This window comes from Hyaena hyaena, unplaced genomic scaffold (genome assembly GCF_003009895.1).
Source record: "Hyaena hyaena isolate Hyena2069 unplaced genomic scaffold, ASM300989v1 scaffold_1407, whole genome shotgun sequence".
In the NCBI taxonomy this organism is placed as follows: domain Eukaryota; kingdom Metazoa; phylum Chordata; class Mammalia; order Carnivora; family Hyaenidae; genus Hyaena; species Hyaena hyaena.
This window is the reverse complement of record NW_024082042.1, coordinates 130,330-364,259: the sequence shown is the minus strand read 5'-3', so window position 1 is coordinate 364,259 and position 233,930 is coordinate 130,330. Positions and strand designations below refer to the sequence as shown.

The following is a 233,930-nucleotide window of genomic DNA, read 5'->3' as shown; positions in this document are numbered from 1 at the left end:
TTTTGTAAGGTTTCCAATGGCTTCAGATCTTTTCTGTGTGATGTATGGGCGCGAGTGCAAGTACGGAGCTCCTTACTTCTCCGCCATCTTGCCCTCTCTCTATATTCTCACATCTTTAATGATTATTCAGACATCATATCCTGTGAAGTGACCATTCACATTGTTTGTCCTACAGGGTACATTGACTAATACTCACCTTTGTCCCAAGAGGGGAATTCCCCTATCTCTTGCTTCATTGTATAGACCTGGCTGTTAGCACCATTAAAGCTGACTGGAGGAAGGGAGCTGTCAGGGCACTCTCACAAACACTGTATAGATCTTCATTCAATCTGCATGTTCACAGAACGACATTTCACATTTAGACTACATTCTATAGGTAAAGGAGTAACTTTTAGGCCTATTGAACATATTTATCGTCAGTTACTTAGTGCCTATAATTGTTAGGCCTCCCAAGACTCTTGTATTAGTGGGGCACCTGGGTGGCTCAGTAAGTGTCTGACTTCAGCTCAGGTCATGTTCTCAGAGTCCATGAGTTCGAGCCCTCCATGGGGCTCTGTGCTGACAGCTCAGAGCCTGGAGCCTGCTTCAGATTCTGTCTCTCCCTTTCTCTCTCTCTGCTCTCTGCCCCTCTCCCGCTCATGCTCTGTCTGTCTCTGTCTTTCAAAAATGAATAAGCATTAAAAGTAAATAAATACACAAACAATCTTATTATATTAGAATTGAATAGGCTATACTGTGGTAACAAACTCTGAAATCAGAATGATTTAACAAAGTAACTGTTCATTTTTCCTTTTGCATATAGTTCAGTGCAAACACTCCTAGAAGGCACTCTACAGAAGACTTAGGGGGTCTAGTTTGTGTCCATCCTATATATTCACTATCTAGAATACACAGCTTCCACGTTCAGCTTCAGGAAGAAAAGGCAGAGGAGGAGGATGGCCCAGAGTAATTTATAACTTTAGCCTAGAAATGGCTTACATTACTTCTGTCTACATTTCATTGGCCAAATCAGTCAAATGGCTCCAATGTAACTGCAAAGAAGACAGTGAAATACCTTTCTCTGTGCCACGGAAGAGGCAAAAATGTGATAAACACATAGCTGTGTGTCTCCTCCATCTGTGCTATGTAAACTGACTTGCTTCCTGCAGATCTTCGAATTGCAAGCCAGCTTTCAGTTTTTCTTCCCCTCTGCTAGGTAAAAACCACTCATCTGTCTGTTTCCCAGATCCCAACATTTGTTGACATTTCTATTTAGCTGTTCTTTCCTATTATATTTGTCCTTGAGAGTTTATGCTTTTTTATTCCTTTACTGTTAGTTAAGTGTGGTTCTAGAATATAGCAATAATAAATTATTATGTTCATCTCACAATATTTAATAAGAAGCCTGAAAAGTTAGTTGACACAGAGCTTTGTTAAAGCCACATAAGTATTCGATCTATAAATTAACAAATTCCCGAAGAGCTAAATCTAACCAACACATGGAAAAATTACTGGTTAGAAACAATTTAAAATGTATGAGTAAAGTATCAATTATTGGAAGTATGTTCATTTCCATTAATCTTATTCTAAATTACATAATTTGTTTATAGAATTTAATACTTCCAAAATATGCTATGTAGTTAAAAAGTTTTTATAGAAGTAAAACTGTAACTAATTTGGGCCATGTGAAAGCAGTTATTCTAATGATTTAGCAAAAGCACTGCTATCCATCTGGTAGCAGCTCACCCAGTCACAGACAACGAACAAAATAACAGTGGCTTCCAGCTAACAGATTCTAACTTAGAGAATGATCGCAAGATCACGTCATGAAAATAACACCGGGGAATAAAATGTGAATGCAGAAATGAAGAGAAACGAACCAGAACTGAGATTGGCTTAAAAAAGAATACATTTGGGAAATCAGATAGAATACATGCTATTTATTTTAAGGATTTTGACTCCAAACTAGTAGAATTTTTCTGTCACCGGTCAAACTAATTGGGATATCTGAAAAGAGAATAAGAATGATACAGCCTGAAGAAGAAGAAACAGGCACACAGCAAGTCTTATGTGAAATCTCTGGATATTTTAGAAAGTGGACTAAAAATGCAGACCTCCTATGACAATGTAAGATTCAGCAGGTAAAGACACTCAAGTAAGCAGAGTTTTTAAAATGTCTGGAAGACAATTTTGAAAATGCAAGAGTTTAAAATTACTAAGTGTATATGTACACACAGATACAAACACACACAACACACCCCACAATCCACATTTTCATTATCCATGCATCCATCGATGAATGCATAGGTTGCATCAATGAACGGTTATTGTAAATATGCTCTTATGAATGTGGGAGTGATATCTTTTTTTAAAAAAAATTTAATGTTTATTTATTTCTAGGGTCAGAGAGAGAGGGAGTCACAGACTGAAACAGGCTCCAGGCTCTGAGCTGGCAGTCAGCACAGAGCCCGANGTCACAGACTGAAACAGGCTCCAGGCTCTGAGCTGGCAGTCAGCACAGAGCCCGATGCGGGGCTCGAACCCACGAGCCGCGAGATCATGACCTAAGCGAAAGTCGGACGCTTAACCGACTAAGCCACCCAGGCGCCCCTATATCTTTTTAAAGTTAGTGTTTTCAACGGCACCTGGGTGGCTCAGTGGGTTAAGCGTCTGACTTTGGCTCAGGTCATGATTTCACGGTTCCTGGGTTCGAGTCCCGCGTCGGGCTCTGTGCTGACAGCTAGCTTGAAGCCTGGAGCCTGTTTCAGATTCTGTATATCCCTCTCTCTCTGACCCTCCCCTGCTCATGCTATTTCCTCTCTCTCTCTCTGAAATAATTAAAAAACATTAAAAAAATAAAGTTAGTGTTTTCATTTCCTTTGGATATATCCTCAGAAATGGAATTGATAGATCATACTGTAGTTCTACTTTTATTTTCGAGGATCCTCCATACTGCTGTCCATGTTACAATCCTACCAACAGTGCACAAGGGCTCTCTTTCCCCACATCCACATCAGCATTTATCTCTTGTCTTTTTGATGATGGTCATTCTAACATACATGAAGTAATATCTTATCATGGTTTAATTTGCATTTCCCTAATGACTAATGACGTTGAGCATCTTTATATACACCTGTTGGCCATCTAAGTATCTTCTTTGAAGAAACGTTTATTCAGTTCCTTTGCCAATTTTTAAATTGGAGTATATACATATGTATGTATATATGTATTCACTTGTATGAATTCTTTAAATATATTAGATATTAACTCCTTATCAGATATATTGTTTGCAGATACTTTTTTCCCATTCTGTAGGTTGTCTTTTCATTTTGTGGATAGTTTCTTTTGCTGTGCAGAAAAGAAGCTTTTTAGTTTTATATAGCACCACTCTACATTTTATTTTGTTTCTTGTGGTTAAGGTGTTACACCCAAAAAAATCATTACCAAGATCCATGACAAGGAGTGTTATTCTCTAGATCACTTCCAGGATTTTAATGGTTTCAGATCTTATATTTAACTCTTTAATCTATTTCAAGGTAATTTTTGCAAGTGGTATAAAATATGGGTGAGTTTCATTCTGTTACAATAGGGATACCCAATTATCCCAGAACCACTTATTGAAGAAACTTTCTTTTCTCCATCAAGTATTCTAGCTCCACTGTCAAATATTACTTGACCATATATGTTTGGGTTAATTTTAGGCTCTTAGTTCTGTTCCATTGGTCTATTTATCTATTTTTATGCCAGTGCCATACTATTTTTATGACTATAGCTTTTTTAAGGTTTACTTATTTTGAGAGGGAGAGAGAGAGCAAGTGAGAGAGAGAGACAGAGAGAGAGAGAGAGAGAAGGTGGAGGGGCAGAGAGAGTAAAAAAGAAAGAATTCCAAGCAGTCTTCACAGCATGGACACAGGGCTCGATGGGGGGCTCAAACTCATGAACCATGAGATCATGACCTGACCCGAGGTCGATGCTTAACCAATTCAGTTATCCAGGTGCCCCTGATAACTAAAGATTTATAGTACATATGGAAATAAAAAAAGGTGTCATGTCTCCTGCGTTTTCTTCTTATGATTTATTTGGCTCTCTGGGGACTTTTTTGATCCATATAAACTTTAAGAGTGTTTTCTATTTCTGTAAAAAATGCCATGGGAATCGGCATAGGGATAACATAATATATAAATGACTTTTGGAATTACTGACATTTTAACAATATTTCAAAAATTTTGTTGTTAATGTATATAAATGCTACTAATTTTTGAATATTCATTTTATATCCTGCAACTTTAGTGAATTCATCAATTAAATCTAACAGGTTTTCTTTTTTTTTGTTTGTTTGTTAGAATATTTAGGATTTTCTATACACAAAGATGTCATCTGCAAATAGAGACAATTTTACTTCTTCCTTTTTTAATTCTGATACCTTTATTTTTTCTTATCTGATTGCTCTAGCTAGGACTTCTAGTACTATCTTGAATAGAGCTGATGAGAGTGGACACCCTTGTCATGTTTCTAATATTAGAGAAAAAAAAAACGTTCAACTTTTCACTATCGAGTTTGAAGTTAGCTGTGGGCTTTTCATATAATTCCTTTACTATGTTAGATATGTTCCTTATATACCTAATTTGTTAAGAGTTTTTTATCAGAAATGGATATTGGATTTTGTCAAATGCTTTTTCTGCATCTATTATCACTATATAATGACCTTCTTTGTCTCTTTTTACCATACTTAGTTTAAGTTTTTTTTTTGTCTGATATAAGTATAGGTACCCCAGCTTTTTTTTTTTTTATTGCCATTTTCTTGAAATACTTTTTTTCTATCCCTTCATTCTTAGTCTATTTATTAGGGCTAATGTGAGGCTTTTCTTAGCAGTGTTTTGTTAGATCTTGTGTTTTTTTTTTTTTTTTTTTTTTTTATATCCATTCTGCCCTTTTATATGTCTTAAGTTTAAAGTAGCTATTGTTAAGTAAGGACTTACTGTTCTTATGTTGTTAGTGGTTTTCATTTGTTTTGTAGATGGAATGTTCCTTATTTCTTATTCTATTGTCTTTTGTGTTTTGTTATCTTTTAGCCAGTATTCTTTGTCTTCATCAAGTTCTTTTGCATAATTACTACAGGATTTTCCCTTGTAGTTGCCAGGAGACTTACACAAAATATCTTAAATTTATAGCATCCTCTTCTTTTAAACTGATAAAAATCAATAGAACTCATAAACTTTGCACTCACTTCCCCCCCTTACATTTTAGCTTTTTGCTGTTATAATTTACATGTTTTTTAAATTGAGTAACTAATAAGAGATTATTGTAGTCATTATTTTTACTATATTCTTTCTTTAAATTTCAAACCAGAATTGTAAAGTGTGCTATACACCACTGCTATCATATTACAAAATCTAACTATGACTATATATTTACCATTACCAGGGAGTTTTATAGTATTTTCTTTTTTGCTTTTTATATATCTTTTTATGTTTTCATGATGTTAATTAGTGTTGTTTACTTACACTCAAAGGATTCCTGTTAGCAATTCTTCTAAGGCAGGTTGGTTGTAATAAACTCCCTCAGCTTTTGTTTGTGAGAAAGTTGTTATCCTTCCTTCATTTCTAAAGAAGAGCCTCACCAAACATAGGGTTCTTAGTTGACATCTTTTTTCTTTCAATATTTTGAATATATCATCTCATTCCCTTCTGACCCAAAAAATTTCCTCCTAATTTCTTATTTTTACTTACATGATTTTCAACTCTTCAATAGGTAATAAAACTAACATCATGCACTAATTCTAAAATAGCAATGTGAAATTTTATTTTATTTTTTAATGTTTATTTATTTTCAAGATAGAGAGACAGAACACAAGTGGGGAGGGGCAAAGAGAGAGTGGGAGACACAGAATCTGAAGCAAGCTCCAGACCCTGATCTGTCAGCACAGAGCCTGATGTGGGGCTCGAACCCATAAACTGTGAGATCATGATTTGAGCCTAAGCCAGATGCTTGACTGACTGAGCCACACAGGAGCCCAATAAAATTATATTTTAAATATGATGTTCAGGGGTGGCTGGGTGGCTCAGTTGGTTAGGTTTCTAACTCGTAATTTCAGTTCAGGTGTTGGTGGGATCAAGCCCCGCATTGGGCTCTGTGCTGACAGCATGGAGCCTACTAGGAATTCTCTGTCTTCCTCTCTCTCTGCCCCTTCCCTGCTCGCACTCTCACTCTCTCTCAAAACAAACAAATAAACATTATAAAATAATAAAAGAACAAACAAATAAGCTGTTCAGTTGCTTGGGTGAGATGGAGATATTGTGCTATAAACACAAAGATAAGCACAGAGATATGCTGAAATATGAAACTTTTAGAAGGAATGTCCGTGAGAGTGATATTACATCAAAATGGAATGTTTTTAGTATTGTGATCATTTCCTGTTACTAGAAAACATTATTTAACATTGATTTGCAAATTCTAGAATAACATGAATTCTTTTTTCTCCAGATTTCTTAGGATACTAAGAATGATAAGTAAGTATATATTTGTGGATGTGTGTGTAAGCAGTTAAAGATAAAACCCATATCAGCAATGAACTGAAGGTCTTAGCCACTATCGTCTTTTTAGAGAAGTAAACTGATGTTCTAAAAAATCATTCTAATGGACACACATGAAAGTACATATGGTAAAGATTAAAATTAAATCCCTGTCTTTTATGCCAAAATTATGTTTACAGGCAATCCATGTGAGAGTTTTTTCTGATTACCAGCTCAAATTTATAAGATCTGACAGCATATTGAAAACAAAAAATAAAAAGCCTATCATGACGTCCAGGTTTACAGAACAAAGGCAGTTGCCTAACCATGAATTTTTCCCACCACCACTGCACCAAAGAATTATCAAAAAGAAGAGCAAATAAAACCACACATGACCCTTATGTTCACCATTGCTAAAGGCAGAGAACATGTACACACACACACACCTTCAAATTATGTATAAGTAGAAAAGTTCTAAGAGATTACTCACTGACCACCTACAGATGCAACCTACTAGTTGGGGAACATAAAAGACGGACATCCCAAGAGATTCTATGCAAAAGACTACAGAGGAGTAAAAGGCTCAGACGAAGCACAGAGAAATCAAAGCACAGACAAATCATTCCGATAAAAAGAAAGTTCACGAATAACTTAAAAATACGGAAAATGGATCAGAATGTTTTAGCCCGCAATGCAGACACAGACAAGGGCCCTGGACGTGGCAGTCTTGGAGAAGCTTTCCGGGGGGATAATTATACAGAGAGAAAATGGCTGGTAGGTCTTAGAGATGAAAGAAATGAAGCTAAAAGTATTGTAATATAGCACACAAAACCACAGGAAATATCCTCAAATAAACACATGGAGTTATTTTAGAAACCTACCTTGAATCAGAAATATAAAATCTACGACTGGAATGGATAATGAAAACCAATAAGAAATAAAATAAAATGAGACTTAATTGAACTCAGGAAAAGAAAAAGAAAACAGAAGAGAAGATCACTTCAAAAACAAATAACCAAGAAAGAACAGATTCAAATGAACACAAAATAAAGGCCACTGAAAAAAAATACAAGGGAAAACAAAACAAAACAAAACAAAGAAAAAACAAAGAAAATAAGATGAGATATAGAAGTCAAGTGATTGAGAGAAAGTGAAATCAATAATGGGAAATGGATGGGGCGCCTGGGTGACTCAGTTGGTTAACTGTCTGACTTTGGCTCAAGGCATGATTTCATGGTTCATGAGTTTGAGCCCCGTGTCAGGCTCTGTGCTGACAGCTTGGAGCCTAGAGTCTGCTTCGGATTCTGTGTTTCCCTCTCTCTCTGCCTCTCCCCTGTTTATAGTCTGTCTCTCTTTCTCTCAAGAAAAATAAACAATAAAATTTTTTAAGTGGAAAATAGGCAAGAAAGTCCAATATATTAGATGTTCCTGGGAGGGAAATACACTAGAATAAATCACTGTTTAAAAATTAATACAGAATTTGTTTTAAAAAATAAAAGAAGACCTGAATCTATACTTTGAAAGGATGCAACAAGAAATCTGACTCAGAACAATCAACTCTAAGATACATACTAGAAAAATTATTAGGTTTTAAAGATAAAGAAAAGTAATTGGGCAAAAAGATAATTAACAAACGCCAAAAAAATAAATTAGTCACACACTTTTCAGAAACAATGTACCAATCAAGGCTGTAGAGAAGTAGCAATTTTCAAGAAATATAAAGAGAAAATGTGAGCTAAGAATATTATATCCTGCTAATTTGCTAAACTCCAAATTCAGAAAACACTTTATATACTATGATTTGCCATAGCAGTCCCCTGGACATTGAGCTGTATCCCACCAAAGACCATTTGAAAAGCTTTGGCTAAATGACTGAATTCAAGCATTTCATATATATAACTGTAAAATTACGATGATACTGAGGGTGTGCGGAAGAATAATATGTAAATATTAAATGTGCTGACAAATAGAAATAATTCACTTAAAAATATGTAGGATATGAAAGAGAAAAATGGGAAAGTAGAATAAGATAGAAAAGAGTCATTTAAAATTAACAAAACACAGGAGTGCCTGGGGGTATCAGTCAGGTAAGCCTAGACTCCTGACCTCAGCTCAGGCCTTGATCTCAGGGTCATGAGTTTAAGTTCTGCATTGGGCTCCATCCTGGGTGTGAAGCCTATTAAAAAAAAAAAAAAAAAAAAAAAAAGGAGAGAGAGAGAGTGAGGTGGCTCAGTCAGTAAAGCTGCCAACTTCGGCCTGGGTTATGATCTCATGGTTCATGAGTTTGTGCCCTGCATCAGGCTCTGTGCTGACAGCTCAAAGCCAGAAGCCTGCTTCGGATTCTGTGTCTCCCTCTCTCTCTCTGCCCCTCCCCTGCTCGTCTCTCTCCCTCTCTTCCTCCCTCTCAAAAATAAATAAACATTAAAAATATTTTTTAAAAAAGAGGGTAAAACTAACAGAACACATAGTAACAGATTAGGTTAGATAAAGGAGAGGAAAAGGCACTATAAAAAGAATTATTATAAATACAGTCCCTAAAATAAAAATACAAGCATTCCTAAATACCAAAACTATGTTTAAAAGCAAAAAGTATACTCCAAATAAAGATGTATAGTAAATACGACATTATGTACACTATGATTCAACATAAGATGACAGAACTGAGACCAGTCAAGTCATATCAACCAGTATGAAGGTTAATTCATTTGTTAAAAGAAATTTAATATATACATCAACTCACAAAACAAAATTAACTCCATGCTGATGGTGAATATGAGACATACTTAAAGTGTGGTGATTCGGCGCACCTGGGTGACTTAGTCGTTAAGTTTCTGACTACTGCTCAGGTCATGATCTCATAGCTCATGTGTTCAAGCCCTGCATGGGGCTTTCTGCTATCAGAGCAGAACTATCTTCAAATACTCTGTCCCCCTCTCTCTGTGCCCCTCCCCTGCATGCACTCTCTCTCTCTCAAAAATAAATATTAAAAAAAAAAAAAAACTACAGTGACTGAAAAAGACTAAAAATAAAGAGACAGGCAAAGGTTTATCAGGCAAATGAAAACAAAAAGAACGCATATGTTGCAGTCTTCATATCAAACAAAGTGAAATTAGCCAAAAATGATTAGAAGAGTCAAATAAGAATACTTAATAATGTTAAAAGCTACATTCCACAGTGAAGATTATAGCAGGTTGTAATGTCTGTGTGCCAAATAATATAAGCAACCATGCATAGAAAAACATAGAAGACACAGGAGAAACACATATAAATGCTAATATTAGGGAATTTAACAATCATTTTCAGTCTAAGGACAAGTGGACAAAAAACAAGTAAAGACATTAAAAAACCTAAATTGTATGATCAGTAAGGCATATATATACTCACACCAATGATAGAGGATAAACCTTCTTAAGTGTACAGAGAACATTTATAAAGATTGCTCATAGATTAAAATACAAAGAAAACATCAGTAGGTTCTATAAAATAGAAATATCATAATTATTAAGATAAATTAAATACCCCATCCCCAACCATTTCTTAGAAGTAAATACAAACGAAGTATGAGGAAGTAAATAATGAAGAAAAATGTCAAAATTAATGAAGCAGGGAACCTAAAAATAGTAGGCCAAATTAATAATCCAAAATCTTGTTTTGTTTAAAAAAATTAACCAAAATTCAAACCACTTTTTAAAATAATAACTGAAGAGACAAAGACATATATATATATATAAATTTTAAAATGATACAGGGTAGGGGCACCTGTGTGGCTCAGTCGGTTAAGCCTCTGACTTCATTTCAGGTCATTATCTTAGGGTGGGGAGTTAAGAGTTCCACCTCAGGCTCTGTGCTGACAGCTCGGAGTCTGGAGCCTGGAGTCTGCTTCAGATTCTGTGTCTCCCTGTCTCTGCCTTCCCTCACTCACACTCTGTCTCTCAAAAATAAATAAATGTCAAAAAATAAATCTTTTTTTAAATAAAAAATGACACAGGGTAAATAATTCTATACAGGAAATACATCTATGCAAATAAATTTGAAAATCACGCAGAAAGGAGTCATTTATCTTAAGAATATAGTCTACCAAAACTCTTCCCAATTGGAATAGACCAATCTCCACCAAAAAAAAAAAAAAAAAGAAAAAAAAGAAAAGAAAAGAAAGAAAGAAAAAGAAAAAGAAAATAGGTATAGTGTTCCAGTAACTATCAGCTGCAGCTGTTTTCACAAAGAAATTCAACCACACCTGTAAGTGACCAGAGAGTCCCAAAGCTATACTATACTAATTGTTTAGAACTTAGAAAATGAAGGTAAACTTTCACACTACTGTTATGATGTAAGCACTATAATATTTCAACTTGGTATAGAGAGCAAACAATTAAAAAAAAAGAAAGAAAGAAAACCACAAAGTGTTACAAAGGCAAAAATGGTTCAATGTTGGAAAATATATTGATATAATTCACCCTATTAAGACATTCAAAGAAAAAAATCATATTTATTTTCAAAAATACTCAAAAGGCTTTCAATACAATTTAATATCCATTCTAATACAAACTCATAACAAAAAAATGGAAATGGATGGCTACTTCTTTAATATGATTGAATACACACACACACACACACACACACACACACCTTCTAACAGGTTGATTACACCCTTTCCCCCGTAAAAGTCCATGCCCTAGTCCCCAGAACCTATGAGTGTGTTACCTTAAATGGGAAAAGGTACTTTGCAGTTGTGTTTAAAGTAAGGATTTCAGGATGGGGAGATTACCCTGGATTATCCTGGTGACTTCAATGTATAAAAAAGTTTCCTTATAAGGAAAAAATAAATAGGGGCACCTGGGTGGCTCAGTTAAGTGTCTGACTCTTGGTTTTGGCTTAGGTCATGATCTCAAGGTTCCTGGGTTTGAGCCTCACTTTGGGTTCTATGCTAACAGTACAGAGCCTGCTTGGGATTCTTTCTCTCTGCTTCTCTCTCTCTCTCTCTCTCTCTCTCTCTCTCTCAAAATAAATAAATAAACTTTGAGAGAGAGAGAGAGAGAGGATTGGAAGAAACTACACCACTAGCCCAAGAACTCAAGCAGTATTTAGAAGCTGGAAAAGGCAAGGGAACGGATTCTCTGCTGAAGCCGCAGAATAAATGCAGCCTGCTGACAACCTGACTCTGTTCCGGGGAGATCCATTTCAGTCTTGTGACCTCCAGGATTGCAAAGTAATCAATGTGTTGTTTTAAGGCACTGAGTTTGTGCTAATTTGTTACAACAGTGATAGAAAACTGATAAACACCTCAGTCCTAAAAACAGGATCTTACTTAATGGGAAATGGTGGAGGCACTGTGACTCGGATTTGAGAAAGGTAATGCTAGGCACTGTCTTCACGGCTGTTTAAGAGTTTTTTATAACCAATTCATTAAACTAGAGAAAACAAAGGCATGCGAAGGAGAAAAGAATATACAAAACTATCTCTATTTGATGATAACATGACATTATATCTGAAAAGCACTAGAAGGCAAATGATAAAAAATGACTCATTTAATAAAAGAATTCAGCAAGCTCCAAGTTATAAAATTAAGATACATGCATCAATAGCATTTTGTATTAACCACTTACAGATTGTAATGGATGGCAAAGTACCATCTATAATATAACAAAAATATAAAACTTAAGAAAACAACGTAAGAAGTGTTCAAGATCCCTATAGGAGCACTGAGTGGCGCAGTAAGTTAAGCATCTGACTTCAGCTCAGGTCTTGATCTCACACTCATGAGTTTGAGCCCCACATCGGGCTCTGCGCTGATAGCTCAGAGCCTGGAGCCTGCTTCAGATTCTCCCTCTCTCTCTGCCCCTCTCCCACTCACACTCTGTCTCTCTCTCTCTCTCAAAATAAACATAATAAAAAATTTAAAAAATAAATACAACTATAAATACAACTAATAGACACATAAACAGACCTGAAACAAATGACAAGATATTCCGTGTTTGTAAGTTAGGATCTCTCAACACCAATGTATTAGTTCTTTCTAAGTTAATTTATAAACTTTACTTAATGCCAAAAATTCCAACAAGCTTATTTTATTGAGCTGGACAAGCTCGTCACAAATTTTGCAAGGAATAAGTTTCTTTCAAGAACAGCTATGAAAAACAGAAATAGAACAGTAATGAGGAGGGGCTAGCCCCATCAAATATTGCATTATATTGGCAAAGCCTCTCTAATTAAAATACTTGGGGACTTCTCATAAATAGACAACTAAAATAGAATAAAATCCCCACAAGAAACCCAACTACATACAGAAAGTTAATATATGATAAAGATGTTCTCTCAACTACAGGCTCAAAGAGAGACTCATTTGTAAATGGCACTGGTACTGGAAAGACTTTTAAAAAACAACAAAATTAGATCCATTCCCCAAACTATACACAAGAATGCAGTCTAAACTGTTCAAAAATTCAAAAATAGAAAGTAAAATTATGTTTATAGTAAAAGAAACCATAGATACATTTAAACTGAGTGTGGGGACACCTGGGTAGCTGAGCACGTTAAGTGTCGGACTTTGGCTCAGGTCATGAACTCACGGTTTGTGGGTTCGAGCTTTGCATCTGTGCTGACAGCTCAGAGCCTAGAGCCTGCTTTGGATTCTGTGTCTCCCTCTTTGTTCTCCTCCCCTGCTAGTAATGTTTCTCTTTATCTCAAAAATAAACATTAATTTTTTTAAATTTATTTTTTGTTTAATTTTTTTGTGTGTGTTTATTTTTGAGAGAGAGAGAGGCAGAGTATGAGCAGGGGAAGGGCAGAGAGAGAGGGAAACACAGAATCCAAAGCAGGCTCCAGGCTCTGAGCTGTCAGCAAAGAGCCCAACGCAAGGCTCGAACTCACAGACTGTGAGACCATGACCTGAGCCAAAGTCAGTTGCTTAACCAACTGAGCTACCCAGGTGCTCCAAAACTTTTTTTAAAATTTAAACTGAATGTGAAAAAAATTTTTCTAATCATGACTAAAATTCCCAATCCAATATATTTACCATTTTGACTTTGTAAGAAGTATTTAAACTTTTGCTTAGCAAAAATTACTATAAGGAAAGTCCAAACACAAAACACCAACTAAAAGACAATAAAAAAAATATATATATATATATTATGGAACAGCTGAGTGTCTCAGTCTGTTAAGCCTCTGACTCTTGATTTAAGCTCAGGTCATGATCTCATGATTCCTGAGATGGAACCTTCATCAGACTCTGTACTGACCATGTGGAAGATTCTCTCTCTCTCTCTCTCTCTCTCTCTCTCTCTCTCTCTCTCTCCCCCTGTCCCTCCCCCACTGGTGTGCATTCTCTCTCACTCTCTCTCAAAGTAAATAAATAAACTTTAAAATATATATATGTCTAATCTATCTATCTATCTATCTGTCTGTCTATCTGTATAGATACAGGGTTAATACCCCTAACTACAAAAATTTGAAAATTGAAGCAAAGATAAAACTTCTTATAGAAACAAAGACAAACAACATGAATAAACAATTTACAAAAAGATCCATAAATATTGCTGCTGGGAGCCACACTGGCCTCTATGGATGGCAGTCACAGCAAGGAAATGGCAGTGTTTGCACAGCTACTGCCATGAGAAATGAAAACTGGTATCTCCTGCAACTACTGGCTCATATTGTGCTGGTATTGACCAGGCCTCCCAATATTCCATATCAGACCCATATTCTGAACACAGATACCTCATAAGGAAAAGCATATTCCTGCCTTTACAAGAGAGATTTTAGATGAAAGCTCTAAGGATGATTGTCAAAAGGCTCTTCCTGAGGGCCTTGCAGATCCAAGACTTAGGGGGTTAAGAACACAAGAATTACAACTGAGCCTGGCCCCGAGACAAAGAGCCTAATTTAGAGTTAAGGTACAGATAAGGGCAGAACTTACACCTTCTCCTAATTGGTGATGTAGGGCAGTCCCTTCCCCAAGGCCTACTTTCTGCAAACACCCTCCCTCATAGGTGGCTGGGATGAGGATAGATAAGAGGAGCTAAAACATTACCCACAAACAAAAGGCTGACACATTTAGGGCCTCCATGGTGTTCACACATTCAGCATCAAATAGGTTTCCACAAACAACTTATTAACCAACTCAAAAACATACATTTGAGAGTCAGACAGAATGACTCTTAGCCCACCTATACACTTAACCTATGACTTAACCTTAGCGTTATTAACTTAGAACAAATATGTATCCTGTCTTTTACTAAGAATACCCTAATTCTCTAGTTATAAGATTTACTTAACCTCACTATAATTTGGAATAGTTCTGCAAGAATATTTCTGTAAAACCTGCTTCTGTACACTTTCCAAAGCATCTTATCACAAAGAGCTATCCATTGTAAAAATTCCTTTTTCTGATGTCATGTTATCATTTAACCTATAAATAAAGACACCGAAACCGACAGGACAGAGATGCCTGCCTGGTGATCAGAAAGGATCTCGGGGCTCTCTCACTCTCTTTCGCCGACACCGTCCATCCTTCAGGGACCCCTGGACCTGTCGGAGCCGGCGCGGCCTCCGGCATATTGCCTCTAAATTTATGGGAAAATACTAAAATTCACACATATAAGAGAAATGAAAATTAAAACCCAATTGTAATACCACTTCCCACATTTCAGATTAGGAAAAAGGTCAAAAGCTTGAGGATATATTCTCATTGTAAGTTTGTTGATGATAATGGAAGATAGTATCACTCCCATAAAGAATTTGGAATTATCTAAAGATACATGTAAGTATTAATCCTTTTCTTAGAAATTGTACTTCTAGGAATTTATGCTGAAGATATATACCTCCAACAATATGAAAATACATGAAAAAAGCATATTCACTGAAGAATTATTTGTAATTGCAAAATATTTGAAACCACCTGTGCTCAGATATCTGAGCATAGGGGTCTGTTCAAATAAGCTATGGTGTGGGGGCACCTGGGTGGCTCAGTTAGTTAAGTATCTGACTTTGGCTCAGATCATGAGCTCATGGTTCATGGGTTCAAACCCCGCATCAAGCTCTGTTGACAGCTCAGAGCCTGGAGCCTGCTTCTGATTCTGTGTCTTCCTCTCTCTCTGCCTTTCCCCCATTCATGCTCTGTCCGTCTCTCTCTCTCAAAAATAAATAAACTTTAAAAAAAAATGTTCAAATAAGCTACAGTGTACACACTCAATGAATATACGAATATTTTAAAAAAGCACGAGAAAATTCTTGAATAACTGATATAGAGCACTTTATAGAAAATAATTACTAGATTAAAATGAAAAAGAGAATACAAACTATGCTACTCTTTGTGTAAGAAAGAAGTGAAAATTAAAAAACATACAGAAACACAGAAGGATAATGAGAAAACAAGAATAGCGAACTCCTACATATAGGACGGAGATATATAGGAGGGTAAAATCTAAAACTGAAACAAAACAAAACAAAACAAAAACAGAAAAGAAAAAGCCCTCTATTCTCATTCCTACCAACATAAAAAAAGCAACAAAATATTCTCTACCACTTTCAAAGAACAAATTATGAAAATAACTTTTTATATTCAGGGTCAGGACTTGTTTATGTTTTGAAAGGGACAGGGATAAGAAATTTCCTTTTAAATCTACTCTGTTAGTAAAGATAAAAAACACAAACAAAAGCTAAGTAACAATCGGATTTGAGCTTTAGTGATATGATTCTTTTTATAGTCAAAATTTATAACCTCTCAGGAGCTCTTTTCAAGGGAAATCATAGAGCATTTATCTAACCATCTTAGAGGCCTGCGAATTTAAAGAACGTTTACCATGTACCAAATGATCACACCTTTTAAAAGACTGCCCATGCCAAATATTACTCTATATTAAAGTCAAAGTAAAATCCATTCATTTGAATTTTATTGACCTAAATAATAAATATAAATCACTTTTTTTTATTCATACACAGACTGCCTAGGCTACAACTCAGATTTCTTAACTCAGATGCACTTCTACTTTAATGGAAAAAAAAATAAAGTAAAGCAAAACAAAAAACTGAATAAAGAAGACCACTTTATTTCATTAAGTTAGGTATTGTAAAATTTCGAGAACAGCATCACTGATAATCTGAAAGAAAAACGAACAGGTTGCGGGACGGCTATTTAAACATGTAATGGTGGAACCACAAAGAAACTCCCATTACAATGAAGGGAAAAATAGGATATGCAATGAGGACAATTAAAAACTAAAGATCTTTAAACCCAATAGGCAATCAGTGACAAGGGAGCAGAGTGGCACCAACACTAACAGAACTAACTGCCTACCACACGGCAAATGTAAGTGTGAAGGGAAAATTGCTTGCAGTGATTATCAAAAGTTAACAGTAATCAATGAGAGAACTAGCAGAGGGCATTAATTAAACCGCAGTGGTGTCCTAGATTGTGAAAGTGACTTTCCAGCAAGGCACAAGCAGGAGCGGCCATTATGGAAGTACCCTATTCTAAATGACATGACAACCAGCCATTGCCATAATCAAAACAGAGGAAACAAAATGACACTTGTCCATACAGTCTCACAGAGACCAAAAGGAAAGTGACCTAACAGTTCCTATAAGGATAGCATACAAGGAATCCATTATTTATGATAATTTTTACTGATTAAGGGAAACTCAATTTCATCCTAAAAGTCAACAGACACACAAAAATAACAATGTTTTCTTGAACGTATCAGATCCCAAAAAGGAAAACAAAATATGTGTACTTTGCAGTGATGGATTTGAAATGCTTTAGTAAAAATTCTGATGGACTATGCCCACATAATTCATCAGGTTGGATTAAAATGAGACAATATTGTCAACAATGTGACCTCACAGCTGTCAAGAGAAATGTTTCTGTTTGCTGCAGTGGAAGTTAGAGGAAGAGATTCATTCCCACTTAACACTGTATTTTCTTAATAACCTAAACATTTCATGATAGGATATGACTCATTTCATAATTCTTTGATGACTCAATGAAATAAACAGTATAAATTCCATGATATAATGTTTAAAAAAGTTGTTTTAGTTCAATATGCTGCCTAGAACTCAAAGGGGAACATGGTCCACGTTAGGCTCGGTGGCTTAGTCAATTAAATGTTTGACTCTTATTTCAGCTCAGGTCATGATTTCAAGGTTCATGGTATCATTCCCTACATCAGGCTCTGTGCTGATGGTGTGCAGCTTGCTTGGCCTTTTCTGTCTTCCTTTCTCTCTGCCCTTCCCATGCTCATACTCACTTGCTCTCTTCCTCTCTCTCTCTCAAAGTAAATAAAATAAAATAAAACTTTAAAAAATGAAAGAACATGGTGACTTCTGGTTTCCGTTCCACCATCGAAGCAGCTTAAAGTTACTGTTGTCATCAAAAAGAGAAAAAGCTAGGGGCACTTTTGTGGCTCAGTCAGTGGGGCGTCCAACTTCAGCTCAGGTCATGATCTCATGGTTTGTGGGCTCAAGCCCTGTGTCAGGATCTGTGCTGACAGCTCACAGTATGAAGCCTGCTTTGGATTCTGCGTCTCTCTCTCTCTCTTCTCCTCGCCCCTCCCCCCCACTCTCTCAAAAAGAAATAAACATTAAAAGATTTTTTTAATTGTTTAAAATGAGAAAGGTCTAAACAAACTGAAAATCAACAACTTCTTCAATTCATCAGAGAATTTAGTCACAGGGCAGATGGCTGTCCCAAAAGGCAGAGAGACAAACAGGTGGAAAAGGAAAATCATAACTTCCTGGGAGCATTTCAGGAGCAGAAACGCCACTGGAGTCACTACAGGTAGGAAAACTAATGCTGTGATTAATAAATTGCTGGTGGTTTCAGTGCAGACAAACTTTTGGGTTAAAAATTTCAGGAGGGCCTAGTCCTACTCGAGATCCTGTATTTTCATGCATTTCCACCACCAGAAGCCTGACCAGGTTTTCACAATAAAGGAAAAAAAATCTTCTCATGCTCCCGTCAATGGGAGTGGAAAATTAGCCACTCTGAAGTATACCCAGAGAATTCTTAAAAATGCCCACCCTCAAAGGAAATTATTTTACTGAAGCCTAACCAGCTGGGATTTTATGAGAGCCTAACAATCTAGGGAAAGAAAATACCCACCCCCAGCCCTCTCTAGCCTTTCTGAATTACCTAAATGGGGAGGAAAAACTTGTGAAGTAGGAAAAGCATTTTGAAAGGCCATATCCTAGGAGAACAGGTTCAATAAAAGATTGAGACCAAATCATATGACTATAAAACACTCCCCTCCAAATACAGAAAAACATTAATGAGGCTCTAGATGAATAACAGAAAATTACGATAAAAAGAAGTTCATGTACCGGAACTTAATTAGGAAGAATTCCCTAAGGAAACCTAAAAACAAAAGAAGAAAAGGAAAAAAAAAAAAATAACAAGGACACAGAGGAAAATTTTAGCCTTTGACGTCTATAGCTACAGCAAACATAGACTAATCCTAGCCAAATAAATGCAAAACCTTACACTAAGGCCTATTTTTTGCGTAAGACTTTACTGAAAACAGGGGAGGAAAAGCCTATTTATCTGTTCCTTTTACCTAGTACATCTAGTCCAGCTTTCAACAAAAGAATACAAGGCATATGAAAAGACAAAACACAGTTCGAAAAGACAGAGAAAGCATCAGATTCAAACTCAGATGCAGCAAAAAATTTTAGTATTATCAAACTGGGAATTTTTTTAAGTTTATTTATTTAATTTGAGAGAGACAGAGATAGCATGAGCAGGGGAAGAGCAGAGAGATTGAGAGAGACAGAGAGAGAGAGAGAGAGAGAGAGAGAGAATCCCAAGTAGGCTCTGCAGTGTCAGCACAGAGCCTAACATGGGGCTCGACTCACAAAACCATGAGATCACAACCTGAGCCGAAACAGACAGTCAGACACTTAACCAACTGAGCCATCCAGATGTTCCATCATACTGGGAACTTAAAACAACTGTGATTATATGCTAAAGGCTTCAACATAAAAAAAAAAAAATTACAATATGAAACCACATATGTATATTATGAACAAAGATGGAAATTCTATGAAAGAATCAAAAGGAAATGATAGAAGTTGAAACATTAAAACAGATATGAAGACTGTCCTTTGATGAGCTCATTAATAGACTACACATAGTTAAGGAAAGAATCACTGAGAATGAAAAAAATGTCAGGTGCCTGGGTAGTTCAGTCAGTTGAGCAACTGACTTCAGCTCAGGTCATGATCTCATGGTTCACTGGTTGGAGCCCCGTGCCAGGCTCTGTGCTAACAGCTTAAAGCCTTGAGCCTGCTTCAGATTCTGTGTCTCCCTCTCTTTCTGCCCCTTCCCCACTTGTGCTCTGTCTCTCTCTCTCTCTTTATCTCTCTCAAAAATAAACATTTTAAAAAAAGATTAAAAAAAAAGAAAAAAAATGTCAAGAGAAATTTCCAAAACTGAAATGTAAAGGAGAAAAAATTTGAAAAAAAAAAGTGCAATATAAAGAACTACAGGACAATTATAAATAGTGTAACATCCATGTAATAAGAATACCACAAAGAAAAGGAAGGGAAGGGAAGGGGAGGGAAGTGGGGGGGGAGGGGAGGGGAGGGAAGGGGAGGGGAGGGAAGGAACAAAGAAAGAAGAAAGAAAAAGGAAATGTTTAAAAATACTGAGTGAAAATTTTTCAAAATTAATGACAGACAACCAACCAAAGATTCAAGAAATTCAGGGAATAACAAGCACTGGATAAGCTTTTCTTTTTTCTTTTTAAAAATTCTTTTATGTTTGTTTATTTTTTGAGAGAGAGAAAGACAGAGTGCAACTGAGAGGCAGGAAGAGATGGAGACACAGAATCCAAAGCAGCCTCCAGGCTCCGAGCTGTCAGCACAGAGCCCAACATGAGGCTCAAACTCCCGATGAGATCATGACCTGAGCTGAAGTCGGATGCCCAACTGACTGAGCCACCCAGGAGCCTCATGGATAAGATAAAAAAAAAAAAAAAAAAAAAATAGGAGGAAAAAAAATACCCCTACACCTGGGCATATAATATTCAAAATACAGAAAATCAAAGAGAATGCCTTGAAAAAAAAACTGAGGATGGGGAGCTAGAGTGAAGAAACAGCTATGGAGAAGCAAGGAGAAGAATTACATAAAATTTCTTTTTAAAACTATGAAAGCAAAAAAGAGAGTGGAGAGTTGAAAGAAAAATACCCACCAGCCTAAATTCTATATAGATTGAAATTATCTTTTAAAAGTAGAGAAATAAAGATTTTCTCAAACAAAAATTTAGGAAATTTGTGATCAGGAGACCTGTCTTGGAAGAAAGGTTATAAAGAAGTTCTTCAGAGAGAAGAAAATGTTGCAGGTCAGAAACTCAAAACTACATAAATAAAGAAGGACTGTTGAAGAAGAAATAATTGAAGGCAAAATAAAATATTTTATTTTTCTCATTCATAACTGATCTAATATTCATAATTTGTTCAAAATGACAATAACAATGTACTAATTAATTATGGGCTATGGGTAAGTAAAATAACAGTTGTTTTACAAAGAATGGGGAAAGGGGACTGGGAATATGTTGTTAAATGAATGTGTGAAGTGGATAGTGTTATTTGAAAGTGGACTTGGCTTAGTTGTAAATTTACTTTGCAAACTCTTGGGTAACCATTGCAAAAGGTAAAAAAAAAAATAAAATAAAAAAAAAGAGGGAAGTCTGCATAGCTAAGTCAATTGAACGCCTGACTCTTGACTTCAGCTCAGGTTATGAACTCAGGGTTATGGGATCAAGCCCCACACTGGACTCTGCTGAACACATAGCCTTCTTGGGATTCTCTCTTTCCCTCTCTCCCTCTCCCCCACTTGCTCTTGCTCACTCTCTCTAAAATAAAATTTTAAAAATTAATAGAAAAATAAGAAAAATGTAAAGAAAAAAGACTATAATCGATATGCTATTAGAGAAGACAGAATGGTGTAATATAAAATGTTCAAGTAAGGTCAGAGATGAAAAAACAAATGAAGTCAAAAAGAGGAATGAAGAAGAGAGGAATGAGTAAAAACAAATATAATAGATATTATTCCAATTACATCAATACTCATTTTAAAATTCAGTGATACAAATATACCAATTAAAAGGCTGAGGCTGTCACAGTGGATAAATCAGAAAATCCAATTGTGTTCTGTCTACAAGAAACTCATTTTCAAGACATGGATTGATTAAAATGTAAAGATTACACAGTTGGTTAAGCATCTGACTTCAGCTCAGGTCATGATCTTGCAGTTTGTGGGTTTGAGCCCTGCATCAGGTTCTGTGCTGACAGTTCAGAGCCTGAAGCCTGCTTCATATTCTGTGTCTCCCTTTCTCTCTAGCCCTCCCCTACTCACACTGTCTCTCTCTCTCTCAGAAATAAATAAAAATATTTTAAATTCTTTTTTTTTAAATTAAGAAAATAAAAAGTAAAGCTTACCAATGTAAAAGTAAGCAAAAGAAAGCTGGAGTAGTTATATTAATTTCAGACAAATCAGAATTCAGAACAAAGAAAACCATTAGAGAGATAGAGGGGCATTACATAACAACAATGGGGACAATTCTCCAAGAAGATATAACAATCTCTGATATGTATGAACCTAACAACAGAGCATCAAAATACGTGAGGCAAAAACTTATAGAACTGCAAAGAAAAAACAGATGAATCCACTATTACAGTTGGAGACTTCAACACCCCTCAATCAGTAATGGACAGATCTGGCAGGCAGAAAATCAGTAAGGACATCGTGGAACTGAACAGTGCCATCAATCAACTGGATATAATTGACACTTATAGAATACATTACCCAACAATAGCAGAATAAACATTATCCTCATCTTTACACCGAACACTCACCAAGACAGAACACACTTCCAGGCCATAAAACACGCCTTAACAAATTTAAAGAATAGAAATCACAAAAAGGTACACTCTCAGGACACAATGGAATTAAACTACAAATCAATAACAGAGATATGGCTGGAGGAGAATCCCCAAATACTTGGCGATCAAACAGTGCGCTTCCAAATAATGCATGAGTCAAAGACAAAGTCACAGAAGAACTTAATATTTGGAATAACATGAAAATAAAAATACAACTTATTAAAATTTGTGGATGTAGTGAAAGCAGTGATCAGAAAGAAATTTATGGCATAGGATCCACATAGTAGAAAAAAAGAAATATCTAAAAGCAATAACTTAAGCTATCTTAGAAAACTAGAAAAAGAAAATCAAATTAAACCCAAAGTAGGCAAAATGAAGACAATAAGAATTAGAACTAAAATCAATGAAACTGAAAGTATATAATCAGTAGGGAAAATATCTGAAAGCAAAAGCTGGTTCTCAAAAAATATCAGTAAAACTGATAAATCTCTAGCCAGGTTAACTAAGATTAAAAAGAAGAAGAAGAAGATACAAAGTAGTAATAAGTACTAATAAGTAATGAAAGAGAGGTCATCACTAATGATCCCATGGACATTATAAAGATAATAAAGGAATATTATAAACAAGTATAGGCCCACAAATTTTATAACTTAGATGAATGAAATATACAACCTGCTGAAACTCACACAAGGAGAAAATCTATAATATGAATAGGTCTATATTTATTAAAGAAACTGAATCAATAACTTTCTGCCAAACCAGAAAGCACCAGGTCCATTGTTGAATTCTACCAGTCAAGAAAAAAAAAAAAAAAAAAACTATACTAATTTGCTACAATTTATTTCAGAAAATCAAAGTAGAGTACACACTTCCTAATCTATTATATAAGGCCAGCATTATCCTATTGCCAAAAAACAAAGGCATTATAAGAAAGGAAAACTAAGACCAATATTTCCCACTAACATATATGCAAAAATTCTTAAAAAAATATTAGCAAGTAATATCGAACAATGCATAAAAAGAACACTGCATCATAACCAAATGTGATTTATTCCAGGTACGCAATGCTGGTTCAACATTCAAAAACCAACGCAATCTAATTTATCTATACATTAAGGAGAAAAATCATACACTGTATCTACATACAGAAAGAGCACTTGACAAAAACCAACACTAATGCATGATAAAAATTCTCAGCAAATATAGGAATATATGGGGGTTCTTCAGCATGAAAAAGAACATCCAAAAAAAAACCCTTCATTTAACATCATTCTTAATTGTGAGAAATCATATTCTTTTCTTGCTAAGATCAGGAACAAGGCAAAGATGTCCATTTTTATCACTCCTATTTGACATCATACTCAAAATCCTAGATAATACAAGACAAGAAAAGGAAATAAAAGGTATATAGGTTTCCAGAATGGAAATATAGATATAGATTTCCAGAATGTACTAGTTTCCATTCCCACAAACAGTGCAATAGGATCCCCCTTTCTCCACATCCTCACCAACATCTGTTGTTTCCTGATTTGTTACTTTTAGCCATTCCGACTGGTGTGAGGTAGTATCTACACATACATACAATGGAATACTACTCAATGATGAAAAAGAATGAAATTTTGATATTTGCAACAATGTGGATGTAACTGGATTATGCTAAGTGAAATAAATCAGTCAGAGAAGATATCATATGATTTCATCCATATCTGGAATTTGAGAAACTTAACAGATGAACAAAGGGGAAGGGAAGAAAAATAAGATAAAAATAGAGAGAGAGGAAAACCATAAAAGACTCTTAAATGCAGAGAACAAACTGAGGATTGATTGGGGGGCAATGTTAAATGAGTGATGGGCATTAATGAGGACACTTTTCAGAATGACACTGGGTGTCATATGTAAGAGATGAATCCCTGGATTCTACTCCTGAAAACAAGACTACACTGTATGTTAACTAACTTGAGAATTTAAAAAAAAAAAGGAAGAAAGAAAGAGAAAGAGAGAGAGAGAGAGAAAAGGAAGGAAGGAAGGAAGGAAGGAAGGAAGGAAGGAAGGAAGGAAGGAAGGGAGGGAGGGAGGGAGGGGGGGAGGGAGGGGGAGGGAGGGAGGGAGGGAAAGAGAAAAAGTATACAGATTGGAAAGGGAGAAATAAAACTTCCTTTGTCTGCAAATGATATGCTTATCTATGTAGATAATCCCAAAGAACCTTAACAATAACAACATAAAGTCCTGGAACTAATAAGTAATGGTAACAAGGTTTCAGAATACAGGTTAATATATAAAAGTTAACTGCTTCTTATACACCAGCCAGGAAAAATTACAACTTGAAATTAAAAACACTATACATTTATACTGGCATCAAAAATATGAAATACTCAAGTATCAATCTAATAAAATAGGTAAAAAATGTACATGAGAAAAAGTATAAAACTCAAAAGAAGAAATAAAAGATGTAAATAAGTGGAGAAATATTGCAGGTACATGGAGAAGAAGACTCAATATTATCAAGATGTTATTTCTTGGGGCACTTGGGGTGGCTCATGTTCAGCTTCCGATGCTTGGTTTCAGCTCATTGTTCGTGGGTTCAAGCCCCATATCAATCTCCATGCTGACAGTATGGAACCTGCCTGCTAGGGATTCTGTCTCCCTCTCTCTCTGCCCTTCTCCTGCTTGCTATCTCTCTCTCTCAAAAATAAATAAATAAACATTTTAAAAAATGTTATTTCTTCCCAAATTGATCCATACACTACAAGCAATCCTAATCAAAATCTTGGCAAATTATGTTGTAGATATTGGAAAAAAAAAAACTGGTTCTATAGTTTACATGGAAAAACAAAAGATCCAGAATAGATAATACAATAAAAAAAAGAGAAAAGAACAAATTCAGAGGACTGACACTACCCAACTTCTAGACTTATTATAAATCTTCAGTATTTAAGACATTGTTTTATTGGCAAAGAATAAATAGATCAATGGACTAAAGACAAACATCCCAGATACAGAGCCACATAAACATAGTCAACTAATCTTTGGCAAAGGAGCAAAGGCAATTCATTAGAAAAAGGAGAGTCTTTTTAACAAAAGGTACTAGAACAGTTGGGCATCCACATGCAAAAAAAAAGAATACAGACACCAACATTATTCCTTTCACAAAAGTTAACTCAGACTGAATCATCGACTTTAATGTAAAATGTAAAACTATAAAACCGCTAGATAATAATATATAAAATATATTATTTTATATTTTAAATATAAATATAAATAAATATATATAAATAAATATAAATTTAAATAAAAAGAAAATCTAGTTGATCTTATGTTTAGAGAATTTGTTGTTTTAGATGCAACGCCAAAGAATGATCCATGAAAGAGATATTGATAAGTTGGACGTCACTAAGATTAAAAACAAAACAAGACAAGACAAAAACCTCTCTGTGAAAGACACTGTTGAGAGAATGAAAAGGTGGTCATCAACTGGAAGGAAATATTTTCAAAACACGTATCTGATAAAGGACTGGTATCCAAAACACAAAGAATTTGTAAAGCTCAATCATAAGAAAACAACTCAAAAAGTAGACAAAAGATCTGAAGGGACACCTCATCAAGGAAGATCTACAGATGGCATCTTAGCGTATGAAAAGATGCTGAACATCACATGTGATTAAGGAATTGCAAATTAAAATAAGATACCACAACACACCTATTAAAAAATGGTGAAAATCCAAACTACTGACAATAGCAAATGCTGGCCAGAATGTGAAGCAATCCCAATGCTCATTTATTGCTGGTGGCAATACAAAATGATACAGCCACTTTGGAAGACAGTCTGGAAGTTTCTTACAAAACGAAACAAACTCTCATAATATGTATGAATGCGCCCACTGATATTTCTCCAAATGAGTTGAAAATGTATGTTCACATAAAAATCTACAAATGAATGTTTATAGAAGCTTTATTTATAACTGCCAAAACTTGGAAGCAGCCAAAGTGTCCTTCAACAGGTGAATGGATAACAATCTGTGATATATCCATACAATAGGACACTGTTGGAGGAGGAAACCAAGAAGATGTGTCTGCCAGTTGACCGTTAGTCTAGACTTGGGCATTTGGAGGCTTATCACCCCCTTGTTTCGCTTTGGAATGCATGCTCTGTACACAGTGGGAGCTGCTCTAAGTGGCCTTAAAGGAGTAAGGTGTTTTGAGACCATCTAGATGGTATATGTGAAGGAAACCAATTAAGGCCCTCTATGTAAACTTTTAAGATTTGGTAGGTGGGTACAGAGATCTACTTGTCTTACAGGCACCCACGACAAGCCTCATAAGTAAGTTCTCTTGCTTACTAAACTGCCACCTACCAGTCGAAGTGGCTTGCCTCTTTCTTTGGTCTCTCTTTGCCCTGTGTGTACAGGGATAGTTTGTAAACCAACAAATATTCTTCAATGATGAAAAGAACTGAGCTATCAAGCCATGAACATACTTGGAGGAATCTTAAATACGTATTGCTAAGCAAAAGAAGCCAATAAGAAAAAGCTATAAACTGTATCATTCCAACTATATAACACTTGGGAAAAGATAAAATTATGCAATCAGTAAAAAGATCCCTGAATGACAGGGAACTGGGGAGAGGACAAGTGGGATCGATATGTGAAGCACAGAATTTTAGGGCACTGAAACTGTCCTATACGATACAGTAATGATGGACACATATCCTTATACATTTTTCCAAACCCACAGAATGTACAACATAGTGAATCCTAATATAAATGATGGACTATAAAATATATTGATATTCGTTCATAAACTGTAACAAATGCATTACACTGATGCAAGATGTGTGTATGAAACGGTATGTGTGGAGGGGAGTGATGAGAAGCTATATGGAAACTGTATTTTCCACGTATTTTTTCTGTAAATCCAAAACTGCTCTAAACAATAAAGTCCCTTAATTAGGAAAAAAAAAAAAAAAAGGAAAAAAAAACCCAACAATATGGCAAACACTAGCAAACTAAAACTGAAAATATTCTCTGGAATATTAAGAAAACAATGTCTTTACAGAATCCCACATACACATTCAAACAATAATCACCCAAATCATCTGCTTAATCTTTTGGGCTTCACAGAGGCAGGCAATAAAAGACAGAAAATCACTCTTCAATGGATTTGCCAACTGCATATGGCATAAATCAGAACGAAGCATCAAAGATGAAATATGCTCATTTGTGAAGTCAAATGAAAAACAAAAAACAATCATCACATTACTTTGTTCTTGAATAGCAGAGGTAGTGTTTTGAGCTTCTCCCAGCCAGCTGTGGATTCTAAGAGAACAGTAACTGATGATAATGATTAATTCTAGAGATGAGTGATTCACTGTTTTGTAATATAAGTCCTACTGAAAGTCATTTAAGTTTAGAAAAACTTGGTAACATACCAGTGCCTCCGTTTAAGACATTCAGAGGAAAATTAAACAAATGCTACTTTGAGCATATTTCTATATACTTAGGTCATCATTTTCTTGTACTACAATTTAAAGTAAAACAATTACAAATATTTTCTAAGCCTTAATAGCCTTAACTTTCTTTTTAAAAGTTTTAGTTCATCCCCTCTATGGGGTTGTAATTCTAATTATTGCTGTGCAAGGCACTATTTTTTTTTCAAATCGGTGCCATAAGAAAGCATTCTTAGATTAACTTACTGCTATTATTACTATCATAAAAATATCTACAACTAAAATGTTAGACAGCCTTCTTAATCATGAAAACAAAAGTAAATAAAAACAAGTTTCAAAAACATGAATATAGGGTGCCTTGGTGGCATAGTCAGTTGAGCACCCAACTTGGGCTCAGGTAATGATCTCACAGTACATGAGTACAAGCCCCGCATCGGGCTCTGTGCTGACATCTCAGAGCCTGGAGCCTGCTTTAGATTCTGTGTCTCCCTCTCTCTCTATTTCTGCCTCTACCCCACTCATGCTCACTCACTCTCTCTCTCTCTCTCTCTCTCACACACACACAAAAGTAAATAAGCATTTTAAGAAATTAAAAACATGAACATTATGAAACATGGTAATTTTTGAATAATTTATATACCAAGTATGAGAGTCAATTTGAATTTTTATGATTATAAAGAAAGGTCTAGTCTTTTATTACTGCAGTGAAAATTTTTTTAAACTTGTTTATACTTGGATAAAATGTGGAAATGTTTGCTTTATTGTATATAGCTATACTAGTAATTATGCAAGAATTCAGAGCCCTGCCTGGTCTATACTCTGAAGTATTCATAATTGAAACTGAAAACTTCTTAAATTGAACTTCTAAAAACCCAATCCCCAACCTGGTTATAATTATCCCTTTGTAGGAAATCATAAAGAAATCTTACAAAATTACACTGTAAAATACCTAAGTGAAGCAAAGATATAAACACTGAAGGCCTCCTACCTTAACATAGCATTTTTTCCGTCACTTCTGGTACACCACACCTGCCGGGTTTGATAACCTATCTCTAAGTCCCAGGTCTTGGAAAAGTGATGTGGCTTGTAACTCTGATTTCTAACGGTGACTCGCTCCTTTGAATCGGAGCTAACATCCAGAACAGTTCTTCCGCTGAGGTTAATTTCTTTAAGATGAGGCAGTCTACATTTACTCCATGGTCCAACTTTAAGGCTAAAAGTATATTCTTCTTCTCCAAGAGGACAGGAAACAGGAGCGTCACAGGCTCTCGACTCGGTCAGATTGGGACACTGAGAGCCGCCGTAGAGAGGGGGAGCGACGGCTGCCCGGGTTCTGTGCTGCAATTGCTTCTCACATCCCTTCCTACACTCGGACCACTGTGAGAACTCAGACACAACACAATCCCGGGGGCAGGGGACGAGGCAAGCTTGCTCTGTGGTGGGGCGGGGGGCAAAGTGTTCACATATTTCATCTCCAACCACGGTTCTGTTCAACTTCTGAATACAGCGCGCAGCCCGGTGCTGTAACCCATGCTGCGCTGTCACACACTCCGCGGGCCGAGGCGCGGCTCGGCCTAGGCTGGAAGGGGCGAGCACGCAGTGGTGCCAGTCAGAGACCTCCCACTGGAAGAGGTCACGGTGCCAGTCACAGACTCGGAAGCAGCTTCTTTCCTTTGGAGGCCTGCCGTTCTCATCGCAGTTAGAGAGGTGACTCGTCCACCCTTCCAAGTGGAAACACCACAGGGCACGACTCTGGACTCCTCCGGGTCCACAGTCTCCTACGCACCTTCCCCAGGCGCCTACGGGCACAAAGACAAGGATGTCAATTACTCAGGGATTCCACGCCACCCTCCACACAAAAATGGGTCAGTCTGCACACTTCCCAACACAACCAGTATGAAATTATGAACTTGAGTGGACGGTATAAGTCAGTGGTGAAGGGTGTGGACGCTGCATCACTTTGCCTTTGTTGAAATACCCTCTCCCTCTCTTACCAGCAATATAAACTTGGAAGAATTACTTCTATTTCTAAGCCTTAGTTTCCTTAACTACATAAGGGAGAGATTAAAAGCACTGACTTGGCAGAACTGTTCTGAGGATCAGTGACACAATGTGGTACCAAGGAGACAATACACACTTAATAAATGATTGGTATCATTATAATCGTTGTATTCCAAAGCCTAGATATCTAACTCAATATTAATACTTTCTAGGCAGACAATGTTTCAATCTAAAAGAAAAGCCCTAAACCCAGGATCTTAAAAAAAATGTAGGATTTTTCATGTTTTGAAGCCTTCAGCTCAATACTGCAGGTGGCTCAGAAGAGAAATACATTTTTAAAAGATAACTTGCCAAAGTATTCTAAATATATTTTCGCTCGCTAAATAGGTGTCCCCACTTTTGGTGTTTGCTTGCGGAGTGAATTGCATGAAAAAGAAAATATCTGATGGGGGAGGATGTAATAAAAGCAGTAACAGCACTACTGAACTGACTACGGGAAATCCTGACCCTACAATCCCTGAAATATACCCCCTTGGCTTTTTGATAGGTACTGATGCTGGGTAAAGCTTCCATTAGTTTATAACATGCCATTTCTTTTAATTACTGAATACGTTTTCATGGGAAAGAGTCCCAGGAAGAAATGAACAGACAAGAGTGTCCATTGTTTTGCATCTAATCTGAAGACATACTAGCCAGCCTTATCCAGGAGGCTGATGATATAACTTCACAAGGATAGCAAGTAATCACATTTTATGTCAATGGGAAAGAAAATACTTTCCCCTCTTTCACTTTACTTAAATATGTAATATAAACCCCAGAAAATTTTATCAGCTCAACAATGTAACCTTTGCCCCTACACTAGGCTGTGATAATAATAAAGGTAATTCACACCCTGAGAAATATTTTAATTTATATAGGTAAAGGAAATAAGGCGCAGTCTTTCTCTCTTTCTTCGAATCTGATCAAACACCCCAAATGCCATTTAACTACTTCATGGAATATGTTTTCATGTCCACCCATTATATTTCTAGGAAAGGTAATATGTACATAGTTACATGCATTTAGGAAGAGACATATGCATCCCCAGAGAAAAACAGGTACTTGCATGTGGGGCCCCATGCTGCAGTGAGGATCTCTCACTTTACCAAGACATTGATTTTGTGGTGCTAATGTGCAGTCTTCCCAGTTCTTCCCTACAGCCCTATCTGGTTATATAGACCTACTATGCCAATGACTTGTCAGTTCGTGAGTGAGATGAACATAGAAAATACTCTCATGTCCCTTCAGTGTCCCCATCCTGGAGCCTCCTCCTCCTGAAATGGACAGAGGAGTTTCATCAAAGTAAGTCAGCCTTTACTCACTGCAACACCCTTGAGTTTGCCCACACATTTCCTAGGCGTGGCATCCCAGCACTGACTGTTCACGACACAGTAAATGCACATAAAAGCTGGAACTCTCGGCACAGGTTGATTTCATCAACTGCCCTGAATTCTGATGATTTTATCCTAGATCACCCACAACTTTATACTATGCACAGTAAAATGTTCATTGCTACATGGAAGTCATTTGAAGGCTTCATGTGCCCAGATGCTCCAGAGCAATCTCAGTTCAAGTATGCCATCCCTTGGCCATCATGTCAGATTGTGCACACAAATTTACATTAGTGTTCCCCCCCACCCCCGCCCAATCACCATGGTTACTCAGTAAAGAAATACTTCCAGGGGTGCCTGGGTGGCTCAGACAGTTAAGCATCCAACACTTGACTTCGACTCGGGTCATGATCTCATTCACAGTTTTTGTCAGTGTAGAGCCTGCTTTGGATTCTCTCTCACTCCCTCTCTCTCTCTCCCTCTCTCTCTCCCTCTCTCAAAATAAATAAAGTTAAAAAAAGACATTCTTCCAAATAATATATCCTTGTAGCAAACTTTTAAAATCTAAAATCAGTCTTGACTAATATAAAACAACTATCAGATAAAATTGAAAGAAGCTCTTTTTCTAAGGACTAGGTTTGTACATAATGGCTCTCTGCTTATCTTTACTTGTTAATGTAGCAAATACACACAATTTTTCCCTTAGGACTTTTTGTGTGTAAGGAAAGTGAGACCATAAAAATCAAACCATTTCTAACCAATCTGATAAAGTTAATATTAAATTTAATTCACCTAGAACACTTTACAAAGTGATCTTTATTCTATTTTTAAAACATTTTACTAACATTTTCCTATTATTAAAATGTTTCTTTCTTGTTGTAAGTTTTTTACCTACTTTCAAAATTGTTAAGGTAGCTCTTTTTTGTTACTTGAAACCATTAATATTTTAAACCCTGAACATTACTATTCTTCCCTTAGCTTTCACATTCTCCCATCTACAAAGAAATGCACTAAACAGCAAAAACTTTCTTAGATCAATGGAAGACAAAATACACCTACGAGGAAATAATTATTACCATTTGTTAGAGGCTAGCAGTGCTGTGGTAGAGGCTACAATGATACCAGAGGACTGTTACATATTCAAGAATTTTATCAGCTGGTTGCTAAATCATTCATAGTTTGCAATCAACTATGATGTGAGTATTTACACCACAAATCAAGACATTTAAAAACAACAACAACAACAACAACAACAACACAGGAATGATTTGTCTTATACCACAAGCAATTTTTTCAGTGCCTTCCCTCCTTCTTTCCTGTTTCTTACAACAGTCCTCTCACACGGGGCTAGAATGCTCATTTTATCAGTTGGGGAAACTAAGCTCAGAGAATTTACAGAGTGCATCAAAGGTTATACACTTAGTAAATGGTAGACTAGAATGGGACTCCAGAACTGTGAGACTCCAAGCTTGGGCTACTGCCCTGCATTTGAAAAGAGGGTTGTTTTGTTTTGTTTTTGTGTGTGTGTGTTTGTTTTTCCCAGGGTGTGCATGGTATCTGTGATCCTAACATCACAAGGCAGATCTGTTTCTTAGCTTAGCTATGATCGCTCCCGTTTGGTAGTTAATATTCCTTTGGATATGCGTACAAGTAATCAGGGTGGTATGTGAGCAATAATTTCCCCTCCTGGGCCTGGAAATTTAGGATGGCAGTTCTTGCATGGTAAGACATGTGCATATTGATAAACATTAGTCAGTAGATTTAGGAAGGCACAGTCTAGGTAGAATAGTTTCTCCTCATGTTAAAAGCACACTTTGCAGGCAACTGAACAACAGATAAATAAGCAAATATAAAGTGAATTGCATATGCTTGGAATAAATGAAAAACAAATTGCAAACAAGTTATACAAGATAGAGACAAGACCTCTAAGCAATTGACCTATAACAATTTGCATTTCTCAGGCACAGAGACATAATGTGTTCCATGGTTTATTCAGTTGTGTTTGCCTATGAACTTTAAACACACACACTAGTGAAAACTACAGAGCCCTGAGGGATTTTGCCATTTCAGAAAACATGCACATTTAAGTCAAACGTGAACTACAGTTTGAGAAATCTTGGATCCTTGTCTAAGTTCAGAACTAGAACATATTAAAGTTTTGAGCAGTTGCCTGGAGAAAATGAATACCACCTTTAAATTTTCTATATATATATAAAATGTGATTATATTCATAATATATATCTGAGATAATGACCTAAAGAAACATATACCAAACCCTTGCTTTTAAACATCAATCATTTGGTATTCCTTTATTGAAAACAGGCCCCAAGTAATACAAATAAAACAAAATTTAGAACTAGTAAAAGATTAAAAGTCTAATTAAACATAATGCACCTTTAAACTAAAACTCGAGCTGTGTTACATTTCTCAGAAAACATTTTAATGGTATAATAGGAATAGTAATTCAGTACTTGTTTATCTGGACCAATATTATGCAAAAACATCATTCATCTGCAATTTACTACCTTTTCTGTGTGATAAACAGTCGTTCTGGAATAAACTGCTAAATCTTTTAAATCACAACAGTTTTAATTAGTACATTAACATTTTGATTTAGAAGGTAAAATCTTTGGACTCGAAAGGGTAGCACTGATACTGATGAATTCTTGGGTCACATTTACATTTAAGAATCTGTGATGCCTTTTTTTTTTCCTGCCTGTGTTTTTTTTGCAGAAAGTGCAAATATGCGAATGCTCTAATATAATACTCCTCTGGAAGCAGAAAAGTGCTGGCATATTTTATTCTCTTAATTAAGTTACCCGTAACTGGATTAGGTTTAGATGAATGTATCTCCCAATCTAAATCATCATATTTAGGACAACCTGCTGGATGCCTGAATTTTAGGTGCAGCATTCAATAAGATACCTACAATAAAGGAAAAAGGTAACTCAAGAGGTCAGAGAGAATGAACACATTCTATGCTTTTTGCACAGCATATGCCACTGTTTGATGTAGCAATCCTGAATTAGTACCACTCATGCAATAGGAGGAGATGTTGTTTTACTATTCATTTTTTTTCCAACCACTGCTTTTATTATCCTGAGATTGCTTTATTTTTAACGTGGGCAATGGGGTTGAGGAATGACATGAATGTCAATGTAAATCTTTAATACCTAACCCAAATTACCTGTGGATAATTACTATACCAAAGCACTCATAAACCTCAACATTACCAAATGTGATATAAAACACTGACTTACTTATAAGCTGTCTCACCTCTAAGAAATAGCTTAAAATTTATGCAGTAGCTTTCACTTCTCAAAAGGCTTTCACATCAACCATGGAGTAATTAAAATAATGCTTCTATTGCATAGGGAACAAATATCTAAGAAATCTCACCTTCTAAAATACATCAAAGAACCCAAGGAATGAGAAAAGAGTGGCATCTGAGCATTCGTTCACTAATATAATGGTTACTCATTACCTGCTACTTAACAAATAATATATTAGACTCTCGAAATATAAAAATAAACGAAACATTAAGTATCTCTTACAAAATTTGTACCCTAAATGTAATGCCAATTTGCTCCTAAAGAGGACATTGTGTCTCTCCTTCAGCTCTATCTACACTTACTCCGTACACAGTTTAGCAATCTTAATGCTTTGATTTCCCAAGCTCATTAGATCTAAAGCAGCAAACCAGAAATTGAGAGGGACCATTGGAGGCAAGAGGCACTGATGGAAGCCAGAAGGGATGGCCATTCTCAAGTCTACATTTCAGAATCTATCATGTTTTTTTTTCTGTTTTGTATTTAATGTTTATTTATTTTTTGAGAGACAGACAGAGACAGAAGGTGAGCTGGGGAGGGGCAGAGACAGAGGGAGACACCAAATCTGAAGCAGGCTCCAGGCTCTGAGCTGTGAAGCACAGAGCCCGAGGTGAGACTCAAACTCATGAACCATGAGATCATGACCTTAGCTGAAGTCAGATGCTTAATCGACTGAGCCACCCTGGTGCCTCCTAAATCTATCATGTTAATTAATAACTTCCACTAGCAGAGGATTCTTAAAGCCATACAGCACTACCTAAACTAACAGCAAACTTGTTCATTATATATATATCCATTACTGAGTTATACATCAGATATCAATAGAAACACAATATAGAAAATGTAAAAACATGGACAAAATTTTAAATGAGAAAAAATTTAAACCATAATGCATTTTATTTAAAAAATTCCATTACATTTTTCACAGTAACCAAAAAAAAATTATTAATACTAAAGCTATTTTCAAAACACACTTGTGGTCTAAAGGATACATGTGCAAAAGTATTCCAATATTTCTCATTAGAAATTTTAACAGCAACGGTGCAGAGCTGTACCTTCATTTTCATAGGAATAAAGATTTACTTTTGGAGACAGTTTATGATTCCATGAAGGCCACCACAGAGCATGTGGACTGAATTTTTATACTTCCAGAAAGCATAAGCACTGTTGCTAACATTCCAGGCTCTTTCTGTATGATTGTGTCTTTGTTTGACACCTAACAGCACGCTTTAAGTCCATTTCATCTTTGTGGACAGATGCCTCTGACTGAAAAGCAAAGTGCCTCCATTACTTATCATTTATGATTACAAATTATTAGTTGCCAGTGGCTAGAACATCCATTAAAAGTAGCTTGACAGCAAGGAAGATTAGAAATATATCTGAATGACTCATCAGCTAATGCAAACCCAGAGAGACAGAAAACCACCTTTTAAAAATTGTTTATCAATATTTCTGGTCTGAATTCTACTTTCTAAAAATTCTGAAGCTAAAAAGAAATCTCAAGCCTCATATTCTTCACAATATTCTGACACAAAGTGGGTCTTTTCAGATCACTAAAATCTACAGCTTGCTAACTGCTTCAAATGTGGGAACGGAAAGGTAATGTGACAGCCCACAGTTTTTGGAGGAGCAAACCAAGCCCAGACAAATTCAATGAGTTGCCCAAGATCATGAAGTCATTTGGCGCAGAAATGGGATGGAAAATTCCATTCCAGACACCCAGTCCAGTGGTCTTTACACTATGTTATGCTGGTTTCCACTGTAACACCCTAAGACTGCAAGGGAGGAATAAGAACTCTGTAAATGGTTGTAATCCAAGATGGGGCGCAGGGTGAAAGGAGGAAAAACATAAAAAGGAAGTGAAAATGACATAAAAACACATACAACACAAGTGACAAAGTGCCTGTTAACGCTGAGACTTTTCAGTCTCCTGCACCAGCACCTGTAGCCCTTCCCAGGGACCCTTCACAATTTATTATGTGAAATGGAATCCTTCCTGCCTTTGTATGCTTGAGAACATGGACTCAGCTACTGTTCAAGAACTTAAAGAACCAGCAAATTTCAGGGGGTTAGCGCACAAAGCCTCGAGCACCAGTAAGACATTGTGTGTCTCTAGAATAACGATAGCAAATAATAGTAACATTTTTTTGAACACCTACCATCTTCCTAATACCATCTGTACATTGTTGATATTGTTCTTCTTTGCTAGACGAGACCATCAAAGCATGATGTAAAAGAACATGCTCAAAGCAAGCAGCTCAGAAGCCCTGATGCTGGACTCTCCAGTTCTATCTACCTTGTGCCTTTTCCACAACAACTGCAGTTTAACTACTTTCAGGAGCCATATCTCTTGAGCAAATGAAGCCTTGCAATGCCCGCTAGATAAACTATATTTAGAAGAGCGTCTGTTCTGAGTGCAGCTGGTGTGAGGGGCTCAGGGCACAGCCACTCCTTTCCTGCCTAAAGCCCTTCATCCTTGCCTTGGTCTCAGCTCAATGGCCTGGCTCGGGTGATAGCCTCGAACTCCTGGGGCTCTGCTACCTGTCAACAGATATTTATGGGGTGTTCTCATCCCATAAATATGGCTCCACTCAACTTTGACTTTACTTACAATTAATGCTTCCGCTAAGCCCTCTAGATTCCCTGGAGAAGCAGAAGAAAAGCATTTACTCAGCTGTTTTGTATCAGTTAAGTGAAAAAGACAATGAAGAGTAAGCCAGAAATGGAGTGAAGCTGAGTCCCACACAGTGTTTTTCTGAAGGACTTTTTCCCTTAGCTTATGGGCCACTCTAGCGGTGACTATACTTTAGGAGGGCCAGAAATTTGTTTGCTTTATACTTCACAGAAGCAAACTGGAACAGGTGTTTGGGAGGCTGAAATTCTTAAGCTGTACTTCTCCTTCAGGAAAAAAAAAAACAAAACATAAAGTGCTATTTGCACAGTGAATAATCAATACATGTTGGGATTGATAAAGGAGGCCTCTTTTACAGTTGGTTGTCTTAGAGGTTCACTGGAAAAGCAACAATGCTGAGACTATGTACACATAGGCTTTAAAAATACATGAAGCAAAAGGTTAGAGTGGCATCCATTTTATTTATCATTAAGCAACTCAAGGATTAATTTCGCCTAGGCCAAAAATTGCACGGGAGCATACTTGAGATAATATATTTTCTTCTTAATTTCAATTCCCTAATGGTTACATGGAGTATATCTGCTTCCCAGTACATCTTTTCTCTAGTAGCAGATAGTCGTGATGAACAAGTGAGAGAGAATGAAACATAAGCTACATTTTGGTGGATAAAACATCTAGTTCCCCCAATTTTTTTTGTCCCAAAGGAATAAACATTTCAGTTTTGAAACAGCAATTTTAAGACTATTGAGACTCTTGTCATCTGAAAAATAACTTCCAAGTTACTGATTTGAAAAAAATATCTGAGAAACAGTGGTACCACGGCATAATCACAATATTATCTTCTATCTAGAAACACTAGATATACTGGTGTGTCCTATATAGTCTAATGAGCATCCTAAGGATTCTTTTCACAAAGATCAAATCCAATGACTCACCCATAACTTTTACTTCCTAAACATCAGTCCAATCTGTCCATGTTTCTTCATCCCCACTGTCACCACCCTCATTCAAACCACCATCTTTTCTTGTATGAACGAGAGAAGTAGCCTCTTGTCTGGCCTTCTAGCATGTACTGCCCCACCGCACTGCACCCCTGACATCAATTATTTCTCCATATCACAGACACATATTTTTTAATCATTCAAATTTGTACCACACTGGGTGCAGCTTGTCATCCAAATGACATCTCCATGCTTAAAGCTCATCAGTAGCTTTCCAATCCTCTCAAAAAGCAATTCTTTTTTAACATGATATATAAGTGCCTACCTGATCTGGCCCCACCCCACATCTTTAGGATCCTGATAACCTGGCCACCCATGTTTGCTCACCGCTCTGCCATCATGGTGGCCATGTTTCAGTTCTTCCAATGCACCAAGACCCTCCCATACCTGGCTAGCCACATGTACAATTCCTGAAGCCAAGTCACATGCTCCACCCACAGGAGCCAACTTAATTCCTTCTCACTCTTCATATCTTAAGTTACTTTCTTAGTGAACACTTGCCCGAGCTCTGGCACTACCTTACTCTTCCACAAAGCACCCGCCACACTTACAATTACAAATCTGACTGTGTAATTTATTCCTTATCTCTCCCACTGGATTCTAACTCCACAATGACATAAAAATGTAGGTCCCGCTCACCACTCTATTCCCAGCACTAACCTAGTGCTTGGCATATGGTTAGCCTCCTACCCATGACTAAAGCTGGAGCAAACAGCACTGTCGGAAGCAGAATTATATCTAAATATAAGTAGGAGGAATGTTACCACCAGAAATGCATCACACAAATGAATTGATGGTTTTTCCTAAATGAGAGGGTGGGGGGGGGTGGAGTCTGTTCTGTGTTTCCTTAGCATATGTTTAAGGGAAGCAGTCTCCAACATGATATGCCCAATAGAATTCTTAAATACTTGTCTATCCCAACCCTGTTTATAACACCTATTATTCTTTGTTGCAATTCTGCAACTCTCTGGGCCCCTTCTTTCCAGATTCCACAAAGCCCCTGCGTTGAGGAATGGGGTACCCAGTCTTCTCATGGTTAGCATTCTAATTTTAACATGAATAAATAAATACACAAGTCTACAGAAATACCATTGACCTTGGACATAGGTCTAATCCAAATATTCTAATTGATCCAGCAAGTTGACTGAACAAGAAAAATGCTATTATCTTTTTTTTTTCCTCAGAGGATTCAAATCTTTTTTTCTCAGAGAATTAAGTATCAGATCCTATCATTCCTTCCCACCCCTCACAGAACTAAAAAGTGGCCAGGGATGAGATTATCACAGTGGTTACTGCCCCAGTATAATAACAGCAGCAGTACTACAGACACTGTGGGCAGACAGTGTGCTCAACACTTTATAACAATCATGTCACTCAGTCCTCAAAGCAGCCTTGCAAAGTAGACTAATTTTCAGAACTCCCAGATGCCTTATATTTCCAATTTCAGGAAAATTGGCAGAAGAAACAAAAAGAGAGTGAATGTGGTCTATTTAGAGTTTGTTGACATGATTACATTCTCAGACACCCAGGGAAAGTCCTAAGAAGGGAAGGGTCTGTAAGTGCACTTACAGACTGTTAACTTGGACCACTCCTCTGCCTGAGGAGAGGAAGCACCAGAAGCAGAAGGAAAGCCTAGAAACCTGCCAGGATGCAGGTCCCTGGCTAAACCCTGAAGGATTCGGTGTAAAATGTCTTTGCACTCAAACCCTAGTGCAGCTTTGAGTTGGATTGTTACTCTGAAGGGTGGAGTTTGGGTCAGAGACCAAGTCTTTGTGTGGGATTGGGGGATGGGAGAAACATGTTTAAGAAGTATATTTCATTTACTGAAACAGATTTTAATTAGAAGGTGATGGAAAAACACTTTTTTAAAGACACTTTTGAGAGTGAATACAGCCCAACAAGATTCTGCTTCTTGTGTTGTCAGAAGTCTTTTCCATTAAGGTTATATTAGATGTTTCTGAGGGAGGGATGCCCTTCCCTGGCAAATAACTCCTAGCTTGAAAATGAAAACTTCCTCCTTGCCCCTTTCTCCTGTCTGGAGTAAGACTGATAAGAACAGAGATGTTAGTGTTAGTAACAGAGACAGAGAGATCATGTAGCTTGCTTCCCCAGAAAGGAAATGGCAGCCTGGGCTATCCAGGGAGAGAAGGCTAAGGTGAGGGAGCACCTCTCACAGATCCCGGGCTCAGCAGAGTGGGAAAGCAACAAAATGGACAAAACACAGCACAGAATTCTAAAGATGTCAGCCAGCCTATCAGGAATAAGGGCCTTCTAAGTGGGGACCAGTATAAACGGATGGCTAAGAAATTGGGGTCCTAAGGAAAAAAACAGGGGCCTATGGGGTTACAAAGAGCTCAAAATACATAACCAAACTTAGCTGACGAAATTATTTCTTGCACACCTAAAGTTTTAGCTAAGTACCCACTACAATAGTGAACACCACATGTAATAATTGTAGGGAATCAGAGAAGCAATAATAAACACATACCCCATCAGCCCAAGGGCTGACAGTACCATAGGATATTCAAGACCTTGACTCAATAGCACACTGAGAAAATCTATCCTCATTACCCTTTTGTAGCTGCGTGAGCATAAGGCAGTGGCCTGAAGCCTGTGCCAACTCCTTTTAGCCTCCTCCTCCCCTGCATGACTGGAATTTCCCAGAGTACTTTGGGCAAATTCAATTTACAGTGAGAGTGAACTCTGGAAATGTCATCTGAGTTATGGGAGTAGTTTAGATTTACATCACAAAAATAATAATTATTGCAAAGTAGCATTTATTCTTAGATAGGCTTAATGCTAGTACACAGATGACTGAAAAAAAATGCCGAATTTTAACAACTTCTGGGGACAAGGAAGTAATGGGCTGCTTTCTGGCCTTTCTGTTAGTAACCACTTCATCTGATTCCTGCTGAAGTTCATATTATCATTCAAGAAATCCCCAAACTGTTTTCATTGGAACATCTGAATCCTTTGAGATCAGTACACAGAGAGGAGCGTTGCTATTAAAGTTGGAAATTTATGGAGTTAAATAAAATTTAAAGTTTTCTCTTTTTAGAGTCCTTGGCACTATCTAAATATACATTGTGAATCCCAAAGAATGTATCCCTAAGGTGCAACATTTCACAAACTTCCTTCCTTGTATCAGTTTTTTCCTGGAGGAAAAAGATATATATATTGTGCATGTGTGATGCTTTTTCCTTGTTAGATTATGTGGTGGACCTTATTTTTTAACCTTAATCATCTTAAATAACATGACATAAAATTACAATTTTAACTTTAGAATCCACAACATAAGTTGAAGTTAAAAATCCAATTTTCAATCCACAGCCTGGCACTTACATCCTTGCAAAATACAAAACACACAAAACCACAAAGGAAAGAACACACCAGAATAAATCTAAGATCTGCCACCTGTGCACAAAGAATGACTCAGATAGAAAACATACAGCAGAGATCCACCTGTCTGTTAGGTGTTGGCTGAGCAATTTCAAAGGCCTAAGACATAAGATCAAAGTGCATGGAAGAGGGACAAGACTCAATGGTGTAAAGGCATGAACAAATTCAAAGCAATCACTGAGTGTGCCACTAATTTACAGCCCAATAAAAAAATCCTGTATATGGTACTCATCTCTAATTTTTAGATTTTCTATGTCATTTCAAACATAGCTTGTGCTGTGCTAGATTTTACTTCAGGATACCACAAGATGTACTTTACTGGCCACACAGTGTATTATAGGATAATTATAGTGATGTAACTAGATTCTAAGTTTAGAACATAGTTTTACTGACTCTGTATTCTGTGGGAGAACATTACATGAACTTGATATTCTGTAACAACAATCAACAGTATACATTTACATAATTACATTTATATTGTATTATGCATTGCATTTAGTATATAATACACACAATACTAATTTTATATTGTGTAACATATATTTAAGCCAATTCTATTTCCTATGGATGATATACATTATATATTTCAACTATAGGTATTTATTATATAGTATATATAAATTTATTTGTAATATAACAGATTATATTACAATAATTATATAATATAACATATTAGATATAATATGTATGCATGAGTTTGTGTGTAAGGCTATAAACACATATACACATACATACACATATATGCATGTTGCTTGTTGATTCTGTTAACCTCTTATTATGTTTCATTAGTACAAATCCATACCCAGCACTAGAATGCATTGCCCCAATGATAGAAAATACTGCTTTTCTGCATACCCATTCCTGTCCCACCACCAATAAATTCGAGGAGTCTTATTCTGCTTCTGTTCCTTCTTATCAAAACAAATGGATAACTATCCCCCTTGGTTAAAAGACTGTGCTTCTTGAACATAAACATCAGGGTACTGATATCCAAATCTTTTTTTTTTTTTTAATGCTTTTTATTTATTTTTAGGAGAGAGAGAGAGAGACAGCGTGAGCAGGGGAGGGTCAGAGAGAGAGGGAGTCACAGGCTGAAACAGGCTCCAGGCTCTGAGCTGGCAGTCAGCACAGAGCCCGATGCGGGGCTCGAACCCACGAACTGCGAGATCATGACCTAAGCGAAAGTCGGACGCTTAACCGACTAAGCCACCCAGGCGCCCCTACTGATATCCAAATCTTAATGAACGTCAGTTCTTTCTCCACACAGAGACCACACAGAAACTGATGATGCACAGAAAGATTATTTCTGAATCATCCAAACAATTATTAATTTACAATCACTGCCAACCTACACTCTATTATATTTCTGTTCTCCCAAAATCAATACGTAATTCACGGTTTAGATGTGGAGATTTAATGTGGACCATAATATTCTACTCCCTGGGCTCTAACTTACTGTAACAAGCTATTAGTACTCTTTATCCCCCTTGTGATTTCAGAGAATTAGTCTGAGCACCTCATAATTCCTATCCTGATGAAACACATTATCAAAAGCCTATGCCACTTTGAAGTAATTGGAAGTCCACACTTCCTAATCTACATTAAGATTTACTTGAGGTGTTTTTTTTTCCCTCCATTTCAAGACAAATGTAGTCTCAGCATGAATCTCTCTTCTTTGCTTTTTTTCCAGCTGACCACATGAGCCATGGGATATGTCATACAACCAATCAACTGGGTCCAGAAGAGAATGCTACTCCTTTGCTTACTGAGTAGAAAGGAAAGATCTAAATTAGCTTTCATACTCAGCTGGGCAGGGATGGGGTAGGGAGTTTGGTGACCCCACAGCTCTCCTGTCTGCCTTTCCATTAGAATACATTTATAGGAAGGGGCACCTGGGTGGCTCAGTCAATCAAGTGTCCCACTTCAGCTCAGGCCATGGTCTCATGGTTCATGAGTTTGAGCCCTGCATTGGGCTCTGTGCTGACAGCTCAGAGCCTGGAGCCTGCTTCAGATTCTGTGTCTCCCTTTCTCTCTGCCCCTCCCCTGCTTGTTCTCTCTCTCTCTCTCTCTCTCTCTCTCTTCCTCTCTCTCTTTCTCTCTCTCTCTCTCAAAAACAAATCAACTTTAAAACAATACATTTGTAAGCATTATCTAGCCTCTGTAATTCTCACTGAAGAGTTTCTTCTGGAGCTGAAACAGCACCATTCCTCTCTGACCTGCTTCCTTTCAACAACTGCAGTATGCAACGGGGCAAAGCATCACTCACGGTGCTGCCAGACCTTTAGTTCTACTCTGGGGGTGACTGCAGATGTGAGCAATATGTCAGTGTTCTGGAAGCCTTACCTGAGTAGACTAAGAAGGAGCAGTGGGCCATGACAGCTATCTCTAACAGGAAAATCAACATCCTCCCTGACCATCTGGGCATGGTAAATAGACAGAAACACACCACAGTGGGCAAGACTCTGCTCATAGTGTCTGACAAACTACTCTTAAATGCTTACGTTCACTTATTCTTCCAAACACTTAAAGCAAAGAGTCAATGACAGTAACTTCTTTAAAACAGGAGAAAGTAGGCTTGTAGAGAGTATTTTGGAGCTACACAGACTTGAGTGCAAATCTTCATCTTGCCATGGAGCACTCTGCAACATTCAGTAGCACTTTTTGCCTTCATTTTCAATCATTTCAATCTGTAGGCTGGTAGAGACAGAGATGATGTACGAAAAGCTCTTGACTCAGTACCTGGCATACAATGAGCACGGGATAAATAATAGGTCCAGGGGCACCTGGGTGGCTCAGTCAGATAAGTGTCAGACTGTCAGCTTGGGCTCAGGTCATGATCTCATGGTTTCATGAGTTCGAGCCTTGCATCAGGCTCTGCACTGACAGTGTGGAACCTGCTTGGGATCCTCTCTCTCTCTCTCTCTCTCTCTCTCTCTCTCCCCATCCAATGCTCACACTGTCTCTGTCTCTCTCAAAATAAATAAATAAATAAACTTTAAAAAATTAAATAGATAGATAGATAGATAGATAGATAAAGTAATAGGTCCATGTGGGAGATATTGTCTGTTACAAGGCTCTTGGTCTACACAAGCATCCATCTCAAATTTGGCATTTGGGGCCAGATAGTTCTTTGTTATGAAAGGCTATCATTGACTTCCACCCTTGATAGGGTGGTAGCACCCCTTCACCCCAGTTTCCAGGCATTGCAAACATGTGCCCTGGGGAGCAAAACTGCCACAAGTGAGAACCACTGGTCTACACTGTATCATTTAATCTGAACACAAATCCTGGGAGGTGGGTGACTTGTCCATTGTACAAACAAGCTACATTACACTCAGAATCCCAGCAGTAATAAGGGGGAAGTCCAGGACAGTGAGCCGAGAGCCTGAGCTCTTCCTGTGCTCCCCATCTTTTCGTTTGTTTATTTATTTTGAAAAAGAGAGAAAGAGAGTGAGCATGAGAAGGGGAGGGGCAGAGAGAAAGGGAAAGAGAGAATCTCAAGCAGGTTCCACACTGTCAGCACAGAGCCCAATACGGGGCTCAATCCCATGAACTATGATGAGATCATGATTTGAACTGAAATCAGGTGTCGGACACTCACCTGACTAAACCACCCAGGCACCCCTATGCTCCCCATATTTAAAATGGGATTTTTAAAGAATAATAATAGAAGTCCACTGATACCTACTCAGCACTCTGTGTTCCACCTTTGGCTTCCTAGAGCAATGTTTATATGACTTTATGATTTATATTTCCCCCTTTTTTATTAATCTTCAATACATGAACTTTCAGAGCCATCCTTCCCCATATATTTCAGTGCTACTTCATTAAGGTTCACTTTACCTTCCTCATCCTCTACTCTGGAAATAACCTGGACTTTGGAATCACAGTCAGGATTTGAACTGTGGCTCCTCCACTTTCTAGCTATGTGCCCACACGCACATAACCTCACCTTTATGTCCTACAGAAAAGCAAACCGGATTTTGTCGACCTCGCGGTTGTATTGACAGCCAGTGCTCCAGTGCAGCCTGCCACGCAGGGCAGAGCTAAAAGGTACAAAATTGCACTTGTAAAGTGAAACCGTGCCCTCCACTCTTTTGTGCAGGCCATCACTAGAGGTGGGATGATTCTTTCCCTGGCACTGAATGTACCCTGCCTGTTCACATACTCAAAAAGATTAATCTCTTCTCCCTCCACAGAAACACAAGTTTGAAATAACCCAACTTCCTCAACAAACTGAATACCCCAGCTGCCCCAGCTAGTCTAAGGCTAAGAAGTCGGTTGGGTCAAGGGCGCAGCAGTGATTGTTAGTGGCCAAAGGCAGTAAACGAGGCCCTTTCCCAAGAAAGCAGGCAGGGTCGACTGTCCATCAGAGGGCAGTAAAGATCTGCTGTCCAGCACAGACAAATGATTCCTTTTCATCTAGTAGGATTGAACATGACCATTTAGCTTTCAACCCCTTGCTGCAGTGATTTTGAATGAGGAGGTTTTAATAAGATGCTTAAAAATCTCAGAGAGAAAATGTCAAATATTTCAATCACTTTCTACTCTTAGAACTTCAAAAATCATGAAATGTTTGAGGACATTTTTAAGAAAACACAGCCCCTTAAATTCCAAACTGAGTGATAACGACTTGACCATTTTGAGCCCATATTGCAGAGTGAAATGAAACACTATGGGGTCAGGGTTCCATCTTATCTTAAACTTTTTACAAGGTTAAAAGAAATCCAACAATTCACCACAGTAAGAGACCAACAAAACATTTTTATTTTTATTAAGCATTAAATAAGACAAACATCTTAACATATGAATGAGAACATTTGGGATTATCCTCATAGTTGACATGACCAACACCAATTCGACTTTATACATCATTCCTGATTTAAAACATCCTTCTTAACATCCCTAAAGTTATTCTTAGTGTCCTCTGAATAACCTTTTCTATACTCTCTATAAGACATGCATCTAATATAAACTACACTGTTTATACCACCTTGTCACACAATTGGATACATGTGAGAAAAAGCAATCTTAAGATACAACTTGTTAGTGCAGAAAATATTTGAGTCAGATAAATCCATATTTATCTTCTTCAAAGATGTAGAGAGGAGGGAATAAAGCAAAGCTGTGATCCACCACCCACCCTACCCCCTACCAACTTGGGTTAAGACTTGATGGAAAATAAAAATAAAACCTTTTCTCAGACAAAGAAGTCTGAGAAATGAAAACAGCAGATTATATTCACATGGAAAAATAAACTGGATTCCTAAAGGCCTGCCTCTTCAGAACAAAAGAACAATATTACAATATGCTATGTACATGTATATTCAGTTCAGAAACATGAGCTCTGCCTTCATACAGCCTTTCATTAGTCCGGGTAAAATAATCTAGTTTTCATTTAAATTTAGATCATTTTGCTATATAAGTATAAAATACTCAAATTGAAATAGTACTCCCTGATATAAAATACCAAATCAGTATTAACTATAAATATTATGCTACTATTTATAGTACTTACATATATAAACAATTCAATTCAGCATTAAGTGACCAGTATGTAGAAAATGCATATATCAGAATTATAGCAGAAATATCAGAAATTGATATCTAAATTGAAACATGCTCTCAGACTGCTTAGAATCTCCTAGGAAAAGAAGACTTAGCTAAAATTATGTCAGTCTAAAGGATGATTAATAGTTACTTCAACCAATGTACAAAGCTTTTTGAAACACTGAGTCAGAAAAAGTATTCATTCATGGGGCGCCTGGGTGGCTTAGTTGGTTAAGCGTCCGACTTTCGCTTAGATCATGATCTCGCGGTTCGTGGGTTCGAGACCCGCGTCGGGCTCTGTGCTGACTGCCAGCTCAGAGCCTGGAACCTATTTCAGAGTCTGTGACTCCCTCTCTCTCTGACCCTCCCCTGCTCACGCTGTCTGTCTGTCTGTCTCTCTCTCTCTCTCTCTCTCCTAGAAATAAAATAAAAATATTTGGGAAAAAAAAAAGAAAAAGAAAAAGTATTCATTCAGAAAACTGTTTCATGGACAGCAGAGTATTATAATGACACTTTCTTCTCAGAAAAGGAGGAGAAAATGGGAATGGTATGAGCAAATTTTGAGGAATTCATACCAAATGGTCCTGTTTTTCTTAAATGGGAGGAAAGTGACAAATTTTCAGTTATAAAACAAGTCACAGGGGGTGAAAAATACAATAGAGAATGTAGTCAATAAAACTAGAATAGTTTTGTATGGAGACAGATGGGAATCACACTTAACATGGTGAGCATTTCATAATGTATATAACTGTTGAATCACTATGCCATACACCTGAAACTAATATGATACATCAACTATACTTCAGTTTGAAAAAAGAGGCAAGGAGGAGTCTGGGTAGGAAAAGCAACCTGTCATTTACTGATCACGTGCTTTATGCCAGTCACTGTGCTGAATGGTTGAAGTACTCAGAGACCATACTGTGTGCCATCTTCCTTGCTCTTGTGAACAAGGAGAAACACTGGCTCATGCTGAGTATCATTAGAAGCAGTCACTTTTATATAAGGACCTAACCTAAGGGTTCAACACAATACTCCATAGCTGTTGATGCCAAAATATGTTATAATCCCATATGAGTTGTGCATGGAGCTGGTATTTCAATTAAATAGTTGTTTAATGCAAGGAAAAAGAAAGTCCTGAAAGAATGAAGGGGAAACAGAGAGAGGAAGTTTCAGCGTAGCTGCTGTGAGACAGGGAGACAGACAAAGAATCCAGTAGAGATGAGTAACGGTCCCTCTAAATCTGCTTTCTGGTATTACACTATGCAAATATTTAAAGGTTACCTTGCATCTGTGATAGAGATACCCTTTCAATGATATTCACCTACTTTGCTAAATCCCTCTGGGGAAGGAATGCACACACCATTCTGATTAAATGCTTGCAGAATGATGTTCTATAGACATTAGACAGCGTTAGAAGTATTTCAAAGTAGCCCTATTTAAGCAAAAGTCTACTTGTGACAGGTATGTCTGTGTTTTTAAAAATCTTATTGGGAAAGTTGTAACAGTTCCTTCAAGTATACAGGAAGTGAGCAATTACTCTCTGGCAATACTGGTAATAATAATATATGTTCATCTTTCATAGTTACTCATAAGTTTGATAGTGTAACTAAGAAGGAAAAATGAGTATTTCTCTGGAAAAAGTTGTGAATATTACATTTGCCATGTAGGTGACATAAAAATAAAGATGTAACAAGATTATTATGTGTGCTGACATTTCATTAAAAGCTTTGTGGACATTTGTGTATAGCTATTAAGCAGGAAAACCAGGAAATGAAGATTATCTTTCAAAACAGAAAATCATAATGTAGTTCCATTGAACATTTTGAATTGAATAGTGAGTATTTCATGTGAATTTGTGAAAATAACTAAAAGTTGTGTCATTTGTAATAATGCCTAAAAAATACTTATAATTCCATATGAAAAGCTATGAATCATTTAATCATTTTTTAAAGCATCTAGTCATTCGTTTTAAGCGTTTGCACATTTTGAATATGTGAAAGCACATTTTATGTACTCTAGAGTACTGCTGATGTAGTAGGTAGTATATCATCAAACTACCACTGCAGCAATTCTAAGGTCAAAGCTATTGCTTTCGGGTTTGATACATTTTATACATGATTTATGGATTAGTTTTATGGAAAATATGTAAGCTATATGTCCCAAAAAGCGTTTTATGGCATTGTAACAATAAAACATTATAGTTATGGGACGCCCTTCATCTAGTCATATCAAAGCCCTTTCCTGACATTAGTTAATCCTTGTAATACCCCGTCAGAGGCAAGAAAGTATTACTTGCACTACATTTTTTTAGAACACAGAGAGCATTGGGGATTTTCACAAGTGTACCTGGATTTAGAAATACCACAAATCATCTATGCATTTACTCATTCGTTCCATCTATGATGAGCCCTAGAAAATGTGCTAAGACCTGGGAAGAGAATGGGCCAAAAACACAGGAGCACCATGGCCTCTTTCTTGGAACTTCCTGTGAAATATATGAAATACTTTAATTCATGGGGATCAAAACCAAGCAATACAGTCATATTTCTCTTCTCTGGAAGCTCACACTAATAATCTGGGAATATACCTCTCTACAGTATTTGCCAGCAGCAAAAAGCTAAGCTTCCAAATAGCAAAAATGTGTCACCAAGAGCAGAGCTCCTCATGCCACAAAATGATCTGAGAATTACTTTCCACACCTCCCTGACAGAGACTGGTTAAATGGTTTCCAAGCCAGTGAGTCAAAGTAAAATTAGAAAGGAGAGGAGTATAGTTCAATGGCAGTAAGAAGCAGGCACTTCAACAACAAATATAACACAGGTAGCTTAGTGATAAAAAAGAGACACATATACCCCCACAAAAGGAAAAGAGTAGAGCTCAAAGTTCACACCAGTCAGAGGCTCAGCATTGTCAAGATCTGACAGTCCTGGAGTACATTTTTTTCTTGATGATGTTATTGATGACATTTGTAAGAAAGAGCACCACATTTTCAACCTTCCCTGTATCCAAACTCTGCAAGTATGACTTTGCAGCAATTCCATCCAGATGTGGAGTCTCCTTCTTCTGAAACCGGGTTAGGCTTGTGACTTACTTTAGCCAAAACAGTATGCTGGGTGTGACTGCACCAGTTCTGAGAGGTCTGGAGAAGCCTTGTGTACTCCTGCGTCCTGTGTACTCCCCCTGCTGCCGTGTGAACTAAGCCTGGGGGAGCCTGCTGGAGGAGGTGACCCCACACGCAACAGAAATGAATCACAGCAGCTATGACCAAATCAGATCAGCCAGCTTCCAGCAGACCCTCTAACTAACTAGAGATGAAAGAGCAAGTCCAACCCAGATCAGCAGAACCCACCTAACTCACCTATAGACACAGATACAATAATAAAATTATGTATTATTCTGGATAAGCCTAACCTAAGACTTGAGATCATTATGATGAAGAGCTCCAAAGGAATTGTCCCAACACTCATGTATATACAAATATGCTTTCCTAAGCCTTTCCACAAGCTGCAATCCTTCTACTAGAGGATTTACTCTGGTCTGTATACAATATAGACATTTTTGTATTTGTGTTTATACCACCAATCTTCTTCTACACCCATATACTTATGTACTCATGCATGTTCACACACATGCACACACAATTACCATGCTACACCAATGCTGCTTCTCATATACCAACATGTGTTGCAGGGGGTGTAGCACAGTCTTACATAGGGTACAAAAGTTGTACCCATATGACTTGAATTAAGATACAATCATTTTTACCTTGGCTGTTATAATCTTTCAACCAGCAACAAACTGTCTCAAAGTTATGATAAATCAGTGTTTCTAAAGCTGTGCTCCACAGAACACTAGGCCTATGAGATGTCCTATATAAAAAGGCTACCATGATCATATAACCTCAAGAACCATAACACGGTGATACTCCTCCTCTCTTGTAGACTGGCAATGCACATTAGCATATTAAGGCCTCTCAAAAAATCCCACAACAAACTACTCCAATACTGACCACCATTTTGAAAGACCTCTTGGTTCATATAACAGAAGTCATCTAATCAATAAGGCACTGACTCTAGGAAGAGTCCTATAAAGAGATTGTAAATTTCAGAAGATTCTACTTTTATAGTCACAGTAGCCAAGGAAAGTTAATTCCCTCTCAATGTGACTTTTTGTGCTATCCTCATGAGATACAGATACAGATTTTTGCCAAATTATGACAAATATGTTTCCATATCTTTGAATGTCTCAAAAATAGTATATTAGTCCCCAGTGTTTTTTTTAAAATGAAGAAATGGAAATAATGTAAATGTACAAGTGCAATAAGAGTTAGATGTATCCACAAGAATGGATACCATTTAGCCATTAAAACCATGCCTTTTAAGAAAAAACCTAGAAAATGCTTATAATATTATTCTAAGTGACAAAACAGAGGGTATCTTATATTGTGCTATTTCAGTTATATAAAATGTACACAGGGATGAAATAAACTGAAATACTGACAAAGTTTATCTTTGGTTGATAATATATGGAAAATGTGTATCTTCATTGGTATATTTTTATATAATTTAATATATAAATTATATATTATATATTTTGAATTTGAAACAAACAAAAAGTCAATTCTAGGTCCTCAGAAAGAACCAAAGCATCATTACCTGTCTAGCTTCAACATAGTTTTCAGGTCTGAGCTTCGATGTGATCTCCTCTGAAAGACTATGCAGGACTCCCTAATTACATGAGATTCCCTTCGAAAATGTCCACAGGATGCTCTGCTCTTTACTGTCATGGCACCTAAAACTGGACATTCCATTTTCTCATTTACTTGTTTATACAACTTTCAGACTATTACCTCTCTCTGCCTAGCTCATCACTGTAACCCCAGTGCCCAGCACGGTGACTAGAACCTGGGATCTGTTACATAAACATTACTGAACAACTAAAAGGTTGAATGCTTTCTCAGTTCCCAAATGTGTTGCATAAAGTGTGGCACAGAGAATGTAATATCTGCATTACAGATATTAATGAAACTTCCCTCGTAAATGATATCTTTCATTAAGGCAACTGATTTTTATATGTATTTTTTTATATGTAACGTATCAGTAATCTAACTTCCTAAGAAATTTTACCTACAAACTCTTTCCTCCATACCCAGTTTAAAGGATAACAGAGGTCCCTGTCATTTGGTATACAATTTTATCAGCAGGACTATCTAAGCACTATAAGGTTACAGATGCTCCCATTCAAGGCTCTCAATTTGCCTTAGGTAGGAATATACTCCTCTAAGTGTATGAATCCAAACCAGTAAGTTGTTTTAACATAAAACTTTTACTTAGGTCCAAAAAGAACCACCTTAATAATAGAAATTCTTTTCATTCCAGAAGTAAATTCTATTCACTTATCCTCAAAATTTCATGATATGGTACATTTGGGGAGATATATACCTGTACAATAAGAGGAAAAATAATATGATTAGCTCATATTTACTGAATGCCTACTATGTGCTGGGCACAATATTAAGCAATATGCATACATTGTGTCCTCTAACCTTCACTTTATGAGGCAGTTAATACAATTTTACCATTTAATGATGGGCAAAATTGAAACAACTATTTTGAGTTTACAATAACTGCCAGAGTCAGGATTATGAACCACAGAGTTCAATTTATTAATCATACTGTCATTCCTTCTACAAATATTTACTGAGTGCCTACTCATTAAAGACATTGCTCAGTGTTCTGGGAATATACCAATGAACAAACAGTAAGGCCCTGGGCTCCTAGAGCCTACATTTTAATCAAGGTAGATAGCAACTTAAACACATGAGTGCAAGCATACTGTGGCAAAGAAGACTGAATGTCCAACCAAAACATGTATTTCCCCTTTCACAGACTATTATTTGTCACTGAGAAGCATTTGTTCAGCCAGGATTAAATTTCTTAGATCCCCTTGCATAAAGATGTGGCCATGTGACTACTTCTTGTGAAGAGAATGTGAGTTAAAGAGATCTGCATTCCATTTCAGCAAAGGCTTCAAGAAATCTGGTGCAGGGTGCAATCCCACTTCTCTTTCTCCTATTATCTAAAGTCCTAAGAAACAGAGAAGCCTCTACAAGGAAGCTACCCAAGTCTCCAAATTTCTACTTAGAGGAAAGACATCTGCCGACCAGGAAGAGATCCTGTGGACTGTTCTGTGAGTGACAAATAGCCAATATGGGCTAGGACATTATACTAGGCTCTATTTCTTAGCAGCTAGCACTACCCTAAATAACACAGAATATGGTACCTTGATTTGAGTGCTACCATGAAAATAACCTAAATATGTGACAATAATTTAATGGCCAAGCAGTGAGCGACATGAAACAGATATCATAGGCTAGAAATATGAAGACCTACATTAATTATCTTGTTATAAAATATTTGAGAACACTGTTGTCTACAATAACTGGGAAGAATGACCCAGCACCTACTAAGCCTATAGCTCTAGGAAGCTTAACTTTTGAGTGTTAGTTTTTGTCAGGTTAATGCTTGCTGCTTTTTCTAATGCATTATAGGAAACTAATAAGCTCAAGGTAAAGTTGACTGCTTAGCAAACAGAAACTAAGGAACTTGCTGGGAGAGAGAGACAAATAATAAAAGACCATAAAGATCCTGAGATGGGAATGAAAAATGAGGACAAATGTTTATATAAAAATTATAATTTAAACAAATATACTCAGCTGTAAACATAAATAAGACTGTGGGTGTGGCCTTCCAACTCTCACATATTCTTTCAGGTGGCCACCATAGGATGAGAGGCATACATTTGTGGAAGCAAAGAACCAAAGCAGTCTCAAAAGAGATACTAGAAACTGTGGGGGTGGGGAGGGAGGATAGACGTACAACATGGATTGGAAGCAGATAGAGCAAAAGGCTAATAAGTTTTGAGGAAATTCTACACCAAAGAAACCATGACCCTGGCTTTTAAAAAGCCTTGGACTCTCAAACCCTAAAAGCAATCCTTGGTCTCTCCAAGTTTCATGAGCAGGAAGCAAGTTGCAAAAATTGCAAAGCTTCTGAAAAAGTTATTTTCCTAGATGTGCCCATGGATAAAACTGAAGAACTTTTTTTGTAATGTTTTGTTTTGGAGAGAAAAAAAGACAGCGTGAGCAGGGGAGGGTCAGAGAGAGAGGGAGATACAGAATCTGCAACAGACTCCAGGCTCTGAGCTAGCTGTCAGCACAGAGCCCGACACGGGGCTCGAACGCATGTACCGTGAGACCATGGCCTGAGCTGAAGTTGGATGCTCATGCTCAACCGACTGAGCCACCCAGGTGCCCCAAAACTGAAGAACTTCTTAGAAGGCAAGCAAATAACCATAGATAACAATGGAGAAGGAAGTTCCTCCCAAATGCAATCTAGGCTCTAATCGAGAAAAAAATGGGTGCCTGGGTGGCTCGGTCAGTTAAGCATCTAACTCTAGACTTTGGCTTAGGTCCTGATCTCATGGTTGAGTTGTGAGATGAACCCCCATGTCAGGTTCTGCATTGAGGGTGGAGTCTCCTTAAGATTCTCTCTCTCTCTCTCTCTCTCTCTCTCCCCCTCTGAAAAGAAAGGAGAAGGAGAGAGAGAGAGGGAGAGAGAGAGGGAGAGAGAGAGAGAGAGAAGGGGAGGAGAGGGGAGGAGAGGAGAGGAGAAGAGAAAGGAAAAAAGGAAAGATAAAAAGAACAGAGAAAAGAAAGGAAAAAGGAAGGGAGACAGGAGAGGAGAGGAGAGGAGAAAGAAGAGGAAAGAGAAAAGAAAAGAAGAGAAAAGAGAATAAAAGGAAAGGACAAGACAGGATAGGAAAGGAAACGAAAATTTCTCTACTGGGAAAACAGTCTTCATAATTCTGTCTTAAAGATTCCATTATGCTCTGGACTGCTGACTGCCATGTAATTGTCCATCTTCCCTGTTCTGAATGGGAATTATGTTATACAGACGCTGTTCCTGTTCTACCATGTTATTTAGACATAAGAGAGTGATATCCTCATCACCTCCACCTCCTTGCAAGTAGGTGAAGGAATGTGACTAGTTATGACCAAAAGAATTTGAGTAGGGTATATGTGCCCATTCTGGACAAAAATTTTAAGAAGTTAGTATGTTTCCTACACACTCATTGTCCCCTTCTGCTGCCTTTAGACTCTAGAGAATAACATCTGGATGAAAGACATCTTGGGCTATGAAAACTCACATGGAGAACAGTTGCCTGCCAAAGAGGAACATTTATCTTGAACTACTGCACAAGCAATAAATAAACTTCTATAGTGCTAGAACTATCATACTATGTGGTGATCTATTTGTTACCTCCACTTAATCTTCATGAAATAATCCACATGCACAATAAAATTCTAAATGGTGAAGTTCTAGGAAGAAAATAAAACAGGGTGATGGAGAGCACTGTATCCCAATTTTAGTCGGAATGACTGAGATAGGAAGATCAGAGAAGGTGTCTCTTCAGAGGGTACAATTTAGTTGAGAAAAGAGTAGTCTGGTGAAATTTGGAACAAGCAACTAGGGCAAAAATTATAGCACACTTAAAGCTTTTTATCTGTAAACTGTAAACAAATTTTATGCTTTTAAGAAAGAGCAAAATGTCCAGTGTGGATGAAGTATAGATAGAAAAGGGAGAGAGGTTGAACTTAGTGAGTTTTGCATCTTACTGGTTTAGTGAGAAGACTGGACAAATTTCAAGTCTAATGGGAAGGTTTGGGGCAGAATGACATAAATGATCTGTCTACATGAAGAATGACTTAAGGTAAGTGAGATGGCAGAATGAGATCAGTCAGGAAGTTACTATGGTATTTTAGGCAGGGCATAATGGTGGCTTGCCAAGAAGAGTATGGATATTGATGGTGAAAAGTTGTCACATCAGGCTATATCTTGGAGCTACAGCTGACATGGCTTGGATATGGATTAGACATTCTGGGTGAAGAAAAAATAAGAAACCAATGATACTTACATGCCTGGCCTTAAAAGCTAAGTGGATGGTGATGTTCTTTGCTAGGATATAAAACACTGAGGGAATATGAAGTTGACTATATTTGAGAGAAGGAATAATTGTGAGTGTGTGTGTGTGTGTGTGTGTGTGTGTGTGTGTGTTTTCTGCAGAGTACTCGATTCAGGTTATGAATTAAATGTGAATTTTTAATATAGGTATATTAATATATGTTTCTTATTTTTGAGTTGACCCAATTATGTGAGAAAAGGGTGCTAAATTTTGGAAGTTTTAGAGAGACCTAATAAATACATTACATCCGTCTTCTTCTGAAGCCTAAATTTGAACTTGACTGAGCAACAAATCCAGGAACCAATTATGTAAAAATCTAAATATCGCTTTTATAAATGATGAGGCTAATTAGAAAATATAACTGTAGACCCTAGGCTAAGTAGCCTCACTAATACTAAATCCCACATCTTTCCCTGTCACAGGCAGCCCTGGAAAAAACCATGCCTACATTGCAGTGAGATTCCTAAACCCATAATAGAGAACCTATGCCGACACATACTTCCTGAGCAACAGGCCAGACATGCCTGACCGCACATGTCTAGGCTCTTCTTCCAAACCCACCACCAACCATTTCAGTGTGTCCAATTCTTTTGAGGAAAGAGTGAGGCAAATGAGTCTACAAATGCTATGTACCCAGAAATATAAAGGAAAGGAAAAGACATTTCTGTCTTAAAACAAATACAAGTAAGTGGGTATTATAGATGTCTGCAACACCTCTATATCCTCTATAATGAAAACAAAGGGAGGGGACTTTCAATGAACAGATGTCATTTTACAGAGAGGTGAATATGTCAGAAATGGCCTTCTCCCTGATACTTTTAAACACAGTTCTTGGGACTAAGGGGCAGATCAAAGCCAAGTTGAGATTTTACTTTATTTCAGTTAGTCAAAGAAGGGGGAAAATATGTCTTGTCCATTAGTTGGATGTGAAGTGAAATTCTGTTTCCCTATTTTCCAATCTCATATGATATGGGTTGCTCATACCCAGAGGGGAAAATTGTCACACTTCCTCCAGCTACAAACTGCCAGCTCACATTCCATCACTGCCACCGCTTCTCGCAAGTTCCTGATGATTTACTGACAGAACTGATAACTCCATCTGAGGACTCTGGTCCTTGGGCCTTTCATCTTTATTCTTTCTTGACTAACCATTCCTCCCTGAGGGATTAAATAGTAAAACTACTAAAAAAGAGTCGACACAAAGGAAGGAAATATGCTGCACAAAATGCTGTTCTTGGCCACCAGGCTAGCTCAAAGCTCCCTACTTTCCTTTTATTTTAGGTTTAATCTGTGGACTAGAAAGGCACTGCTCACAGGTCTTTTCCTCATGCTGCCGGGGCTCTGCTCAGCATTGGAGGGAATTACATTTCCCAGGTTCCCTTCCCGATGTGGGTTCACCACCACAAGGCACTGGTGGAAGACTGGAGGGTAGAAGGCAGGGGGAGACTCACAGCCACTAGACTTTCCCCAGGGTCTAGTCCCATGACAACCATTCCGCCTGCAGTTCCACCTCGTGACTGACAGCCCCAAACATGACACTAGCTCTTGCCAGATAAATCTAAGAACACCCCTCCTCCCGTCCATCATCTCTCCAAATGTAGAGGTGATAACAGCTTCCAGTGAGTTCTCAATTCTAGGAGAGTTCACCACCCCTGTTTAGCTTCTCACCTCTTACATCCAATTCCCTATTATATTCCTTCTGTGAAAATATCTAGGATGGTTTCTTGCCTATAGGCTAGAATATATCTGATACAGCCAATGTGTCTGGGGTTTTGTTGTAAGTTTGTTTGTATATACGACACCAGGAAGAAGCAAACTATGGCTTTCAGGCCCGCTGCTTGTTTGTGTAAATAAAGTTTTATTGGAACACAGCCATGCTCATTCATTTAAATATTATCTGTAGTTGGTTTTGTGCTACAACAGCAGAGTTGAGTTCCTGTGACAGAAACTTTATGGCACTCAAAGTCTACAATATTTACTACCTGGCCTTTCACAGAATGTGTTCACTGACTCTTGCACTAAATAAAGCAAGATCTTCCATCTAGACGCCCAGGTGATCTCTGTGATCCTTACAGTCTAGACCAGCACTGTCCAATAGAAATATAATATGAGCTACCATGTAATTTAAATTCTCCAGTAGCCATATTAAAAAAACTAAAAAGAAACAGGTGAAATCAATTTCAATGCTACAATTTTATTCAAGCCAATGTATCTTATAATACTTTCAACATTTCGCCAACATAAAAAGCTATCAAGATAATTCACATTTTTAGTACTATGCTTTCAAAATACACTGTGTATTTTACACATGTAGCATCACATTTTGGAAGCTACATTTTCATTGTAAATACTTGGTTGCTATATAGCTTTCATGAAATTTATAGTTGAAAAATGTAGATGTATAGTTAATAACCTATGATACTGGATAAAACAAAAAATAGTGACAACACTAAATGCTACTGAAGATGCAGATAAACAGGCTCGCTCATGCACTGCTACTGGGAATGTAAAATACTACAGTCACTCCAAAAGCAATTTGGAAGTTTTTTCTATAAAATGAAACATGCAACTACCATATGATCTAGCAATCGTACTCTTGGGCATATATCTCAGTTAAATAAAAACATATTTTCACATGCAAACCTCCACACAAATGTTTTATTGCAGCTTTATTCGTTAGAGCCCAAAACTGGAAAAAGAAAAAGTCCTTCATCAGGTCAATGGTTAAACAATCTGTGGTACATCCATACACTAGAATATTACTCAGCAATAAAAGGGAACAAACTATTAAAACAAGGAACAATGTGGATAAATCTCAAAATTAAGTGAAAAAAAATCCAGACTCAAAAAGAAGCTTAACATATAATTCCACTAACATGGTATTTTTGGAGTGACAGAATTATAGAAATGGAGAATATACTGGAGGTTGCCAGGGTCTGGATGGGAGATGTTGGGATGTAAGTGTGACTCTAAAATATAAAAGGGCCCAAGAGGGATTCCTGTGGTGATAGAGAAGTTTTGGATCTGACTATAGAACGTTAACATCCTGGTTGTAAACTTGAAGTACACTTTTGCAAGATGTTATCACTGAAGAAACTGAGTCAAGGATAATAGTCTCTGTATTATTTCTTACAGCTGCATATAAACCTACAAAATAGAAAGTTTAGCTTTGATAAAAATAGACTCACATAACCAAGCTTCTCTCTAACTAAAAGTTTTCCAATAGCTGAATCAAGTATCAGTTTATAAATTTTAAATATTGATTAAATTTCACAAAACTAGAAATCCAATCCTTAGTCACTCTCACCACATTTCATGAGTTCAACCGCCACATGTAGCAAGTGGCTAAAGCATTACACAGAGCACCTCCAGATACTCTTTTTTTTTTTTTTTTGGTCTAGAACAGGTAAAAAAAAATATAGCCAAATTAGAGCCATTCAACAGGAAAATGGCCACACAAAACTACTCCCCGAAAGCACACTTCCTACAAAGAAACGTACATTTCTGCCTTTAAAATTCTGCAATTCCAAAAGAGGCAATGAAATCTCCATGGTATTAAAAACTAACCAGTTGTGACAAACTGCGTGTAGAGACGTATTGTTCTTTAGATAGTTTCTCAGCCAGCTAAGAGGATGTTAGACGTTCATTTCCTTCTCCTCCCTCATTTTAAAAAGAGGAATACAATAAATAAAAGTGGATTGTTTTAGATTACCGCTTTCCCCACCAACCCTATTTCTGCATGAACAATGGGGTTCGGCGTGATGAGCGGTGACGGTGACGGCACACATTCACAAAAGAGAAGCTGATTCTGTGCTCAGAAGGGCCCTCTTTGACAAGATGACAAATGAAACTGGAAGACAAAGTGAAATCGCAGCTCCTGCACACACCAGGCTGGCTGCCCTGCAAAAGGGCCGTGGGAACCGGGGGTGGGAGGGGGTGGTCTCTGTTAATGGAGCACTAAAGAGAGGTGTGCAGGGTTCAAGGGGTCTGCTCTGCTTGGGGACCATGGTGATTAGCTGCTCAATGAAACAATGGTGGGGGTGGGAGGGATAAAGCAAAGCGTCCCTTCTATTTATGTGTGTTTTCCCACTGGTGGGAACTCGAGGGAGACATGCTCCTTTTAAATAGACAACAAGTGGATCAGGCTGTGAGAATATCAGCAGAAACGATTTTCTAAAGGAACCGTAGCAATTTAGCAGTTTTGGAAAGAAGTCAACAGACCGTCAGTCTAGCGCTCAAGGCCCTCCATCACCTGGACCTTTGTGCCCCCCGCATTTCTTGCCTCCATCCTCCACTCACATTTGGCCTACTTGTCTGCTTCAGAACACCGACCCAACTACCCCTGCACCTTTGCTTAGGCTATGACCTCTGGCTACAGGGACACCTGTTCCATGTCCCTTTATCTGTCCTCTAAAATCCAGGTAAAACCACCCCTCTTGGAAACTCAACAGCACCATAAATAATCTTGCCTTCCACAAGATTTTCATAGCAAACAAAATAACAGCTACCATATGATTACACTCACATATGGGATCTAGAAAATAAAACAAACGAAGTGAAACCAACCCATAAATACAGAGAACACCGATGACTGCCAAAGGGGAGAGAGGTAAGGGGACAGACAAAATGGCTGAAGTCGAGTGGGAGGTAAAGGCTTCCAGTTACGGAACAAATAAGTCATGATAGTAAAAGGAACAGCGTAGGAATACAGTCAATGGTATTGAAGCAGTTTTACACGGTGACACATGGTAGCTACCCCTATGAGCAGAGCATAACTTAAAAACTTTTTGAATCACTATGCTGTATACCTGAAACTAACATAACATCATGTGTCAACTATACTCAGATTTAATTTTTTAAAAAAATAACCTTGGGGTGCCTGGGTAGCTCAGTTGGTTAAGCATCCAACTTTGGCTCAGGTTATGATCTCATGGTTCAGTTCGTGGGTCCAAACCCCACATCAGGCTCACTGCTGTCAGCCTGTCAGCATGGAGCCTGGAGCCTGCTTCGGATTCTGTGTCTCCCTCTCTCTCTGCCTCTCCCCTACTCACGCTCGCTCTCTCTCGCTCTCTCTCTCTCTCTCTCAGAAATAAACATTAAATTTTTTAAAAAATAATCTTAAAAAAATAGGAACAGCTGCCCTTTATTGGGCAGCTCCATGTTCCTAGTTCTGTGGCTGAAATTTTCATGCTCCCTAATTTAATCCTCACAAACCTACTGTGCATGAAACACTATCCCCATTTTACAGACAAGTAAACTGAGGCCGAGAGCTATTTAAGTAGCTATTTTAAGGTCACACAGCAGGTAACTGTCAGAATTGGCATTCAAATTAAATCTTTTTTTTTTTCTTTCTCCAAAACCTGTTCCTTTATCCCTGTACTATTCTATTAACTCAGGACGCAGGCATTTAGCCAAACTACATTTATAGAGCATCTGTTGGATGCCAGGCAGTGAGCTAGGCACTAAGGACAACGTAAATAATAAAGTCACACTATAATCATATAAGTGCATTTTGTAAAATATGTACAAAGAAGTATAAGGTTTCACAGAGATGGGACATTTACAGTGGATTTGCAAGATGAATGAAAGTTTAGCAGGTAGAAAGGGTTTGATCAAAGGCATCGAAAGGGGTGGGGGGATGCAGGATGATGCATGCTAGATGGAGAAAATGCATGTTCAAAGATAAAGAATTCCAAGGTCCACGGAGTGTTAAATACAGCTCAGCAGCAGGCTAGAAATATGGTCAAGGACAGGTTATAAGGAATTGCATCGTCATGCGTAGGAATTGGGAAGTATTCTGTGGGTAAATGAGATCCAAAGGATTTTTCAGCAGAGGATGATCAGATCACATGGGTATCTCTTTCCTTCACTCATCAAGTATATATTGAGCACCAAGCATTGTGCTGAAATTAGAGACATAAATAAGGGTTTTCAGTTGAATGGTGGAAAGAAGCAAATAGATCAGCAACTATATAAAAATAGAGAAACTCCTAGTCAGAGATTTGTGCAGGGCGATACGAACACAGAGGATGGGGCACTGGTTAGAACGTCAGGAAATAACAGGTGTCAGGAACAGTTCCCTGGAGGGATACCACACTGGGGAAGGCCGGAGGATGAACCAGAAGGTGTCAGGGAATAAAATGAGAGAACTGCAAGTACAAGAGGAATATATTTGAGAATTATTTCATAGAAATAATTAAAATATTTGCTAACTTAGAAGAGTAGGTGTGGGGACAAGGACGAAATAGAGGTAAGAACTGGGTCATGACTAAAATCTTTATTCCACTATCATTATGCGAAGGCAAGGTATTTGTATACAGTAAAAGGAACCGCCAATAATTCACAAAAAAAAACGTATAGAAAGAAAATATTGGGAATGGAATAACAGAATACCAGGTAACAATATCATATTTTTGTTCTTTTTAAAATATTAATCATTACATTACTTAGTTAACAATGGTAAAGACTGAGGCATTTCACACAACAAAAAAGTACATGCTTGAATTTGCTAAAATAATATACCCTATTCTATTTATTTACATATTTATTTTGATGTTTGTTTGCTTACTTATTTATTTTGAGAGAGAGAGAGAGGGAGATAGAACACAAGTGGGGGAGGGGCAGAGAGAGAGGGAGACAGAGAATCCAAAGCAGGCTCCAGGCTCTGAGCTGTCAATACAGAGCCCGATGCAGGGCTTGAACCCATGAACCATCAGATCATGACCTGAGCTGAAGTTGAATGCTTAACCAACTGAGCCACACAGGCATCCCCGTATTTTATTTATTTTTAAAGTTTATCCATTTATCTTGAGAAAGAAAAGGAGAGAGAGAGAGAGAGAGAGGATCACAAGCAGGCTCCTCACTATCAGCATAGTGTGGAGCCCAATTTGGGGCTCCAGGAACCTTGAGATCATGACCTGAGCTGAAAGCAAGAGTCAGACTGAGTCATTCAGGTGCCTCAATAAATCCTATTTTATTTGCTTTCTTGTTCCATAGGCATCTTGCATGTTGCAAACTAAATTCCCTGCAAATCTGTAACATGCACTTACCAATATATAATAGAGTTCTCCAGAAGCCATGTTTCATTTGTTACATCACTCTGAGAGCATAAATGTGTGCTTATGAATCCTTGTGCTTTTCCAAAAATTTTCAAGCTTTGGAGTATAGCTCTGTACATTTCCAGAGATTACCTGAGGACTTCTACTGGGCCCTTATGAGGTTGCTTTAGTTTTACCTGCTATCATCTTTGTAACCTCATTGCCAACCAATCGTTATTTTGAAATCTGACAATTGTCCCTATGCTTATGTGGAAACACCATAAGAAGTCTACTTTGCTGTGTTACAATATTCTTAAATTTTTAAAAAAATCTAAATTTTAAAATGTGATCCATGTGTTATTTTTAACTTAATAATATTTTAAAATAACATTTATAATGTATTTTTCTTATACTTAAGGTTAGTTTTTAAAAAAGAGAGAATTGAAGACCCACTTTCTCAACACACAGGGACATTAATCTATGTGCAAAAATGTTGAAAAAGATCAGAGTTCTTGACTGAGGAAAGGGAAAAACACATTCCAAAGAAACCTAAAATAAAAGTAAGTCAAAAAGGGTCTTTATCTCAGCCTCACAGATGTTAAAACTTGTCTCACTGCATCTCATACAACAGAATTTTTGGAAATATTATAAAGGTGCAAGCTGAGGTACACCATTAATTTTGAATCCAATTTCTTGGCATTTAAAGAACAAGGAATTGGATATTCCTTTTTGATGAGATCTTTAAAAGTTAAAAATGACTGAGAACGACTTTTCAAACTAGAAATGAAAAGCACCAGAAGCATCTTAAAGGATAAGACACTGTGTTGCACAGAGTGGAGAAGGGACCACAGTCCCCGAGTGACCAACTAACGTTGTCTATACAACTGATAGAGAGGGCATAAGACACGTCCTGACATCAAAGTTTGAGAGCCGCGAATCCAAGCCTCAGCTGCATCCTCACTTCTGCTTGATAGTCTGTTTCATACATCGACATTTGCCCTTTCAAACCCAAGTATCATCCCTGCGTCACTGAGAATACACTAGCCCCCATGAGGATATGAGAACCAGCTCCTCAGACCTAGACTTGCACATGCTGCCTGCTGCCCACTCACGGGGCCACACTCCCTGCCCCTGCCCTGTCCTCCTGGCTAGCGGTTCGTGGCCTGTCCCTCATGTTCTCTCCAAGGTGTAAATCTCTCCTTCAATCTCTCCCCAAAATTGGTTCCATTCCCACTAATGATTAAGCTTTTCATATAAAGAGGGAGGGAGAGATAGAGAAAACACAGAGCCCCTTCTCTCAATGCCAGTTTTGCCTCAAGCTACTATTCCACTTTTTGTTAGTTTTTAATGTTTTATTTATTTTTGAGAGAGAGAGAGAGACAGAGAGACAGAGCATGAACAGGGGAGGGGCAGAGAGAGGGAGACACAGAATCTGAAGCAGGCTCCAGACTCTAAGCTGTCATCCCAGAGCCTGATGCGGGGCTCGAACTCACAAACTGTGAGATCATGACCTCAACTGATGTTGGACGCTTAACTGATTGAGTGACCCAGGCACCCCACATTTTGCTGCTTTTGTTTCCTTTGTAGTTATGAATAGTGGATACATACTCCAGGTCCATGACCCCTCATCCACAATGCTAAAGTGCAAAAAGTTCTAAGAACAATATTATATGTATATATGTATATATACACATATGTCTACATATACATATATACACACATACATACATATACATACAATTGCAAAATATGCATATATACAATTGCAAAATGTATGTATATACACATATTTTGCAATTCATTTGAGAGCAAAACCTTATATTCTAAACCTGGCAGATTATAAAATCTGCAGGAAACTGACATCTGAGATTAATTTTCTTATATTCTTCTGTAAAAATATCACCATGACAGTGTAAGGACACAAGTCTAAACCAGACTGACTCCATAATAGGCTTTAAGTTTCCCCTCTAAACTAGAAGGCCTAAGTTTCAGTTTCCCTGAAACTATCAGGTAGCTACACACTGCCCAAGGCCGAAGAAACTGCCCACCACTTCACTCCACCACACTACCTTGGCAACGCCCAATCAAGAAAGGCCAGCAACTATAGATAAAGCTTAGCTACCTAATGTTAAAGTTAACCTGTTAGGCGCCGAACAAGACCCTAGGCTCGCTCTGTAATTGGTTGAATTTAAAAGTACTCTAAATGTTGTAATTGGGTCTCGCCAAAAGTAGCAAATACTCTAGACAATGTGTATGGTTAAACCTGCTGTCAATGATATTGTATAATTATGATTGGATCACTGTTTCCATGCCACAACTTCTGTAACTCCCCTGTCACAAACCCCATAAAAACCCTACTCTGCCTTTGTTCGAGGCTCTCAGCATGGATCCACTGCATTGGTGATGTCTGGGGGCCCGAGCTCGAGCCCGTAATAAAGCCCTTTGCCTTTGCATGCGTGACTCGGTCTCCCCGGTGGTCTCTGGTCGTTGAGGATACTGCGATCTGGGTATAACAACAGATCCCACTGTGCTGGGGGTGCTATGTAACACAAAGTATATATGCACTGTATTATATTTTTAAAACATCCATAGTTTGAAAGGCATCTGGCCCCAAGGACTTGAGATGAAGGACTGTAAACCTGCAATATTTTTCATATCAATCTCAATAAGGAGCAATTGCAAAAGTATTTACACTATATCTGTGATTAATACAGAGGCTGATATGAAACACCAGTGGTTTCTGACTCAAGAAACCCGGCTACAGAACTGTGGTCTAATTTACACAACGGTACTACATTAAGGGGCATTAACATGTCTAGACACTCCTCATATACCATTTAATATTCTCAGAGAATGTATCCTGGCCCAAGTAAGGAGAGCAGTCTTAATGAAATAAACTCTGATGATCCCCAGGAGGACCAAACAACAGATACAAAGAGAAAATAATGCTGCTTTTCTCCCAGCCACCAGCCTGCAGGAGCGGTTTTCACAGAAAGGTGTGTGCGGTGGGGAGTGGGCTTCACACTCGGATGTCAATGTCCAGTTTACCAAGGAGGTAAGATTATATGCACTATCATTCCAAACTGAGGTCAAAATCAAAGCCTCCTAAAAGATGTAGTTTGAGAGAGATAGTGACAGGTGACATTTGTCAAATATATCTCCTAAAGTCTGCTGGATACTCTATTCTTATACATTCTGCAACTGTCATATATACTGTTATTCTTTTACTTTAGAAAATAAAGAGAGGGCCATCAGTCTGCACAAAGCTGCCGATAAGATTCATTTTTATTATTAGTTGGTGGGGAAATCTCTCAAAGGTCTCTTTTATCTAATTATTCATCTAACAAATTTCCATCAGTCTTTGGAAGGAGAAGTAGAGGTAATATTGTAGGCTCTGAGGTCAGGCTGGCTGGGCTAGAATCCTCTTCTGTGACTTTGTGACATGATCTAACCTCTCCGAGCCTCTGTTCCTCACATAGGATATCAGGAATCACCTACCTCAAGGGGCTCTCATAAGGATTACATGGGATTTTCCCTGTAAAGCATTTAGCACAGTGTCTGACACATGGTAAGCATTCTGCAAATGTTAGTATAGCAGGATCCGAACATTCAGACTCTTTTATTATGCAAATTTAATTATTTTGTTTTACTATTCACTGCTGCAGTAGAAAAAGGAAACACAAATATTTCCATTTCTCTTCATCACCTAAGAGGTTTTGATGATTAAGTCCTCCCTGCTCTCAAGGAAAGGGGAAATGGTTTTTGTGTGCCACTAGCTCAGGTTCTGAAATGCACAGGACATCAAAGTCTACTTTCAAAAGAAAAAGAGAGTATCTGGTATTTAGGGAAGAAATAAAGAGTCTCACAGAAGCAGGAAGCAAAGAGGAGTTTCCTGAGAATAGAAAGAGCTTCTTTAAAGTAGGAGTGATGGTATGGGACAGGCTTTTGGACCTGGAATAATAAAGACTCAGCTCTTATAACACTAACTGCACCCAGAGAGGTGGAAATTACTGTCAAGGAATGAAATAGGGTTATGTCAGGGGAGGTGGGCTCAGAAGGCCTTGAAATCTACCCCACCAACGACTTCCAGTCCCAGCCCTGGCACCAAAGCAGCAGGCCACTGAGAGACACTGGCTGTCTCGGGGGTAACCTCTGTGACACATGAGTGATAACTGGAAAAGCTCCTATAGTAGAGACAATCTACAGTGAGGGAAGTGTCCCTAAGTCAAATCAAACTGAGTCTCCTAAGAGTCCATCAAAGTAATTCAGAGTCAAAAATTAAATAAGGGCATTTCTTGGAAGCTGGTGTTAGAAGGAGGCTCACATCCTCTACTTCAGGTATCATGACCCTGACTCTGTACTGCCATTTGTGAGAAGTTTTGGATACACAGCAGTGAACAAGGCATACAAGTCATTGCCCCTGAGAGTTTATTGTTTAATAAGGAAGACACCTCAAAAGCAATTTTAATAAGAGGTGGTGTGGTGATACAAGAAGTCTGAGATGCAAGTGGATTCAAAGGAATAGGACCAAGTCTAGGGGTCAGGGAAGGCCTCCCTGAGCACATGAGGTTAAAGCTGAGCCCTGTGATGTGAGAGTTAGGCAGGTGAAGCATTCCAGGTGGGGAGAACAGCAAGGGCAAAGCTTCAGAAACAAAAAGGGCCAGATATACTTTGGGACATAGAAGATGGCTACTTGGACTGAGGCACAGATAGCAAGGGAAGAAGTGGCTTGAGATGAGATCTGAGGGAGGCAGAGGTCTGGTCTCAGAGAGGTGATTTCACTGAATGACCCTGTTGAGTTTACCAGGGCAGCTCACGGGGGAGTCAGGGCAGCCCTCAGTGCCATGGCCATGAAGAACAGATAGAGCTCCTGAGAAATGGGATGAGGGAGAGGTCAATGCTGAGTGGACTAGACAGGGAATTCCAAGGGGGAGCAGAGAAGCTTGGAGCAGGCATGAAAGGGCTATATGTGGTGGCACTGCATGTGCACCAGCCTGTGTGAGTGCACTCCTGGCAAATTAGTGAGGACGCCAATGGAAATTAACTAGGGAATATAATATTTCTTCCATACTGGATATAGAATAGACTACTGCTATGGACTGAATATTTGTGTCTTTCTAAAACGCATATGTTGAGGCTCTATGCCTCAAAGTGATGACATTAGGAAATGTGAACCCTAGGAGATAATTAGGTTTAGATGAGTCATGAGGGTAGGTGCTTCATGATGGGATTCATGCCCTCAAAAGAGACCAGAGACTGTCCTTTCTCAGTATCTTTCACTCTTTCTCTCTCTCTTCCTTCCACTTCCTCTCCCCTATTATATGAAGCTATCACCAGAAGGCAGCCTTCTGCCAGCCACGAAGAGGGTCCTCACCAGAACCTGAACATGCTAGCACCTTGATACCAGATTTCACAGCCTTCCAGAAGCATGAGAGAAAAATACCTTCTGTTTAAGGCACCTAGACTATGGGCACTTTGTCACAGCACCCAAAGAAGACTAAGACAGGAGTTTAAACTTTTAAAGACCAAAGAAAAGTACTTCAGGATTGACAGTACTTGAAAACTCCAAGGTGAGGGAATGGATTTATGTAAGCAGGCATTGCTCTGGGCTTTGTGGAAAAACAGCAGAGAAAACTGTTGATCCTGGCCTGAAGGCATGGAAATATGTCTTAAACAATGAAGCCAGCTGTACGCATGCACAACAGCATCAAGGAAAGGGCCACCATCACACGAGTGCCCAATTACAAGACCATTCACAAACCATCTACTCTACACACTTATTTGTATCCATTCTAAATGGTTCTGATGGAGAACATGACCCCACACATAACTGCACAGATTTCTGAACCTTGAGCAGGAAGCTGGAATCCTGACTTAACCATGTCCTAATGCCATGTCCTAATAACTGGATGAGTTACTAGCTTCTCTGGACTTCACATTTCTCACTAGGAAAATAGAGGAAATAATTGCTTTCAAGGCTCTGTTGCTTGTAGAAATGCAGTCAACCAGCACAAGCAGAAGAAGATGAATTTGTTGTAAGGATTTCGATGATGACATGGATCCTACTGGAATGACAGTCAAGTATTCCCAGTGAAGGGAAGCAAAAACTAGAAAGCTTGTGGGGAGTGATTTCATGCTCAAATCGTCTGCCTCTGCTTTATGTCCTCATCCACAACCTCTGCTTTCCCAAACTGAACATGATGAACTATGGCTCTCCATGACCACCATGTTAGCTTCAAGTTACTAACAGAGACTAACTTGTTTCTGTACCTCTCAACTCCTAATTTCCAGGAGAGCACCTGGGCGGCCCAGCTCTTACCCAGAGCTGGAAGCCACTTACACCCACCTGGTCCCTAAAGCTCTCTGCTGTGGGAAGGTTGGGTGGGGGAGGAATAGGGCTTGGGAATGGATCTTAACAAATGACCTGTGGAATGACAGGAAGCCCAAAGGGAATACTATACAGGGAAACCTCATAACAGGTTATGTTTAGGATTCTTTAATTGCCACATGTAGAGTGGCTAGTAAATAAAATAATCAGTATGTTAGAACCTTGCTGTTATTGTACTCTCACAAAGAAATTACATCAACAGTCATTTCAGGCCATTTTCCTGACTGGCTGAAATGTATCTAACTGAGTCAGTACAGCCTTTGACTCACAAATCCCTCACCACAGGACCATTTCTCAGGTACATCTGTACCCCAGGCATTTTTTCATCTAGTTGTTCTATTGGCAATAATACAATTCACATTACTATTTAAGATAACTTATTTATGAGAAATCATCATATAGGTTCATGTTTCTGAAATCCCTATGTAGTCTGTTAAATATGCAAAGCAGAAGGCGGACTATGAATCACAACCTAAGTGGAGAAAACACACACTTGGACCCTGGAGACATCGCATACAATGTTAGAGAGCTGTGGTTGTCCTACACTTCTCAGATCTCATTAAAAGGACCTTGAATTTGGTTCTCCAGTGTTCAGTAAATATCGAATGTCACATGAGTACTGAATTTACCAAACAAACATATACACTCTGAATAACAAGTTTCATTTTGATGCAGAAAGAAGTGAATGCATAGGCATTTCTTCCAGGGAGACCTATTAACCTACCTTCAAGAGTTAAATGAAACCATCAACATCTAGAAAGACACAGGTTTGCTTTATCTGAATGGATGCACTTTTCCATACATTCTTCTCCTGGAGAAGAACAAGGTACCTTGTTACCAAAAACAATTTAGTTCAAGTTCTTAAATGGTTATGTAACCATTTTTTGCATCAAGAGCTAACAATCAGATGGAGCCTTGTGCCTGATGAGGAAGTCCATTATTTAAAGTGTTCTGACCCTCCAACTCAGGATCACCCTAGATAGTATCTTCTTATGAGCTCTTGTTAATTCGGTTCCACCAATATCATTATTTATTGCACTTGAAGTGTACATTGAATTAATAAAAAAATAATTTTCCAAAATAACTTATTGTTATGAAGACCATACCATCTGTGTTACTTATCACTTCTCCTGACCCTAAGGATGGGGTAATTGGTGATTAATACTGCTTCTGCTAAATTCAACACATACTTCACAAATGTTCTTACTTTAAGTGTTTTTGTAGGTGCCCCATGGAGATACAAAGGTGTGGTCTTTACTTTTGGAGAATTTATAATCTATGTCAGATAAAAGGTGTGAGTCTTTCAATAAAAAAACAATAGGCTCTAGGAGCACATGTACCCCAATGTTCATAGCAGCACTCTCAACCATAGTCAAAACATGGAAAGAGCCTAAGTGTCCATCAATGGACGAATGGATCAAGAAGATGTGGTTTATCTATACGATGGAATACTATATGGCAATGAGAAAGAATGAAATCTGGCCATGTGTAGCAACATGGATGGAACTTGAGGGTGTTATGCTGAGCAAAATAAGTCAGGCAGAGAAGGACAAGTACCATATGTTTGCACATATAGGAGGATTAGGAGGAACTTGACGGAGGACCATGGGGGAGAAGAAGGGGGTTAAGAGTGGGGGAGAGGGAGAGAGGCAAACCATGAGAGACTCTTGAATGCTGAGAACAAACCAAGGACTGATGGGTGTGGGGGAGGAGGGGGGAGATGGGCATGGAGGAGGGCACTTGTGGGGATGAGCACTGGGTGTTATATGGAAACCAACTTGACAATAAACTATTTGTAAAAAAAAAAAAAAATAGGCTCGGCTGATGGATAAAAATAGCAATGATCCAACAGAAATGACTGAGAATAGGAATTCAGAAGTAGAAGTGAAACAGGCTATAGTGCTTAGGAGGAGGCTCTATGTAATAGGTAAAAATTTCCAGTGGGTCTTAAGGGATGGCTGGGATACATATCATTGGAGGAGAGAAAGGAGCCCGTGGTGCTGCATAAGGAAACACAGTGGGGCAGCAAAAGCACTTGCAGGAGATACAATATTAAGCAGCTGGGCAGAGAAGGTTCCTAAAAGGCAATTTTCAGTTGAGGCTACCTTTGGGTCCCAGGGGACATTTGGCAATGCTCAGAGACTTTTTCAACTGTTACAAATGGAGAGGGGGTGCTACCAGCATCCAGTGGGTACAGATTAGAGATGCTGCCAAACATTCTAGAATGTACAGAACAGCCCCTCAAGAATTAGCTGATTTAACTGTCAAAGTATCAAGATTGAGAAACTCTACTATAAGAAGAGGTTAAGAAGGATTTGAAGTAGCTCATTAAAGTTACCCTCTTTACATCTAATGAGAGAGAAAATGGTAGGGTCCTGTTTAAGAGACAAATAGTGTATGAAGTTTTAGATGTAAAAACCTCCTCTTTATTGAGGGCCTCAAATGCAGACGGGCTGAACTTAGGTCTCTGGAATGAATTCATTCCATGGTCAAAACCTCCATTTCAAAGCAATAAGATCTACCTCAGGTCCATTTCCTACTAGTGGTTTCAAGGGGAATCAGGTCAGAATATGTAAATAGTTCAGGATCCTTCTTAGGAAGATGAATCAAAATACAAGTTCTACTAATGAAAGATTAATAGCAGGACCTTGATGATAGTTAATCATGAAAATGACAAAAATATTATGTTAATTACTTCCTGAGAAGTCTTTCCTTGCCACTCTCTATAAAATAGACTCCTCCATCACTTATGTCATCTTGCTATATTTTTTCATAGCACTTATCCATTTACAAATATCAGAAATTATTTTGGTGTGTAAGTAGATGAGAGAGAGAGAGGGAAAGATTTCAATTTCTACTGACTGTCTGGCCCACTGTAATGCAAAGTCCATGAGGTCAGGAATTTAAATCCATTCCTTATTGTATTTCTAAATTTTGAGAGTACCCCAACTGTGCTTTGAAAATGTACATGCTCATTAAATATATATTGAACAGGGGCACCTGAGTAGCTCAGTCAGTTAAGCATCCAACTTTGGCTCAGTTCATGTTCTTGCAGTTCACGAGTTCGAGCTCTGCATTGGGCTCTGCGCTGACAGCTCAGTGTCTGGAGCCTACTTTGGATTCTGTGTCTCCCTCTCTCCCTGACCCTCCCCGACTTACTCTATGTTTCTCTCTCTCAAAAATAAGTAAACATTTAAAAAAATTTTAAAAATAGGTGCTCATTAAATATATTGAATGAATAAATGAGAATTACTAACATTTGTATAGAATGTTATTACAAAGTAATTCATTTCATTGAAATACATAATTCAATACATATTTTTTGAAATAATTATTTCATTTATTTTTTAAAACTTTTTACTTATTTATTTTGAGAGAGAGAGAGAATGAGCAGAGGAGAGGTAGAGAGAAAGAGAAAGAGAGAATCCCTAGCAGGCTCCACGCTGTCAGCACAAAGTCTGATGTGGGGTTTGAACTCACAAACCATGAGATCGTGACCTGAGCCAAAATCAAGAGCCTGATGTTTAACTGACTGCCACCCAGGCACCCCAAAGTACTTTCATTCCTTTAACTAAGAATGACATATGTAGGCATTGTGACAGAGACTTCACTGAGAGATCTGAGCCTACCCCTTACACACCTTCCTGGACAGCAAGAATGGCACGCAATGAAAAAAGAATTACAGCCAAGTGTGATGAGTATTCCAGTACAGTGTCAGGAAGATAGATACTACTGTTCTTTTAATTTTATCGGTGAGACAATAGCAGGTTGGAGAACTTAGGGGAATTGTTCAAGTCATGTAGTTGAAAAGTAGAGATGAGATTCTTGTAAATATATACTGAGTCCTTAGATATGAAGCTTAATAAAGTGCACACCTAATTACAGTCAGAGCCCTGGCTCTACTCTGCCAATATCTAGTTTCTTCCACTCCTGCTGGCTGTGAGGGTGTCTGTGCATGCTTCTGTATCTGATTGCAATGGATCGCATGGCTCTTCTGGTCAAAATCAAAGACATCTACACAGTGAGATGACCTCCTGCCAACAGTGTGCCAGCGCTGTGGATCTTGAAGTCCTCAAGCAGAAGCATGGGGAGGGCGGGGGTGGTAGGGAGTATAGGTGGAGAGGGGAATTCACCCGAATTAATTCAGAGTTAGGTAACAGAATTAGGGATGGAAAATGAGAGTTGCCCCCCCCCCCCCAAACACACTCTGACATGACTAAATGACACGTTCAGATGCATTCAAATCCAAAACAAATTTCTGGATTCCCTGGTAAATATGTTCTTGTTTTATGCATCATCATAGCTGTGCTTCTTTCTTCAGGAAACATTTACTAAATGTCAACTGTGTGCCAGACATCGAGCTGGCCCTTGTCTGGAGACATTCTTGATTATCATGACAGTGTGTGGGGGTTGGGGGAGGTAACAGGTTCTTCTGGCGTCTAGTGGGTAGAGGCTAGATATAGTGCTGCTGAACATCCTATATTGCACAAAACAGCCCCTAACAACAAAGAATTATCTAGTTCAAAGTGTCACTATTACTGAGGTTGAAAAATCCTGGTGTAGACAGAAAGATCAAAGGGAAAAAATTCTGCCCTCCAGGACTTAAGATATGCAAATAATGACAATCCAACACAACAAGCCTCATAATGGACAATATCTAAGATACCCCAGGAGCACAAAGATAGCAGCAGTGATATCCACACTCCTGAGAAGTCAACAGAGGAAATCATGGTTCTTCGCCCTTGTTCTCTGATATGCAACATCACTGTTATGTTATAATTCATCTGAGTTTTAAAGGCAGGTGCTAGATATCACATCAAAGAATGGGGAAGTTGACTCCCAGTGATTTTTAACGGGCCCTGTTCCTTTCTGTCTGCAGAATAAAAAAAGCCCCATATGGCATTATAGGTCTAGAGACTGTCAGAAGCATTTTATGTCAACCCTTAAAGAACAGAGCAAGCTGATGTTTCCAGTAACAAAAATTACACTGTAGTTTGTACATGAATGTGGAACAAAAGACTTAGTTCAGAAATGAAAGAACAAAAAGAAGACCGCTTTTAAGTAATTTATCTCTACTGGTTAACAATAGGTACAACATATGAACTATCACTATCTCTTTCATAAACAATGATATTTTTATTATCACTCTCCTCATCGCTATAAGACAAAATATTTTACATATGATGATGTCCATGCAAATAAAAGGGTTTCTATAAGATAGATTCTTTTTTTTAAATGTTTTTTTTATTTATTTCTGAGAGAGAGAGAGACAGCATGAGCAAGGGAGGGTCAAAGCGGGAGGGAGACACAGAATCAGAAGCAGGCTCCAGGCTCTGAGCTAGCTGCCAGCACAGAGCCCGGTGCGGGGTTCAAACCCACGAACTGTGAGACATGACCTGATCAGAAGTCGGACGCTCAACTGACTGAGCCACTCAGGCACCCCTATAAGATAGATTCTTAAAAAAAAAAAAAAGAGTTCTATCTCTTTACATGGAATAGAAACACACACATACACCCCAGAAAACTTAACCACATTAAATGAAAGAGCAGAGTCAAATTTAATCTTATTATGGGAGAACTTAACTTCCACCCGGTCAACTAAAGAAACACAACACGCACTTTGGTTGTCCAGTAGGTCATAAGTTCAGTATTATTAACAGCTAACAGACGTTTTCTAAGTTGACATCTAAAGGTGTAATGCACCCTTTGGCCTGAGTGTTTGTTTTATATTGTCCCCTTAATTAAAATTGATTTAACTCTTATGATTTTTTCTCAAAAAGCAGCTTCTTAAACTAATTTGTTTCCACATATTCAACTCGGTGTCTGCCACAGGAGAGTCTCATTAAGATGCATTTTTCACCCACTCCTCTATCATGACACTGTAGAAATCAGAAAGGGCTTTCTACTCTGGGTTCCAAATAAAAATTTTGGCCATAGGGTGTTTTCCTGATCCAGCCCAAACTAGGATGCAGTCTTTTACTGATAATACAATACTTATTCATGCCTTGCTAATAGAATGGATTAGATATGAAGCCATTAAGTCTTATAGCTTTGACATGATATAACATCCATCTGGATAACTGGATCCTCCAAGTAATTATTGCTGAAACCAAGCCAACCAATATCAATCACACTCAACAAAGTATTCCACATATCATTTCATATTTTATGATGGATATTTGTTGCATAGATATTAAAAGAACTAATGATAACATCAATTGGCTTGGAATTAAATTGGCGTTTAGGTGATTCATAGTTAAAAAAAAAAAAAAAAACTTCTGGCCTAATGAATTCATCATAAAGATAAATAAAGAGTTCTTTGTCCAAGTTTCTCATTGGTGATGTGATTCCTATAGAAATACTACTGTTGATGTTTGCCTTAATTTCTGCTTTTTTTCCTGTTACCAGGAAGACAGTCTTTTCACAATTCTTATTTTACTACACTTTACTTTTACAATGAATGGTCCAAGTGTCATATTTTAGGTCTGATCAGGCCACAGGATTCATTTATCTCTCACTGATACAAACTTTACATGTCATCTCTTTTTCCATTAATTTGTATTTTCTGCATGGGTTGTTTATTCTCTGCTATGGAAATATAGTAAACTAGCCACCTTTAATCCTTTCCAGAAAACTCCTGCCTTCAGTTCTGCATTAGGTGTTCATCTGTCTTTACTGGATGTTAATGTGATTAAAATCCACAGGAAACTTTTAATTGCCAAAATGCTTCATATTCTAATTTAAACATTCCTGTGAGAATTAGTATACATCTTAGTCATCTAAATGTTTTCAGGCATAATTTAAGGTGCCCACCAAGTCACCCTTAAAGTGACAAATGTCTAATGTGACTATACTTTCATTCACTACTGCCCATTTTTACATGAGTATTTCCATCTTACAACGGAGACAACCTAAGTATTTATACTCAGGAATGCCTGTCTGCACACAAATTTTCACTATTAGTCATATGAAATGATGTGACACAGAAAATTTTTTAAAGTTACCCTAATAGAATCAAATGTAATGCCTTCAATACTAAGAGAACACTAAGATTAGTTTGCTTGTCATCTACACAGCTAGGAAGAAACCGTTTTGTACAATACTGGTTTGTGTGAAATCTACATTTTTTACATGGAAAATTCTTTCAATTGTTTCTATTCTAGTCTTTGATACCACAGTTTTATAGAGTCGTGATAATAAATGAAATAGTTTATAACTATATAGCTATAGAGAAGTTGAAGACTACATGACACGGAATTTGCAAAAAATAAAACGGTCCACAAATATGAAAAGAGATATAGCATCAGTTATGGCATTTGCTTTAGTATCATTTGTTACAGTATTAGCCCAGGCTGAGATAAACATTTAATTACATTGTTACATCCTGCTAATGTCCACAAGAAGTTGAGAGAAGTGGCGAAGCTTTCTCTCTCAGCATTGATGGTGGAGGGTGGATGGGGGTATGGCATGGAATCACCCAACATACCAGTAGAATGAAGATTACAGGAGGCATTCTTTAACCTCCTTTACACAAAGTTCAGGCCATGTCACAGACAAATGTGCACACTGCTCACACACATCCCATATTGATTACTTAAAAAGGCTCAGATTGGACTTCAGGTTGTATATTTTTGGAGGTAGATCTTACTGCTTCACTATTTAAAGGTGTGAAATTGTTTCTCTGTTCAATATTATCATTAGCTCAGATTTTGTTAATAATTTGCAAAAGATGTAAAGTTTAAGATTTGTTGTAAATGTACACACACGTGTGCCCACGCACGCACACACACACACACACACTGCACAAGCACACATACAAAGAAATTCTGAAATGAGTTCTCTTTCCACCCTTGTACCATCCACAACTGCATAGTCAATACTTGATTGGATTTTATTCTAAGGCAAAATGCAATCTTTAGAAGGTAAAACTTTAGCTAACAATAGAACAAGACTGTGCTGTTTCAAATAGATATAACAGAATCTAGAAAAATAAACTTTTCTTCCCTTTCTTAGTATAATAAAAAGCCTAGATTGTAGGTTCATCTTTCTCTAAAATGGAAGCCTATTTAATTGGCTAGCTTAAAATTTGTGGAACTTAGCACTGCAGAAGTAATTATGACACAGAGTAGTCAACAATATAAGTGCACAATTACTTCTGTTAAGATATCTCAATTTCTTCTGACAGCAATGCCAACACATGCAGTTTGGACTCCAAGCATCATAACATCCTACAGCTCAACTGAGGTAAAAAGTCACAAGGTACCAGTGCAGAAAAGCTAAGGATGGGCAGTTTCACTGATGGCAAAGCTGAGGTAGTTCCCTGGGGAAAGAAAATAGCAGATGATATTTTTTGTATTATTTCCTACATTTCTTTTCTTAGGGAATTCAAACATAAAATAACCAACATGCTTTGGCAGGCTTCAGCACCTTTCAACTCCACTAGTTGACTTGTTAATAACATTTGGCTCAAAAGGAAAATTATTGGTAAAATGAGTTGGCTGAGAACTGAAATCGCATCTTCATTTAAAGAATAACTTTGACAGAGAAAATAAACAAACAAACAAATAAAAATAAAAACCCTAAAAACATTCTAACTCTCCTGTTTTATATCAAGTAAAACAGATATAACACCATATAACTCTTCTGGCAGAAGAGTCTTTTGTGATATATAATACATGTATAGATTTCACTAGGATTTTCTGAGCAATTAGATTTATTTACTTAATAAGACTACATATATTTTATCCATTTTTTTTTTACAAAAGGAATAAAAGTTATAAAGTGCATTCATGTATGGGTAAATAGTACCTTTATATGATATCCAACTTCAAAATGAAAATAGAAGAATATAGTGATTTAGCTATTCACAGATATTTAGAATAGAAGTGATGTATGGAAGCTAAGATAAATTTTATAATTTATAATTTATTATAATTATAAAGACATAATTTATAAGAATTATATATTATTTAATTTTATTCTATAGTAATGCATATAATTATATATAATTTTTCAAATTATAATTTTTACAAAATATAATTTATAAAAACTCAGTGTACTTATGAATATATTTCAAATAATTACAAAAATCTAACAAAATGAAGACTGAAATTGAAACTAAATATTCACATGGAAATAGGAAATTTTACTCAAGTATTGAGGGTCAGTTAAATGTCCATATATCTGGCTGACTATCTTGGACAGAATTCAAGATGGTATCAACATCATCATGAGGTTTTTCTAAACATACAGATATTGCTACTGGAATTTTCAAAAAGAGATTTCTTCAAAGTTTAGTATAGGACCATAATTTTCCAGAAAGACAATGATCTGAGTCAGATATGCAATTTTCCCCATGAAGTAGCCTGTTCTTTTTTATTTCAGCGTCTTTTTTCCTGCAGTACATCATAGGCATAGGTGGTACTTCCAAAGGCTTAACCTCTCTGTGAGTTCATAAGCAACCAATTGTTTCCTTAAAAAAGAATAATAATAATGTGATTTACAGAATGAAGAGCTATAGTCACATGACTTTAGAGTGGTTTTTCTTGAATGATGAGTATCTGAGTGTGTGTGTGTGTGTGTACTAAATTAGGCAAAAAACAATGAAGGTGGATGAAGGTGGATGAAGGCCAGCAGCCCAGTCTATGAAAGTATAGATGAGCATACTTCCGATTTTACAGGAAGCCATTTTTGAATCATCATCATGACATTTTTTTTCTCTCAACTGATGAAAGAAATCATTTCCTACATAATTATTAATTAATGTTGATTTTTCAGAAACGTTCTATATTTCACAATTGAGATGCTATGGCAAAGTGGTAACCCTTCAACTGAATGCACAATTATTTCAGGAGGCAGTAGTGGTGAGGTGAAGGGCATTTCTTAGACATCAATGGAATAAGACAGACAGATTAGGGTTTTGTAACTAGAATTCACAAAATCTATATGATATTTTTTTTAACATTAAGAGGTAATATAGCCTAGAAAAAGAATTAAAATGCTATAAAGTCAGATAAATGTCAGATTCAAATCTTAGTTCTGCCACATGTATTGTTTAACTATGGGTATGTTACTTCACTGCTTTGTGACTCCTTTTCCTTGTCTATTAGATGGAACTGATAATGTTCACCTCAGAATTAGCTGTGATGACTCAAGAGCAAAGACAAACATAACACAGAATAGGGACAGAGTAAACAGGTTCTTAGAAAGAGTTTTTCTATGGGAAGAGGTCATCCAGAAGAGGTACTTAAAAGAAATTCATATGAAACTCAGAGCCTTTCCAATCCTGCAAAGGATGAGACACTTCCATTTAATGATTTGGAATCTCAGTAGTTGCCATGGCATACTTTATATTTCCTTTTTATATTAAATAGGATCTTTGGGATCATTGACTTAAATAATTTGAGCAACTCTTCTATTCTTATATTTTATTATCTTCTAACCCATTCTCCAGTTTCTATTAAAGGCAGAAAAACACAGTACCCTACTCCCTATCTACCCTGTAAGCAGTTAAGGCATGGACCTTTCTTATCCCTAGAATGCCACTCTAACTTTCCTTAGCAAAACTGTGAACTTTCCTCTTTCAAGATTTTTCTAAAGGAGCAGGGCTCTAAGACAATCAAATTCTGTCTCTGAATTTTGTATCCTATTCATCTATAAAAAGCAATGTGTGGATGTTCCCATTCCAACAACACAGAAAACCCACTTCTAGTTCAAATCTTCCCATTAGACAGATTACCATATGGTTGTTAACTGACTTACAAACCAATAGATGAAGACACTTTCCATTGAAAAATGTCAAACATTTGAAAAGTTCATGAATTAACAGCAGCCAACTAGACTTAAAAGACTTAAAAGACTGAAGTTAGTACACAGAGAGTTAATTTACCCATAAACTAGGGGTGCCCGGATGGCTTACTCTGTTAAGCTTCTGACTCTTGATTTCAGCTCAGGTCATGATCTCACACTTGTGAGATGGAGCCTAGCCTCAGGTTCTGCTTGGGATAGTGAGGACCCTGCTTGGGATTCTTTCTCTCCTCTTTCTCTCTGCTCCTCTCCCTATCTCCACCCCCCACACACCAAATAAATAAATAAATAAATAAATAAAATTTCAATAATTTATTCATGCACTATATAATTAAAGCACAAAGACTCTGACAATAATTGTTACTCATGCTATTGGCTTTTGCTACCCACACACTAAAAAAGAAACCATTAACTACCTACATTTTATCTTACTTTTTTAGTTTTTATTTTAGAGAGAGAGCTCGTAAGTAGGGTAGAGGGGCAAGGGGAAAGAGAGAGAATCTTAAGCAGGCTCCACCATCAATGCAGAGTTCAGCAGAGTCAATATCACCACCTTAGGATCGATCATGACCTGAGCCAAAATCAAGAACCGGAAGCTCAACCAACTGAGCCACCCACCAGGTGCACTTACTGATCCTTTTTATGTTCTAACTAAAGTGTAGTTGTAAGAGGTATATGAACTAAAATCTGATCACAAAATGGAAAGCTAATATGACAAAAATATAATTTTTAAAATAATGATAATGGGGGGAAGAATTAAGGAAAAAGAAGCAAAAGAAATTAGAACAATGATATGGAATCAAATACATAGAAATCGATGCAAGAAACAAAATCAAAATGCTAGTGTGATATGGACAATGAAATTTACATTTAGTGGACCCTTGTAGAGAATTCAATTTGTGTTAGAGGTTATGGAGGATGATAGAAGACAAAGGGTAAAAGCAAATAGGTACGGCCCCTGAGTTCAAGAATTTACAAAGTAGCAGAGGAAAAGACACACATGCATAAAGAAAGTTTTAAAAAAACCTCATAGGATACCAAAGAAGAAGTATATTTGTGTGTGCTGAAATAACAGTGGGTGTGAGAACGGGCATGGGATTTGGAGTCACCAGTTCCTATTCTGACACTTAAGGGCCTCATAATCTTGGTTAGCTCAGGTGACTCACTCTGGACCTCAGTTTCCTCATCTATAACATAAGGAGATTTGACTCAAAAATACTCAAAGATACTTAGAGTATTCTGTAATTCCACTGCCATGAGAAGGCATATCCCATGATCTGGATGTAAAAAAATTCTTGAAAGATGAGGTACCTGGGTGGCTCAGTCAGTTGAGTGTCCCACTCTTGATTTTGGCTCAGGTCATGATCTCATGGTTCATGATACTGAGCTCCACATCAGGCTCTGCAATGAATGCAGTACTGACAAAGGGTCAAAGAGGAAACTCAACACACAGAAAAAGTCATGTTTAAGACCCCAGAGCTAGAAAGGAGACAGTCATATGAAAGGCAAAACACATATTTGGTTGGCTGGAATGTGGATTCAATTAGAGATAAATAACAGTAATGAGATACAAAAAAAAAAAAAAAAAAAAAAGTAAGGCCTTGGGGAGATCAGTGGCTCAAGTAAAGAGATCACAACAGCAAAAAAATAATATGAATAAAATAATGAAGAGTGAGAAAAAAGAATTTAAGGCCAAAAGAATAATATTTTAAAACAGAAAACAAAGAAATTGAGGTGCAATTAAAAATCATAAAAGTAGAAAAATAGCTTTTGGGTTGATAAAGAGGTGAGAAAGGTAATTGAGTGTGAGGAAATGAATGTAGAGGTAGTTTAGAAAAAAGTAGATTTAGGTTACAACGTAGATAAATGGTCAAAGATTCAAGTATTATTTCTGAATTGGAGCCTGTATGACTGCATTAGAACGGGCATTCCAGCATCACTGAAGCCACCTAGAGAGTTTGGTTTCTTTAAGTGTCTTAGTTGTCAAACTCCTAGCATCTCTAAACAGGAGAAGTGAAGAACAGGAAGTGAAATTGTTGGAGACTTCTGATGAAATGCCGTCTTCCTTCTGAGCTCAAAACCAATTAATCAGTCTCAAACTGGACTTCCAGCAGCATCGAATGCAATGCAATGCTAACCATAATTATTATCTTAGCTAACATTTATTGAACCCTTCCATGCACTAGGAACCTTGCTGTGTTTTAAAGGCACTACCTCATTTAGTGTTTCCTATGAAAGGACGGAAACAGTTGCAGGTGGCCAGAAGCTGTGATTCTATCCTGTTTATCTTTTCCTCATTTACATGGGAAATTCAACACTCCTAGTAAGCAAGAGTATTAAAAAGTCAGTGCTGAGGACATTGGTTGTAAGCACACCAGGAAAGTACAGGTAGAATTATCATTATCACCTCACACAAATGAATCTGCAGCATTAAAAAGAAATCAGGGAAATGTCAAACGTGAAAAGAACTGCAGTGCATAAAAGTTAAATGAGCCAATACGATAGAACACATGCTCTTAAAACCCTCAGCCTCTCGCTTTTATTCTGTACTGTAAATATGCTATTACTACCTGGAGGGTGGATGAGGAACAGCTGGGACAGTTTGGTTCTCATGGGGAGTAAAATAAGAAAACATCACTCAAATTTGTAATTAACAAGATTGCCTCTGTCACAACTATGGGAGACACCCTTTCCAAACACAGTGGCTTGTCGGTGAAGTTTCCTTCTCTCAACTAACAATACAAAATAAAATAAAAATGTCTTCAAAGGTATGTCCGGTAGTTTTATTTCTTTTTTATTTTTTTAATGTTTTACTTATTTCTAAGAGAGAGAGAGACAGCATGAGCAGGGGAGGGTCAGAGAGAGAGGGAGACAGAACCTGTAGCAGGCTCCAGGCTCTGAGCTAGCTGTCAGCACAGAGCCCGATGTGGGGCTCAAACCCACGAACCATGAGATCATGACCTGAGCTGAAGTCAGACGCTTAACCAGCTGAGCCACCCAGGTGCCCTGGTAGTTTTCTAATTAATGATCAAAAATGTGTTTACTTCAGCATAATTTCACATTTTTGTGTAAAGTCTTATTTGACTGTAATTAGCATAGACTACAAAACTTAATTAGGACTAATCATTCCTTAATGCAATCAGAATCCCAAAAGAACAATATAAACATATTTTTATTGGTATTAGTGATGCAAACTTGTAAAATATAGAGACAATTAACCTATAATAATGCTTCCAAAATATAAAATAAAAATAAATTATGGGTGCATTACCAAACAGTTTCATGAGTACACTAGGAACATAATAACAGTTAATAATCAAACCCCACAGGATCAGTATTCCTTCTTAATTGCTAAAGATAGCAGTCACAATGGTGATGCATGTTAAAATATACTACCTTTTTTTGTTGTTAATTTTTTAAATGTTTGTTTATTTTTGAGAGAGAGGCAGTAGGAGCCAGGGAGGGGCAGAGAGAGAGAGGGAAAAAATCTGAAATAGGCTTCAGGCTCTGATCTGTCAGCACAGAACCCGATGCAGGGCTTGAACTCACAAACTGTGAGATCATGACCTGAGCCAAAGTCAGATGCCCACCCGACTGAGGCATCCAGAAGCCCCAAAATTTACTATCTCTTAATGAGATTAAGCATTAAAAGACTTTCCCAAACACCACAGATTCTTTGATATCAGCACAGCGACCCAGTTAAATTATTATAAGAATTTCACAATTTCTAGATGATGTAACAAACCTTCGTTACAGTCACCTATAGTTTTGAAAAGTTAAGCTTGGGGGGGAAAGTTGGGAGGGGTTAGTGAACATTTCTGTTCTGTAACCTTCAGAGCATAATGGGAAATGTATTTCTCTTGTTCACTGTTCCATAACTTTGAAAGTTTGCTTCTCTAGCCTCATAAAATGATTAACCTCTCTAGAGAAAAACTGGTAGCCAATAACTGCAGTTAAACAATCCTCTTGCAATTTATGAAAGACATAAATATAATTTGTCTTAACATAGAAGTCTCTAATGAAATTTCTCCATTGGAATTGGAATCTACCCTAGTCAGGAAGATTTCACACAATTAGATGTGAAACTCCAAATGTTCTCCGTCCATTTCCAAAAAGTCCCCAACTGAACATGTTAGCACAGGATGGATTCTCTTGCTTGAGCCTTGAAGCAAAACTTGAAAAATACAAATTGGCATACAATTTCTAGTGATACAAAATTACTTCCCAGCTGGGTTTTAGTCAGACATTAAGGGGGAGGTGCAATATTTGAAATATGTAATCTAAACAGTATGCTCATATTTCTTAAATATTGTGAGTTTCCCCTCACAATGCTACAGATTCATAGCAGCTTGCTGGTGAGACAGATGCCAAAATCATATGCTAGGAGGGTAGGGGAACAGATTTGCAGATTTGGGGAATTAACTAATCCCTTACCTGCTGCCATCATTTCTCAGAATTTCTAAGGTGAGTTCAGCCAAGTTCACAATGATGTACAAGAAGGATAAATCAAAACCACCATTGTGCTTAAACAAGCAACGAAAGCTCTGACTTCAATCTATTTTCCTCCACTACTTTTACTCAGAACCTTCCTAGTCTTTCAGTTTTTCAATCAACACACAAGTTCAACACATTCAGCTTTTTAGTAAGCATGACTTAGCAGAGCTGACTCAAAGGAGTCACCAGGAATTTCTAAAATACTATGTTGTTTATTTGGGATATTTGTGTGGTTTTAATGTTAGGTATCAAGTACTGGTTATCTCCGTTGTCCTTTGTGCCCTGAAGAGCAGGGTGACATTACAAGACATCTCTGCTGTCCTTAGGGGGCTGATCATCTTTCCTGAGGAAACATTAAGCTCTCATAGAACTGTTGATAAATCTTGAAGCCAAATATAATTAGTCCTTAAACAAGGAATATAGAAAATAAATATTGAAAAGAAGAGAGGGAGAGTTTACATAAACCTTCAGCAAGGAGGAGAATCTTGAATAGGCTCTTCCACCATGCTTAAAACTTGGATAAAAGAAAAGCAGGAAGAAGTATTGTATGGGATGTATGTGTGTGTGCACACGTGTGCAGCACACATGCTCTCACACAGGCATTAGGGATTATTTCAAAAAGCATGAAATAGATGATGAAAATGAATGTCACTAATTACTTCTTTTACCTATCACTAAGTGTGTTTTTAAGCTTCTCAAGGCTGTCACTTCTCTTTCTGCTTCTTGAAACAGCTTTCAACTCAGAACTTGAGAATCTTTGACCTGAACTTCCCACCCTCCTGAAAGAAACTACCACCAGGAATATTCTTGAGTAAAAAGTACTAAATGAAAGCAAGTGTGTTCTTTGATGCTAGAAAGCCACTCTCTATTCTACAGCCAGCAATCAATCAATCTCTCCCTCTCTCTTTCTCTCAACAGTTATTTGTGTAATCCAATCCTTCATGTGGCTTGATTTTGTAAAGCTTTATATTTAAAGTTGAATACCTTGGGAAAACTTTACAAAGATCTTCCAGTATCTGCCATTAGGAGGGTCCAGCTCATTCTTCCTACAGATGTGATGTGGAGAAAAGGACCACATGCTCTCAAACATTTTACTGTGAATCATGAGTTGAAATTAACACATTACACTCAAACATACAGAAAAACATATTCCTAATCCATGAAAACACGAATCTTAAAAAGTTACAATACAGGTCTTTTAGGTTCTTTCTGTTTATAAGATAATTTTAGGAAGTAAACCCGGTCTTTTAAATATAAATTATGGGCTTTCAGGTTTTTAAAACTTCCTGTTCCCAAAAGGGCATCTTAAGAATAGCACAAAAGCTTAACTGATACTTCACAATGAGGCAGGGTCCTTGACTCTTGCCTGGGTGTCTTCCACTGATCCAGTGTGTCTTGAGCACATGTGAAGTTGTCTGTTAAAGTCTGACTGCTGAATTACTGGTTTTTCTCTTAGCCTAGTCCAGGCCAGTTCTCTGCCCCTCCTCATCCTTTGGTAATGCTGCGGAATGCTTTGGGTCTTAGTCATATCTGCCAGCTTAACCATGGTCTAAGCTATGCACCCTGCAGGCCCTGTGGTTTTGAACTCAGCTACCTCTTGCATCCCCAAGGTCTGAACCACCTGACCTTGAATCATCTGATTCACTTCCAGAACATAAATCTACCAGGTTAAGCAAGGAGTCATTAACTCGGGACTTTTCTGTGAGCAACTATTCTTATTTTGTGGTGACTGGATGAGGAAACTAGGACACACTAGATGTCAGATCACTTGTTTCTACTATTTCAGTTTCATCTATTCCTCTACGCTCAGAAACTTGCAGGTTTTATCACATTCTCTTCTACTTTCTGGGGGTGCCTATGCACCTGCTTTCCATTCTCCAGTGGAGAGAGTAAATAAAATCAATGAATGAAGGTAATAAACAAACCAACTCGGTTTAATCTTTTCAAAACATTGTCCCCACAGAGTCTGACATGTGACAAGAGCCATACAAAATCAGAGAACTTATATAAGCTGTGTTACACTTTAAACCCAAATTAAACAAATCTCTCAAGCATGTAGGTTTTGCATTATATTTGTACTCTACTTTCAGAAGCATAAAGTAATTGTCAATAAAACAATTTCATAAGTAGGATTTTGACTAAAGAAGGGAATAAAGAGTATGAAAATGAGGAGATAAAAGAGAAGAAAAAGGAGTAAGAAAAGAGGAGCATCTTCCCACACCAGGAATATTCTCATCAGCTGTATACAGGCTCAGTCATCTAATTTTATTCCTCAACATTATAATAACCCTTGATGCTTACTAGGACTAATTAGTGGTACTTAAAAACATCCTGAACCCAAAGAGCTATCAATTACATTATTGGGACTGTGTTTCCAAGGATGAAGAGTAGTGTTACAGACTTTCAACGAATAAGTACGTAAGAAAAAATAATTTCCATCACTGCTTAGAAAATGCATTCAATAAAGATAATCCACTCTCCCATCACTCTGTCCATAAAAATTTAATCATGAATGTTTCCAATTCAGTCCAACATCAGAGAACGTACAGCATTTCACTAATACTGTTAAAAGATAGCGCTCAATGATTTCTTTATATTTCTGTGCATTTATTAGATGTATTTGTTTTGGCATCCAACAAATTTGATTCTAAGAATGCCCAATGAATACTTATTGATTTATGATGAAATCACCTTATCAAAAGCACCAATTTCTGTTCTTAGTATGTTTCTAAATCGCATGTTAAAAATGTAGTCTTGCTTTTCTGTTAATAATTTAAAACAGTTTTAAAGTCTTTTCTAACTACTTACTGAATTGTGAAGCAGCTTCTTCTAATCCACTAGCCTGCGCGCAGACAGAGCAGAGAAAACAGAAATTAATGCGACAGCAACATCTCTGCAGAAGTGTCGACACACAGAATTAATCTATTAAAAATGAGCATAACTTCAAATCATGCTATTATATCTTTAAATTATATGTTGCTATTCAGGGATAGCAAATTGCTACATGAGATAAGCAAAAAGTAAAGGTGATTCCTCAAAACCTTTGGGATAAAAATCAGTTGATGGATCAAGGAGTGAGAGATGAAAAAAAACTAATGTGGGACACACCGCTGTTAACTACGATCTCAATAATGACATGTATTCTGCCATTCCAACCATGTATAAATAAGACCTAACTTTAAAAACTGAAGAGCCCAGAGAAAATTGCCTCAATATAGCATGTAGAATTCCACCTTCAACAAGCTTTTCTCAATTTCCTCTCTAAAATGAAACAGACAAAACAGGTAACAACCACGTTTCTTACTTCTTAGTGAGGTCTGCATAAGATTTTGTCTCCTTAAGATGATGAAGTCATGAGAAGTAATTACTTGCCAATCATATTCTTCTCTTCCCAAGTAAAGAACTGCTTCAATAACAATTCACATCACTCTTCCCCCAAAAATGTCCCCTTAGATGGGGTCATTTCATTTCACATATCAGATACATATTCAGACTAGTTCAAATTAAAAATAGGTATTTATTGGAAGAATCCAGAGAACAGACTAGAAATACAGGCAGAAAGCAGAGCTTGTTCTTGGATAAGGAAGAGGTGAGGAAGTGTTGCTCTCTCATTTCTCAGGGATGCAGTTTTGCAGGTCCCTGCCTCTCTGAGTTTTGACATTACTTCTCTCCATCTGTTCATCTGCCCTGTGCTCACCTCAGCTCCATCTCTGCTTGTGTTGTTTTGATGACACATTACATTACCATGTATTCACTTTCCCACCTCCTCACAGCAGCCACTGGACTTTGTTCTGAGACAGCCATTCTCAGCCATGAAGTTCCAGGTTAGGTAGGATTGATCCTCTCCCTCTACTGCAGGCACAAGCTTTGAATTGCTTGAAATGTCTGCTGACAGATTAAAACACTCCTCTGAAAAATTTAGCTAACCTGTTAAAAGATTCTAGAAGACAAATGGGTTATGGAGTAACACAGGGTGGGGCTAGCTCTGGCATAAAGAGAGGCACATGTTCTATCTGAAAGTCCCCAAATTAACCAAAACTTATCAACCTATATTCCAAAAAGGAATACTACAAAAAATAAAATAAATGTATATTTTTTTCCACTTTCTGAAAAATGCGGACACTACTTACTGCTTAGAAAGCCTTATGTGTGGGATTGTATGCATCTTTTAAGGAATGTGACCTATATATGAGCCTTGGGACTGATGCGTATTGTTTCTATAATCTGTAGCAAACCATTAAATCTCTATGGGGCGCCTGTGTGGCTCAGTCAGTTAAGCATCCAACTTCGGCTCAGGTCATGACCTCACGGTTTGTGGGTTTGGGCCCAAGTCGGGCTCTGTGCTGACAGCTAGCTGAGAAGCCTTGAGCCTATTTCAGATTCTGTATCTCCGTCTCTCTCTGACCCTCCCCTGCTCATGCTGTCTCTCTCTCTCTCTCAGAAATAAATATTAAAAAAAAAAAAACAAAAACTCTAGATCTTCATTTACACATATGTATAAGGGGTATATTCTCCCTTCTCTAAAATAATTTAACACCATACATGATTGTTGTTAGGACTAAATAAAACAACAGAGGCAAAATACCTTAATCCTGTAACACCTGGGAACTCTTGATATATGCGGTTCCTAATCTCAAGACACAATTCAAAGTCCTTATGAACTTCTCCCTGCTCTCCCTCTCTTACAAAACAAACCATTTAAATCTCTTACCTTATGCCAGACTTATTCAATGGATTTCCCTGCAAAGCTACCTATATACCAAGAAACCCCTCTTGGCAAAAATCTTTTCTGATAAATGCAAGAGTCAGTGATGTGGCAATGCCTTAGATGGCCTTGAAGTAAGAATATGATTGAAATGGCAGAAGAGTGTGGAAAATACCTTTGCCACCTCTTCACTCATAATCTCAAAAAAATGCTTATCTCATTGTTTTCAATAAAGTGCATATATCTATTCATACACATATAAATTCATATGTATATATGTTCATCATAAATACAAGGTGATTCTTTCTGTCTCTGTCTCTTTGTCTCTGTCTGTCTTTCTCTCTTACACACACACACACACACACACACACACAAACCCTCTTCCACTTTCAGCAATGACAGTCATGGCATTTATACATCTCTCTGTGTCAGAGGTCTCCAAGTAAATTTGACAGATAGGCTGAATCTGGTCAGCAAATGTGTTTTATCTGGCCGGATATGTTTGGGCACCTGGCTGGATATGTTTGGGCCACACAGTGTTTTAAGTGTATGTGAAGTACCTATTCATTTAAAACTTTAGACAATGTCACATGAACATCCATATATCCACTACTGAGAGTTTGGTTCATCCATAACCACTAAGACTGCATCTCTATATGGCAGCCTGTCCCCTTTAGATGGAACTCAAGTTCTCCACTTTACTAAAGACTCTACTAGTCACTATTCTATTCCTGACCATGAGGCTAAGCGTTACTTACTACTTATCATATTATGCCTGGCTTGCTTTCCTCATTCACTTTGCTTTCACGGCCCTTATTTCATTTTGTGCACTCTGGACTCTACTTTATATCCATTTCAGTGTTTTGCTCAGATTTTAGATTCCAAGGGGAAAGGAGCACATTGGTTTGATTTGCTTTTTATGCTGTCTAAAAATGTCATATTCAAAAGGAGATGCCTACTAAATATGTGACATTAATGATGGCAGTGATACAAGCTCTAGATGATTTGTTCTTGTGTACAGCTCAAACAGCGAAAGCACCCTCTTAGCTGCAAAGAACTGTTCTGACAACCCTTGATTATTCATGATCTACTTCTCCAGTTTATGAATCATTCAGGTAGCTTTGTTTCTCTTCATTTTGCCCACTGTCAAATTGCCTCCAAGTATTTCCTCCAGTGCAAAAGCATGAGTAGCAAGATGGAATCTCTTGATTAGACTATCAATGAGGGAAGAGAAGGAAGGACTTAAAAAGAGAGCAAAGATTTTTAGGACTTAACTTTGTTCTATTTCCCTGTTCTTCAGAGAAATCTAAAATTAGAGAAACAACACTGTCAATAGCCCATGGTTGTCCTGGGACCATTTTGTGTGCTGGTATCAGGCTGACTTTCAATTACCAGTAGCTGACCTTTGGAATGACGGAAAGATGGGTTGCCCAGATGTGCTACTGAATGACAGGCCAGAAGTGCCAAGAAGTTAATACCCCCAGGAGCAGGGCAGTCTTCAACAATGTCTTGGACTTGGTAATGCAATTATCTCCTCACCCCTCAGTTGTGGGTTTCACACTATTTCCCAGAGTCTGCCCTCTGGGTCAGGCTCCAGGCACCTACTATAATGCTTGTGGAATAGCTCACCTTTTTTGTCCTCCTCCCCTTCCCTACCTCACTTCTCCACTCTCTACAGGGTTTCCCTGTACTTTCCAAGTAAACTTCTTCCTTGTTCAATCCCAGATGTGTGGCTGAAAGCACCCTCAGTAATGCCTATGTGCATCAGCAACAACTAGACCACCAGGAACAAACCATTAAATTGGGTCCCATGATTGTCTCAGAACTAATATGATACTTTAAGAGAGAGAAATTCTTTCAGTTACAGCCTTTAGTCAGTAAAAGTTTTGTCAGAGAATAACTTTTATATACTACACTTCAGTCATTTAAGTAAGGTCCTAGTAACTTGAGATAAAAGATTATTGCAAAACAAAGACAGTTAGTCAAGGTTTTTTTGTTTTGTTTTGTTTTTTATCTTGGTTGATCTAACATGTCTTTTTATTGCCATATCAATCAAATGAACGATTTTTTCCAATCTGAAATAAAATTATATGTTGGTATGTTGGGCAAGAGAGACAATGAGGATAAAATTTTAATTTGTTTTCATGAACATGACTTTATAGCTTATGTGACTGGTGAAGAGGACTCTAATTTTCATTATGGTAAAGTGACTAATGGAGAAGGCAGTAGCCACATAAGAAATCCTGTTTTAGGGCCAGACAAGCTTCTGAAAATTGTAAAAACCAAGCCGTTGTGGTTTGGCATTCCAAGTTTATGGATCTGAGTTCCAAAATAGTCTTGACAAATTTAATTTGGCCTTGGGGCAGTGGTGAGGAAATAAGAGAACTTTAAGGAAAGAAGTGAGGCAGAAGAAAAATTAATGGGATGAAAGAGCTGGCTATGAGGACAGAATGCAAACAATAAGGCTAAGTAGAATTTGTAATACTCACAGCCTTGTTAATGAAGAGAAAATCAAAGGGCTTACAGACAAACTGATGCACTGCACTCAATCTGCCCATCCCTTCTAGTTACTCAGCAGTTGGGGATCACCCAGCCACCACTTAGCATGTTGTTACTCTGGAGCCAAAGTGATACAAGTAGAGAAGTGAAGGGGGCAGAGGCCCACCTCTCCACCGCAAGCTCAGGCATGTGGAATAACCTCCAACAATGCAAAGGACAGACTTTCTTGCAAATATATCATTTACCCAACTCATCTTTCTCAAGATCACGGTTGACCTTCATATTTTAATTTCTTACTCTCATTATCATAGGGGTTTATCATTCATGTGACCAAAGCATTGTTTTTTACCTACCTCCTTAACAGCAGTTATGTTAGAATCATTTTTTTGTGTGTTCTGACTAAATGGTGAACGGCTTGAGATATGGGATCCTGTCTAGCTCAATTTTGCATCACCAGAACCTAGCACTGGATTTGGCCCTTAATAACCGCTACCCCCAAAAATCTCTTGAGTTAAAATGCTAATTTATATACCAAGGACTTTCTGATAACCTAAAGAGGATAGCCTCTCTATTGAAGTTCATACTTGTTCAGGCTTTTTAACATATAACCGGCTTTATTTTTTATACTTTTTTTTTTTTTTTGGTATGAAACTGTGCCATCAGAGAAGATGTGACAGTTTTGATGTGTTTCCCACATCAGATTCTCCTGATTTACTTGCTGATTTGTGTTACAAAAATCACCTCATCTGTGGGGTTATGCATTGTTTCATTTCTGAATATTTTACTTTTAAGGGAATTTTATTCTGTGAAAATGCTCACTGCTTTAAAGAAAGGCCATTGGCCAGGCACTGTGGCGTGTCCTAATCGGTATCCCCATCTCAAACATGGTATTACAGAGGGAAAAGCAAACTGCAAATATTTCCCCAGTTCCCCAATTTAGTGCATTTAATGTAGAAAGCTGTTGTGAACTTGCCCACTGTTATAGCAAATGTTCTATGAAATAAGGCCATTTTCCCCCATGTTTTGCAAAGCACCTCCATCACGAGTAATTAGTGTCAACAACAGTGTTGCTCACCCCACGTTCCGGCACAGCCCATCTGCTGACTCTCCTGTAATGCCCTCAGACAGTCTCAGGTTCATCTGCTCCCCGCCTGGCATTATCCCCCTACAGCTCTGTCCATCTGTCGTCTTCATCACTCTGACCTTTTAAAGTCCTGTCAATTTGCTGGCTCTCTACCACCCTTGCTCAGGCGCCTTGATCACCTTGGGTTGACACAATGATCCACTTTGCTAGCTTGTCCTCTGAACTCAGGCCTTTCTGCCCACGAACCAATACATCTGACTCTCATAATACAGAATAGGAAAATGAGTACATTTCATGGGAATACTGCCCAGGCTGGACATTAGTGGAAGGAACAGTGAGGAATCTGGAGCTTGGGTTCTACTCTTGGCTCTATCATTAACAAGATGAATAAACTCGGTCAAGTCACTGAGGATTTCCCCACCGACTTGTCACCTCAATTCTAAAATGACAAGATTACACTATATTATCTTCACAGAATATTTTTATTCAATGATTTAAAGCCATCCTCACTTAGGTTAGTCAATTCAACAAGCATCATAAAAAAAAAAAAAAGAAAGATAAAAGGAAAGAAGCAGAAGATGTCACTAACAGGACCGACACACAAAGAATGAAGAGAGAAAGCATCATGTTAAGAATTAACATGTGTGGGGTGTCTGTGTGGCTCAGTCAGTTAAGCATCTAACTTCAGTTCAGGTCAGGATCTTGCAGTTCATGAGTTCAAGCCCTGTGTCGGGCTATGTGCTGACAGGTCAGAGCCCAGAGCCTGCTTTGAATTCTGTATCTTCCTCTCTCTCTGTCCCTCCCCCACTCACGCTCTGTCTCTGTCTCTCAAAAATAAATTAAAAAAAAAAAAAAAAGAGTCAACATGTGTGAAACTACCAGATGGCACTATGACCCTAGTCCAAGCTACTCCCAGCTCCCTCCCATGACCCCTGAATTCCATTTCACGTCCAGCACTTAGAATAATCTGGATTATATGTAATTCAGATCATATCACTACCCCTTCTCCCTTGCAACTTCCTATTGCACTTAGAATGAATACCAAATGCCTTACCGTGAGTCCCAGACTCTCTGACCTCATCTTGGGTCACTCTTTCTCTTTCAAAATTACGGCCACACTGGCCTTATTTTGGTCTTTCAAATACAGCAACTTCATGCCCACTATTTCTGGCAACTGTTGCATGCTCTGCTGGGAATGCTTATCTAGCAAACAAACCTTCACGTAACCGGCTCCCCCTGTGACTCTAGTCTCGGTTGAAATGAACTTCTCCCCATGGAGGCTTTCTCCTGATCACCCCACCGATAGTAACCCCACCATCCTGCATCACCAATCACTCCTACCACAACACCCCTCTTTGATTTCTATCACTGTCTTCTTTCTAAAAATACCTTATTTATTTAGTATTCCTCTTCCCTTACTAGAATGTAAACTTCAGAGGTACCTGGGTGGCTCAGTTGGTTGGGCATCCGACTTAGACTCAGGTCATGATCTCGTGGTCTGTGGGTTCAAGCCCTGCATCGGGCTCTATGCTGACAGCTCAGAGCCTGGAGCCTGCTTCCGATTCTGTGTCTCCCTCTCTCTCTGTCCTCCCCCACTCATGCTCTGTTTCTCTCGCACTCTCTCAAAAATAAATAAATATTGAAGAAAAAATCTGTTAGAATGTAAACTTCAGGGGAATAATGGTGTTGTTTTCTTATTCATACCTGTGCCCCTATTATCTAGAACAATGCTCAAAATAACAAATTCTTGGTCAAAGGATAAATGAGAGAAGGGAGAGTCACCAGGGTAGTGAAGCCTTCTTGGAGATTTTAAATGACTGGACTGATTTTGCATTGAGCAGGAGTGAAACAGATTTGGAACAGAAAACAAACAGTGTGTCCTCTCTCCCAAACTGACCAGAGAGAGAGGAAAAACTTCTACAAAAAGTAATTTGAAATTACTTAATCCTTTCTCTGGTCAGAGTGTGACTTCAGGTGATCTTACTTGGGAAGACTGGCCTCCACACACCCAAAGCTGGAAATCCATGAAAGCCTTCTCAAGGTTATAGACAAGTTTCTTTGGGAAATGGAAATATTCAGAGGGTGAGGACAAAGCTCTCCCGCCTGTAGCCACCTCAAGGACATTCTTCAGTGGAAGCTCCTCACACACTGAACTGGTTTATTTCTACATCAGTGGAGGCCAGTCTTTCCAAGTGGGATCATCCAAGGTCACACTCTGTCCAGAGAAAGGTTTAAACAGTCTCAAACTACTTTTTAGAGAAGTTTCTCGACTCACTCTGACAGATATGGAAGCAAATACAGATTAGGTCTTCTTGTTTCCACTGCCCAAGGCCACTTTCTCATATAATGGGTAAAAATCAAAAGATTTACAAAATTCAAACTGCAGTACCTGAGCTCATATTTAGGCTCCCTACCCCACCTCTGCAGCCAGAGACACCAAAATCCAACCTAAACTTCCTGGATCAGCTTGCTTTCCTTAAAATAAAGCCTTTGGCAAATCTGTAGGGAGCTAAAGTACATTAGTGGTTGCCTGTGACTGAAGGTGACAATAAAACATCACCAAGGAACTCACTAGGGTGGAGAATGTCTTATAAAACTAGGCTTTTGTGATTAGAGAACAACAAAGTAAGTTCACCAAAAATTGTTAAGTTATGAAATGTAAATTATAACTCAAGAGAGTCTGGTTTTGTTTTGGTTTTTTGTTTTGTTTTGTTTTGTTTTTAAATCAAGTCATCAGACTTAAGCAGTTGGATTCCCCTGGCTTCCCATCTCAAGGGGGACAACATCCCTACTCCATGTAAAAACAATGTTTTCTCTGTTCTTTCCTCAACTTAATGTAACTATCTGCAGAAGTCTTCACTTGATAGTATTGCCAGAGGTTCCTAGAAGAGGTAGCTTCCATTCCAAAAACAATGTATCATTTCTCCTTCAACCATTTGGGGCAAATATAAAGCAACCAGTTGTAAAGCACGTACCTGTGCTTGATCGAATACGAAAGGACACAATGACCAGATATAAGAAATGTTGAGAGAATAATCCAAATCAAGTTAAAATGACACAAGTCCGAAGCTGAAGTCAGAAGCCTATGTTGCATGCTGGATCAGCTGAAATGATGGGCTTCCAGGCCTTTCTCAGCCTCTCAAGTTGATGTTTTTACTCTTTACAGCTGCCTCATCCCTATCTTCAGGCCGTGAACATGCAGACACTATCTCTCACCTTTATCCCATCCCCCACATGCCTGACACCCATATTGTTTATCTTGCTTCTGTTCCTTTTAGGGCTCACTTTTGGTTCTGTTTTTGCCGTAATTTTTACATTTTAAAAATGCCCCTTCCACCAAGGCAGTAAATTAAAGAATAGTCCCAGTGGTTCTCCACCATGGAACTTGCAAAGGTGTAGCATAGCAGCCAGTCACCTGCTCTGGCTAAATGCCTTTGCAAAATCAAAACAAGTACTCACTTTGTTTGCTCTCTGGCATATATTCTGAATGTCAGATGGGACAGATATAGACAGGGAACATACTGAAATGCCATTTGAACCAATGTGAACCTAACTATTCTCAATTGAGAAATGGAGGTATGGATAACTACCTTTCTGGATTGCTGGCAGGTATAGTAAGATAACACTATGGCACTGTCACAAAGTAGGTGCTGAATATAGAAGGCCAAATCACTTATGAGTCAATACTTTTATCACCACCACCATCTCTGAACACTGGGATGGCACTGAGTTACCTCCAATAACTCCTAGACAGATCTTTAGTGTGCTGAAATAGCATTGGTCCTGTTTCCAAAATGATAACCTGTCCTTACAGTCATAGTTTCTTAGCCGTGGGAGCTGACAAGGTGACAGAAATAAACTTTCTGGGATGATGTTCACAAAAGTACACTTGCTTCTATTGGCAGGAATGGTTATCTACCCCATGATTCATGTTCTCAAATAATATGCACTTATTTGACTGAAAAAATCATGGCAACACCAGTAGTGTTTGACATTTCCCTAAGAAACTCAAGAGAAGAACTCTCTACATTTTGAAGCCTATGTTATCCACTTCTACATACCTGCTTATTTCACATCGTTCATAGCTAGGCTATTCTATACAATGGGATGGGCAGATACCAACCATGGAAATGGAAGAACATGAAGTTCAGAGAACTTACTGTTCACCTGGTAATTCCTCACAAACACTCTAATTGGTGCTTATAGAATAACTTCTCTTAAAAAAAATCTTACCAGGGCATCTGGGTGGCTCAGTTGGTTAACCATCTGACTCTTGATTTTAGCTCACAGTTCATGAGATCTAGCCATATGTTGGGCTCTGCACTGACAGCACAAAGCCTGCTTGGGATTCTCTCTCTCCTTCTTCTTCTGCCCCTTCCCCAGATTCTCTCTTTCCCTCTCTCTCAAAATAAATAAATAAGCTTAAAAAAATCTTACCTTGCAGGTTTTCATGTCATATTTTTCTACCCAAGGGCTATTACCTCAAAGGAAAAAGATATGCTTATTCTTTGCATCTTACAAATCACTTTAGCTTGCATAATCAGTGCCCAAACAACCTTCATGACTTAAGGTGTTTGGACTGTCCAGAAACTTCTCATTCAACACGGCTGCACTATACACTAAGCACAGTCATGAAATCCAGGTTAGCAAACTGCACATTCCTGAAAGAAGGGACTTAACACATTATATTCAGCATAGCATATTTATCATGGTATGTTTTCATTCTAATACAGCATACTTCTCTGCCATAGCTTTTAAACAGATAGTTCACACTGTGTTACATTTAGTTGTTCATGTGTCTATTTCCCTAGCTAGGTTGTGAGTTCCTTGATAACAAAATAAAGTCACATACATCCTGATATCCCCAAACCCTCACCTACTGCCTCCTCCATGAGCTCTGTCAGATCCAGACATTGTGAGAGGCACTGAATGACAAATGAGTAAGACAATGTCCTCACTGCCATAGAGCTCACTGGCCAAGAAGAGTTAGGTAAACCACTGATTAAAAGATGGCACATTAAGTGTTATAACCTAGATGGCCTGAACTTGGGTGGGCAAAGAGGGCCTCTACTCAAATCGGATTCAGGCAAGGATTTCCAGATAACTGATAATGAAAAGGAAACTGATTGAATGAACAAACAGAACATACTCACTCTAGACTTATGAATTGAAGCAGCATGGAGACATGGCATTGGTGATAATAATAATAATTTAAAAATTAAAAAAAAAAAAAAACAAGCCTCTGCAAGTAACAGTACAGGGTGAGGAAGGGCTCATCAGAGAAAGGAAACAGAGCTGCCCTCAAAAGAAAAATGACTCGATTTGAATTAAGCTGAAAGAGTTAATAATGAAGCAAGAAGGAAAAACACTCATGCAGATTATTTAAATTCTCATATACCCAAGGTGGACAATCAGATATCTAAGGGGAAGGTTGATTCTCACAACTATGTATGTACACACCACAGAGCCCAGATCGACAGGCAGCTTCTTTCTTCTTACCCAACACTTCACTCTTTCTCATCTTCTCAGCATCCTGTCCTGGGTGGATAAAACTAAAATCCTCATCCAGCACTGACATTAATTTTCAAGGTTAAGATCACCGAGATCATCTTCTTGTCCTATGTAGCTTCAGCACTGACAGCTACATGTTCTCTCTTGTTTGCAGACCAACACATTACTTTGGTTTTTGTTTAGAGCTGAGATACACTGGTGTCTTTAAACTATATTACAACTGTTTGGCAATTCTCCCACAGGAAGAAAATAGAAACAACTTTGTCAACTTCCTAGGTCAAGATTCTAAAAGACATTTCATAAGGTATGCTAAAGAGAAAGATATTTAAAAATCAATAATTTGTATTTCTGCAAAGAGATTTTTTGCTATAACAGAGAGATTTAAAATCATCTAAGTTTGTTTTTCAGTTTAGCATTAATCTATTGCGTATACAAATCCTCATTTTGGGGTTCCAAGAAAAAAAGTGATACTTTAAGCTTTACCGTAAAAACTATTTTTGGAGGATCACTCATGAATTCTCTGAATTGCACCCAAAAAGAGATCAAACACATACCATACTTCTTTTTTATTCTAATTAAAGAAGGCATTTTATCATCAAACTAAGTATGTACCTCCAATAGGAAGATAATATTTTTTAAATCACCATATTTATATTCCCTTATGTCTAATAAGAGTATAATTCATTTATCCATGTGCCTCTGGTTTTGAGTATACCAAGTTTAAAAATATACAGCTATCTTTCACGAGACCAACTAACAAGACAGAGGGGCTTATATTAATTGATATAACTGCTCAGCCTGGAAAAGTTTAAGAAGCATTTCAAAACTGTACATGATTGCTTAAAATTATTTTGTTTTTCTCAGTATTTTTAAAATACTAAATCAATGCTAATTAAACCTTTATAGGTTATGCACTCATATTCCTATACAGCATTATTTTTCTCTTTTGCCATATGCACCTGCACACCTTCAAACATGCAACAAATAGTGACATTGAGCAATGGAAATAAATTAACCTAAGGTACATAGATAAATTACATGATATAAAATGCTATTTTAAAATTTAATTATATACTTATCTGTCTAGCTCATTATGCTTTTGACCTTAGTAATATGACAGACTCAAGCTGATCACTTTCCAAACAAGTTAGGCTTTTGGCAAAAGTAGCCAACTCCTAAGCAAATTGATTACTATCCGTGCCACTATGCTAAGTTATCAAGATGTGTAAACTCAGTTATTCTGATCAACCTAACAAATCATACATATTGCACAATAATCTGATCATCTGCTCAATATTTTAACTTTTTAAATCTCCAACACCAAATAAATTGGCGTGCTGTATATTCAGAGATAGCCTGGAAATATAGTCTTTTAAACTTCAGAGTATAGGTTCCATTTATTAACCAATTACCCTTCAGCCCAAGCCCACAGCTTCTATACTGTGATCCTGGCCCTGGAAGTTTGCAAGCTACATACATTTCTCAGATTCCCTTGACAGCTGCCTTCTTGTTAGCTTTTGCTGCTGGGAAGCACTGGTGGAAGAGGGGAGAGATAGGAAGGAGAGAAGAGACAGAAGAAGGCACTCTCTCCAACTCCTAACACTACCCCTCCAGTAGCATTACACAGTTCTAGCCTCCCTGCCCTGTGACATCTGACCAGCAGCCCAAGGCACACCCGCAGGACCAAGACCGGCCTTGAAAAACTCTCCCAAAGGCCCTGCTCTCCTAATGGAGCCTCTCAGTCACCACCTCTGGCCCCCTGATGGCCACTCTCCAAGCTCCTAGGTTCTCATAACACCATTTCATCCCTTTGTTATTCCAGCCAGAGGAGTGACAGCCACTTTCTACAGTTACCAATTTCTGGGTCATCTCTTTGACTACATGATAATCAATCAGTTTCCCAAAACCTAATTAAATCTATTCTGTTTTAAATGCCTACAGTACTTTCTACTTCTTGAGTGACGCCTGATTAACATGCTATATAATGTATTGTTTAGCTGAAGTATAATGAACATACAGTATTATATTAGTTTCAGGTATACAAAATGATTCAACAATTCTTAAAAATTTCAGTGCTCATCAAGATAAGTGTCCTCTTTATCCTATTTATTTATTTATTTATTTATTTATTAATTTATTTATTTCACTCATCGCCTCTACCCACCTCTCCTCTGGCAACCACCAGTTTGTTCTTTAAATTTAAAAGTCTATCTTTTTGAATTTTTTGTTTGTTAATTTGCTTTGTTTCTTAAATTCTACATATGAATGAATTTATATATTTGTCTCTCTCTGAATGACTTACTTCACTTACCATTACACCCTCTAGGTATAATGTTGTTACAAATAGAAAAATCTCATTCTTTTTATGGCTGAGTAATATTAAACTGTGTACATATACCACATCTTCCTTACCTATTCATCTCTGGGTGAACACTTAGGGTGCTTTCATATCTCGGTTATTATAAGCAACACTGCTACAAACATTAGGATGTATGTATCTGTTTGAATAGTATTTTGTTTGCTTTGGGTAAATACCAAGAGTGAAATTAATGGATCAAATGATAATTCTATTTTTAATTTTTTTGAGGAACCTCCATACTGTTTTCCACTGTGGCAGCACCAGTTTATATTCCCATCAAGCATGCACCATGAGAGCTTCCTTTTCTCCACATCCTTGCCAACACTTGGTATTTCCTGGGGGTTGTTTACTTGTTATAGCCATTCTGACCAGTATAAAGCGATATCTCACTATGGTTTTAATTTTCATTTCCCTGATGAGTGATGTTGAGCATTTTTTCATGTGTCTATTGGCCATGTGGCTGTCTTCTTTGGAAAAATGTTTATCTAAATAGACATTTGCCCATTTCTAATTATATTCTTTATTTGTTTCATGTTAAGTTGAAGGTGTTCTTTATATGTTTTGGATATTAACCCCTTATCAGATATATCACTTATAAATATATTTTCCCATTTCATAGGTTGCCTTTTTGTTTTGTTCATGGTTTCCTTTGCTGTGCAAAGGCTTTTTATTTTGGTATAGTCCAAGTAGTTTAATTTTGTTTTTGTTTCCCTTGCCTGAGGAGACATATCTAGAAAAACATTTCTAAGGCTGATGTCAAAGAAATTACTGCCTATGTTTCCTTCTAGGACTTTATGGTTTGGAGCCTCATATTTAAGTCTTCAATTCATTTTGAGTTTATTTTTGTGCAAGAAAGTAGTCCAGCTTCTGGTTCAAAATCATATTAGCCATAAGACCTGGGTAAATTTGAAAAAAATATATATATAACCTCTAAGACTCTGTTCACTCATATGTAAATTCAGTATAATAGTAATATCTGTTAAGACATTATAATTATTTGTTTTGGTGAGGTTAAAAGAAATGATGGAGGCCAATCCTTCAACATAGTTTCTGTTATGTGATAAGCATATAACAGATGTTTACTTGTTGTTATCATTATTTCTATTAACCAAATGCAATATTCCATCCATGTTGCTAGGTGACTGTGCATACTTTCAAAACATACCTACAATGACCCTATAATCAATCTAATAAGCCATAACTCTAAAACTATACAAAAGCATCACTAAAAGCCCAAAAATATCAACTAAACCCTGTATAAAAGCAACACTGAAAGACAATGGTCTACATTAGTTCTTTTAGATACCAACTATAAAGATACCAACTATAAAATCTCAATTTAAAGTGAACCTCAGCAGTGCCTGGGTGGCTCAGTCAGTTAGCATCCAACCCTAGATTTCAGCTCAGGTCATGCTTCCAGAGTCATGGGATCAAGCCCAAATCAATTTCCAAGCTGAGTGTGGAGCTTGCTTAAGATTCACTCTGTCTCTCCCTCTGCACTTCTCCCCAGCTTGTGTTCATTCTGTCAAATATTTTTTTTTTTTAATTAAAAACCTTTGGGGACACCTGGGTGGTTCAGTCAGTTAAGTGTCTGACTTCTGATTTCAGCTCAGGTCATAATTTCACGGTTCTTGAGATTGAGCCCCACATCAGTCTCCATGCAATCAGCTAACAGCATGGAGCCCATTTGGGATTCTCTCTTCTCTCTCTGCTCATCCCCCTTCTCTCTCTCTGTCTCTGTCTCTCTCTCATGCAACATAAATAAATAAATACTAAAAAAAATAAAAGAATTAGGGCACCTGTGTGGCTCAGTTCGTTAAGCGTCCAACTCTCGGATATCAGTTCATCATATTGTGGTTTGTGAGTGTGAGCCCACATCAGGCTCTGCGCCAACAGCATGTAGCCTGCTTGGGATTGTCTGTCTCTCTCCTTCTCTGTCCCTCCCCTGCTCAAGATTTCTCTCTCTCTCTCATACAAAAATAATAAACAATTTTAAAAAATCAAATAATTTAAAATGAACTTCAGTATCTTGAGTTTCTTAATCAGCAAACTTTACCTAAAAAAGTGTGCACCTTTTTACACAAATCTCAATATAAACTGTAACATATGAAACTTTTTATAAAAGTAAAACAATACATTTTGAAACAAACCATATTAAGCATTTTGAATCATATGAATACCAAAATATTATAGACATAAAAATATACAATGCAAGGAGCAAATAAGTGTCAATAGCAGGATAAAAATAAATGTCATAAGTTCAGATGAAAATTCATTAAATTCATATAAACCATAATGAGAAAAACCATAATCTGAATCATTACTTAATCACTATCATTTAGTCTAATTCTCATTAAATTACAAAATCCTTTTGAACTATGTGGTTATGCAAAACATTACCTCATGATATGTTAAAATATTGCTTCCCAAAGCAACACAAATCATTAAGAAATAAAATATTTGCTTTTATCAAAATTCTACATACTAACATGTACTCTCTAGAATGCCACAGTTCAAAAATATCACCCTAAATATTAAAACTCAAGGGTGTTACTTTAATGAAATGAATTATGCAAAACACTGAGTGCAAAATCGTACTAACAAAGGAGCAATTTGAAACAGATGCGTAATTACAATAGCTTGCTACAGATGGCATAGCAGTACAACGTATTTGTCAAGTTTGGTTTTGATCAAAAAAGTAAATTGAAAACACTTTTCTACTGCTACTGTCATAGAATGAATATGCTGAAGACTTGGAAATCCATTTTCACAAATAATTTTAGAAGATAATGAATTTTGCTTCTTCTGTAATGACAAATATTGATTTTAAAAAAACACTCCATTATAACAAAAAAAGTACACTGCAGAATAAATAAAAACAAAGGTGTTTAGTCTTTAAATTCAATTTATTTGCCAAAGTAGGCTTTAAAAGTAGAAGCAAAGTGTTCCCATTGAAAAGCAATAGCCATTCGATAATATATAAAAACCAAATGTGAGGGATATAAAATAGACAAGAGAATAATGCCAGTTAAGGAAGCACATAATTCAGAATGGTCAATACAGACAAGACCTCCTCTACTCCTTCAGAAGAATGGCAAGACTGGTTACAATACGATATCTCCCAACTGTAACCTTTGCACTCTAATCCTAAAATGTCTTGCCTTGAGGCATGGGGATGGAAGGGTGAGTGACAGGGAAGTCAAGCCTGGAGATGAGACAAGATGTGAAGAGGAAAGTAATGGGTGTAAGAAACTACAGAATTATAATATCAATTCATTATGCATCGTAGACATCATAAATGTTTTTAAATGATAATTGTTTGCAGGGGAAAACAATTTCCCTAAACCCAGTAATTCTCAAACTTGTAAACTCACTATATCACTGGAAGTTTTCAAAGGAAACCCATATCTGTATAGCTGCTCCATCCTCCAAAAATGTTTTGATTCAGTTGGTTTGAGGTGCAGCCCAAGTACTGAGATATTCTAAAACCCCTGCAGGTGACTCCCATGTGCTCCAACATTTGAGAACCACCATTTGAATCTTTAGACCTTTCTTCTTAATAATTACTTGCTTCAAATCATATTTATTTATTGCTTATAAGTATGTCCAAAGTACTTTAAACAAAACAAGGCTCACCCTTTATGTTTGTATTAGCAAAAGATTTCAACGACATAAAAACATTTCAATAGGGGGCTGATTAAATGTTATGGAAACTGTGTAGTGGAATATTATACTATTACTTAAAATTCTGGTATTAGGTCTAATACTATTTTGTTTTTAAGTGGCATTTTATCAAATACATGTATGTTGTTTAAAATATCAGATAACACTGAAAAACATAACGATGAAGTATTAAAAAAAAAAAAAACACCTTGTTCTCTCCCTCCTGCTTGTTCTCCAGAGTAACTGCTTTCAAATTATTTTTCTTTCTGCTGATATAGACCACCAGATTTCAAAATAGTAACTTATACTTCTATATTTTAATTCATCAATGTAGGACATTGCGTACAAACTTCCAAGGAAGATAAGGACATAATTTCACTACTCCTGAACATCTCCTATTTCAGGTTCAGCAGAAAATGTTGACTTCCTATCCAACATTCACCCCTTGGTCCAAGACTCTAAACCCATCATGGTGGTCCATTCTCCTTGACAGTGATTTGGTTTTAGGTATGGGCATGTAACTAATCCTGCTCATAGAGACTTGGTAGAAAGTCATCTCAGTAATTACTGGGAAAGTCTTCCTAGATCCTAAGAAAGAGACCTCAGCAGAAATTATCCTTTTTCTGTTTTTGGGTGTTCTCATAACTGAATGTAATGCTTGGAACTCCTACAGCCATCTTATTATCTGCCTGAGGATATAAATAAAACAGGGAAGGGGAGAAGCAAGCATTCAATGAGAAGCGGAGTCAAAGCCCTACCAACACTGTGGCAGTTTCCTACTTCAGATTTCTTTTTATGTGAGATATTAAATTTAAATTTTGGTAAAGCCAAAATGAGGTAGCATTCCCTATTACTGCTCAAATATACCTCAAAATTCCTCAGTTGTTCTATTATACAATATAATCTTATTATATTTTTTTGGTTAAACTAGTAATTCCATGTTTGTGTTCTGTATCTGTGTAAGTTCTGAACAGGGATAAACAATAACTACATTTGCTTTAAGTTACATTAAATATTCTATGCAGTATTTAATGTTCTTAGAATTTAAAACATGCCTAAATTTTCATTTGCTTAGTTTGCTTTATGCCTGTACTTTTTATTCCTACACCATACCTGAGACTTTTGAGGCAATGTTCAACATGGTAGAACATATCTAGAGTGACCATGTAATTTAATATCCTTCATTTCTGAAAGTGAAAGTATGTGTTATCAATGATTACAACAGGTATGTATCAGGATTGTACTGAGAAAACAAAAACATGCAGTTTTCATAAATATACCTAATTACCTATCAATGTATTTTTAAACTAAAGGTCTTTTCAATTAAGGTTTCTATGGGTCTTTCTTTCTCCAGCTATAAACGAGACTAGTTGTGCTTTGTTTGTTTATTTTTAGGTGAGTAAGCCATAGTTCTATAACTTTCCATTACAGACTTTCTGGACAGTCTTCTTTTACTTACTTTTCTTCTTTTTGATGCCCTATGTCTAGCTCTCATGTTTTCTCTTTATTTATGTAGAAAATATATTCCAGTAGTTTCTGCTTTCTTGATTTACTCCATTGTTCTGTTGAAACACATAAGTAAGTAGCTTCTTAAAGAAAGTTAATTTTAGGAGGAAAGGCTGACATGGCAGAGAAGTCAGGGGATCTGAAGTTCCCTCGACCCTCAAACACAGCACTGTTGAGGCCAAAGGAGTCTGAACTACAAAAGTCCAGGTGGCAAGGTGACACAGACACTTCAGGGACCGACCAGAGCAACCTGACAGGCCATGGGTGCATGACTGCAAACTAGGGGAGATAAAATGAACAGAGGGGAGGGATACCCTTCTGTGGAGAGAAAAAGAGATAAGAAAGAGCAAATGGAGACACATAGGACTGTATTTGGAAAAGAGAGAAACCATGGATCTGGATGGAGAAAGCTCCAATATCTAATTGTGAGGCTTTCTCTGGACAGGGCCCAGTTGCCTGGATCACGCACCTAGAGAGGAGGGGAGCCAGCCCCAGGCTCAGTAACTAGGTCAGAGGTGCAGTCCACAGTGAGAGAAAGCAATCCCCTCTCAGGAGTGCTAGGGGAAGAAGGTATATATCCGCTCAAAGGAGTGTCACCTCCCCGAAACTGGGGTGGACAGAGTGAGAGCCTTAAAGACACGAGGGTTTAAGTCCCAGCCAAGAGCCAGGGAGGGGGAAAGCCTGAGCAGGGCAAACTGCCTTGTTTGCATCCACAGCATAGTTAGGACAACTTGAACAGAATGGTTTGGGAGACCCAGTCCGTGGAGGGAGAGACTGCAGTGTCACCATTTTGCTCCCTGTTACCAACAAGGTGGGGCTTCAGGGAAAGGACAGCAGGGCTCAGAGTGGAGGCAGGACTGCCTGCACCAAACAACCCCCTCCTGCCTGGTATCTATATATATACTGGGGTGGGATTGACACTGACCAACCAGACAGCCTTCCTCCAGACCAGCACTGTTGTGCATTACCTGGTTCAATTCTCAGATGATTCTTATTATATAGATATATTCTTCCTTCCTTTCCTCCTTATCTCTTCCCTCCTCTAGTTTGGTTACAACGGTTGGTGGTTTGTTTAAGCAGGCATATTTCATCTACTCTCCTGATACCTGTTCTACAACTCCTTCTTTATTTTCCTTTCTCTCTCTCAGGATTAAGCCATATAGTTTCTCTGTCTGGTCAATTTTTATTCTTTTCTTTTTCCCCATCCCTGTCACTTCTCTCTTTGTACGGGTTAAGGCGTCTTCCATCAGCACCACCTTCGCCCTGTGGTTTACTTGTAGCTAGTGTTTCTGGGGCTTTTGTTTGTTTGTTTTGTTTTGTTTTGTTTTTTGCTTGTATATTTGTTTGTTTTTGTTTTCTGTTTGTTTGTTTTCCTTTCCAGGGCTATTGCAATGAACAAATCAAAGCATACCTGCTAGAGAGTCCAAAACATCACTACAGTATAGAGATAAAGTAACCAAAGTCACAACAACATAGAGCAAGTAACACTCTCCAAAAAACACTTCCTGAAGGGCCAGTCCCTAGATAGTGTATGAACCCTGTTTAGTGCAGTAGTGTTCACAAGTGCAGGGCACATAACAAGCTTTTAGAACACTGAAAGGATAAAAAACTAGCCAAAATGATGAAACAGAAGAATTACCCTCAAAAGAAATTACAGGAAGAAATCACAGCTAGAATTGATCAGAACAGATAGAAACAATATAACTGAAGAAGAATTTAGAATAATAGTCATAAGATTAATCCCTGGGCTTGAAAAAAGCATAGAAAACAGCAGACAATCATTGTTACAGGGATCAAAGAACTAAAAAATAGTCATGATGAATTAAAATATGCTGTAAATGAGATGCAAAATAAACTAGAGGTGGTGAAATGAGGATTGAAGAGGTAAAGGGGAGATTAAGTGAAATAGAAGATAAAATTATGGAAAAAGATGAAGCTGAGAAAAAGAGAGATAAAAAAAATTCTGGACCACAAGATGAGAATTAGAGAACTAAGTAATTCAATGAAATGGAACAATACTCGTATCATAGGAGTTCTAGAAGAAGAAGAGAGTACCGAACAAATCATAGCAGAGAACTTCCTCAATCTGGAGAAGGAAACAGACACTGAAATGCAAGAGGCACAGAGAACTCTCTTCAGACATAACTTGAATCAATCTTCTGCACAACACATTATAGTGAAACTGGCAAAACACAAAGTCCAAGAGAGAATTCTGAAAGCAGCTAGGGATAAACAGGTCTTAACCTACAAGAGCAGACACATATAAGAGGAGTAGCAGATGAATCTACTGAAACTTGGCAGGCCTGAAAGGAGTGGCAGGAATTTTTCAATGTGCTGAATACGAAAAATATACAGCCAAGAACACTTTATCCAGCAAGCCTGTTATTCAGAATAGAAAGAGAGATAAAGGTATTCCCAAGCAAAAACTGAAGGAATTCATCACCACTAAACCAGCCCTATAAGAAACTCTAAGGGGAACTCTGTGAGTGGAATGTTGCAAGGACAACAAAGGAGCAGAGAAATCACTACAAGCGTGAAACCTACAGGTAATACAATGACTCTAAATCCATATCTTTCAATAATAACACTGAATGTAAATGGACTAAATACTCCTATCAAAAGAAATGGGGAATCAGAATGGATAAAAAAAATAATACCTATCTGTTTTCTACTTATAAGACACCCATTTTAGACCTGAGGACACTTTCAAATTGAAAGTGAGGGGATGGAGAACCATCTATCATGCTACTAGACCTCAAAAGAAAGCTGGAGTAGCCATACTCATATCAGACAAACCAGATTTTAAACTGAAGGGTATAACAAGAGATGAAGAATGACACTATATCATAATTACAGGGTCTATCAATCAAGAAGAGCTAACAATTATAAATTATTCTGCGCCAAACTCGGAAGCACCCAAATATATATAACAATTAATCACAATATAAACAATCTTATTTGTAAGAATGTGGTAATAACAGGGGACTTTAATACTCCACTTATAGCAATGGACAGATCATCTAGACAGAAAATCAATAAAGAAACAATGGCCCTGAATGATACACTGAACCAGATGGGATTAACAGATATATTTAGAACTTTTCATCCTAAAGTAGCAGAATACACATTCTTCTTGAGTGCACATGGAACATTCTCCAAGACAGATCACATACTGGGTCACAAAACAGCCCTCAATAAATGTAAAAGAATTGAGATCATACCATGCACACTTTCAGATCACAATGCTATGAAACTTGAAATCAACCACTAGAAAAAGCCTGGAAAACCTCCAAATGTATAGAGGTTAAAGAATATCGTATTCAAGAACGAATGGATCAAACAGGATATTAAAGAAGTAAAACAAATGAAAATGAAAACACAAAAGTCCAAACCCTTTGGGAAGCAGCAAAGGCAGTCCTAAGAATAAAGTGCATTGCAGTCCAGGTCTATCTCAAAAAAACAAGAAAAATCCCAAATACAAAATCTAACAGCACACCTAAAAGAACTAGAAGCAAAAAAAACCAAGGAAACCCCAAGGCCGGCAGAGAAGAGAAATAATAAATATCAGAGCAGAAATAATATAGTAGAACAGAACAATGAAACTAAAAGTGTTTTTTTTTTTTGAAAAAACAAAACAACTGAGAAACCCCTAGCCAGACATCTCAAAAAGAAAAGAGAGAGGACCCAAATACATAAAATCACAAATGAAAATGGATTAATCACAACAATCCCTAAGAGATGCAAGCAATTATCAGAGAATACTATGAAAAATTATATGCCAACAAACTGGACAACCTGGAAGAAATGGACAAATTCCTAAACACCCACACACTACCAAAACTCAAACAGGAAAAAAATAGAAAATTTTAACAGATCCATAACAAGTGAAAATTGAATCAGTTATCCAAATATTCCCAACAAATAAGAGTCCTAGGCCAGATGGCTTCATAGAAGAATTCTACCAGACATTTAAACAAGAGTTAATACCTATCCTTCTCAAGATGTTCCAAAAAACAGAAATGGAAAGAAAACTTCCAGACTCATCCTACGAAGCCAGCATTACCTTGATTCCCAAACCAGAGACCCCCCCCCCAAAAAAAAAGGGAGAATTACAGGCTAATATCCTTGATGAACATGGATGCAAATATTCTCAACAAGACACTAGCAAATAGAATTCAACATCATATGAAAAGAATTATTCACCATGATCAAGTGGGATTCATTCTTGGGCTGCAGGGCTCATTCAATATTTGCAAATCAATCAGTATGATACATCACATTAATAAAAGAAAGGATAAGAACCAAATGATCCTGTCAATAAATGCAGAGAAAGCATTTGAAAAAATACAGCACCCTTTCTTAATAAAAACCCTTGAGAAAGTTGGGATAGAAGGAACTTACTTAAACATCATAAAAGCCATTTATGAAAAGCCCATAGCTAATATCATCCTCAATGGGGAAAAACTGAGAGCTTTCCCCCTGAGATCAGGATGTTCACTCTCAGCACTGTTGTTTAACATAGTGTTGGAAATCCTAGCATCAACAATCAGGCAACAAAATGAAATAAAAGGCATCAAAATTGACAAAGATGAAGTTAAACTTTCACTTCGCAGATGACATAATATACTACATGAAAACCTTGAAAGACTCTCCCAAAAGACTGCTAGAACTGATACATGAAATCAACAAAGTTGCAGAATACAAAAACAATGTACAGAAATAGGTTGCATTTTTACATACCAATAATGAAGCAACAGAAAGAGAAATCAAGAAACTGATCCCAATCACAACTGCACCAAGAACCATAAAATACCTAGGAGTAAACCTAACCAAAGATGTAAAAGATCTGTATGCTGATAACTATAGAAAACTTATGAAAGAAAATGAAGACACAGAGAAATGGAAAAGCATTCCATTTCCATGGATTGGAAGAATAAAGGAACAGCAACATGCAGAAGAATGAAACTAGACCACTTTCTTTGACCATACACAAAAATAAACTCAAAATGGATGAAAGACCTAAAAGTGAGACAGGAAATCATCAAAACCCTAGAGGAGAAAGCAGGCCAACAACTTCTTTGACCTCAACCACAGCAATTTCTTGCTCGACACATCTCCAAAGGCAAGGGAATTAAAAGCAAAAATGAACTGGGGCCCCTGTGTGGCTCAATTGTTTAAGTGTCTGACCCTTGATTTCAGCCTAGGTCATGATCCCAGGATTGTGGGATCAAGCCATGTGTCCACACTCATCATGGAGCCTGCTTAAGATTCTTGGGGTGCCTGGGTGTCTCAGTTGGTTAAGCATAAGAATTCGGCTCAGGTCATGATCTCACGGTTTGTGGGTTCGAGCCCCACATCAGGCTCTGTGCTGATGGCTCAGAGCTTGTTTCAGATTCTGTGTCTCCCTCTCTCTCTGTCCCTCCCCATTCATTCTCTGTCTCTCAAAACTGAATAAATGCTAAAAAAAAAAAAAAAAAAAAAAAAGATTCTCTTTCTCCCTGTCCCTCTCCCCGAAATCCCATGTGCTCTCTCTTAAAAAGAAAAAAGAAAAAGAAAAAGAAAAAGAAAAGAAAAGAAAGCAAAAATCAACTATTAGGATCTCATCAATATAAAAAGCTTCTGCACTGCAAAGGAAACGATAAACAAAACTAAAAGGCAACTAGTGGAATGGGAAAAGATATTTGCAAATGATATATCAGATAAAGGGCTAGTATCTAAAATCTATAAAGAATTTACCAAACTCAACACTCAAAAAACAAATAATCCAGTGAAGAAACGGGCAGAAGACATGAATAGACACTTTTCCAAAGAAGACATCCAGATGGCAAACAGATACATGAAAAGATCCTCAACGTCACCATCATCAGAGAAATACAAATCAAAAGCACACTTAGATACCACCTCATACTGGTGAGAGTGGCTAAAATGAATGACTCAGGAAACTATAGATGCTGGCAAGGATGTGGAGAAACAGGCACCCTCCTACACTGTTGGTTGGAATGCAAACTGGTGCAGCCACTCTGGAAAACAGTGTGGAGATTCCTCAAGAAATTAAAAATACAACTCCTCTATGACCCAGCAATAGTACTATTAGGAATCTACCCAAGGGATACAGGAGTCCTGATGCATAGGGGCACATGTACCCTGATGTTTATACCAGTGCTTTCAACAATAGCCAAATTATGGAAAGAGTCTAAATGTCTATCAACTGATGAATGGATAAAGATGTGGTTTATATATACAATGGAACACTACTTGGCAATGAGAAAGAAGAAATCCTGCTATTTGCAGCAAAATGGATGGAAGTAGAAGGTATTATGCTGAGTGAAATAAGTCAGTCAGAGGACAGGTATCATGTTTTCACTCATATATGGATCTTGAGAAACTTAACAGAAGTCCATGGGGGAAGGGAAGGGGAAAAAATAGTAACAAAAAGAGAGGAAGGGAGGCAAACCATAAGAGACTCTTAAATACAAATAACTAACTGAGGGTGGATGGGGGTTGGGAGAAAGGGGAAAATGGGTGATGACCATTAAGGAAGGCATTTGTTGGGATGAGCACTGGGTGTTGTATTTAAGCACGGAACCACGGGAATCTACCCTCAAAACCAAGAGCAGACTGTACATGCTGTTCGCCAATTTGACAATAAATTATATTAAATAAATAAATAAATAAATAAATAAATAGAGTCTCCTGTAGACAACAATCACAACCAAAAAAAAAAAATTAAGTTGTTACAGTTAATACTATTTGGCAATAAAAAGGAATGAAGCACTCAAAAAAGAGTTAATTTTGGGGGTGCCTGGGAGGCTTAGTTTGTTGAGCATCCCAGTCTTGATTTCAGTGCAGGTCATGATCCCAGGGGCATGGGATCCACCCCTTCATCAGAATCTCTGATTGGGATTCTCTCTCTTTCTCTCTCACTCTGCCCCTCTCCCCAGCTCCTGCCCTCTCTCTCTCTAAAGTAAAAAATGAAATAATATAAATTAAAATAATTTTTTAAACTTCATTCTTAAATAGAGGTATAAAATTCTGCTTATTCTATGGGACACCTGGGTGGCTCAGTCAGTTAAGCGTCTGACTCTTAATACTGGCTCAGGTCATGATTTCATGGTTTGTGGGATCAAGCTCTGTGCTGATAGCACAGAATCTGCTTGGGATTCTCTCTCCCTCTTTCTCTGCCCTTTCTCTACTCTTTCCCTCTCTCTCTCAAGATAAATAAAGTGTAAAAAAAATTAATAATCTTTTTATTCTACATTTAAGCTTAATTAATAGTTTAGTTAAACTATTAAAAGCTTTGATATATTACCTTATAGGTCCCAATGTTCCCATCCAGGAACCCAAAGCAATTTTCATTCCCAGTATTTGGTATATAAGCTGGGTTTTTCTCTTTGTCTTTTTCTCTTTGAAAAATTTTAGGATGTTCTCTTTATTTCTGAAATTTTTATATTTCAGTTTTTACTTTGGACTATATTTGTTTCTTCTCACTTACTGGGCTGGATATTAATATGTTTCAAAATAGTCATTGCGACATTTCAATTCTGGGAAATTTCTTATTATTTTTTTCATTATCTCATCCCTTTATCAGCTTTGTCTTTCAGAAATTATTGTTTATCAAATGCTAGACCCCTGAAGTTAATGTTTTTAATGTTTATTTATTTTTGAGAGAGAAAGAAAAAGCACAAGCAGGGGTGTGGCAGAGAGAGAGGGAGAAACAGGATCTGAAGCAGGCTCCAGGTTCTGAGCTGTCAGCACAAAGTCCAAGGGAAGGCTCAAACTCAAAAATTGTGAGATTATGACCTGAGCAAAAGTTGGACGCTCAACTGAGCCACCCAAGCACCCCTATTTTGAACTTTCTAGAGCATAGTGATATACATTTTTTAAATATCCTGATATTGTACATGTCCAATATTTTCCCCTATTTCTCTCAAGATAGTGATTGTTAAAAAACATTTTTATTTTTTCCTGCATTGCTGTGCATCCTACAAGTTCTTTCTATTGAGGTTGTTTTTGTTGTTTTGTTACAACTTTGTTTTTCAACTTTGTGTTGGAGTTCTCCCTCAAATGCATGGTGATCTTGGCTGTTCAGTTATATCAAACATGAAACACCAGAATGTTAATTAGAAGCTTATCAAATGGTGAGTTTCACTTACAGAGATTAGATTATGTTTCTTTTATTTTTTTAGAGGAGTCTCTGTTCCCCAAATACAAGTATTTCTATGTCTTTCCTCTGAGGTTATTCAGTCTCTATAAGGAACACCCTTCTATGTCCTTCCTACCTGATGTGTTCTGGAAACAGGGAAGCAAATGAGGGCTGGAGGTCTATATTTATTCCTTCCTTTATACTGTCACTTGTTTTCACAAAATATCTTTGCAAAAAAAAAAAAAAAAGTCTTATAATTAGATAATAGTTATAAACTCATAAGAAAGGAAAACAGGATGAACTGAAGAACAAATTATTTCAAAAATATATATTTGAAATCGTACAACATGTAAGCCATATGTTTGAAGCTCTCCAAAATTAAAAAAAAATGAAGCTTAAATATTTTCTCTAAAACAGTTCACAATCTACTATACAGAATGTCATTGACATAACGAACTTTAGAATAAGATCTGTGTTTCATGGTGTTACAGAGAGGTAAGTGTGGAATAGGAATATTCCCTAACTCATCCTGAGAGGCAAAATGCAGTGGCCTAAAGGTGGAGCAGAAATTTCTCACTAAATGAGCCTGGGAAGGTTTTGAGAGTGGGTGAGGATTTACAATGTATAAAGAACTTTAGAGGGTTGAAATCAGATAGACAAAAGGTAATGGAGAGCTGACAGGGGAAAGTCCAAGACATAGAGGTAGGGAAATCAAGGCAAGAATTGTTACTAGAGGGGTGCCTGGGTGGATCAGTCTGTTAAGTGTCAGACTCTTCATTTCAGCTCAGGTTATGATCTCATGGTTTTGTGAGTTCAAGCCCTGTTCGGGTTCTGCTGATAGTGCAAAGCCTGTTTGGGATTCTCTCTCTCCCTTTCTCTGCCCCTTCCCCACATGCACTGTCTATGACTCTCTCAAAATAAATAAATAAAAACTTAAAAAAAAAAAAGAATTGTTACTAGAACAGAAAGCAGATCAGTGGGTGGCATAGTTACATGAATGAACTCAAGATGTGAGTGAAAAGTTGTACATGGAGACGGAGGTCACCCAAGTAGTACCTGAAATTTTAGGGTAAAAAGCTGGATTGTTTTCTCTGCATAAGTGAACAGTATTAATATTTAATTATTTAATTCTTACTGTGTTTGGGGTAACATGCTGTGTACTTTTCACACACAAACTATTCAAGCTGTTGTTTTAGACATGTAGGTCTGGCTGCCAAGTGTGAGATAGATGGGAGGGGAAGAAAGCAGAGGGCAAACAAAAACAGTTCAAAGGCTAACACCATCTGGGGTGCCTGGATGGCTCAGTCAGTTAAGCATCTGACTCTTGGTTTGGCTCAGGTCATCTCATGACTTCATGGGTTTAAGCCCCATATCAGGCTCTGTGCTGGCAGTGCAGAGTCTGCTTGGGATTCTCCCTCTCTCTCTCTCTGTCCCTCCTCCACTTGCACCATCTCTGTCTCTCTAAAAAAAAATAAATAAACTTACAAAAAAAAAAAAAAAAAAGGTTATCACCATCTCCTTAAGCGCTAAAACAAAAATCATCCTAAGATGAAATAATAAGACCTAAATATTAAACATTTCCATAAAATAATATATATGCACGTTACAGCATAAGCTCAGGGTAGGAAATAATTTCTTAAACAAGGTTCTAAATATTCTAGCCATAAATGTTGATAAGTTTATCTACATTAAAATTAAGAACTTCTGTTTTTTAAAATACCACAAAGAAAATGAAAATATAAAATAGCAGAAAAATGCATTTGCATCATCTATAGCCAACAGAGGTCTCTTGCATCATATATCGCCAACAGAAGTCTCTTCACAGAAATATTTAAGGGATTCATAAAGTCAATAACAAATAAAGAGAAAACAAAATAGACAAATGGGTAAAAATACTTGAGCAGATATTTAACAATAACAACAACAAAAAGAAATCCAAATAACCCACAAACAAGAAAAGATCTCAACTTCACAGTAATAACAAAAATGCAAATTAAAATTATAAAGAGATACCTTTAAACACATATCTGTTCATACACACACACACACACACACACACACACACACACACACACAAACGTTCAAAGCCTGATAATACCATATAGCATTAGAATACGGAATAATGCAGATGTCCATATAATGCTAAAACAAGTGTAAATTGGTTTCATCATTTTGGAAAAGAGTTTGTCATTAATAAAAATATACATGGCCAGCAAATCTGCCCCTGGAAAAAATCCTGCAGAAACTCAGGTACATGTGTATCATGATACATTCATCAAATGTTCAGAGCTGTACTATTACTCTGATCTGCAAAATAAATGAAGGCGTGGGGTGGGAGGGATGTGAGTGAAGGAGAGTTTAATGCCAAACAAGCTGATCCAAAGTCTGCCTTAGAGAGTAGGAACAGGAAGCAGTGGTGAATACTGATGCATTTATCCCTGTTACATAGCATTAATTATGTAATTCTGACTCCAAAAAGCAGTATTTTGACCCACTGCCTCCATCTCTGAAACATGTATAATATTCAGAACCAGTAATTTAATCTCCACTTACCATTCTATTAGAACCTCTACTCTGACCCCCTGTTGAAACAACAAAAGAGTAACACAACAAAAACCTAGATTTCAAAATGAATATTTTATGGTCAAACCCAAAGTACTAGCTCCTGTGTTCCTTTGTGCAAACTATGTATTTTTATAGCTGGCAAAAAAAGATCCCCCCAAATGTGTTATTTCCCTAAGAAAAGTAATAGATCACTTATCTTTATTAAGTTACATTCCTCAGCAAAAATACATCGTAGTTTCTATAGCACTTCCACATCATTTCACTCAGGATTTCTCCTCGACTGTCTTGGGAGTATTTCTACACTAAGGTCCTAAAGGGGCTTCGCAAGCCCAGGAACTCCTCTGCCCTCCCTGTCTTCTGTTCCTCTGTACCCAGAGACTCTGCTCCTTTGTCTTCAGAGGCTAACCTGACAGACTCTCCTGTGGAGGCCTTGCAGCTCCTCCTTTTTGCATCAGACTGACTGTGGAGGAGGGCACAGCACACCCAGCTCTCCATAACTCTGCTGTTTCCAAAAGCAAGGTCTTCTCCATCTTTTAAGGATTTTATTGCCACATATTGTGAAGAAACAGATAACAGACTTTCATAAATACAGATAGTCTGTTTCCTATTGCTGGTGCAATGAATGACCACAGACTAAGTGGCTTAAATCAACACAGATTTAGTATCTTAACAGTTTTGAAGGTCAGGTGTGTGAAGTGGTCTCACTAGGCTAAAATCAAGGTGTCCGCAGGCCTTTACGTCTTCTGAAGGCTCTAGAGATGAATCCATGTCCTTGCCTTTGACAACCAGAGGCTTCCTGGGATCCTGTCTCATGGCCGTGCTCCATCTTCAAAGCCAGCAATTGCGGGCCTACTCTTCATGTATACCACTCTGACACTCACTCTTCTGCCTCTCTCTCTTTCATGTATAAGGACCCTGGTAATTACCTTAGGCCCAGCCAGAAAATCCAGAATAATCTCTCCATCTCAAGTTCAGCCGATCAGCAACATTAGTTCCATCTGCAGCCTGAATTGCACTTGCTGTGTAACATAATGTATTCCAGGTTCAGGAGATTAGGTCATGGCTGTCTTGGAGGTGGAGGGATAGTGCATTATTCTGTCTATCACAGATACAGACATTGCAAAATCTAAGAACTTTTTTTTTTTAAAGTTTTCAAAATCCTTTCCTGGGTCTCGATTCCCTTGATAATACAGTAAGTAACTGAAAGTTACAGGAGACTTCTATTCTCTTCAATTATTATAGAAGATGGAATTTATCACAATGCACTTTCATGAACAGCCCACATGGACTCCCCTCTTCCTTGATCACTTATCTTCCTTAAATATAAACATAAAGGCAGAATAAATCCACAATAAGAAGAGCCGACCTTGTTTCAAGTTGCACGTGCATATATTTGAAGACTTCCATAGTAAAAGACACGAAGTTTTGCCAAGAATGATCCATTCTGGGCATCTCCTCTAAGTTTTACTATTTATATTGAAAATTATTTGCCTAAATACCAATAATGATTTCCATCAGAAGCAGAAATCTTAACTGTAACCTGAGAACTTGCTAAGTTTTCTGGTTTTACGTTTTCAAATATGTCATTGGTTTTTATTCTCCCTGGAAGTCTACATTTCAGCTTCACTCTTCTGTTTGTGCAATATAAGTGATAATTACAGCTGAAAGACTTCTCTCCATCAAAGACTCGAGGTAGGAAACTTAGATAGGGAAGGCCTGACACGGGGGGCTATGCATTAAAGCTGTTGTTTGAAAACTACTTCTCAGAAAAGGCATTGAAAGTATCCATTTCAAAGAATGGGGGAGTGAAGCCAAAGGAACTCACATTAAGGCTAAAGTCATTCCTGTCCCAAATCTACCCTGTTGTAAAAGCTGTTGTCACCAGCAGTGACAAACACCATGGAAACCCTGTATTTGGAAAATAAATTCCATTGAATGCCCTCAAATAAGTATCCACAGGTCACAATCTGGTACAATATCACTTCACATACAAACAACCCAGGAGTCACTAACTCAGAATGGTTAGACTTCAGCTCTTAGTTCTAACTCTGTGATAAACTCTGAATCAAGTATGCCTTCCTCTAGTTGTGCTGGCTCTTTCCTTCAATTTAATACCTGATTCCTGCCTCTGAAGCCCCCCTCCAGAGTTTCTCTCTTGCCAGTCAGTCATCAATTCCAGATAGGGATAAGTGTCAAAATTATTTTAACTGAATTAGCACAAAAGAATATCTCACCATCTTTGCAATACATTTATGGAGGTAATTGGTAGGGATGTGAACACCTCGCTCTCCTTAGATAGGTATTCTATTTCTGATCACCCAGACTTCAGGCTGAAAAGAGAAACTTGGCTAAGGAGAAATAATGGCTTTAAGTAACTTTAAGTTCATATGCTGCCAGAAAATCAACAACTGAAGATGATTTTTCTGACCAAATAGAATGTGTTATTCGAAAAAGTTCACAAAGGGAGTGTTTTGACAACCAGGTAATTTTAAGAGAAGTGGAAAGTAGAAGGTTTTTACCAAACCTGTGTTTAGGGGCAAAGTGAAACAGTGAATTCAGAGAAAGAGAAGTTCTATGACAAGCAAAGGTAGGACATCAGAGCACAGTTTCAGTAATTCACTGGGACAAATGCTATAAATTGGACTGAAGGATGCAAAGCTGCTGGTCCAGACAGAGCAGCAGCTTAGCTGTTTCAGTGTCTATTTCCCTAAGCAACCACAAGTAGAAGTTGGGGAAGAATGCAATACTATCAGAGAAGCAGAGGATTATTTAAAAAGGCACATGATGACTGAAGTAATTGAGCTGAAAATATATGATATTAAAGTAGCTTCTGGCTCTAGGATGTACTAAGGATACCTAATGCCTGATTTTTTTTTAATGTTTTATTTTTGAGAGACAGAGAGAGAGCGAGAGAGCATATGAACAGGGGAGGGGCAGAGAGAGAGAGAGAGAGAGAGAGAGAGAGAAGGAATCCAAAGCAGACTCCAGGCTCCCAGCTGTCAGCACAGATCTTGATGTAGGGCTTGAATTCCCAAACCGTGAGATCATGACCTGAGCTGAAGTTGGAAGCTTAACCGACTGAGCCATCCAGGCACCACCCTCCATCCTGCCCAATGTCTGATTCCTATGGTTTCCTTGAGATTCTGTCACTGATACCACTTGAAACCAATTCCACTTCTGAAAGAATTTGCCAGAATCCCAGATCGGAGGGAATGTAAAAGGCAGGCGCACTGTCCCCTCTGTCAACCACCTCTACCAGCATTATTACCACACTCTCTGAGTCTTATCTATCTGAAATCCATACTGGAGAAAGTTCAGCCCACTTTGGGGCAACTCTTTTAGGCTCTTCTGTCTTAGACTAACTTGAAACTGGCCTCCAAACGGTAGGCCCAGTTTTGCTCTCTGATGCCACTCAGAATACATTCACTCACTCTCCCACATAATATCATTCAAATATTTAAAGGCAATTTCATTTGCCATGAATCTTCATACCTCCAAGGCAAACATCCCTCAGAATAGTGACAAGTGCTCTCCCCAGATTCTGCCTTTACTCTGAGCCCCACCCTTTTGTCAATACACTCAAGCACAATGCCAAAAACAATGGATTCTTCAGAGGTGGCCTCCTTACCCCTGGATAAACGATGACTATCACCTCCTGAGTATGGGGGTTTTGTATCTAGGTGACACCAGTCTACAAATGAATCAATGCATCCAAATTAACCACTTTGACCAGTACACCATGTTGTTAAACCATATTGTGTTTGCAATCAACTGAAACCACTAAATCATTTTCACAGTACTGCTGATAAATCACACATCTCCTTCATCCTGTGCTCCTCCTGTAGTCTGCTGTTTATCTGAAGGACACACTATAGATCTTTACTTACAGAAATCATTAGAGATACTTTTGCTTTTTGATTAAAAAAATTGAGTATCCACTACCTGCATTTTAATAAATTTCAAAATGTCTTTATCTTATCTCTTCATTCATTACATTTGAAATTGCTTCCACAAAGTATATTAAAATGAAAATATTATTTTCTTGGTAAATGTATTTAAAATGTTGTAATTAATAAGAAATATAGGCTTGATAAGTCTTACTACTGTATACTATTATACAAAATTGTAGCTGTTAAATTTCATCTTGTTAGTTACAAACAATTATTTCAATTATTGAGGATCTTTATGTATCCTGACTTAAAGACTCCTCACTTTCAGTTGTATAGCCAACTGATAGATATCTCCACTAATGGCTAATTTCAAGACACTAAGAAAAATAAGTGACCAGACTGAAGTGACCAACAGCCCTAAGGTACACTGCTAGCAACGAGTAAATATCATTCACTTTACTCATCACAATCCTAGTATAGTGTTTCCATAAGTCCAGGGTCCCTCTAGCTTTGGACTATCATTTGGTTCAAATGTACTTGACCACCTTAATTCAGATGTAGAGAGCTTGAATCCAGACATAAAACACAAAACTCAGGAGGCTCTTTACATCATAATAACAAAGAAAATGAAATGCTTTAGACCAATGAAACTATATTTACCAGGACTCTGCTGTCAGTTTTAAAAAGAAAATATTAATAACAATGACTACTAATAATCAACTGCTCAAGGCAAAAAATAAATTGTGTTCATCCATGTAACTGAAAAGTCTACGGTAGTGACAGCAGGACGCTGGGCTCAGAGCATGCTGCTGGGACCTAGCTGTCTATCTCTCGGCTTTGCTCTCCTCCATGTTGGCTGTACAAGGTAGCAAGATGGCTGCCAGCAGCTTCTACCCTATGGCCTCTGAGAGTCAGTTCTTGAATGATAACACCAGTTCAAGACCCAGGAATAACTAAACGAACCAAGGTTGCGACCAAATGACACTCACTGGCTAGGCCAAGTCACATACTCCCATCTAGACCCTGAAGGGAAGCCCTTTCTAAACACTGTGAGGAAGGCAGCAGGAATTCGAGCTACTGTCACCAGCGGAAGGTACAATGGTTGTTGGATGGGCCCAAACTTCAAAAGGCCACTACATAAGCCTAATCAATTTCGCATGGTACACTATCCACAGAAGAACACTTGGCCACATTAAAGAAGTAGGTGGGGCTGCTATGGGTCAGACTAGTAGGCAAACTTAGGTTCCCAGGTGCAAGCGGCCAAGCCATCTCTCCCAGATTTGCAAAACATGCAACCACATTTTCCATTTCCAGTGTGAGACTCATTCTCACTCAGGGCCAAGCTGGCATTGTATGCTGCTAAATAATTTATTTCACTGACATGAAGTTAAAAACCAGTCATGTCTGCCTTGCAAAGTACCTCTGAGATCAAAGATTTAGTTCAAGATTCATGAAGCTGACTTCCTTACATATTTAAAAAATTTAGGGTAAATTTAATCTTACTCTATGCCTGATTTATTTATTAAATTTCTACTGCCTAAGAGTAAGACATTTAATGTTTTTTATGTGCAAGAAAGCATGCTGTTTTATATCCCTCTCTCCTGTCTCCGATGAATGAAATGCCCTCACTTTTACTCTGCTTTTACATTCGCATCCTTCATATACAACAGTCTAAACATATTTATACCGATTTAAAATCTGACAAATCTGATTGAAAAAGAAACTTCACATCATAAGCCTAATTGATATAAAAAATGCTTAAGGAGACTGCAACTTTAAAGGAACTCTGGGTTGATTCTGTGACTAAATTTCTAGAGGTGGCATATTTGTTTCTCTGAGAGTTTCCTTTTTAAGGAGCATGGGAAACTATTATTAACACATAGGAAGGATCTACAGAGAGTAGATTATGTTGGTCATATCAAATCCAATTCCCTTCTGGAGTGAGGCTAATTCAGCAAGGTGATTTTCTAAATTAAGTTAAAACAATTTGATGTTATAGGCTGAAACTTGCTCAGTTAAAGATCTAGGTAAATAATAGTTCTCTAAATTTCCATTTATATATCAGCTCTATCAAGGTGACCCAATATGATCCAGCTATTTGAAAATCACCTTAAATTGCTCACAATTCTATTGCTAAGTCTTTGGTGTCAAACAAGGACAGAGTTCCCCCAAGCTGTAACTCGGGTTCACCAGTGGGTTGTCCTCATATCTACACTGTTTGTATGACTGGTCTTCCCTTCACTCTTTATGACTGTCCTAGAGTCCCTACAATAAAAGACAATACAAATGTGTGGATTTTAAGGATAACAATAACTAAGAAAGTAAAATTACAATGTAGTGATAAAAGGGAAAATGGATTTACCCCTGAGACTATTAAAAAACACAAAGAAATTACTACAAAAAACCATATGCAAATGCATAATGAAATACAAAACATCTGAATACTGCAGGCTAAAGCCTGCAGAGAACCCAGAGAACCCGGAAATGCATTCCTTTATAGTCTAGTAGAAGAAGCAAGAGAAACAACAAAAGTCAAAGAATAGGAAATTTCTTACGTGATGTCTTATAAGTAAGACATTCACTAATGGGGTAATATGTAGAGGCACAATAATGGTGCAAATGAAGAGGAAAATCATGATGAGATAAGCTGACAAAGGAAGGTTTGCAGAACACTACCTTTTTTTCCAGTTGGCTTTGATGGGTTCCTTCCAATCTCAGTTTAAATATCACCTCCTCAGAGAGTCTCCCTGACTCCAGATTAGCCCGCCTCCTTTACAACTCCTACAACAGCCCATTTTTCTCTTTTGTAGACATTTCAAAATTGAGACTACATAATGAAGAGTGTAATTTTTTTAAATATCTGATTACTATATTACAAATTCAACAACTAAAGAGATCATGCCCATGTTCCCAGTGTCAATAAATAATTCAATAAGTAATTTGTGAGTAAATGCTGAATGAACCATCTAACTCTCTCATTCCTGAAAATTTGACTCTAAAACAAAATCCTAAAGTACATCACTACTTCAATGACAGGGTAAGGCTATATATCTAACACATTTGTCATTAAACAAATCTCTAATATTTCTTCAATTTGAACTCTAGAAATGTCTACGATTTTGACAATCCTCAGTAACTTAGAGAAAAGTGAACAGAGTAAACAAGATGATGTCCATATGAGGCTCAGAGGAGTATATAAAAACTAGTTAAGGATTAGGAATTATTAGAGCTTTACGAAGAGATGCTTATTTGCAGGCTTTATTATGCACATGTTTTGGGATTGATGAGATTCATTTATGAGGAAAGTGACGTTCAGTTAATGTGCAAAGATGCTGAAGTGGCTCTGGGGTTCATTTGTCTTCCTACTATGGTACTCCATTTAATCTTGATCCATGTGAACTCTTAGTAATGACTTTTATACATTTGTACATAAGTGGCTTAATAGTGAAATAACTTTAGAAATAACTCTCTACATGTACATGAAAAGCAGAAGTAAAAGGATATACAATTCTTTCTTACTGTTTCTCTGCTGGAGTCCCTCATTCCTTGGGTAGTAAACACTGTAGCCTAATATGAAAAGAAGTTCCCCAGGCTGCAAATAGTAGTTTTTTAAAATAGCTTAATGTGTTGTTCAAAACCAGTAATCGGATTAAGCAGTAGTGTCTTCGAAGGAGTGAGCCAGCCTTGAAACTCAATAAAGAAGTTTGTCTTCCTTGAAAAATTAATCTAAGAGTAAATTTTCATTTATACAGAGGGGCCTGCAGCTGTCTATTCCTTTGCTCTCAGAGTACAAGTTAAAAACCATAAAAGACAGATCTTAACCATGTTTCTTTCTCTATTTCTCCTCTCCATATACTTTTTTAAAATTTTAATATTCTGTCACTTTTTATTGGATCAGTAACAACACCCCTTGCCATGTTACCAACACAATATTACTTACTTACTTACTTATTTATTTACCTTGGTCTTTTTTTTCCCCTTGAGGAATGTATTACTTTAGCGAAATGATATATGACTTATCTTATTTGGCTAAAGTTATAAATTACCTTAAACATTTGCTTTGGAAGAATCCATATGAAACTATAATTCTAAGTGGTTTATGAATTTTTTATTCCCACTAATAGCAAATCTCAGATATACACAAGGGAGAAGGTAACCCACTATCTTTATGTTCTGCACGATTATCTCTAGAGAGGCAAACGTCATGCTCTTTCTAAGGTCAAAAATGAAATGGGCTCAAGGTCTTCATGTCTGATTCTAGAGAACTTGGTCAAGACAACAAAAGAATAGTATCTCTTTGTTACCATACTCAATATAAAATATATGAAGAATTTTAGGTTCCTTGAGAACCTCTTTTGAGGTGCTGGTAAATCATATATTTGACATAGTAATTCACAAAGAGTAAACATATTAAAGTGGACTTGGGTCTCTTAGATGACTTACTGTCTTACTCGATGAAAAAACCCTACAAAGCTTAGTCCTCTGCCACTGAACAAGTCTGTACTTAAATCATCTCAGATATTTCTAGGAAAGAAGATTCAATAACTTACACTAACAAGAAAACAATACTCACACATAAGAAAGTCGTCTGCCCAGACTAAGTCTTTCAGTGCATTTATATTTTTTACCGAAACTGAGAAATGGAAGCTACAGTGCACATAATCAAGTGCAGGAAAAATCTCATTAAAACAATTAACTTGACAAAGAGCAATCTAAATCCCAAAGTTATTTCCATATCATGACCCAGTGAAATATGTTTAGTTGATGCAGTTTCAATGAGTTCATTATAAGTGCAATTTTTTTCCTGGTCCCTTTTTATTTACAATGTGTTGGGTATTTTAAAAAAATCTTGATGATGAGTTACCTCTATTTGTAATGAGAGAGAAAAGCTGATTTACGATTTAGGTTGAAATGTTCACAGTTCCTTTTTTTTTTTTTTTTTTTTTTTTGACCACTAAGGAGCAATGATTATGTTGGTGACTAGCTGATCTAAATTATGTGAATTCAAAAAACCATCATGGCTATAACCCCCCCCCCCCAATAAAATACCATTCTGAAGCTCTGGTACAAAAAGCAAAGGATGAAGGACAGTAATCATAGAGGAAGTTGGAATAATTACTCTCTCCTTCTGGATTCATGCCACATTTTTTCCCTCTAGTTTATTCACTACAGAACTAGATGGACTTTAGCTGTGTTTTCTTCCAAGACCTACTGGCCAGGAATGAAATTCATGTATATAATGGATTCTAACAGTATTTCTTGCCAAAAAAAAAAAAAAAAAAAAGAAAGAAAAAAGAAAAGAAAAAGAAAAAATAGATGTTACCATGTGGAGTTCACTATATTAGAATTATATTTGCATTTTTATCTAAATAAACTTACAAAGCACATTAATCAGCAAACTACTTAAATTGAGCTTCCATAGCAACTGGGGCAGGAAGAGACAATAAAAAGGAGATGACGCATGGCAGGAAAGAAAGAAAGAATGTTTTGTGCTGTCTCCCTGTTTTATGTTACTCAATAAATGCATCTCCTAAAAGCTAACCCTCAAGTGTGTGTTTCATCCCCAGGTAGACTGATTCTCAGTAGGGTCCATGATGCTTGCTATAATTAGGGATGTCACCAGGCCTTCTTTCTGTACTTCACCCTCCCCGACCCTGCAGATGCCAGCACTGGGAATGAATCAATGGTAGAACCCTCTCCATCATCTAAGCACATAATTTTTCTAAGTATTTTCAGTCTCAAACCACTGAATATGGTAGTCTACACCACAAATACCACTTATTTGCATCTCCCCCCAAAATCACCCCAAACAGCATAATCTGAGTAGAAACAAAGGAGGAAGGCATTTGTTTGTTTCTTCAACATCAAGAGAATGCAATGCATAACCATCAGCCTTTCTTTAGTGTCCCTCAAAAGAATTATGGAACAATTTGATGGGGCAATTGCAAAACAATAGTGAATACCACCATTTGTGCTTGAATCCTAGGAACCCATTCACCTTTCTGTTTGTTTATTTGTTTGTTTTTGTTTGATTTTCACAATGGTGATTTTGGGGTGAGGGTAACAACTTCCATAAGCCATTTTACTGGTTAATCAAATAATTCAGACATCATTAAGGGTAAATTCACCTCATGTGAGCTTAACCTTAAGAGACCCAAATCCATTTTAATATTTTTACAAAATTATTTATTTTAAAAATTATTTATTCCATTTTGTGGTACCTAGGTGGCTCCATCAGTTAAGTGTCCAACTTTGGCTTAGGTCATAATCTTGCTGTTCCTGGGTTCAAGCACTCATTGGGCTCCGTGTTGACAGCCCAGAGATTTTGTGTCTCCCTCTCTCCCTCTCCCACTTGTACTCTGTCTCTGGTTCTCAAAAATTAATACAAGTTAAAAAAAGAAAAAATAGAATCACACAGAAAGCCACTTTGATCACAAGGATAGACAGTAAGGAATAAATTCTGAGAGTCAGCAGCTTACTTCTGGACCAGTGGAGCACAACTCTGGCAGAATATTAAAATCATCTGGGGAGATTTTTAAAATGTATATGTTCAAGCCTCATCACAGGCTAATTATAACCAGAAACTCTGAGACTGTTGTCCCTTGAATGATATTTTTTTCAGGGTCAGTCATGATTCTAACACAAGCCAGGGTTGAGAACTTCTGGTCTACTATTATTACCAGTACCCCCTTGGATTTTGCTGCTATGCTGAGATTCTCTTTTTTTTTTTTTTTTCAGCAAAGTGTGATACACAGACCACCGCAGCCTCATCACTGGAATGGCCACCGCAGAACACGATTTCAGCAATAATGGTGCAGCAACCAACAAGCACCAAACCTCAGCAGCTTCAAACAGCAAGCTAGGTAGTTTAAAATGGATGTCTCTTAGATACAGACTCTTAGACAGAAATGCAGGTTTCCCTAACATCATTCTTAGTAAGGGAATCGGGCTGAGGAGAACTCAATATCCATTCACATACAAAGCTAAAGCAGGACAATAATGTATACAGAGAATCTCACAGCTGCTTTTAAAGCTTTCTTCCAGGAGTGCCTGGGTGGCTCAGTCAGTTAAACGTCTGACCCTTCAGCTCAGGTCATGATTTCATGGTTCATGAGATCGAGCCTTGCATTGGGCTCTGCGTTGCCAGCAAACAGCCTGCTTGGGATTCTCTCTCTGACTCTCTCTGCCCATCCCCCACTCTCTTTCTCTCTTTCGCTCTCTGCAGCTCTCAAAATAATTAAATTAAATTACTTTTTTTTTTAAATGCCAGAAAGCTTTCCTCCACTTAAGACTTGCATTTGTGGAGAAGGGAGGTCTCAGGAGCACTTCCATAAAGGACAAGGAAGTATGACTATACTACTTGACAAAAGGGAAGGAGGATAGATCCAGAAATCTTTGGTAATCACTGCTCATGTTCACCACTGTAGCCCACCGAATGACTTCAGCCTTCCATAGGCCATACAGACTTAGAAGACACAAGGTTTGGGAAGCCCCTCAGAAATGCTTGCAGGCCAAATCTTCTCACAATCAGACATGCAGCCACAGATATTGCATCTTATGAAGGAATTAGGTTCAAAATTAGTGCATAAGGTAGAAGTCATGTCTAGCAAAAAGCAACTTGGAAAATGAATTTGAAAGTTCTCATGCTGACACATTATTGACACAGTAGTTCTCAGTTAAGTCCAATATAGCTAGCTTTTACCTGTGTTAAGAGCAGATCTCGGTTTCTTCAACTAAGCAACAAATGAAATCGTTGATTCTCATTCTGGGGCCTTGTTAAACAGAAGTATGTTATCTTTTAACACAAAAATATCACCCAGAGAGGCAAAATGCTGGAGGCCAATGAGTGAGCAGAGAGCAGAATCAAATTATCTATCTCAAGTTTAGTCCAGGATATATGATCATTGAAGGGAAAGTGGGCAGAATTTTATATACTCCTCACGCTGTTATTCTCCCTATAAAAATTGTTCTAAGATTGTTGTACAGTTGAACTGGCATAAACTAAATGCACACATGATGCAACTTCCCTATGTTTCTATAACACGTTAGAGGATGTGCTTCTTACTCTTTTATGCCCGTTCAAATTATATTCAATTAATCCTACAGTTCTGTATATTGGACATTTGTGCAAAGTTGAGCTATGTAAATAAGAGAGTATTGTAAAGTCCCAAAATATCTGAAATGTCAGAAATAATGTAAATCATCAAAACTTTCTTTTCAATTAGCAAAACTGAATGATTTCTAAGCCTGTGAATTGTAAACTGTATCTATATCATTACCACATAATAACAAAACCCAAAACTTCTTGGGGTCAGTCTCAAAGTCTGCAACTTTTCTACTATGCTAGGTCAAAAATTTCTCTCACAGAGAGGAAACCATCAAAACTCTAGAGGATAAAGCAGGAAACAACCTTTTTGACCTCACCTGTGCAATTTCTTGCTTGACACATCTCCAAAGGTGAGGGAATTAAAAGCAAAACTGAACTATTGGGACTTCATCAAGATAAAAAGCTTCTGCATTGCAAAGGAAACAACAAAACTAAAAGGCAACTGGTGGAATGGGAAAAGATATTTGCAAATGGCATATCAGATAAAGGGTTAGTATCTAAAATCTATAAAGAACTTACCAAACTCAACACTCAAAAAACAAATAATCCACTGAAGAAATGGGTATAAGACATGAATAGACACTTTTACAAAGAAGACATCCAGATGGCAAACAGACACATGAAAAGATGCTCGAAGTCATCATCATCATCAGTAAATAACAAATCAAAACCACACTTAGATACCACCTCACACCAGTCAGAGTGGCTAAAATGAACAACTCTGGAAACTACAGTTGCCGGCAAGAATGTGGAGAAACAGGCACCCTCCTACACTGTTGGTGGGAATGCAAACTGGTGCGGCCACTCTGGAAAACAGTGTGGAGGTTCCTCAAAAAATTAAAAATACAATTCCCCTATGGCCCAGCAATAGCACTGCTAGGAATTTACCCAAGGGATACAGGAGTACTGATACATAAGAGCACACTGAGGAGCCTGAAATTAAGTCCTCCATTAAGAGCAACCTTGGGCTGCACGTAGCCCCAATTCCGGGAAAAGCTTCAGCTGAAGCCACCCTTGGACCACCCTCGGATGAGCCAATCAAAAGAAATGTGTAACATTCCTGTGGCCTGAGTCAGGGCTGGGAACTGCAGGTAGTTACTGTGTACAAACTAGCCAATCACTCACCGCTTGCCTGAACCCCACGTGGGCCCTTTAAACTCACCTCATAATTGGTCATTTTCAAAGGATTCCCAAAGGTCATGATTGGGAATGTCCCAAAAGTAACAAACGCCTCACAGATACTGAATGGTCAAAACTGTTACCATGGGTGCTGTACAATTATGACTGGTGCTTATGTGATGATGCTATACGTACAATTTGTGCTCTGTAACACCCCCATCCCTTACCCCATAAAAACCCTGCTCACTATCATTCGGGGCTTCACCCTGTTGCCGCTGTGCTGGTAGATGGGTGAGCCCCTGCTCGAGCTTGTAATAAAGACCCTTATGTACTTGCATCGGTGTCGGCTCCTTGGAGGTCTCTGGGGACTCGCAATCTGGGCACAACCACATGTACTCCAATGTTTATAGCAGCACTTTCAACAATAGCCAAATTATGGAAAAAGCCTAAATGTCCATCAGCTGATGAATGGATAAAGAAGATGTGGTTTCTATATACAATGGAATACTACTTGGCAAGAGAAAGAATGAAATCCTGTCATTTGCAGAAATGTGAATGGAACTGGAAGGTATTATGCTGAGTGAAATAGCATAGAAATCAATCAGAGGACAGATATCATGTTTTCACTCATAAGTACATCTTGAAAAACTTAACAGAAGACCATGGGGAAAGGGAAAGGGGGAAAGTAGTTACAAACATAGAGAGAGTGAGGCAAACCGCAAGACACTCTTAAATACAGAGAACAAACTGAAGGTGGATGGGGGTTTGGGGTGAAGGAAAATGGGTAATGGGCACTGAGGAGGACACTTGCTGGGATGAGCACTGGATGTTGTATATAAGTGCTCAACCATGGGAATCTACCCCAAAAACCAAGAGCACACTTTACACACTGTATGTTAGCCAATTTGACAATAAATTAGATTTTTTAAAAAAAGAATTTCACATAAAAAATGAACCATATGTTGCCTATATGCTAGAGTCCTTATGAGGACTAAATAAGAAAAAATGCCTGTACAATTCTTAGCACTGTGCACAAACTAAAGCTTAATTATCATATGCAAAGGCTAGTGTCCCTTAGTTAATTTCCTGATTTTCACTCAACTGGAAATAATGATTTTCTAGCCTGAATTGCTCTCAATTTCTTACAGATTTATATATTTACATACACACACATACATATATATGAATATACAGTATATGTATATCTTCTATGTAAGAATATAAGAATGTTGTTAAATATACACATATGGGATACCTGGGTGGCTCAGTTGGTTAAGCGTCCAACTTCGACTCAGGTCATGATTTCATGGTTCATGGGTTTAAGCCCCATGTCAGGCTCTGTGCGGACATCTGGGAGCCTGGAGCCTGCTTCCCATTCTGTGTCTCCCTCTTCCTCTGCCCCTCCCCCACTCATACTCTGTGTCTCTCTCTTTGTCAAAAATAAACATTAAAAATTTTAAAAATATATACATATCATCATACATAATTATATATTACACGTATGCCTTCATATATATATACATATATATGAATATATAAATATATATGTGGGGGGTATATTTCCTTTAAAAGTTGAAGGAAACTACTATAGAAAACAAGGCAAGGAAAACACTATTTCAAGTTGGCTGAAACTAGGGGAGTGTCCTAAGTGACAGAGCATTTACATCAGGAAATAGTGGTGGGGAAAATCCTGGCATTTTGAAGTGTGGTGTCTACGGGGAGACAGCAGCAGGAGGTAGGAGAAAGAAGTATGGCGGCTGTGGTGCTCTTTGGTCAACTTTGAGAAGTCAGGATTGTCTACTTGGAAAGTAATGAGATATAAGAATACTATAATAGGCTGTATCTAGAAGGTAAGAAGCTTGCCTTCAGGCTCAGGAATCTAGCTGTTTCTAAAGACAAGAGAGAGTTCCTGAAGGTTTGTGAGCAGGACACAGTGTAAGCTACTTACATTTCTAAGAAAGTCAATCTGTGATATAGGAGGCAGGAATGATGGGTTTGTTCATGGATTTAGTCAGCAAATGTCCACTCTCTTTCTATTTTATGACCCACACCATGCTAGGTTGAGTCTTTAAAAACAAGTAACTGTTACAGAGTTAGAAGGAGCGGGACTTGTTAAGTGATAAGATTTCATTTACAAGAAGAGGAAGGTATTCATGTCAACTCAGAGACTGATGGTGGCTCCATTCCCAGAGAGAGGCAGGATTGCAAGGCGGAGGGTGGAGGTGACAGAACCCATCTTGGACACATCAGTGTGATGTGCCTGCAGGACATTCTCAGCAGCTGCCTGCTGAGTAGGTCAGCACATAGCAGAGAGGGACATACTTAGGGGAAGGCCTAAACTGAGGTGTCACCTTTTTAAGACAGAAAAAAAAAATAGAGAAAAATGTGCAATTATTAAATGCAGAGTCAAAATTATGTAAAAAGTGATCTAAAGAAATCCAACATGTCTATAGATATTAATAGTTCAGTATGATAGTTCAATCTAATGAGTACATCATAGAACTAATAACCAAGGTAGGATTTCACCTCTTTTGTTCCCTCACCTGTCATTTAATGGAAATCTGTCTTCATAAGGAAATGACTGAGGAGGAGATAGAAAGAAGGAAGAAAGAGATAAATCAAAATATTCTACAAATTGGATAATTATCCAATGACGAGCTGTTAACACAAATCCTTATTTTTTTCTTAATTCCTTAAAAGATGGTAAAAGGAATACCTAACATATCACAGACGGCATACTGTGCCAATCTGACTTTGCACAGGGTGCAATTATCTCCGTTAATCAAATATTTCATCTGCCCATGCCTGCGTCACTTCGAGAAGAAAGACCCTCTCTTAGCTGCCTATAATTACAAACATGAAGATTATATCAACAAGAACCTATGTGAGGGTTAGTTTTTGCAGACCCCATGTATTTTATACAGAAGGGAGGATTTTCCTGGCTAGAATGATAGCAAAGCATGCTGCCCTTTTTACACAAAAACAAAAGCTCTGTGCCACCCCTGGGTGCCTCAGGATGAGCTGGTGGCAATGGCGATGGGTACTACTAAATAATCTAAATGCTCTTGCTTAGGGATCCAGTGTAATAGATGGTATACTTTGACAAGATGGCTCCACAGACTTAGGAGTAGAATTTGTGTCTGTGAAACAAAGTGGTCAAAGGTGGGATGGTGACATGTATACAAAACACAATAGTAAATGTTATAATAGAGAGACAATATGTACACAACGGCTCAGAGAAGAGAAAGGTCATTGCCATTGGTTAGAAAGAAAAGAAGGCTTTATGGAAGAAACAGATGAGCCAAGGCTCAGGGAATAGCTGGTAATTGGGGATGTCTATACCCTATTCACAGTGAAAGGAAAGATCCAACTTGGCAGGAATTGCCTTAGAAAATCACAGCATATTAGGGGATAAAGCTGTAAGGGCCAGTATGACAGATGAAGGTGAATGGAGCTATTAACTACAGGTAAAGGCGGGGGGGGAGTTAAAAATCCCAGAAGCACGATAACATATTAGCATCTGTATTTGGAGATCATGAATCCAATATCTTCCACTCCAGAACTGATTAGAAAAGGACAATCAGGAGAGTCACTGATTGCAGTTACAGGAGTGGCAAAAGAAATGCAAAGGTAATTTGGAGAAATTCTCCGCATAACTTGATTAACTGGACTTGGGAGGTGAATGAGGGAATGAAGTCAAGACCAGCTACAGAAGGACAAGCTCAGGTAACCAGACAAATGATGCAGCCAATGAAAGGGGTAAGAAATTCATTTTTATTGAAATCTGCTTGAAATGGGGAAACTTAGGAAAGATGCCACGGAATCTCGAGTTGCATGGCCAGCTAGGCTAATGGCCAAAAGGGACTCAACAAGGAGCAAAAAAAGTTAGATAAGATCTTTTCTATTACTACTTACAAATCACATGGGGCGCCTGGGTGGCTTAGTCGGTTAAGCGTCTGACTTTCGCTTAGGTCATGATCTCACGGTTCGTGGGTTCGAGCCCCGTGTTGGGCTCTGTGCTGACTGCCAGCTCAGAGCCTGGAGCCTGTTTCAGTCTGTATCTCCCTCTCTCTCTGACCCTCCCCTGCTCACGCTGTCTCTCTCTCTCTCTCCTAGAAATAAATAAAAAACATTAAAAAAAAAAAACAAATCACATATACATATCTTGATTTCTATGGCAGTGTGGGCTATATTATTTCCTTTTTTTGTGTGTGTGATCAATTACTTTTCTAGTGATGAGAGTCTGCAAAAGAACAAATATTCTGTTTTGACAGTCTCCTCTGTTATGCCACACAAAATCAGATTGGTTTATTCATCAAATCACTCTGTTACAGACACGGACACAATGGGAGCCTCATCAGTCTGGTTCTTCATCTTATTTTTCTTTTCAGAAGCTCTATCCACACATTGCAGCATTAAATAACAATCTTCCCAGGGATGCACTATGCTACAAGAAAGGAAAAATGTGACTCAATACAAAGTCTAATCTTTGCTACAACAACAGCAGAGAACATTATATTATCCAAAGGAAAGAACAGTTATTTCAGATCTTGCGTACCACAAGTGCCTAAATAAAAGCCAAACACACAAAATGTATTAAGAATAGATATTATATACATATCACACACACACATATATGTAATGAGTAAAAATTATCATAGTTGAGGAGAAATGGGATGGGGTCAATATTAAAGTTTTAGTGTTTCAAATGAAGGAAAAGAAAAAATAAACCTCTGTCTGTCCTCACTATAGGAAAAATTCGAATTGAATTAGGCTCTTTTTTTTCCCTTCAGTTCTTCAGTGTCTGGGTTTTGCCTCTTCCTGTTCCTTCTCCCCTCCTGCCTTAGCCTTTTCTGTCATTTGGTGACCCAGGCCTATCTTCTTTCTATTCAAGCTCAACTCCTCAAAATCCCACACCCCACTTGTTAGAGGGATGGGCACTTCATCCTCTCCGAGCCCTGGGTCTCTGGGCGTGACCCACAGACCGCCCACATCAGCAAACTGCTAGTGTAGGTAAAATGTGGAGTCCAAAGCACAGCCTAAGTCAAAATGAGTTGGACTTCTCACCCCTTCCTGCGCTTCTCCTCTCTTGTGAGCTTCCTCTGTGTCTCAAAGTCTTCTTTTATTTTTACTTTTATCCTAATTCAGCTTGTATAAAATTGGAGAAAAGCAATGTATGTCTTGACACAAGCCCTGCCATGGGGGACACATCTACCTGAGGCCCTGTGCTCAGCTATGCCAAGGATTTTATTTATTCGATCACAAAATTAAGCAACTCTTCTACGCAGCTATGTTTATTCAGCTGGTTAAGCTCAAGACTTCTTCAACTGCTAGTGGAGTCATAGCTTTTTCTGAACAAGAAGTATCCACCATAGGCTCAAGAAGAAGACCTCTCCGATTAGAAGTAGGTAAAGATAACTTACAGCCCAATTTGAGCAATCATGTCAAGCAGGTAAGTGAACAGAGATGATAGTTAATATTTATTGGATATAAACTCTATACAAGGAACCATTAAAGGTCTGTAGGATACATGTAAGCCAAGTGTCCTGTAGTTAATTTGGGAAAATATTGCCAACATGTGAGCAATTAAGAGAAGTTTTTGGCTTAAAACAGAAGATTTGACAAATAACCGTATAAAATATTCTGGCCAATTCAAGCACTGCAGGTTTAGAGAGGCTGAGATATCAGCAAAGGTTTACAAAGGAGATGGAATTTGGACTAAGAGTAATAGGATCTGCATGGGAAGAACAGGAGGGGGACAGGTTTCGCAAGGTGAGGAAAGCAGATGAAGGACAAAAATGAGGAGATGGCAAAGCCAAAACCATGTACCAGAGAATATGAATAAACTAGAGTAGAAATTCCGATCAGAGGACATGTACAAGAAAGGCTCAAAAATGAGGGAAGAGATAGAACATAGGGTACTGATTGCCCATGGCTCGGGGTGGGTAGGGGGTGACTACTAATAGACCAGGAATTTCTTTTTTTGGGAATGATAAAAACTTTAAAATTAGAATATGATTGGACAACTTTGTGAATATATATACTAAAAACAACTGAACTCAATATTTTAAATGGGTACTTGTAATGGTATATGAATTCTATCTCAATAAAGCTGTTTAAAAAAGAGAGGGGAGATGGCTTGACAATCAGTGTCACTAAAAGGTCTTCACAATTATCTCTTACATAAGTATTTCAAAATCTAACAAATATTTCTGTATATACAAAAAAAAAAAATGCATGACTGTTATCCTTTTCACACTTTCCCCTGGCAATCTTCATAGAGTACAGCCTTTCCTTCTCTTTACTTGTGTTCTTATTTACTCTAAGGTATGACACACTTAGTATTCATCACATCTTTGGGAAGAGTAAATGATATTAGTTACATCTGATTTCCTCTATGAAAGAAATGACACTGAGTTCACAATGTATCTGAATCTCAAGAGGCTGCTGTCTTTTGTCCACAGAAATTTCCCATCAAGTTAAAAACACTTGTCCCTAAACCCATCCATTCTGTTGATACACGAATGGCTTAAAGTAAGCTAGTTATTGATGGATTTCAGGATAGACCCAATATATTCCATCTAGCTCTACCCCTTACATTATAAAGAATAAAAATGGCACAATAAAAATAGCTTAACTACACTGTTATTACTTCTGGCATGTGCTGAACACTTTCTACAGACACTCGTTAAATCCCCACCACAATGCCATGATGCAGGTTTAATGATCCCCATCAAGCAGATGAAAAAGCTAAGGCTCAGGAAAGTGTAGTAATGTTCCTCATCACTAGGAGGTAGTGAAATCAATGTTCAAGCAGGTCTATCTGACCCAAGCCTAGCAAGAAATGTTCCAAAGGGAGAATGAGCAGAGTTGTGTGTAAGTACAAACAGCACTTGAAGGTGGAAAAGAAGGCAGTTTTATACCTGAATCATCCCTTAAAAGTCTTCGGATGCTTCTAAGTCTGAATGTGTATCTCTAATTGCCTCCTGATCCATAAGCCTATTCTCACGATCATATTCTGCATAAATGCTGTTGTTTTATTGGAAGTATACAAACATCTTGTACATTCATCTTAATTTTTAAAGTTTCTTGAATGCTCTAGATAATGAATTGTATGTTAGTATCACCTTTTCTACGTACTAACTAAACTCATGATGTGATTTAGTAATAAAAATACAAATACAAATGACTTAGTATTTTTTAAAATGTTTAGTTATCTTTGAGACAGAGAGAGAAAGAGACAGAGCATGAGTAGGAGAGGGGCAGAGAGAGGGAGACACAGAATCTGAAGCAGGTTTCAGGCTCTGAGCTGTCAGCACAGGGCCTGACACGGGGCTCAAACCCACAAGCTGTGAGATCATGACCTCAGCCAAAGTCGGAGGCTTAACCAACTGAGTCACCCAGGTGCCACATGACTTAGCATTTTTATAGAATGAAATGGTAGAAATTTTGCGATAGGCTAAAGTGATTACGATTTAACATGCACCCAGAAGAAAAGGGAAACTATATGCTGAGACTAAAATGACCTAGCTATGCCAAATTTCTTTTTGGTATACTACATTTACTTTCTCAAGTTAATGCTGACCAATAATCTATTTTTATTAAAAAGTAAATAACCCCTGATACATATAACAACTGCTGTCTTCATCTACAGAAGGTGCTGATATTCCTACATCTTGCCAGACAAGTAACAGTTGTGTGGGTCCACAAATTCATTTGGCAATAATTTGTTTATGCAATGATAAAGCAGTGAAGTTACCCATGTTTAAGTGTAAAACAATGGAAGATATAAATTTAGTTTTACTCGAAATGAGAGAGTTCCACTGTTCTGCACAATCCATTAACTACTATACCTAAACAAAGTCTTTATAATGTTATGTTTCTCATTTCATGAATTTTTATAGCTAATGTGTTTTCAGCCAAGAATAATGTGGCGATTAGAAGAGAATTCAATAAGAATATGTGGCAGTGCAGGAAGTATAGAAGTTAATGAATTTTTCAGTGACTAGAAAACAATTATCGATCACCAATGTTTGGAAAGCTTTAAATCAATGTTTACTACACACGTTTCTGAAAAAAAATCAAGAGGAATTCGATCAAAGGTTTTGAAACCAATAAAATACAGTAGCCTCCCTTATCTGTGGTTTTGCTTTCCACAATTCCGGTTCCCCAAAGTCAACCTCAGTTGAGAAGCAGATGATCCTTCTAACATGTGGTCAGAAGGTCAGCAGTAGCCCAACACGACATCACAGTGCCACCCAGGTCATTCACCTCATTTCATCTCATTCCATAAGCATTTTATCATCTCACATCATCACAAGAAGAGGAAGAAATTGGCAGATAAGTTATTTTGAGAAAAATAATTTTATTTCACATAATTTTATTACGGTATATTGTCAACATTGTTCTGTTTTATTATTTATTGATTATTGTTAGTCTCTTTCTGTGCTAATTTATAAATTAGAGTTTATCATAGACATGCATGTATAGAAAAAACATAGTATATAAAGTTCAGCATTATTTGTGGTTTCAGGCATCCACAGGGTCTTGGAATATATCCCTTAAGGATAAGGGGAATACTGGATTGATTTTTCTAACTTTGTATGCTAATTTGTGGGTTTTAGATTAATGCCTTTTGCATGAACATGGCTTGTAGGGAAAAGCTGCTTGACAAACTGTCTGAATTTCTGAATTGATGTAACTCCAAAGATGGGGAAATCCCTACACTTCTAGCTTGGGAACCTCAGTTAATAGCATAACCTGAATAGCTATGGATTTGGAAGATCTATATCGTTTCACACTTGTTCCTTATTTACTTGCCACTTTAGATCAGAAGAGATTAGAAACTGGTTAAATTTTCAATTAGGTTCACCATCAATTAGGTCAATACAATTCAGCATTAGAATATGAAAAGAGAGTAAGACACTTCATTTCGGTGATAATGCTGAAGGATGGGAGGGACAGAGTGTAGAAAGGCAAAGAAAGAATGAGAGAAAGAAACTGATTATAGAAATGAGAGTAATGTAATTAAAATTTATCAATAATACGAAATCCAGTTAAAGTATCTTAACTAATCAATAATTTTCTATGAAAGCTAGTAAGTAATAATTATATACTAGTGATTATGTAGATCTGAGGTTAACTTTTATTTTCTGTATCAACCAACTTGAGAATGTATTTTAAAAAATAACAAAATACTCAAATGTTTAACAGGAAAAAAAAAAGATCATCTATAAATGAAGTAGTTATCACCCGAATAAAATCTGATACTACAATATTCCCTGAGTAACAGAAACTAGAATGACATACATCAATCATGTTTCCCTTCTTTTTAACCATTCTCAGTGCTACGAAGGCTTGCTCTACAGGGGCAGCCCTACTGGCTTGGGTGCAAACGTCTCTGTGACATTACCACCCTCTGGTGGTTGGAACGAGAAACTCCTGCTCCCCTTTGCCTCCTTACAATCTTATTTCTCCCCCAGCTCCACAAAATCACAGTGAATATTCACTGTTTGCATATCTTCCAGCCTGACCTAAAGAATCAGTTTTCAGATTTATTCACATATCTAACTCTCCATGTGTCAGTTTCTGTATCTCTTCTAGCTATTAGTAACTTCCTTTAGGAAAACAACTTTTTCTCTCCACATCCTTCTTTCTATCTCATTCTTTGATCCCTATAATGAGTTAAAAATGGATTAAGAGTTGAGGATTCAGGTAAATCATCACTAATAATTGTATTATTTCCAATGACAGGACTTTATAAAATTATACCAGAGGCAAAAATGAGATATAACTATATCAACAAAAAGGAAAGTCACAAATGTAATTAAAACAAATATCAGAGGGGCGCCTGGGTGGCTTAGTCGGTTAAGCGTCCGACTTTCGCTTAGGTCATGATCTCGCGGTTCGTGGGTTCGAGCCCCGCGTCGGGCTCTGTGTTGACTGCCAGCTCAGAGCCTGGAGCCTGTTTCAGTCTGTGACTCCCTCTCTCTCTGACCCTCCCCTGCTCACGCTGTCTCTCTCTCTCTCCTAGAAATAAGAAAAAAAATAAAATAAAATAAAACAAATATCAGAACCAGTAGTATCAATATTAAGTGTAATTTTTAAAAATGTTAGATTCAGTAAATCTACATTAAATGTAATTGGAAAAATATCAGGAGTATTAGTGTCTACATTAAATAATTTGATAGGTGTCCAAAATATCATTTGGAATCTCTACAACTGTTCTCTCCATCTATTAAATCCTTTAAATAAATATTCATATATATTACAAGGGTTATACATCAAAAGATAGTCCTAGTTTAATTTTGCTGATTTTTGTTTTGGGCAACAAAAAACATATTTTTTTTCATTATTAACCTGGAACATTTTATAGACTATAATATGGATAATACAGATTTTATTGGCTAATGTTTGACTAAACAGTCTTTATGACACTTCCTAAACATAAAAGTTCCCTGTGTTTCATACACCTGAGGATTACGTAGATGTGGAGAACATGTCTCCCTCCTATAGGACAGAGAAGAGGTATAATGTTTACTGAGAACAGATGCTTGCAGCATAAAAGAAAGACCAGGTAAATACAATTAATATAATTAGCATTTAATCTGGACATGAGCCCCTAAGGCCATGACAAGAGGCAGCCTCATAAAGAGAAAAGAACACTAGTGAGTTTGGAACCAGATGAACTTAGGCTTTTATTGGCAATCTACCATCTACTATTTAACTTTGACCAAATTGCTAGGGATTCTGAGCTATGATTTTCCTCATCTGCAAAATGCAGCTAGTAAGGCTTACACTCTAGGGCTGTACTAATGTATACATATATGTATGCACATGGACATATACATATATACATGCATATACATTCACACACAGAGCATATATTTCCCTCCAACCCCCTAGTCATCTGTCTTATCACTGTGTCCTTCTGCATGCTGGCTTCACTCTCTCAGGCTTGTTGTTGCATGAAGCTGTAACAATACTGGCAGGCAGATGTGGTCTTATATCTTTATGGCTTCATGACAGAAGGGAAAATAGCGCTTCCTCTAACTAGAAAAATCAGAAAATTTCTGGAAGACACTTTTACTGGCCTACAATGAGTTAAATGGCCGTTGTAAGACAAATCACTCTGCCCTGGGGGATATAGTATTATATTGAACCAATTTGAGCAGGGGCCAGAGGCCTCAGCCAAAAGAGGCTGGGCAGGCATCCTAAGCAGATATAGGGGCTGCACTATATAAAGACCATGTCCACATTTGGTTTCTTCACTCTCCAGAGTTAATTTTTTTTAAGTCCCTAATCATTAGTCATTCCTCAAATAAACCAACCATCTTATTTTCCTAGCTTGGTACCACTTTCAGATTCATCTTTCCACCACTGTCCTTTCAGATTACTTCCCAACTCAAGAACCAACATTGGTTTTGTGTGTCCTGCCATAAAAGATCTAACCTCTGCCACTTAGCTTTAAAGCACGGCAATGCCTGGACCTCCCTTTTCCAGCCAACCGTATCTACATCTGTTCCTTAAGATGAGCAATTCTTCTGGGATACTTAACATTCCCTGTCTCATCACAGTCCTTTTTCCCCCAGGCCTCCCATTATGTTAAGCTCATTAGTTAAAATGGTCTACTATCCCATTTTCAAATTCCAATAATCTATTACAAACTAATGTCCTAATGTTGTCCTATTTTTTATAAGCAATTCATACTGATCCCACCTGTGCTTGAATTCTTATAGCATTCAGGTGGAATCAATTACATAATAATTTCCTATTTCCTATTCATTTTGCTATCTCTACACTTCGGCTGTAAGTGCTTGTGAGCACAGGCACATTGAAGAGCCATCTTCCTCCCAGACATCTTCCTTAGGGACACTGTCCTCACAATGCCACGCATAATGGGCACTCAACAACAAACACTTGATTTTCATGCCCTTTGCAAACAGAATACTTGGATACCCTACATAGTTAACCCTAAGTTAAAAAACACACAGAATTGCTCTTTGATTAAACTCATCCATCTCATTTCTCTGTAGCTGTCATGAAAATGTTAGGTTTCCAATTCAACATTTAAGTCCAGTTCTGCTACTGGATAAAGGTCATCTTCAGATGGTCACGTGACACAGAGGGACTCAGAAACTGGGAATCTGCACATTTACAACCAGAACTCTCCCATAGGGGTGACCTGGTGCTTTTGTTTGCAAAAAAGTCAGTGGTCTGGCATTGTGCACTCCAGGGACCATTTTCTGAAAACATCGGATACTCCTGAATCCTAAGTAGCCAATTCATCCTTACATCAAGCTGATAAGAAAGACACCACTGCTTCATGTCTGAAGTGAACCACTGTCAGTGGCTGCTATTTTCAGGCTGCTATATTTCAGGCTGCTGAAAACTTCCCAAAGGAGTGGCTTCTTATGGTGTCCTTTCTTCTTTTTTAACTCATGAATTCATAGGAACTAAAATGTCCTAAAACTCAGATTTACAAATCTGGCATTCTTTTTATTATTGTTATTAAATGTTTACTTATTTGTGAGAGAGAGAGAGCACAAGAGAGCACAAAAGCCGGGGAGGGGCAAGGAAAGAGGAAGACAGAGGATTCAAAGCAGGATCTGTGCTGACAGCAGAGATCCTAACTTGGGGCTGGGACTCACCGACTTTGACATCATGACCTGAGCCAAAGTCAGACACTTAACCAACTGAACCACCCAGGCATGCCACAAATCTGTCATTCTCAAGCAAAGAGTTCACACCAATGATTTTTAGAAAAACAAGCTATACATACTGCAGTTCTATGGTTCTGTTTGTGCAGAAATTTGCAGAAACTGGAAGTCACAGCAGGAAGGAATCAGGAAAGCGAACAATTGCTGATTTGGAGTGATAAGTGTTTCAAAACTAAATTGAAAAAACCAAAGTAACCATATGTTTTATAAACTTAAATGATTAATGTTTACTAAATCTTCTGATGGGGCACTATTTTTGGCAGAGCATTAATTTATAAGAAAACAGAATAAACGGGCAATCCAGCACATTTCATAAAAGATAACTACATTTCCCAGTTATCCATCTGGGTCTTTTTCATTTCAGTGGTTTAATTAAAACTCAATGGTATTATCAATCTGTTACATTTTTCATGTTGATGGTTATTACATTTACAGTACAGCAGGAGTACAAATTAAAGTGAGAACATGATAAATCTCATTTCCAAATTTCATTTCTGTTTCTCTAGTAACTAATACTCTGGTAATATTTTTTAGCTCACTCATGTTTATAGAACAATTTTCATGATTTTTTTTTCTGATTGTAATAAAGGATAAAAAAGAGAAGTGTGATTTTTTTCAATAACTCATTTTTCTTTTTGCATGCATTTATTTTATGACTCTTCTATCAACCTACTCTAGATATATTTGAGTTGGGCTCCTCAAAATCTGTAATAAACTTATTTATTTCTTTAAAAAATATTTGTCTTTTACCTGAATCTTATTACTAGACTTTCTCAAATTAAAATAAGAAGCATATGATTCAATGAAAATTTCTGGGGATTTAAATTTATATGGAAAACATGGTTATTTTCTGTACGAATCTTTAACAAAAGAAATGGGTGCCTTTTTCTTATCAAGAATGCCTCTTCAAAACTAGATTATTAAATATATATTCTTTGGTATATGCCAGGGATATAGTCACATAATCTTGTTAACAGAGAATTGTAAATCAATTTATAATAATGCCAAAAATACGATGCAATGGGTTATACTGAAAAAAAAAATGCTATTCAAATGCTTTCAAAATATTAAAAACTATATAATTATAAGCAATATACTGAAAAATCAAATTGAGACTGACTTCCAGAAGAAACAGCATGTACAAAATTCCTGTCTTCCTCTCCCTCCCAACCTCTTGGCCTAAAGAGGATGCACATGATAAGAATGGATCTAATCCAATGTATCTTAACAAACAATTAGAAGGGCTTTAACTTGGTGACCACCCCTTAAGAAAAGAAACAATTACACTGAAACAACTGGTGTCAAAAATTAATCTGGAAAATCTCTACTCCTCTCAACATTCTTACATTTCTAAGCACTGGGTGCCCCCTATCAGTGTCTGCCAACAGTCAGTCCTGACTATTTACACTCTACTTCTTTGACCCAAGGTGGACTTCTATCTCTAGAGGCAAAATTTACTATGATCAGGTCAACCTTTCTCAAAAAGAAACACCTGTTCCTCAGAAATGCTAATGAAATGCCCTACAGTTTGACAAACTTAAGCCCTTTGCTACTTACAAGACTAACTTTATCTGTTCAACACTTTGAACAAGGGCTTCATCCCTGAAGCCAATTATTTAATAAGGCTCCCACAACATTATCTAAATGTCAAAAGATGTATGTTCTAGTTGAGTAGCAATAGAAGAAAATCCTCTGGTTAGTTTCCAGAAGTTAATTTGCCTGAAACTGGAACCATGTCCTCGGCAGCATAACAATGAGAAGGCAACTCCCCCTGAAGGCAGCACACCTGGGTGCCCAGTAGAGGTAGGCCTTTTCTAACCAAGTGTCTAGGCATGTGAGGTGATGATGATCAGGACAGAGCTCACAGAGCCAGGGGTGTTTCTGCTGTTCTTAAAAGGTTAAAACAAGTTAATTATGTAGACAAAAGAAATAAAGTCAGAAAAAAAAAGTCACAAAGTCAGAAGGGGGAGGAGAAGGGAGAGAAAGAATAAGGGGAAGAAGAAGGACAGATGAGAGGGAGGGAGAAAAAAACTAGTAAGTAAGAGAAATGCACTTTGCTGGAAGGACAAATTTTAGTCCCATATTGCTCAAAACTGTATGTGATGGCTTTTTTCCATATCTTAGCTATTGTAAATAATGTTGCAACCCAAGTATCTATCAACAAATAACTGGATAAAGACACAACAGAATATTACTAAGCCATAAAAAGAATGAAGTCTTACCAACTATAACAACATGGGTGGATATAGTGTTTAATGCTCAACGAAATTAGTCAGCCAGAGAAAGACAAATACCATATGATTTCACTAGTATTTGGAATTTAAGAAACAAGATAAATAAACAAAGAAAAACAGAGACAAACAAGCAAATAAAAACAGATTCTTTTTTTTTTAATTTTTTTAAATGTTTTTATTTATTTCTGAGAATGAGAGAGAGAGACACACACACACAGAGTAAGCAGGGGAGGGTCAGAGAGAGAGGGAGATACAGAATCTGAAACAGGCTCCAGGCTCTGAGCTGACAGTCAGCACAGAGCCTGACACGGGGCTCGAACCCATGAGCTGTGAGATCATGACCTGAGCCAAAGTCGGACACTTAACCGACTGAGCCACCCAGGCGCCCCCAAAAACAGATTCTTAAATCCAGAGAACAAATGGGTAGTTGCCAGGAGAGAGGTAGGTAGCACTCAGGTGAAACAGATAAAGGAGATTAAAAGCACACTTATCTTGATGAGCACTGAGAAATGGAGAGAATTGTTGAATCATTACATTGTGCACTTGAAATTAATATAGCACAGTATATTAATGATACTTCGATTTTAAAAATTATAAAAATGTATGTGATAGAAGACAGCATATAAAGCCAAGGCAGAAGGCAAATCACAAAGAATCTGGTATACAAAGGAATTCATATTTTATCCTTTTTTCCTAAAACTGGTAGAGGATTTTAAGCAGCAAAGTTTCAGAAGTATTTTTGTTTGTATTTTATAATGGTAACTTGGAACCAATTCAAAAGCTGGAGATAAGGAGACCATTTAAGAACAATAGGAGAGCAATGCATTTGAGAAACAGGGAGAAAAATAGGAACATTTAAGACACAGACAAGGGAAAGGAAATTAGTGAGTGGCGGGCCGGGATAAGGACACTTTTATTAACATAAAAAGTAGAGCTGCCAAGAAGATCTCACAGAAATTCATAGAAACGGACATTAGAGGTTCTCAGAGCTGCTAATGAGCACCAGTTTGGACCAAATGAGTCTGAAGGGACTATGTAGCATCCAGGGAGATCTGTAGACCATAAGCACGTCTGGATTTTGGAAGAAATTTGGAAATGTGTATGTATATCTCCCATGTATATATTCTGTACTCCAAATGAATATTAAAATGTACATATAATTCTGAGTACAGGAGCTCAGACAGAGCACAGGGACACGAGAGCTGAAGGCAGACCCTTGAGGAATAAAGACTAAAAGGCAAGTGAAGGAAATGAACTTATCAAGAAGAAAAAAGAAATGCCCAGAGATGTAGGATGAAAATGGAGGGGCGCCTGGGTGGCTCAGTCAGTTAAGCGTCCCACTTCGGCTCAGGTCATGACCTCACAGTTCGTGGGTTCGAGCTCCCCATCGGGCTCTGTGCTGACAGGTCAGAGCCTGGAGCCTGTTTTGTGTCTCCCTCTCTCTCTGACCCTCCCCTGCTCATGCTGTCTCTCTCTGTCTCTCAGAAATAAATAAAAAACATTAAAAAAAAAAAAAAAAAAGAAAATGGAAAAAAAAAGAAAAAAAAAGTTTTCAAGGGAGAAAACAATTTCCAGGAAGAAAATACTCCAAATCAGAGATATCTAGGAAAGTCAAGAACAACACATATGTGTGTGATAACCTTTGCAATTCCAACTACTTAAGGGACATATTATTATTGTTGTTGTTTTCTTTATTTTAAATTAAGAAAATAAAGGCTCACATGGTTTATGTAGCTGGTTTATGTAACCCGACAAGTGAGTGGTGAAACAGAATTTTGAATCCATACTGTTCTAGTACCATATCCCAATCCTGTTCTTTTTACCACAGTCTTTTCCAATTTGATGGTAGAAATAAACCTTCAGTGAATAAGGGTAAACAAGGTTGAAGAGAAAAGCATTTTTTTAAGAGATGGAGAGAAATGGGCAGGGAAACAGAGCCAACATAAGGAGACAAAAGCACTACTTATTATAAAGAAAGTTAATGGAGAAAGATTGTCAGAAAAGGCGAAAAGATAAGAGCAATAGTAGAAGGGATCTACCTGCCTCAGACATGGGAGGAAGGAAGGAATAACACGTACACAAGCAAATGCAGTGGCAAGGAGACTGAAAGTGGAGAGATATTTTCCCTGATTTTGTTGTTGTTGCTGTAGTTTGCTTGTTTGTTTTCTTGGTAAAGTTGATCAGAAGCTATTTGCAGAAAGGAATGAGATTTGAGAGTATTAGAAGAAACATAATATTCTGCCTAGCATTCCTAAATTATCTCACACTCTTACATTTTTTTACATGTTTATTATTTTTGAGAGAGAAAGAGACAGAGAGACAGAGCGTGAGTTGGGGAAGAGCAGAGAGCAAGAGACATAGAATCTGAAACAGGCTCCAAGTTCTGAGGTGTCAGCACAGAGTCCGATGTAGCTCTTGAACTCACAAACCGTGAGATCATGACTTGAGCCGAAGTTGGATATATAACCTACTGAGCCACCCAGGTGGCCCTACACTCATACATTTTTAAAGGAGTAGTGTTATATTCTTTTCCTTCACCAGCAATATCAACACAATATGTGTGTTGCTTAGGAGGGAGGAGAAATAAAGACAATTGTGTCACTAAATTTAAAGAAATGTGCAGATGGTTAAGCAGATTGAAACAGCAATCAAAAATTCCTAAAAAATAAAAGCCCAGGACAAGATGGCTTCTCTGGAGAATTCAACTAAACATTTAAAGAAGAATTGACACCAATCCTCCTCAGTCTTCCAAAGAAATGAAGTGAAGAGAACATTTCAAAACTCATTCTATGAGGCCAGTATTACTCTGACACCAAAACCAGACAAAGACACGATAAGAAAACAATAGATCAGTATCCTTGATGAACAGTGATGCAAAAATCCACAACAAAATCCTAGTAAGCCTAATTCAATGGCACAATAAAATGATTTTACACCATGACCAACTGGAATTTATATATGGAGTGCAAGGATGTTTCAAAATACAAAAATCAATCAGTGTAATACACTATATAAAGAAGATAAAATATAAAAAACACATGATCATCTCAAATGATACAGAAAATGCATGTGACAAAATTCAACATCCTTTCATGATAAAAATACTCAGAAAACTAGGAATTAAAGGAAACTATATCAACATAATAAAATCCATATATAAAAAGTTCACAGATAACATCATACTCAATGGTAAAAACCCAAAACTCTTCCTCTAAAATTAGTAGCAAGGCAAGAATGCCCACCCTTACCGCTATTATTTGGAAACCATTTTTTTTTTCTTACCTAATTTTTCTGGCTTTCAAATTGGAAAAGAAGAAGTGAAATTATCTCTGTTAATAGATGACACGATCTTCTATGCAGAAAAATCAAGATTCCACTTGCAGGGACTGTTACAACTAATAAACAATTTCAGCAGAGTTGCAGGATACAAAATCGATATACAAAATTAGCTGTGTTTCTGTACGCTAATAAGGAGCAATCCAAAAAGGGAATTAAGAAATTAATTTACTATAAGACATCAAAAAAGGTAAGATGCTTAGGAATATACTTCAGTGAGGAGGCGAGAGACTCATACACTGAAAACTACAAAACAGCACTTAAAGAAATGGAAAGCAAATGGAAAGATATCCCATACCCATGGGGTGGAGGACTTAACACTGTTAAAATGTCCATGCTACCCAAAGCAATCTACAGATTCAAAGCAATCCCTGTCTAAATTCTAATAACAATTTTTTTGCAGAAATAGAAAAATTACCTAAAATTCAAAAGGAATTGCAAACGACTCCAAATAGATAATGTTAAGACTACACATGCAGAACATCTACAAAATCAACGAACAGTGTTGGGAAACCCGGATATAAAATGAAGTTGGACCCTCATCTTACATATATATAAAAAATTAATTCAAAATGGATTAAAGGTCTAAATGTAAGCACTAAAGCTATAAAACTCCTAGAAGAAAACATATAGGGAAAGCTTCAAGACACTGGATTTTACAATGATTTAATAGACATGACATCAAAAAAACAGGCAACAAAAGCAAAAAGCAAACTAAAAACTTCTATGCATCCAAGGAAACACTAGAGTAAAAAGGCAATCAATCTACAGAATAATAGAAAATATTTACAAATCATATATGCAATATTAAGTTAATATGCAGAATATTTTAAGGAATTACTACAACTCAACAACAACAAATCAAATAACTTGTTAAAAAAAAAAAAGCAAAAGACTTGAATAAACAATCCCCCCAAAAATGATGTATGAATAACCAATAAGCATATGAAAAGACTGTTCTACATCACTAATCATAAAATAAATGCAAGTCAAAACTACAATATGAGGGGCGCCTGGGTGGCTCAGTCGGTTAAGTGTCCAGCTTCAGCTCAGGTCATGATCTCACGGTTGGTGGATTTGAGCCCTACATCAGGCTCTGTGCTAACAACTCAGAGCCTGGAGCCTGCTTTGGATTCTGTGATGCCTTCTCTCTCTACCCCTTCTCCACTCATGCTCTGTCTCTGTCTCTCTCAAAAATATTAAAAATTTAAAAAAAAACACTACAATATATCAGTCCATACCCAAGAACAAAAATTAACAAGTGTTAGTGAGAATGTGGATAAATTGGAGCCCTTATACAATGTTTGTGGGGATGTAAAATGAAGCAGCTATTATGGAAAATAGTAAAGGAATTCCTCAAAAAATTTAAAATAGAACTACCCTGTATCCTAGTGAGCCCACTCCTGGGTATACAACCAAAAGAATTCAAAACAAGATCTTGAAGAGATGTCTGCATATCTATGTTCATCCCGGCATTTTTCACAGTAACTAATAACTATCCACTGATTTTTGAGTGGATAAAGAAAATGTACTATCTACATATAATGGAATATTAAGCAGCTTTATAAAAGAAGGAAATCCTGTCACATGCTACAGCATGGACATTTTACTAAGTGAAATAAGCCTGTCACAAAAAGATAAATACTGTGTCCACTTAGATGAAATACATAAAATAGCCAAAATGATAGAAATGGCAAGCTGAAAGGTGATTGGTCACCAGGGACTAAAGAGAGGAGGTCAGGTAATTAATGTTTAGTAGGTACAGATCTTCAAGGTTGCTAGAGGAAAATATCTGGAGATCTGTTGGAAAACAATGTGACTATACTTACCACTAAGCCACAGACTTAAAGCTGGTTAAGATAGTAAATTTTAGAGCATGTGTCTTTTACCACAATAAAAAAGATATTGGAAAAAAAATTAAAAACAAAACAGAATAGTTGTAGATCCACATGTTGACATATAAATAAGGGAATTAACAGTTCCCTTAGTCATTTTAATGGCAAGGTGGGCAATAGCTACCTTGATAAAAACAGAGACTAGTCATGGGAAAGAGTGTATTATGGAGTTTAAATTTAGAAAAATGTAGAATCCAAGGTTATCTACTTTAAAAGTTAAATCCAGCAAACAAGGGTTCATCAATCAAGTATAACAAACAGAATGTGTGCTTCCTAGCTATATCTCCAGCTCACTGGGGAAGCTGAAAATTGAAACATATAGAGATAAGAAAGCTTATTGCATTTTTTAGTTTTAATTTCTGGTTGATAGGTTGAAAAGATTATCAACTGGAAATTATATCATGGCCAACTAAAGGAATGCTCCTCTTCAAATAATGTAGCTTTATTAGACACACTTCCCTTCTCCTCTCCATCATGTTCAGAAGGCTGGAAATGTTGTTGAGTACCTGCCCCTAGCCAAGGTACTCGGCTAGTACAAGGAACTTGGCTAGTTCTAGCCAAGAGAACTTGATTATGGGGGGGAGGAGGTAGGCATAATTTCAGTAGAACCACGTAGGAAAAAAAGGCAGAAATTGTGATACATAATTATATGATGTCTTACAACACTGGGTGGCAATAATCCCCTCTGGTCAGAGAAGGGCTGTAGTAGCAGCAAACCAAGGCCAAGTGTAAATAAAGGTGACACAGTCACCTTTGGACGTGCTTGCTCATATCCACCGGAGGTAGAGGCAGGTGCTCAACAAAGAAGAATCTGAACAGTAAAGGAGAAGGAAAAGGATACTACAGAGAATATTAGGGCTTTTGATTCCTTTGCTAATACGTATAAAAGCATGTCTGAGATTAGGTAGGAAAAACTAAGGAGAAAAGAATACTGAAAAAGACCAAAGCAACCCCAGGCTCCAAATTCTCCAACCTATCTTTACAGCTTGGGAAATTTCTAAGGGAAATAGGCATCTCTGTGCAAAAAGATAACCAGTCAAAAAGATAAGAGACATGTGAGCTCTCACAGTCTAGGAACAGAGTGCAATTTGGCCCAATTGCTCTATTGACTGTAATTAAAACTGCAGTGCTCTGTTGTGCAAATAATGGTTTGTAAAAACAGAGGCTTTATGAATTCTGCCATCTAATGATTTTTCCATTAACATGCTAATTAATTCTATAATTAAGAAAATGTTAAGAACCTTAAAAACTTAGAAAATCAAGGAAATGCTGAATTGAAATTTCCATCTAGCTCTTAAGACGGTACTGTTTGTTAGTCATTGGTAACATTCTAACTTCTTCATAACTAAACTTTGCTTTCTACCTTCCTTAGCTTTATACATCTTACCTACACCATGGCCTGACTTTATAAGAAAAGTAAAATCCAGTATATGCAAAAATAAAAACATGGCCTTGCACATAAACAGTGTAAGATGATTGCCTATGGGGTGCTCATTGTGGGTCAGGCCTGAAACGTCCCCTGGATTTCACTTTAGACAAGCCTGCCTGCCACCTGATAGAGTTAGTCCTTTGGGTTAAGATATCACATATTTAAAATGAACCTATGGGGAGGTGTGAATTCCTAGGAGAAGCAGCTGCTATTATAGACAGACATTAACATAATCTGATCTGGGTCAACAGAAGGAAGGAAGCCAGGCCTCTAAGAAGAAGGCTGCAGCAAGGTTCCAAGTGTGGCTCAGAAAGGGAGGGGCAGTGCCGCAGGGGAAATCACCTCCTTCGGTTCTGCTAGAGGCTAGTCCTAATTACCAGGAAATAATCAAAGAATATATTTTGGCAGAAGAGAAAATGTACTCCAAGACATTAGTGTTTTAAGCAACTATGTCCTTTCTGGTTGTTTTATGTGTGTGCCATCTTTAGTCAAGAGCTTTCAGAGAGTAAAAAGGACTAAAGCTATTGAATTGCCAATTATTTACTACTGCTGTCCTAAACTGCATGCATTTTTAAGGAATTCATCAATTGGGAAATTGTTTCGCTTTTGGGCTTAGGAAGAACTACTTTAAAGAAGCGGAATTAAAGGCACTTTTTAAAGGAGTTCTAAATTGAGTGCCTAACAAGGAAGACTTGAGGCATAAATGCCTCCATGAAGAGAATGTCAGGTCACCACCAGTACCAGTACCCACAGGAGTCATGCCCTGAGGCTTCACAATGTTACAAGGTATTGACTACTTTATTTTCCCAGTTCTGAAGACCAGTACAGTGCATGCAGGGAGAGAAAGGAAAGATACCAAAAGGAAGAAACTGATATCCCTTTAAACTCCATTGTTTGAATCTAGTTAATTGATTTACACAACTGAAAGTTGCATATCTGGAAAGTGACTAAAGAGGCCAGGTTCCCCAGTCTGGTCCTGGCAGCTCCAGTTCACAATCACTGTCACAGAAGAAAATAACAAAAGCTCTGGATGCTTCGTGTTGTTATCCTTCCCTCTACGGAGTGTGCTATAAACCCTTTCACAGTGGATCTATAACTACTGGACCTTGTAACTTCAAGGATCCGGTCACTTGCCACGATGTACCCCAAAGTCTTCATTACATGCATTCAGGTGAAAAGAAAAAGAAAAAAAAAAAAAAAAAAAGACGACAGGCTCAAGGAGCAGGTCTTATCCAGACAGGATAAGAATAGATAGAATGTAGCAACTATATTTGGCAAGGTGATTCAAGGAGAGGAAAGGGGAGATAGATTTAGTACCCCTTTACTTTTTCTATTTCCAACTCACTGAAACCAGAGCAGGGAAATAAACATGAAAGAGACCTAGGCTGTGATTCTTCACTAAAATAGAGAGATGTGGATGGGAGATGATATAACCAAAAGGGTCCTCCAGAAGTCAGGTCACTTGGGTTCTGGTTCTAGCCATGCGACCTTCAACAAGTCAATTCTGTTTCTAGACCCAGTAGTTCTTCACAGACTAAATAATAAGAATAATCTCTATAGCCTATTTCACCATCCAGAAAATCCATGACTAAATTTATTTCTAATTAAACTAGATTCACAAATTTTAAAAAAAAAACACTTTAACTTTTCAGAATCAGTGAAAAATGAATGGAATTTACAGACTCAAATTTCTTCAGACTACAACTAGTAACACCATTTTGGAATTGCAATTAGTGTTCTAGAAATTTCTCCCATCTAACCCTAAGCCAACAGTTAGAGAATGCTAAGTTTTTGGATATTGTACTTGAGACTTTATGCCAAAGTAAAGAAATCGCTCAAGGCACATTTGAATTTTTATGACTCTAATGATGTCAGTTCACAAGATGGACTATTTCCTTTGAAAAATAAAGAGTCCTCCAGGGTGACAGAACAGACGGTACGCCAACTTTTACTTATGGCTCAGATTACATAGACGCTGCACCTTAAATAATTTATATGATATGATCATACTCAGGCCTCATCTGTGGGAACAGACTGAACTGAAACCAAATATGTCCCAATCTGTATACTAATCACTGTTCAATAGCAGAGATGCGATGACGAGTCCATTAGGCTAGCCCGAGTCTGGAGGCTCATGCTACTTAAGCACTGAGCAGATGTTCAATTCTGGTTAAAATGCCTGGTTCCACCCCACCCCCAGCTGAGAGCTCGGTAAATGTAAGCTGACTCACTGACTCAATTAGACCAGAGCTGGCTCTGGGAGTCCATAGACACCATGCATATCAGTTTTGTCCATTCCTACTGAAAGAACCGAAGGAAGTATGTGATTTCAATAAGCTACCAACACTGTGGCAGTGCAAATAGACTTCTGTTTACTAACGGGAACTAGGAGGACAGGAACAAATGAGGAATGATAATACCAATAATCCAAACTGCAGATTTCATACAAATTCAAAGTTGTAGTCCCAAAGTTTGAGGCGGGATAATTTCATCATTTCTAAAAATCATACCATAGTCAGACTTCTACTTCATGAAAGTAATTTATTATCTATCCTAATTACCTCCTATATGAGACTGATAAAACAAGTGTTGATTCGATTGCTAATTTTGGGGGGTTTCAACAAATTTTCTTCTTTAGAGACTCATAATAATGCTGTCTGTAACCAGAGGCTCAATAACTCTAATTCTCCATTTTATAGATAGGGGCCCTAAAGTGTATTCAACGAAGTGCAGTGCCATGACTGAAGAATGAAACGACTGATTCATGATAACCATTATCTAGATTCAGGTCCTTCAACTCTATAAAGTGCTAAGTGCTGTCTGTTCCTATCTGTGAGCAGGGAGCCAAGCCAGATGCAGTGGGAAAGCAGTCTCCACATGGCTGAACAATCTGGATTAAAAAGGAGGCAAAGGAAGGTGAGAGACTCCAGAAAAATCATACCAGCTAGAAGCTATGCTTCATGGCCAGTGAGAAGCAATGGGGAAAGCATTTTCTAAATCACATGCTTGAACAATAATAAAAGGCACTATAGAAAGGTGGAGAGTGGGCAGGAATCCCAGAGATCTGAATTCAGAACTGAATTCTGTTGCTCATGGGCTATGTAACCTGGAGCAAATTTCAGAATTTCTGTATGTCTCTCTTCTTACCTGTATTAAAGGGATAACCAGACCTCTGCATCGTTGCTGTATGGAAATGAGTCAATGAATGTAAATTAGTCTACCATGCATAGTAGGCACTCCATTAATAGCACCTTTTTTTATAATAATTTTTATTATTTTTATTTATTTTTTTTTTAATTTTTATTATTTTTAAATGTAATTTATTACCAGCTTGGCTAACATACAGTGTGTAAAGTGTGCTTTTGGTTTCTGAAGTAGATTCCCCTGGTTCATCATTTACATACAACACTCAGTGCTCATCTCAACAAGTGCCCTCCTCAATGCCCATCATCCATCCCCCCCACCAGTCACCTTCAGTTTGTTATCTGTATTTAAGAATCTCTTATGGTTTGCCTCCCTCCCTCCCTGTTTGTAACTATTTTTCCCCTTCCCCTCCCTCATGGTTTTCTGTTAAGTTTCTCAAGATCCACATATGTGTGAAAACATATGGTATCTGTCTTTCTCTGACTGACTTATTTCACTCAGCATAATACCCTCCAGTGCCATCCACGTTGCTGCAAACGGCATGATTTCATTCTTTCTCATTAATAGCACCTGCTACAAGCAGCCACCAAGTCCTATCAAGGCCACAAAGTTCAATCTGAACCAGTAGAACGAATATTGGGCATTATAGGCAGACGTTAGTACATGCTCTTTCCTACAGGTCACAGACAATCAAAACAATCTCAGAACAAACAAGCACAATGAAATTTGCTCTTATGGCATTTTCCTTTTGGTAGGTAGAAGTGGATTAAGGGAAAAAAAAGCCTTCTTCCTTTTAGCAAAATTTAGACCAAAAAGAAAGCAATTAAACAATTAGGCAAAGTTAAGAGAGGTTCTTTATTTCCTCTTATACTGGAAGGGAAAAAAGAGGTTTATTTCTGAAATTTCAAAATGCCCTTCAAGTATACATACTTGACACAAACCCACAAACCTGGGAGTGCCTTCATGTTGAGCAGAAATCTTTTTTTTTTTTTAACACCAGGTATTATTATTATAACTGTGGCAACCTGTCAATAACCACTCAAAAATATTAAGCACTTACATAAAGAATTAGTTTAAGACCCAGGCTCTGGAATCACAAGGAGTTTGAATGTTGGTTCTGGTACTGATTTGCTGTGTGACCTTAGGCTGGCTACCTAACCTCTCTGTGCCACAGTCTCCAGATCTGCAAAATCGAAATAGTACCAACCTCCTAACAATCTAGGTGAGGCAAAAGAATATAAAATCCATGCAAAGTAATTGGAACAGTGCCTGACTGTTAAGAAAAAGCAGTAAATGCTAGCACTTATGCTTAGTTATTACTGAGTGAAATCTCACAGGTCTTCAAAGAAATAGGATAAGCAAAGACTGATTGGGCTAGTTAAACTCTTGAGAGTTTGAAATAGCATGTTATAGTAAAGTCGCTAAGAAACTCATTGACACTTATGTTGCCTGCTGCTATCACAGAAGAAACAACATCCTATCACTACATTTACACCTGACATGGGACATGCAGCAGTTTATGATAAAGTTCTCTCTTTCTTTGGAATGAGTGTCCTGATTCATTTTACACTACGAAAAACTAAGCATTTCATCTTGCTTTAGAAAACACTTTACTTAAGCCCCTTCACTCAGTTCAGAGCACAGTGTGGTCCCCATATGAATGTTTCCTCAATACTGAAATGTCTTGAAAAAGACTGGTACTCATCTACTGCATGGATGTGGTTCCACCCCACCTAATATCCCACCCTGTAGGTAAAAACATCTTCTTTTGGGGTATTTCATTGCCCAAACTGTCCAACTACCATCTGAGATTACTCAGAAGCCATTTTGTGGTCCTTGTAGCTAAAATACAATTTTTAACTTGAATTGTAGTAGTACAAAATGGCATCTTAAAAATGTCAGTGTATTTGTCTTACCTATCCCTTTAAGCTTTTTCAACATTACTAATGATACAGCTCAAAATTATACAGCCATATAGTACCTACCACGCCACAGACACTGACTGCAACACTTCACATAATTCATTTTCGTCCTCACAGTCCTACCAAGTGCTATGAGTATGACCTTTTCACAGGTGGTAAAACTCAGGCAGACAGAGCTTGAGTCAATTGCCCAAGGTCATACAGCTGGGAAACAGAGTTAGAAGCACACATACCAAGATACTATCCCCTAGTTCCTTCCTTCCTTCCTGCTTCCCTCCTTCCCTTCCTGCCTTCCACCTCCATCTGTCCATTCTCCATCATGCAGATGTCCTTTCATCGTTCTGCCCATTTCCCTAACTAGCTATCAGCTAAAAACTGAATGGGAGGAAGATGGAATTAAAGCATAAACTTAGAAAGAAATTTGGAATTTAACTAATTCAAATGTATCAGTAGGATTTGTTGGCTGTAAAGATCTCTCTTATAGTAGGCTCAGCATGACATGCATTATTAAAGAAACACTGCTTTAAATGAGTGTCAATTTTTCAAAATGTAAAGACTGGCTCTATTCAAGAAACCTAGCATATTTGAAAGAACACGTACAATCTTTCTATACAGCAGCCATGTTACTCAGATATGAACACCATATCTAAAAGGAAAGACATAATCAACAATTGTTCCTTTCCTTTCCGTTGGAAGAAAGCTAGGTAGGAGTATGTCTAAACTATCTTTCCTTCCTTAATGAAACTGCCATTGATTTTTCTTCCTAGTGAATCATTGCCTTGGAGCAATTTCTTTTAGCGGCAGGTTCTCACATTTAATTTGGATGTATGCTTAAGGGAGAGTTTATCAATAAAATGTCCAGAGGAACGCCAAAAGGTTTTTATTACAAAGAAACAGTGAAAGCAATTTTATCAATTTTGTTAAACACAAAGATGATCAAAGAATTAGTAATGAATGGCATTTAAAAAGCAGTTTCAATGTGAATATGGGTCATATCAACATAATCATCACTCTAAATGTTCTCAGTAGGTATAATAAACATTAAAGATTTTCATGAACAAAACATAAATTTCCCTGCCCTTACAGGAAAGAGCAATATGTGACTTCTCTAAAAGCTGGCTTTAAAAGTGACTTTGCTGACCAAAAATACTACTTCTCCAAATTCTTTCCATATGCCCCTTATTATGGACTAATTATTGAACAAAGCATGAACCATATATGTATCATCTCATTTGCTCTTATAACTCAGGTACCCAAATATATACATAAAGGCAGAGAGAATTTAAGAAATTTGCCCCAAACTATGTAATTACCAAACAGCAGAGCCCGCATTCAAACTCATGTTTGTGTACTTCCAAAACACACATCCTAATCCATGAATAGTTTGTATATGCAAAGCACTTTGATTCTCTTCCATATATTAAAAAAAGCCCTCAAATTAGTGAATATTTTCATAACACACCTTAATGCTTCAGAATCAGACATTTTTAGACTAAACTATGTCTGTACAACATCAATAACCACAAGACCCATGTGCATGTTAGAAAACAAGGTATTTTTAAAATACAAAAACATTCTTGAGGTTCAACTTACTTGAGATCCTCAAATCCATAAAATCCCAAATGCAGATGATTAAGTCCCTCTGAGAACACAGTCCCTTATTCCTAAAAGTGCACCACATTCAAGAATGATCCCACCAGGCGTGCTTGGGTGGCTCAGTTGATTGAGCATCTGACTGACTAAGTTCATGAGTTGGAGCTCCTCATCAGGCTCTGTCCTGGCAGCCTGGAGCCTGTTTAAGATTCAGTCTCCCTCTTTGCCTGTCTGTCTGTCTATCTCTCCCTCTTTCTCTCTCTCTCTTTCTCAAAAATAAATAAATGGAAAAAAAAAATATGGTCCCACCACAGACATGACTAGTTGCAGAACCATCTGCATATTGACTTTTCTCAGATCTTCTTTGATATCTCTCTTGCTCTGCACCTCTTACTTAGCACTTTGAATAGTCTCTACTCAGTTCTAGATGTTTGTGGTTCGAGTTGTTTTCTCCCTCCTGACAGAGCTTCTCAATAGACTGATGATATACTACTCAATTCTCTCCATGGGAAACTGTTCCAGTATTCCTAGAACCAAGATTCTGTTATTGAAAGTAGTTCAAACCAAGGGAAACACCATCCCACAGACTCTAGAGGGGACCCTGCTGTAAATAAATATCTAACAACAGGATTGTTGTTTCTGCTTGCCCACAACCCTCCTTCCTATGCTGCTATTCTACTCTCAGAGTTCCCAGAAAGTCATCCCATTACATCAGTAATTTGTGTTCACCCCCAAGGAAATCATGCAGAAGAATGGATAGTAAAAAAAAATAATAATAATTCAAGCAAAAATGGGCAGAAGACATGAATAGACATTTTTCCAAGAAGACATATAGATGGCCAACAGACACATGAAAAGATGTTCAACATCACTCAGGGAAATACAACTCAAAACTACAGTGAGATATGAGTTCACACCAGTCACAGGGCTAAAATCAACAACACAAAAAACAACAGGTGTTGGCAAGGATGTGGAGAAAGACCCTCTTGCACTGTTACTGGGAATGCAAACTGGTGTAGCCACTTGGAAAACAGTATGGAGGTTCCTCAAAAAGTTAAAGTTAGAGCTACTGTATAATCCAGCAACTTCACTACTAGGTATTTACCCAAAGATACTGGAAATACTAACTCAAAGGGATAATGTACCACCAATGTTCACAAAAGCATCATTTATAATAGATAAATTACGGGAACAGCCTCAGTGTCTGTTGACTGGTGAATGGATAAAGAAGATGTAGAGTATTACTCAGACATAAAAAGAATGAAATCTTGCCATTTGCAACAACATGGAGGATGCAGCTGAAGAGTATAATGCTCAACAAAATCAATCAGTCAGAGAAAAACAAATACCATGTGATTTCATTCACATGTGGAACTTAAGAAACAAACTAACAAAGGGGTAAAAATGAGGGGGCAGGGACAAACCAAGAAACCGACTCTTAACTATAGAGAAATGATGGTTACCAGAGGAAAGTGGGGTGGGGGGTTGGGTTAAATCGGTGATGGGGATGAAGGAGGACACTTGTGATGAGCACCAGGTATTGTACGGAAGCGACGAATCATATTGTACACTTGAATCTAATATTACTCTGTATGTTAATTAATTGGAATTTAAATAAAAACTTAAAAAATAAATATAATAATTCAGTTCTAAAAACAAACAAACAAGTAAACAATAACCAAAACCAGAACAAGAGAAACAATAATAGAAAAGGACTTAAGTAGTTTGGCCATACCACAATTACTAAAGTATCATGGAGAGTCCACCAATATATTTATTTTGAACATGCTATTTTGAACATGCCTGTTAGGGTATGTTCACAAATCCTCACTTAACAATGCCATCTACTATTTTTATTTCCGGTACAATTGTGGATTATATGCCAGACACAATCTGAATAGTATTTGAGATTTCTCAAATAGAAAGAAGCTCAAACTGGATTTTCCAAAGTCATGTGTGTATTTGTCATGCATTCATTCTCTTGTGTACACATTTATTGTGCTTAAAACTGAGCAAGATTCTGAAATCAAAATTGTGAGGGATTCAAAGATGAGTAAAAAAAAATGGTATTGTTCTCAAAGTGTTTCTATTCTAGGAATGAAAATAGTGGTGTATTGGCCGTCACTAGTGATGGACAAAACAAGGAAAGTTCTCTCCCTGTCCCGCCCTTCTTTCCCTCAGCCTCATTTCTCACACTTCACCATTGCTCTCCAACCTATTCCCTAGCTTGCCATTTTTCAGGCATCTAGAGCATCAGAGTCTATTCCTGTCCTTTCCTACGATGGGTGAGTGCCATAAGCTGAAAGGGACGACACAAATGTACTTTCTAGTACAGTCTCACTTTTAATTATATTTGCCCTAATGTTCCCATTAGTTTACTTAAGTGATGTTCTATTTGTACGTATTCAAAAACCATAATCCTCGATATCCAAGCCTCAAAATGTCCTTTCTCTCCCATATAGAAAACTAATTCACTCAGTCTTTACAGTCAGTCCTTGATGCAGTTAATACAATTAACTAAGGCGTGATGCCATTCATTCAAAACTATTTTCTCCTTTATTTGTCCCTTCAATAAGTATGCATTATGAGCTATTGTGTGCAGACTGTTTCCTCGGTAGATGAGTTCCAGACTTAGAGCTCGCTGGGAAGGTTGTCTCTTCCAACTGAGAATCCAAGGTTCCTGATAGACTCTGACCTGGAGTCTTGGCGTTGTGTTTATTAAAACAACTGTTTAGAAGCACAAGTCTATTATCAAGAATATTCTTGTTCAGATCCAACTCTGCTACTCACGTCAATGTTTTCAGTCAATTTCATCAGATGCAATATGGGAATAATAATAATACCATAGGAGTTTTATAAAGATTCAATAAAATAAAGTATGTGAAAGCAATCAGGCATCTTATAATGGTCAGTCAAGATAAATATTATCAGGGGCGCCTGGGTGGCTTAGTTGGTTAAGCGTCCTACTTTTGCTTAGGTCGTGATCTCACGGTTCGTGGGTTCGAGCCCCGCGTCAGGCTCTGTGCTGACTGCCAGCTCAGAGCCTGGAGCCTGTTTCAGTCTGTGACTCCCTCTCTCTCTGACCCTCCCCTGCTCACGCTGTCTCTCTCTCTGTCTCCTAGAAATAGATAAACATTAAAAAAAAAAAAAGATAAATATTATCATTGCTGTTATTATTTCTAGCACGTTTTGTGAGAATTTTCACAAAATTTTTCTTATATATTATTAATTTTGTACATCTATTTTTTTAAAAATTTTTAAATGCTTTCTTTCTTTCTGAGAGAAAGAGAGACAGCGTGAGCAGGGGAGGGTCAGAAAGAGAGGAAGACACAGAATCCGAAGCAGGCTCCAGGCTCCGAGCTAGCTGTCAGCACAGAGCCTGACGCGGGGCTCAAACCCACAAACCATGAGATCATGACCTGAGCCGAAGTTGGACGCTTAACTGACTGAGCCACCCAGGTGCCCCTAATTTTGTGCATCTTATCTTATGCATCTTATGTAGCTCTAGAGATTCTGAAATGAGCCAAGGAAGCAAATTTTGGCAGCCATACTCAACATTTCTCTGCAAAAAATTAAAACAATTAACAAACAAAAAGTATTTTAAATCAAAGTTGTCAAATAAATTCCCTGAAAAGATTAAATGAAGACTGAATCACTGAATTCTGAGACGTTTAAGGTACTAAATTTTCAGGCAAATACAAAAACTTCAGATGAATGTTTTTTTCATCTGCTATAGCCACCAATGTCAAATTTCCTCTACTATTAGTGTCATCCCTATCACCAAAAATACTGCACCAGAGGAGACATCCTGCTGCTTAATGTTGGTGACATTTATTTTTCAGCTTGAGAAGGAAAAACACAAACCTCTAAACTGAAATCTGTGTGGGCCAGTGAAATACGGCAGTTGTCTTATCAAGAAAAGAAGAAAAGGACAATTTTTCAGTTTTTGAGACCATAATTGTTACTTCAGTTTTTCTTTTAAAAAACACAATAAAAATTCTCACATTTTAAGAAGTAGATTTTCACTAAATAGTAAATTGCTAAAATGCTTCATCAAACTAAATTGTCGTTTACTTCTAGGTGTAAAAATAATTGAGACAGTAACTGTTTCAATTGTTTGGACATTAAATGAACTTCAGTTATTTCATGGTCCCTATTTGACATTTTAGTATTTTCTTGCTTTGTTTTCTATTTTCTCTATTGGTTATCAAACATTGTTTTAACCCAATGTAAGTGAATAAACAAGTGGGTTGAAATGTACTCATGTATACATATTTAATTTCTTTAAATTTCATTTACAATTATTTAAAAAATTGGTATTTTATACTTTTATGACTGATTCAGTGAAAGAACTTTGAAGACTACTTAATTCGCTAATTTTATTCATTTTAATGACAAATATAATGAAATCTTTTTCACATTTCTCACCTAGAAAACTATCTTTTAGAAAAATTATTTATTATTTAAAAATCATTTTTAGAGACACGGGGAGAGCACAAGTAGGGGAGAGAGGTGGAGGGAGAGAGTGAGAGAAGCCTAAGCAGGTTTCACGCTCAGCACAGAGCCCGCCGCAAGGCTCAATCCCACTACCCTAGAATCATGACCTGAGCTGAAATCAAGAATCCGATGCTCAACCAACTGCACCACCCAAATACTTCAAGAAAAATTTATTTTGGGGGATGAGATCATGCAGTGTTTATCTTTCTCCATCTGACTTATTTCATTTAGTATAAGTCCCTCAAGATCCATCCATGTTGTCACAAATGACAGAATTTCCTTCTTTTTATAGATGAATAGTAATCCAATTTATACATATAAATAACATATATAATCTATATAATATATAAATATATAATAATATATAGTCTAAATTATATATAATCACAACCTCTTTATTCATCTGTCAACAGATACTTTATAGTAGCATTATAAACATGGAGGTGTAGGGACACCTGGGTGGCTCAGTTGGTTAAGCGTCTGACTTCGGCTCAGGTCATGATCTCACAGTTCATGGGTTCAAGCCCCGCGTCAGGCTCTGTGCTGACAGCCAGCTCAGAGCCTGGAGCCTGTTTCAGATTCTGTGTCTCCCTCTCTCTCTGACCCTCCCCTGCTCACACTGTCTCTCTCTCTCTCTCTCTATCAGATATAGATAAAACATTAAAAAATAAATAAACATTGAGGTGTAGACACCGCCTTGATATAGCTCTTTCAATGCCTTTGGATATATACAAGTGAACTCATTGGAGCAAATGGTAGATCCAGTTTTAATTTTGTGAGGAATCTTCATAGTGGTTTCCATAATAGCTGTACTGATTATGTGTACAGTGTTATATGTCAATTATATCTTCTTGTGTGAAAAGATCTTGAAATGTAAGGGAACTATAAACAATTTATTGACTTTTTTAAAACAATGTTTAATGTTTATTTATTTTTGAGAGAGAGAGACACAGACAGAGTGTGAGCAGGGGAGGAACAGAGAAAGAGGGAGACACAGAATCTGAAGCAGGCTCCGGGCTCCACACTATCAGTGCAGAGCCCATCGCGGGACTCAAACCCGCAAACTGCAAAATCGTGACCTGAGCTAAAGTCAGAGACTTAATCAACTGAGCCACTCAAGTGCCCCAACATTTTATTGACTTTTAATGGCAAACAACATTTTGTTCAACTTGTTCTCCAGAAACTCTACTAATATTTTCACATTATTATATTTTTATTTTAAAATGGATATTGCCACAGACTACTTTTGGAGAGATTTTACAGAAAAACTAAAAAGGTCACTTAAAGAAAGACCACTATTATTTATGTCATGCTTCTTCTTCTGTTCTACTCTATACACAAAGTCACCATTCAAATATGTATTCCCTAAACAAGAAATAGAGGAGGACTCCGCAAAAGTTAATCATAACTTCCAAGGCAAATATACATTATAGTCTACATTACTATTTGGAAGTATCCATACCCTTGCTTTCCTTTTACCATAGTTAACAAATTCAAAAATATAAAAATGACCACAAAAAGCTCAGGTTTCCCTTATGTTACTCTCCCTGCTCCCAATACATCCTCCTTTTATACTAGAAAATGCCCTGTAAGTACAAAAAATTAGTGTGGGGCACCTGGGTAGCTGAGTCGATTAAACATCCAACTTTGGCTCAGGTCGTGATCTCACAGTTTGTGGGATCGAGCCCACATGTTGGGCTCTATGTTGACAGCTCAGAGCCTGGAGCCTGCTTCAGATTCTGTGTCTCCCTCTCTCTGTCCCTCCCACACTCATGCTCTGTTTCTCTCTGTCTTGATAAATAAACATTAAAAGAAATAATAAATAAACATTAAAAAATATTTTTTTAAATTAGTGTGTACACTTTCTCCACCTACACACAATTCTCCCTGTCTCTCTCTTTCCCTCTCCATATGTGTGTGTATGTGTGTGATATATATATATATATATAGCATATTCCATAATATATATACATATACATGCATACACATGCTTTCTAACCAATATGCAGAACACTTTGAAAGACAAGATTTTTTTTTTAATTTTGTTGTATAGTTTTTTTTTTTTATTTTTGAGACAGAGAGAGACAGAGCATGAGTGGGGGAGGGGAAGAGAGAGAGGAAGACACATAATCTGAAACAGGCTCCAGGCTCTGAGCTGTCAGCACAGAGCCTGATGCGGGGCTCGAACCCATGAACCATGAGATCTGACCTGAGCTGAAGTCGGACGCTTAACCAACTGAGCCACCCAGGCACCCCTGAAAGACAAGATCTTTTTAAGTTAGGAGATTCTCATAGGGTTTTCTGACTGCAGCTGAATACGGAGTTCACACCAAACCTTAGATCCTCCTGGGAATTCACTCCAACAAAGGGAAGTAGGATAAAAGAGGAAATAAAGAGTATTTTTAAAGACCTCTATGAAGAAATAGATAGAAAGTAAGCCAGAGGATCACAAAAAGCAGAGCAGAGGCCAAAGGTGGGGAAGCCAGGTTAAATGCATTAGAATGTTAAGACATTCCACCAGTGATTGAGTGGGAGCCTCAGTCTATTCCCATAGAGCTGCCCAGAGAACAAAGTGCCACCACTGGATTCTGCTGGTAGCTGTGAGCATCTCCCACTGGTATTCAACATCCAGAGCCATCTGCATGCCTTCCTCCCATCTCCAGTGGCAGAGGCTCCAATGCTAGCCCAAACTGTCCTCTTCCACTGGACTTTCACTGGTTGTCTGTCTTTCCATGAGACCGCATGCTCCCTCAATTTTAGGTTATCCATAATGAAAATTTTTCTCAATGTGTAATGATGAATATGTTTCAAATTATTGGTTATCACTGGTTTATCTACCTACAACCAAAAGTGATACATTATTCCTGATATACAATATTGTATTAGATTGTAATTGTCTTAAATATTATATGAGAAATATCGGAATATTCTATTGAAGTTTGGTGAAGAGAATAAGCACTATCCTAATAAGGGAGGATGACTATATACCTAGCTATTAATTGAAGACCAATGAAACGGTCTTTCTAATACATAAACAACATAATTCAAGCAAAGCACTTGGCCCAGTGCCTGGTTTACAGACTATTATAGCTCCTTTCCACTGTTCAAAGCAATGTTTCTTATGTAATATTTATATTCTCATAATGCTTTTGATGTATCTCTGCTAGATTTTCTTTCTATAATTGTCTGTTTATGTGCTAAGTCACCAACTGGATGATAAACTCCCCAGGACTGGAGGAAAGGAAATCATCACTGTATCCTCAGGGACTAGAATGTGGTATGTACCATGGAAAATGCCTCATAAATATCTGACAGCCAAGTAAAGAAATGAAGATAAAATTAAGTGTTATGAAATTTCACTACTACAATAAGTAGGATGATGATAACGGCACTCAGCCACTTGTCTGGAAAGCCGGATTTTAATTCCACCTCTACCAATGATTCTCTGCATCATCTTAGGCGACCCATGTGCAGAGAGTAAGACTTAACCTACAAAGTTCCTAGGGTTGCTATGAGGACTGCATTTGATGGTAAACATGAAGATAAAGGCCAAGAATGTAGTGAATCAAAGAGTCACTTCCCTCCCAATGGATACAGTATCCTGGTCTGAAAAATGAAACACAGTACCAGCTTCAACACTGTATGAGTGTGAGGAATCCCTAGATCGACTACACCAAAGAAGTTCTCAGATGGATAAGAATTTAAAATCCACATCAAATGGAACATGCATTGATGAAAACATTTTTTTTCTTTCTTTACCCTCAGTTTTCTCTAACTTCTCTATCCAAATTAATTCACTTGATCCAAACTACCTCCCAGTGAGATCCTGGAGTCAGTCACTGAAGGTACTGGCCGGGGGGGGGGGGGGGGGGGGGGGGGGGGGGGGGGGGGGGGGGGGGGGGGGGGGGGGGGGCGGGGGTGGGGGGGGTCTCTAGACCACTTATTGCTTCTCTCCAGTGGAGATGTACCACCATCACCTCAACACCAGCTGTCCCACCTGACTGCCCTAACCAGGTCAGATATGGCCCCTGTCATAGAGCAGAAAGCCTTAGCCAGGTGCTAAGGACCTCCATTCTAATCCTGATGAGCATAGGGTCCTCTACTTAGCTCATCACATATCTGTAGCCTATCAGAGGAGCTGAAGGCGGAGTCCTTTTGGTGGCCACACAGAACATGCCCCACTTTCCCCAGTAACCAGCCCTGGAAGGGACTCTACATGGGAACTCTTCCAGGAGCCGGAGTGATAAAGAACCCCCATCACTACACGCTACCTTTGACCCTATGAATTTGGCCACTGCCTGTACTTCTCTGTGCCTGTCACCAATTCTAGGATCATGATTGCTCAATCACTCTGCTCAATCACACCTTTCCACCACTGCCCAGGATTCCCAGAGAATGTCCCATGAGTCAGTGACACCCCTTCCAACCCCTCCTCACTTCTGCTGGGGTTGCCTGGTACTCTCATCCCTCACCAAACAGTATCAAATTCGGCGGGGGGAGTGTAGATTAGCCGTGCTTTTTCTCCCACAAATAAATGTCTATCCTTACCTTCTCCTTCTCTTGGGAGCCGGTGGGGACACAACTAAGGCTACATTTTGATCTTTGCTTTAAGGCTTCCAAAAATCATGCTTCTGGCTCAGCTAAGAGAACCCCCCATGGAGACACCACATTGTCTAATTGCTCCTTTAAAAGTTCTGATTTTTCTGCTGCCCATCCCCTCAGACTCAAGAAGGAAACACAGAGCTTCACAGAAAATGCACACTGTGCTGGAGCCATCAATCCTGTGCTCCATCACTGTGATAAGAGCTTGAGGCTGAGCTCCCATTTGGGCAACTCAGAACCATTGGTCCTTTGGGTCTGAGAAGGTTCTGGTCCTCTGTCACCCAGAACAGAGAGCTGCAGCAGAGTGGGGTGAAAGACCTCCACCCTGTCCATGTTCCAGCTTTGTAGGAGCCAATCAGCATCACCTTTGAAATGTACATAAAAAAACAAACATATCTTAAATGCTTTATTGTCTGCTGTAATTAAAAAAGAAAAAAGCATTTGAAAATAACCCAGCACACAGCAACAAAAACAAAACAAGACTAAGTCACTCCCTAGTATCAAGAAAAGATTAGCTTCAAAACCACGTCACCTCCCCATAACCATCTTTTTGATCATTTTCACCCTAAATTCTTTATCCCGTAAGTCCTTCCCAGACAGAAACCTGGTTTTTCCTAGGCCAACTGATCAGCACTATGAGCAATTTTGCTCCCATGGAGCATTTACTATATGACAGGTTCAGTGCTAAACATTTTATTAATTATCTAATTTCATATTTAAAAAAATTCTGGGATGGATATCAATAACCTTATTTTGCAAGACATGACAGGGTCCATAAAAAATGTTCCGTAAGTGTTTACAAGTGAATGTGGGAAGAAATGAACTGCTGAGAGAATACTGAGGCATGGAATGCATGCAAGACTGACCCAAACTCACACGCAGGCAAGGACACAAACCAGATTCATCCAACCTCAAAATGCTTCTATGCTGGACTAAACTGTCATGCCATTTTTGGCATTCTGTTTAAAATAACGTTTCCAAAAAAAAAAAAAAAACTTAAAAAAAGAGGTGCCGGGGTGGCTCAAACGGTTAAGCTTTCAACTTTTGATTTCAGCTCAGGTCATGATCTCAGAGTTTCAGGAGTTCGATCTCAATTGGGGCTCTGCACTGTCAGATTGTCCTTTCCCTCCCTCTCTGCCCACCCCACCCCTGCTCACACACACTCTCTCTCTCAAAATAAATAACAAATTTAAAAGATAAGATAGGATCATGTTTACTCCCATGTAAATATTTGAAGTAGCTGCCTCTTTTTGCCACATACCACAGCTGCTGACTCCAGTTCCCTCTCTCAGGAGAACAAAGGTTCTTATTTGTCCAATGACAAGAGGGAAATAATGATCTGCTGTCAAGTCACTGGGAACATCTCCAGTATAATTTTTCATCTGCCCTTTCTCCTAAGAACTATCATCTGGATTTATTGATTTTAGCTCCCATTTTTAATGACTACCTACTATTTTGACTGTAAGAAGGGGGATGTGTACCACTAAGGTCCACCATCCATCCCCTCACAGTGAGGGTTCCAGTCCCTTCCACCATAAGCCCATGTGGTAGAAGAAAGTGAACTGCACTTGAAATTGGGAAAGGTGAATGGACTCAAGTCACCCATGTCCCAACTCTGTCTCTGCTGCTCCAAACTGTCTTCCTGGGTCTCAAATTGCTCAGTAGTAGTAGTAAGGCAGGCAGATTTGATGACCTCGATATCCCTTCTAGCTCTAAAATTCTAGAAAAACATTGCTTAAATATCTGCTTTATAATGAACTACTAACCAATAAATTTAAATATCTGCTTTATATAAACTACTAAACAATAAATTTGAACTTTAGCTGATCTCTGTTGTCAGTACCAACATCAGTGTTCAGACTGCTAATTTAATCACCCTAAAATATGGTCCCTGATCATATGGTCAATGAATTCAGTATCTCCTACTTCTGTCCTCTCCTCCATTGTCTAAACTCCATTATTCTTTAATGGACCTAGAATTTCCATTATGCAACTTAAGTGAATTTATCTCAGATTAAGAGGGACTCTTTAACTACAATTGAAGACCCGAAGGTCAGCATAGGGGTATCAGATATCAGTGACATATACACTACATCTGTTCATTAATTCATTTTGAACACTGTTTCAACATACCTTCAAATCTGATTTTGGGCTTTGGTTCTATAATAATTAAATCATTCTCCTGCGCTGAAAGCTGGCTCATCTATTTCAAAATCAATCAAGGGCAAACAAATCAGACAGTCTAACAACGATGGAATAAGAGATGGCAAAGCCTACCTTTTGATGCATCACTGGTTTTCATACTGAATGCAGAATGCCTCGAAACCTAAAAAACTATCTTTGCTTCATAGAAATCCTGGTGAACACACAGTTTCTTGAGTATATAAATAAAACTCTCTGGGGAACCTCTCCTTATCAAAGTTCACCCTAATGGAAATGTTTTTTTTAAATATCAAAAGGACTTAAAGAGCTAAAGCCACTTCTCCAGTAATTTTTAAAAATTTAACCTAAGTACTGAGAGGGATTTAAATATCAATGAAATTCTTCTCAAGCATCCCCTTTCCAGTCATATTTTTACCATCCTTTACTGACCTTATTGTCTACTTCAGAATTTAATGATTAGGAAGCACTAGGGCTTTCTCAGATAATATTCCAGAGTTTTAAAATAAAAATGAGAAGCCCTGAGGAAATGGTACATTCTTAAAGCATCCAAAGTTGTTCATCAATATAACTTAGAGAGAAAACCTAGGCATTCTTTCAGAATGGATCTTCGAGGGCCATGGCCTACTTGTTCCATGTTGACATCAGGAAGTGGCACCCACCCTGACACCCTCCTATTTGAAAACAGGAACTGTGTCTTGTTCCACTTTGTAACTTTCACAACACAGCACCTGACGCAGAAGAAAGACCAAGAACTCTTTGTTGCTTGAATAGAATCTTAACTTTCAAGCATAAAGGCAGGAAAAAAACCCAAGTCATTTCAGATCAAAATGCCTCTATCATAACAATCATAGGAAAGAGAACACTTTCCTGATTTACTGTCATGAATTTATATTATTCTCTCCTCTCAACCCTTACAACAGAGACTTATAGATGAGACACTTTCCAAAAAGAAGATGCATGCATTTTGTTTATTCAGGAACACACTCCACTCATTCACAGACTCAGAAACAAAACTCACTAAGTTCAAGCTCCATGTTGAAATCACAGCTGTAAAGCCTTATCTTATTTTCATCAAAATTTGAGCCCACCATCTTTCATGGATGTTAATATTTTTTCTCTTAAAAAGTAAGTTTTTTAAAAATTTTTTATTTATTTCTGAGAGAGAGAAAGAGAGACAGTGTGAGCACGGTAAGGTCAGAGAGAGAGGGAGACACAGAATCTGAAACAGTCTCCAGGCTCTGAGCTGGCTGTCAGCACAGAGCCCGACGCGGGGCTCCAACCCACAAACTGTGAGATCATGACCTGAGCTGAAGTCGGATGCTCAACCGAGCCACCCAGGTGCCCCAAAAATTAAGTTTTGCATCACTTTTAAATTGTCATATTTATTTTAAATGTTTCACAATGCATGAAAATAAAAGGCAGCAGTATATAAATGATATATTTATAATAAAAAGTGTTCTTTGAAAATATGAGGTACCAAATAAATGTAAGCTGATAAAGCATTAGATAAATGGATGCTTTTTTGTTTTTGTTTTTAATAAAGTGTAACAAAAGGCTTTTCTCTATGGTCACACTGCTGTAATACTGAAAATGTTTTCCACACTGAAACACAGAGGGTTTTGTTGTGCTGTGTGTGTGTGTGTGTGAGTGTGTGTGTGTGAGTGTGTGTGTGTGTGTGTGTGTGTGTGTTCTAAATTAAGCCATGGTTCAGAGGCAACCTTGGTTCTACTGATCAATAACAATACATGACTCAAAGGCATCCCTAGGGTAAAAGAATCAAAGAACCTTTTTTAACTGTCACAAATAGCTTATTACAAAGACAGAGAAAGGCAGTAAGAACAGACACACTTGCACACATATGTACTAGGTTAGGAGTAAGACCTAACATTTAATGGACCAAGTGGATAAGTAACATGGGTTTCAAGGTCCTATTCTCAGCATCAGTGGGACACCAAGTAAGGGTACAACTCTCAGCAGCAAAGATGTCAGATCTTCATTCATGGTGTTCCGATTGGATTCTCTTTGAACATATGCCCTTTCAAGTGAAATTAATCAATCTCTTTATCACTCTCACTGCATCTGGAACCATAATCATTACCCAACTGCTGAGAAAGAAATGAAGCCACTAATCGCACAGGGAGTAGAGCTTAGTGTTCAGACCAGGAAAGTTTTTATTAAGTTCTAATTTGAAAAGTGATTTTTCATGACTAGCCATACAAGACATACCCTGTCCAGGAGGCTGCACTACCAAAGCTGTCAGCTAAGTATCCACCAGCATATTATCAACATGTTAACAACTACGGAACTTACGTTTTTTGTAAATTATTCAATGACTGAATCTTATGATGAACTTACAATACTCAACATGTAATATCCAAGGTGGGAATATCAGAATCCATCTGCTTCTCTGAACTTAAAGTAAATTTAGCTAAGTATCAAACACATTAATGTCTAGTTATTCATAAGCCTTCAATTTCTTCACCAGCAATTCCAGGAAACCCACTTACAACTGTAACATAAACCCACTGAAATGCAGGACACCTGGGTGGATCAGTCAGTTAAGTGTCTGATTCTTGATTTCAGCTCAGGTCATGATTTATGTATGGTCTGTGAGTTCAAGCCCCATATCTGGCTCTGTGCTGACATTGTGGAGCCTGCTTGGGATTCTCTCTCCAACCCCCTCTCGCTACCCTTCCCCTACTCACAGTTGGTCTCTCTCTCTCTCTCTCTCTCTCTCTCTCTCTCTCTCTCTCCAAATAAATAAATAAATAAATACAGGGGGAAAATCCCCACCTAAATGCAATCCATAAGATTCTCACCTAGTTGTTACTTTTTAAACTTTTAAACACCTCCCACTCTTTCAGAACAGTAAATATAGCTGGGCTTCACTGGAAACTATAGTCAAGTTCTTGTAAAAAAACTGATATACCTTAATTGAAATGGATTGTCCAATTGGCTCACCTTATAAAATTGGACATGTTCCCAAAAGAAAAGTTACAGTGTCAAAATACAGTTTTAAAATCACATTTAAGAATGCATAAACATCTTTGCATCATATAACTGTATGATAAATAGTAATTGCTTGAAGCATATAACAATACACAACGTAAAAATACATTAAAACAAAAAGAGGACATTTCACTCCCAAGAGGCTAGAATTATAGAGCACCAGACATAGACTGGAGGATCGATCTTTAATTAGTTTCAGGAAACGGAAAACAGTATCTTTTTCTGTTTCAAAATAGGAACTCTCAATAACATAAGCTAAATACACTGGCCCAAGTTCTGCTATGTCTTAATAGTCTGTTCATTTAACTGAGGATATTTTTCTTAATGTTGTTTATTGGTGTTTTAAAGGATATTTGCTCTTACTGATGTGTTTGTCAGAACAAAGGTTCTTGCCATAATACAGTGTGAGGAGTAGCCTTCTGGATGTGAGACGTAACAGTAATCATTAAAAGGCTTAGTTTCCTACTATTATATCTCAAGTGAGTTTTAATACGTCTGTTAGGCAAGAAGCTTCTATCAGCCAAATATATTGCAAGTAAATTTTACTGCTATATTTAATATGTAGGAAGTCCAGAAAATTCTACACAGACCCCATGGGTTTCATCCATTTTAAATCATGGAATACCTTAATAACTAAATAACAGGTTCAATAACCAGTCATGACAAGATACAAGATCTATGTAAAAAATCAACTGCATTTCCTTGTACTACTAATAAACAATCTTAAAATGAAATTAAGAGAACTTTATTCAAAATGAATAAAATACGTATGACTAAATTTAAAGGAAGTAAAAGCTTATAAACTGAAAATTTAAAAATATTACTAGAGGAAATAAAACAAATGTATAAACACTCCATGTTCATGGATTGGAAAATTCAATATTGTAAAAATGGCAATTCTTTCTAAATTGATCTATAGATTAGGTATAAACCCTACCAAAATTCTAGCAGGCTTTCATGTGGAGGTTGACAAACTGATCCTCAAATGGAAATAGAAACGTAAGAGACTCAGAATAGCTAAAGCAATTTTTAAAAAGAACAAATTTGGAAGGTTTTCACTTTCCAATTTCTGAACTTGTTATAAAGTTATCAAGATAAGCTGCAGTTATCAAGACAGTGTGCTGGCATAAGGACAGATGTATCGGGATTAATGGAACAGAGCTCAAAGTCCAGAAATAAGCCCTTTTATTTACGGTCAATTGATGTTCACAAAAATGCCAACGTAGTTCAATGAGGAAAGTATAGCCTTTCAACAAATGGTACTGATACAAGTGGACAGCCACACGCAATAAATTGGACTTACATCTTTATACCCACCACATAGAAGAGTAAGTTAGAATGTACCATGGAGCTAAAACATAAGAGCTAAAACTATAAAAATTTTAGATGAAAATTTAGGAGAAAATCTTTGAGTAACTGAATAAGGCAAAGATTTTTTAGCTATGGGGCCAAAAGTGCAATCTATAAAAGATATAATAAATTGGGCTTCAAGATTCAAAATGTTTGCACTTCAAAGACACCATTAAAAACCAAGAAGGCAAACCACAGACTGACAGAAAGCATTTTCAAAACACCTGTCCAATAAAGGAGTTGTATCCAAAACATAAAAAGAACTTTTGAAACTCACTAAAAACACTATAACCCAATTTTGAAATGCAAAAAGGGTTTGATGAGACATTTCAGCAAAGCAAATATACAAATAGCTAATACATATATGTAAAGATAGTGTGATTAATCATTAATGAAATTCAAATCAAAACCATCATGAAATTCTATTTCACCTTCACAATAATGAATTTAATAAAAAAAAATATAGACAATAACAAATGTTAGCTCAGATATGGAAAAAGAGGAAACCTCATATGTTGCTGGTAAGAATGTAAAAGGCATGACCACTTTGGAAAATGACTTAAAAAAAGCATTTTCAAAACACCTGTCCAATAAAGGAGTTGTATCCAAAACATAAAAAGAACTTTTGAAACTCACTAACAAGTCTATAGATTAGTTATAAACCTTTCAAAATGCAAAAAGGATGTGAATAGACATCTGACCAAGCAAACATACAAATAGCTAATAAATTTATATAAAGACAATATCATTAATCATTAATGAAATTCAAATCAAAACCATAACGAAGCTCTATTTCATACCCACAATAATGCATTTAATCAAAAATATAGACAATAACAAATGTTAGCTCAGATACAGAGAAAGAGGAGCCCTCATATATGGCTGGTGGGAATGTAAAAGGCATGGCCACTTTGAAAAAGGGTGTGTCATTTCTTCAAGAGTTAAGCATCTATTTGCCATACAACTCATTACTTCCACTCCCAAGAAAAATGCAAATATATGTCCACACCAACACTTACACAGATACATTCACAGCAGCACTATATACAGTAGCAAAAAAGTGGAAACATCCCAAATGCCCACCAACTTGTAAATAAATTAAAACATGTTGTATTAATACAATATTAGCTTATTCAGCAATACAAGACTGAAATATTAATACATGCTTAATATGAATGAAATTCAGAAACATTATGCTATATGAAAGAAGTCACAAAAGACTACATTCTGTATCATTCCATTTATATGAAATATCCAGAAAAGGCAAATCTACAGAGACCAAAAGTAGATCAGCAGTTACCTAGGGCTGGGGATGTGAATGGAGATTTATGGTAAACAGACTGTGGTGATGGCTGTGTAACTTGGTAAATGTAGTAAAAATAACTTAAGATATACATTTTAAATGGTTAAAATTTTGGTATATAAATTATACTTTTTAAAAGTTGTTAAAAATAATCTTTCATGCTAATAACCACGAGTATCACAACAGCATAGAATACTATAAAGAAAAGCCTCCACTGGGCATAAAACATCTGTTTATTTGGATCATCAACCACCAAAATGATAAGCAATTAACATGAAATCTGAGGAAATAAAGAAGGTGGTAATTTCTTATCTCAAATGAGAATGGCAACATCATAAGCAGTTCTAAGTTAAAAGTGTCAAAGAGAAGACTTCTGCATAACGAAAATTCAAGTAATGAAAAACAAGGGGCTCGCCATAATGCCATCATTTACAACCTATGCTATTCAATCTTGTTTTTCTCCTTAACCTGCCTACACCACCTCAGGCTGTTGTGAGAACAGTGTAAGATGAATAAAAGAAAAGGATTATAATATAATTACTTGGTTATCCTGTTTCCAGATATCAAGGTGTTCTTGCACCTTGTTTTTGTCTTAAATTGAGGCTTAAGGCAGAAGAAGTCAAGCAGATGAATCCATCTAAGTTCAAACTTTTGAACTTTTGTAATAAAGTGTATTCATATCAGCTTTGGTCAAACAGGCCATACATTCTTGCCTTAAGAAAGCTTGAAGACCGTATTCCTCCTGGTAATTGTTTGTATAGCATCCCATAGCTCTTGCTTTGAAAACAATAAAATAGAGTTTTATGAATGGACATGTCAGGAGACAATATTTATTGGAGGTCCAATATTTGAAACAGCTAAGATGCACGAATGGCACTAAAAGTAAACAGTAAAATAACAATTAGAAAATAAACTTTAAGTGGAGAAAAAGAATATCCAATTACCTCTTGAGTGAAATGATATTCATTATACCTTCATGTCTGTATATTCAAATTAAATTGTGTTCTACATTTCAGGAGGTGAGAGGGAAAGGGCATTAACTCTCAAAGTAGCATCCATTTAATAGCAATGGAAGAGTAACATTGAGTAGTTAACATGACTTTGATCATGTAATATTCACTTTGTTGTTGTTTTTCAATTTATTCCTTCTCCTATTATTTAATTTGGTTTTTAAGACATTTTTTAAATTTGGGTGGCAAGAATAAACACTTTTTGTAAAGTGAACTTAATTTTCACTGATTACAGTGGTTAAGAAGACGAATGAGGCCAATTGGAGCTGTTCTTTTTTGGAAGAATGAATGGACCCGTCTTAGGGGCTTAGGCCCTGGGAAGACCCCTTTGGCTGTTATCAACAGCTCCTACCTTATCAACAAGTCATTCATTTGGTCAGGTTCACATGATGTCCTCAGGTCTCAGGCTCTGCAACTTTGAGTATAGAAAATGTTCTCTGAGTATGTATTATCAAATATGAACTAGATTCTACAAAGATTTTCTCATTTATTCCCCATTTACTGATGAGAAAGCAAAGGAATAAACTTGAGGTTACACACAGCTTGGCTTAGCACCCAATCTGACTATGGTGTTCAAGTTCTGGACCACTCCATCAGCCTGCCTAGTATGTCCTGTGGGCATCTTTCTTGTTTACAGGTTCACTACAAATACAGCTAAGTAATTAAACCTAAAAATGGTTTTCTAAAAAAAAAAAAAAAAAAAAAAAAGATTTAAAATGTAGCCACTCTTTTTCAACACAGTGCATATACTTAGCAACAAAAATATTTGAACAGCTCTATTTAATTAAAAAATCATCAACCCTGCAGAAACACACACACACACACACACACACACACACACTCAAAATATATCCATATGCTATTCTTATAATTTCTTATGTTACTTTTGGAGTAAAGTGTATTCATGAGTGAAATGCACCATTGGGTGATAAAACTACTTATTTCCACATTAACTTATTATTTTCCTCTTTTGGGGGGAAAATGATCAATGTAAGGGGATAATAATATCACAGACTCTCTACATGAACCGCAGTTTGGTTACTATAGTAACTCCAAAGAAGAAAAGAAACAAAAGAATGAGACTGAGACAGTTAATTCATATTCATACTTTTGCTGTGAAAATAAGCTTTAAAACTACACAGCATTAAAGAGAGTAATGAGTATGAATGGTGTTAAATATATAACTTTTTAATACAATTTTTATTTCAGGGTAGTTGACATACATATTACATTAGTTTCAGGTATACAACAACATAGTGATTTGACAAGTTTCTACATTATATTCTGCTGACTGCAAGTGTAGCTGCCATGACTCAGCAATTACACTACTAGGAATTTATCCAAAGGACACACTGATGCTGATTTGAAGGGGCACATGCACACCCAATGTTTAAAGCAGTGCTAGCAACAATAGCCAAATTATGGAAAGAGCCCAATGACCATCAACTGATGAATGGATAAAGAAGATGTGGTCTATATATACAATGGAGTGCTACTTGGCAATGAAAATAAATGTATACCTTCTGAGTTATTTCTCTGAGTCTCTGAGTCTGTAGTATAGATGTCATCTGTGGCTATAAAGTTCAGAGAACTTCATTGATATATCAAAATAATTGTATGAATTGAGTAAATCTATAATCAACTTACAAAAAGACAGACTTTTTTTCTTATTTATTTCTAATCAAGATTTACTAGGCTTTATGGTATCTAAGGATATGAGCAAGAAGCTGTTTATAAAATAAGCTTTCAGGGGCACCTGGATGGCTCAGTCAGTTAAGCATCTGACTTCAGCTCAGGTCATGATCTCACAGTTCATGAGTTCAAGCCCTGTGTCAGGCCCTGTTCTAACAGCTTGGAGCCTGGAGCCTGCTTAAGATTCTGTGTGTGTGTCTCTCTCTCTCTGCCTCTCCTCCATTCATGCTCTCTCTCTTTCTCAAAAATAAATAATAAAAATATTAAAGAAAATAAGCTTTTAAGGTAGCTTTATGAATTTACAGTACTATCTTTTAGCCTTTAATTCATGTTTCAATCCTACTTTGACCGGCCTTACTTGTTTTCATTTTTGACTTTTGTATTTCTTTCCATAGCTAAGAATAATTCAGACATATGTTCAATATCAAAATTCTACCATGGAAAAAAAGTTGAAGGGAGATATTTCCAGGTGACCGTAAAGGAGTTTTCTATTGATAATCTGACCTCCAGAGAGAAACTGTGCCCAGATTCATCACCAGTACAAGAGCTCAGTCCAACCCAAATCATACAAAGTCAATGAGTATTTAAATTAAATTTTTAAAAATTTTAACCTGGGCACAATTTGGTTGGCCAGTTAACTTTATAAAGAGCCAGATTTGGTAGCAAATGTTCAAAGAGACTAAATGAGTCAATCACCACAAAAAAATTAACATTTTGACATCCTTTACATTCTAGAATAATTAGCCTACAGTAAAACTGGCAGAAAAGTAAGTGAGAAGACTTCCCATTAACTTAGGGAACATGACACACATATATTTTTTCACTCCTCCTAATACCCCACTGAAATAACAATAAGGCATTAAAAGACATAACTCAATGAGGGTCAAAAACATGGAGTGAGAGGTGGAGAACAGCTAGCAATATATTTTTGAACTTGGCCAGTAGACAGAGGAGCAATAGGCAACCTGACACTGTAAAGGAAGCTGAAGATTAGGCACTTACATAAGAGTATGGGAAGACCATCAGTAAAAGCCAATTTATACTTGCAGAACACTGGGAAGACTTGGGACCTAGGGACACCAGAAAGGAGTAAGGCTTGTGGCTTGAAATGGAGAATAATTACATGTCTATAAATAGAATTAATTAGCCTCTCCCCCCATATGCCTCTGTCTGCTGCTTCCCCAGTCTTTGCAGGAAAACAGATAGCAAAATTCACCTCCTCAAGAGAACATTTTTGGGGACAGCACACAACGTGGAGGACCATGATGAGGTACGCTACTCAAAAGAGAGGAATTTAGGCAAAATGTTGAGGACTCAGTGTTGGGCCATTTCTATCAAGATTTCTGCCCTGGTCACTTTAAGAGTCTAGTGTAGGCAGTCAAGGAGAAGTTTATTTTAGGAAATGAAGGTATGATTACTGGGGTATCTGTGTGGATGCTTCCTGAGGAGGTTGGCATTTGAACTAGTAAAGTGAGTAAAGCAGACTTTCCTCCCCAGTTTGGGCAGGCATTGTCCAATACATTGAGGGCCTAAACAGAATGAAAAGAGAGAGGAAGGAAAAAGTTACTCTTTGCCAGACTTCTTGAGCTGAGACATTATTCTTCTGCCTTGAAATGGTATTTATACCACTGGCCTCCCTGCTCTCAGGCTTTGGGCTTGAACTGGAACTGTAGCATGGTTTTCTGGGGCCTTGGGTGACAGATCATGAGACTTCTTAGTCTCCATAATAACAGGAGTCAATTACTTACAATAGATAGACAGACAGACAAATAATATATCATTTCTCTCCTTCTCTCTTTTCTCTTTCTGCACGCGCGCGTGCACACATGCGCACACACACACACATGCACGCCCTTTTTTTTCTGGCGAACCCTGAGTAATGCAGACACTAAATAGCCCCTGTGATGAAGACTACTAATCATGACAAAATCTGTTTTCCTTTCTTACATGGCTGCCAAACCACAGGCTACATTTTCCATCTTCCCTTGTGGCTACAAGTGACCATGAGACTACAGTCTCACCAATAGACTAACAACAGAGGTGGCCAATTTAAAGCATATCTGGAAACGATCTGACAACCTTCTCATCAAAAGATGGAACCTCAGCTCCCTCCTTAGAGACTCTCTTGCACCCAACAGAATGTGGCAGAAGTGACTATACATGGATCCTAGGCTAGCTTAGGAAAAGCCATACACCTCCGGCCTATTTCTCTTTGGAAGTTTGCTTTAGGAGTCCTTAGCTATCATGTAAGACATCTGGCTGCTCTACAGCCTCAATACGGAGAGACCATGCACCCAGACCACATAGAGAAAGAGAAAGAGAAACTAGAGGCCCAGCTATTCCGACCCCAACCATGTGAGACTTTCCAGCCTGGGTGCCAGATATGTGAGTGAAGAGGCCTCCCACATGACTCAGGCCCTGCCACCCACCGACCGTAAGAGCATGAGACCCCAAGTGAGAACACCTCGCTGGACCATCAACCCCAGATGGGGGAGCCAACCTGATGACTGTTATTGTTTGAAACCATTATTTTGGATTCAAAAGAGAGGAATTTACGTGAAATGCTGGAGTAGGCTGTTGCACAGAACGAGAGAAATGAAACACACATGGGACTTCCATGTCACTTGTTGAAATCCCTTATTTGAGACTTCAGCTCTGTGCCCTTTTGATCAACTAGAACATAGAAATGCCTGTGATCTGGCCTGGATGGGCAGAAAAGGATAATATCCTTCCACAAAGCTGAAAACAAAACAAAACACATGGTTGAAGGACCACATGCTGCAGATCAATATGAACCACTAAGTTTATGAGACCTTCCTGTAAGAGAGACAGGAAGCTCTATCATTCTTAAGCCACTGTACTTGAGAGTATCTTTGTGACAACAGCTTTGCCTTCTCCTTAAATAATACCCATATTAGGCCTCAGAGTAAAGCCCTTTAGGATTGAGGGAGACAGCCTTCTGAGGAATCCATTCTTCAATAAAAAAGTCAACTCATCACTCAGAGAAGACTGGCAAGGAAGCCCCCAGCTGCGTCAAGTACACAGAATGCCCCATCAGGTTTTAGTGTTCCATTCTTAGGAAAGACTAAGGAGATAGATAATAATCAATAGACATTAAAATAAAGCTCCCTGCATCAGGGACCATGATCAAAAAACAAACACATGAATAAAAATAGAAGAAATTTAGAGGAATCCTAAATAGAACAAAGGATGAAAGGGGAAAAAAATTAAATTATTATTAACATTTTCTAAATGAAAAAAGACCCTGCATTTATTAAATAAGATGCACTAAAAATATAATCAGAGAAGAAGTAAGAGGTCTTAATTTCTTTTAACGTGATACTGAAATAAAAAAGTGTTCAAAGGAAAGGCTGAAAGATTAAATAGAATAATTTTTTTTAGGAATTAAAATAAAAATACAAACAAAAGAAAGCAAAAGAAAAAGTGGGGGGAATACCTGAAAATTGAAGATCAGCAAGAGGGCTGAAATATCTAAGGACTTTAAGGAGGGAGGAAAGCACATACAAAATAAATCTCAGAACTGTAGAACACGAGCACGTTAATTAAAATATCCTCCTAACATTTAGCACAATAAGGAGAAAATACCCCAAAGCACAAGATTCATAAAATTTCAGAACTTCCTGCATAAAAATAAGGTTCCAGAAAGAAAAAAACAAAAACAGGTAATGTACAAAAAAATGAGAACAGAATGACATCAAACTTTTTAGTAACCACACTGGAAACTAGAATACAGTGAGGCAAAACCTTCAAAAATTCTGAAGGAAAAGTGCTATTTAACCTTGAACTCCACACCCAAGTTACCAGACAAGTACATGCCAACTGTAGAAACCCTTTCAGACATGAAAAGCTACTTCATATATACCTTGTTTTAGGAGTTTTACAGGATAAGTTTGGCTGTTCTAGAAAATAAAAATATAAAGGCAAAGAAGAGAAACAAAACAGGGACCACAGGGTTCCAGATGAGAAAATGAAGGAACATTCCAAAGAAAACAACTGTGGAAAGATATGGAAAAATATCCCAAAGAAAAAATATGCTCATGAATTTAAATATTTTGATCTCACCATTTTGGAGTGGGGTCACAAAGAAGGAAAGTGGTAAGTAGGTGAGAGATACATCCTCCACTAACATAACAAAGAGTCAACAGGAAATCTAATATGTATAAACCAAGAACGGTCAATAATAAGCATATTACTTAGAAAAATGGAGGTGAACATTAGAATAAACAGAAAAAAGAGTTGTAAGTGGCTGCCTCTGTGAAAATGAATCAGGAAGTGACATGCAACCATATGTAATACATCATCATAAGAATTACAGCAACAGTTAAACTTCTAAATATGCATCTATTCCCCATCATAAAAACATATCTTCAAAATCTTTTTCCAGAGATGATCAGATAGGGTCCTGAAGCTAAGCAACAAGGAAATAGGAATCATTTATTTTCATAGTTAACTGATTCATAAGTTTGACTCTGGATTTTATTAATTTTAGATCCTCTCCTCAATATTTATTTCGAATTTTAGAATAAGATAAATCCTTATACTTTATATTTTTCCAGACTCATCACTTTTCAACCTTCTCAAATATACACAGAACACACACACAAACCCCAAAGATAGTTCCCCTCATTCTGAAAGTACTTCAGAATATTTCATGCAACAGTTATTTATGTTCTAGTTACCTGGAATATATTCATGAATAAAACTGGAAAATTCCCTGTCTTCAGGGAGTGCATTATAGTGTTATTTACAAACAAAAAGCAGAATAATTTATTTTATATTATTTAAATAATATAGACTTTCTCTGACTCATTGGGAACATTGCAAAATTAGTACCTGTGGCCTCCAAAGAAAAGTAATTAGAAATTTTAGTAGAGAGTCCCATTCCGTATATGTCTATGCCTCTTGATATCACAGAAATCACACCACTGAGAGCATATTATGCACATATCTCTAAGACAAATTGATATCCATAGAAGTAATTAAAATGATTTCAATTTAATAAACTTCCCAAAGGAAATATTTCATGGACATAGTAAAAAAAATTAGCTCTCTCCTAAGAACATTTTATTTTCTCTAGAATTCCTAAACTGTAAAAAAACATATATATGTAATTTTTTTCTTAAAGTACTTTCAGCACTGAAAACATTATTACTGAAGTTATAATTATATATTACCCTATGTAAGATCCTTTCTCCTTATGCCATATCATTTTCATAGTCCTTTTTATTTCCCCAAAAAGATTGACTCCAACTTATCTACTTAGTTCTTAGAATGTGTTTCATTATTCACACCCTTTTTGTTCACTGGGAAGGAGCTACTAAAATTAAATCTAAGGGTCTGTCATATAGAAACTTTTAGACCTAAAAAGTTACTGAAATTACTTTTGACCATTTATTAATAAAATATATTTAGCTGTCAAACCAGCTTCCCCTTTTTCGTGTGTTTAAGGAAAAATATGTAAAAGTTGGAGAATATAAACACAAAGATATTGTAAGCATTAAATGGTTACATAATAATGCTAAAAATAAGAGCTAACATTTATTGAGTCGGTATACCATAAACAGATATTTCAATATACTATTTTATCTAATGTTCAGAATAGCTCCATGAAGTATTTATCATCTTCATTTTTGGATGGATAGAGTGGAGAGAAGTTAAAGAACTTTTTCCTCTTTAGATACTTAGAATTTGAACGTGGGTCTGCCTGTATATGAAGCTCAAGCTCTTTCTAGTAGACTCAAAGGATCTCGCAGGATGACTTAAGGCTATTAAAAGAGCTTCTCACAAAGAGACAAAGGCGGCACTTTTTTTTCCCTCCTTTCATACATTATGATTCATAGCAAAACTTGTTTTCCAGTCTTTTTATAAACTCACTTGTAAAAAAAAAACATCTTTTGGAGTGATCTGGCACTAGATAGTGGTGATATCTTCACCAACTGTGAATATAAATGTCGCTGAATTGTAAACTTTAAAATGGTTACATTGGTAAAGTTCATATTTTGTGTATTTTACCACTACAATTTTTTTTTTTTACAAATAGTTTATTGTCAAATTAGTTTCCACATAACACTCAGTGCTCATCCCCAAAGTGCCCTCCTCTATGCCCATCCCTCCTCCCCCCCACATCCATCAGTCCTCAGTTTTTGTCAGCATTCAAGAGTCTCTCATGGTTTGCCTCTCTCCTTTTCCCCCACCATTTCCGCCCTTCTTCTCCCCCTTGTTCCTCCGTCAAGTTCCTCCTAATCCTCCTATACGTGCAAACATATGATATCTGTCCTTCTCTGCCTGACATTTCGCTCAGCATAACACCCTCAAGGTCCATCCATGTTGCTACACATGGCCAGATTTCATTGTTTCTCATTGCCATGTAGTATTCCATGGTATAGATAAACCACATCTTCTTGATCCATTCATCTGTTGATGGACACTTAGGCTCTTTCCATGTTTTAGCTATTGTGGAGAGTGCTGCTATGAACATTGGGGTACATGTGCTCCTATGCCTCAGCATTTCTGTATCCCTTGGGTAAATTCCTAGCAGTTACCACTACAATTTTTAATGTGATTTGGCCCAAAGGAAGCACAGGTGTATCTTCTACATAGACAAGATCACAAATTTCAAGGTCATCCCTTCATTTCTAAAGCTATACATTTAAATTCTACCTCTTTGCTAGTGACTTTCAAATTTATATCTTTGCCACAGACTTTCCTCTGAATTCAGACCCACACATCCCACTTCCTGGTCAGCATCTCCAATGAATTTCTAACGGGTTCAAAATGTAACATGTCCAATACCACCCTGCTAAAGGTCCCTCCATGCCAGCCTGGCTCATCTAGCTGTTCAGGGCAAAGCCTAGGTGCCACCACTGAATCTTTTCCTTCCCTACCCCCTCACATAAGTAAGTCATGATGTTTTACCATAAATCAATATTTCTCAATCAACAATGACACTATTGATACTTGGGGGCCTGGTCACTGTTGTGGGGGCCATCCTGTGTCTTCTACCCACAGCTATCAGTAACTCACCCCAGTTGTGACAACCAGAAACATCACCTGCTGTTCAATATCATTTCTGGTTGAAAAGGATGGCCTTAAATATATCCGAAACCCAATCTCTTCTCACCACCTTCACTGCCGTGACTTTAGATCAAGCTATTAGCATCATTCTTCACTACTTCTGCAGAAGCCTCCTAACTGGCCTCCCCGCTTCCACCGTTCTCAACTGACCACTCACAATGACTGTTCTAAAATTTCATTAAAATGAAGTCAGATCATGTCACCGCTCTCTCAAAACTCCCAGTGTCTTTCTTTGTCACCCAGAGCAAAAGTCAAATTGCATGTGACTTACAAGGACACACCTTATTTGGGTCCTGTTCCGTCTCTAACCCCATGCTCACTCTGTTCCAGCATGCTGGCCTCTTCTCTGATCTCTAGACGTGTCACACATGGTCCTGCCTCAGGGCCTTTTGCCTTTGCTGCTGCCTTTATCTGGAAAATTCTTTCACCCATGGCTGGCTCCCTTCTTCATTTAGGTCTTCATTCAAATTTGCCTCCTGAAGCACCTGGATGGCTCAGTCAGTTGTGTGACTTTGGCTCACGTCATGATCTTGCGGTTCACAAGTTCATGCACCAAGTCAGGCTCTGTGGTGACAGCTCAGACTCTGGATCTGGCTTCAGATTCTGTGTCTCCCTCTCAATCTGCCCCTCCCCTGCCCATGCTCTGTTTCTCAAAAATAAATAACCGTTATTTTTTTTTAATTCGCCTCCTTGTTGAGGCATCCCATAGCCCACCTGCTGATGATTTCTGCCTCTCACCTAATATTGCATATCCCTCTTTCATGCCTTCTCTTTCCTTCTAAACACTTACCATCTAATGTACTTTTTATTTAACTTCTTGCTCATGTTCATTACACCATTCCTTTGCCTGTTTTATTCTCAATTTACCTCCCATGCTTGTAACAGTGCCTGACACACAATAAGAACTCGACAAGAGTTTCTGCAATGAATGAAACTCTTAGCACCAATACTGAGAAATTTTTTGAAACCACTCATTACTACTGCTTCAGAAACCATGATATGTCCATCCCTACAAACCATGCAGACATGAATAGTTATATTTACTTAAAACAACAAGCAACATCACTCCTTATCTAGTACTCTCGCTGACACAATCCTTCCTTGGCATGGGTAGCAGATAGCTTAATATTAAATATCAATCAGAGGATTAGAGGATCTCATCACAATGATGACAGGCATTCAACAGCCTTGCTAGATCAATGACCCCCACAGCCTACAGCTCACCAGACTTTCTCTCAGTACAGAAATCCTTAGCAACATAATGTACCACTCACTTATTATTCATCAATCCATTGTCCAAAATAAGGAAACACTTAGAAATGCCTCCAGTTTGGATGAGGTTGACTAACAGCCAATCCATGGACTCAAGGGAAAACAACAGACACCAGCAAAAAGTTTAAATTGTGGATCCTACAATCCAAAGAGTTTCTAGGTTTCTAAAGTACATTTTTCTAGGTCTCTTGGGAAAGCTGTTCACATTTCAGAATACACTGGACCTGAGTTGTCAGATTTGATGACATACTCCAAAAATGCAACTAATGTCACCTGTAATACTTGTCCTTTAAAACCAAATTGAGGGGCGCCCGGGTGGCTTAGTCGGTTAAGCGTCCGACTTTCGCTCAGGTCATGATCTCGCGGTTCGTGGGTTCGAGCCCCGCGTCGGGCTCTGTGCTGACTGCCAGCTCAGAGCCTGGAGCCTGTTTCGGAGTCTGTGTCTCCCTCTCTCTCTGACCCTCCCCTGTTCACGCTGTCTCTCTCTATCCTAGAAATAAAATAAAAATATTAAAAAAAAAAATAAAACCAAATTGAAATATAATACACTCAGATGTAAGTAGATTAACAGATTCTAAGATGTTGAAGTTGCCTTTGAAGGTAATGACCCAGAATTGCTCTCGTGCACAATGACTCCTCAAAAATGATGTAGCTTACCTTTAAAATAATGTTGTATTCCTGTAACTATAATTTATAGTAGCAAAACACTAAAAACTGCTGAAATGCCAAGCAAGACACTGGATAAATAAACTATTAAATGAAACACAAAAGAACACTGTGTAACCATTAAAAGATGAAACTGTCCCACGTGCACTATTATGTCATGTTCCTCAAGACACCATTATGTGACAAAATCAAGCTGCAAAAAAGGGCGCATGGTATGATTCTGATTACAGGAAGCGAAGTGTGTGTACGTCTGTACATATATGTATGCATGGATTAGATATTTTCAGAACCACATTCTCCACCATTCTCCACTCTACTCCCTGCCCAGGAGGCTGGCCTGTATAGATAAGTCAGTGAGGTCCCTTGCCTCTTGACTTCTGGTTAGATTCAGGCAACGAGAGGCCAGGCAGGAGATGCGAGGGCAAGGGCCCTTCATTCCCTTTCCTCCTCCTCTCTGCAGGCTGGTTATATCCCTCTAAAGGCCACAGCATCTATCAGGCATCCTCTCCATGAAGTTTTCTCTCCAGATATCAGAAACCACTTCCTTTCCTTGCCTCTGCAGATCCAGAAGTCATAAAGATTGACACTAGCTCACGGGCACTCCGTAATTCTTTGTCGCTGCTCTTAAACAGTGTTCCCACTTTCCTACTTCTGTAAACAGTCCTTTTATTAAACTTCTCCCAATGACCTTCTTTGCATGTACCGTTCCTTTTTTGGCAGAACCTTTATAAATAATACTAGTGATTTTTTATGTGTGTATGCGTGTATCTTATGTGCTTTATATACACAAATATGAATAGAGAGGTACCTACATGTGCAAAGAAAATCTCTGAAGGATACATAAGAGATTAGGAAATGGGATACAAGGTCTGGACTTCTGCTCTTCATTTTGTAGCTTTTAATTTTTTTCTACTTTTAAATATCTGGTCATATACAAGTAATAAATTTATAATTTCAAAGCAAATCCAAACAGGAAATATATTTATTGCCACTTTGATAGCACATTAAAGAGGGAAAGAAGTAATAAATATCAGGGAAAATATGAGTGATGACAGAGAGCTTCATGTGAACAGTGCAATGTGTCTGATGGGAAGGCTTCCATCTCTGAAAGTGAAGTCTGACAGTTATCAGAGAATTCATCCACCGCAGCCTGGGTCTGTACACTCTTATTCCAATGACCTGCTTTTAGAAAAGCAGTCTTATTTTTAAAATTTATTTCCAAATAAGCCCTTTTTCTTCACACATCTCATCTGTGGTTCAGATTTGCTACTTTCCATCTTAATTGTACTTTTTTGAGAACTTTAGACAGAGTAGAGTCATATGAATGTGCTCATTTAGATTTGATAAAATGTTTAGCCTTTTGTGATTGGAATAAAATAGCCCCTTTCACAGAATTGCAAGACTGACTTTTAGACCTATTTCCAAAGCTTACTAAACCTACTCTGAGGTAAAAAAAAAAAAAAAAAAACAAATCACTAATGTAGTATTAGAGTCCACAATTATACTAATTTATAGGGGCTTTAGTGCAATTAAATTTCCTCCAGACTCTATCTCTAATGGAGCTGTTTTTTTTCTTTTTACTTAATATACTTTAAAGCACAATTTACCTTCATTTTTGCAAAGTCATTTAAATATTACAAATATCACTTTTGTACATATTTCCATGGTGACACAATACATTTGCAGTCTATTTAATTTATGACTGATGAAACTAAAATGAAAAGTCTTCAAGGGCCATATATCTTCTACAACATCACATTTTCCTATTCTAAGATATTAAGTGTATAAGTTATCTGTACTTGCAAGAATGGACTCTAGAAACAGTAATAAATATTTTAAATGATCTGATTATGAAAGTTTAAGAAAATTAAAATCTAGAGCAAAGAGACACATCAATGATACAAAGAGTCAAAATGTTTAGGGTTCATTATTTAAGATAATAAAACATTAGCCATTAAAACTAATTTAACAGGTCTTTTCTATACTCAAATTAAGGAAATTCTTAAAAAATAACATGAGTTATACACAAGGCTCCAAATTTCAAGTCAACTTATTCATAAACTTGTGTATAAGGTATCTGAGGATCTGAAAGCACATTAAGGAGACTATAGAATCACAAGTAATGAGCAAAAATGTTAGGACATTCTTCATGCTCCCAAATTAGACATACAGGATTTATGCTAGAAAATATTTAATAATAAATAGCTAACTAGTTGGTTAGCTGAAAGGAAGAAACATACAGAAGTGGTCAAAAGCATTTATAGCTGAGGATATCAGTTAAATTCAGATGTCATTTTTGCTACAATGTGCTGCACAATGATGGTATATTTGACAAAAAAGAAGCAGATGTAACTATGGAAATCATAACTTTAATTGACAACAACATAAAATTCAGAAGGATAACAAGGATCACGGGTATTTTATGCAGCAATTTTATGCAGAAATAAAAATTAAATGTAAGCTTTATTGTAAAAAAGAAGAATCTGTTTTTCCTCTCTGAATATTCTCTACTGTTCCACAAATAAGAACAAGGATGGAAAGAATAGCCTTCTCATTAATGAAAATGGGACAAAGGAACAGCCAGAACATTCCTACCTGGTTTCCAGATGAACTGATTATCCTTTTTGCCTTCCAAATGAGCTGCCTGGGACAGCAAGAGAGAAAGTAATAGAAACAGCTTCCTCATGCTCCTCCATAACCAGCAAGTGACAGCCAGATTACTCTTTGAAAACATTCTTCAGATTTTCAGCCTCTTGACTTTCCTATTCCTAAAAAAAAAAAAAAAAAAAATTAAGAAAAAAAAAACCAGATAAGTTTCTTTTTTGTAGAAATTATAAAAACTCACATTGACTGCTAGAACCTTAATCATGATGACATTACGAATTTCCCATTACCATAAAGCGAGTGCATACAATCAAACATTTTAAGATCAAAGGTTAATTAGCCATGCTTTCAATTCTTACCCATTAAAGAGACTATCAATTCTAGGACTCCACAGTCTCCTTATAGTCGACCTTTGTTTGTGAGAGAAGGGTTGGCAGATACCTGGTCTCCTCTGTCCTTCAACTTAGCCAAATTCCTTGAGGAGCTCACCATTTGGGAAGAAACATGCACACACAGCAAAGTCCAACACAGGGCAAAGAATACTCTAACAGTAGTATTAAGAAAGTGAAGTGGAAAAATTGAGGCGGTAGCAATTAGATCTTCTGTGGTGAGAAAAAAGAGAGGAAAGTCTCACACAAGGTAAGGTCTGAGAGGAGCCTTAGGAAAACAAGGGCTTGAGGGAGTCAGGGATGGGGGGAGGTGCATTTCAGGCCATGAGAACTGAGTACTGACATGTGTTTTGTGTTCAGGGGCTGGCGAGTGGGTTGGTGGCTGCTGTCAAAGGGAGGGAGGAATCGATGGAAAAGAGATTTAGAACACAAGTTGGGGAGCAAATTATGAAGAGCCTTGAATGTCATATGAGTGATTTGGGCCTCATTCTATAAATAATAACAATAAGAATTACAGGCAAGGAAATGACTTTTCAATAATTGACATCAGTGTGCATAATGGATTCATAGTGGGTGAGACCAGTTAGGAAACTAGGAAAATAGTCCAGGCAAGAACTGACAAATGAAAGGATCTGGGTAAACATCAAATGCAGTGCAGAGGCCAGATTCAGTTACCAAACCGATGGACTATGAGAGAGTGAAAATAAAAAAGACAGCAAGACTGCCAACTTATATCATCGAACAGATGGGACCTCTTACCAAAGGAGGAAAGGTGAAGAGGGGAAGGTTTAAAAAGGAAGATAAGAAGAGTTTCCTTTAGGGAATATTAAGTCTGATGTGTCTACAGGATATCCAGGTAGTTTCCCAAAGGATAATAAGAACAGTCTTCCTGGAGCTAAGGAGATTAGAGATCATGTGCCACAGTGCATGTAACAGGAAAATGTATAAAGAAATAAAGGTGGAGTGGGGGGGTGGGAGGGTGGATAAAAGGATTGAATAATAAAAGGATATCAAGGTAGTCGTTATTGTCCCTGCACATTTACCCACAAAGTGGCTAAAAGCAGGGAACAAATCTGACTATGAGCTTCCCAGTGACCAAAGAAAGGAAGTAGCTACTAAAGTCCTCATGCATATAGGAGAAAATTATATCTTCTTTTTTATTACTGTTTCAGGAGAAGCCACTGCCCTGCTCTCAAGCACTGATGGAATTTACCCTAGGAGTCTTCATAAATACACATAATGTGCTGAGCCATGTGCTGAAAACAACACTTCACCAAATATAAGAAACATGGCAAACGATTTTGTGACACTCCTGGCACACTCCAAGGGGACACTGGAAAAGTACAAAATCAGTGAAACAAGATTCTACCAAGGCTCAAGCAATGAAGTTCAAGTGCACAGCTCTCTGACAGCCTGCCTGGATCCAGGGATGAAGACAGTACATGGATAAGCAACCAAAACCTTTTCTTCAAATTTCTGTATTGCATACCAATATGGAGAAGCATCAAACTGGAATCATCTGGCTGAAATAACATAGAGGTCTCTTGTTGACTGCCCCCAAGACTAGCCTGTTAAACTATCTCACAGAACCTTTGTGGCATTGCTGGACATGATTCAAAATCCTCAGGCCTAGAGAACTGAACTGGCCATATTTCTTTGTAGCAAACATTCAAGAGTATGATTTACTACAACTATGTTTTTGGTATCAGCTGGGCAACATGGGTATTAATTTTAGTTTACTCTAAGGATAGAATTTTTTTTTTTTACAAATAGTTTATTGTCAAATTAGTTTCCACATAACACTCAGTGCTCATCCCCACAAGTGTCCTCCTCCATGCCCCTTCCCCCTCCCCCCACATCCATCGGTCCTCAGTTTTTGTCAGCATTCAAGAGTCTCTCATGGTTTGCCTCTCTCCCTTTCCCCCACCATTTCCCCCCTTCTTCTCCCCCTTGCTCCTCCGTCAAGTTCCTCCTAATCCTCCTATATGTGCAAACATGATATTTGTCCTTCTCTGCCTGACTTATTTCGCTCAGCATAACACCCTCAAGGTCCATCCATGTTGCTACACATGGCCAGATTTCATTGTTTCTCATTGCCATGTAGTATTCCATGGTATAGATAAACCACATCTTCTTGATCCATTCATCTGTTGATGGACACTTAGGCTCTTTCCATGTTTTAGCTATTGTGGAGAGTGCTGCTATGAACATTGGGGTACATGTGCTCCTATGCCTCAGCATTTCTGTATCCCTTGGGTAAATTCCTAGCAGTGCTATTGCTGGCTCATAGGGGAGTTCTATTGTTAGTTTCCTGAGGAACCTCCACACTGTTTTCCAGAGGGGCTGTACCAGTTTACATTCCCACCAACAGTGTAGGAGGGTGCCCGTTTCTCTACATCCTCGCCAGCATCTAGAGTTCTCTGATTTGCTCATGTTAGCCACTCTGACTGGTGTGAGGTGGTATCTCAGTGTGGTTTTCTAAGGATAGAATTTTTGATGAAAATGATTGTGTATTTGATCCTAAGCTATTATTACTACTATTAACAAAGTAATTCACTAACAGGACCAGCTCTTTACTAAGACAACTTCTTTTATGCAGGAAATCACCAGGGTATAGGAGGGGACTTTGTTCATCCTCATCAGTAAGACACATATCCAACATATCTAGAAGTATATTCATATCATTAATATGTAAACTAAAGAGAAGGAAGACCCAAACTATATATGCTACACTCCAAATGGCTATATGTGGAAAGCCATAAAAGATTTAAAAGAGTTAAGAGTTCCAGTGAGCTGGAATGATTAGTCAAAAATTAATATTTAAACATCTTGAATTTTGTATCAATCTTTGTATTTAATTGAAAATAAAGCAATCACAATACCACTACAATTCCCTGAGTAGAGGTGCTATGAGCGCTGATCTCATTTTAGGCTTTCTTATCATCCTAGAACCCTGTGCTGACTCTTCAAAGGGACCCAATATCTTGAAGGTTCCCTTTGTGTTCGCCTAAGCCAGTAGTAGATCTCTGAGCAGCATGGCTTGGGAGTCTCCTAGATGCCTACAGTCACCACATCTTCTGGCTATCACTGACTAATGGGAAGAGTGCCAGTAGAAACTTTAGTCTGATCTTGACAAAACAAACAAAAACCAAAACAAAACAAAAAAATCTGAAATACAGATCTTAGAGAATGATGTTAGAGAACAAACAAAACAATTTCAAGTTGGGATGCCACAGCAATCTTACTTCTGGAAATACCTACACATTTTTAGTATCGGTATTACTGATGATCCTATACATCATTGCCTCGCTTCCCCAAGAAGCTGAGGGACAGAGGATGGGAAACTAGATTTGGTGACGCTTCCACCACTTGCCATGCTCTGTGCTTTAAATATATAAGTAAACTGAGAATTTCTGCGGGGTTGATGGACAGCACAGAATGGAATGTGACCCCAGGTTTGCCTTACTCCACTGAGCTGTGTCACCTCTCTTTCTTCCAAATGGCTGAAACTTTACTCAATTATTCCTTCAAAGACAGTGGGAGTCATTCTTGTATCCATTACATGAAAAGCCACCCAAGTATTCACAATTTAAAAAAGAAGGGGACAAGGAACAATTAGAGATTCCACTCCTCTATTTGTATAACATAAATGGAAAAATGCTGTAACTAGAATAAAAAATATACTATGCAAGAAGCATGTACTACCAACAGTGGCATGAATAATTTACATCATGACCATTGTTCAGCTTCCATATCAACTTATTTACTATATATCTTAGCATCCAAAATATATTTGCAAGGTTAGCTCTAAACTGATAAATACTAAGAGAAATAAAAAGTGCCATTTCTCCCTTTAGCCTCCATTTTCTAATCATTTAAAGACCATTCAAAATATGAAAAATGTGTCTTACACTTTACACGCATTTCATTTCCCTTGAAATGTATTCTTATCATTGATGTCCTTTAATATTTAAAAGGCAAAAAAACTTAAAAATTAAATAAATAAAATAAAATAAAATAAAATAAAAGCTGTCCCACTTTGCTTTCAGCCTGCAGGAACAAGAGTGAAAGGGAGGGAAAAGCAAACGTGACCACGCATATCCCCATAGTGCCATCTTACGGCAACTTATGGGCAAGATGGTTCGATAAAAATGGCTGAATAGCAGGAGCTGGAGGAGAGGACGCCCAAGGTTGAGACCCACCCAACTGACTGGCTCAGCTGATTCAGCTGATGGCCACTCCAGACAGACGCCTATTACAAGTGATTGTTAACTAAATACCCCTTGAGACACCACAGGAGCACTTGCTTTCTCACGGTTATCTGCCTGATTTCTGGTTGCAATATTGTGAAATCCATTTCATCTTTCATAATCTGTCAATATACAAAATATTGACCTAAATACTCTATTTAACTCTCAGCAAAGCCCTACAAAGCAGTTATTCCTATTTCCCCTCATTTCAGAGAGAAGGCATAGAGAGTTAAGTGACAAGCCCAAGGTCACAGAGGTAGTAAGTCATTTGCAAGTGATCTCAGTGGCCTTCCTCTGAAACAAGAGAGAGTAGCATTGTAACCCTGTATCAATGCAAGCATTTTTTATAACCCTGAAGATGGAGATCCTTTATAGCTCTAAGTAGGGTCTCTTAGCAGCTTATGCATGGCAATTTACATATCATTTCACTCAATCCTCACTTAATATCATGAGCAATTATTCCTATTTTTCAGATATAAAAGAGACTGATCATTATGGGTGTTAAATAATTATTCCAAGGTTATCTCAGCCAGAAAATGTCAAAGCTGGATTACATAATGGGCCTGACACCATAGCCCCGATCTGTTTATTGCATCACACGTAGTGACCCCGACAGGTCACCTAGCCTTGGAGCCTCAGGGTCCTCATCTATAAAACGAGGAGGACAGTCATCTTATAACCTTTAGGATGGGATAAAATAATGGGTGGAAACTACTTAGATGGGGGCCAGCCAGAGAATGAGCGTTTGCTAAATAAAGGATCACCATTGCTAATATTGTTATTATTCTCTCAAAATTCAGAAAACTCTTAGTCTAGAGATATTTAAAGAACGGTGTGAATGCTATCCTGCCCAGAAGCAAAGGAATGAGAGATGATTTTTTTTTCCAACCACCCAAGCTTGTGACTTTGTGCTTTATTTCTGAAGAGCTAAAAGCACTCTGTACCAAGAGCCCCATTAAAGATTCACACTGACCCTGTGAAGGAGAAAACAGGTATTATCATCTCTATTTTATGAGAAAGTAACCTCTGGCCTCACAATGACATGATGTTTAGTAACTTCCTCAAGCTTTTTAACCACCAGCCTCTTCCTCCACACACCTCACTCTGCAGCAGCCTAAATTACGTCAACATATGAGGTATCCACAATCATACCAAATAATACACAATCACGTGGTCTCTGGTTTTCTATAGCAATAATTTCAAGAGGTTTGCATCATGTACTAAGGCCACAGAAAATTCTGCACAAAATCCACACAGTATTTTACATATCTCTGAACAAACTATTGCCACAGGAACAATAGAAAGAGGACTTGAAACAGATTTGTCAAAACCTTCAAAACTACACTGTGGTAGCTATAGCACTGTATCTATATCTACATCTATATATCTATTCCATATATCTATATCTCACATATATCTCACTATATCTTTCAGTTACAGTGACGACCCAACAGTTCTGACCAATGGTTTGAGTGTCAAATATATTTTTACTCCCCAATAGAAATATAAAATCCCAAAGGACAAAACGTGAAAGTGTGGTTCTTTGCCATTACCTCCTGCCATTAGCATCATCCCTGCCTGGAAAATACATACACCGGAGCCATCTCAAGCCCATGACAACAAACACTGGCCACTACTACTACGAATGATGGAGTGGGGATGCAGAAGGATCCTGCAACTCAGATGTCATCGTAGAGCCACAGCAACTGTCCTAAATTGTCACCCTCTGGACTTTCCACCTTGTTTGGAAAACAAATCACTTTGTTTCAATCCACTTTTTTGTGTGTTTTCTGCTACATGAGCTGAAAGCAACTCTAACTCCTATGGTATCCATGTCCCTACATGCAGTGGGTCTGTTAATAGATATACCTATTTGTATGTGTGTGCCTCTATGACTTCTCCAGATTGAAACACAATGTCTCGTGTGACTCAATCAGCACATTGAAATTCTCTGTAAACCAGATCATAGATGTCCCTATTTCTAAACAGGTGAGGTTGGTTTAGTTTCCATACTGGCTACTTCAGGTAATAGACACACTATTCAAAGAAAAGCCACTGTATCTGTTATCATTTTTTCCTAAGAGTTATTAAAGTGAAGAGAGGGAGCATTATGTATGATAAACTATAAATAAAAGAGAAGAGCAGTGATCTGGTAAGCTTCCACAAGCTCCCCAGTGAGAACAAATCCACTCATACATACTCTAATTTAAGAACATATTTATGTAGCTATCCCCCATGCTGTTGCCAAGCCCCCTCCCTAATTCTGAAGGCATTATGGACACATTTTATAATTTGAGAAGTACCTTATCATCACCAAAGGGAAAGCCACCTATTACCTCATGGAATCACGTGCTCATTACTCCTAGTGTTCCTGGTTACTGTACAACTCTTCCACTTCCTCCTAATCACTTTTTTCACTTGGGTCAGAGATACCAAACTTTTTTATTTCTCACTGGCCACTTCAACCTCCTTTTCTAGCATATCCTCTCATTTTGACCTCTGAATTGACATATCTCGGACTCTGTCCTCAGAGCCTTTTCTTTCCTCACATCCCAAGTCATCTTATTTAGCCCCCAGCATTTAATACCATGCATGCTTCATGTTCCCATTTCCCCATATCCATCCCCATAGCTCTAGTCCTGACTTGTTCCCTGAACTCAGGCATTCAAATAAATGCCGAACATCTCCACAGGTGTCTGATAGGTGACTCACATACAGCATACAAAGCGAAGCTTGTGATTCCCTTATGTAGCCTGCAATTCTCCTCCCCCAGTGTCATCTCCAAAATGGCAATCACACTTCACCCAGGAGTCACCCTGAGATCCTTACTTTTTCTCACATCTGAAAAATAATCCATTAGCAAACCTAGCTGGCAACACTTCCACAGTCTGTCCAGTATCAGGTGACTTCCCATCTTCTTCGCCTCTACCTTCCTTGTACAAGCCACCACCATTTCTCACCTGAGTTACACTATCAGTCTCCTAGCTGGTGGAGTGCTGTCACTCTTGACTGCCTTCTATGCATTCTCCATAAAAAAAAATCCAGGATAACACTCAGGAAAGAAAAATACGCTGTCCTTAAAATCCTCTCAGGGCTTCTCATCATGAACCTAAAGATTCTGCTGGTTGGACTCTGCTTCCTCTCTCTCTAACGTCCATTCAGCCCTCTAGCCCAGGCATGCTGGCCTCTTTCTTGTTCCTCGAGAATGCACCTTCTCAAGGTCCTTACAGTAGATATCTACATGGCTTGCTTCTTCATTATTCTCAAAGGCCCTCCCAGACCACCATCTGTTCAGCACAGTTGCAATCAATCTCTTGACATTTGTTTGTTTTTTGTTTGTAACACTTAGAAAAGATCAATACCTGAGAATCTAGTACATATTGGTTTTTTTTTTTTTTTCACTTCCTCTAGTACCACCTGCATACTTTATCTTGTTCACTGTTATATGCCTAATACCTAGTATATTGTCTGGGAAGGTAGATGTTCGACAAATATTCACTAAATGAATGAAGGAAGGAAGGAATGAGTCTACATTTGTAAATTTTTTTCTGGTTAAGTTTTCTTCATTATGGACCATAATTTTGGCGAAGAAGTTTTAGCATATAAGGGCAAATGGACAGCTAGAGAAGCCCACCTGCCTGAAAAATTAGGCAACTCAAATATACTTAAATTATTTCTAAAATCCCAACATTTGGAGCATATGTTGAATGTCTAAATAACTAGGTAAGGGGGGTTTATCCAACACACAGAACTATCTGCTGCAAACTTAAGAAAGAACTAGAAGTGCTGACTCTTGGGGTGTCTGACAGGTTGCAATCGTTAGAACATGCAACTCTTCATCTCAAGGTCATGAGTTCAAGCCCCACATTGTGTGTAGAGACTACTTAAATAAATAAAATTTTTAAAATGCATATATAAAAGTGCTGACTCTCATTTTTAAAAGAATCATATTTCCATGTTTTTAGATGAAAAATTATCATTTACTTTTTTTAAGGACAAAATGGCTCCTCTAGCAGCAAAATTTACCTGAAAGGAATGGTTTCTAAAAATGTATAGTTTCCTATTTGTCATCATAGGCACTTCCCTGCATGATTATTCAACAACTACAATCACTACTGAATGCTGTTCTGCCTCAGTAAATGAGGTTGTCAGGTTACTAACCCTTGCATTTAAAGCAAAAAAAAAAAAAAAAAAAAAAAATCTTTGATTAAAATGTATACTTGTCATTTTAATTGTAATGACTACTATCAGGTTAGAGACAAATGGAAAATATTTACATTTAGAACAAGAGCTTATCTCTGAAATAACGTTCATCAGATATTCAACAGGCCAATGGTAAACTGTATAATGTTATGAATTTCTCTTGGTTTGAGTTTTTGAATTCTCTCTTCTGTGCCCAGTAGCGTTAATTTAGTAATTGTGAAACCATGAAAATCACATGGACTATGTAAAATAGCTGAAAAGTTCCTCTCACTTTATAAATAAATTACAAACACCTTATTCCACACACCCAAAAGATCAGGAGAATAGAAAAAATTCTATATTGCCTGTATTTAAGTCCACAGGTGGAACACTCTTTTTTATATAAAGTAGGAAAAAGTGAAAGTTAAATAGTTTAATAGAAACAATATGAAAAAAACATATGATATTCACTGAAGAAAAAATAAAATCTATATAATTTGTTTGGAGGAGTTTAGGTTAATTACAAAAGGAAAATGCATTCAATTTGAAAGCATTACATTCTAGAAAGAATAACAAAGTTAGTACACAGTTCTATAGATATTTTAAGGAATAAAACAGGACTCAAATGTTACTTGTCTACAATCCATTATGCTTAAAGGTGTAGGAAATAATTTGATAATCTCTTTTTACCAAATTTTATAAATAACTAAATATATATTTTAATATATGTGTATGTATATATACATATAATATATATGTATGTATATATATATATATATACATGAATGCAAAAGGGAGAGTTACTCTAACGAGCTTTATATGAATCCAGCATAACTAGAATGTGTGAAAAAAGACAACATCATCTTCTCAAATGCTATTGACCTTAGAAATTTAAAAAAATAATTACTCATTAATATTTTCTGCAATGTAAGATTCTAAATATTTAATGTCAGGAGAATTATCTAGTTAAACTGTAAACATAGTTTTGTGTTCTCTTCATTAATTATGCATCTACTGTTGCAAAAGAACTTATTGAAATATGTGTTCACAGTTGACATAAAAGTAGTAATGTATTTATAAGCCTGTAAAAATTTCAAACAGTCCCTCCCATTATCTTTTATAAGTTTTCATTTATTATGATTTGGCATTGACCATTAAGTTGCTCATTAGATTCAGAAGATTTGATAGCATTTACTCTCATCCTTTTTCATCTCATTCTTCCCAAAAGAATGGAGTAATATCTGAAAGAGAACATTTTAATTTAAGTGGAAATGCAAAAGGTCCTTTTAGATTCTTTTTTTATTGCATAAGCCAGAAAGAAAGTTGTAAGAACATGCTTAACCAGTACAAAACAGATTATGTTCCTTCTAGTAGTAATTCTAAAGTTGTTGTTTTTTAATTTTATTGTCTCTGGGTGTTTTAAATGTATCAACAAAGTCTGAAAGCAGATGCCTTGAAATATACTTCACTTACCTTAAAAATGCAATGCTTTCTTTTATTAATACTATCTACCTTCAATTTCACAGAAACAGGAAGAAATTGATGACACTAAATAAAAAGCTATTCTTCATCTTCATGTGCTATATTATACTATTAATGTTCATCAGCTTATGTGTATGTGTACACACACAAATACTTTTAAAATTATTAAATGATCAAAACACAAAAATGAGACTTTCAAAGAGTGATTTCTCTCAGAGAAAGAAAACAAGTTCACTGGGTACCCTGGCAATTTGCCACTGGAAATTTTACATTTAGAAGTTTAATTACAAACTTAGATAAGTGGATTTTAATGAAAGATATCTCTAGTAAGGGAGCCCAGACAGATGCATCATGAATGCATTAAAGAAAACACTAGAGAGAGAACTTTCCATCAGCAGAAAGATTTTAATTAAACAGCAATAGGATGGATCTTTTCTGTGAAATGATACTACTGTTACCCACAGTTCATTAAAACTATTTACTGTATAATATATTCATTGAAACCATTTGAGTCTGGAAAGTATGTTTAAACCTTTCATTCTTAGTTATGAGGGCAGAAAACTGTGGGCAAGGAGGAGGTGAAAGATCTATGGGTAAAATGTGAGAATTAAAAGCCATTTCTCAACCATTTCTCTGTTTGCAGTGTGTCCTTGGGGAGCCATGCCTGAAGTAGCTCCACACTTCATGGAGACCCATGGGCTTCAGAAGAAGGCAAAAGAGCCAACAGGGACCACCAAAATGTCCACTGAATTCTATCAGTGATCCATTTGGGATAGCCAAGTAGATGGCTAAGATGAGTGTTCAATGTCATGTGTCTATACTTTATTCTCAGCAAGGATTCAGTTATTTACTTGGTATACTAGGTTGTTAAAGACATGCATAGCCCAGCCTCTTCAAGTCCTACCAAAAGGTTTTCTTGAAGTTAGAAGCCATATTTTATTCATTTTGTATTCCTAACCTGTAGCCTAACAACTAGACACTGTATGTTCATTTGTGAAAGACAAATGAAGTGAATTGGTACAATAGGGTATATAATAATCTAATAAAATTATAGTGAACAAAAAGAATCAGACTAGGAAAACCAGCAACCTCAAACACAAACAAAAAATTGATTCCAACATGCCCCCCACAAAACACTGCAGAGTTCCATTCTGAACAACTTCCTTAGACCCACCATTTGCTATTCATCCTATCAACATTACACATTTTCTAACACATACTTTCTAAACTGTTGCCAATTACAAGTTGGAATAAGGATCAATAGCTCCAATGTTGGAGGAACTCTAAGACCCCAAAGAGGAAAACTTTTCTGAGTTTAACAGTGCATAGAAAATGAAATGTCACATGGATATTTGAATAAAACAAGTAAATATTAATTAATAATTAGGTAATGTTCTGGGGCACCTGGGTGGGTCAGTCAGTTAAGCATTTGACTTCAACTCAGGTCAACTTCTCACAGTTCGTGAGTTTGAGACCCACATCGGGCTCTCTGCTATCAGCACAGATATGCTTCGAATCATCTGCCCTCCTCTCTCTCTCTGTCCCTCCCCTGCTTGCACTCTTTCTCTCAAAAATAAACACTTAAAAAATAATTAGGTAATGTTCTTACAGAAGATTAAATGATTCATGTCCCCTGGACTGACCGTCTTGAACTGTCAGATGTCTTATAATTTCTAGAAATCATCACTCATTTTTAGAGTTAATAGTGAATTGCAGGAAGCTTTCAAAGGAACTCAGCCTTTAAAAACACTGTTTTAGTGTAGTAATTTTTTTATTAAGATGCAAAGTATAACTTTGCACACATCTGATATTTGTGATATAGATAAGTAATAGATATTAACAGCAACAAAGACATGACATCTGTCAGCTAGGGGGAGAGGAATGATGCTCAGAAATCTTAAGGTCAGGAGGAGATGTCTGTGAGAACAAAAGCTTGAAAAAAATCGGTATCAATTTTGAAATGGCAATGCTATATTCCCTTAACAATTTCCAACAATGCCATCATTATTCTAAACCTGATCCTACTCTTCTTATACAGCAATTCCTCTTGCACCTTCTAGCTCCCAAACGTAAGAAGAAATAAATGTTGAAGCATTGAAACATAGAAGAGGTTATTGATGGCACTAACGTGAACACTTAAAGGATCAAGGAATTTAAAGAATGTTAAATCTCCGTATCTTAGTTTCCCTCATTCGCTTGGTAGTAATGGAATATTCACAATGACAAAGAATTAACTCAGTGCCCCACAAAGTGGCCTATCCCAAAGTTGTTTTGTGATAACTTCAGTTGTCAGGACAAACATGTCAACCCAGTTGTTAGTTTCTTATTTAAGACCTTTGACCTTGACTCTTCCCTTTGCACTTATAGTTAAAGTATGTCTCAGCTGTCTGCCACATAACAAAACTCCAAACTTCCTCCTTTCTAGGCTCAACATGTTTACTTCATCCACCATTATTCATGATTATTGGTATCTACATCCTTCACCAAAGTGTCCTTTTCTCTAGACATACCTCCAGAAGGTGAAAGACAACTCTTGGGGAAGGAAAGGCCGTAAGCTATTAGTAGCCAAATTCACAGTAACAGTCATGTAAAAGGGCTTTTGATGGGGAAAGAACTGTCCCAGAAACAATCCTAAGTACAGGGAAAAATAACCTGTGCAGAGAAGCATTCATATCAGGGCTTATTATTAATGTTAATTAGAAACACGGTAATGTTAATTAGAAAGACAGTAACCTAAATGTCTACTATAGGAAAATGATTAACTTTATTATATCTTCTCAATGGAGTACTGTGTAGCCATATTATAGTTATAAGGAGTACAAAAATATGGAATATGTGTATAGGATAAGTTGAAAAAACCTCAATATTATACTATATTTGACTAAAATTATGTGGGAAAAATCTAGGCATTAAGTTTTTTGGGGAAAAATACATACTAAGAATGTTAGTCACATTAACATGGTATAAACATGAGAGATTGTTTTTATTCTTGTCTTCTCATTTATCCAAGCTTAAAAAAAGTTATATTAGGATGAGTAATTCAGAATGCCTTTATTTCACAGATTTTTTTCCAGTTTTATTAATAAATAATATATGTCACTGTATAAGTTTAAGACACACAGTATAATGGTTTGATGAACAAAAAATTGTTAAATGATTACCACAATAGGTTCAGCTAACATCTATCTTCTCATATGGACACAATAAAAAGAAATAAAAAAAAGAAGGGGAAAAACTCTCCTTGTGAAAAGATTCACAGGATTTACTTTCTTAACAACTTCCCTATATAACATACAGAAGTTTTAGCTATAGTCACTATGTTATACATTACATTCCTGGTACTTGCTTAACTACTAGACTTTTGTACCTTTTGATTACCTTCTTCCAATTACCCCTGTCCCCTACTCTCTGTCTCTGGTAACCATAAGTCTGATCTCTGTTTCTATGAGTTTGTTTTTGTTTTTTTGTTTTTTAAGATTCCACCTATAAGTAACATCCCATAGTATTTATCTTTGTGTGCCTGACTTATTTAATAATGACTTCAGTGCCCACCCATACTGTCACTAATAGCAGGATTTCCTTGTTGTTGTTGTGTGTGTGCCTAAATAATATTCCATTATGTATATATACCACAACTTCATTATCCATTCATCCACCTATGGACATTTAAGTTGTTTCCACATTTTGGCTACTGTAAATAATGCTGCTGTGAATACAGAAGTTGCAGATGTCCTTTTAAGTTAGTGTTTTCATTTTCTTTGGATATATTCTCAGAAATGGAATTGCTGGAGCGTACTGTAGTCCTATTTTCAAGTTTTTGAAAATCTTCCATGCTATTTTCCATAGTGGCTGTACCAATTTACATTCCGACCAACAGTTTACAAGGATTCCCTTTTCCCCATTAACCATCTCTTGTCATTTTGATGATAGCCATTCATCAAAGAGGCATGAGGTGACATCTCTTTATGGTTTTAAGTTGCATTTCCCTAATGACTAGTGATGTTAAACATCTTTTCATAACTCTGTTGGTCTCTTGTATATTTTATTAGGAGAAATGCCTATTCAAGTCCTTTGCCCATTTTTAATGGGTTGTTTTTTTCATTACAGAGTTGTATAAGTTTTTAATATCTTTTGGATATTAACTCCTTATCATATACCTGGATTAACAAACATGTTTTCCCATTCTATAGGTTGTCTTTTCACTGTATTGGTGATTTCTTTTGTTGTATCAAGGACTTTTAGTTTAATGTAGTCTTACTTGTTTATTTTTTATTGTGTTGGTTGTATTTTAGGTGTCATCTCCAAAATTCTTACCAAGACCCATGGCAAGGGGCTTTTACTCCCATGTTTTTTTCAAGGAGTTTCATGATTTCAGGTCTAACGTTAAAGTCTTTAATTCATTTTGATTTATTTTTTGTGACTGATGTAAGATATGGGTCTAGCTTCATCCTTTACATGTGAATATCCAATTATCCCAGCACATTTATTAAAGAGACTGCCTTTTTTCCACTCAGCATTCTTGGTTCCCTTTACACATATTAGCTGACTGTATTCTTGGGCTTATTTCTGCGCTCTTAATTCTGTTCCATTGGTCTATTTGTTTTTATACCAGTACCATATGTTTTTGATAACTATAGCCTTGTAGTGCAAAGTTATTTGTGGGTCTTTTGTGGATTCATATACATTTTAGGAATGTTTCTTTCTACTTCTATAAAAAATGTCATTGGAATGTTGATAAGGATAGCACTAAATCTACAGATGGCTTTTGGCAGGATTGATATTCTAATAATATTAATTCTTCCAGTCTACAAACACAGGATATCTATTTATTTGCATTGTCTTCAATTTTTTTCCATCAACATCTTGTAGTTTTCATAGTATAGACATTTCACCTTCTTGGTGAAATTCCTAAGTATCATATTGTTTTCCATGCTATTACAAATGATATTTCCTTATTTCTTTTTCAGAAAATTTGTTGTTAGTGAACAGACATGTTACTGATTTTTGAATGTTCAGTTTATATCTTGCAACTTTACTCAATTTGTTGATTAGATCTAACAGTTTTGGTTGAGTCTTTAGTATTTTCTATATATAAAATTCTATCATCTGTAAGTAGAAATAATTTTATTTCTTTCTTTACAGTTCTGACCCATTTTTTTTTTCTTGATTGATTGCTCTAGCTGAGACTTTCAGTACTATGCTGAATAGGAGTGATGAAAGTGAACACCTTTGTGATTCCAGATATTAGATACAGTTTCCAACTTTTCATGAACGAGTATTAGCTGTGGGCTTGGTATATATGGCCTTTATTATGTTGAGATATATTCCCTCTGTGCCTAATTTGTTAAGAGTTTTTAATCATGAATGGATATTGAATTTTGTCAACTGTTTTTTTTCTGTGTCTATTGAGATGATCATAAGATTCTTTTCTTTCATTTTATTAATGTGTTGTATTACATTGATTGATTTACATATGTTAAACCATCCTTGCATCCCAGTCATAAATCCCACTTGAGCATGGTGAATGATCCTATAAGTGTGTTGTTAAATTTGGTTTGCTAGTATTGTACTGAGAATTATTGCCTCTGTATTCATCGGGGGTCTTAGCCTATAATTTTCTTTACTAGTTTTATCTTTGTTCAGTTTTAGAATAATGCTGCAGATTTTCTTAAGAAAATACAGAGAACACACTGTATGTACCTAACACCAAATATCATACAACACATACTGAGTGCTTAATAAGCATCTGCTGCCTGCTCGAAGAAGCCAACTTAGCAAGGCCATTTCAGTGCACTATGTGGATTTTGGCAATCTGTCAGTGAAAGATTTTTTCCCAGGAAGGAAAATAATCTGCTACAAAAGAAACTTTAATGTTTCCTCAAAATTTTAATGTTTTAACTACTTTAAAATAGTGTTGTTTCCCCATGTAGCCATTCTTCCCCAAGTAGCAAAAATGGGATGAGCTTCCCCACTCTTTTGTGCTCTGCAAAATCCATCTAAACACAGAATTGCCACCAACTTTTAATGGAAATGCCTGGAGCAAGAGAGGAAGCAGACCCTTGGGTTTCATGGTACTGCATAAATTATTAAAGCTGTTTGCAGGGTAATTTTCTATCTTTTATCATAAAAATTAAAATGAATGTAAACAATTTGCCTCTTTCAAGAAAGTAATCTCAGTTTGACTTATTTCTGTTGGAGCTGGTCCTGTGTTCGATAATGAAAGCTTAAAATCAGAGATCAAGATGTCTGCTCCTTCCGTTTTTCTTTCCAACTCTTCAGAGTTATACAAGCCATGAGACCCTCTTCCTAGGCCCCAATGCCAACTGAAATCCATTATAAAATCTTTTCTCAACATTCTCTGCTCTACTTGCTGTCCATTCTGAGAACTGAGGCCCAACGCTATGAAGTGATAGTCAATGCCCCAGCCAACTGCTAGCCAATTTCATTTAGTATTATATGAACTTCTAGTGCAGAAGAATCTAGATGGTCCCTTAAATGCTGTTAAAACCAAACATACACCTATCTCCATGATATTATGTCCTAGAAACACAATGAACAGAATCCTATAATTCTGCTCCTACTCTAACACAATATTTCATAACAAATACTGTCATCACCAAATATTTATATTTAATGAACACCAGAATGAAGAGACAAAGCAGAGTGCTACACTAAGGTAAAATCAAGAAAGATCAGGCTTAGCACCTCTTTTTCAGAGATTGCCAACTAACTGTAATTACTGGACATACAATAAGTAACAGATTTAATTAATGAAACAGTAGCATATAGGGCACATTAAAGAAGATAAGGTCAAAGTAGAAGATTAGAGCAGTAATTTACATGTAAAAACATGCTACAGATAGAGTGACCATTTTGGAAATGGAAAAATGGAAAGGCAGCAAGAGCTATAACAAAGGAAGTACAAAGCAGAGGAAGAAAGGAGATGGTGGTCATAGCTAACAATGAGGTCTCAGCTGAGAAACAGTTGGATGGAGGAACCAGTTAAGGAAAGTGATGATTGTTTCTTTGTTTCTTTGTTTATTTGAGATAATAATGTAATATTCAAGTAACAATGTCTATTAGAAGGGCGCCTGGGTGGCTCAGTCGGTTAAGCGTCCGACTTCGGCTCAGGTCATGATCTCATGGTTTGTGGGTTCGAGCCCCACATCGGGCTCTGTGCTGACAGCCAGCTCAGAGCCTGGAGGCTGCTTCAGACTCTGTGTCTCCTTCTCGCTATGACCCTCCCCTGCTCACACTCTTTTTCTCTCTCTTAGAAATAAATAAAACATTAAAAAAGAATTAAAAAAAAAAAAAACAATGTCTATTAGAGAGGTGGAGAAATGGAACTGAGAGGGGTTAGAGTCAGAGACATAATTTGGAAAATCAGGTCCATTAAGTTGTTAGTGCAGTCCACAAAAGTAGAAAATTGGGCAGGCTCTCCAAGTGAGAGAATGCAGTACTGAGAGAACAGGAAGCTAAGGGCTAAGCCCTTCAGTTTGCTCATATTCAGGAGGAAGAAGAAGCAGTTTTTGTTCATGCTTTCACTTCTAGGAAAAATGTTCCTTTCTCCTTGACAGCTTTATGAACTTGTCTGCACCACTCAACAGCTAGCACAAATGGCATCTTATCTGCAGAATCTTCTCCGGCTCATCTGGGCAGAGTTCCTCACTACCCAATTTATAATCCTAAAGTATGTTGTACAATAATCATTTATACACCGCTTTCATCCATTAGACTGTGAACTCCACAGAGATAAAAATGTGCCTTATTATTTTTTACATTTCTAACACAGTGTCTGGCACAGTAAAATGTTTAACCAAGGCTTGTTAAATGCTCAGTGTGCAAAAGTTGAGAATAAAATGACATGACCACTAAGAGGGTACCAAAAACAGCAAAATTTTGTGGAATAATAATGATAATACATGAACCTGACTTAAAATGATGGGATTCTGGACACTGAGCTGATGCTAAGAGACTCTGGGGGGCCTGGGAAGGAGGAAAATGCAGTCTGCATTTGGAAAAGATGGGGATCATGGGTATACATGGGACAGACTCTGAAAGTCAGCCCCCAAGATGGCCTCTGATGATTCTCACCACCTGGCATTCACACCTTCACATCCCCTTCCGCACTGAATAGAAAATTCCTCAAAATGTGGGAGGCACGCATGTCAGTCCCTTTGGAAGTGAATCCCCCAGCCCCAATCAAGCCTTCAGACGACTGCAGCCCCAGTTGATGTCTTACTGCATCCTCATGAAAGACCTAGGGCCAGATTCCTGACCTATAGAGACTGTATGAGATTATAAATGTTTCTTGTTGTTTCAGGCTATTAAATTTTGGAGTAACAGGTTACACAGCAATAAATAACTAAAAAAACTAAGGTTCTTTCCATTTCTCTAGATCTCTAAATAAAGGAAGAAGATGATAAGGAATGGTAAATGATAATTACTCTTACAGAGTAGACACTTGATGATTCTGCTGATAGAGACTGCAAAGTGGAGTGCACCTGACTCAAAACCAGGAGAACCAAATTAAAGTCCTCATTTTGTCACTGGCTTGCTCTGTGACTATGATCAGGTCCCTTCATCCTTTTGAATCTCTATTTCCACCTGTTCAACAAACTGAGAATAATGATACCCACAACATATGGTTATTGTGGGATTATATTAGATATAATTTCTTGAGGACACATTATTACATGATCTAGCACATGGCAGGTGTTCAACAAATCTGAACTACATAAAAATATAAAGACAATTCAAAAAGAAGTCAGCTTAAAAGACTAAGAAATAAGTGAAAGAAACTATTATAGAAGGTGAACCACAAAATAATGAGATCTTAAAATTAGACTTATGTATGACACAAAGCATTTCTATGCCAAATCTCGTCTCCTATATGTGGCAAAATAGTTCTATCTCAAGCCTTCAGTGTATCCTTCCCCATGCTACCCAAATCACTAAGCCTTGAGGCACATATTTTAACTCAAAATAATTAATTCTATCAGTACACATTTAGTGAGTGTCTCCTGTGTGCCACATATTGTTCTTTTTATGCTGAGAGTACAATGGTAAACAAAACAAACAAACAAACAAACAAACAAAAAACTTAAAGCAGACAAGGCTAAGCTATACAGGTATCTGGGAAACAGTGTTCCAAGCAGAAGGAACAGTAAGCACCAGGGTTCTGAGGCACTGTGAAGTTGGAGTAAAGTTAGCATGAGTAGAAGTAGAAAAGATGATGTCAGAAACAGCAGAGTATAGGACCTTATAGACCACTATAATAATATGATGTTTACTATGAGTGAGATGGGGAGCCACTAGAGTGCTCTGAATAGAAGAGTGACAGGATGTGACTTACCTTTTAGCAGGATCTGTCTAGCTGCTGTGTTGGGAATGGGTTGCAAGAGGAGAACATAAAGAAACAGGAAGACTAGATGCAAGGCAGTTATGAGTCATAATGGTAAGAATGAGTCAACTTCTAGAAATATTTTGAAGGAAGTGAGAACAGGATTTCTTGATGGATTAGAAGGTAGTAAAAGAGAAGAATCAAGGACGACTCCAAGATTTTAGACATAAACTACTGAAAGAATGAATTGCAACTCATAGGATGTGAGGTAAGAGGAGCAGATGTGAAGGAAGAAGGATATCAGGAGCTTAGTTTCAGATGTTAAGATAGAAATTCTTATTATATATCCAAGTAGTGATGACGGATAGGAAATTGCACCCATAAATCCATAGTTCAGGGGAGAGTTCTGGGGCAGTGATATTCAGAAGACGTAGCTACAAATAGTGTGAGGTTGGGTGTGGTCACCAAGGATATGTGAGTGAGGATAAAGAAGACCAAGGGATGCACGAAGTTTACCATCAACAATAATGTGCTCCTTCCATTCACATCTCTATGTCTTCTGAGTTCTCCCTTATTTCACTTTTCTGGCCTCCTAAAATACTGCCTCACAGTGCTCAAATAAATCAAGAAAGATCTTCTCCAATCCACTCTCATATTAACTAAGATCCACACTTAACTCTTCCAATTTCTGGAATGATTTGGTTTCTCTCACTGTTCTCTTCATCCACTGACAAACAATGGGAGAACTGGTTATCAATCCATGCTATCATTCCCAGTGCAGTTCAACTAAGGCATTTGAATTCTTCCTTCTCCTGTTTCCTGACACGGAGTTCTGGGCTTCTCTTTTAGGGTCATACCACCCCTCTTAAAAAAACAAACAAACAAAAACTAACAAAACAAACAAAAACATCAAAAGGCTTGTAGGAAGGCTCTTTCTAATGGACACTAAAAACATTCCATGGCAGGGGTGCCTGGGTGGCTCAGTCAGTTAAGCCTCTGACTTAGCTCATGATCAGCTGATGACTTCGGATCAGCTCACAGTTCATGAGTTTGAACCCCATGCTGGGCCCTGTGCTGATAGCATGGAGCCTGGAGCCTGCTTTTAGTTTTGTGTCTCCCTCTTTCTGCCCCTCCCCTGCTTATGCTTGCTCACTCGCTTTCTCCCTCCCTCTCTCTCTGCCCCCCCCTCAAAAATAAATAAAAAAGAAATCCCATGGCAGCAAATGCTTTCTGACCATTCAGTCTTCTCCCTTGAATGCCACCCACAAGCAGTGCATTCACAGCATACCAATCTCTAATCAATCTTTTTATTTTTCATCTTATTGGTGACTGCCACTCATCCTTCCTCTGAACTTACCCCTCTGAACTCTGTGAATTCTATTCTCAGTGTAGTGTCTTCTCCAACTATTGGTTGCTATAGTAATCATCCATTAGCACACTGACAGAGTGTTTCTCAAGCCTGACCAAATGAGAGTCTACCTTCTGTACCAAATCCAACTATTTAAGTGGAGAATTTTTAATTCTGGTTAAAATACTTTTAAAACAGGCACATGCATAATACTTATCTCCTTAAAAAATTCTTCACAAGCATGTGAAGTTCTTATTTCAGATGCTTTGAAGCAGGTAATTTTTTTCCTTATGAAAATGATACTGAAGAAATGATGAAAGTATAGTTAAACAAGATTAAGTGACTTCTCTAAAGCCATGATTCATAGTTAGGACTCCTGCTTTAGTAACCTGTTAACAGGGTCTGCCAACCCAACTCAAGTTTCCAGGAAGGTCATAAGAATGCAAAGTTCAAATTATATATCTACTCCTATAATTTGTCCTTCCCTGCTGTCACTCTCATTATGGTTCAATTAACAGTAGAAGCTGGGAGCGACTTGATGAACATCTGTCGCGTCCACCTGGAAATAATTCAATGAGGGTGAACCATGGGAAAACATGACGTGATGTCAGCCTGTTTCTTTTTTTTTTTTTTTTTTCCATTTTGACAGTGGGTGGCAAGAGTAATTCAGATAATGAAACAAAGAAGGGTACTTCATCACCTGGAAATATTAGGTCAACTTCCAAGTGTAGCATTCCACCACATATTTGAAAGGAATATAAAGATAATAACAAAAATGGATTGGAGTCATGAAGCTACATGATCACAATGGCATCACCATTTTAGATCATATAAATAAAATATACTGTTGGCAGAAGCTGCTATCAAGCAAAGTATCACTATCTAAATAGTGTGTATGGTATAAAAGAATATATTTTTGATATACTGCTTAAGCATTTCACAGGCTGCTCAAGGATGATCTCAAAATAGACAAAAACATGAAGGACCATTAGCCTTATATTGTGTAGAATGATTGGAGAATGACAATTGCAACTTAAGAAGAGCCTGGAGTGAGCCACATCTCTGCATGTCTAAAATTCCCAAATTAGACCCAGTTATCATTGGAAAGACCTATAGATTCATTTCAAGTGATCATTATTTGTTGATTTCTCCAAACTAGATAATTTCAATCCTCAAAAGAAAAGATTCCAAAGACAGTGAAAATCTGCTACCCAAGCCTACATAACCATTTGCTTAATAATCATCACTTTAAAATTGCTTTAATTATCATATCTAAATAACAAATCTCTATTCATTTAAATCGTTAATTATTTTCCTCAAATGCTGTGCTCAATTATGTTTTTAAGACATCTGTTTGTAATGCTACTCCCATCCAGAATTAAAAGTTGAGATATTAGGCTTAAGAAAAAAGGCTACAGGAACCACAAGCATTTCAGAATAAAAAAGAAGACAGCCAGTGAACAAATACAATTGCCTTCAAGCAATACAATGGGTAGTAGACAGACGGGGGAGGCAAACCGCTATTCTCTACAGATGCTAGCACAGCAAGAAATGGGCTTAAACTGCAGGTGAGGAGACAGGATTCATTTTGAGCAGAGGAAAGATGATCTATCAATGTTCAACAATGGAGAACCATTATCATGAAGGACATGACTACATTCTTTTCCTCAAATTGTTGTAAAACTATTTGATTACTGTGTGAAATTTTGTTGGAGTTGTCTTGGGTGAATTTAGCAACCCAGAGCTGGTGGACCCTCAAATCATTCCTCCAGATATGTGATTCTGTCTCTACTTGACAATTATGCCAGAAAACTTCACATAGTCATAGAAACATTTCACAGACACTAAATAGGGTAGATCTGAGTGAAAAATTAAACAAGGGGAAAAACACAGGGTGCCTAGAATAACTTGAAAAAGAAACATCAGCTTTAACTCTTTCAGGGGTAAGGAACAGAGCAGCACAAGTTGCTATTGCTTTCAGTCACTTATTGTCCATCTAATGGAAATGGAGACATGTGGTTTGTCATGCGAGCATGGGCTGTGTGGGATCAGAGCACTTCCACTCCACAGCCTGAGCCCAGAATGGACATACCATGTCACATGGAGACTCTGACACTGGCAACTTAAGAACTTGTCATTTTGTTTGTTGTTAAACATTTAAGCTTGGTCATATAATTTCATGAGCCCACGTTTTCAAATTAGTGACAATTTTAAATCAATATAGTCAATTAAAATTTTAATTTAATGCTTATACATCAAATGATTTTTTCAGAGAAGATAAGCCACACTTCTGGTGACTGTTGAAATGAATCAGCTCAAAACAGAGTAACATCTCATCAAAAAACCAATCTATGTCTCTATTCTAATAGAATGACAATTGAGCATATTAGGAAAGTAGTACCTGAAATCTTGGGCCTGCCCTCTCTCTCCCTTCCCCCCTCCCTCCTTCCTTTCTTCCTTGTCTCTCTCCTTCCCTTCTCTGCTCCTTTCCTTTCTGTCTGTCTCTTTCACCCTCTCTGTCTCTGACTAGAAAAAAATATTAAAATTAAGAATGAAGGAAAACAAATTAACAGGAATTCTGAACATCACTCAAACACGGAGTTCATTATAATTGAGTGATCTATCTCTTCAAGAGCTAAGTAAATTGACCTAGGTTCAAGAGAGGATTTAGTACTGACATTAAAAGTCATTTTAAAGAAAATCTGGAATAGAATCATCACACTGAGTGCAATAATAAGAGCCTTTACATGAAAGGTAACAAGCAAGAGCTGGCATCAACCCATTAAAAAGGTAATCAGCCTGGGTGGCTCAGTTGGTTAAGCGTCTGACTTTGGCCCAGGTCGTAATCTCACGTTCGTGGGTTTGAGCCCCATGTCAGGCTCTGTGCTGACATCTCAGAGCCTGGAGCCTGCTTCAGATTCTGCATCTCCCTGTTTTTCTGCCCTTCCCCCTCTCATGCTCTGTCTCTCCTGTCTCAAGAATAAATAAAACATTAAAAAAATTATTTAATTGAAAAAAAGGTAATCAGGGTGTGCTTTAGAAGATCCCTCAACCTCTCCCTATATTTAAAATCTACCAGCTCCTTAAATGCCCAGATGCACATTAGTAAGGTGGGCACAGTTCATCCATTCATTTAACAAGCAGTTAAGAGTCTACATGCCAGTAACTGTGGTAAAAATAGCAGTGCCCTGCCCTCCATTGATACTAAGGAAATTAAGAAGTAAAGAAACACTTGTGCAAAATTCTTTCTCAGAGTGATAAGTGCTAGGAAGCAAACAAAACAGGGTGGCATGACAGAAAGTAATGATGGGAGTAACGACTGAGTGGCACACAGGAAAAATTTCCTTGAGAAAGTGACATTCAAACTGACATCTGAATGGTAAGAAGAAACCGTCCATGGTTCTGGGGAAGGGAAGCATAGCAGTAGGCAGAGGGAGAGTTATTGCAAGACCACAGGGAGGGGGTGAGGTTGATATATTTGAGGGTAAAAAGGTGCTCACTGAGGTTGGATGATACTGAATGAAGGAGACAGTGATGAAAGAAAAGATGAGGAAACAGGAAGCTCACAAGCGGCTTTAAAGTCCTGATAAGTAGTTTGGATTTATTCTAAGATAATAGGGAGTGAGTATAAGGTTTTAAGCACTGGGTGGGTGGGTGATATGATCTGATATATATACTGGGAAAGAGATGTTCAAATTCTACTCAAGATATACTCACTCCTCACTGTATATATATATAGGAATAAAACCCAAATAGGTTAAAAAAATACATACATAAACATACAGAAAATCAAAGAGATATTTCACTACAGATAAGCAGTAAGTAAAGCAACAGCCATAAAATGCTGATCTCCATGTTTAGAAGTAGCAGAAGTGGCAAAACTTTCATCTACTGATGCACAAAGGAAACTAAAAATGCTTTCTGTAATATAAGAGACCAAACTAAATCTAATTACTTGAAGCCGATACCTGGAACAGCATTTCCCATATTTAGAAAAGACAATAAAAACATAAAACCTTTGCTGACCATCACTTGGGCGATGGCTTATAGAAAAGGTTGGTAAGGGGAACGAAACAGATACTAGCAACCAGGAACTGAACCAAGGTAGATGGATCTCCCACATCCCCTTCCATGACTGGATCTCTCACATCCCCAATATCAGTCCAAGTCAGGAGCACAAAATGCTACCACAAAACTCTGAACAGAGATGGGTAAGTTAAGAGAGAGAAAGAGATTACTGAACCAGTTCTCATTAAAAATGACCCAGCTGCCTTTTCATACGTTCACTTCCAAATTTCCCTTGTCATTTTTTCCTTCCTTTCTCTTTCTAGGCTTGGCAAACAGAGCATCCCGGAAGCATGTGGAAGCAAGACAACAAGGAAGAGCAAGCCCGTGGTAATGTGCAGACAGAAAGTGGGGTGAAGCAGGGGAGGGCATCAACAGAAACAGGAAGCTGGTGAAAGAAGTGGTGTGAGATTGGGGTTATGAGCAAATACATTACCTGAGAGAGCAAAGAAGTAAATATATTAAAGATAACAGGAGTCATTTCTTACTATCTAAGAAGAGATGTACAAATATGGACAGAGGGAAGACAGAGAAGAATTGTCAGATATTCAACTAGAATTTAAGTAAATAAATAATTTACATAAATAAACACAAGTAAATATACATAAATATAAATATATAATTACACACATATGCATTTATTGTGTATTTGGGTTTTTTCTTTCTTAATAGCTCTGTCAACTAAGACAAAATGACATGCCTCTTAAGCAATGACATCCAGTCAGTCACCCTAAGAGCAAAGACATTCCAGTGGCCCTGAGCACACTGAGTACCCTGACCTGGCTTTGAAATACCATCCTCCAGGAAAGAGAGCTGATTACAGGAGGGGTCAGAAAAAGTACAAGATGATAAGATGAGCCTAGAACATCCATATATGCCAGAGAGTAAGGAAGTACTCAATGAACGAGGGGGATATATCAAAAGGTTATGAACAAGCTTGAAGAGCTACCATAGGCCAAATCTAGGACAATCTGAGAAAATAAATAGAGAGAGTACAGAATTACACCCTTTTGAATAAAATAGGAATCCATGAGTCCTTGCTGATATAATTTTAAAAGATTAACAAATACATAAATGGTAGATAAGAGAAAATCTTTCTCACAGCAAATGCTGCTGCACAAGTGTAAAAAGGATGATGGAACGAGACAGTCACCATTTGGCAAGCATGACAGTGATAGTTAATGCAAGCAGGAGCATCAAGGAATGCCAGGCCTGATCAGGGAAAACTGGGCATCAAATAGGAGTATCTCCCCATAAAATGCTAATCAAACACAAAAGGGTAAAGTAAGAAATCTAGCAGACACTATCTTGATCAGATAGTAAAAGCTAGTATCAGCAGTGATTTTGTGATTCAACATGATTTATTCCTGATTTCATGCACTGAGAAGAACATAGAATCATTTATTTTTCTTATTTTTTTAAATTAATGTTTTATTTTATTTTTGAGCGGGGGTGGTGATTGAGGGAGAGGCAGGAAGGGAGACACAGAATCCGAAGCATGTTCCAGGCTCTGAGCTGTCAGCACGGAGCCCTACGTGGGGCTCAAACTGACAAATGGCAAGATCATGACCTGAGCTGAAGTCGGATGCTTAACCGGCTGAACCACCCAGGTGCCTCAGAACATAAAATCATTTCTATGGTACCCTGCCAAGAATACATGGTCTGAGTCTGGTCACAGGACAACACTGGATGGATCCATGGTAAGGATTATCCTACAGAACTAAGGCCTGTATTCTGTGAGCTTCTCAAAGATATAAGAGAGAAAAAGATGGTAGAAGGGTTCCAGACTGAAGGAGAATATTAATACCTAGCAACTAAATGTAATACACAACCCTAGCTTGCATCTGGGCCACATAGGACAAAGAGATCTTGATGGGACAAATGGGAGAAATTTGAGTGAAGACAGTAAGATGAATAACAGTATTTTATCCATGCTGCCTTCCTGATTAGGAGGGATGCACACTTTTAATAAAGAGAATGCCCTTGTTTGGGTGCAGGTACACACTGGAGTATTTAGGGATGATGAGCATCATGTCAGGAAAAGACTATAGACACACACACACACACACACACACACACACACACACATATAGACACACAGAGAGTTGCGAGGGGAAAAGGGAAAAAAAAAACAAAATATTCAGAGTTAAGAAAACTGACTTAAAGAGATGCAGGAGTTGTTTCACTGTTCTTTTAACTTTTCTGTACATTTGAAACAATTTTGAAATTGTTTCAATTACTATTAACATTTTCTAACAAAATTCTCTAAAAAATTTCATGGTATGAAAGACAATCAAATACCTCAGCAAATAAAAGAATTCGCTTAAAATAAAATCAATTTTGTGTAAAATTTTAAAAATATCTAGGATGACCTTTTATTATGAAATAAAAATAACTTTTAGTAAAAATGGAAATAAACTGTGAAACAAAGTCAGGCATAAGTTACACGTTAAAAGATATTACAGGGAGGCGCCTGGGAGGCTCAGCCCGTTAAGCTTCCAACTTCGGCTCAGGTCAGATCTCACGGTTCATGGGATTGAGCCCAGCATCATGCTCTATGCTGACAGCTCAGAGCCTGGAGCCTGTTTTGGATTCTGTGTCTCCCTCTCTCTCTGCCCCACCCCCCCAACTCATGCTCTGTCTTTCTCTATCTCAAAAATAAATAAACTATTAAAAAAAAGATATTACAGGAAAGGACAAAATCAAAACCATGGAGATTACTGCCATAAAACGTTACTACAAGCTTAGCAGCTTAAAACAACACCTAACAGTCATCTAACAGTTTCTTTTGGTCAGAATTCTAGGCACAGCATGGCTCAACTGAGTTCGGGGCTCCACATGTCATAAGACTGAAATCCAGATGTCAGTGTGGCTGAGTTCCTTTCCGGAGGCTCTGGGAAAGACTCCACTCTAAGCTTATTCAGATTGTTCACAGAATTCAGTTCCTTACATTAAGACTGAAGTCCCTGTTTCCTTGCTGGTGATCAGCTCAGGGCCACTGTCCTTAGCTCCTACAAGGTCTCTCTTTATTCCATATCTATGTGCTCATGCACATCAGAACCATTCTAAAATTTGGACTCTCTGATGCCCCATCTCTTACATCTCTTATGCCTTCCTCTTCTGTCACATCATTCCATGTTAGTAATGGCTCATGTGACTGAATTGGGACCCTTGGATAACATAGGGTTGTCTCCCTATTTTAAGGGCTATACATTGATTAAATCTACAAAATTCCCTTTTGCCATAAAATATATCCTTAGGGATAAGAGTGTGAACATCTTTTAGAGGCCATTATTCTTCTATAACAGAAAAATTTTTTAAAATACAGTCACTATGTATTGCATTATTGGCCTCAATTCTTCATCTTTTCCTGGGTTTATTTCCCTAGGGTTATATCCCTATATAGATAGATCCCATCTATTCTTGGGGTTAGATGTCATCATCTTTGGAATTCCTCCCATAAAACCAGAATATATTGCCACACCCCTTGACTTTTGGCTCAGCCAATATGAATCACTACGTCCAATAGAAAGAAGTAGAAATGATACAAGATTAACCCTTAAGAAGTTTTAACTGATTCCATTTGCCATCTGATACCTCTACATTCACCATGAAAACATCTCTCTCTAGTGCCCTGGTTCAACGAAGATGAAAGACACGTTACAAAGCCACCCCAGGGGTGTCTAGGTGGCTCAGTCAGTTAAGCATCTGACTTCGGCTCAGGTTATGATCTCAGTTCGTGAGTTCAAGCCCCACATCGGGCTCTGTGCTGACAGCTCAGCACCTGGAGCCTGCTTCAGATTCTATGTCTCCCTCTCTCTCTTCCCCTCCCTCACTCATGCTCTGTCTGTCTCTCTCAATAATAAACAAACATTAAAAAAAAAAAAAGCCACCCCAGTGAAGTACAGCCAAGATAAGCTGATTTCCAGCTCACCCACAGACAGATGAGCAATAATAAGAGATAGCTGTTTTAAGTCACTGAACTGGAAGATGATTTGGAGCAACAATAGCTAACAATATGATGGAGATAAATGCTAGTCCACATATAATCAAAGAATTAAATAATCAGAAGGCATTATAAGGAATCCAGCAAAGACAAGGGGGGAAATAGCAACAAGGTGCAGATAAGAGACACAGAGGGTAGAATGAAGGGCTTTATCACATGCAACTGACAGTGGTTACTGAAAAAAGAATACAGGGAATAATGGACAGGAACGCTTAGAGAAAAGAGATGAGAATTTGACATAATTTAGAAAGTTATGAATCTTCAGATGCAAAGGATATGTTGAGTATCAAGGGAAAAATAAAAAATGAATTCATATCTGGATATATCACAAAAAAACCACAGAACATAATAGAGAAACATGACTTTGTATTTTCAGAATGAAAAGATGATCTCTAATCACACAATTATTCTGACAACAGAGTTCTCACCAGCGACAACAACAAAAAAAATTTAGCCCCATCTTTAAAGAGTTCAGGAAAAAAATAAATTTATATCTCCAATTTATAACCAGATAAATTATCACTCCTGAGTTCGGCATAGTTTAGGCATACAAATACGAGGAAATTTTAACAAAGCTTTAGAGAATACACTCAGAAAGAAAAAAAAAACTGAAAATAAAGGGCTAGGATATAAGAAGTCATAGTGGGCACAAAATCCTGATGAAAATGAATCAGTAAATTAAAATACAATAAAATATTAGCTATAACATATTTATTTTTATGCCTAAAAATAAAGCCACCTTTTATTCATTGCCAAGCAACATATGAAAAAATGTTCAACATCACTAATTAGGGAAATGAAAATTAAAACCACGTTAACAGACCAGTTTTATACTTCTCAGACTGAAAAAAATTGTAATTATCTGATGTTATAGTTTTGCAATAGAGAATTCTTACATACTGCCAGTGGTAGTGTCCATTGGTACAACCCTTTTCGAAAACAGGCATCATACAGAAAAATCGAAAAGGCAGAACGCCCTGTGTCCCTGCAATCTCACCTCTAAGTATTTTACACTGTTTGCTTTACTTTTTTCTTAGGCATGTTAGAGAACTCTTTCAAATGTACTCACAGAGAAAAGTACCCCCAAACGATCACAATATCATTATTTTAATAGCAAAATATGGAAACAACCTAAATAGCCATTCAAAAGAAAATGGATAAATCATCTTTAGTGTAGTCAGACAATGCAGCTTTATATAGCTGCAAAAAATCAATGAACTAAAATTACATTTATCAACATGGATAGATCTCAAAAAACATAAGGCTGAGTGAAAAGCAAGTTGTAGAATGATCCACAAAGTATGAAGTCATTTATGTAAAGTTTAAAAACATCACACAGTATATTTTCCTAAATGCATATATATGAGTAGTACAAAAATACATACTGGAATTACAAACATCAAATTAAAGAGGCTAGTGTTTAACTCAGCAAAGGGATGAAGAAAAATGGGTTTGAAACAAAGAATCTAAGAGTTTTCCAATGTAAAAAAAAAGTGTCATAGTATTTTAAAAAACTGAAATATATACGGAAAATTATGAAGATTTGATAAAGCTCAGTAGTATATATGCAAATGCTATATTATTTCTTTTACCTTTCTGTAGTTCTCTAATACTCTGTAACAAAAGTACCTGAACATTTTTTCTAAAGAAAGACCATTTGGCTTATTTCAGTAGAGAATGAAATGCAATCTTGGAGGGCATTTTAGTGCATTAGCCCTCCCAAGGATGGATGCGTTTGCAGAAGACAACTGCAGAGAGCAAGGCTGCATTTATAGCCATAAAACACTAATGGATAACTATCAGGCTCTCTAGTCCTGGCATAGTTTACCAGGAAGGCAGGGTGGGGACAGGACTTACCCACACTCCACAAATCTCTCTAGCAAGAAGACTTCCTGTTCTGTCCATTGTTAAGCCTGACCATGGTTAGGTGAACTCAACACAACAATGATCAACTTTAGTAACAATTAAACTAAGACCATTTATTTCAAGGCTTAGGGAAGCACTGTTGTGTCTTGAAGAGAGTACACGTTTAGGGGCTAGAAAGACTGAGGTCCAAAGGCTGCTCCCCAAATTATTTATCTAACTCCCTTCCTCTTCTTTGAACCTCTAGAATTCTCATCCTCAAAATAAGGTTAACACATTACTCCCCTTCAGGATACAGCGAGGAGTAAATAAAATCACACATACAAAATAGATAGCATCTAGTAGGCACTCAGTGTATCTTAACCTTTCTTTGACTAACATTGATGTAAACAAACCCAAAATGCTTCAGGAACCAGATATATCATCTGGGGGTTGGGAGGATGTGTTTTATAAAGAAAAAAATGCAAGTCTTTGCAACCTAGGATACAAACCACATACATTATATAATGATCTCAGTATCAATCTCCCCAGCTAGGAAACAAGAGCAAAAATATTTAACTTACAGAGTTACTGGGAGACTCAGAGAGTGGTGGGCATAAGCATGTATTCACTCAATAAACAGTAGCTGCTATTGCTATTGCTGCTGTTAATATTATTCTCTAAAAACTGAGAGAGAAAAAAGAGAAAAAGAAATTGGGAATGTGTGATCACAGAGTGAGACATTAATTATGAATTTTAAAACCACTAAAAATCTTGTTCAATCTAATGTGTCTCTGCACAAATTTTCAAGAGAATAAGAACATTTCATCCCCAACAAAACTTTGCATAACGAAAACCCCTACAGCTTTCTCAAAATGACTGGCAGACTTACTGCTTGGCAAAAAGTGAATAGAAAGATATAATAAATGCTTAGGTCTTAAGTCCTCATTGCTCTCAACAAATAAATTCAAAGGAGCATAATAATATCTAAAATTAAGATTTTAAAATAAGAAGCATTCTTGAAAAAGTTATTAGAATTTCTACTGTATACCTAATTTAGTATCTGTCTTTTTATTACACATTCTTTTGTTATTTTTCAAATCTCAAGAACCACCCAAAACTACAGATTGTATTTTTGTTCTCAAAATATGGTTTCTGGACAAGCAGCTCCTGGAAACATGTTAGAAATGCAAGTTTTAGGGCCTCACCCCCCAAATACTGAAGAAACAAGCTATCTGTGTTTCATAAGCCTTCCAGGTGATTCTAATGTGGGCTCATGCTGAGAAACACTGGGTTACATAATAGGAGATCCCCAGGCTCCAAATTTCAAGAAGAACGGCCCAATGTACTGCCCTGACCATACCTGCCAGACATAATGTTGTCCAAATAGGCACACTGGCCTCAGCATGGATTAGAAGACCTCTAAGGGCACTTACATCTTTGATGCTATAAATAATGGAGTCTGTACTCAAAAAAAGTTCTTCAGATCACAGACAAGGAGGTTATACATGATAACCCTTCCGGGCCAAATTCTCATGAAAGAAACCCAGAATGTCATGAGAATGTTCAGATGCACATCATAATCTTGGCAAATATTTTCCCGTAAGAACTAATGAATAAGACCAAGTTGGGCTGCATGGTTTTAGAATTCCAAATGTTTACTTCTGATGTATTCATTCAAACTAAATAAAAGCCTAAAGCAGAAAAGATCCTGCCAGGGTCTAAGGTAAAAATCAAAGACCTGTTCAAGAATCTCAAAAGCCAATGATCTGCTTATATCCTCTCTGATATGGTTTTGACAGGTGAGACTTCGGTAGACACCCTCATGTGGACAATGACAAAAATTCCTGATTAAGCTCAAGGATTCTGTGCTCCTATTGAGAATCAACTGACAATCATATCCATGTATCTCATATTCAGGTTTACTACAGAGAAATCTCTTAAAGGAACATGAATATACTATATATGAAAACCTGCATATTTTACCATTTCAAAGTTAATGTTAACTACAAACATACATTCAACTGTCTCTAAACTGGCCACTAAAGACTCTGAAAGGCATGGTGCTCCTCTCAGGAATATGCATTCCCTTTGCTCCAAGAGAATGAAACATCTCCAAAGTCCCCCAGATATTCTTCTCCCTTTCAGCTTATTGTCTGTATCCATTAAAATGAGGCTTCCAGAATTCCAAAGTTTACCTTCTAGACAGTTCTAGATGGAACTAAAGTCAAGCAAGCCTCAATGCATACTCATATTACTCATGGAAGGCCCACTTTCAGATTCCACTGGCCAAATTTGACTTTCATCCTGTGACTATTCTTGTTTCTCCATGACTTTATTAGCCTGTTGTCACACTGGCCAGCAGCAGAGTCCTTTTCTAAATAGGGCAGCAGGCTTCCTTGCCAGAAGGCTGATTCCAAATCAAAGTAATTCCATTTATTTCCATCCAAACTAACATGTGTTCACAATACATCTTCATTCCCACCTTTAATTCAGCAATAAAAGTCTTTCTTGTGGTGTGTGTGAGGAGGGGAAGAGTGCTATAGGAAAACCGTCATAAATGAAAGCTTTTCACAGGTGTCTCCTGTGACCAGAGTTAAACTTTGCATAAACTCTAAGTAAGCTATCTGGTTATATATATATCCAGCAGGACGTATAGAAATTGGAATCTCAACTTTTTACCATTATTTTCATTATTGATATTTATTGTCCATCAATAGAGTCCTAGGAAAGAGAGTTGCTGGTAAATTCTAATGCTGTCCTAAAGTTAATACGAGAATCTGTGTATCAGTAACCCCACACTGTGCTTTAGCATGTGATTTTCTTCTCCATATACCAAGCTCTGATCATATTCTTGCTGAATTCTACATCATATGAATAAAAAAGTTATATCCCAGTAGGGCAATTTTCAATGTATAATTATGATGATGTCTTTGTTTCTTGTACTCTGTATGAATTACTGAGTAAGGTTAAAATGGAATCATGAAGTGCTTTTTAATAAAACAAGGGTATTTATAAACTATTTTCATGTTGATTATTTAGCATCAGCTTCATAAGTAAAGAAAAATCAGGCAGGTACTGGGGTGTTACTCCTGCTACTTGTAATATATAAATGTCATTATCAAATTACTGCAGCAGAAAATGTATTCATTTCTTTAATGAGCAACATGATTGCACTTCCTGGTTATGGCTCCTTTCCTACATGACATTACGCATAAAAGAATCCTAAGTGTGGCTTTCAGACATTTGTCTCAGTACCTGGTATCTCCTTTGTCACTATATTTAGATTGCTATTAGAAGAGGCAATGGCTTGGGGTGTTCACTCTCTCAAGCCCAAATCACTCTCAATGTGCATACTCATGGCAAGGAAGGCCTCATTTTATCAGAAACACTCTATACTCTTGATTTGACCCCTGGTGATAAGCATCCATCATTAGTAAAAAGAGAAAATCTCAAACTGGTCTCAGGAATCTACTGAGTATTACCAGGCCCAATATAAAGGGCAGTGATAGGAAGAAGTTTGACTACCTCCTGCACGCACCACAGTTCCCTCACCAGGCTACCCACACCACAGCCAGTATCAGGGATGGTCCATATACTCTTTTTGTGTATACAACATATTGTAGGATTGTCTAAAATCCCAAGAAATCAGTAGGAACTTTCAATTTAAGCTCCCAAATGTTCAGAATAATTTCTGATGACCCCTATCTCTTCCTCACCATAGCCACAAGATAATATTTGCATGTTTAGGATAGTTATCTTCAGAAGCATGATAAATTCATGCTTGAAGACTACCTACTGCTCTGGAAGAAACACAAAAGCACATCTTGCTTTTGTGTAAGTACACTATACATCTCCTTTCCTAAACCAAAGTTTATAATAGGTTAGCACATCATTCCATTATGTAATAGCTTATAATAGTGCCTTTCTGATTTTCTTCCTTTCTAATATGAAATCCCAGAAAATAAAAAGATCTGTATCTAAACAATGACTTTTCTACCTGGCTCAATTATGCTTTTGTGATTAAAGGTTTTCATGGGGCAGAAACCAAAATGAACAAGTATACAAAATCTTGTTTAAAAAGCCTATTTAAAATCTGCACATCTCTTCCTGCCACACTGTGAAGTATGTTTCCCCAGATGCTGCAAAGTTTAAAAAAAGAACCTCTTGCTCTTATCATGGCTTCTAGTCCTTCCCTAGAGCAGAATTTAGGACATGGCCTTGGTCCTAAATTATTGCACTACCTCTCTAACTAAACATAATAATTCCCACTGTTACACCTTCCACTGAGCTCTTCATGTCTTCCAGAAACCTCCTTTCCTTGCTACTCACCTATTTAAATCTCTTAACCCTTTTACCTTCTCCAAAATGGTATGCCCAAGTTCTCCAGTGTGTAAGGAACTCTCCCTTTTCTGGTGATTCTCTGATCTGTATGATCTTGTTTCCCCCTCTTGCATCTAAAACTTATTCTTTTCTCCCTCTGGCCTGGATCGCATCTGAAAGTTTGAGTTGATAAGTACATCCATGTTCAAGGTCAAGTGATCTAAAAGCAGATACTGAAATAGAGTTGAGCTACAAAAAATGTACTAGATATCAACACCTGTGAAAGAAAGAAAAAAGAAGTGGTCAAACTGAAATTCATGCTTGACAAAGACCTGGCCACCCACCTTGGAGCCTTAGAAAGAACACCATTGGTAGAGGTGTACCACCTGGAGACCTGACAACCAGCCCACCATAGGCTCATTTTCCTAGCTCAAGCACCAAATGACTTCAGGCAGGCAGGCTCTTTGTAGCTAAGTGCAACTACACTTCCTGCAGCTGGTTGTTGCCCAATAGAGGGCTCACCTCCATGTCTGCAGTCACCTGTTCAAGCTCAGATGCAATCCTGACCTTTCTCCTATGAACTATCTTCTACAAGTGCCCAGTTCCCTTACTAGGTTACAATAGGTAGCATGTGGAGAGCAGCAGAAAAGGGGAAGCCAGTGTATTTCTATCTCTGCCTCGCTGATGGGTGGGTTTTCCTCCCTGATTCCAGCTCCTGCCTGAAAATCCTGCCTTCTGTAGCAACCAACAGGCAGGCCAGCCACAACTGCAGTCTCCACCAAGTACCCCTAGCTCCTGGGCTTTGGCCATACCTCTACATCCTCTTATTTCTCCAGACTTAGGAAAGGTAGTAGCTTCCAGCTGCCTCCTTATAGCTACCACATAGCCCGATGTTTGGCTTCTCAGCTCTTCCATCACCTATGTTACCAAATCCCTATGTTAAACTCTGTGCTTAAAATATCGAGAATAATTTTTGTTTGCATGACTGAGCCTTATCTAATACAATTTTCTCAGAAACAAAACCATATTCAGAAGCTCAACATCTATAAAAGATTAAAGTCATGGAGCTCTGGCCAAAAGGGGAGCACTGTGCTCTCTGTCCCAGAAAAACCTCTGAGCTCTCATAACACAGTTGGTAACTCACATGGAGGATCCTCAATTACTACTTTACACATTGCCCCCACAGCTGGGGACAGTACATGGCTGTTAGGTCACAGAATCCTGCAACCTGGAGTAAATCCCCAGAACTCAAAGGTCACTGAGTGCTCCTAGGAGAGCAAGGAGTGCTCTAGCACCCAACTATACGATAATACCCACATAGATCGCCACCTCAGAACTGTCAGTTGCCTTGTTTAGAAACCTCTTCACCCACCCAGTACAGAGAAACAATCTAACACATGTGCCTTTTATCTGCAACCAGGTGGTAAGTTACTGAACATAGGTCATGTTTAGATAACGATAATAATAGGTGCAATGCCTCCATTATGGCATTGTGTCTGCCATTGGCTCTTCATACATCTGTCTCGTCCATTGGAGTATGGCAATAATTCTGTCTTATTTATCAAAGCCTGCTCATAAGAAAGTGCATGGAATATAGTCAATTCTCATTAATTTTCTTTGAATGCTTAAAAATTATTTTTTTCCATTTTTATGGTTTTACCTATGCATGTGGGATGGTTATGATGCAGGAGAAGAGGACAATGGGACATTCATAAATCTGATTTCATTATGAGGGATAAGCATACAAATATAAGTATGATCATAGAGAACTTTAGATGAAGCTAGGATTCCTCTTGGGAAATGTAAGAAATGCAGTCTTTAAACAGATATGCTAAAATTCTAACATTCCCCCCAACAGGCATCAATAACTATAACAATGGGACATTGCCTTACTTCCAATAAATGATTACCCTTGGCAATAGAAGTATAAACAGTGCTTTTAAATATGTGAAGTTAAATGAAAGAAAAGAATGCCATGTCTTAGTAGGAAGCAAAAGAAAAAGCAAAAAGAAAGAAACCTCTTGGTATGAGTGAACAGTTACTTTTTCAGCCTCAAAATTATAACAACATTTGGTTTTGAAAAAGGAGACCTTGCCAATAAGTACCTGACTGGACTCCATTATTCAGGAAGAAAAATAAAAAACTTACTGAACAATCCCTGTACATGAAAGGCTGTGCTTGATGCTTACACATATATTTTCTTGTTCCATCCCTAAAATAAGTCTGTAAAATACATTATTGCTCAACTTCATGGAGAAAGAAACAGACACCTGTCAAGATTAAATTACTTGTCCGAAGTCAAGTAGTAAAGTGATAGGGTGGGGTGCTTTGGCTTTAAGCCAATCTGGTGTAAAATCCCCATATTTCTTACCCACAGTATTCTGTGATTTCGGTGAAAGTATTGCTCCCATAGTGAAAACATTTTGTTTATTATTTTTGGAAATGCTTTCCCATAGAGAAGAGAAATTTACTTTGCACACCACTTTCAAATGTCATTTTTAGGAACACAGCTCAGTTTTTGTTCTCCTAATAATCCTAAGATAGAAACTGGGGGTTTCATTTATGGCATTTTCCCATGAAATCACCTCAATAAATATTTTTTTCTAATTATTGCTTTCTTGGTAAGATAATATCTGTTAACCGCATGCCTATTTGTGAACTGATATTCATCCACTTATTAGAATTAACCTATCTTTGACCCTCATAATGGGACCAGATTGATGTACTTGAAATTAATGAGTCAATTATTTTTGGACAAGGTACAAGGAACACAGACTGTTTCACGCGGTTGGTACCTCGTGGTGTTCTTCAGTTTCTGTGTAGCTTTTGACATCCATAAAATAACCTGGTACAGTTTTTTTTCTCCAACTTAACAATGATGAATACTGATATTTTCCCAAGAACACAGAAATCATTTGGATGAAAAAGTAAGCGATAATGCAAGAGTGCAAGCTATTCTTTAAAAACAATTGTCTTTAAATCCTTTTATTTGACAAATTCATGCTTCCACAGACTTAGCTGCCTCAGAGTGTCATTTTTATAGTTCAATTAGCCTGCTAGGAGGACTTAGGTCCCATCATTAGTGAAACAGGAGACACTGACAAATTCACAACGGACTAACACGGGAAAAATCTAGAAATCTCCAGAATCGTTGAGAAGAACTTTGTCATGATAGTATGAGATTCCATATAAATCTAGTTACATGAACTAATCTTTTCATTTCTTCAGACAAAATCTAAATATATATATTTGTAGAAGGTCAGGGTCCATACAGTTGTAAGAGTGAAGAAAGTTTTGGTATTTTTCTTGAACATATTTTCTCCAGTTTTATGGCTCACCTACTACCTGCCCAGTGATGATTTCCAAATATGTTTCTCTGACTGACTTCTAGTCTAAAATCCATACTCAAATATTCAACCACCTACAAGATATCTTAGCTGTGTAAACTATAGACATCTCAAACTCATCTCCTCCTGTGAAAACTCACCCAGAACAATAAAGCCAAGAATTGGCTTTTTGTGTGGCAAGACCCTGAATGACTCTTTCCTGTTCTTGCTTTTAGTATGTTCTCACTTATGTAATGAATGTTCATTGCCTTTAAAGGGGAATGATAGCAAACATTAAATATATAAATTTAAAATATTTTTAGACAAATTATGGAGTCAGTCAGATTGGGTTCAAATCCTGGCTCTGACTTCTAATTTTGTGACTCTGGCCAAGGCATCTAATCTCTCTGGAGTTCATAAAGTGAGGAACAGTATTGATCCTTCTCTCTTAGGGCTGTTGGAAGAATTAATTAAGAGTACAGATGCAAAAGGCATGACACATAGTACATGCTCAATAAATGCCAGCTGCACTGATAACAACATAGGAAGCTCTTTTCGCTACTTTCGTCTTCTACAGTAACACAACCTACTAGCAATCAAACAACCCCAAATCTCTGGATTCATTCCATATTTTCCCTCTTTTTTTCCACAGCTCTAATCTCCTGTATGGCCACTTACCACATACCTATGACTCTCTGCTTTTCCCTTTTCCTCTATCATCTTTTGCCCTTTCCTATCTGGTTTCCCAGTGGACTTATTCCCTTACAGTTGATTCTCCACCCAATACTCAGAGAAGGTTCCCTGGGACACAAGTCAGATCATACCCTTCCTGAGTTTAAAAGCAATACCCTACCCCAACACCATTTTTAGGGTAAAGTTCAAATTCTCTTGTAAGATATCCAAGGCCTTTGGTGATCTGACCCTGTTGACTGACAACATCATTTCTTGCCAATCCCTCAAAATTCCTATGTTCTCAACCAAAATAAATTTATTTAGAGTCCCTGGAACTCTAAACTCAGCATGTTTGTCACAATGCCTTTGTTTGCATAACTCTCCTGACTACCTGACAAGCTGTTCTTCAACCTCCAGCTCAGGGGTAACCTCCTCAGACAGCCTTCCCTAACCTGACCTGCAACTACCCAACAGAACTGGCAATTCCTTGTTCTGTCCTCTGTATGGCTTCTCATTCATATTTCTACAGTGTGTACTATCAATTTGCCTTGTACTTATTCTTTTATCTGCCTATTTCCCTTACTAACCTGCGTTCTCCTTAAAGCCAAAACTTGGGGGTGCCTCAGTAGCTCAGTTGGTTAAGCGTCCGACTTCAGCTCAGGTTGTCATCTTGTGGTTCACGAGTTCAAGCCCCACATCAGGCTCTGTGCTGAAAGCTAAGCACCTGGAGCCTGCTTCAGATTCTATGTCTCCCTCTCTCTCTGATCCTCCTCCATTCATGCTCTCTCTGTCTCTCAAAAATAAATAAAAACATTTAAATTTTTTTAAAAAGCTAAAACCCATGTCTTTGCAATTTATATCCCCTGAGACCATAATACAATATCAGGTACACAGCACTCCATAAATGCTTATTAAACACATGTTCTTGAAATAAGGCATGCATATAAGAGATGTCATTTTAAATCTCATTGACTCTAGTCAGGTAGATGCATTTGTCCAGATCTGCTTGATTTATTTGATGGATATCATGAAATTAGCAGGACCATGAGAGACAAGTGAGATCTAGACACTCATCAAGCCCCGCAGAATAAAGAGAAAATGGGGATTACAAAGCACTTTAATGAAATGATATTATCAAGACATTAAGGAGAAGCATTGATCATTTCTTTGAAAGTCTTTTCCCTCTATACTTTCCAGTTTGAAGGTCAAGTATCTCCTGAGAAGAGGAAGGAGGACTCTGCCTAGAGGAAGAAAGTCAATGCTAGACACTAAGTCTCAAGCTTAAATTAATGAGTCCATAGTGAGACAATAATTCCAAAGGTCAAGGTTTATAGCAAAATTAAAAGTTTGAGTTTTCCTTATTATTATCATTATAAATTTTCCATTTGTATACCAAAAGCAAACATGTTGAATTCAAATCATGGAGTTTTACTATAAGCCATGGGGATTAGTGGTGGAAGAGATGATACAGGAAGCTCCCACCTGACAGGAAACAGAAGGATATTTTTCCTCTGATTCTCATTACCAGGGACTAGCGAAAGAGAGAGAAGAAAAAGCAAGAAGTAGAAGGAGCATCCTCCCAGCTACAAATAAACCTTAGGGAGTGGAGAAGAGGGAGGTGTGATAGAAACGTTCAAGTTTATGAGGAAGCTCCCCTGCAAGTGCTGCTTGGTCTTTGTGCCCAAGAGCATCGTGTAGGACATCTCCAAGCTCCTCTGTCAGCTCCTGTGTTCAATATGGCATGAGAGTGACATGACAGTATCCCAAAAGTAGTGTAGAAATAGATGGCAAAGGTTTCTAGGGCCAAAGTTCTCTCTTGCAGGATTCTGGGAGTCCAGCATGGTGAATGAGATCCTGATATTCTTCCCACGACCCAGGCTCTGCAGGTGCCAAGAACCTGAAGAAACATGTACTACAGGACAAGGCTGGTGGAGACACCATGAAGGAAACTGAGATTTTATAATAAAAAAAAAAAAAATTCATCAGTGAATACTGGTAGAGTACCTACAAAATTCAGGTCAGGTTGGTCTTACCTTGCAGGCATAATGCCAGAGGCCCAGGACCTGAACAAAATGGCTACAGCCCACCCCCCAGACTCTGACAACTGCCCAGAAGTCAGTGTGCCAGGCTCACAATCCTCTCCTGACACATAGACCCAATCTTGGGAAGGAAATCAGGAAAAAGGGAGAAACTCAGGAAAGCTGGGTATTTAACCACAAAAAATAACTTTAATGACTAAAATATGAGCCCTACTTTTTTTCTTTTTTTCAATGAGAAGAACCTAGTATACCTTTAATTAGCAAGTTTATGTTTCTCTAAACCCAGATACTTGATGAAGGGAGGCTAACAAGCTAAATAAGATCAGTTATAGAAAATGCACAAATTAAATTTATTACAAGTTTCATATGTATTAGTTTAAATATCAACTCTACTGTATATGTAAGTGATAAAAGGGGAATTGTCCGCCCTTCTGTCTGAGCCCAAACTTCTCATTTATGAATGGTCAAACAACCTGCCTTTCCTTCTTCCCTCTCCCAAGAAAGCAGATCCTAAGTAAAACCAGAATCATATCTAGGTTATCAAACAAAAAAAGATCGAAAATTTGATTATTTGATCAGCAGAAATTTGTTTATACATTCTTTAGCACCAAAGGTCATAAGAAGAGGTACCACAGTGAGCATTAACTCTATACTAGAAGCTGTACATACAGTAAAACAAACATATGAATGTGGTGTCACTACCCTGAGTTTATAAATGAGACATGAGGTCAAGGGAAGTGAATCAAACTGTCCAAAAATCATAAAGTCAGTAATTAGACCACATTAAACTCACAGCTGTTTTCTTTCCAAGTCTTTAGCCTGGACCCATTATGTTCTTTCAACTGCCTCTTAAATACCTTGCAGACCATGGTAAGGATGTGAGATTTCATTCCCAGGTAGGACAAAGAGTCTTCCTTTAGAAGACAGGGAGTGATAGGATCCGTTTTATATTCTTTATGATACCCTCTGAATACAGAAGGTGGAATAGTGACCACCATTGCCTTAAGAGGGAACAGAGATCTTTTGAAAAGATCAAGCCAGTCCAATGTAGGAAGATAACAGTTGAACTGCTGTGATTTACTTTGGAATATATGTGTTATCTCTTAAAAGCACAGCTTCAGGGCTTGCTAATGGACTGAATGTGAAATGGATGAGAAAGAGAAAGTTCAAGGCTAATCCCTAGGTTTTTCCACCTGGGCAACTGGGTAAATGGTAATGTCATTTATTGAGGTGGGGAAGACAGGAGGGGAGCCAGATGGAGAGGTGTGTATGTGGTGTGTATGTGTGTGTGTGTGTGTGTGTGTGTGAACATGCACACATGTGCGGTAGGAATCAGTATTTAGCATTTCAGGCACACTAAGTTTGAGATGACTTTAGATATACAAGGAGAGGTCTACAGTAGAAAATGAACATGAAAGTCTGAAACTTGGGAATTTCTGGGGCTGGAAGTAAAAATATGGATATCTTCAGCATATAGATGGCATTTAGTGCCATGGAATTGGATAAAATCACCTAAGGAGTTACTGTAGTTAGATAAAGAAGTACTCTAATAACTGAGTACTCTAATAACTGAGCACCCAACACTCAGAGGCCGACAAAGGAAGGAGATCTAGGAAAAGTGATGGAAAAGAACAGTAATCAAAGTACTAAAGTCTCTTGGAGGATGTTAGCTTGTAAGTTGATTTAACCAATTGTTATAACATATATAAAACATAAATGCACATAAACTAATGAATCTCCTCCCTACTAACCACAGAACTAGACAATATGAGGTTAAAATATTGTGCATGCACACATGCATGCACGTGCACACACACACGCACACATACACTCACACACACCTCCTGACAATAAAGACAGAGAAGGGCTTCTCAATTCTCTCAGTTCAGGAAAAGTTGAGTTAGTACCAACTCAAAAAAGGAGACCAAATTAACACCTTTGCCCAATATGTAGCTAGATCTCAGCATCAGTTAAGTTTTCATTTGTGATTACACCCACAGGGTATTTGTATAGCAGCATACATACATATTTTTGAATAGATATGTTTTAAATAATGTAATAACATTTCCCAAATGGCCTACCCTGTTTTGACTAGCAGTTTCTTAAGCTCTGAAATTAACTTCAAATTCTTTAATTTCATATTTGAAAACATACACCAGCTGAATGTTCTTCCCACATGCAATGATCTTTTTAATAATGCAGTCTGCTGTTTTCTGAAACAAAGATTAAAGAGTACAGTCAGAAACTTCCTAAATATCTTTGATGAGATTAGTTTAATTTCTTCCCTGAAAGCAAAGATAAACAAACATTAATTCTCATTTTCTCTGTCCTTTTGCATCTCAAACTTCTATGTTCTATTATCAATATTAAGGATAGATCCAAGCCTTTATCTAACATCCCAAATATGTGCCAGCTTCTCTTCTCAGAGTGTGAAATATTCAAAAACTATAGCATGCTTTTCCGAATGGAAAAATGACTTTCATTTCTCCATTGTCTGTAGGGAAACTAAAAGTCTAAGAGATAATATTTTACATATTCTTGATGCCTAAGCATGAAAATGCTAAATGAAATTATTGATAATAGAGTTAACTCCACAAGAAAACCAAATATATAATTCTAACAGTTATGCATAGAGTGAAGAGGAAGAAGGTACATAAACCAACTTGCCAAAGGGCCTAATCTACTACTGACATCAGTGAAGGGACAGATGTTAGAGCCACAGTCTTCTCTCAGCAGAAAAACTTAATGAATTCACATTCCACATCATGCTAATTCACATCATTGATATTCCTAATTTAAAAGTTACTCGACGGGGGAGAAAAACCTCCGTTGGAAAGACCGTACTTGCCAAATACCTGCACACCAGGTCCCCTCGCGCCAACTGGTCCTGGAGGGGGCTGAGCAAACAAACTGCTTCTTTGTGCTGCTCCTGGAGGCTAGACTTCTGAGTGGTGGCGCGCCTGCCGCCATTGTAGCTCCCGGGCGGCTGGGGCCCCTGGAAGAGACGCGCAGACACCGGGCGTCCGCGCCCCTGGCTGGCTGGGACTCCAGAGGGAAGGCAAGGAACTAAAAACTGGGAAATTAGCCTGTGAGTTCGTGTTTCGGGTGACGAGCCATAGAGGGACCCGGTTTTCCTCAC

At 37.6% G+C, this 233,930-nt stretch overlaps 1 protein-coding gene across 1 annotated transcript; it reads right to left on the bottom strand.

Annotated features, from left to right (window-relative positions):
- Positions 1-28,795: 28,795 nt before the first annotated feature.
- On the bottom strand, positions 28,796-189,648 carry LOC120225443 (thrombospondin type-1 domain-containing protein 7B-like; the record flags this gene model as incomplete). Its single annotated transcript, XM_039223642.1, has 2 exons — positions 189,516-189,648; positions 28,796-29,606 (listed from the first exon to the last, which is right to left on the bottom strand). Coding segments are annotated over exons 1-2 (902 nt in total), but the record flags the coding sequence as incomplete, so codon positions are not given.
- Positions 189,649-233,930: the final 44,282 nt, after the last annotated feature.